This window comes from Crinia signifera, chromosome 7 (genome assembly GCF_055691185.1).
Source record: "Crinia signifera chromosome 7, ASM5569118v1, whole genome shotgun sequence".
Taxonomy (NCBI): Eukaryota; Metazoa; Chordata; class Amphibia; order Anura; family Myobatrachidae; genus Crinia; species Crinia signifera.
In genome coordinates, this window is record NC_139223.1 from 64,022,538 (window position 1) to 64,277,246 (window position 254,709).

The 254,709-nt window shown below is 43.1% G+C and overlaps 7 protein-coding genes across 10 annotated transcripts in view; 3 read left to right on the forward strand and 4 right to left on the reverse strand.

Moving 5' to 3' along the window:
• Positions 1-35,425: 35,425 nt before the first annotated feature.
• On the reverse strand, positions 35,426-62,233 carry PDILT (protein disulfide isomerase like, testis expressed). Its single transcript, XM_083151997.1, has 11 exons — positions 61,942-62,233; positions 56,771-56,977; positions 55,098-55,231; positions 54,411-54,548; positions 52,224-52,334; positions 51,430-51,555; positions 47,791-47,988; positions 44,550-44,670; positions 40,406-40,587; positions 37,107-37,193; positions 35,426-35,549 (listed from the first exon to the last, which is right to left on the reverse strand). Exons 1-11 carry the CDS (start codon positions 62,138-62,140, stop codon positions 35,493-35,495), a joined length of 1,560 nt encoding a protein of 519 aa, XP_083008123.1. The 5' UTR covers positions 62,141-62,233; the 3' UTR covers positions 35,426-35,492.
• A 13,400-nt stretch (positions 62,234-75,633) lies between these two features.
• Positions 75,634-87,698, reverse strand: THUMPD1 (THUMP domain 1 NAT10 acetyltransferase adaptor). Its single transcript, XM_083153244.1, has 4 exons — positions 87,398-87,698; positions 83,593-83,770; positions 80,421-80,669; positions 75,634-76,416 (listed from the first exon to the last, which is right to left on the reverse strand). The coding sequence occupies exons 1-4, from the start codon at positions 87,596-87,598 to the stop codon at positions 76,166-76,168; spliced, it is 879 nt and encodes a 292-aa protein (XP_083009370.1). The 5' UTR covers positions 87,599-87,698; the 3' UTR covers positions 75,634-76,165.
• Positions 87,640-117,249, forward strand: SNX8 (sorting nexin 8). Its single transcript, XM_083153243.1, has 11 exons — positions 87,640-88,211; positions 95,899-96,068; positions 96,870-96,987; positions 103,103-103,224; positions 104,788-104,868; positions 108,842-109,002; positions 109,249-109,381; positions 109,949-110,017; positions 111,893-112,046; positions 112,826-112,971; positions 116,094-117,249. The coding sequence occupies exons 1-11, from the start codon at positions 88,148-88,150 to the stop codon at positions 116,205-116,207; spliced, it is 1,332 nt and encodes a 443-aa protein (XP_083009369.1). The 5' UTR covers positions 87,640-88,147; the 3' UTR covers positions 116,208-117,249.
• Positions 117,250-127,573: 10,324 nt separating this feature from the next.
• On the forward strand, positions 127,574-153,513 carry LOC146019473 (acyl-coenzyme A synthetase ACSM3, mitochondrial-like). Of its 2 annotated transcripts, none has more exons than XM_083152000.1 (14): positions 127,574-127,705; positions 129,376-129,597; positions 133,096-133,306; positions 134,490-134,694; positions 134,772-134,915; positions 138,949-139,105; positions 139,435-139,514; positions 140,863-140,986; positions 142,880-142,960; positions 145,061-145,162; positions 145,851-145,978; positions 147,543-147,642; positions 150,357-150,476; positions 153,013-153,513. In XM_083152000.1, the coding sequence occupies exons 2-14, from the start codon at positions 129,394-129,396 to the stop codon at positions 153,097-153,099; spliced, it is 1,743 nt and encodes a 580-aa protein (XP_083008126.1). In that variant the 5' UTR covers positions 127,574-127,705; positions 129,376-129,393; the 3' UTR covers positions 153,100-153,513. The 2 variants fall into 2 exon arrangements, with proteins under 2 accessions (XP_083008126.1, XP_083008125.1); XM_083151999.1 differs by having other exon boundaries at positions 127,593-127,720.
• A 2,994-nt stretch (positions 153,514-156,507) lies between these two features.
• Positions 156,508-175,726, reverse strand: ERI2 (ERI1 exoribonuclease family member 2). 2 transcript variants are annotated; one of them, XM_083153247.1, is made up of 11 exons: positions 175,441-175,725; positions 174,186-174,283; positions 171,309-171,361; positions 170,489-170,559; positions 170,328-170,408; positions 169,091-169,218; positions 160,463-160,619; positions 159,963-160,063; positions 159,707-159,788; positions 158,626-158,714; positions 156,509-158,437 (listed from the first exon to the last, which is right to left on the reverse strand). In XM_083153247.1, the coding sequence occupies exons 3-11, from the start codon at positions 171,329-171,331 to the stop codon at positions 157,106-157,108; spliced, it is 2,064 nt and encodes a 687-aa protein (XP_083009373.1). In that variant the 5' UTR covers positions 171,332-171,361; positions 174,186-174,283; positions 175,441-175,725; the 3' UTR covers positions 156,509-157,105. The 2 variants fall into 2 exon arrangements, with proteins under 2 accessions (XP_083009375.1, XP_083009373.1); XM_083153249.1 differs by lacking the exon at positions 174,186-174,283 and having other exon boundaries at positions 156,508-158,437; positions 175,441-175,726.
• Positions 175,591-223,055, forward strand: REXO5 (RNA exonuclease 5). 2 transcript variants are annotated; one of them, XM_083153246.1, is made up of 21 exons: positions 175,592-175,782; positions 180,402-180,494; positions 181,627-181,779; positions 182,080-182,198; positions 186,614-186,740; positions 188,832-188,931; positions 189,770-189,886; positions 192,471-192,559; positions 195,222-195,337; positions 196,633-196,771; positions 196,855-196,949; positions 197,544-197,646; positions 199,289-199,404; positions 199,488-199,608; positions 202,202-202,306; positions 203,045-203,182; positions 205,372-205,464; positions 209,361-209,580; positions 216,509-216,666; positions 219,588-219,694; positions 222,921-223,055. In XM_083153246.1, the coding sequence occupies exons 3-21, from the start codon at positions 181,774-181,776 to the stop codon at positions 222,973-222,975; spliced, it is 2,124 nt and encodes a 707-aa protein (XP_083009372.1). In that variant the 5' UTR covers positions 175,592-175,782; positions 180,402-180,494; positions 181,627-181,773; the 3' UTR covers positions 222,976-223,055. The 2 variants fall into 2 exon arrangements, with proteins under 2 accessions (XP_083009371.1, XP_083009372.1); XM_083153245.1 differs by lacking the exon at positions 181,627-181,779 and having other exon boundaries at positions 175,591-175,782.
• A 9,937-nt stretch (positions 223,056-232,992) lies between these two features.
• Positions 232,993-254,709, reverse strand: part of DCUN1D3 (defective in cullin neddylation 1 domain containing 3) — a 42,782-nt gene continuing 21,065 nt past the window's right edge. Inside the window, exons 2-3 of the mRNA XM_083153250.1 lie at positions 252,990-253,520; positions 232,993-235,507 (exon numbers count right to left, since the gene is read on the reverse strand). Coding sequence (XP_083009376.1) covers positions 235,027-235,507; positions 252,990-253,520 — 1,012 coding nt within the window. The 3' untranslated portion in view covers positions 232,993-235,026. The remainder of the gene's footprint in view (positions 235,508-252,989; positions 253,521-254,709) is intronic.

Sequence of the window (254,709 nt, forward strand, 5' to 3'; positions counted from 1 at the left end):
GCCCGCCTGGCGGATTCCGCCTACCTGGCTGGGGGGGCCGCGGGGCCTAGCGCCGACATCCCTGGTGGTTCCAGTGGGGACCGGCAACGGGTGCGGCGCGGTCCTGTGGCTCCCGAGCCAGCCGCGACTCCAGGCGTGACGGTCACGGCGCCGGCTGATGACGCGGCCCAGCGCCGGACCTCGCGTACCGCGAGTGCAGGCCGCGGCGGCCGGTCAGTGCCGCACAGACATCCGGGGGGGGGGGTCGGGCAGGGGTACAGCCCGTGGTGCAATCACTCGCGGGAGCGGGCTGGGCCCCCGCCATCCCGCGGCTGGCTTTGATGAAGCCGGAAACGACGCCGGTAGTGCAGGCCTGCGGCCTTCCAGCCGGGCTCGCGCTGGGAGGCCTAGGGGGCGTGGTCATCGGCCTAATGCAGCAGCGCTGGGCACCACACAAGTGGTCAGGGGAAGGGGGAGGTCCATTCCCGCGCAGGATCACAGGCCCTCTGGCATTCCTGTGTTAGCTAGGCAGCTCCCCCTCTGGGGTCCCTCTCCCCACCACTCCCAGGCCGGCCAGGGGACGGGGGCGGGCTAGGGGCACAGAGCTCAGACATAACCAGGCCGATAGGGGGCTTTTGGCCCTGGAAGGGCCCCCAGACACCCCCTATATCCCGAGAGACGCAGGGGTTATGTCACCTCTACGCTTGGCCAGGCGCCAACTTCTCAGGAGGTCCAGGCTGGTCCCACAGCGCAACGCTCAGGTCCCTGTCCCTCCGGCTGCGGATGGGGGGGTGCAGCAATTTCTGTCCCTGCTGTCTAGCTTCATGAGACAGGCCCCAGCCCAAAGTGGGGTGGCTCCGGACGGTGGTATGGCCCTTTCTGCTCTCCCTGTGACTCCTAACCCATCCCATTCAGGGGCGTTTGCCCCAGCTACAGCGGCTTCGGAGATCCCGCCGGTGGAAACCATGGACACCCCCATTCAGATGAGCCTTGTGCCAGTGGAGGGCACCTCAGGTGGGTCAGCTAAAAAACGCAAGCCGCGCATAACACCTCCTCCTCCGGCGGGTCAGACTCGGGGACGTCGGAGGACGAGGGAGGCCACAAATCCCGCAGGCGGCACAGACACAGGCGGCACAGACACAGACGCCGCCGGCACTCCAGTTCCAGTGGTAGCTCCGGGTCCCCGTTGTTCCCTAGGGGAAAAGTGGTCCAGTGTGAAAACACGGCTGTGCTCAGGGGGCTACGGCGCAGCGTCCAGGAACGCATTAGGGATGGGAAGTATGTCAATTTCTTTGCTATGACGGCGCAGGCTGAAAAAGAGTATCGCGCAGCAAAGCGGCGAGGAGGTATTGAGGAGGAGGCCTACTGCACCTATCACCGGTGGCAGGCAGGCATGTTTATGTTTGCGGCTTGTTACTTAGAAACAAGACCGCAGGAACACATGAACATGGTGCGTTACATGTACATGCACATGCTAACAGGGGGGTCTTTTTAGAGTAGCAGCCATCTCTGTGGCGCGACTAGAGTCATTCCTTGTTGTGCATATATATATTTATATTTATTATGATTAAGTATTTATATATGTTGTTTAGTAATATTATTGTGAATTGCTTCTTCCATAATTTTACTTTTTCACAAATTTAGTGTTGGCTATTGAATGTTTTCCCGAAAGTTTGTAGTAAGATTTGAATGAGAATGTATATTGTAAACGGTTAAAATTTGTCTCTGTTTTCAGAATACAATGTCTGATTTTCCAATCATCGAAGAGGATATTTCTGATGAATCCTCCAATTATTCAACCATCCTGTTCTGATGACGAATCCCCTTCTGGAAATTTATTGAAAAATCCAAAAAGGGCACCACGGTTCAACTATTATGAAAATGAGGCGCTTGTTGACGCCATGTTAAAGTATTATAATATTTTATTTGGAAAGCAGTCGGGCATTAATTATCGCTTTGAGATGAAAGAAAAAACATGGAAGAAAATAGCACAGATCGTTTCATCCATTGGAAAAATTCCCCGCAGTCCGAATGTCTGTAAGAAGCGGTTTTCAGACTGCAAAATTGCAGTAAAGAAGAAAATGTCTGAAATACATGCCTACTCTAAAAAAACCGGGGGAGGGCCACCACTTAAAATAGATATGTCTCCTTGGGAGACTCGTTTATCGGAGAAATTGTCCATTTATGCAGTACGTGGGATCTCGGAAGCTGTCGAAACAGAAGACTCGGGGGCTCTATACCAAGGTAAGTGTACTTAATTTGGTTTACAGGATTTATTTTTTTATATTGACTAAGACAGTCAGGATACTTTTCCTTTTTTTCAGACTGGAGGCCAAAGAAACCAAAGGCAGCCAAAAAATTCAAGAATTCTGAAATAATATACCAAAAAAGCCACAAAACACTATGGAGGATGACCGAAATGCGATGAGGTTGGAGGATATCACCTACACAACAGGTACAATTGCCAGGAACAGAAGAATGTTTTTGAATGCTATTAATGCCACCATCATGCACCACCTTCCTTTGACAGCAGTTTTGTCGAATGGTCTTGCTAATTTTGCAGAGAATGGTAATCATATTAACACAGGCAAACAGGGCAGACCTTGATAGTTCACCACTATCTAAGTCACTGTAGTCACTGATGAGGAAGTGCATACCTCTTCTTTGAAATTATGTGTTGGTTTTAAGATTTATCTAATCAAAGGCTAACTACTTTTTAATGCTTTATCTATTATGTATTTGTTTCCTTCATCAATAGGCTGTAAGATGTTTTATAATTTTCTTTTACATAGCAATTGTAAGAGGTACTTTTTAAAAATTAAAGGTCTAAATTGACAAAGTAAAGGTTTGTTTTCTGTAACCGGGTTAATTATGTTTATCGTTTTGTTTTCAAAAAGGAAATAACGGACTTCCGGTTCCGGTGGGAATGTGAATGGACGTGTGACCGGGAGCTCCGTGGCCGCCCCAGCATATTAGAGCCTAATCACCGCCTCACACCCTCCGCAAACCCGATCCCTCTCACCGAGCACATCGCGGAAGTCCCCGCAAGCCTCCTGGAAAGACCGCTCGCCCCCCGGCAGGCAGGAGAAGTGCTTTCAGCACAGAGAGCGCTCCGGCAGCAGCGGCGTGTGACGTCACCAGAAGAGTCGCGGGACACACGATCCCAGCAGAGGCGCCAAGCCGACCCCCAAGCAGACCCCTGTGCCTGGAACCTGCCACCACTCCCCAAAAAAGCCCTGATGAATCGGCTCCTGAACCCCAGCAATACCGGAGAAGAGCAGCACCAACGCTCACAAAAGATTAAGAGCGCTCCCAAAATGGCCGCCGCACATATACCAGACCTGCAGCAATTCTCCTTCCAAGACCGAGGGGACACAGTAAGTGCTGGGGGAACAGGGCCTATAATAGACTCACAAATTGATATATTTGACCAAACACAAGGGCAGCCACCCCACTCACAGACAGCCCCTCTTACTTATGCAGACATTGTCCGCGCAGTACAAGAGACTGTAAACCCAATAATGGACACTCATGCTGCTAAGATGGTCCAAGCTGTACAGGATGTTAAATCCCAAATTAAACAAATCGCTAAGAAAGTAAATAACAATGAACAAAGGCTGGGGGAGGTATTTGAAGATGTGGCTAAGCTGAAGTCTCATACTGACTCCATGCAGAAAACACAATACCAACTGCTTAACAAAGTGGACAGTCTTGAGAATCAATCAAGACGTAACAACCTAAGAATTCTGGGCCTTCCTGAAATGGTAAAGGGCCCGGCTTTATATTCTTTTATTTCCCAAACCCTCCCTGAATTATTAAACATACAAGACCAATGTACCGGAATGATTGTAGAGAGGGCGCACAGATTGGGACCACCGCGGGCTGACCCTGACCCTAGACCGCGTCCAGTCATATTTAAAAGCCTAAACTTTCTACACAAGGAGGCAATTTGGATTGCATACCGCAAACAGAAGCGCCTCCAATGGAACTCCAAAACCATACTGATATTTCAAGATTATTTGGCTGAAGTCCTGCGTGCACGCAAGGAATTCTCCCCATTGTGCACAAAACTAGTGCAAGATGGCAAAAAAATTGCCCTAATGTTTCCAGCTCGTCTACGCTTATTCTATGGAAATTCCTATAAAGACTTTTCCACTGTCCAAGACGCAGACAAATTTCTTATGGAGGAGGCGCAGGAAGCTTTCAACCCCTCCCCAACAGATGAAGAGAAGTAGTGTTAGAAGAAGTAACGCAAGATAAAAAGCAACAGAAGCTTGGGAACTGCTTAGTTGTCTCTACTCTATAAACAAAATGGATTGTGGGCCTTAATTCCACACACCAATAGCCCTTTTCATAATATTCAAAGACTAAAAGGGACAACTTCAGACCAAGTTCCTCCAGGACCCATGACGGCATAATCATTTGCCAACTCTCAGGTTTCAAAATCTATATCGTGTCGACTGAGGATGTGTAATTAACATTTTCTCCACAGGATTTAATGACTGATTTTATCTTTATGTTTTAGATAAAAGTTCAACCAGGTGATGGCTAAAGCCGAAATGGCAGCTATATACTAGATAAGCAAGGCTGGGGCGAGACACAATAGTTCTAGGTTAAGTTAAAAATAAAGTAGAGGCTGGACACTATGTCTAGCCCCGGAGAACCAGACAGCCACTTGGCGATCTGGCTATCTGGAAGTCAGATAAGTTTAGTCAAGGTGGGCACTGAGGTGGGAATGATTGACATAATCACATGGTTGCTTCATACTCTCATCAGAAAACCGGCAGTGCCTGCAAGTTTCGTTTTGCTTTCATATTTTCTTAATGTTTTTTATTGTGTCCTTATGCGTTTCCTTTCTGTGTCATGTCCCCCCCCCCCCCCCCCCCGGTTGCATAAGAAATATGGATGCCCTATGTCGACCTCCAATGCACCCTCTAAATTGCTGATATTTCGTTGGACTAGTTGGAATCCTCTCCCTCTTTCATAAAAGATGGCTCAGATAAGGCTTGGTACATTTAATGTGCGAGGTTTTCACCTGCCCTCAAAGAGAAAAAAAATATTACAGTATTTAAGTAAATTGAGGGTCAACATAGCATTCCTCCAAGAAACTCATTTATCCCCTATAGAAATGTTGAAACTAAATACATTGGGATGGTCTTTATTAGCCTCAGCGCCATACAATACAAAATCCCGAGGAGTGGCCATACTGGTAAAGAAAAGCATTCCGGTGACCATACATTCTACTACTGGTGACCCGGAGGGACGATATGTAATAGTAGATGTGACAATACATGCAGTTCGATATGCTCTATGTAATGTGTATGCGCCCAATGTGTTCTCTGCTGATTTCTTTCGAAAAATTGTTAAACTTATGATCCCATACTCAGATAAACACATAATTTTAGCAGGAGACTTCAATACTGTCTCTTCTGCTTATCTAGACAGAACCCCCCCTGCCCCGGGTCATAGATCTGCTCCAAAGCTGGGTATCCCCCTCCTATTAACACAGTTACACTTAACTGACATCTGGCGAGCCCAACACCCTCTAGAAAAAGAGTATTCATGCCACTCACTGGTATATGATACACTATCCCGAATTGATAGCATATTAATTTCAACTACATTGTTCCCAAGAACCAGAGATTCTGGAATAGAACCTATTTGTTTGTCAGACCACGCAGCATGCTGGGTTGACATGGACTCGCGGGTAGATAGGGGCCCCTATATACAATGGAGATATCCAACTAGACTGGCCAATTCAAAAAAGTTTAAAGAAATGGTAAACACCTGGACAGTATATGCTTATGAAAATGCAAAAATGGCAACAAATGCTAGCCAAACATTTTGGCAGGCCTCCAAGGCTGTCCTGAGTGGCAGGCCTCCAAGGCTGTCCTGAGGGGGGAAATAATTTCCTACTGTGCGAAAAACAATAAGGAACTATCCAAATTATATTTGGACACACAGACAGAACTAACCAAAGCTTATCAGCAGTTTAAGCAAAACCCCACTACGACAAATAGAAACATATACTTTCACCATAAACAATTATTCGATAATCTATTGTCCCAAAAGGAAACAAGACGCTCCTTTTTAGCACATAGCCGCTACCACAACCTAGGCAATAAATCTAACAATCTACTAACAGGTTTACTTAAGGGTCAATTCCCCCCAACGATAATCACTGCTTTGACCGATTCCCAGGGTAATCTGCAAAGCTCAGGCCGATCCATAGCAAACACCCTACATGACTTCTATTCTGCACTATATGCCGATCCTATAATAGATGAAAATGCCAGTAGGGCCTTCTGGGATTCAGTGTCTATCCCGGCACTCTCAGCAGAGGATACGCACCCACTCACAAAGCCAATCACAGAGGAGGAAATACTAAATGTCATTAAAAATTTGAAAACAAACAAAGCGCCTGGCCCTGATGGCTTAACAAACGAATTTTACAAATTACTAGCCCCAAAAATAGTAAGCTCATTGACGACAATGTTCAACTTATTCTTAAAAGGTGCCCCCCTGCCTCAATACTTTAACTCAGCCATCATAAAAATCCTATTAAAACCAGGGAGAGACCCAACACAACCAGCCTCTTATAGGCCAATCTCCCTGTTAAACACAGACTACAAAATATATACAAAAATCCTAGCAGACCGCCTAAAACTACTATTGCCAACAATAATTCATGTAGACCAAACAGGGTTCATTTGGGGTAGGCACTCGACAGTCAATGTGAGAAAGGTGCTGGCGGCAATACAATGGCTACAGACAAATAAGGCAACTGGCCCACAAGCTCTACTCTCTCTAGACGCTGAAAAAGCTTTCGATCTAGTGACCTGGGACCATCTTTTTAAAACATTGAACCGCTTTGGAATTCCGACTGATTATATTACAGCAATTAAGGCTTTGTATTGCAATGCCTCATCCCAAATATTAGCTAATAGTTACCTTTCCCCAACTTTCCAAATACTGAGGGGAACCCGACAAGGATGCCCCCTCTCACCATTACTTTTTGCAATGTCTATTGAACCATTAGCCATCAAACTAAGGGCTGCTGCAAATTATAAGGGGATATCGATACGGCAAAAAGAACTAAAGTTAAGCCTTTTCGCAGACGACCTATTGTTATTTCTGTCTGACCCAAGTGAGTCTATCCCAGTGATAATGCAAATAATTGACGCATACAGCAGGTTCACGGGATTTAAAGTAAATTACGATAAGTCACAATTACTTCCACTAAATGGCCAAATATCAACATTCCTAACTGACCCTTTATTTGAAAAATTCAAGATTTGTCAAACCTCTCTAAAATATCTAGGAGTCCAGATCCCGTTTTGTTTTAACACACTATATAATATAAACATACGCCCCATCCTTAACACAATCTCTGACTTATTAAATAATTGGCAGTCATTACCGCTATCTTTACTAGGCAGGATAACAGTAATTAAAAGTATCGTATTCCCTAAGTTATCGTATATTCTGCAGATGCTACCTTTGAAGCTGACAAGGAAAGACATCCTAAGATGCCACTCAATTTTTAGAAAGTTTATCTGGTCAGGAAAGAGGCCTAGAATCTCACTAGCAAGATTGTGTTTACCCAAGGCCGAAGGAGGATTTGGACTTCCCAATATACAATATTTCACCCAAGCTGCTGATTTCCGGTATATAACAGATTGGCTTACTAATAGATCAACGTATACTAACCTTGCATTAGAGGAAAGTATATTCTTCCCCTTTCTCTCCAGCAGCTTTGCTCCACGCTCCGAAATCATCCATTCCACCACATATATTTGAATCTATTCACTTCAAAAACACTTACATATCATGGCTAGCTTTAAATAAGAGACTGGGACGTAGATATGATAGCTCGCCTTTTGTTACACTCTGGGGGAAGCCCTGTTTTAGGCCAGGATTAGAGAACACCAATTATGTAGGATGGAAATTAAAAGGTATATCGGCAGTGAAAGATGTATTTGACCCGGGTGGAACTGTAATGCCATTTTCAGCAATGAAAGAAAAGTATGCTATCACAGATAAGAATTTTTATATGTATTTACAAACAAGACATTTTGCCCAATCAATCACAAAGGCTTGGGACAATGAAGATCACCCAGATCCAGTCCTCGCTCTGCTATCCACACACAATGTTATGGGTTATAGAATTCGATATATGTATAATAATCTTGTATTGAGTGATGTAGAGATGCTGAGGGCTCCTCTAGAGGCGTCTTGGAAAAGGGAAGTCCCCTCAGCCCCTGAGCTTAAAGAAGTGTTCAAGAAAAGTACTAGCACTCTAAAATATCTAAGGGCTTCCTCCCTACAGGAAACACACCTGAAGTTTATGAATCGTGCCTACATCTCTCAAAAACAAAGGAGCCATTTTGTGATAGATGATCTTGGATTGTGTCCAAAATGCAGCATGCTGGGTGCCACTCTTATACATAATTTCTGGGAATGCAGAAAGATTAGAACTTTCTGACATAAATTGATTCTCCACATAAACAAAATGTTTAATATAAAGCTTACGTCACAACTAACCCCATGCTTGTTCCTATATTTTAAGGATTGGGATTTGGGCAGAAACAAGAGAAGCATAATCCCTGCACTGACGGTGATACTCACTTTGGCTAAAAAGCTGATACTTAAATATTGGATAGTGAGGCAGACCCCGTCTATTACAGAATATAAACGAATGCTACTGGATATTATACTATATGAGAGACAGGCAGCCTTACAAAACATAGAACAAGGTGTAATTCAGTTTTATAAGAAATGGGAAATAGTAATACTAAGTTATGAAGAAGAAACCCAGACATATATTCAAAAACTGTTTGAAAACACCACATGGTTCCTCCAACGTCAGCTAACAGGATGAAATAAATCAATGTTGTTGTGTGCTCTGCTGAGGTGACGAGCTTTATAATAATTATTGTGGGCATTCAGGAGATCTGGATAAAACAACCAGACATACACCCTCCTCCCTCCCCATTGTTTGTCTTCCTTGTGACCCCCTCAACCATCCCTATACCTTCCCCCCCCTTCTAATTATACTTTGTTTCTACTCTTAATTAATATATGTTTTGTATAATATATAGAAACATAAAGACATGATATCTGGTGCAACACCATACGAAATAATACTATCTAACTCTTCAAGGATGACCTTAATTAGAATTCGGAAGTTCTCCATCCCTGTACCAACATGGCTATGGGGTAATAGAAAAAAACAGACAAAAGAGATGTTTTACAGAAGATTTAAGTTTTATTATGTTTAGGAGCAGAATGGAAAATCTATGTTTCATATAGGCTTGAAGCGACCTCCTTCTACTGCGTCCCATGACGAGGTCTCCTTGCAAAGCCTAAAATTGCAAAATAAGAGTTATTGCTATGTTTGACACTGTTTAATGCTGTGTTACACTAACAACCTGTAAAAGATAAAATGTCTTCATGTATAATCAGTTATATGGAAAATTTGAAAAAACACAAAAAGTATTTAAAAAAAAAAAAAGGAAATAACGCCACTCCTTCAAATATTAATGAAGAATCAAGTCGAGATATGCACATTTTGCATAACACTGTCGAAATAGAGGACCCGACTGAAGAAGAAGAAATCAATCCACGGCCAGGTACTTCCAGTAGCAAAGGGACATATGTTTCAAGGAATGATTTCACTCCTGGCAAAGGCAAAAAACCCCTATCAAGAAAGCGGAAAAATATTCCACAAATTATCCCGGATGACAAAGTAGAGCAACTAATTGGGTCAGCCTTGGATATAAAAAAAATGTTGTCCAAACTGAATTTAGTATCCTACATCAAGATTTTTTGTCAGTTAATGAAATTCTACAGGAAATGAGTAAAAAAATATCTGAGAACCAGAAACGAATGATCTCACTGCTTGAGAATTTGGCACAAAACGCAACGCAAACAGTTGTAAGTGAATCCCAGAAGGTGGAGACCCGGATTATTGGCAATGTGGAGCCATTTGCTTATGCTAACAATAGCAGTCCTGTTCAATCTTTTTCGCAAAGTCCCATGGTTGATACTACAGATGGCAATCTTAAAAACGGACGGCCCAAGCGAATGTTTAAAGTCCCACGGAAATATCTGAATGAGCCATGAAAGAAAGTGGAAGGTAAATTGACAAATGAATTAAAACTAATTGACAGAACCTTACATTGAGAAACTTTCAGTACAGTTAATTTTTTTTAATTTAGTGTGCAGCAACTTGATTGACAATCATTGGGTCTTTCTACATAGGTAGACATGCTTTGCCGCAGATGTAACCATTATTTCAATAGAGCAAATAATGCATTCTAAGATATATATATATAATGCTGGCTATGGATCCACAGCTGTGGAATCACGAGACGGCAATCCCCTTCCTCAGGACGACCAACAGGGTAATGGTGTGCAGGACAACAAAATGCACACCATTACCCTGTTGGTCGTCCTGAGGAAGGGTATTGCTCCCCGAAACTCTTGACACCTATGACCTGATTTCTACACTTTTTTTGCTTGTTATGATTTAAATACAATTTATTTTGCACCAAATCCAGAGAGTGCCGTCTCGTGATTCCACAGTTGTGGATCCATAGCTAGCGTTATACCTTTCTCAGGAAGGCACCCCGGTGGTATATGTATATATATATATATATATATATATTCTAAATGTATCTAAACCTATATCTTTCTTTCTCTAGATAGTATACCAGGTAGATGTCACTCAGAATAAAAGACTGACAAAAATTAACTTCTCCTGCCCTTGGAGACGTTCCTTTTAGTCTGAATTTTATTCTGAGTGACATCTACCTGTTTTACTATTTTAAGCTACTTGCCTTTGCACAAGACCCTGCTGTTTCAACACTAAGAGTGTCGGCACATTTGCTATTTTAAATATATATATATATATATATATATATATAGTGTGGTGCATCAAATCCTCTGTACTGGAATTTTCAAAGTGTTGGTGCCATCCACAAACCCCACCCCCCCAATGGGTTTCTCAGGCAGCTTACAGACGGCGGCATTAAACTCAAATAAAGGCATGAAAATGACATTTACACTCAACGTGTGTAACCAACTTCATTGGGTTCTTCTTCAGCATATCCTGATGTAGAACCCAATAAAGTTGAATGGAAATGTTGAATATTACTGACGTTATACTGCCTTTATTTAAGTTGACTGCCGACGTCTGTATGCGCTACATATATATAGATATAGATATATATAGATATACAGATATTTAGATAGATAGATATATATAGACTGAAATACTAAAAGAAACGTGTTCAAATAATTATAATCTGTATGAAATTGTATGTATTGGGTGTATTTTCATCTATTTGTTAATTTTAAATTTATTTTTGATGTTCTCCTTTAGGGCTGTTTTTGAAGGTTCAATCTATGTTTCTAAAAGTTACAGTTCAAGTTGATTGAAATAAGGACTTCTGAAACTTCGAAAGTCTCCAGCATTTTCAACTGCTACTGGAATCTAAGGATTTTTTCAGGAACTTTAAACAGTTTATCACAGTTATTTAGTTCATGTTAAAACATTTTAAAACTTTCACGTATTGAGGGTAGTGAATACGTGAAATTTAGGAAAGGATTAAATATATGTATTTGTTGGCTAGCACGGTGCAAACGATTGCTATCTTCCGGACCTGATCTGATCGCGTGCGATTGACTGCCTTAAATATTGAAGTAATTCATTACAAACATTTATGATCCTGGGAAAAAGTGTTTTTGGGTAATTGCACGTATAATATTGCATTTCAACGCGGACAATATATGTGCTTCAATGAAATATTTTGGATATAATGTCATTTTTTTTTTTATTTGGAAGAGGTAAGTTAAAGAACATAAAATTATATAAGTATCCTTATGAGTACTTAACAGGTGAAGTGAGAGCCCAATTCCTCAACCAATATCAATGGCAACCCAAATAACGGCGTGCGGCAGGATTACATATCCTCCAAAGTTTCCTAAATATCCCCACTATCCACGTCGGCAAGGAGTGGATTTTATATAGTGTGGCAAGCGCACAACCCAAATAACGGCGTGCGGCAGGATTACATATCCTCCAAAGTTTCCTAAATATCCCCACTATCCACGTCGGCAAGGAGTGGATTTTATATAGTGTGGCAAGCGCAGCAATCCACCCAGTCTGAAGCATGACCAGCGAGTGCGGTTATTTTAAAATATCGACCACGTCCCCTTGCAGGGCTTATTATGTTTGCCACGCTTCGGGCTCGGTGGGTCGCTGAACTCGCCACATTATATAAAATCAACACCATGCCAATATGGACAATGGTATTATGTAAAGGTCGGAGGACTCGTGCCGTCGTACATTGCTGGCTAGCTGCACTTTATAATGACATTGAAATCAAGGGGATATTGGAGGTTCATTGCACATTAGGCACCCATATGAGTTGTTTTAGTAGTTAAATTTTCTTTACATTCCCATCCAATTTAAAAAAAAAACAATCAAAATGTACAGAATTACATAGGATTGTAAGCCATATTTAAGGAAATCAATCATATGAGATGTACACCATGCTAGTAAACAAGTACTAAAATATATTGTTGAACAATTACCCAATGTAAGTGGTACTTGTTTCCAAGCAGCGCACCCTATAAACTATTTGCAACATTGCCAATTCTGGCGAGTGAAATTGTATGTCTCTTTGCATCGCAGGGCTTTTTATGCCTTGCGACGTGTATAATGCTATTTCATTCAATACTTTAGTTATTTTATTCATGGCACCCTAAGTGAAATTGCAACGCATAACGTGTAAAACGAGAGATTAGATGTGAGCAGATGTGATCTCAGGAGTTCATAATGGTAAATCAACATCACTCTACACGGCACCCCAATGTGTAGCAAGCCAATTAAGGGTCGGCGATATGCGTCCTCCGACCTTAACATACCCCCACTATACAGGTCGGCGTGGAGATGATTTTATATAGTGTGGTGCTCGCAGTGATCCACCCTGGCCAAAACATAGTAAGCATATGCTGTTACAAGCTGCAGCCGCAGCTTGTTCCTGTTTTTGTATGTTTGTACCCGCTTGCCAGGGTTTTGGATAACCTGGTATCGGGGTCCCTTGACCCCTCTTTAAAGGGGGGGGACTGTTACGATCCGCCTCCAGCGGATCGGTGTAAATGTGTAGTTTCATGTTTTCCCTGGATTCTGCTCCCTGGGTTTATCCCAGCCTGTGTGTGTGTGTTTACTCGCTGGTGGCCTCCAGTGGTCAGCCTGGGCCATTGCAGCTTACTTTCTGTGCTGTGTTATCAGGACTCAGGTGTCTTAATTAGGCTCCTAGCCTGCAGTGCTCACCTATAGGCAATGTGTAATCAGCACCACATTGTGCCCACTATAAAAACCCTCTGCACACTCACTCCTGTGCCAGTTATATTGTTCAGTTTCACTGTGTAGTCCACTCTGTCCAGCTTCAGTCAGTTTATGTCCAGCCTGTATCCCAGTCTTGCTGTTTCCCTGCCGGTCTGTTGTGCTCCCTGGATCCTGAAGTGCTGTTCAGTGGTGTTCCTGGTCCCTGCTGGTTAACCCTCATCTGTCCAGTCTGTTGATGTACCGTGTACCCAGAGTGTCATCCCCGTGATCCAGTGTACCTGTTCTGGGTTGTCCTGCAAGGCTGTGCTGCGGTGTCCCGACTTCTCAGCTGCATAACATCTCTCAGCTAAGTTGGGGATTACCCACCTGTCTATTCCTTTATTTGGTTACAGTTGCTTATTACCTCTAAGTGTATTGTTACACCTACACCCTGTATTGGCACTATTGGTACCGGTGCATTCATTTTCATTTTGTGTCATCTGCTGAGCATTGTTGCTCCCCTGGGGTTTCTGGGAGTTCCCCGTTTCTGGTGTTTTAGTTAGTTGTCCCCTTGGTCTCTCCTGGCCTCGGCGGACGTGTTGTCCATACATAAGACCTGCCTGTAGCGGAGTGGGGCGGACCTAATTCGCCCTTTAGCCGAGACGGGCCCAGGTGAAGCCTAGCCTTGCACACGTCCGTCGATTCCAGCCAGAGGCAACGGAGTTAGATTGGCGGGGACACTCCCAGAACCCTTACATATGCGGAATAATTTACATGTATTGCACAGCCACTCTCAACGCTTCTGGAGCACTGCAATATATGAAATCATCTCCATGCCGGCAAGGATAGTGGGGTTATAGAAAGGTTGGAGGGCGTGTTCCACTGCGTTCATAAGGCTGCAGGGTGACGTGGATAGTGGTGCTGGTTTCAGTGTTTTACCCTATGAATTCCAGAGAAGTCTCCTCTCACAACACATCCCACCACTCTCATCTCACATCTTACGCCATCCAAATTGGCCATGCGATGCAAATCCACTCCAGGTGCAGTGAATAAACTATTTACCGTAATTAGGAAATTTGGTGCCCTGCTAGCAAACAAGAACCATGTTAACTTTAATGACAGAACATGTAAAGGATTATATTGGATGGAGGCTGACTGTCCGTTAACTTTGGCCAATTACGGAGCCAATCTTACTTCATAAATTAGGCTAAAAATCTATAATCCTCCTGTCGAAGTTTGTCAAGTACAGCATCCATAATCTGCAGTATTGCAAATGTTGGTTAGTGTTTTGAGTTGTAAACCTGATTCTTTATTTCAGTGTAATTGTAATTTTACAACATTCAACATAATGCATAAAGTTAGCATTAACAAATCACTATCTTAAATAAAAAGTGAAGTCATTTGCAAAACTAGTATCAAGATTGTTTATTTGGAAATTAACAATATATCTGTTTAAATCTTTATTTTATTATAGAATAAGATACTAATGTATTCGTGAGACACAACCTGAAATAATTTCTTGCAACTTTTGAGAGCACGCATAGATATTACACTTTACAAGTTGGTAAACATATGTAGTGCAACTTAACTAAACCAAAATTTGGCTTTACACATTCATATTAAAAACTTGCTGATATGAATCTAGTGGCGAAAGGTAGCAAAATTACAAATAAAACTAATGCAGACTACAGTCCACCTTTTTAAAGCATGTATGTTAACGAGTGAAAAAATTTGAAACTAGCTGATCTCAAACTGCACTCCCGCGAGTGGTGGATCCATGAATTTCATCCGAGGGATTAGATGCATCCACCTCAGAGAAATCTTGGTGTACATTCCAATGTATATTTTTAGAAATACAAATATTGTGTAATATACAGCAGACTGTGAATATTTTACAAACTTTGGCAGCAGAGTACTGTAATGCACCCGTGTAGATATATGTGCACGATTATATTTTTCTGATTCCTATGTTTTGGTCTTAATATTGGAATTAACAACCAGGGCCTGCAGCCATATCCAGAATCACCTAGAATAGATTTTTTAATACTTAATTGGCTTAAAACAATTTAAGGGCATTAAAGAATATACTGATTTAATAGTACACTTTAATCATATGGTTTTCTATATCTTACTTTAATTCATTTAATGCTATGCTAAATGAGTGATTTTGACCATATAAGGACCCATTTGAAAACCAAACAAAGTAAAGATAGTGAACTTATATGAAAACAATAGTGCAATAGTATTTGGCCCGTAAACAATATGGGGGCTGTTGTGCAATAGAAAACAACAACATAAAAGATTCTACACCGTCCACCAGCAGCAGGCAATTATTCAAAATGTAGACTTTCTTAATAGCAAACTTGTCTGACTAAAACTATTTTGTTAACATGGAAACCACATGCCTTCATGGTCTTATAAAAATATCACATATCTTAAAGGGTCCTAAAGTCAAAAATGCAAATGGAACCTACAAAAGATACAGAAACCTCCAAGGTAAGTCATTGATGATGCATTTCTAAAATAACGTAGTCGATATACATTTCTTCACCTTACAGGGACCAAAATGCTGAATTGTCACTCAACAATGTAAAATTCGAAATTAATTTGTAAATTTTTATATTGAGGAACCCAAAAATAAAAATTAAACATTAGGAATGGCACACCACGAGATCACGAAAGGGCTAATGACTTTGCACCCACAGGTGAAATAAAAAACCTATTGTCCTCCATATAAAGAACAAGTTCTGAACTCCCCATAGGCAAGAATAATAAAGAACATGAGCCCGTGACTATTATCAAAGAGGATACCATTTAATAACAGTTGAAATGTTGTGAAATGGCTGTATACAGGAAAAAGCAATAAACAACGTTGGCCCATGAACATTAAAAACGGAAGTTAGAAGTAACTTCTATTGAAAATCAATGCAAGATGGTTTAGCCATCTGAAGTCCTGGGGGCAGACTTTATGCCTGCTAAAGCCACACAATTTTCCCACAGCAAAGTTTACAATATACATCAAAATATGGTGTTTTAGAATAAGATCATGGAAATAGGAAAAACTATTACCAAAAAAACAAAATCCAATCATGTTAGACTTGTCAATTTTGGTGTCAACAATGTCAGAACTTTACAATGCTTATTACTTGGGAACCATGCTGGTAGTAACTTAACTATTACAGCGTGATCTATTAAAGGGAAAATGCCTTAAAAATTGAGTTTTTACCACAATTTCCAATGTAGCATAACCGTTCAGGCCATATCCACTGGACACGGTATCGCCACCTTCTGGGTTGCATTAGCCCAAACAGGCATATGGGCTTCCAGCGGTGCCCGCCATTCACGCAACCCTGTCCTCCCTCGATCTCCCCCCTCCCCCCAGCAGGTGTCACAGCCGGGAGGAGGAGACGCAGGAGAACACTAACAGCCACCAAAATTAGAACTAGACCCCTACAAACCACATTACAGCTAGTGCGGTGGCCAACGACAACGCATCCCGATGCTGGCCGCATATGTTAGAACATATGCAGTAGAATTGCGGCTGTTGGCCTGCTGATGGGGCCCGATGTATATCAATATGTCCCTCCCTCACAGGAAATCTGGAGTATTAAATTTTTCTGCTTTCATTGTCTGTGCACTTAAAATAAAACATTATACAAAGTTAACTAAAACAATATACTCTTGGTTCCTCACCAAGAAGGGTGATGGTCAAGGACATCAGTCTGAAAATTGTGGTACTCCTGATGTTGTGGGACAACATGCCTCCGGAATGCCCAAATAGTAACGGGGCAATGCATGTTGAAACATGTAGTTCCAGCACATTTTGAGGGCTACAGTTGGAGGACCCTTGTTCATGGACATGGGAGACAGACGGCACATACTTCAGCTATATCTTGACCAACAAGTTAGCCATCCATAAGTGCATCTTTTACCAAGATGTTTCAAGTGCCCAACCCTAACCACAATGCACTTTGAATGAAATTCACATTAGTAATAAAATATTTCTTTATTCTATAAATGTTATTAATATTATTAATATTATTGAAAACCATCAGTATATTTGTATTAAACTCACCTAATAACCACCCCTGTTGATATTCTCCATTTTCAAGTTTTTGGAAAATTTTAGACTGACGCAAGATATAAGCATCATGTGTGCTGCCGGGAAATGCAGCAAAAACATTTAAGGATCTATAACTACTGTCACAAATGGCTTGAATATTAATGGAGTGAAAGTTTTTGCGATTCCTAGAAATCTATTCCAGTTCCTGTGTTGGCGAATATTGAATATGGGTACAATCAATTGCACCAATGACATTTGGAAATCCAGCTATCTCGTAGAAACCATTTTTTAAATTAAGCCAATCTGCAGCTGTACGTGGAAAATGAATGTAGTCAGAGGCATGTTTCAAAATAGCAACCAATACTTTCTCAAAAAACCTACTAAATGAGGATTGACTTATTCCTCCAACAGAAGACACTGTGCTTTGAATCGAGCCAGTAGCTAGAAAGTGTAAAGTAGCCAAAAGCTTGACTAATACATCAATGGCTTTACTCCTTCTGGTTCGTGGAATGATGTCATTTCTGATTTTGGAGTACAACTCTAATATTGCTTCTGATGACAATCTATACTTTTTCCGAATTTTAAACTCTCTCATCCGAAACAAATTTTCCCTTCGGTTAAATACTCTCTCTCTTCTCCTATGATTCCTGACCCTATTCCTTGAGCTATCTGGACTTGTAGTTCTGGAATTTAAAGCTAGGAGAACAATTCTCAAAAAATTCAGTGAAAAATCCATCTGAAATTTGAAACATAACAAGTTGTACATTACTATTTTAACTTGATTATAATCTACATGAAGACACATTAGGATTAATACTTCACTATTGATAAATGCCATCTGGAGCAGAGTGGAAAATGAGAAACATATAAATTCTTAAATTAAAGGTTTTGTAATAGAACCTTTCTTAAAACATTTAGCAGTTGTTGCGTGGTCCATATCTTCTAGCTAACACCACTGCATTGTATACTTGATAAAGGCTCCGAGCAACAGCAACATGGTTACCGATGTGTGCACAACTAAAGTACTGTGAAACCACTCCACTACCCAGTACACTATTAATATGGACAATGAAGACCAAATTTAAACACAAAACAAAAAAGATAGAATAGGGCCATGAAAATGAAACTACCAATCCACCTCAAACAGATTTTTGAAATAAACTAGCGATATGTCAATTAACCCCTTCCCGCCGCAGCCTGTTTTTGCCTTCCTGACAGCCCTTTTTTTCAAATCTGACAGGTATCACTTAAGTGGGGATAACTTTTTTTTGCTTTTACTTATCCCAGTGATTTTGAGATTGTTTTCTCGTGACACATTGTACTTCAAGTTAGTGGTAAATTTTGGTCGATACAGTCTGTGTTTTTTTGTGAAAAATACCAAAATGTCGTAAAAAAATTGAAAATTTTGCAATTTGCAAAATGTTAAATTTTTTGCTTGTGAGACAAATAATCATACCACTCAAAATAGTTAATAACTAACATAGACCATATGTCTACTTTATGTTTCCATCATTATTTCAACCTCCTTTTAATTTTTTTGGACACTAGGAGGCTTAAAATATGAATAGCAAATTCTCAAATTTTCAAGAAAATTTCAAACACTGATTTTTTTAGGGACCAGTTCAGTTTCTGATGTGACTTTGAGGGACTTGTATGTGTATTTTGCCATTTCAAAAACTGCACCCCTCACAGTATTCAAAACAGCATTTTGGAAGTTTGTTAACCCTTTAGGTGTTTCACAGGAATTAAAACAAAGTGTAGGTGAAATTTCAAAATTTCATTTTTTTTGCAGATTTTCAATTTTAATACATTTTTCTAAGGAATACAGTAGATTTTACTAGAGAAATGTGACTAAAAATTGATTCCCCCAATTCTTTTGTTTTCATAAATATCCTATATGTGGCCCTAGTGTGCACGTTGACCAAACCACAGGCTTCATAATAGAAGGAGCACCTACTTGATTTTGGAGCCTCCTTTTTATGAGATTATTTTTTAGGCACCATGTAGGTTTCTAGGCACCATAAGATGCTAAAAGTTAGGAACCCCTCCACAAGTGACCCCATTTTGCAAACTACACCCCTCTGGGAATTCATCTAGGGGTATAGTGTACATTTCAAACCCCCAGGGGTTTCACCAATTGTGGTACAACTGGGCTGTGAAAATGAAAAATTAAATTTTTTACACAAAAATGCAGTTCTGGCTCAAAATTTTTCATTTTCACAAGGAATGAAGGAGACAAAGCACCCCAAAATCTGTGCCCCAATTTCTCCCGAGTACGGAAATGCCTCACATGTGACCAAAAAATACCATTTGGGTGCATGGCAGGACTCAGAAGGGAAGGAGTGATATTTGGATTTTGCAGCACAGATTCTGGTGGAATGTTGGTGGGTGCTATGTCGCATTAGCAAGACCCCCAAAGCACCAATACAGTGGAACCCCCCCACAAGTGACCCCATTTTGCAAACTACACCCCTCAGGGAATTCAACTAGGGGTATAGTGTACATTTCAAACCCCCAGGGGTTTCACCAATTGTGGTACAACTGGGCAGTGAAAATGAAAAATTTAATTTTTTTACACAAAAATGCAGTTCTGGCTCAAAATTTCTCATTTTCACAAAGAATGAAGGAGACAAAGCACCCCAAAATCTGTGCCCCAATTTCTCCCGAGTACGGCAATGCCTCACATGTGACTAAAAAATACCATTTGGGTGCATGGTAGGACTCAGAAGGGAAGGAGTGATATTTGGATTTTGCAGCACAGATTCTGGTAGAATGTTGGTGGGTGCTATGTCGCATTAGCAAGACCCCCGAAGCACCAATACAGTGGAACCCCCCCACAAGTGACCCCATTTTGCAAACTACACCCCTCAGGGAATTCAACTAGGGGTATAGTGTACATTTCAAACACCCAGGGGTTTCACCAATTTTGATACAACTGGGCTGTGCAAATGAAAAATTACATTTTTTTACACAAAAATGCAGTTCTGGCTCAAAATTTTTCATTTTCATAAGGTATGAAGGAGAAGAAGCACCCCAAAATCTGTGCCCCAATTTCTCCCGAGTATGGCAATGCCTCATATGTGACCAAAAAATACCAGTTGGGTGCATGGCAGGACTCAGAAGGGAAGGAGTGATTTTTGGATTTTGCAGCTCAGATTCTGGTGGAATGAATGGTGGGTGCTATGTGGCATTAGCAAGACCCCCGAAGCACGGTGAAATGATGAACCTAATAATCCATAGATGTGTGGTATATTTTAAAACACTCCTTTATACATAGGCCGGGTTTGTCGGGGCAAGTTTCACAGTGGAAAATAGTATCCTTTCTTATTCCCTTTTTATAGCAAACTTTGCACCTTTTTTGTGTCCTGCCCTTTTTTGCAGTGGAGGGGATTTTGTTAGGAAAATGCTGCCCTGGTACAATACGGGGGCCAGTACTAGAAGTACTGGGGCCCTCTGCCTGCTGGTTCCCAAATATTAGGCCCTTTATGACTTCCTCTTGAAAGTGCATAAATGTCCCCCTCTGGCTGGTAGAACGGAATAGCACGTAAGCGTTATACAGTGCCATCTGGATGATATACACGGCCAGCTTCTTGTACCAGATTTTTGTTTTCCGCAGGGCACTGTACGGCTTCAGTACCTGATCTGAAAGATCCACTCCGCCCATGTACTTATTGTAATCTAGGATACAATTAGGTTTTGAGGTGTGGGTACTGGTACCTCGTACAGGGACGGAGGTGGTACTGTTTCCATGAATTGTTGTCAGTATAAGGACATCCCTCTTGTCCTTATATTTGACCAACAACATATTTTCGGTGGATTGTGCCCTGCTTTCACCCCTTCTCAGTACTTGGGAAATGTGCGTTTTTGGGAGGCCTCTTTGGTTCTTGCGCACAGTACCGCAAGCTGCTGTACCTCTTGAACCAAGGGCCTTAAACAGGGGGATGCTAGTGTAAAAGTTATCCACATAGAGGTGATAACCTTTATCCAGGAAGGGGTGCACTAAATCCCAGACAATTTTTCCACTAACACCTACGAGGGAGGGGGGGCATTCTGGCGGTTCAATTCTTGAATCCTTCCCTTCATATACCCTAAACCTGTGGGTGTACCCTGAGGTGCTTTCACACAGTTTATTATAAATTTTTATGCCATACCTTGCCCTCTTACTGGGAAGGTACTGGCGGAATTTAACCCTTCTTTTAAAATGTATAAGGGACTCGTCGATACAAATAAATTTTTCAGGGATGTACATCTCTGCAAATTTGGCACTGAAATGATCAATGACCGGCCTGACTTTGAATAGCCGGTCAAAGGTGGGATCATCTCTGGGTGGGCACTGTGCATTATCGGTGTAATGTAAAAATTTAAGGATTGTCTCAAAACGAGTCCGAGTCATGGCCATACGATGAAGTGGGGTGCTGTACAGAACATCTGTACTCCAATATTGCCTAATTTCTGGCTTTTTTACTATGCCCATATGTAACACCAGACCCCAAAACGTCATCATCTCTACTGCATCTACAGGGGTCCACCTAGCAAATGATGACGTGGGGTTTTGAGCAATAAACTGCTGGGCATATAAATTACTTTGGTCCACCATTAAATTTATAAAATCATCAGAGAAAAATAATTTGAAAAAGTCAATTTCTCTGAGACCTGTTGAATCAAATTGGATTTCTGGGATGGCCAAAAACTCAGGAACCTGGGGCTCAAAATTGTCTGGTGGTGGGGTCCATATGGGATCAATCATTTGGGGGGGGGGGGTCTCAGCTGCTCTACGGGGGCGTCTTTGAGGGGGTCCCTCATCACTAGAGGAGGAAGATGAGGTTAAGACGAATCCTTCAAATTCCCCGCTTGCATCACTGGCTGTGTCAGAGTCAGAGGCAAGCATGGCATATGCCTCCTCCGCTGAATACATTCTTTTGGATGACTGGGATGACATTTGGGATGACATTTGGGATGCCATTTTTATTTTTGTGTTTCTGTAAGTGTAATGTTTCAACACGTGTATAGTGTAGGGGGGGTACAAACTTTATTTCAACACGGGGGGTATGTAGTGTGTAGTGTGTACGTGGTGCAGAAAAAAAAATACTTTATACAGGAATTTGATCCCAATAAAAAAAAAAAAAATTAGATCAACCCTGTGGCAAAAATGCTGATCTGTGATGTACGTCACTCAGCAACTTCAAGGCAGCTTTTGGTACAACCTTGAAGGGGTTAAAAAAAAAAAAAGGTCCTGCGCCAAAAATTGAGCACAGATGTTGGTCAGTAACGTCCGTCACTGAACAGCGCTCAAAGGCAACAGGAATTTGATCCAAAAAAAATAAATAAATAGATCAACCCTGTGCCGAAAATGCTGATCAGTGATGTACGTCACTGATCAGCGCACAGTGGCCACAGGACACCCACAAAATCACAGTGTGTGTAAAAAAAAATTAAAAAAAGACCCCACAGCACCCTCAAAAAAAAAAAAAAAAAAGGTGATCAGTGATGCGACACTGATTACCAGTGAGGGGCAGCAGGTGCACAACCTTTGGTGCAACTGACAGTGCAATTTATACTGATCAGCACAAAAGGGGGGGCAGCAGTCAGTTGCACAGGCAGCACAACCTTTGGTGCAACTGACAGGTATATATATTAAAAAAAAAAACCTGCACCCCCAAAAAGTTGCTGATCAGCACAGATATACTGATCAGCACAAAAGGGGGGGCAGCAGACACAAAATATAGCACTCTCTATCACTCTCTGTCACTATCTCTCACTATCTCTCACTATCTCTCACTATCTCTCACTATCTCTCACTATCTCTCACTATCTGTCACTATCTGTCACTCTATGACACTGCAGCAGCAGCACACAGGAAGTCACAAGATCCAGGAAGCATCCAGCTGCTGGCAGCACGCTACCAGCGGTGATCAGGTAAGTATCAGGCAAGGATCAGGTCAGTATATCACGACAGATTGGCACGGTGACCGCTCTGCACGCAATTCCAGACCGGAATGGCGTCTGCAGTGCAGTCACCGTTAGTTTAAATCACGCGCCATGGCTGTGATTGGTCCGTCGGTCCGACGGACCAATCACAGCCTTGGGGGCAGGTGGGGTGAGGTGTGGTCATCACCGGTGACCCCCTCACACCCGGCGGTGATTGATCCGTGTTACCGAGCGTCTGATTCGCCGGTAACACAGGAAAACGCTGCGATTGGCTGTTCACATTGAACAGCCAATCGCAGCGATCGCCGACGGGGGGGGAGGCATCGCCGCCCCTCCTGGGCATGCTGGGACATGTCTGCTGTCAGGGACAGCAGACATGTTTAAACTGTCACCGCGTCTATAGACGCGGTGACAGTTTAAAGTCATGACGTATATATACGTCATGTGTCGGGAAGTACATCCCGGCCATGACGTATATAAACGTGTCGGGAAGGGGTTAACATACAATTTACTGGTTAACACATCCGTCGATAGCGTGCAGAAAATAAACCACATGCAATTGGGAAATTAAAAATCAATTTTATTTGGTTTAGTAAGATCGAGAACAAATTAATATCATTTTAAAACATGAAATTTAAAAAAAAAGGAAGATGCAATAACATACAGCTTAGTAAAGAACATTAGACAATTTTTAGCTATCTCTGTTATCGACAATCAATTAATATAATACTTCAAAATGTGAACCATTTGAGGACCAAAAAGTGCATGTTTATGGTAGCATGTCATAATTTCGGGCCCAATCAACTACCCCATTTCAAAGATTACAAATCATGCTCGATAACTTCAAGACACACCCTTCTATAATAACTATAGTAAGTGAACAGAGTCCAACAGTGTCCAAATGCAGAGGTGCAAACATCTCTAGAGCACGTGCAAATTTAAGCAATACTAAACTCCAGGGCCACAGGCAAGAAACTATATGCTAATTGCTAAATGCAAACAATCTTGCCATACAGACAGAAAAAAAAAAAAAAAAAGAAAGAGTTGCCATTGGGACAGATGTGCAGCCCTAACCTTGGACCTGCTGACCACCCAAACAGCTGTCCATGGAACACATCCGGCCCACATAGTCTAGAACAAGCATGTCCAACGTTGGCCCTCCAGATGTTTTGAAACTGCACATCCCAGCAAGATTATCAGTAGTTTCAGCATTCTCTTATAGTAAAAATGTGGCAAATCATACTGGGACTTGTAGTTTCACAACATCTGGAGGGCCAATGTTGAACATGCCTGTAGAAGAAAGTTGGAATTTGGCAAATCATGTCATAACGAATTTAAAGTGTCACGAACAAGGAAATGGGCCATGCCAACTCAAAGGGTAATGGGTTTACATTTGTTCTTTCCAGTCCACAGCAGTGTTTACGTCACAAACAGTAGGCCAACTTTTCCAAGTTACATCTCGCCCATAATTGATATCGACAACTAATCGTTGAAGGGGTTTGTAAAAAAAAAACACTTGGGTGTCAAGTTGTACATGGGATAACTCATAACGCTAATTGCCACAATAGAGAATTAGAGAAGGTAATAGCAGAGAGCATAGTGTGAAAGAGGAACTCTGCACAGAATCAAGGTCATCCTGTACATACAGCCTCCACATGGACAACTCTGCCTTCTATGTCCATATGCTGGGTCCCCTTAAAAACTCCAGGTAACATAGAATTAAAAAAAAAAAAAACGATGCTGACGTGAACGTCCATTGCAACCGGTGAGATGTCTGCACATACCATATTACACAATATCATCAGCAAATCTATCCAAAAAAGTCTAAATTGTACACAAACAATGCATATGGTGCCCTTTACAAACAAGAGAACCAACTAGTCCACCAATTATGCAGAGGGACGGACAAGCCTCAAAAGTCATTAGCCATGCCAAATCTGCCTATCACCTCCGCCCCACCGTGCCTCACACCTCGTCCTATTCCACCTTCACCCTTGCACCTACTTTGCCCGCCATCACAGCCTTACATGCCTCACACCCCTCATCCTCATTTGCCTCACACCTCGTCCTATTCCACCTTCACCCTTGCACCTACTTTGCCCGCTAACACGGCCTTACATGCCTCACACCCCTCATCCTCATCCTCATTTGCCTTACACCACGGCCAGCTATGGCGCACACCTCACCCTAATGATCCTTTGACCGGCCCCTATTTAGGGTCTCACCCTGCGCCCTACTATATGCCTCTAGACTCACCCCATAGGACATCTCTCCCTAAGCTGCCTATCACCTCCGCCCCACCGTGCCTCACACCTTGCCCTAACAGTAACCCTCACCTACTTTACATTTCACCTCTGCCTAACATGCCTCACAACTCAGCCTAATATAAGCCTTTTTCCTCACCCTACTTGCCTTTCAAATAACAATAACATGCCTCTCACAACCCTACGCACACCTCGCCCATGGTCAGCCCGCCCTGCCCTACTTTGCATATGCCCTAATATGCCACACTCACCCACCTTTACCCTAATCCTATCTGGCACACAGCTCACTCTAGTGCCCCACACCTCAATGGCTCCTGCATGCTCTGTGCCTCATAAAAAAAAAACCTGGACTCCCATTACAACACATTCCACAAACACCCTCCTGAGGCAAAGAATTACCTTACACTTTTTATGAGTGACCTGACACAACTGCAGATCGCCAGCAATACAAGGCGAATTATGTGAAAGAAAAGCTGAGCGCTGCGAGTGTTAATACATCACACAGCGCTTCAGCTACAATACACTGCTATGGGAAGAACTTTCACGCCGGAAACTCCGCGATACTTCAACCCGGCTGAGTTTTTTCAAGAACAACAAACGAAAACTTTATTGATACATCACGCGAAAAGTCGGCGGAAGCGAAAACGGGATGTCAGCGCCACGGTAAGCGTTGATACATCCCGCCCTCTGTGTTTCCATGAGATGTTGATCTTGATTGAGGGAAAATGATCTTGATTTTACCAGGAAAAATGAATTTTCATGGTAAAAGAGGAGGGAAAGATTATATGACTGCATTTTTTGATATGATGTTCATAATAGGCACATGCACCTTCTTATACATAGCTATGCAAGACCGTCATGAATAATTAAGCTTCATATATCACATTCAGCATACTTTTACCTAGTCATCGTATCAATCCTTAGATTGTCACGGTCACTAGTGATAGCATAATTTTATGGTTTGGTTTTATTATTTCAGTGCTGTAGTTATTACTTGCTAGTGACATTCTAGCATCTAAATCATGTCTAGAACTGAGTCATTAAGTTTCTTTGTTATGATTGCTGGTATATAACCACAGCCCTGTGTGGAGTTTGTATATTCTCCCCGTACTTGCGTGGGTTTACTCCAGGTGCTCTGGATTCCTCCCACAATCCACAAATATATATTGGTAGGCTAATTTGCTCCCAACAAAATTAACCCAAGAATGTCTGTGTGTGCGTGTACATGTGGTAGGGAATATAGATTGTAAGCTCCACTGGGGAAAGGACTGAATGCTCAAATATTCTCTGTAAAGCGGTACAGAATGTGTGCGCTATATAAGAAACTGGTAATAAACAAACATTGTATTATTGCTTGACTCCTGTGTAAAGGACTAACAATTCATTATACAGTGCATTTGTCATTTTTATATACATGGGTGTCTAATAATTTTTTGCATGTATATAATATTTTTAAATATTTCACAGCACATTTCATGTTAAACTAGAACAGTAATCCATTCATATTCTGATCTTTTAAAGCTATTCTTTTAGAGAATAGACTTCTACCATGTTACTTTATCAAGTCATTATTCACTATGGCTCATGTTGCACCGAAGTCCAGCTTAACACTACAGCATGTAACACAACCTGCATCTTTAATATAAATTCTTTTTAAGTTGCTACCTGAATATATTAAAATATCCAGCTAATTACTGAATCATTTTCACGTTTATATATAGCACATAGACTATTTCCCTATAGTACTCCATCACATATACTTCTATTTCTAAATATACTTTTTTGCAGAGACTGATTATATTCCCTAAAAGCAAGGTTTATAAAGAGAATGAATGTACACGCTTATGTTAAAAGGAGAGAACAAACAACTAACAACACATACCGCCCACGTGAGCTAGCCTAGTCCTCAACAAACAACACACAACACACACACATGGACATACAGCAAGAAACTGAAAGTAAAAAGCCTGCAGCAGAGCTATTTATAAGCTCGGACCGTACCACAGAACCAGATGCTCCTCTCTCAGCTTAAACATTCTTACATGTATTTTAGATTAAATAAAATAACCTAAGATACTTTATTGAGCTTAATAATTACTCATAAATGTATTACAATTATACCTTAATTATAGTATTACTGTAAACGAAGGAGAAACATAATGACCACCCCTTATGATCTATGCAATATGGTTCCTCCGAGATCTTTCCGGAAGGAGTCTGTGAGTTACATTAACTCCTTATGTGCTGGAAAATAGACGTGTTTTTTTAAATGCAGTTTAAACCTTTTTTTTTATTATAACAACAAAAGTCATACAATATATACTGTTAAAAAGGAATGCATACAATCAAAAATAATTTAAGTGTGTGTGTGTGTGTGTGTGTGTGTGTGTGTGTGTGTGTGTGTGTGTGTGTGTGTGTGTGTGTGTGTGTGTGTCAGCATTAAATCACTGAAGCAAGCAACAACAACAAAAAAAAATCTGTGACTCATTCTGCTATTACTGCAGAATTTGAGAAACAGGATTTCCTTTGGATGGGAAAGTGACATTATCGCCAACGGAATATATTACAATTGATAACAAACAAATGGTGGCCCATTTAGTCAGACTTTGTTTAGTTCATGTATGAGGTATTGGGCCTTATTCATAACTTATCACAGGACAGATTTGTTCTGAAAATAGACAAAAACATGCTGCACTGCAGATGGGCCAGATGTAATTATGTGCAGAGTTAGTATTAGATTTGGGTGGGATGTGTTCAAACTGAAATCTAAATTGCAGTGTAAAAATAAAGCAGCCATATTTACCCTGCACAGAAACAAAATAACTCACAGCACAACTCTAACTCTCCCCAGACCCCATTTTTGATTGTATACCCACCCTGTTCATACCCCCACTATCTAAGTAGCCATGGAGTTAATTTTATATAGTGTGGCAAGCGCAGCGAGCCACCGAGCCCAAAGCATAGCGAGCGCAGCGAGCCCCGCAAGGGGACGCTTATTACTTAACATGTATTATTATTTATTATTGTATTCCGCGTCACCTCACGGGGCTCGCCACGCTTCGGGCTCGGTGGCTCGCTGCGCTCGCCACACTATATAAAATCAACTCCATGGCCACTTGGCTAGTGGAGGTATGAACAGGGTGGGTATACAATAAAAAATGGGGTCTGGGGGGCATTTAACATTGGACCCAATGTAAAATCGGGTCTCAGGGACCATTTAACATTGAATCCAATGTAAAAATTGCGTCGATCGCATCGCATCGCATGCGATTTGGTTGACCCGATTTTTCCGACCCGTTTTAAAAATCGGGCACCCAGATAATACATAAGTACCCAAATTTGTCCTGTGATCAGGTCTGAATTAGGCCCATTGTCACTAGGCTTTGTTAACTGTACAATGAGAGCGTGAGTCTGTGCCAGGCAAGTGATATGCTGGCCACACATCAGACCAACTTGCCTCCAACTATCCAACTAGTTGGTTGGATGGAATAAAAACCTGGAACTGGATAGGAGAAAAATGTAATTTGTAATTAAGTCATTTGTTTTCCAAATCGGAAAAGGGACAACAACTGTCAGTCAGACAATGTACTGTAGTTGGACGTATTTGATTTAAATAATTTCACTGAATGTTTTTGTCCATTCTCCTGAGTTTGTGAGCAAATTGCTTATTGGAATATGCCCCCATACAGTACCAGATTTTCAGTCCAACCAACCAACTAGTTGGATGGTTGGAGGAAAGTTGGTCTGATGTGTGGCCAGCATAATAATGCTGGCTGCACACTGAAGCGATGGATATTCATACCATATGCCCATCAGCTGGGATTGTGTGTACACACTTGCACAATGATAATAAAGGATGGAATGATTATGTTCCGTCCCACATTAGCATACTACAGGTCACTAGCGATATTGCTTGGTTTGATGTGCAGCGAGCATCTGTCTGTAGTGTTAGTAAATCTACTGCTATAGCAACCTGCAGGTGTAACTAGGGATGGCCATCATTGCCATCGATGGTTGCTATTGATGGCAATTCTGCAACTGGCCATCGATAGTGCTAAACTATGCAATGGATGACCATCGATATTTTTACATATGGATGGTCATCCATTGTGTTTGATCAAAACATGGGGGTGGGGCTTTGTGGGTGTCAGGGGCCGGAGCTATGCTCTGTGTCCCGGCACTTTGAAAAAAAAAAAACAGCAAACATCGTTTTGCTGTTACATCGATGGAGGGAACCATCTGGTTCTCCCCCATTGATGGCAAAAGTATTCGACATAGGCCATGAACCACCAATGAATTCAAATCATCGATGGTTGATGGCCATCCCTAGGTGTAACTCATTGATGTGACAGACTGCTTTTCCATAAAGCTATTAATGAGAATTGATTCACTGCCAATTGAGTCACAAAAGAAAGTGTGTTATAATGGCGTTCCACATATTCAGATGCTTGCAGGGGCGTCCCTAGAGCAGGTGTGTGCTAGGTCAGTGCTACTGGTGACACAACACAATGGTTTCTAGAGTTAGATACATTGGGGGACATTTACCAAAATGGATTCGTAGAAAAAAGGTGTATTCGTAGGGAGAAATACACCTTTTTTTTACGAATTTGTATTTTCGGGATTTACAATCCCAAAAATACAACAATTCGTAGTCCTAAAGATGGAACATTCGTATTTGTATTTACAAATACGAATGTCCTACACCATCGATAGGATACGACAGAAATCACCATTCAAAAGAATGGTGGTTTCTGATTTACTAAGCAGCCGTACTGACAATACAGCTGCTAATTGGTGTGAAACACCCACGCAAATACGACAGGAAAATAGAACACCATTTTCCTGTTCTATTTGCTTTAAGCCTGCACGGATCAGTCAGATCCGTGCAGGCTTCAGTGTAAAAAAAATAGAAAAATTAAATAAATAAATAAAAAAAACGGCGTGGGGTCCCCCCCACAGCCGAAACCAGCACCAGGCTGAAGGAGCCGGGGCCGGTAATTAAAAATCAGGGAACCCGACAAATAGGGGATCCCCGATTTTTAACAACCAGCCCCAGGCTCCAGGTCCGGGGCTAGTTCCCAAAATACGGGGGACAAAATGACTAGGGGTCCCCCGTATTTTAAGAACCAGCCCCAGGCACAACCAGCCAGCAGGGTAATGTCACAGCCGGGGGACACTTATAATATAAGGTCCCGCGGCCAAAACATTAACCCTACCGACCAGTCAGCCTGGCCAGGGGCCCTGGGGGAGTGGGGACCCGGCCCAATGAAGGGGTCCCCCCCCTCCAGGACTTACCTGACCAGGCTGAAGCCTGGTGCTGTCCTCGATGCCCCTGGGCGGTGGGCATCGAGCTGATAGCGGTGTAAAAAATAGATTAAACTATTGTTTTTTACTGTGGCACTACAAGTGCCAGCAAGCCTCCCCAGCAAGCTGGGACTTGGAGAACCACAAGTCCCAGCCTGCTGGGCATTAAAGGGCCCGCTGGCACTTGTAGTTCCACAGTTAAAAAAATAGTGCACAAAACACACTGACACACTTTTAAAATAAAACTTTAATACATCCATTACACACATACTAATACTTACCTATCTTCTTCCCGTAGGTAGCCCTGGTCCTGATGTCCTCCGGTCCTGTGTCGGCGTTCCTCTTCATGTCGACGTCCTTCTTGAAGTTGACGTCCCTGTCGGCGATGGCGTCCGGTGTCTGGGTCCGACGAAATCCATGGAGGAAGCTGTGGAAGGAAACCATACTCACCTGTCCCAGCGCGACGTAGTCCAGGTAAGTGTCTTGGCAAAAAAACAAACCGAACACCCCGAATCCAGCCGGACAGCAGAGAGCCGCACGGTGTTTACATCGTGCGGCTCCGCCTCCTGAATGCCGCTATTGGCCGCCTTGCGGCCTAGCGGCCAATCAGGAGCCGCTAGGCCGCAAGGCGGCCAATAGCGGCATTCGGGAGGCGGAGCCGCACGATGTAAACAAACACCGTGCGTCTCCGTGTCCGGCTGGTTTCGGGGTGTTCGGTTTGTTTTTTTGCCAAGACCCTTACCTGGACTACGTCGCGCTGGGACAGGTGAGTATGGTTTCCTTCCACAGCTTCCACATGGATTTCGTCGGACCCGGACACCGGACGCCATCGCCGACAGGGACGTCGACTTCAAGAAGGACGTCGACATGAAGAGGAACGCCGACACAGGACCGGAGGACATCAGGACCAGGGCTACCTACGGGAAGAAGATAGGTAAGTATTAGTATGTGTGTAATGTGTGTATTAAAGTTTTATTTTAAAAGTGTGTCAGTGTGTTTTGTGCACTATTTTTTTAACTGTGGAACTACAAGTGCCAGCGGGCCCTTTAATGCCCAGCAGGCTGGGACTTGTGGTTCTCCAAGTCCCAGCTTGCTGGGGAGGCTTGCTGGCACTTGTAGTGCCACAGTAAAAAACAATAGTTTAATCTATTTTTTACACCACTATCAGCTTGATGCCCACCGCCCAGGGGCATCGAGGACAGCACCAGGCTTCAGCCTGGTCAGGTAAGTCCTGGAGGGGGGGGACCCCTTCATTGGGGGGGGTCCCCACTCCCCCAGGGCCCCTGGCCAGGCTGACTGGTCGGTAGGGTTAATGTTTTGGCCGCGGGACCTTATATTATAAGTGTCCCCCGGCTGTGACATTACCCTGCTGGCTGGTTGTGCCTGGGGCTGGTTCTTAAAATACGGGGGACCCCTAGTCATTTTGTCCCCCGTATTTTGGGAACCAGCCCCGGACCTGGAGCCTGGGGCTGGTTGTTAAAAATCGGGGATCCCCTATTTGTCGGGTTCCCTGATTTTTAATTACCGGCCCCGGCTCCTTCAGCCTGGTGCTGGTTACAGCTGTGGGGGGGGCCCCACGCCGGTTTTTTTTGTAATTTATTTATTTTTCTATTTTTTTTTACACACTGCAGCCTGCACGGATCTGACTGATCCGTGCAGACTGCTAGAAATAATTCGTATTAGCAGCCGTATATACGGCCGCTAATACGGATGGCTACACCATCGGAGGGTTACAAAGCAGTCGTATCTGACTGCTTTGTAACTGACCCTCCGGAACACGAGTTTGCATACGACTTAAACAGTCGTATGCAACCGTAGGGGAAATACCAATACGAAAAACTAGGTTTTTCATATTGGTAAATTTCCCCCATTATGCATGCATGTTACTAGAATTCAAACTGCTCAAAAAATATAACACCCATGGGTATTAGCCACCATGATGGCATTCCGAGCCGTATTTATTGCTAGGCAGCCTAGGTGCTCGCTTAGGGCCCAGCGGGTCCCAAGGGGCCGATGAATGGGCCCCCTGAAATCAGACTCTGATCAGCATAGATTGCAGCCCTGTGGGGTGGTCTGGGGGGGGCACCGGATCACCATATTCCCCTGTTGGAGCTGGGAGCTGCTGGCATGGGGTGGTATCAGCACCTCAGCATACCTCCCAACATGACCCTCTCCAGCTCTGCTCCTGCACTTCCCTCTTAATTTTGATTGCCATCACCTGTGGAGAAGCAACTTTCTTATTAGTTAACCTGATCAAAAACAGGTAATGGCAATCATACATTAAGAGGAAAGTCCAGCAGCAAAATAGTTTGTCCCTCCTGGCATGGGTCATGTTGGGAGGTATGCCTCAGGCATTGTGCAGAGTCTCTGCCAGCATACAGAGAGAACCTGCGCCCCTCCAAAGATGGACGCTTACTTTTCTGGAGACATGCTAGAGGTGCTCCTTCACCTGTAGCATCTACCAGGGAGCACAGGGCACCCAGAGCTACCAAGAATTGCAGATTCTGGGAGCACTGTCCTGTGTCTCTGCAAGGTGACAATGAGCATGTACACCCCCTGTGGCAACAAGTATGTAACTCCCCTAACAATGAGCATGTAAACCCCCATTGCAATGAGCATGTAATTTTCCCTGAGCAATGAGCATGTAACTCCCCCAAGGCAATGAGCATGTAATCCCCCCCCCCATGAAAAGGAGCATGTAACCCTATGGCAAGGAGCATGGGTACTTATGTATTATCTGGACTCCCATGTTAAATGCACCCCATTTTTTCATACCCCTACTATCCAACTACGCATGGAGTTGATTTTATATAGTGTGGCGAGCGCAGCGAGCCACCGTGCCCGAAGCGTGGCGAGGGGACGCGGTCTCATAAGAAAAACGGGAGCCCAGATATTACATAAGTACCGGAGCATGTAACCCCCTGGCAACAAGCTTGTAACCCTGGTCATGAGCATGTAACTAATGGCAGCAAGCATGTAGGTAAGAGGCACTTATGTGTTATAATGTGTCAAAGGCATTACGGTGTGTGTATAAGGTGCAGCATAGTGTGTCATGGGCATTACAGTGTGCAGCATATTGTGCATTATGGTGTGCGGCATAGTATCAGGGGCATTATAGGGTGTGGCATAATGTGTCATGGGAATTGCTATGTAGATCATAATAATTCACAGTGTACAGCATATTATCAGGGGCATTGTGGGGTGTGGCATAATATGTCTGGGGCATTGCAGTGTGTGGCATTATGTGTAAGGCACATTTTTGGTTATTAGTCAGTTTTCTTATTATTATGTTAGTAGCTCTTCAGGGGTTTTCTTTTGTCTCGAGTAGCTCATGTCCGATTAAGGTTGAAGACCACCGATCTATTCCAATGACTGCACTTACCTAACAATCCAAAATATACTGGTAGGTTAAATGGCTTCCAACAAAATTAACCCTAGAATGCCTGTGTGTGCGTGTACATGTTGTAGGGAATATAATATAGATTGTAAGCTCCACTGGGACAGGGACTGATGTGAATGTTCAAATATTCTTTGTAAAGCACTGCGGAATATGTGTGCGCTATATAAGAAACCGTAAAAAAAAAAATGTTAATAATAAGTTCCTGGGTTGGGAAAGGGATGTGCCTGAATTGTCAGACTAAACAAAAGAACCTAAACTACAATCACTGGAATTGTAGAAAAAAATCTGGTAGAAAATGCTAGATTGTACTGTAGTAACCAGCGGCGGCTCTTACATCTGCGGAGGAGGGGAGCTGCCACGATGCACCCCCTTCCCTCGGCTGCCGCCGCTGCAGTGCTCCTCACCGCATATGAATCCCGGCTGCATGGGGCCAGTGCATGCGTAGTAGCTTCTTACAAACTGCGCATGCGCTGGCCTCAGCCTCTATGGGCTGCTTTGTAGCAGCCCCTGGAGGCATAGTCAGGGTCCCTGGTCCGGCGCATGTGCAGTATCATCTGTGGTATTGCGCATGTGCAGAAGCCGTTTTTTGGGGCTGCCCCGCAGCTGCACATAGAGAGGCATCCCAGAGGGAGGGAACACCTCCCAATGTGAAGTCACTGCCAGTCACAGTGAATCCAGAGAAGTCTCACAGACTGCATCTGGCTTCACTTAGGCAGAGAACAGTGGTGAATTTTACCTGAGGGGGGGGGGCTGCAGCTTTGCAGCCCATAGGTAAAAAGGTAAAAACTGCCACTGGTAGTAACAGTTTTAAATTGCACAATAATACCCCTTTCACACAGAAATTGTGTCCTTTTTCTGTGTGATAGAGTCGATCCGGATCTTAAACTCCGGGTGTATAAATTACTGGGTCAAAATTTTAGACCCGGAGATTTGCTCTTCTGTGTGAAGGGGGCCTGACAACATGCGGCCCAAAAAAAACCCGGTGCTTCAAATGCCAGGTAATTGCTGGTTTATTCGTCTGCTGCTTTCTGAAAGAAGTATTAGAAATGCTCTCAACTTTTGTAATGACTTTCAAAAGCCACCAATTGGTCCCTGATACTTGTTTTCTTTATAAAATACACAACAGCATCCGACAATGAACTCAACACTGGCTTTTATTTTGCTTTAAATGCAGTTTTTTTTACATAAAAATGGTGTAATATAGTAACGTTTAAGTTTCTAAAGTTCTTCTTTCTTCAGCTTCTCATTGTCTTCATTGGATGGTTGGCTTGATTCCTTTAAATAAGAGAATGGGCTTAGTATAGTATATTTATGTCTATTTTGCACAAACGAATATATGTATATGTTGTAAATTGTTGTTGTAACAGTCAAACATTGTTGCAATACAACCTAAAGCTGGAGCCCTGGGGAAAATGTATATAGCATCCTCCCGGGGGAGGAGTCTTCCACTAGTTCCTCACCTAAACCTCCTTCTAATGCCTAACCCCAACATTCCCTCTATTGCCTAACCTCCCCCTAGTGCCTAACGCTATCCTCCCCATTATGTAGTTCCTAACCCTAATCTTCACTTATATCCTAACCCTAACCTCCTGCTAGTGCAGTGGTTCCCAACCCTGGTCCTCAAGTACCCTCAACAGTGCACATTTTCCAGGTCACCCGGCAGGTGCACTCATTATTCAGGCACATTTTAAAAGATCACAGGTGGAGCTAATTATCTCACCTGTGATTCTGTATGGAGACCTGCAAAACATGCACTGTTGGGGGTACTTGAGGACCAGGGTTGGGAACCACTGCTCTAGTGCTTAACCCTAACACTCTCTTTCTAAAACTTAACCCTAACATCCTACTAATGCCTAACTCTAACCTCCCCCTATTTCCGAACCCTAACATTCCCTTTAGTGCCTAATCTTAGCCTTCCACTAATTGAATGTTATTGTTGATCTAATGACTACATCCTACGAAGTTGATCGCAGAAACATTGCTGGTAACCATCTGCCAACGATCCGACAATATATTGGCCATTTAATTAAACAACAAATATATCGGTCAGTGAGTACCGGCTTTAGAACCAGGCCCTAGTTCTCTAGCAGTTTTCCACAGTCACTTTCTGTTTAAAGCACAGGGGGTGGAATATACTAATGTGAAAATGCAGTATAAAAAGTTTTACAGCATTTAACTCATGTACTTAGCCCTGAACGGCAGGTTCCCAATGCGAGGGTAACACCAGCAAAAGCTGGCATTACTACATACAAGTCTATGGGTTTCTTTCCACATCTGTGCTGTAGGGGGTTCCAATCAGATCTTTCCTAGAATCCCGAAATTGAAACTCGGAAGTCCATGTACTGGTGGCCACCAAAAAGGGCCAAGATTTCACTAGATCGCTTAGAAAATACCCCTACACCGTTCCATGTGTTCCCTACATTGCAATAGCAATGCATGGCAGCACACATCGCTATCGCCGGGCAATTAATATTCTGCACACTGGATAAATCTAGTTAATCGCCCCGGTCACCGTGGTCGGGGCCAGTGTTCTCAGTGGAGAACACTGGCTCTGACAGATCGCTCAGCACACAGTGCTGGCACTTCGTTGTGTGCTGAGTGATCTTGCTGTGCATTCCAAACAATCTAGCATCGGTCGGAATGCTCAGTAACTCGCTATGTGTGTAGGCCCCATTAGTTTACAGTAATCTGTAAAGAACAGACTTGCCACATTCATGAGTTATATAAATCTACAAAAGCTGACAGACAACCCACATTCTCTAAAAAACAAAATCAGTTCTATGAATTTTGTGTCAGTTATGTTGATGTTTTGACAAGCTATTAAAGTTTTACCTCTTCTTCCAAATATGATGTTGTTAGTTCATTTTCTAAGAATTCTGTGAATGCTTCAATAGTATTTTCTCCCGTATAGCGGACAGACTTTATATAAAAGAAAATCCGTTGTTATATATCGTCATTTATATGCAAGTATAATCACATTTCCATACACCACAAATATACCTCCTAATATTTTTATATGCCAGATTAAGAAAAATAAACCAACCTCCATTTTTACAAAATCCCACTAAATCTGACCAGAAATACAATTTTGTACTGTATGATGAAAGGTTCAAGATAACACATAGAGCCAATATTGTGGCTTTTGGGAAGTGGTCAACTATTCATTCACATGGAATCCTGTTAAGGGACCTTGCAGTCCATTACGAAGGTGCTCCGACAATGTAACGTGGTTAATGATGGAACTTTCCCTTTCAACCTCAAGTTCTGGCTGATAATACTATTCGTACGACTTAGACGCTGTAATAAGGTCAAAAGATCTTAAAGGATTTGAAGATTCTTCCGGAACCCTCGACCTAATCTCCTTTACCGAGTTCGCCCAAACCTCAATGACCTTGCAGGCCAAGTGGACAATGATACAAGGCGGCCTTGAGGATGATTCTGCTCCACCCTGAGGACGAGTCCAGAGATTTAAATATTTACTGTTAGTCCAGTTTTCTTCCATTTTAGTTGGAATAGATGGAGTTACGTAGCATTTCTCCCACTCTCGTCATTGGTGGTTTGGAGAAAAGTATCACTTTTCTTGTTACACTACATGATTCAGTAGTCATACTGTGCAAAGTTCGCTTTAGTTACTTTCATGTCCCTAATTTCTATATTCTGACAACTAAAGATTTTACCTATGTTTGATTTTGTCTTTACGTTTTAGGACATTTGCTGTAGCATGCCATGTCACTTTACTCTTCAAATACACTCAGGTTGTTTATATATGTTTGTTTCCCTATAGATTATTGAAGATTTTTTGTTTTTGTTTTTTTGCTGTTAATTTTTTTAGATTTCATAAGACATTTGCCTTTCACTTTGGATCGACTGCACTATTTTACATGTTTGCCCTCCTTCCCTTTGCTGTTGGTTGGGCAGGCATGTAGATTCCTGTTGTTTATGATAAGGGCCTCTGGTCTTTTTACAACTCTAGACATATATCACCCCCACCCCTGATGCGTGCATCATTTCCCTATTTCTATTTTAGGGTCTAATCTTTTCAGGGTTTTGGCCTAGTAAGGCCTACTTTTACTTTTCTCTTCCAGACTGTTATTTTCATATTGTCCTCCTCTCTTTCATTCTTTCTTTTTTTTCCTTCTCTTTTCTGTCTGGCTGGACTGGTCTCCTCGTCTCAAGCCTGGAGGTTTATCTTGAGACTCTAGAGATTTAAGAACCATGGGACTAAAGTTTTTTTCAATAAATGTCAATGGTCTCAACTCCCCCAGATGTGGTACTTTAGTTGCAGGAGCTTGTAGATGGGAAAAAGCAGACATAGTACTGCTTCAAGAGACACACTTGACTGGACAACACTCTCAAATAAAAGGTAGGCGGTCCCAACTTTGCATCAGCGCCTTGTAAAAAAAGAGGGGTCGCAATTTTGTTTTAAACACTACTCTTTTTGTGCTGTCATGTTCAGAAGCAGGGGTGTGGTACAGCGGTTCAACAGTCGGGATCCCGACAGTCATTAGCCTGACGTCGGGATCCCTACTGGCTGGACTCAGACAGCATGGTAAGCGCAACAAAGCCCCTTGCGGGCTCGCTGCGCTCGCCACACTCGCCACCTATTCTATTCTCCCTCTATGGGGGTCGTGAACCCCCACGAGGGAAAATAGCAGGTGGCCGTTGGGAAGACGGCTGTCGGTGTTTTGACAGTCAGGATCCCGACGTCGGGTAAATGCAATCTACATCTGAATTGGGTCCATTGTTCCTACAGGAAAGGCTCAGTTAAAAACTGAAATATTTGGCAAGGCCATATCCAGGGGTTGAGAATTTTTCAATCCCGATTCCCTGGATTGTTTCAGCACTCCGGTCCCTGGTGTATGTGATGTAACACAGCTGGGAGGGCTGTGTTGGAGCAGGAAGATGGTCTAAGGATGCACCCCTCACATTTCCATGCAGCAGGGCTTCTGGGGAGGCAGCAACCATACCACCTCTTCAGCCTTGCACCATGGGCAGTGACAATGGTTGCAAACCCTTTACTCTAAATATGGCCTCAGGATCATTTCTGCTCATTGACTCATTGGGGTTCATGTAACAAGATATGAGTTTGAATTTATGCAGGCGTTGTGTATTGAACATGCATTTTTATACTTCTTTTTTTCTTTTTGTGCTATCTGTCAATAAAAATCTTTTGAAAAAAAAAAAAAAAAAGGGACTTCTAATGAAGATGGGATGTTGCTATGGGCAATCAAGCAGATTCTGTCTATTATCATATAGAAGGTGCTAAATAAATAAGAAGCAGATTTTGATTGGTTGCTATGTGCAACATTCTATCTTTAATAGAACTCCTATCTTTGTAAATACACCCAGTGTTGTCTAACTCAGCTGTAATGCAGATGGGAGATTATTCTTCTATTCTATTCTTCTATTATATCTAAGGGCCCCCATTCATTAGTCCAATTTGTCCTAAGGACAAGTCGGACCTGATTGTCCTGACAGCTCCCCGGGAGGGGTCATACGTGATTAGGCACTTCAGGTGCCAAGTTTTTCATGTGATAAATTGCATGCAATTTATCACATGCAACTCCAGTGGAGCTGCAGGCAGGGGGGCGGCAGACGCCAGCGAGCTGGCAAGGGTTCCAGAATACCATGCAGGGGAAGCTGGGCAATAGGCACACCAAAAAAAAGCCCATATAAATAAATGGGAAGCCACTGATTGGCTGAGACCTCTCTCAGCCAAGCAGCAATTGGCTGAGAGAGGTCTCAGCCAATCAGTGGCTGCCTATTCATTTGTATGGGCTTTTTTTTTTTGTTAAGTGCGCCAGCTGCCAGGCTTCCCCTGCCCGGCTCTCTGGTCCCCTTGACCGCATCCCCTGCCCGCTGCCTCTGTGTCCCCTGCCCTGCTCCGGGCTGCACATAAGATTTAGCAAATCTTATGTGCAGCCCGTCCGACCTCCCAACTCCGATCCAATGGACACGGGACCGAGCATCGGGTAGAAGGGGATATCTACACATAACATTTGTGTCGATTTCATGGCCCGATTCATCTAAATCTGGTGAAATCGTGCCCAAATCGCATAGTGTATGGGGGCCTTAAGAATCTTAGTAAACATCTCTGAATCTGATATATTAATAATGCAATAGTAGCTTACCTTGGTGTCTGATCCAGCTGGGAAGAACCGGAAATAGGGGTAGCGATCCAGCACTATGAGCTGGATGTCATTAGCTGTACAGTCTATTTTGGCAATGGTCACATTTTTGTTATTCAGGTATTGTTTTCCTAATTCTTCCCACACTGGAAAAAGTTTTTTGCATTTTGTGGACCAGGGAGCATCTGTAATAACAGGAGAAAATATTAGTTGTTTTTTTTTATTTCTGACAACCTATGAAAAAATATTCCTTACAGTACTAAACTTAGTTATGGATTCAAATATATATATATACATATATATATATATATATATATATATATATATATATATTTTTTTTTTTTTTTGCCGAACATCTACTATGCATAAACTGGTGCACAGGACTGAAGAAAGATAAACCCCATTGTTTGTACATGGAAAATGATAAGTACTCCGAATATCAAGTGGTGTTTTCAGTAAAAACCTCAGTGAGAAAAGAACAGCTTTAAATTCTTAAAACATTTTAGACAAGTGTATAGAAGGTTATAGCTTTTGGTAATCACAATAAAGCATTTGGAACTCATGTACGTTGACAAGTTTGTGAAGTGTATGGCAACAACATGCTTCTAATTACAGGATACCATCCACAATGGTGTCACTGAAAGAAATACTGTTTGAAAAACTACGATCAGTAACATACACTGATACCCCTTTCAGACATAAGACAAAACCCTATTTGGCTTACATCTGAAAGGGTCTTACCCAGGATGACAATCCTGGGGCCGTGCCCCTTTAACTGGCCAGGATTATTGTTGGGACTCTGCAACACGGGTCAGTGTCTGGCTTATGCATGATAGCTAGGACCAGTGTCTTGATGACCTGGTCATGCTTACTAGAAATCAAGCTAGGTTAAAGCCAAAGTTTAAGTCTGAAAGTGAATCGACTTTTGTTGTTGTTGGGATCAGGGAATCGAGAGTACCCGACACATGCTAATGGGATATTGGGAAATTGCACCAAACTGTTGCAGATACTATATATGAGGGCCTTAAATATGACAAAGACAACTACTTATCAATGGAAAATTGTCTACATAACAAAAGAATGGATCAAAAAAAAAATGTTGATCCTTGCACATGGATCAGGGAAAACTAGAGCCCATAGGTAAAAAACTTAACTGAAAAATAACATCAGATCAAGCAACATTCTTGAACATTGTGAAACCAACATATTGAAAGATGGCTGAAGTGCATTTAAACTTAATGATACAATACCATTGCAAGGCTAAAGGTCAAGTGTGGATGGAGGTTGCTGGTCCCCAGATAGTAGAGGATCCCCAATATTTGATGAGTTGCAAAGAACATTTATTTATTTGACCAGAGTAACCCTTTCCATGCATTGATTTTTACTCATTTGAGGTTCTAGGCCTCGGGTTGGGGGTCCACAACCAAAAACAATTATTTATGCTCAAAGTGATAGGCAAAACCAATGCTGGTGGTTGCCAAGCATGAAAGGTATGGACAATTAGAACCACAGCTATGTTTCCCACCACATAACTAAACCTGAGGGTGATAATTAAGCACAATTGATTTTATTTATTTATTGATCTATCTATCTATCCATAAGAAACTTTTTGACTAAGGGTGCCTTGAACAAATGCTTATATTCTAGTGTGCCCTGGTCAAGAAAGTTTGGGAACCACTGGCATAGAGTAATGTTAGCTTTACACATGGGAAATGGGTACTCTTTACCTAGGACGGCGCCCATCGCGTCCATCGCATGCACTAAAGTAACGGGTGCGACGCGACCGACGCGATGCCCGCGATTTCCCATAGGGATCAATGTTAAATTTTTCAATGGACGTGATTTTTCAGTTCAATGCCTCAATGCCCGCGATTTTGCCATAGGAAACAATGTTAAATGGGCCACAGAGCCCAAATAGGCACCCTTAGCAGTGAAATGTCCCCCACAATTGTTAACAACACCCCACGATCCACGCGAACCCGAAGCGTGGGGAGCGCAGCGGTACGCGTCCTCCGACCTTTTCATAGCCCCACTATCCACATCGGCGTGGAGTTGAGAATAGAATAGTGTGGCGAGCGCAGCGAGCCACCGAGCCCGAAGCGTGGCGAGCGCAGCGAGCCCCGCGAGGGGACGCGGATACCTGTGAAGCCCGCGTAGGGCCGCGTTTACCTGTGAAGGTATCCGCGGCTCGCTGCGCTCGCCTCGCTGCGCTCGCCACACTATTCTTTTCTCAACTCCACGCCGACGTGGATAGTGGGGGTATGAAAAGGTCGGAGGACGCGTACCGCCGCCCCTCACTGCGCTCGCCACGCTTCGGGTTCGCGTGGATCGTGGGGTGTCGTTAACAATTGTGGGGGACATTTCACTGCTAAGGGTGGCTATTTGGGCTCTGTGGCCCATTTAACATTGTTTCCTATGGCAAAATCGCGGGCATTGAGGCATTGAACTGAAAAATCGCGTCCATTGAAAAATTTGACATTGATCCCTATGGGAAATCGCGGGCATCGCGTCGGTCGCGTCGCACCCGTTACTGTAGTGCATGCGATGCCCGCGATTTTTTACACCCGATGACCGCGATGGACATCGTGGGCGCCGTGCTAGGTAAAGAGTACCGGGAAATGTTATAACTGGAAAATACAACTTAAGTTTAAACATAAGTTCTCATGAATAGATAAACATGTAATCCACCCTCTTCCTTTCCATGGACCCTAATAATAAATACTGTAACACTTCTTTAAAAGCATGTAGGTTTATCAAACAGCGCTATGAGGCATATGGGCTATCCCTGTGCGCTAAAGCAGGGGATAGCGCTTCCCCTAATCTATCAAACCCGCTGTGCGGGTGCTGTAACGGCGGCGCTATGGGGAAGGAGGGATAACGTTATATACGTTATCTAACTGGGCGCCTGCCTAATATACCTTATTTATTAAGTTGCTGGATGGCCGCGCACTCCTCTGTTTTTCGCATGTACATATTGCCAGAATTATCTGGCGCTGCGGGTCTCTCCTGCTTTGTTCTTCGCCACTTGCTGATCTCCGGCGTCTGCAAATTCAAACTGCGCATGCGCCGGGTACACAGCATCCCCGGCGAACATTACCTGGCGCATGCGCAGTTTGAATTTGCAGACGCCGGAGACCAGCAAGCAGAAAACTGCGCATGCGCCGGGCACACAACCCGTGCAGAAGACGCCGCCGGAGCATTCGTTATGGGAGGAAGCGTATCCCCGGCAGGAGGAGATAATGCACTCCCATAACCTGCACACAAAGATTAATAGATTTGGGCAAAATTCAGGCTCACTTTACCACGATAAAGTGGTGAAGCGAACCTGCGCCCATAAGAAACGTTAGGGCACAATTGATAAATCTACCCCTGAGTTCCTTGATTTCTCATTATCTCTAGGATCTCGCCTCTATCTGCCTTAGGGTCAGCAATATCTTTTGTGGTGATACTTGCATGCTAGGGTGGCCAATCCCGGGATCGGCGGGATCCCGGGATTTGGCCACCAAAACGCCTGGGATTTCAATCCCGGGATTGGAGTTTCCAATCCCGGGATTTCAGGATTAGACTGCGCATGTGCAGTTTAATGCCGGGGAGCATGTGAGTGGGTGCTCAGCAGCTGCCCGTCTTCTCCCGTCCCGTGTAGTGCAACTCTGCGCAGCGTGATGTCATCAGAGTTCACGCTGCACAGGCCGCACAGGCTGCCTCTATCCTGTGACCGGCCAGATCACCCGCCCAGCAGTGGACCACGCCGACAGCAGACCAGTCCGTTCACCCATCAGCCTGGCTCGCCCACCCGCCCGGCTCCACCTCCTGGCTTCCATCCGCACCATGCATATGTAAGTATATATGCGGGTGGACGAAGCAGGTTTTTTTTTATTAGGGAAGCCGATCCCGGGAATCCCGGCATTGGGCATTTTTCAATCCCGAATCCAAAAATGTCCCAGGATTGGCATCCCTATTGCATGCCCTTTTGGATCTGCACACCGTGCCACCGTCTTGGTCCTCCAGTTTTGTATTATGTCTGCTATAATGGTATAATATTTTTGGTGTAGTATATATAGGTTGATGACTTTTTTAAATATCACATGTGCAAAAAATGCATAGTAGAAAATAAATAAAACTATATAAGTCCATGATTGCTACTTACAAAACATGACAAATGCATTACTGGATTTATTAAAAACAACTTTGTTGAAGTTCTTGCCCACCAGCACTTTTACAGCATGTTTATCCCAGTCACTGGGGATCTCTTCACTGTCTCGTTGTGGCTAGAAAAGAAAATCAATTTAATTCTAATTCATTTATTGAGTCATAGTTTACACTAAATAAAGTCTAAGCAATTCTCAATTTCTATGTAACATTTAACTTATTCTAATGGAAAATGTTTGGATATTTGAGAAAATTTGTTGTGGAAGTGAGACTGTCCCATTTCCTAGGTCTTGCTGGTAAGGGAGTTGCATATATAGGGCGGTATTCAATGTGAATACCGGCGAGGTGCAGTGAATCCTGTTTAGGATTCGCTGCACATTCACCACGTTCCGGAGCCTCGCCGGCTTGCTGCCCCTGACCGGCGAATATGAGCTCCTGCGGCGAACGCCGCAGGGAGCCTGAGGACGGTGGCAGGCAGGGAGATGGAAGTCTCTCTGCCTGCCCCACAACGTTTGTGGTGCCAGGCAGCACAGGCTGCCCCCCGGGGGTGCCAGCAGGGGACCGCGTATATTCACTACACCCGATCGTGAATATGTAACGATCGGGTGCAGTGAATATATGAATATCTAATGAGCGGCTCCGCTCCGGCGCCCCCTGCTGGCTGCTGTGCACATGAATAAAAATAGCATGCCCCTCCTCAGAATAAAATTCCTGATTTTTTGACACCAAATGTAAAAAACAAAACACTTTATTTTAAAAGTTCACATTCCACTTCACCATAAAAAGATAGCGATTGCTACTCGGTGAATCATGGCGAAAAATACCTTCAAATGTATTCGCCATCTGGTCATTGAATAGGGTGATTCACCGTTTTAGTCAAAAATTTGCCAAACAGCACAAATTCGCCATAAAAACATGGCGAATCAGGCTCATTGAATACCGCCCACTGTGGGAAATAGAAAGCCACATTTTTCAGAGCTTGGACCTGATAGGTAACACTAAATACACTCTGAATTGTTTCCTGAGAGGGATATAGGACCTTATTCTGGTCCGTTCACAGCAGGGCTGCGTTGGCACGTAGTCCGATGTTTATGTTCTACACATGCGCATTTCTGCACATGTGCATACGAAGGGTGCATGCACCCACGGCGTCCAAGGACAGCTGGTGGGGGTGGAGAGGGGTGGCGGGCGGGGCTCCATTAGCATATGGGAACACCCAGCATTTCATGTCAATAAGGCCATGACACAGTTGCGCGGGGGGGGGGGGGGGCGGGATAGCTGGCATCATCACCGGATGTCAGCTGCCCGACCATTTCCTTCCCAGCGTGCACGCATATATAAGTGACTTGAAAGTGCACGCACACACATCTTTCGATGGTCGGCGACCATCAAAAGATGTGGAAGTTTCAACCTGGCCTGAGAATGGATGTTATTGTGTAAGGCAGGCAGGGTTTGGTGGACTTGCAAGGCTGCCTTGCAAATCAACCAGAATAACCCCCATAATCTGATTCCTCCCAGCATTGGCAGCTCCAGAGGGGGAGCTGCAGCACAGCTCAAATTTCAAATAGAAGAGCCACCCAACTGCAATCAACTGCCATTCCAATCTGACTCACTGATAGTCAATGCAGCTCCCCCATTTAAAAATCGTTAACTGTGGCTGTAGTGTAGCCTGTAAGTGCTTTTGAAAACTTTGATAAAGCCCACGTACAGGAGTGAAACGCGTCAGAGGTTCTTGACATGGAACGCCGCTGTTATACTGACCCGGGGAAAGGAGTAATAGGTAACAAAGATCAGAACAGCACATTTTGTAAGAAAATCTAATAAAATATATATTTTTACATGTATGCATATGTAAAAGATATTCCTGATATATACAGTAACAGTGATCATCTCTGTATGCCCTCTTGTTTGTGCTGTAAAAAGGAAGATGAAAGAGGTGGTTACATTTTAATCTTACGAGCCACAGAGGTTAGCAGACAAAAATGGCCAGGACACCAGTGAAATGGAGCCCAGAGCTTGCAAAGTCCACCATGGACAATAGGTGGAATTTGGTTTTATAGAAAAGAATAGGTTTGATATATTTTTTCAATATTCAACAATGTTGCCAGCCACCGCCACTCCTGATTGGATGCCGGGCCACAAGCTCCTACTGGCTGGCAGCCTGGTGCGAGATTTCAAACAGCCAGGGACCCGCTCACAAAACAGCCTGCCGCTTCTGCCCGGCTGTCACACTGTTTCAGTGTTGCCGCTGCGGACAATGACATAAAATTTCACGGGGTAATGGACAGTCTACTAGAATTCTCAGCTTGGTAGCACCTCTTCATTTTGGGAGATGTACTGTAAACCTCAAATAGTGGTAAGTGGAGAAAGAAAAAGTACCAACCAACCAGCTCCTAACTTAGGAGCTGATTAGCTATTACTTTATCACTAAGTCCAGGATTCTTAAGTTCTAACAAAGTCTAATTCTTTCCCGTTACACGCAAAATGTTAATTTATTGATATGTTTTATATGTTTTATGTACCAGGGAATAACATACCTAATTTCTGCAGGGCCTTAATTAACCTAATCTAGGTGCTAGTACCTACTTTAACTGTTTGAGTGACAACATCTCTGTGAGAGATGTTCACAGTATTGGCTGAAGATGCCAACGTCGCCCATATTTGTTATATAAATTATAATAAAAAATATTGTGTAAAAAAGGTTATATGTCCTATATAAGGTAATCATTACAGGTCATTATGCTGAATAAAAACATTTGCTTGGCAATTTTCACACCAATTTTGACAAATTCACTTGGCACTTAAAGGGGTAAATGACCTATTTTGACTGATAGAACCTAAAAAGACCTAATGCTATTACTTAAGTTGAAACTATTTCAATTTAAACTTTATATGTGAATTTCTATGAGACTGCCGGCTCCCCCACGGAGGATCTAGCACTTGGAAGGATGGAAATGGGGGCCAAGACACTTAGACACTCCCCTCCCATGTAGCCATGCCCCCATACAGCAAAGCCACAGAAGAGTGGTCAGATCTCCCGCATTCCATCCACTCCCTAAATATATTCAGAAGCATTTTATGAGTTAACAAATTGAGGGAGAGTAGCAGTGTGAAGCAGCGAAGTGAGCCAGTGAAAAAGTTGCCCATGGTAACCTAAAATAGCAGAACATATATATATATATATATATATATATATATATATATATATATATATATATATATATATATATATATATTACCTTGGCCTTTCCATCCAAGTAACTCTGGCAAAAATGTCTGACATTTTCAAAATTGACATCATCAGCCGGCATTCTGTACTTCTCATCAGTTGTCAGGTTTAGAATCCGAACTCCTGGAGTATCAACCTCCGTGATCCGGAAATATTCAAAGAGTCGTCCATTCCGAGTTTCATCCGTGTCGGCCAAAACAAAGACAATCTGGAATATGGATAATTGGTAAGTGTCAAAAACAGGGAATCAATCTGAACTACTGGTGACTGTAAATAGTAATTCTGATATAATGATATACCTCGCTATCCATTTAGCCCTGAGAGCCATCACTTATTGGGTATAATGCTTCATTTCCGATAACCAGCCCTAAGAGACTCATTTTACCGTGATAACATGTGCGTTCGAAACCTTACCACGGATCCCATGTCTTATCGCCTAAAATGGTTCCTGTTTTGTTCGAAAAAAACTGGCTATAATTGAATCGTGTTACTTGCCCTTTTATGGGGAGCTAAAAAGTAGTGCAACTAATTGGATACCCCCAGCCGTTCGGCTACCTGCTTGCTGGGTTCCGAGCACTCACAGTCCAGCGAACAGGTCTGAATCAGGCCCAATATCCTCCTCATCTCTTTTCCCTGGCAGTAATGTAATGGTCTTTGAATGCTAACATTACATGAGAGAATAGTGTGCGAATGGCATTCTGGAGAACATGGGTTGCACACAAATAATATAATTGGTTTTCCTCAAAGCACTGGGTCTGATTCAGAAATGTACAGTGCTGCAAGCCGCAGGAGAACAGCTATGACTTACCTGGCTGTCAGATCTCCTCAACATACAAACATGCAGAATTTGCCCTCGGCACTCCTGCTATATGCCCCTGTTTTATACAGTAGTCTACGTTGTCACTTTCACTCCACCCCCCAAAAGCTGGGAAAGGTTCAGTCAGGGGACTGATTATCAGTCCCACTTGTGCACTGCTCTGCTCTCCGGAGAGGGAACTCATGGAAGGTATCGATTGTACTAATACTATTGAGTATAAAGTATCACAAAGATTTATGGGGGAGGTTAATGTTTATTGAGGTTACTTACCACAGGTGGGGGAGTTATTTAGCATGTGACTTTATTGCAACTTGGGGAGGAAGGAGACGGCTGCAATGGAGATATATGGAATTGGATACAATTGGGAGATCTATTACCACATAGGGGAGGAGAATTGTTTTTCTGTAAAATAATTAGCCAGCGAAGTAGATACAGTCTTATACAGGTTGAGTATCCCTTATCCAAAATGCTCGGGACCAGGAGAATTTTGGATAACGGATTATTCCGTATTTCGGAATATTTTAATATTTCAATGATGTATCTTGAGGTATCTTGCATTTATGTTGTACATATACATCAAACATATGAAATAAACACAAAAAGATTTTATTTGTGCATAAAACAAGGTTTTAAAACATGAAACAAAGTGTGTGTACTATCTCAGGCACTGAATGTTAATGCCAAGCAATCATTGTCTTGCACATATATTTATATAGTAGCAGTTACATATCATTCCCTCAGTAGTGCTGTCACAAATGTCCCCAGTAAGTTTTTAGCAAAAAAAAAATTAGTTCACTTTTTGGAATGTATGGTTTTCGGAATAATTCGGATAACAGATATTCGGATACGGGATACTCAACCTGTACTTCTTTTTTTTTTTAAATATAATTTTTATTGAAGCACTAAAATTTTGACATTGCATAACAGGTTCAATAAACATCTCATCACGGGTACATTTCACATAGAAAACATGGGCACTAGGGTTTACACGTACCGCAATATAAGATTACAGACAGTGATCTGAAGACAATATAGAATGTAATCATATGTATTTCTCAATGATGTTAGAACTTAAAAGGGAGGTACCCCGGTCTCCAAGATAGTCATATTGTACCAGGTGGACAAGTATACAGTCTTTCTGATAATGTCTCGTTCTGTGGCAGATAACGTAAGTACATAAGGCAACCAGATATAAAAAAACTTGGATGCCCGGGATTCCACATCTAGTACACATTCTACCCAATCCATCTGATACATATAAATCAATCTAGGCATAAAAAGTGTTATTGATAAATGATCTGATTGTATCCATTTTGAGAATATGGTTTTCTTGGCCGCAGTGGCTATCCTGGCTAAAAGGAGGCGTGTCCCAGACGTTGGTTTGGGGTTGAGGGATGGGGGATAGTAATTCCACAAGTTGACACGGATCTGCCCTCGCTTGTGATTATTAGATTATTTAACGTATTGGTAAATTCAGCCTTTGTAAGAGTGGTTATTAATTTGGAGACATAGCTGCGAGCCTGGAAATATGCAAATGTTGGGAAAGTTAGGTCTGGGAATTGTTCTTTTAATTTAGACAATGTGAGTACTGTAGTGTAGTCTGCCTCTAAAAATTGATATACCAATCGTAGGCCCCCTACTTCTTTTACTTGTTCTGCATTACTGAAATTATGCTTGAAGTTTATATTATGCAACAAATGTAACATTTTAATATAGGAAATAGTAATAAGACTTCCTTAAATCACGTGGCTTTCACTTTCCCCTGGAAGAGTGGGTCGCCACACCCTGCTTCCACACATTCACACACACACACATACATACACACACATTCGGAATGTGTTGATGCAATTTGCGCTAAAATGTGTAACCGTCATACCCCTGACTCTAATATTCTCGGCATTGTGTAGTGGGGGCAGGTCCACAATTACGTGATTGTGCACACATGCCCCTGCTCCGCCCCATCACATTATATCAGAACACTGTCCGGGATTCCCCATATACGCATTCTTCCGGGGGTGGTGGACGAAAAATGAGCAAGTATTTCAAAGTGCAAAGTGCAAAGTGACAGTGATTATGATTTTGACGCAATTTATTTGTTTTTCACAATGCACGTTTCTAATGGAACTAGTGCAGGGTTATAGGAAATTAGTTGCCCCAAACCTCCACATATAGGCTAGTGTCAGACTGTATTATTTCCATGTGCTGCTCCTCCTCAGCCGCGCTGTTATTAGGAGTGTGGCAGCCACAGAGCAATTGATCTTGCGAAACGCCATAATCATCACTAGGTTTTCTCTTTCCAACAGCCTGCGAGGAACAGTAATTGGCAGGCAGGTCCTGTGTGCGCTGGGACTTGGAGGCATCGGGATCAGATGAAACAGGGAAAGAGACTGTAAACACATTTACAATGTACCTAGTGATAATTCTTATACTTGTTTCACTGTTTTACTGCATCATGTTTCCAATGATTGCAACGGCAGATCTCCAGAAACATGGCACTTGTGATACCTGTGGTGCCAATGGAAAGGTTAGTATTTTAAATGGGTGCAGGTTGTGCAGTGGGGACCTTCATGTGTGCCGTACTCCCTGTACTTATTCTAACTATGCCAAATGAAGAAACGTGAGAGGATGGCAATATAGCACTTTTATATATCATTAAAAGTATTGCATTTTGACTAATAGTATTTGAACAAAACTTGAGCATTATATCTGGAAGTAAGGAAATAAAGATAATATTATTATTATTATTATTATTATTATTATTATTATTGTTATCATTATTATTTATTTATTTTACAAATCCAACACTACTGAAAATAGCATTATAATACAAACCTTTCCCCTAAACTCCAGTGCAGCCGATTCATAGCTTTCATACATTGTGTTATAGGTGTCTGATGTTTTTGATGCGAAGAGTAAAATGTGACTGTCGATGGGGGCATCAAATATGGTCACAGATGTCTGGAAAAGAAACAAAAATAATCCATCCAAAGAAAAAGTTAATTCACTTTCACTTGTTTATATTTGTATACATACATATATAGATGAAGTATTGGTGTTTATATTGTAGCAGGTAAACAGCATACCAGGTAATCAGCATAAACAAGGAAGGTTACAGCATTGCAGCATACAGGTGTCACAGCATAGTACATACTTTTCAGAAAGCTCCAGTGATCCCTACCGGAGCCCACACCCCAGTCTATCACTTGGGCAGCTATTCCACCATCAGGAGCCTTGACTCTCTGCCCTGGCAACCCTTATACCAGGAGAGCACAAGTGCTGCTAATCAGCCCAACCCTGATCACACCAGCTTCCCTGCTGCTGGTCTAAAACAAGGACCGGATCCTCCACATTATCTTCATGTGGAGGTATGCTGTCCCTGCCACAATAAATAAATATATATATATATATATATATATATTTGCCAAAATGCTGACACCTCTACACCAAGGTGGAGCATAGCAACTAATTGTAGCAACTAACTAGCATGTAGCTATAATGTTATAGACTGTGCTAGATAACTATGTAGAAGGAGACTATTCGCCATGTGCAACTTATAAACTGTATCTCTTTCAAAGTTTTGATACATCTCCCCTAAATAGTATATTGTAATTGTGGAATTAACTTACCTCCAAATTATACTCCGTCACCACATCCATGATGTAGGTACGAATTAATCTGATTAGGTCCAATTTGTTTTTAATTTCCTCTTCCGATATCAAATAGTTATTAGGTTTATCCTTAAAAATAAAAAATAAAATTTATCATGAGTCCGGTTGGAGAAAGTGCGCTATACAAATTAAACTTACTTACTTAACTTTAGATAATAAAATATAAACTGTAAAAGTGGTTTGATCTGTACCTGGCCATCATGAATGCAAAAAGCAAACAAACTTTTTTTTGTAAACCCTTTTCCACCAATAAATCACACAAATTAATCACATTTAGGTAGAGAGGTGTTTTCCACAGAAATACTGCAGAGATCTCTTTTGTCAACACCACAAACAGCATCCCAACAATTTATCGAGCTTACGCAGGTACTGTATGCCTCAGATATGTAATGCCATTTTTGTGTGGTCCACTGTAGTAGTAATAGCTATTGGTTTGTGAACAGTGATCTCTTTAGATCCCTCTGCTCCACTGACATATCTATAATGGGTTCAAGATGTGCAGTGCAAACAGATCCATGGGTCCAGTGGGGCCCACAGACCGCACACTCTGCACACATTAATTATACTTATGCATATGTCATTGGTAAAATGGCTACCATGACCATTCTCAAGTGATTTGTGCATGAACAATAGGGATGTCCCCGGCAATGCGGCACAGGCACCATGTTCACGGAGAACTGTGCATGTGCAATAGCCTATGGCACAATGCCAGTCATTACCACACCTCCAGAGAGGAGGGGCTCTGTTCCTTCTGATATTCGTTTGTGCACTTGCTCAACCTAAAATCATACATGTGCGGGAATTACATCCCTCATTGCTATGTATAGTAGCTACAAGGGCTAATAGTTATTGGGGAAAATCAGTGGTCAATAAGAAATATGTCCCTATAACAGGGAATGGTGGAAAGTCTCCCAATTTCTTATACATACAGATAGGAGGAGAACAGCACTATATATGGAAATTCATTATTGAGCAGCATGGACAGTGTAATTCTTAGCATTACTGTCTCACAGCACTGAGGTCATGGGAGTTTGTGTATTCTCCCCGTGCTTACATGGGTTTCCTTTGGGTACTCCAGTTTCCTCCCACAATCCAAAAAATATACTGGTAGGTTAATTGGCACCTAACAAAATTATCCCTAATGTTAATGTATGTGTACATATGACGGGAAAAAATTGATTGCAAGCTCCACTGGAGAAGGAACTCATGTGAATGGCCACATATACCCTGCAACATGCTGCGGGATATGTGTGTGCTATATACATAACTGATAGTAAATACATTAATCAAAATGTGCAATGGGGCTTGGTGAATACAATACATAAATAATCAATACATCAAAAAACAATTCATACAAACAAGGTAGTAGATTATACCACTATCAATCAATTGGTAACAACTGGTCCAATCCTTTTCTTTTCTATTTCTTAAAAATATACTAAACCTATTACTGAAAGAATTTTTTGGCATCATTTCAATTATACTCTACATATTGTTCATACTGTATATTACATTTACATATTGTTATATAACAGATCCTATACAAAAAGCTGTATTTGAAAGTATTTATAAAGTGCTAGAAGTGGCAGTGGCAGATCTTCATATTTACAGTATGTACCAAAGAAAGGCACTAGAGCAGTCTGAAACCATAACACTGACATGACTAGACAAACTACTGTAAATGGCTGTAGAATAAGTCTTTTAATGGAGCTATTATTAGAAGTGTTAATTAATAAACATTCATGTTGGAAGCGGGTAGAGTTGGATACTGCATAACCGGGCCCAGGCCTATTGCAGGGCCAAGTGGGCCCTGTAAACCCCTCCCCCCTTATTACCTGTCAGCATCAGCAGCCTCTCTCCCAGGGATCCCCTGCCCGCTAGCGCTACACGGACCCCGCTTCCCGGATCCCTTCTCTGCGCTGCCCAGGTGGGGGGGTATGTGTGTGTGATGCCTCCAACGGGGAGGGGGGATGCCTTTGTCAGGGAGAGGGGTGGATGCCTCAATGGTTGGGATGCCTCAGTCCGGGGGGGGGGGGGGGGCGGATACAGACCTTTTTGTCCAGGGCCACCACATACCCTAATCGGGCCCTGCCATTCTCTCCGATTCTATAATAATAATCATTTATGTACCAGATTTTCCTTTACCTTGTTGTATACTGCAACCATATTCCCGGTCATACCGACATGTAACAAAACATCTTCATTATTGACAAGACCAAAAGGCAGCTCTGGGATATCTCTTGCAGCGTCTGAGAAGTGCTCGGACAGCTTACTCCCTGGATCCTGCACCCACAGATTGTATAAAAATTATCGATTTAATTTGTGTGTATTTAACAGGAAAACATCAACTTAAATATGAATTTACATATTTGCATAGTCCTCCTTATTGTTTGTTTAATTGATAATAAGTAAGTACATGAAACAATGAATGTCAATCAGTCAGCAGAGAAGCATGTTTAGATTTTTCTTGTACTGCTTTAATAAGCATTAGTTCCATTAGTACCATTTACTTATAATCCCAACCACCTGAGAGGGCCATGTTACAGACAGAAGACCAGGGGCCAGATGCACTATGCTTCAAAAGTGATAAAATGTAGAGTGATAAACAGCCAGCCAATCAGCTCCTACCTGCCATGTCCCAGACTTTGTTTGAAAAATGTCAGATAGGAGCTGTTTGGTTGGTTGTTTATCACTCTCCATTTTATCACTTTTGAAGCTTAGTGCATCTGGCCCCGAGCCTTTGTCCAAACACCCTCATCCTTGCATTATTTTTTTTGTATGTAATCTGTCTACAGCTATCTCACTCTGTTGTTTCAAAAATGTTTATCATACCTTAAAAAATCCAACAACTGTGACTTTATCTGACTGAATGAAAGATTCATAATGATTAGTGGTGTTAATTAAAACAAAGCTAGGTCCCACTCTTCTGCTTATCCAAGTCACAAATGCCGAAGCCGTTCTAACACCTTCAAAGAAAACAGAAAAATAAATAATTACAATCATCATTAAGAAGATGATATCTAAGCACCATGTTTCCTGTAACATATACTTGAGCTTGTGCTTCATAATGAATAGTTTTAAAATGTGCTTATTGATCCTTTCTATAAAAAAAAAAAATGGTTTGTAATATATTATGAGTAGAAATGAGGGAATGCACCAAATGTAAACTAAAATTGCTGATTTGGTATTTATTGTTAAATCTTTTATTTTGTGAACTGTACAGATAACAAAAAGTATGTTTTCAATGTAGTAATCAGATCAGCTCATGTCACTTCCTGTACCATGTCATTTCCTGCTACACATACAGTAATACGACTTCCCAACTTTCAAACTTAGGCAACAAGCTATATTTGTACATCACTTTATATCACTAGTATGGACTCCTGGGGGTAAATGTACTAAGCTGTGGGTTTGTTGTAATTTCATTTCCAATATAGCAGGTTCTATTGCAAGAAGACAGTATATTATAAATTGTGTTTTGACCTTCTAGATAGAAGCGTCTACCAATCCCCAACAGCTATAAAACCCTATCCTGTTGGGGTCTCACCACAAATCTTTGTATTGGCTTAGATCCTCTACAATAGTGTTAATCAGCCCTAGACTTCTCAGCTGGAATCTCTAGGGAAGTGCATACCCCCCGAAAATGGAGAGTCACATAGTGACTCTGCCATTAGTATCATGGTCCTGCAAAAGACACATTTTATGTCATCATATGGAACTTCTAAAGTGTGATTTATTGGATTTGAGCGTAGTAACCCAGTGGGATGCAAGCCCATCTGTAAACTGCTACAAAACTGCTGGGATTTAAAATCCGCTGCTTAGTAAATATACCATCACATCTCTAAATATAAAATCCTTTTAGAAGGAGTATTAAGAGAATTAAATTGCCCAGGGGAGAAATCAAAACTTTGGGGGACTTTACCACAATTTTGATAGGGTCCTTAAGAGAGTGACAAAGTGGAGAGAGAGAGAGAGTTCCAACCAATCAGCTCCTAATGGCAATGTTACAGGCCCTGTTTGAAAAATGTCAAGAGTTGATTGGTTGGAACTTTATCTCTTTCTATTGTTTCACTGTCCAAGACTTAGTACATCTGCCCCTTTGTGTATTACTGTTAAAAAAATATAATAATCTTTTCTGGTGGTTTTGCGTAAGATAACCGTTGTTTTGGTATTTTTAAACTGCTGTACATCGTCTGAAGCTTGATATTTCTACTTCAAATTTGACGGTTTAGAACACTACTGACTATGAAACTGCTGGCTATACAATACTATACCACATATAAACTAATTATTTAGCACATTTACCTCTAGATTTTGAAGAATATTCCTTTTAATTGTTTTTTTACTTTTTTTTTGTTAGTTCTTGTTTCTAGCTCATGCTAAAGTACACATGGTAACACTTGCAGATACAAGGAATTTTAGTCCGTTCTTAGTTAATTCAGAAATTTCAACTAGCGCACACATCCACACCGCATGACAGACGCACGTCACAGTCAGTCACATACCTTTGCAGTCTATTGGGTTTTTCCTGTCACCGTTGACAAAAAGTGTAAATGTTGGAAATGCCTTGATTTTAAATTCTTTTCCAAGATCTTTTTCCTCAGTGATATCAACTTGGCCAAACCGTACATCTGACATATCATTCTTAAGTTGTCCTGCAGCTATAGAGAACTCCTCTTTCACTGTCTGCGAGGGCCCAGATAAAGCAATGTCTGCAAAGGAAAACAAACAAAAAGGTATTTTTCCTCAATAACAAAAAAAACACTGTATTTGAGAAAGGTTTGAACATCATGTGTACAGTCTCTAATTCACATTTACTAGTATTTTTATGGCCTCTATTTAAGAACAATGTTAATTACCAGCAACATTCACTTATTACAATCATTGTGATACTTACGAAAATGCTGCTGTTCTTCACCATTACTTGTCTGTCCATTAAGGTTCAGAAGAGACCTTCCACCACTGATTTCTCTAGTGTCTTCTCAGCAGTCTATACACTAGACTGATTTGGCCAGTCTTCACCCGATTCCGAAGGATTGGACCGAGAAATCAGGTGAAAAGTGTCCACATTGAACGTGTTTGTCATCCGATCCAATGCTTGGTCCTGTGCGCATCGGATTGGAGTCGGAAGTCGGACCTGCGGCACATCCAATCTCTGACTCCTACCCCCTCCCGGCAGCAGGGAAAGGGATCACATGCAATACGTCACATGCAGAAGGACCGCATGCAGGAAGGTCCTGACCGCCTAAAGGGGATCGGCTGTCCATTCACTGCTGCTACTTCTTGCAGTTGTGTATGGCCACCTTAAATTATTGTCTAATGCACAATGAGCCTGGTACAGGCCTGGACACACAGTGGCTGCAAACGTCTGGTGATATGAAAGCATATTGTAGCTGCTGCTTATGTATTAATAAATGTGATATATATTTCTCTATGGACTATGGGTTTTATATACTAAAATGGGAGTTCTATTGAAGATGGGATGTTGCCCATAGCAACCAATCAGATTCTATCAACAAGGTGCTAAATAATCTAATTGGTTGCTCTCACTCACATCTCTTACTATCACCCCCATGTTTCCTGCTCTCACCCCCACGTCTCTCTCGCTCTCTTCCACATCTCTCTCCCACCCATATACCCCTCTCTTACTTCTCTCGCTCTCTTCCTGTCTCCTGCTGTCTTCTACATTTCTCTCTCTAGTCATAACTTCCACATATCACACGAAATATGTCTATCTCATGCAATGATACTTGCCTACCCTCCCGGAATGGCCGGGAGGGCCCCGCAAATCGGTTCCCCCTCCCGGCCCCCCGGGAAGGTGGGCAAGTCTCCCGCTTTTTAACCATAGCCTCTGCTCCCCCTCTCCCTGCGGTCTAAAACTATGAATTTCGCGGGTCCGCGGGGAGTGGTGGGGCCAAAATGACGTGATTCGCCTAATTCCGCGTCATTTTAGCCCCTCCCCCCATCCACGGATCCGCAAATTGATGCTGCAGCCTGTCATGGGGGCGGGGCTTGGTGACATCAGCCCCCGCCCCCAAAACAAAGCCTCTTCCCACCCCCCTTACACTCCTCTCCCGGCTTCTCCTGGAGAGTTCAAAAAAGTCGGTAAGTATGCATGCAATATATCTCTCTCGCCCACATCTCTCTCACCCTGTCTACCCCACTACCATAGCAGTCATGGCCACAGCACTCTGGTTCTCTTCCATTCACAGGGTGGATTGCTCTCTGCTCAGACCATGGGGTTAATGTATTTAGAAGTGAAATAAGTGTAGAAGTGTACCAGTGGAGAAGTTGACCAAACAATCAGTTTGTGCCTATACATTAGTAGAATATACTTGATAAATATTACCTCAATGCTGATTGGTTTCTATGGACATCTACTCCAGTGGCGCACTCTTCCACTCTTGAAACATCAAAACTATGCATCACGAACCCCCCTCCACCCACTCACTTATAGGGTTATTCAATTACTAAGCCTTGGAGGGAGATACAGGGGATAGAGACAAAGCAGCAATCAGACAGTTCCTAACTGCCATGTTACAGGCTTCACTTAAAAAAATTACAGATAGGAGCTGATTGGCTGGTACTTTATCACCATTTTCTTTATCTCTCTCCAAAGCTTAGTAAATAGAACCCTTTGTCTGCTGCGCAATCAGAGCAGGAGTGTGGCCTGTTCCTGGGATATTGCTCTTAGTTAACGAAGGCATAGACTGCCAGGTAGGGGGGCATGGGATCTTGCTACACAGAGGTCAAACTATGATGAATTTAGAACCTGTGCTCAGAGAAGCGGCCGCCATAGCATTTTGGGTTCTGGAATCTTTAATGTCTCTGATTGGGCAGCAGGTGGCGGCCTGAGACTCCTATCCTGGCTGTTGTTAACCAAGTGGTAAATCTCCCTGATGGTGGTTCACTATACCAGTGTAATGAATGAGGATAGTAAATAGGCAGGTTCCTCAGCAAGACCAAATCCTTCTACTGGATTCTGCCTCACTGTGGAACGTGACTATTTAATATCTGCCTTCATTATATTTATATAGTGTAGGGCCAATAGGGAGATCAACCACTCTTTCACCAATGTAATTTTAATTTTGGAAGGTGGATTTCTCTCAGTGGCCAGATCATTTATTTATGGACACAAAGGAAACTTTTGCTTTTCTATTTCTCCTTTCCTGTTGTATCAGCAGCACCGTGTGGCAAATATACTAAAGCGGTGGAGAGAGATAAAGTGTAAGAAGATAATGTGTCCCTATTTCCCTGATTCCTATAGCTGGGGTCCTGGGGCTGAGCCACGCAAAAGTTTTTTTTAGCTTATATAGTAAAGAACCAGCAACTGCATTTTCTTCCCTAGTTTAAAATTGGCGTGTATGGGCCAATAAGAAACTACAATCTCACTATTCAACTGAAGCTGTGAAAAGAACTCAATTGCCATTGGCAGAGCAGCTGCATGATTTCAAAATGCAGGTACGTCACCTGGCTTAAGGTGCCCATACACGCTCCGATGCGGCGGAGTCCGTTTTGTACTTTGAGATGCACGCACCGGCGGCATCTCATCGTACAGTACAAAAATTATGTGCTGCACATACGTTTTCTACTGGCTTTTCATCGCATCGCATTGCAGGCACAAAGCATGCACAAGGGATGCGATGCGTGCTATTTAAGCACAAAACGGACGCCCGCATCGGAGCATCTATGGGCACCTTTAGGACCTGAATCAGTGTGTGCAGAGTTCTTTGGAGGCAGTAGTGATGTGTACATATGTTAATGAAGCGGTAGGCCCTCCTGCTGACATTGCAGATCCAAGTGTTGCATCCTAAGATGACCATCCGCTATCTAAGTAAACCAGCGGTTACTTAGATTGTCCCTCACAGCTCCGTAGATGAGCTGAAGATGCCGGCCCTGGTCTTGGCACTCCCATAAGATGGGGGCAATACACATCCATTGTTGGGAATGCTGCCCAGCTCCGGCTACAACCTGTCCCCTAACAGTCATAGAGCTAGATTCTCTAAACTTCAAAAGAGATCAAATGGAGAGTGATAAACAGCCAGCCAATTAGCTCCTACCTGCCATGTCACAGACTGTGTTTGAAAAATGTCAGACAGGAGCTGATTGGCTGGCTCTCCATTTTATCACTTTTGAAGCTTAGAGAATCTGGTCCATAGCCTGTCAATCAACACTGTGCCGGATGGTGCAGGGCTTGTTATGCACTTGCACAGGTACCCCATAATCGCAGACGTATGTGTACATCTCCGAATTACACCTTAAGTCCATTTAATAGTTAATTCATCTACTAACATTAAATATACAATGAACATGTTCAAACTCTCACACCACTAATACAATCAATTTATACAAGGTTATGCAAGGGGAATACATCAAAGCTTTATCAGTCACATAGCCCTTATCACACGCCAGATAAATAATATAATAGAGCTTTGCAAATATTTGCATAGGAGGTATTGTTAGTCATATGTGTAAGAATAGGATTGGTGCAGGATATCATGAATGAACATACAGTATGTATAACATTGCATGTGGGAATACTATAATACATTTAAATTAAAAGTAAACACAGCTGCAACACTTTTTCCCAATCTGGCAATTACTCTTCATGTATTAATTAATATTTACTATGTTGTGATGATTGAATATGTATAATTAAAATGGTATAGAGAGAATGAGAGAGAGAATGAGAGATAAAGAGATAGTATTTACATAATTGGCTCTACCATTTTAAATATATATATATAGTAAGTGAGTAGAGAGGCACTCTCAATAGCACGTAAACAGGTGTTTCCATGGAATTGTACCATGTGTACAGTGTGGCTTTTCAAATAAGACACCAACATGGCAGAAATGTTCTTATCAATATTTCAATAAACAAATGATCCACAAACCTCCTAGGCATACAGATACCTAGGAGGGGGGACAAAGGGGTGGGGAAGCTGAGGATGGGAAGGAAGGAACAGATCTGGGGTGCAGTGTTCTGGTGGCTGGTGCCATGGTGACCACGTTATACCAGGACATACATAAAGGAACAAAGGCTCGGTTCCGCTATCTGCCAACAAAATTCAATGAGTCACCTACATTGTGATCTGGCTCTTTTGTTGAGGGGATACATACGTATGACCAGTGGTGGGGATGCCTGTGGTAAGAATACCAATGCCGGCATCTCTAAGGAGCAAATCCCGACAGGGGTCAGGTAAATATACTTACTTTCCTCCTGCCCCAGGAACCCTCCCTCCACGCAGCTTAACTCTAAACCCCCCAAGAGCCTTAACCCCAACCCCCCCTATCAGTGCCTCTAACCCCTCATACCCCGCTGTCAAAACCTACCCCCTTCTAAATGCCTAATCCTAATACTCCCCTAGCCTAACTTCAATGGTGCCTGCATACCATCATTGCCACGCCAATCACCATGTGCGACTCCCGTGGCAATTGGTGCAAACCCGATTCTATGCACGTGCGTCTAGTTTGCTCCCGCAGCTCATAAAAATGCATTAAACATACAAGAACCTAAAACAATGATAAAACCTATAGATAATGCTTTTATTGTACCTAAAAAGCATCTGGCACAAAAAACTTTGTTTATGTTTGTGAGAGAACAAAACTACCCAAAAACCCACCAATTCTGAAAATAAATACATGTAAATATGGTAAACCATTAAATTGTACTTACAGAATTTCACCAATAAATATTTATTTTCATTGAGGGCCCGGGCAAAATTTGAACTTGTTAGGACAAGAACGTCATCCTCCTCCTTGATTTTGGGTGCTTTGTGTTGCTTTGCTTTAGACCCCTTCCCTGGTTTCCCATCCTTGGCTAGACTGAGAGCTGCCAGAGACAAAACACCCAATGCAAGGTACACAACATTCATGGTGGCTGGAAGCTGCGGCAGGAGAAAATGACAAGCGTCCTTCCAGCTTCTGTAAATATTCTTAGAGAACCAGAAAAATAGTTTTCCAGCAGAGCAGGTGGCACCTTCACACGTCACATTAACTGATTACAGATTTGCCAAGAATAGTTGGCACAGTCATGTACACTGGGGACTCTCTTTGACTGATTTCTACTGATGGCCTTGATAGTCTGTTTAGCTTTTTGTTTCCTCTATTTAAAGGACTTCACTTTTTTATGTCATTTGAACTGTACAAATGTTAGCACTTCCAGCAGAGATGGCTAATGACAGATTTAACATTGATGGTGCCATTTGTGCTTTACATTAATGACCATCATAGAGCAGGATGCAGCTGGGAGGAAGGAAACCCAGACACGGGACAATTGGAGAAGGGGGTGTGACCATGATACGGGCAACATTAGGCAGGGGTTTATTGGCAATAGAACCCACAAGGGAAATTACTGGCTGGCTGAAACGAGGTTAGAGGGTGACAGACTGGTGGCAGGGGGTAGAAGGCTGGCAATGTGGTATCTAAAGGGGTCACTTTTTTGATGTTTTTCCATGGCCACTTTAAATTAACAATCTTCCCATGACACCAGGGAAAGGCATTGTAGTGGAATTAGCATACATTTGCAGACATAACCGCAGGAAAAGACACAAGTACGGCTGTAACTGTGCCAAACTCAGAATCAGGACCTATGAGGAGGGATCCCACTACTTCAATAGACCTCACCCTCTTAACAGACCCCGCCTCCAGGAGGGCTGCTTCCTGATGTTTCCCGGGCTGGATTTCTATCCCAATCCACTCCTGCAGGGACTTTAGATTGGTGTCCTCCTGCAGGGGCTCAGGCGTATCATTTTCACCATTTTCATTGTTATCATTCAATTTGGAACTGTTGAACCACTTAAAGCAGCTAAACCAGCCAATACAGCTTGCCATGACTAGTCATCTGCTCTGTCAAGTGTATGAATGTCCATGTTTTTATGCAGAAGACTGATAGTTCTTACAAACAAGGCAGAACTTCATCCTCCATATAACTATCCTCTGACTCTGAGTCATCATCTGACTCCAACTTTAATCCGTCCTCTGTTTCATCTGGAAAACTATCAGTATCATAGAGTGTTTCCAGGCTATCAGCCTACTGCAAGGACTTTGAATTGGTGTCCTCCTGCTGGGTCTCAGATGTATAAATTTCAAGATTTTCATCATTTTAATTTTCATCATTCATTTTGTAACTGCTAAACCAGCCAAAACAGCTTTCCATGACTAGTTGTCTGCTCTGTCAAGTGTATGAATGTCCATGTTTATGTTTGAGGTTATATTTATAACCTCTGTTTGGGCAAGTCCGGTCCGGACTTGGCTGGCCGGATAAGATAGGACACTTTAAACTCCACGTCACCCTAAATAAGGCTTGCCTACCCTCCTGCATTCAGCGGGAGGCTCCCAATTTTTTATTTAGCCCCCCACGCCCCAACAAACCTTACTCATCCTCCTGTTTTTTTTTTTAATCATAAATTTTTATTGAAAGTGTTGAGAAACAATACAATATCAAATACAAAGGTCACAAGAGCAGCAAACAAACATGCGGTTCTTTGGGGGTATTGTTGCAGGATATCCAGAGAGTACGGCCCAAGGGAGATTTGTACATGGAGTAAAATAAAAAGGGAGGATAAAGGAGGAAGAACACATATAAAGTGTCAGATGGGTTATACGGGGAGGAAGAGGGGGGAAGAGGGGGGAAGTGTTGGGAGATGCAGGGGGTGAAGATATGATGTAGGGGTTGGGTAGTATGGGTTTAAAATGATCCTAAGGGGAGCGAGGAAGGCCAGGATTGGGGGGGAGCTAGATGTATAGCAGTAGACGGACATACAGTCAGTCTCAAGCAAGTCCAGGGAGAGGGAGGCTTCTTGAAGCATACCATGGTTCCCATACTTTGTGGTACCTCTCCACTGTGTTATTTTGGAGGCTAGTTATATATTCCATTTTGGAGACATACCAGATTAGATTTAGTAATTCTTGATAGGATGGGGGAGCAGGCTTTTTCCAAGCCTTAGCGACCTGGAGTTTAGCAGCACAGGTGATGTGGAGAATCAGTTTGTTAGAGGGAGTGGGTATTTGATCGACTGGGGCGCACAGGAGCATTGTGGGTGTGTTTAGGGGGGGGGGGGGCAATCTGGTAGAGCTGAGTTTATGACAGACTGGACCATGACCCAAAATGGCCTAATACGTGGACAGGTCCACCAAATGTGGAAGAAAGATCCTTCGCAACCGCATAGTCGCCAGCACGAGTTGGGGAACGAGGGGTACATAGTGTGTAGGCGAGTAGGGACTAGGTACCACCTAGTATAGATTTTGTATGAGGTTTCCTTAATAGCTACGCTAATAGAACACTTAGAGATAGTCAGACGAATCGTATCCCATGTATCCTTTCCCAGAGAGGTCCCCAGGTCTGTTTCCCAGGCAATTTCATGGGGTTCTAAGGAGGGGCTATCCAAAGTGAGAATAGAGTGATATAGATGCGATATGATACCTTTATCCAGAGGTCTGTGGGAGCATAGACTTTCCATAGGTGTGGGGTTTCTGAGAGGGCCAGATTCCGAGAGAGAGGAGGTGACAAAGCTCCGGATTTGGAGGAACTGGTAGAAAAGGGAGTGAGGAAGGTGGTGTTTCTCCTGGAGCTCGGCAAAGGAGGACAGTGCATTCTTGTCCTGAACATGTCTGAAGCGAGTTATGCCTGCTGCGGACCAAGTAGAGGCCATATGCAAGGATTGTCTGGGGGGGGGAATGCGGGGTGCTGCCAAAGAGGGGTCTGTGGAGAGGGATAAGTGTAAAAGGAGATCTTGGTGACAAGCATGTCCCAGATGTTGAGGGTAAGGGATATTGTGGTCACAGATAGAGCTGATGCTGGTCTGTGTTGGCGTGGGACCCAGGGAAGATGGGAGATAGAGAGCACATCAGCGAGATCAGATTCCATATCAACCCATCTTTTTACATTCCGGGGAGAGTGACATGCGACCATTTGACTGAGCCTGGACGCGTGGTAGTATTTAGAGAGCATAGGGAGGCCCAAGCCGCCCGTGGATGGGTTCTTGGATAGGATCTCTCGGCGAATACAGGGTTTTCTGGAATTCCAGACAAATTTACAGTAGGAGGCTTGTAAGGAGGTGAGGCCTCCCCTCGGGACGGCGATGGGAAGGGTCTGGAACAGATAGAGGAATTTTGGGAGTAAGGACATTTTTATGACATTTATGCGGCCTATCCAGGAGATGAAAAGTTTACGCCAGCGTGTGAGGTCCTGTTCGATGGCCCGAAAGAGAGGAGGGTATTTGGATTTGTATAGTCCAGCATAGGTTTTTGTCAGGTGGATACCCAGATATTTTATGGAGTCTCTTCGCCATGTAAAGGGGAAGTTAAGTTGGAGTCGGTCTAAAGTAGGTTTAGGGATGTGGATGGGGAGCGCCTCAGATTTATCATGGTTCATTTTATAACCTGAGAAGTGGCCGTAAAGGGAGAGTTCTTGGAAAAGGTTAGGGAGGGATATGAGGGGGTTGGTTAGGGTTAGGAGGACATCGTCAGTGAAGAGGGAGAGTTTGTATTGGGAATTACCGACAGAGATGCCTGAAATGTCTGGGTTGGATCTTATCCGACTGGCTAGAGGCTCGATGACTAGAGCAAATATAAGTGGTGATAGTGGGCAGCCCTGTCTAGTCCCGTTTGTTATACTGAATGATTCTGAGGTTATACCTCCCGCTGAGACTGTTGTGGAGGGGTTATAGTACAGGGCTTGAATGCCCTGCAAGAATTGTCCTTGGAAACCAAACTTGCGCAGGGTGTGAGTCAGAAAAGGCCAGGAAACCCGGTCAAAGGCTTTTTCTGCATCTAAAGCCAGCAATAAGGAGGGGAGCTTAAGAACATTAGCGTGGTGGATTAAATTTACTGTTCGTCTGGTGTTGTCTAGTGCTTGCCGCGTTGGGACAAAACCTACTTGGTCAGGGTGGATGAGGGAAGGGAGAATGGGGTTGAGTCTGTTGGCAAGTATCTTGGCAAAAAGTTTCAGGTCTGTGTTTAAAAGTGAAATTGGGCGATAATTTGAGACCAGCTGTGGGTCTTTGCCAGGTTTAGGTATGACGATAATTACAGCTCTAGTGGTGTCTGGGTGAAAGTATTCACCTTCTAGAATTCGGTTAAAGGTAGAGGAGAGATGGGTAATGAGGGTATGTTGGAAAGTTTTGTAGTAGGAAAAGGTAAATCTGTCAGGGCCAGGTGCTTTGGAGAGTTTCTGGGACTTAATAGCAGCTGTGATCTCGTCGGGGGAGATGGGGATACATAAAGTAGAGGAGGTGGATGGGTCAATCTCAGGGAGGGAGCTAGCAGACAGATAGTAAGGTAGTGTTGTCGAGGTGGGGGAAGTAGAGGGGGATGAGCAGGGAGAATTATATAGTTGTTTGTAAAATTCTTTAAATATCTTGTTGATGTCAGTAGGGTGGTAACATGTGGCACCAGCTGGGTTTTTAAGAGAGGAGATAGCCGAGCGGGCTTTTAGTTGGTTGGCTAGCAGGGTGTCGGCTTTGTTACTTTTTTTTAATAAAAGCGCTGATTTAACCAGCGGAGTGATTTATCAATTTTCTCTGCGAGAATTGCGTTAAGGGCTGTTTTTGCCGCAGTTAACTGCTTGTAGTTTTCAGCAGTCGGAGAACGTTTATGACGTGCGTCCAGATGGGAGACCTGTTCTAGGAGGGATTGGAATTTTTGCTTCTGTTCTTTGTTTCTATGGGAGGCATAGCTAATGATGCGACCTCGGATAACTGATTTATGTGCTTCCCAGACTAGAGGGGTACATCCGTGGTCATTAGTGTTAAGGGAGAGGTAATCTTGCAGGGCCTCCTTTATCTTGGTTTGGAAACTTGGGATCTTCAGCAAAGTTTCATTTATACGCCAGGACGGCCTAGATGCAGGTGTGTCTAGAAGGTTGAAGGAAGAAGTAAGAAAGGAGTGGTCGGACCAAGAGTTGGGGATAATGGTAGAGTTGACTAGATGGTTAGAAGCCAAAGGGCCACAGAAGATTAGATCAATTCTCGAGTGGGAGCGATGCGGGGGGGGGGGGGGAGTATAGTCTCTATAGGAGGGATTTAGAACACGCCAGGTATCAGTGAGGTTTGTCTCCCTAACGTGTTTTGTTAGGGAGCGAGAGAGAGGGTCCAGGCGGGTATGGGGTTGCGAAGTGGATTTATCTAGAGTTGGGTCTAGTACACAGTTGAAATCACCACCCAGGAATAAGTAGCCCATCTTTTAAAGAAAGATTTAAAAAAGCGCTGTTGACCTGTGTTGGGGGCGTATACATTAGCAAAAGTAACCTCCGTGGGACCCAGTCGACCAGTTGCGATGATGTATCTACCGTCCGTGTCCTTGAACATGGAGTTTAGTGAAAAAGGCAGTCTGTTATGGATTAAAATAGCGACTCCATTATGTTTGGTTGTGCATGAGTAATATAACACAGTGGAGAAGTGTCTAGAGTGCAGAGAGGGATGCGCAGGTTCCCGGAAATGAGATTCCTGAACTAAGACTAGGGGTGAGATTTAATAGGATGAGATATTCAGAAAGTGAGAGATTTGGGAAGAAATCTCGGTACTTATGTAGTATCTGGGCGTCCGATTTAGAAATCGGATCGGATCGCATCGCATCGCATGCGACCAAATCGTATGCGATGCGATGGTCAAGATTTTTCCATAGGATTCAATGTTAAAATGGTCTGAGTCCATTTTAACATAGAATTCAATGGGAAAAAGGGGTCCTTTTCCTTTCCCCACTATCCAAGTGGGCATGGAGACGGATATAAACCTGTGGCGAGCGTAGCGAGCCACCGAGCCCGAAGCGTGGCGAGCGTAGCGAGCCCCGCGAGGGGACACAGAATACTTTTTAAGAAATATGTGTCCCCTCGCGGGGCTCGCTTCGCTCGCCACGCTTCGGGCTCGGTGGCTCGCTGCGCTCGCCACGCTATGTAAAATCAACTCTATGCCCACTTGGATAGTGGGGAAATGAACAGGACCTTCTTAACATTGAATCCTATGCAAAATCGCATCGAATCGCATCGCATCTGATTGTATGCCTTAAGGTAAGGCATACAATCACAAAATCGGACGCCCAGATACTACATAAGTACAGAAATCTCCAGTTTTTTTAAAGTGGCAATCATTTACACTGCGAAACCAGTTCTATTTTGAAGTGTAAATGATTGCCGCTTTAAAAAACTGGAGATTGCTTACCAAATCTCTCACTTTCTGAATCTCTCATCCTATTAAATCTCACCCTACATCTGCCTTCAATGTTTGAATAGTACGGAATAGGAGAGACCGTTTTCGAGGAGTGTTTAGGCCCCTCACATTCATGGAGGCAATGGTTAGTGGCATCTGTGCTTAGAGAGGGGAAGAGGGGGGAAAGGGAACTATGGAAAAGTAGAGTTAAAGAAAATTAAATAAAAGAGAAAAAAAAAATGATTTGTGGAGAGAGAAGAAGATAAGGGGTAGCGTGAGTGTGTGTGGGGGGGTCTTGATGAGCCAGGAGGAATAGGTCAATTAAGTATCAGGGAGTGGGATAGCGTTGTTTAAGAGGTAAGACTAGGTACGTAGGGATGGGAGGAGGTTAGGACTGGGTACATATCCTCTGTAAAGGGAGGGGGTACTCAGCAGTTAGGACAGGGATGTCCAGAGAGGTGAGGACTTTGTGAAGTGGGGTCACCTCTGGGGAGGGATGGGAGGAGAAAGGGAAGTGCAAGTAAAAGGGGGGTGCGAAGGAGTGTGGGTGGGTGGCCACAGCCCCTGAGTGCAGAAGGGGGGTATGAAGTGCAAAAACAGTAAACAGTGAAACAACTAGTATTGAGGACAATAAAGGGTACAAGGAGTTTAAGGCGACTGGCGAGAAGCAAGGTGGAGTTTGACTCCAGCTACCTAGTGTGCCGGCGCCCGGCCCCAGCCCGCTCCAGCCGTCTCGTGGGTCACCTCATTGTCAAGATATAGCATAAACATCCTAGATAATGTGTACTATGTTGGGTGTAATAAACATAAATCTGAACATACTACATAAACATGCTATAGTAAACCAAATGTGAAGCGAATACTTATGATTAATTCTAAGCAAGATTAGAGCCCTAAAAGGCAGAGCAAAACTAAATTATGAGGGAGATCTATTCTTAACATGGTGCAGAGGCGCTCTCAGGGGAGGGAGTGGACTCCTCCAAGTGTGAGAGTAAGTCTTTGCATTCTCGCATATCTCTAATGAGAACAGTCTTACCATTGAGGTCCACAATGAGTTTAAATGGGAATCCCCAGCGGTACCGGATGCCTTTTTCGCGGAGAGCCATAGTGAGGTCTCGGAAATCTCTCCTTTTGGCTAGTGTGAGTGGAGCAAGATCTTGGTAGAATTGGAGTTTAGAAGATTCGTAGATAATGGGTGTTTTCCCTCTGGTTGCCAATAGGACAAGTTCCTTATCTTTGAAGCTCAAGAAGCGGATGACTACATCACGGGGTGGGTCGTTGTCTCGTGGTTTTGGTCGAAGCGCACAATGTGCTCTCTCCAAAGGTAGCTTTCGGGATCCAATGTCGGGGGTCAGGAAGGAGAAGAGGCTGTGGAGATAGGGTTCTAAAGCTTCTTGAGTAACAGATTCGGGAATATTTCTTATGCGGATGTTGTTTCATACGATCCCTGTTCTCGAGATCCTCATTTTTGGTGCGGAGGTCATTTAGTTCGGAGATGAAGTGGTCCATATCCCTGCCCGTGTCATTCAAAGACTTCTGGAGACCATCTTGACGGGATTCTAGCCTATTGGTTCTTGCTGCTAGAGAAGATATATCGGATTTAATGGAGGCAACTGCTTTATCCAATTTGGTTTCAAGTGAGTCTTTGAAGTCGGTGATGAGGGATTTGGACAATATATAATTTTCAAATGTTGTATTCTTATCTTTTTCTAGTAAAGTGCTGCATGCCAAATAGGGAAAAAGTAAATGATAGACAATAAGAAAAAACAAACAAACATATAAATAAAAAAATAATAATAATAAAATACATATAAATATATAATAAGCAAAAGTTTTTTATTTTTATTTATATGTTTTTTTTTTTTTTTTTTTTTTCATTTTGTCTATCATTTACTTTTTCCCTATTTGGCACGCAGCACTTTACTAGAAAAAGATAAGAATACAACATTTGAAAATATATTATGTCCAAATCTCTGCTTTATTTAAGAATACATTCAAGTCAGGAGCGATACACACATACAGCCCAATGAATGGAGAATACAATCTACATCTGGCAGAATCCCCTCTGGTGAGGATCAGGAATTAACCGAAGTTGTGCTACCTCATATCCGGCAAGTGGAACGCATAAACACGGAAGATAGTCACTTCCGCAATGCACCAAAGCCGAACTTCCAGTTATGTGACCCGTACCGGCATTCAGTGAAGACGCTAGGAACATCTAGAGGAAGCGCACACACAGCCCCTTTTAACTTATGTGATATAGACAGAGGGGATCCCCATCAACCTATGTTTTCATTGATGTTTTATTAAGCAGCTTTTTAGCATTATAGGCGTTGCATTGGGTACACACAGACGCTCACCGGAAGTACCTGTTCCGGAACCGGAAGTACCATGAGGACAGGGTATTTAAGCAGATCTGATCAGTGACAAATCCCATCTTGAAAAAGGGACTTGATGTCCCGAAACATGTCGATTTGAGGAGCCTGTCACTGTCTTTTATCAACCCCAAGGAAGGTTTTAAGGTAAGAGCTGAAGAGTGGCTGATAGATTCAAACCTTGGAGTTTGTCCGGATCAAACCTAAGTGTGCGGACCGACAGTCACCTCAGAACCCCACCATATCCTCCTTTTTATATTTGTGTTATTTTAAAACACTTGTTCTAGCGAATAAACGTGATTTTGTTACAAAGAGAAGTTGCAAAGACACCTTTATGAGAGCAGAACGCTTCAAAACATCGTGAGTACGGGTACGCTACCCACATTATAAGTAAAGAAACCGTTAAAAGTATGAACGCATCTAATATGTGTAAGTGAGGTACGCAACTATTGTTCATGCACCACTGTTTAAAAAGAAAAAAAAGGGATACACCCACAGATATACACATTGCTGTATTTTATTTTTCATATCCGCATATTGAAATATCGACTACATGAGAATCACCTATTCAATCTTTGAAGGATCCTAAACAAAGCAGATCATAAAAAGGAAGTATTAAAATACACCTTTTTTTCTTTTACTCTCCTGGTGTCGGCACAAGGGAAGCGCTAAGTTTGGTTAACCACCCTTTCTTATAACTGTCCCAGTGAGGATAGTCAACGGTGCGTTGTTTAATGGTGATGGTGGGTGGCTGTGTCTCCAACCTCCAGGGGCATTGGTCATGCTAGGAGCTATCTAGAAGGAGACTGAGGGCGGAGAATCTATGGACCTTATTCTGGTCCAGTTTTTGTACTGCGCATGCACATTTCTGCACATGTGCAGTGTGCGAGCGGCCACGACAAACATTGTGGCCGTAGGGTGTGTGTGGGGTGTGTGTGTGTGTGTGTGTGGGGGGGGGGGGGGGGGGGGGCGGCGGTTAGTCGTGCCCATGGGAACGCCCAGCGTTTCATGGGCGTTCCCATGGAAATCATCCTGTGACGTGGGTGCCGTCCAGCTGACATCACCTGAATATAAGTGCTTGAGATACAGTACAAAGATTACCTTGCTGGTGTAAATGCCCTGTACATATCCACCAGATGTATCCAGGCCTCTCGGACCTCTCCTGGAGATGTGGTCAGGCATCTGGTATTCCACCCAACCATTGGTGGCTGTCGCCAAAGCTAAGCTACTTTAAGAAACCTGTCTGAGAAATCTCAGAAATTTTACTGAGCACTTGCTCCCAGACACACCAAGGCTCTGGTTTCTCAATTTAATATTTATGCCCATCTCACAATTTAAGAAATCATTACCCTACCATCAATGCAGCAAGAGCTGTTAACTCCATTCTCTCAGTGGTTCCAGAGAACTGATCCCACATCCTGTTCAAACATGTCCTCTTCAGCCTCCACAACTTGTTTTGCTTGGCTCGATATCAAAGAAACACTGAATTATACACCACACTTTGCAGGCACTTATGCTAGTATGTTTTAATAAATATGGTGATAAACCAGGGCAGCATGGACAGTGTAATGTTTAGCATTACAACCTCACAGCATAAGGTCATGGATTCGATTCCCACCATGGCCCTTACTATGCGGAGTTTGTATAGTCTCTCTGTGCTTGCGTGGGTTTACACTGCTTTCCTCCCACAATCCAAAAATATACAAGTAGGTAGTTGACTCCAAACTAAAACTAGAATGAATGTGTGTATGTGGTAGGGAATATAGATGGTTATGGTATATTATCTACTATCGGGATGCGGTCATCTATTAGAATGAACTTAGGTCTACAGTCATTAGGTCGACCCCACTAGGTCGACTGGCAGGAAGGTCGACCTGACAAGGTCGACATGGGCCAAGGTCGACATGACTTAAGGTCGAATTTGCATAAAGGTCGACATGAGGAAGGTCGACTGGTCATAAGGTCGACATGGGTTTTTCACTGTTTTTTGAGCCGACATGTGCCGACAGGCGGTATTTCATGCCCTACCATCCACTAGGGCGTGGTGGGAGAATAAAATAGTGTGCCGAGCGCAGCGAGGAACCGTGCCCGAAGCATTGCGAGCGAAGCGAGGGTCCGATTCTCATTGCCAACTGTGCCCATGTCGACTGTGTCGACATTCGGATAATAAAAAACAGTGAAAAACCCATGTCGACCTTATGACCAGTCGACCTTTATGCAAATTCGACCTTAAGTCATGTCGACCTTGGCCCATGTCTATCTTAACTCAGGTCAACCTTCCTGCCAGTCGACCTAATGACTGTAGACCTAAGTTCATTCTGACAGATGTCCCGATTCCCTACTATCTACAGTCATATGTTCAACCACTAATAGTTGATAGTCAAAAGGTTGACCGGCTAAATGGACATGGAAATGGTAGACATGCATTTGCATGTTTTTGGTTGTCTAACAAACAAAAAATACATAAAGATACCGTGATAGAATTGCTGTGGCCCAAAAGTGTGAGAGTTGGGGTACGCATTTGCATCTATAGTCCCAAAAATATACAATTATGGGATTAACACTACTTCACAGAATGTGATTTTGGGTATGCAATTGCACATATCATCTAAAGATACCTTTTATGACCTGGTCTATTTGATTTTATGCTGCGAGTTTGGGATAAAGAAACTGCTAAATGTGTATTCGAATATGATCAAGTGTGAGTAGGAAACACCCATTCTCCACATTCTGTCCTATGAAATATTATTGGGGTTTAAAGACAGTTGAATGTAGATTATTCTGAGAGAACTTCCAGAGGAGTATCATTGGGGCAGATGTATTAAGCCTTAACAAGATATAAATTCAAGTGTGATAAGGAGAGATAAACGTCCAGCCAATCAGCTCCTTACTGACTTTTTTCAAACACAGCCTGTACCATGACAATTAGCAGGCGATTGGCTGGACGTTTATCTCTCCTTACCACCCTTGGATTTATCTCTTGTTATGGCTTAATACATCTGCCCCATTGATCCACATCAGAAGAGGTTCCACACATTAGGTTCCACACATTACTTCAATAAGATAAATATTGGTATTTATTTTAACACACTTTGCGGATATTCACGAAGGTTTGGTATATATGGAAGATTGTGTTATAATTCAGCAGCTCTTATGGGTTATGGTAGTTTATAGTTTGGAAAAGAGCGCTAGGTGATGTTGAAAAATATGTTAATATATAAATATACTTAAGAGTGGTACCTGTAAGGAAAAAAGCTGTTTGTTAGTAGAAAATGTTTACACCCTTTTGGGGAGGATAGGTGTTGAATAGAGGTTCCAGAATCCTGTCCTTAGCTTACCCTAAAATCCTGTGGCTCTCTTCAGTGGCTGGAGGTGTTTCCGTGGGCTGTGACAGGCTGAAGTTGATGTATCGCCCGGCACGGTGGTGAACACGGGAGCCGGGATGCGGAAGTGACTGTGAAGTGCAGCTGACGGAAGGACCGTCAGGGTGTTCTTAGCTGCGTGCCGCACAAGCTGGAGGATCGCGGCTTGGTCCTTGATGTTACAGACCGGTCACTTCAGTTTGTGATGTTTGTAGCGCTGCCCCGCTGCGTGCCGCGATAACGACCGGAAGTCGGCCCCGGCCACCGGAGTGACGAGAGTGGATGTAGGGAAGCTTGTTTCTGGATTCTATCTATCTATTTAATATTCGAAAGATCTTAATGAAGCGTAATAAACTTTATTCCGCTTTATTAAGATCTTTCGAATATTATCTTTCCAAAATACCCTCTTAACTTTCTTTAGCTACAAATCAATATAATCTAAGAGTTGATTTCTAAGCTGAGGAAAACATGTGGTTCCCACCACTTTTTAGCCATTTCCGTGATATCACTTCCGGTTTTATCAATAAAGTTTTGAGCTATAAAAACACAATGATGGGAACACAATTTTATTCCTTGAAAAAGTGCACAGGACGCATGAAACGCGTTGGAACCAGCAAGAGGACTCCGATAGAATCCAGAAACAAGCTTCCCTACATCCACTCTCGTCACTTCGGTGGCCGGCGCCTACTTGTGGCTATTCACGCCACAGACAGAGCCTTGTCACCTTTGTAGTTTAGGTTTGGTTTTGAGGCTGCCTATTCTATAAAATACCTAATAATGCAATGCCAGACTAACCTTTATTAGGTCAGATATGCTGATATACTCTGATTTTAATTAATGTACTTTATTTTTATTTTTTAACTGTTGTATTTGACTGATTAACTCCTTTATGGTTCTTCAATTATCCTGGAAGACTATTAGGAAGTTCTGTTGACTTTTTAATTTGGGATCACCAGAACCATAGAGTATATATGAAAAACTATATATATTTTTTAATTATGATTTTTTTTGTGTGTGCGCACACATGTTGGTGATGATCTGTAGTGAGACATTTTTTAGATTGTTTCAAAGCAAATAAAAAGATTGAATATAACTTATTGCAGTTTTTTTAAATCTTGTATTTTTTTTTTTTTATCTTATGGTGGCATTTCAATTAGCAGCAATGTGCTGTGATGTACTGTATATATCGCTGCTTAAAACACTACTCCAATGGCAATCAGTGGACAATGTATGTAGGGTAATGTGGGTGGGTAGACAGTTTTGAGAGTGCTTCAACTGCAAAGCTAAGTTACCGAACATAAAAGTTGAGATCATGGGAAAATTTTATTTGCTTTTTTCCTAACTTAAAGGGTTATTGTAAATGAAAGAGATTGATGAGTGGCATGCATCTCTGGGGCAAATGTGTTATTAAAACTCTAGTTATTATTTAAAGCCAAAGTACATTCATAAAATTCAGTCTGAAACAAATACACACCTGACAACGAAGAACTAAATAAAAGCATATATTTACAAAAATGTGTGACGAGATACTAAACGTACACTCCACCAGCCCCAAAACCATAATAACACATTTCTAACACAAACAATGCGATTCATTAACTGAATTAGCATTAGTTAGCTACCACACACACAAAAAAAACGCCCACAATAACCACATGATGGCACTATAAGCATGTAGTCATGTCAAGCCCATTTAAAGCTATTGCATGCATTTCTCACAACACACAATAACTCCATTAAATAGGCAACCAGTTCCCACTAAACATTATGGGGCTTGTGCAATAGCCTGCAAGATGCAGACCATGCTGGAATTCAGAAATGCATAGTAAACTGCTATTTTAATGTAGCCCATAAACATCTTTTGTTACAGACGAGTTACCAGAATTGCAAGTTCAACTAAAAATCCTTAAAATAAACAAATTGAAATGTGGCAGTGTTCTAATGTTCTTATATTTGACGCTTGTAGGAAACCTCTGAACCACGAGTCACCATATATGTGCTGGATGGCGTCGGCATGCCTAGGTGTCGGCTGCAGGTGCTGGGTCACTCCCGCTCTGTTCTTGTGCTTCCTTTTTGTCATCACTAGCCGTCTCCTGTGGTTTTTCCTCTTGGTCACTCTTCGCCACCTCCTGCAGGTTGTACTTCCTATACAAGGTGTAGTCCTTCACCACACTCAGGCAGCAGACAGTTTTAATGATCTCCACCACAATGGTGTACTCTGGGTTACTCAGATCCACCTTGTTCTCTGGGTTCTGGCCGACAACAATATCTAAGGCACAAATCAGATTCAAATATCAGAAAAGTCACAGGATGAATTGATAACAATTTACATACACAACTAATAGTAACAATGTAGCAGAAGATAAGCATAACAGGCCATGTGTAAAACCAATTGCTTTTAGGCAAAATTAGAGAAATACAATTTCCGTGACAGAAGGCTGTTGGGACAATTTTCTTGTGACTATTACAAAATAGGTCTAGGTCATAATCACAGCTGTAACCAAGGCATTCTACAGAATGTGACGCATTTAGCATCCCGGCATTCATAATACCAATGTCGGCATCTCTACTATGCCTAGGAGACGGTTGTCAGAATATCAACATCAATGAGAATAGAGGCGCCAGAATTCAGTCTGCTGGGATGCTAAACGCAAGTGTGCCAGGGCGGGTCAGATAATTGCAGAAGGGTTTGGGTGGGACACCTATGATTCAGCATGCTTAGTTGATTGCACAGTACAGATGTGTCCTCAAAACATCTACGAGCAAGGGGCCTACCACAAGCTTTATGAGACGGCATTGTTTAATTTGATATGGAATACTTGTATATATGTGCACCAAAAGGTCGGAATCTCATTAAGATGCACATTAAAGCTAAAAAAGGATGCTCAGCTCAAGCAGTGTCGGGCAGAACCTGGAATGCCCAGATGGAATGTTTTGTGCAACTTAAGCAATAGTGTATGAGGACACATAGGTAGGTTCCTTTAAACAGGGACCTTCTTCCCTCCTGTTCTCACAGCCCTCTTCTTGCATTTCAATTACAGCTCTCTGACTCGCCTACCATCTATAACCGCATCTCTTCTCACTGGTGTGCATCTATTCATTTCTACCACTGATGACTTGCAGACTACTCCTCTGCTTTATACTTAAGCTTTGGAACTGCAGAATCATAGGGTTTGTAATCCACTTATGGGTTAAAACCTGGCACACCAATGGCTGGTTCTCGGCTGTTGGTGCTTCCTATTTACACAGCCTTCTCTGGAACTTCAGGCTCTGGTGCAGGGGTTCCCGGTCAGTGGTGGCCATGGGTATTAAAGAATCTTTAATGACGCGTTTCCCTGCCTCCTTCTTAGTCAGCGGCTTCCTCAGATATAATTTCATTATCTCCCATCTGGAGTTTTAAAAGGATCTGCTCCTCCCACATGGGCATGTATTCATTACCCTAATCTGGCTTACCCGGCTTGAGCATTACTATTAAAGTTGGGCACATGCTCCATGGATGTTTTACCAAGCCTCAGTTTCATTATGCTTTTACTTCCTGGAACGGAAGTATAGATCTGTATAATCAGACCTCGTTTTTGGTCATGATTATGGGCAGTATTCAATGAGAAAAATTTGCTGTGTTTTATGGCGAGTTTGTGCTTTTCTCGCGTTGGACGGAGACGTTTGCTCTCAAAAAGCGAGCAACCCTATTCAACGTGCACTTCTCGCCGTCTTTCTAAGTGATTTTCGCCATGTCTCTCCGTGTAGCAATTCTCCATCTTTTCATGGAAAAGTGGAATGTGAACTTTTAAAATAAAAGTTTTTTGTTTTAATTTTGGTGTAAAAAAAAAAAAAAAAAAAAATCAGGAATTTTAATCTGTGAAAGGGCATGCTATTTTTATTCATGTCCTTATAGCACATGAATATATATTTAATTTAAAAAAAAAATATATATATATATATATATATATATATATATATATATATATATATATATATATATATATATATATATATATATATATATATATATATATATATATATATATATATATATATATATATATATATATATATATATATATATATATATATATATATATATATAATTTTTTTTTTACACAAAGCAGCCAGCAGGGGGCCAGGAGCCGAGCCGCTCATTAGATAATCATATATTCACTGCACCCGATCATTACATATGCACGATCGGGTGCAGTGAATACCCAGCCCCATGATGGCTCTCCCGGGGCGCGCGGGGGGGGCAGCCTGTGCAGGGGGCAGGCAGGGAGACTTCCATCTCCCTGCCTGCCACGTCACCTCATACGCCGGATTGGCTGATACTGAGTATCAGTCACATTGAATAGTGTATAAAGTGCCGTGACGGAGAATCTCCAAACATGGAGAATCTCCGCAAAAACACGGCGAGTGAAAAAAAATGCTCGCCATGCACGGAGAATAATCACATTGAACATTTATGTTTATTTTCAATAACTACTTTATTCTATATATAATCGTTAGATTGATGGCTTATGGTGCATACACATGGAGCAATCAGATTGCTCAGTGTCTCATTTTCATCAGCGACCAGAGATGGTCGCTGATGAAAATGACACACTGCCGGGAGAAGAGGCAGGGGAAGTCGCTGGTCGGAGGAGCAGGCTCCTCTGACCAGCGACCATTAGGGGCCGATTTCTCGCCGGTGCACACTCCAATTGCTGGCAATATGGTCGCTCAGCGATCATATTGCCAGCGATAAATGCCCGTGTGTACGTACCTTTAGTCCGTATATGCTTCCACCTTCAGTCTATGTTTTCACAGCTCCCTATCTCCATAATCTGCACGTTTGAAACAGATCATTTTGCTTTCAGTTAAGGCAGTGGTTCCCAAACTGTGCGCCTAGGCACCCTGGGGTGCCTCGGAGCACTTGCAGAGGTGCCTCGGTTTGGTTGTCCAGAACCAATTCAAATTATTTATGGTCAATGTAATAGGCAAAATCAGTGCTGGTGGCTTCCAGTTTTTAAATATGTGGATAAACAGAAGGGAAATCTGTCCCTCACCACATAACTGGACCTAAGGATAACATATAAGCACAACTTATTTAATTTAATATTGTTTTCGCAAATTCTCGGGAGCAAACTTTGGACCTAGGGGTGCCTTGACAAATATTCTGCTAATCTAGTGTGCCGTGATGCAAAAAGCTTGGGAACCACTAATAGCCCTTTCACACCAGAAATGCAGAGACAAACCCGGGAATTAAATTCCAGGGACAAGCAGGGACATTCCCAGGTTGGGACCCATTCACACATTCACTGAACCCGGGATGACCCTGCATTTCTATTACGATAGCATTGAAAATGGCCTTTTTTAGGCTCACATTAGATTATTGATTATTAATAATCAAGACACAAAACATTTGTAGGGTTTCAGTCTTTGTTTACTTGTATAAAACAAATTAAAAGGCATATGAAAGCATCTTCCCCTCTAATGATTAATAGCTCTCTCATCTCCTCATTTGTCCAAGACATGGCAAATTGCAGGTATTCAGGGGTTAAAATGAACTTCTGGGGTCTGTGGTGCCACAGAACATGCACAGTGTCTCCCTGCACGCTGTATGCTGTCTCTGGGCGTGTCTGTGAGTGTCCACCACAACAGGAAGTTGCCCTGCTAGCAAATCAGCACTAGCAGAGGCAACACGGGAAGCAGGGACATGTCCCTGCACCTTTAACACCAGCCAGTAACCCTGGAAGGACCCGGGAGCAACCCTGCTACCTAGCAGGGTTGAATTGCTGGCAAATTAACCAGGGAATTTGTCCCTGGAACCTTTCACACCAGAGCTAGTCCCGGGTTGTTCCCGGAACCAACCCGGGAATTTAGGCTGGTGTGAAAGGGGTATAAGTTAAGGAGTCATTTGGAGTGGCCTCTAGTGGTCATTGGTGGTACTTCACCTCAGAGGAGATTATCTCTACCCTTTTATATACAGTAAATAGATACACATAAAAGTTGTTTTGCAGTCTGGACTTTTTTTTTTTTTAACACAATATGGAGGTACCACTGGTCAATTATAGGCAATGGGGAAAAAGATACAATAAGATGCATTACTGGAGTATGCATGCTTCCCATGTCTTGTAGTTTCTGGAACAAAAGGGTGTACTGTGACTTCTGAATAACCCTGTATTTACCTGAGTAATAAGGCAAAGCAGGAAGTGCTGCTGCAGCAGCATAATAGGTGCTGCTATAATACATCTCCCCCTTTGTCTAGCAGCCCCTTTCCTCACACAAACGACCATACTGTACCTGCCAGATAATTGATGACCTCTTCTCTGTTCATATGATTGTTATTGCGTGCCTTGTACACAACCTGGAAGGTTCCTTTGTTCGGAGCCTTGAACCATGGCTGAAAGAAAGTCTCTGCGTACTTCTTGAGGTCCTCTGGGAAAGCTTTGCAGGTCCCAGTGACTGGCAGCATACGGTAGATTACTCGACTCTTCTTCTTCTTTGTAGTGTAAAGGTCTTTTAAAATGTGATGAACTAATTTCTCAGGCTCTAAAAACACAACACATCGATACCATCGGTTACAATGTTGCTAAATTAACCCTCCTTCACGCCTAAGTTTAAGATACATAGTGGGACGTGTACTAAACCTTAAGCGGGTATGGACAACGATGAGAGAGAGAGAGAGGAGAGGAGGAGGGAGAGAGAGAGAGAGAGAGAGAGAGAGAAGAGAGAGACACCATCATCGCATGGGTTGTAGTTACCGTGGTTTCTGTCTCTTTACAAATCGAGCCGCCTGGCAATCAAACTGCTTTTGTGGCTTGGACATTGAAAACTTATTCAATTACTTATAGTGTAAATTCCTGTATTACACAGATACTATTTTGGTCATTTATATATGCAATCCTAAAGGAATTATTAAAGGTTAATGAATTATTGTAATGGTAATCCACTGAATTTAACAGTGAGCAATAGCTCCCAAATAAAATCATTTAATAATTTAATTTCAGCCACATGTACTTTTTACAGCAGCCTCAAAATCATAGGTACTTGTTTCCTAGCACGGCCACAACGATTTCTATCGTGGTGGTCGTGTCGGAAAAAATTGTGTCGGTCGCGTCGGGTGCATACCAAAACGCACACGACGCGACCGACGCGATGTACCCGATTTCTCTATAGGCTTCAATGTTAAAATAATTTAACATTGAAGCCTATGGAGAAATCGGGTCCATCATGTCCATAGGCTTCAATGTTAAATTATTTTAACATTGAAACTGAGTCCATTTAACATATAAAAAAAATGGGTAAAGGGCCAATATGAGTCATTTCTCATTGGGTATGGCCCCGTCAAGTGTGTAAAAAAAAAAAATGTCCCCCCATTGTGGCCGCCACCCCCACGATTGACGCGAACCCGAAGCGTGGCGAGCGCAGCGAGCCTGCGAGTGGCGGCGGTGCGCGTCCTCCGACCTTTTCATTCCCCTACTATCCACGTTGGCGTGGAGTTGAGAATAGATTAGTGTGGCGAGCGCAGCGAGCCCGAAGCGTGACGAGCGCAGTGAGCCCCTGCGAGGGGACGCGGACAGCTGTGAAGCCCGCGAGGGGACGCGGATACCTGTGAAGGTATCCGCGTCCGCTCGCCACGCTTCGGGCGCGGTGGCTCGCTGCGCTCGCCACACTAATCTATTCTCAACTCCACGCCGACGTGGATAGTCGGGTTCGCGTCAATCGTGACGGGGCCATACCCAATGAGAAATGGCCCATATTGGGCCTTTTCCCATTTTTTCCTATGTTAAAATATTTTAACATTGAAGCCTATGGAGAAATCGGGGGCATCGCGTCGGGTGCGCATAGGCTTCAATGTTAAAATATTTTAACATTGAAGCCTATGGGAAAATCGTGGGCATCGCGTCGGGTCGCGTCGTGTGCCTTCTTAAGGAACACGACCGACGCGATGAACCACAGTTGTGGTTTTTTCAACGGAAATCGCGGGCATCGTGTGCCTTAAAGTTAAGGCACACGATGCCCGCGATTGTGGCCGTGCTAGGAAACAAGTACCAAATCATATAATGGGGCCAGATGCACCAAGCTTTAAAAAGTGATAAAGTGGAAAGTGATAAATAACCGGCCAATCACTTTGTCTTTTTTAAACTCAAACGGTAACTTGTTAGCAAGGAGCCCATTGACTCTCTACTTGAAGCTTGGTGCATCTGGCACAATGTCACTAAATCTCTGCTGTTTTCTTCTTCTTGTAACGTGAATTTTATGTGAATTGCATTAAAAGTTACATTTCGTTACTATTGCGATCATAAAACAATTAAGTGGCGCCTCATCACTGAACCCAAGAGTGCACCATACAAGTCTCTCTTCTTTTGGTACTTGTTTCCTAGCAGGGCGCCCACTAAGCTATTTGCTTAGTGGGCTATTCTGGGTAGTGAAATCACATCGCACATCGCATGGCTTTTTGTGCGATGTGATCTCAGTAGTTAATTTATTCACTGCACCCTGAGTGAAATCGCATCGCATGTAATTCATATTGTAAAACACCTAAAACAGCACCACTCTCCACATCACCCCAAGCGTGGCATCCCCACTATCCACGTTGGTGCGGAGTTGATTTAATATAGCGTGGTGAGCTCAGCGAGCCACCGAGCCCGAAGCGTGCCCCGTGGATTACTTTACATGTATTCTGCGTGCGCTCGCCACGCTTCGGGCTCGGTGGCTCACCACACTATATAAAATCAACTCCACACAACTCCGGCGTGGATAGTAGGGGTATGAAAAGGACGGAGGACGCGTTCCGCTGCGCTCGCCACGCTTCGGGTGACGTGGGGAGTGGTGGTGTTTTACCATATGAACTACTGAGATCGCATATCTCACATCTCACGCCACAAAAAAGGGCCATGCGATGCGATTTCACTCAGGGTGCAGTGAATAAATTAACTAAATTAACTACTGAGCGTACGTAGGAAATCTGGGCGCCCTGCTAGGAAACTAGTACCTTTCTTTTTATTCTATCCAGTTGATATCAAGAGACAGGGAGCACCACCACCAATAAAAGGGGAGATTACTATAATAACAGGCAGCACAAAACACTCAAACTACAATGATTAGTGCAGATCATCCAATCCTTCTTATATGTTGTAATCCAAGAAACCTTCTGGTTACAAGGGATGGCCGACGGTTTCACACTGCCAGAGAGGCTGTGTGGTAAGACGCAGACACTGGTCTTGGAATGCATAGAAAATGGAGGTAGCATGCCCCCTCCCCCGCAAACCCAACTGTTTTTGTAAATCTCCCATATCTGTAGTACTGCGCATGCGCTTGGCCCCCTGAACCGCAGGATGACTTGACATGCTGTGGCTTAATAGGCAATGCTTGGGTGGTCCTGCACATGTACAGCACTACAAACAATGGAGATGTATTAAAACCATTGTGTTTGCACACATCTCTAGGACCTATGTCACAATCATCTTACCAAGATTGAGAGTCCTAATGAAAAGCACATTATTGGCTCCACTATCCATTAACTGAAATCTTCGTAAATTCTTCTCTGTCGACGAGCGAATTTGATCAACTTCTTTCTTCAGAGCAACTTCAATGTCATCATCTTCCTCCGCGTCACTGCACGATTCATTATCATCCTTTTCACATAGCTTGAAACAGACAGAAAAATAGTCTCTTAAATATCTGCTTAACATCTGTGATTAAGAGCAATGGTTTACACCCATTTATACCAACATACAGCTCACAGGTGTAGATTTTTCAAACCTTAAGGAGGTCCGCACCAAATAAAAGTTAATCAAACGGATTTCTCATCCGTTTGGCCTATATCTCAAAAATTGTGGGGTCTCATTTTAAAAACTATTGATTGTTGTTGGTTGTTGTTAATATCCTCAGTGAATAAAAAATGCAAAGAAAATGTTTTTTTCCTTTGCTTTTTTTGTGGTGCGGACATCAAAGGGTTAAAAAGACGACAAGTAGAGACATTGCCCAAAGCAACCAATCAAGATTAAAGTTATTATTTATGCCGTAGAAGCTAAATACATCAAACCAGCTAGGTTCTACCTGTCTTCTTTAGAAGATTTAATAAATATTCCTCATGTTTTCTAGGAGTATTAAACTAACGGAAGAAGCCCCATGCAAAGGTGCTTGGCACAACTGAATCACATAGAACTCACATAGTATATGTAGCGTATGAAGGATAGATGTATGTGGAAACATCTGCTCTAGGAGGAAGAGAAACATCTGCTCTAGGAGGAAGAGAGCCTGGGGAGAGACTCGAAAAAGCCTTTGGTAGAGATTGTCTAGTGATTCCAAGATAATACTGTACCTACTACACTACAGAAATGTAAAGTGAAAGTGATAGATTAAGGGGGCCATTTGGCATTTATTATTTGTGGCTAAATCCATGAAATGGGGGTTAGCCACAGGTATTAAGTATCACCTGAATGTATCAGGAGAAACCACAGAAGGAATCTCTGATCCCTGCTGCGATCCCTCCTGCCGTGCCATAGGTTACAATGGGTGGCAGGAAACGGCCTAATGTATCAACTAGGGAAGCCAATCCCGGGGCATTTTTTCAATCCCGGGATTCGGGATTGAAAAATGCCCAATCCCGGGATTGGCTTCCTATACAAAATCCCGCCTTGGCCGCCCGCATATTTACTTAAAATTGCGGTGCGGCCGGGCGGCGATGGAGCTGGGCATGGAGGAGGATGCAGCCTGGGTGGGTGACTGGCTGGTTCGTCGGGCGATGCTTCGGGGTCCAGTAAGAGGCCAGTGCAGGCAGCCTGGGTGGGTGGGTGGGCGGTATCATCAAGGCGGCTGGAGGTCAGCGTGGTGCGCATGGATGAGGCGGCTGACCTCTGACGCCGTCACGCTGCGCAGAGCCACGCTGCCTGGGACGGGAGAAGCCGGGCAGCGTCTGAGCACTAGCTCAGACGCTGCCCGGCATTAGACTGCGCATGCGCAGTCTAATCCCGAAATCCCGGGATTGGAAACTCCAATCCCGGGATAGAAATCCCGGCGTTTTAGGGGCCAAATCCCGGGATCCCGATCCCGGGATTGGCCACCCTAGTATCAATATCAGGCAGCATCAATTCGGTCCCTGAGCTACAGCCATTCAGAGATGGCGGTAGCCCATTGTAAGCTATGGGCTACAGACCGCACTGGGGCCAGGACAGTGCATTCAGCTGGGTGTCAGCAATGACCGTGCATGCGCAGACACCCCGTCACCTGGTTGAGTGCAACGCAGGAACGGGCTCCTTTCAGAGCCCTGTCCCTGTGTATGCAGGGTAGTACATCCCGACCATAGGATCGCACCTGGGCGGTAATATTCTGGCAATAATCGCATTGTGTATGCGATCCTTAGTAAATGGGCCCCTAAAAGGCAAACTAGATAGTACTACGTACAGCAGTAGACGTGCTATTCTGTAGATTATTGCAAGCCATGATTTTCTTCTAATTGGATGATTTATTAAAAACAAATATTTTTCTGCTACAGTATTTTGTTTTTACCTATGGGCTGCAACCTATTGGAAGTCCGACCTGCCAGTCACCAAGGCAGTCCCATTGGGAGGTGTTGCCTCCCTCTGGGAAGCTTCTCTATGGGCAGCTCATAAAATAAGGAGTCTGAGCACATACATCAGTACTGCTTATGTGCTGGTCCAGGGGCCTGTCCTCTGTATTGTACAGGCGCCGGGACCATGATTTCACTTCTATGGGCTGTTGCTGAAGCAGCCCATAGAAGCTGGCTGCATGCACAGTACAGAGATCGGTACTGCACATGCACCACTTCCTGTGCATGTCATCATTGTGCAGGAGACAGAAACACTGCAGCGAGGGTGCTGGCATCGCAGCCAGCGGCAGGGTGTAGGAGGTGGCTGCCACTGGCCGTGCTACCAGCCGGGTCCCAGCACCTGTACAATATAGGTGCCAGGACCAGAATGTGCGCAGTAGCGGCGATAATACTGTGCATGCGCAGCTAGACAGTGGCTTGCTACCAGAAGCCAGATCTCTGCTAACCACAGCTCGGACTGGCAGTCCCAGAGGGAGGGACTGTACATCCTATTGGACGTCCTACCCACCCGTCACAGTGAAGGTGCCCACACATTAGAACGATTTTTATGCTGATCGGCTGATTTCCGACCATTCGGCCGGTCTTGATGGGATGTGTGCTCCTGCAGATCTTTTGCTAAATCTTCTAGTCTAATACGGCCTACACACATGCCAATATTAAGGCATTTTCTAAGCGATTTTGCTTAGTTTGGCAAAGTCGCTTAGAAAATGCCCTCACCTCGGTGGGTGGGTGGGTGTGTGTGTGTGTGTGGGGACTATATCGGCCTGTAGCCCCTGCTGGGATCGCATGTGATACTTTATATGCAAAATGACCACATACAATGGTACTTATGTAGTAACTGGGCTGCCGATTTTGAAATCGGGTCCATCGCATCGCATCGCACCCGACCAAATCGCATGCGATGCGATGCGATGCGATGGACCCGATTTTTCCATAGGATTCAATGTTAAAATGGACTGAGTCCATTTTAACATGGAATTCAATGGGAAAAAGGGGTCCTTTTCATACCCCTACTATCCAAGTGGGCATGGAGTTGGATATAAACCTGTGGCGAGCGTAGCGAGCCACCGAGCCCGAAGCGTGGCGAGCGTAGCGAGCCCCGCGAGGGGACACAGAATACCGTTCGCTCGCCACGCTTCGGGCTCGGTGGCTCGCTACGCTCGCCACAGGTTTATATCCAACTCCATGCCCACTTGGATAGTAGGGGTATGAAAAGGACCCCTTTTTCCCATTGAATTTCATGTTAAAATGGACTCAGTCCATTTTAACATTGAATCCTATGGAAAAATCGGGTCATCGCATCGCATCGCATCGTATGCGATGCGATATCGCATCGCATCGCATCTGATTGTATGCCTTAACTTAAGGCATACAATCAAAAAATCGGCAGCCCAGATACTACATAAGTACCCATACAATGTATCATATGCGATCCTCTACCCCTGGGAAGGTCCTGCCCACATTGCAAACAATTGATGAGAATGGATACATCTCACCAGTCAGTGTATGGACACCTTTATAAGAGAGGCCAGTCCGAGCATACAGAACTGAACACAATGCAATAGGATCACTCATGTCGCCGTGTGTGTAGTACATAAGTACCAGACAGAAACACCCCTGCTGCCCCCGCTAAGTGTGCTGTGTAGCCATCATTACATAAAGACACAGCAGCAGGCTAGCAGTTCGCCTGTCGAATATGTACCTGCTCCGCCCCGTACAGGCTCTCCCCGTACTCCTGCAGCAAGCTGTACGCTTCCGACACACAGCGCTTCTCGGTTCTATTGCAGGTGATGAGGACGCCCTGCATCCCCACCTCCAGCTTCCGGCTGCCCTTATGCCGCTTGGAGGGGACCCGGTACCCGGACTTGCCCCTCTTCTTCCCTTTCTGCCCCTCGGAGCTCATCTTGCAGCAGCCGGTACACACAGCAGCAGTGACCAACCACAGACTCAAACAGTTTAAGACACACGCGTGTCTCCTTCCGCGCCGGCGCTTTACATGACGTCAACGGTATGCGCCCCACTAACTAACACAGGGTCCTAGAGCGAGAACGAGTGGCTTCGCCACACACTTAACCTCTGCATTGCTGCAGATAGCATTACTAACGTTACTGCAGCGTTACCATTTATTACACACATATAATCAACACCTTATATGTAACTAAAAATCCATGTTTAATCGGTAGCAACTGTAGCTCCCCCAAAAGTTCAGAATACCCGCAGTTTGTACGTAGTCGTATTCTGCCTCATTACTGATATACTGGATACTAGTACCCACACATGCACCGCGCGAACACACGCTGGTGACGTCAGCAACTCCTGGCCCGCGGACGCTTCCGCCAGCCTTCCCACTTTTGCTTGGCTCGTTACCAAGGGAAAGAAGTCACGTGGCAGGGGGCGGGAGCTAGTCACATGATGCCGGGGGCCCGGAGAGAGGTGGTGGTGCTGCTGCTGCATGCAGTCACTCAGTGCTGGACTGGCTGAGAATGAGAGCGGGCAAGGAGAGAGAGTGACCACAGGTGAGGCGCTGGGAGTGACGTCACTGCATAATTAACATCTGCGCTGCCGCCTGTGTGTGAGTACACAGACAGCTGGGGTGGAGGGAGGGGTTGCGCGTAGAGTTATCTTACAATCATAAAGCTCCAAAAAGTTTATTTTCTTATTACACAAATATTCTGGAATAAATTATTGACAACAGATTTGTGCTGTAAACATGTTACTGCATCCATTGCAGAGTTGTAAGTCCCTGGTAACTTCTCTGGGTGTTGTGAAACTAAATGTCCCAGCATATTAAGCCAGGAGAGCAGTTTTGTTGTACTCTCTGCAATGTCTGAGGGTTATTTTACTTTACAGTTGCATCTATTCAGCTATATTGTGTTATCTGATGGCCGGGAGCACTTGATGGCATTTAACATTTCATTCACTATAAACAATAAAAGTACTTCCTCATGTTTGCGACCACCGCTACACCATAACAAATCTGCTCACCCTCCATGCCACCATCATTTACCTTCAGTAAAGTTGTGGCGAGCGGACGTAAGTTCCGTAGTGTAAGCGGTGTCCGCAAAAATGAGTACCAAAATAAATAAAACACTCCCGCATCCAGGAGCAATAAATGACTTTGGTCAAATGATTTAGTCCAGACGAGTAGACCCAGGGGTATATGTTATATGATCCAAGTTTTCCAGCAGGGCAGGGTGTTCACCGATAATTGGATTATTTTTATATAGTCTCCCGCCTCTATGGCAAACTCAGACACTCAATCATATACCTCCAGACTGTATGTATTTGCTATATGTAAATGCACACAGCCGGGGTTCCTGCTCTTAATGTGAAATGTCTGCGTTCCAAGCATGTAAGTCCCTTGCTGGCTCCTCTTTTTTCCACTTTTTTGGAACTTGACTTTGAGAACCATAAACACAGATTCTCATTTCTTCCCTGACGTGCCTCCATGAAAAGAAGCCTTGTTAAAGTAAGACTTTAAAGTCCGTATAAATATTTAGGAGTTTGCAAAGGGCCCTCCGCCCTTGGTGGTATCTCTGCTGTAAGTACCTGTGCTGAGAATATGACAGGTGTGCTAACACGTAGGATTAGTAACTGTGAATACTACTTTTATCGTCCTATTTCACTTTTATTTTCATGGCTGAAGATCAGATGCTGTTTTTGGCTTGAGGGAAGGGCTGTACCCAGATGTGTAGCATGCTGGGATCTCGTAATGACTACTCAATAGGAAAATAACCTGTTAAACGTTTTTTAGCAATATTAATTCCTGTGATCGGAGCAGGCACAGGAAATTAGAATTTGAAAATGATTGCTCAACATCAACAGGGATAAGAGTAATCCAGTTCCTATGAGAATGTTGCACATAAAAAAAGCCTATATTAGGATGAACTGTACTCTAGATCTGTCCTCTTCTGTTTTGTACAAGTTAAGCTGGGTACACATATGTACAATTTCATTTTTCTTGCGACCGTTCGATCGACCGAATACACGTTCGGCCGTCCAAAACATACGACCGTTCTGCGCGTACACATATGTACAATTTTACTTGCGACGTCCGATGTACTCCCGTCCAAACAATCGCAAGAAGAAGTATATGAGAGACCCTGTAACCCTTTGCCTGCTGTTTTAACTAATGTGTTTTTAATGCCTCACTGCCCAACACTTTAGAGGCATCACTTTAAGACATTAATCAATGTTGAAGTTTTAATAGTGTGTATGGTGCCCTGCAAAGAGCTTCCAGCACACTCTATTAAAACTTCAACATTGATTAATGTCTTAAAGTGATGCCTCTAAAGTGTTGGGCAGTGAGGCATTAAAAACACATTAGTTAAAACAGCAGGCAAAGGGTTACAGGGTCTCTCATAATGCAGCATACCACCGTGCTTTGTCAAACTGTCAAGCATATCGATCGAACATGCGTACACACTTCACTTTTGTTCCGATATGGAGCCGTCCTGTCGGATGAAATATTAAGCAGCAAAGAACCTTCGACCGACCGACCGTGGACGGCCAAGAGCGTTTTTGGCCGTTTATCGATCGCACAGCAGCAATTGGGACAGCGTACACACCTATACAATCGAACGACCGTTTGCCCCCAGATTGGAAGAACGGCCCGACGATTGTACATATGTGTACCCAGCTTTACTCTGCACCAGACGGAAATGTTCTGTACATAATTCAACTCCCCACTATTCACTTAGAGAGGGACATATAGATAACGGGGTAGGTATGGTAACAGCATTCTCTCTCTACATTACCCTACTTTTGTGCTGTTACTTGGTACATAATGATAGGAAAATTGTCTTATCAAAGAAAGCAATTTGCATTCAACATATATGTAAAAAAAGATGAAAATTCTTATATAGCACTGATAATTGATTGCCTATATTATTCTATGGTGTGTTTTTACGCTATACAGGAAGTGAGTAACTCTGTTTTTGGAAAAATAAGTGGGTCCAACAGGTTGCACTCTCCCTCACTGACCTGTGCACCTCAGCAAATAGGAATCATCAGTCTACATAATCGCCATGAGTAGAGTCTCCTCCTGGAATAGGCATCTTAGACCTCCTTACGTGTCCACTCTGTCCCTGCCAGTGGAGATGGAAACACGGCGTATGACTCCCTGAGGATTCATTTGCAATCCAGAAGCAGGAGTGGGTGCTGCTAATAATATTGGGGTTATTCTAGTTCATTCTTTCTGACAAAATCCTTCTTAGATGGACAAAACCATGTGCACTGCGGGTGGGGCAGATGTAACTTGTGCAGAGAGAATTAGATTTGGGTGGGGTTTTTCTTCAAAGTGAGATCTATATTGCAGTGTAAAATAAAGCAGTCAGTATTTTCCCTGCACAGAAACAAAATAACTCACCCAAATCTTATTCTATCTGCACATGTTACATCTGCCCCCCTGCAGTGCACATGGTTTTGTCCATCTAAGAAGGATTTTGTCAGAAAGAATGAACTAGAATAAACCCCATAGTGTGAAGGAAGGGTGGGGGGATGAAAGTACAGCGGGGGCTAACAAAAACAATGTAGCACAGTGTGGTGTGCTGGGGGTTGACCAAGTGGGACTACCACTACTAGTTCAAGCACTGCCCGCCCCTATCCTCCTTATTGCCCCAGCTGCAGCCTACCCTTTGCCTACCCACAGCACTGCTGGCTCCTAACCTCTTCCTTTCCCTGTGCTGCCCCAGCTGCAGCCTACCCTTTGCCTACCCAAAGAATTGCCTGCCCTTGTCCTCCAACTTGCTGCCCCAGCTGTTATCTAACATTTGCCTACCCCAAGCACTGCGTACCCCTATCTTCCACTTTGCCCACAGTGCTGCCCCAGCTGCTAACTACACTTACCCATCCCACCTGCCTGCCCTTAACCTTCTCCTTGGCCCCCCAGTACTACCCCAGCTGCTCTCTACCCTTGTCTACCCTCCATACCCCCTGTACTGATAACTGGTAAATAAATAATACTTCCTGCCCCTAAATTGTAGACTCAAAACTGTTGCACAAAATAGAGATTGAGAAACGTTTCATTATAACTTGGCTCAAGATGCTGATTCAGTAATAAATCACAGTTTCAGACTTTGTAAATAATAATTAATGTTCTGAGGTAGACAGTTACCCAACATAGTTTTCGTAAGGATCTATTTAAACTTGGATGAAATGATGATCTAGTTAAACTGGAATATGTTTCATTTATATCCTTCTGTCCTCACTACTACAGCCCTGTCATCCCTGTATGAGAACCACTGTGATTGCTTCTGTTTCTCTTTAGGTAGTTTAAGTGACAATGTACTTTTATATAACGCTACTATACTGTTTGCAGAGCTGGCTGCTTTTTCTTCTTCAGCTATTCCACATCCTGTTCCAGTCAGCTGGATCAGTAAATCGCAATATAGTGAGCTGAAAGTGACACCATGCAGATGGGGGTCATAGATCAGATGAACCGGAAGACTAAGAACTTGCAGAGGAAGTATAGACAACACTGTATCTCGTGTTGATGTTCTAAAGTGTCAGATTGGGAAAAACGTTTTTATAATAAAAGCTGAGGTTATTGCTTGGAAAGTTGGTGCTAAACAGGAAGCACAAGGGTGTATTTTCAAAACAAAACAAAATAGAAGATCGCGATTTTTGGTAAAATGCCCATATGCACATGCAGGAACTTAAACTGTGGTCTTACATTGACCCCAGTTTAAGTAGCGGTGATGGGGCGCTTGAGGGGCGGGCTGCATGACAAAATGGCTGGCTTGGCTTTGCAGGAGGGAACCTGATTTAGAGCTGGTTACAGTTTTGCTAAATTTTTCAACTGCACAGGGCAAGACTGCCTCGCATTATGGGTTCTGTCCAAATCGCGGGCACAAAGCTTAAGTGCGAGCGTTTCACTCCACAGTGACCGACTGCTCACTGGATGCATAGGCTAGCTGCAAAGCCAGAAGCAGGCCTGTCATGTTCAGGGTCACAGTGGTTGAATGTGATATCACGCCGTTGCTGCACTCCTCCGGAGAAACCCAGGCTCACCTGCATTTTCCAGTCTGCTCCCAGATTATGCTACGTTTTCCTGTACCTTTTATGCACCATCTCCTGAACATGTTGAAAAATTGCCCTTAAATTTAGGTATTAACATAGCAAATGTTGGGTTTGTTGGAAAATTACTCATAATTCTAATTTAGCTTAAATCTGACACACCCTGTTAATGTTACAAACAGCACAGGGCTGTAAAAGAAATCGTGCAAAGCCATTTTCTGCCTTTTGAGGTTTAACATGTCTAGACTAATTTGATCATCTTCCCACTCTCATGCATCTCCCCCCTCCATCTCATTACCTAGCTCACAAGTGCACTGTCTTGGGGTTCTCCTGGACTCCTACATCTCTTTCAAACTACACATTCAGTACCTTTCACGTTTTATTTTCATACCACCCCACGTGTGAAACTATCTATTTAGGAGGTTAAGTGATAACCACCATTAAAGAAACCTTTATGAGTATGCAGTTGCAAGTCATGCTGTTAGTACGGTACGCAGCTTTGCTTTTCAGGACTTCTCACGTATGGTGATATCCTATAAAGAAACCTTTATGAACACGGTGTTATGGCTTCTTGTGAGTTTGGTATGCCATACAGGTTCACTATGCACCCTTATTAATTGGACATTCCATAATCACCAAATGTACACATGCTTATTTTCTTCTTTGTTATGAAATAATGATATATGGACCCATCCCAATGGAGTTCTTAACAGCTATTCTGGATATAAAGAAACCGTTATGAGAGTATAAAGACCCACCTTTTGTGTGTACGGTACGCTGTCTATCTACACCCCCTAGTGTTTGGCATAGAAGGTGTCCCTATAAAAGAAACCTTTATGCAGGGGTTCTCACAATTTAATTTGTGAGTTTGGTATGACTTCACCTACTGTACTCTCCCCTTCATTCACATCATTTATTCACTTTTAAGAATCTGACACATTTTATTCTTTTATTTTTATTCTATATTAACAACACCTCAATTGTTCACCATCAAACACTACACAGTCAAGTGCCATCAGTGTTGTTTTCCAGTTACACCTTTCAAAGTCGTTTGGTGTCATCTCCAAGCACCGCAGTGTAAAAGGTGCAAATCCCGGATCCGACCTGGCTTGGAACAGTGTTCCAAATACCGGGTCTGGTCCGGGATTTGGGTGTAAAAGGGGTATAACTTTGCTCCACAAGTGAATGACACCTCTTCTACCAACTGATTACTTCATTCTACACCTGCCTCTAAGGTTCTTCTTGCATACTGACTCCTCCATCTCTGTCACCCCAACATGTAAGCTCCCAGTAGCAGGACCCTCTTTCCTCATGTGCTTTTCCTTCCCTCACTTAAATCATCATTCTCTCTGCTGCCTTTAATTACATTGTACCAAAACCTTGGGTTCTGCTGCCCCACTCCTTGTTTTAGTATTCTGGTGGATACCCAACGAGCAGCGGTAATTTACTGATATAGATTTAACCATGCACTTCCTATTAGCCCTGATGCCAGTGCTTATCTGGGATTTGGTTGCGCCTCCCTCAGGCCCTAAAAAAATCACACACTAAAAAAGAAAACACTTTTTTTTTTTTTTTTTGCTTTCGAAAAATCTTCGTACTAAGGGACCAACTCCCATTCATTCTCAGTGAACCAAATTCGACCCTTGCGCTGATGGTCGGGGTTTGCACATGCGCATTTCTGTACAGACGCAAACCCCAACTGCGAAATGCCTTGGTGATTTACAATGTCGGGAAAAAAAGAACAATACTGAAGCACACTCTAGGTGCTGAGAACACTAAAAATAATTTTGATAAATACTTACAATCGACATGGAGTATAATTGAAGTTCTTAGCACACATTTGCGCAAATATGTGGGCCCATCCGCCGCGTCCAGGTGAACTTCATTAGATGGGTCCTTAACATTTCTAATACTAACACATTAGCACAGGTTCCTACATTGCTGACTACATGTTAATATGGGCTCTGTTTTAAGGTAAGACCTAGATACATTTATATAATGTGTTAGTATTAGAAATGTTAGGAACCCATCTAATGAAGTTCACCTGGACGCAGTGGATGGGCCCACATATTTGCCCAATTTACAATGGAGCCAGGCTGTTCACAGCGGATAGTCGGGCCAAAGACAGGTCAACCAGAATCAGGACCTAATTGTATATTGCAGCGATGTTTATAAGCCACGTGCCGTACTGTTAGTCACTGTTCATTCTGTTTATGTACTTTGTGAGGCGCTGCAGACCCCTTTGTAGTACAATATAAATAAAGGATATTTAATATACAGATAGCCTCGGTTTTTCCACTGTTTAAGCCACATCTGAATAGGTTCTTTGCAGACTTTGGGTGAGTTATGGGATTGCACAAGCTGGTAAGCATATCATTTTACTGCCCCTTATAACTTAATGACCAACCACTTCATTAATTAGCACTAGTTCTTGTTTTGGCACAAAGTTCAATCATCTTTTTTAAATGAATGTTTCTCAATAAACTTATCAGCATTTTTTTTATCAATAGGCCTAGCTCGTGTTCTGTCTTTACTATGGAGGCAGGTGCAACAAGATACAATTCATTTACACAATTCCATATTTCCAGTAGAGAGCATTCCTGAGATCAATAATTAACATAACTAGTAATTAAGATCGCCAGAATATAGTCAGGGGCAGATAGGGAATTCTATTGTAAATGTGTTGTGTTTATCCCTCTCAGGTCGCAAAGCAGGGTCACCCACAGGTCCTTCCCGGGTGCGTCCCAGCTGGTGGCCCGGCCCTTTCAGTCTGGTGGCCCGGCCCGACCGGGTTCCGAGACAGCACTTGGAGATGAGATCATCTCCTAGCACTGGCTCTTCCTATACTGTGAACATGTGCCAGGTCGCATCAGCAGTTATGTTCAATATGGAGTTCTAATTGTATCACATCATATGATTCCGCCTTATAGTGGTCCCGGTATAATTACAGTAATGGATTAATGTAGGTCATTTTATAACTTGTACTACTCAGTATATACAAACCACTGTGTTGGAGAACAGACACAAACTTTGATCTCTGTGTATGTATATATTCTATGCTTGGTTAATATTGCTGTTAAAAATCTACCTGACTTCTGTTCCAAGCTGCCGGCCTGTGACGTGCCCCCGGCTGCGTTACGTAGTAAGCTCAGTAATAATCTGTGCCAACATGATGTCTCCTTACAGGTTTGTTGAACAGCTCTGAATGCGGAATGATGGAGGTCACCCAGGGGAGCCCTTTGATGCTGGCATTCACACTACAGGAATTACTGGGTCATGATACGGTGCAGGTAGAACTCATCCCAGAGAAGAAAGGCTTGTTCCTCAAGCATGTGGAGTACGAGGTTTCCAGTCAGGTGAGATGTCTCTCGGGCTGTGATTATAGCAGACACTAGATAACTGGATTGATTTTGTATTCTATTCAACTGCAGTCTAGCTTGTTGTATTTGTGGAAAGATTGTTATTAAAGGGCAGATTTATGTGGCCGGTGAAACGCATCTGCCAATCAGCTCCTGACTGTCATTTTTCAAACCCTGTCTGTAACTTGACAGTTAGTAGATGATTGCGTGGTGCATTATCACCGGCAATTTATCACTTCACCAGGCTTAATAAATCTGCTCCAAAGTTTCTTATATATTTACAAGATGAAAATATACTATCAGTGTTTTGTTATGGGGCCATTTAACAGCACACAGTAAGGGAACCAGTGGTGCCACAAGAGGGTGTAGGGATTGCGGCCCGCTCCCGGATGGGAAGGTCTGAAAAGGTAGGGAAGGGGAGGAGAAAAGCAAGAGAGGAGAGCAGAGCAGCCTGATTCTGGCAGGTAAGACCAATAGGAAGTCCCTGACAGTCACAGTGAAGCCAGTGCAGTCTCACAGACTACATATGGCTTCACAGGAACTGCGTGGGGTGCCAGGTCTTACTAGGAAGGGGGGGGGGGGGTGGGGGGTGCAGTCCGGCAGCCAATAGGTAAAATCCACCACTGCTGTGTATAGATGTTTTAATCAGACCGACTCCAGGATAACTAGCTGATCTCCCCGATTATTTCATAGTGTGTCCCTGGCTTCAGAATAAACTGGAATAATCTGTATATCTGTTCTAGGAAAGAAGTTATCCATTTTATTTTCATTATATTTGTTTTTTTTTTGTCACTGCAGTTCTTTAAGTCTTCGGTGTACAGAAGATACAATGACTTTGTCATGTTCCAGGAGATGTTGTTGCAGAAGTATCCATACCGTATGGTGCCAGCGCTTCCACCAAAGAGAATGATTGGAGGTAGGGAACCATTGTGTTTAATGAGGTCTGTGGTCCGGCAGCCGTGACCCTGTCCTGTTCTCAGCAGCCTCAACGGTCAATCCGCAGGTGGGATTCAATGTCTGGCCTGCCAAACACCGAGATACAGCCGTGGATCGTCAAGCTGTGGCCTGGGAGCTTGACCATCCGCTGCCGTTCACGGCAGAACGGGCCCCACTGCTTCTAAAGTCCGAAATACTTGTTTAGTGCTGTCGGGAAAGACCGCATTGACTAGGGCCCCAACGATATTTCCCCTGTTGGGAATAGCGTCGGGAGAACGAATACCCACCTTAGTGTTGAAATGATAATCCTATTGATATTTGAATGTTTTCTTATTTTTTTTTATTGATAGCAAGAAAGAGGAACTTTGATAGCAAGACAGCGAAAACGGGATTAGGCCGAGATCTCCTGATCTTCTGTCCCATTATATATCTCTACTAGTACATTGAATTGCCATCTGTCAGGTCACCTTAGCCACTCTGCCCTCTTCCTTCCCATTGTTCATACCCCCTGTTCCCGGTCCTCTTCTGTCCCTTGCCTGCAGCTCATGTGTACTTATAACACTTACTGTGCATGGCCTTCTCACTGAGAGCTGGGGACATGCTGTTACGTATGACATGCACGTGTTCCAATCCTGATAAGATCACCACGCAAACATGATGAACTCATTTTTGTGATCCTTTGTTTGTATGTCTTGTATTATGCTTCTCCCCACATTTATAGATGTCTCACTGCCCTCACATATGTTTATATGTATAATGTGTTACTCTGGGCTACTTTCATCCCCACATATGTAGTTTGTGCTGAGCCTTGCGTTCATGAATATCTGAATGTGTTGCACTGAGCCTTCCGTCACACAAAGATAAACTGATTAAAAGCCTGTAACTACTTCTTCAGGTGCTACAGTCCAGAATAGCACAGTACAGTCGGTGACTAAGCCAGTGTTGGCCTCCATAGAATGAATATATATATTATATTCTATTTTATATTATTCTGGATCCCCAACCATGCACCATGTCAGTGAAGGCATATTGCACAGCCCTAGTCTTTTCTTTCTAAGTGCCACCACCACCGATTTACACACACACACACACATATATATATATATATATATATATATTAGTGCAATCCCCGTCCTGGGATCAGGCACAGGGGAAGGAAAACGGCACTCGCGGATTTTTGTAATTATATTTTATAAATTTATGGTGACATCAGATACAGCATACCGACGTTTCAAGGCTTGTCAGCCTTTTCTTCAGGATGCGCTGTAAAGTGCATATAGTGCTAGTGCAGTGGAATTTACAGCGCATCCTGAAGAAAAGGCTGACAAGCCTTGAAACGTCGGTATGCTGTATCTGATGTCACCATAAATTTATAAAATATAATTACAAAAATCCGCGAGTGCCGTTTTCCTTCCCCTGTGCCTGATCCCAGGACGGGGATTGCACCCTGTATCAAACGATATTAAGGGCACCGCGGTAAGTGACTACATCGTCCGGAGTGCCGAACAACACAAAAGATAATATATATATATATATATATATATATATATATATATATATATATATATATATATATATATATACTGTATATTGGACTATAAAACCAGAGTGAAAGTTAGTCTGTATCTACAAGGCAGACTATAGGAATATTTTCACAAAACTAAGTGCTGTCATGTCTTTTTTTTTTGTAAGTTGAACAAAAGTATACAAAGAATCTCTGTGTCAGAAACTTTGCCATGCATAATAGCTAATAATATCCTGGTTTTCATAATGAAAACCTTCCTGGTAAAAAATCGATGAGAATTTGGCAATTTAAATAACCCCCCCCCCTTCCGTTTCAGCAGAACCAGCAGTCACATGGCGTCAGAGCTGTGTAGATCCGTGTTTCTGTCAGTGAGATGTGACCCAGAGCTGGCCCTAGCCTAAATGATGCCCTAGGCAAGATTTTGGCTGGTGCCCCCTAGCACCGCCACTGACCCTGCTCCCTCCAATTCAAATTATGCCACACAGTAGTGCCACTTTTTTCACATTATATCATGCGATGGTGTCCCTTATTCACGTTACATCACACAGTAGTACCACTTTACCTTATGTACATTACTCCTCACATTATACCCTTAGAAAAAAAATCCATAGAAAATATTGTATTTTAAGCACCCTCCATGGCCACACTGCAACCCAGCACAAAGCAGTGTGTGCTGGGCAGAGGAGAAGAGCTGCAGCTGCTGCTGTCACTTAAGGGGAGGGGGCCCGGGGCCCCCTCAAGGCCTTTCCATCAGACTTTCGCCTTGGTAATTTGTACTTCTCTCGGCACCCCTGATAATACCACACAGTAATGCCCCTTACACATGACACCCATTATTAATGTCCTTAGAGATGCATAATGACACACATAATGCCCCTTACACATATGTTGCACATTATTAATGCCCTTATACACGACACACATAATGCCTGTTACACATGTCGCACATTATTAATGCATTTATACATGACACACATAATGCCCCTTACACATATGCCGAACACTATTGCACAACCAACTCACCTGCAGACAGCACTCGCACAGCTGCTAACACTGTGACCTCTGCCTCTGCTTGGATACAGATGTTTCCTCATACATCTTGCCTCAATAGGCCATGCAGCTCCTGGCCAGTTCTGCTAACGTTGGGTGCATTTTTTGCTGATAATTCGTCTTATTTGCATTGTTATGTGACCAGGACACACAGGGAGCTTCCGATGATTAAAATGATATGTTACAGTGATTTCCATGAATACACGATTTCATATGCAGATACAGCCTCACTCACACAGAATATAGGCATGCTGCATATCATTTTAATCAGCAGAAGCTGCTGATGCCCCTTGGCATTCCAAATGCTCTAGGCAATTGCCTAGTTTGCCTATGCCTAAGGCCGGCTCTGATGTGACCTTTGGGATGTACATTGGTTATTTTTACCTAGAATAGATTTGTTAGGAAGGATATGAAGATGGTATAATGAGACTGAGCAGTGATGGGAGTGCCACAGTCAGTGATAGGAGTGCCACAGTTACTGCTTCTCCCTCTTTGATCAGGGCTGATGTGTGAGCAGATAGTTGTATACTGCAAGATTAAATTAAGACAGAAATGGCCTGAGAAGAAATAACCGTTTATTTATCAGCAGATCAAGGGAGGAAGCCACATACTGTCCTTTTTCTGAGGATCACACAACCCTAATTGTCTGAAATGCTGTTTAACATGTTCCTGCATCATTATTAAACTTCCTTCAGATTCGGGTCTTTTGTGAAAACATGGTTTTGCTAAGTCTACATTTTAAATTGGCATCTGTCTGAAAAGATTCCCATTCCATGCGATACATTTTATTTCAGTAGTACCAAGTAAACTTAGAGATTACATTCTGTTACAGTAATACTGTAAGCCAGCAGATCTCAAACTGTGGGTCCTGACCCCAAAGTGGGTCCCGACCTTCTCAGTATGGGGTCGCCGCTCCATGTTGCTGACCATCAGGCTGATGACTTTTCTAAACTCAGTCAGTGATTCAAGGAGTCTGAAAATCTGTTAAATTGTCTATTTAGACTCCTCACATCACTCTATGCCTCCACAATGCTGCCATGTATGTGCTGTCTGCTGACTACACACGTGATGTGATGACCTTCTGCAGCAACTTGCTGGGGTCCTGTAATTATATTCACTGTCTGATGGGGTCCCAGAGCAAAATAGTTTGAGGACCCCTGGGGTCATTATTTATTCTGATACTAGAGCCCAGTGTTCCCATTGCTCCTATGCACACTCACCTTGAGAGCATTACTTGCTCTATTCAGCTGTGTATGATGCAACTTCATGTATTTGGGAAGCGTGGTTGATGTCAACAATGTATGTATTAATAACCGCTACATGTCAAATGCATTATTAATGCACAATTAATATGAGACATTTTACTAAGTTGTATGGGCATATTTACACCAGCATCTGCCATTGTATTCTTTGTAAAGGATATACCCACCCACAAGGGATGTTTTCTGATCCCTTCCCCAGCAGGGACGTGCAGTCAGGGGAGGCAGGGGAGGCAGTGCATCACCTGTCATAATTGAGGAACAAAAATACAAAGATATTTATAACGCATACACTGTGTAATAAATATCTTATTTGTATTTTTTTTCTATAAAGTATTAGGTGGTACACTGTTGTGAGGGTGGGAGGCTGCGGGAGCTGTGCCTCCCGCTGACAATTGCAAACTCTCAGCAGCGGGGGGCGGGGCTAATCACGGGCCGAAGAAGAGACTGAAAAACCCATTGAAAAACAATGGGGAAGTTGCACCTAGACATCTGCATCAGTGACAGGGATGTACCCCATACACAAGGCACACCCCTGTCACCGACAGATGTGATAGGACAGCGGATTAGGCTGTTACACACTGACAGCCTATATCCGCTGTCATGGTTGCCGGCAGGGGCGGGTTAAGAAGATCACCTCTGATACATACTACAGCTCCTAAGTACCATGTGCTGCCTCGGTGTGCCGAAGTCGGAGTCCAGTAATCTGAAACAATCCCTCCCACAACAGTGAAGTCACCGCTGGGTCAGACAGACAGGAGTGAGACAGCAGCACAGTGCACTTGTTCAGAGGTAGGAGAGCTCTCCCGAGTCCCGGCTAATAAAATCCACTCTGCCCCCGCCTGCTCTTCTCTCTCCGTGCACTGGCTTTCCCCCTCTTCTGTGAGCCAGCCTTGGCTCCAGCAAGCAAAGTATTTCAGCTGTGTCCTGCTCCGTTAAGACTGGTCAGTAGCACAGTCTGTCTGTGGCGATACTCCCTGCATCTGACTGAACTAAACAGGACAAGGTCAGCCCCTACCCCGTCCCTTATCTCTACAACCTCAGCAGCATTTCTAGGATCGTTCACCCATAAAGTATATAATGATTGATGGGGCTAGCTATGCTATGATCTGAGGTCTGTGTGTTGGGGCAGAAGAAATGGGTTCCAGAGGGAGATACAGTATCTGTGAATATAATATTAGTGAATCCTTCATGCAGCCATCACTCACAGATTAGGGGGGGGGGGGGGTTTGGGGCATTTTCTTTGGTCTATCACACCATCTGAATATAAAATACAATGTGTATGTGTATATTATTTATATATATATATATATATATATAATTATAATATATATGCAGTCCATATCATCACTGCTTCTATATAATATATACCCTGTATCTTACATACTTAGGGGGTAGTCATCAAAGCTATCACAATTGGGCATTGTGGGGATACTGTCGCTGGAGTTGCTGTATCAGGCTTTGGCGGTGGGACTCAATCCCATTTCAAAAATGGGGCCACAGAGCCTCACCAGTCTCTCACCTCACCGCACGTCACTGTTCCCCAGCTATCAGAACTGTGACTCTATGGTGTGGGGGTACTGAGCAGTGCAATAGCAGATCCTCTACTGGCATGGGAGGACGTTTGTACCAATCAGTTGCTGATTGCATTCAGTTGGGTTTATTATTTATATTTGTTCTGTGGTTGACAAGGAAAGATCATGTGATTCAGCTGTGGGAGGGAGTACGTATGAATAATTGGGGTCCTTGTTCTGGGACATCTACAGTTCTGCTAGTTAAATGGAGGGGCTGGTAAATAAAAAAAAAAAAATTACTTTGTATACTCTTATAATGAACTTTATGGGTGGTATTCAATCCCGGATGCTATTTCTGTCGGGGGAATTAGCGGCTGGTGCCTATTAAATGCTGCTGTTATCGACGGCATTGAAGGCAGATTCCGATAGAACAGATTTAACTTTAAAACAAGTTGAATCTGTGTTGACGGAAATGGCTGCGCGTTGTTGAATTCACGGCTGTTTTTCGACAATCCGTAGTTGTTCCAGACGAATTACCGACTCTCAGTACATTGAATACTGATTGTCCAGTTCCTTTTGGAAGGAACAAAAAAAGTCCCAGATTCCAACTTTCGAGACGTCCAGGCAGTCGGAATCCGGGATTGAATCCCCACCTATTAAATAGTTAATTGCCACGTACTGCTGCAGAGCCTGAAATGATAAACCGTAAAAGGCATATTCTATCTCTTTCTCTGTATATTTCACTAGCTGACCGCGAGTTTATAGAATCCCGCAGACGGGCGCTGAAGAGGTTTATTAATCTGGTGTCTAGGCACCCTTCTTTCTGGGATGACGTGCTTGTGAATATGTTCCTGTCGTATAATGGGCAGGTGAGTATAGACTAGCAAATAACATTCATTATGAAGCCTGATGTAGCATTGGGAAAGATTCCCCATCCTTCCTACAGTGATGTACTCCTGCAGTGCTTGTCCTTTAATAAGAAAGACCACAAGATTGAAAGCAGAAAATGTGTTATTCAACACCTAGGTGCTAGTTCAGCACGGATCACTAATGTGCAAGAGAATTGTGAATATATTGTTTTTTGCCATCTGTGCAATTGTGAGTAGGTCTGAGGCTTCCACTAATCTGCGACTGAGACAGGGTGGAATGGTCAGCCCAGACATCACAGACCCTCCTAGAAAATGCCTGTGTGTTTTTTTCAGACCCTCCCAGAAAAATTTCAGGTTTCCACCCCCCAAATGCCGGTTTCCTGTCAGTCAAACTCCACCCACATTGCTTTTACGATCCATAATCATTTTCAGTGGCTACAGTATTTCCCCTCCCGCAATGCGTACGGTATGCATGCGCAGTCGTTCAATAATCGTTCAATTTTCAAATTCTCTGATTAGCGATCTATGCTGAATTAGCCCCATAGGAGGGGATTTAGGATAAAGGGGCAGATGTATAAACGTGGCTCGAGAGTTCTGTAAATATAATACATTTAAATAGCAGTAGTGCAGCTAATGCATATATCGCTGTTTCATAAATCTGCCCCATCGTTCTAGCTTCAACCTTAAAGTTTTGATCTACAGTAAAACCCTTCCTAAAGGGTTTTACTCCCGTAAAGTATTTGACCTTCTAGGAGTATCGCCAATATTAAGTGTGTAACTTTGTTCTACATTTTTCAGTCAGTATGATATTGAACTGTGGAGCCATTTTTTTTGTTGTCACTGTCCATTTGATAACCAGGGCAGGTTTGTAAAAAGAAATTATGGTGGTGATTCTGATTGGTTTGCAAAGCACATTTGGTTTGCTAATGGACAAAACCATGTGCACTGCAGGTGGGGCTGATAAAACATGTGCAGAGAGAGTTAGATTTGGGTGGGGTGTGTACTTCAAACTATATATTGCAGTGTTAAAATAAAGCTGCCAGTATTTATCCTGCACAGAAACAAAATAAATCACCCAAATCTAACTCTCTGCACATGTTACATCTGCCCCACCTGCAGTACACATGGTTTTGTCCATTAGCAAACCAAATGTGCTTTGCGAGCCAACATTAATCATCCCATATGTCTTAGTGAGGATACATGAGGCCTACAGAAAACCGTATAACCTGTGATTCTGAATGCAGGCATATGACAGCTTGTGTGCAATGTAAATCACACACATCACGTTCTGAAGGTTCCACTGCACTGAGGCACTGGAACACTGGAATATCTTCCTCTGCATCAGAAAAAGACAGATGCACTGTATCAGACTTTCTAAAGAGGATGTTATAGAATGTACTACAAAATATCCAGAATCTAAATATGGGCATCCGTATGTTCTCTATTGAAGGTTTGATGCATCTGAAAGTGTGATATTCTGAAACATCTGTGTGATGCTCATGTTTGCTCAAGGCAATATATGGCTATCTTACAGAGTTGTCTTTGTTTTTTCTTTTGGTTTAGGATATACAGAATAAAATGCGTGAATCTATCCGTGGGGTAGGAGATGAATACTTAACGTCTAATCTTGCTGCACAAGCCAAGGTATGTATCATTTATGTGTAGGATAATGATAAGTTTAGATAATTGTATCCCTGACATGAGACTCAGACTTTCCGCACAGTATAGAATTTTCTCTGCAGATTAATGAATATTATTTTACCTGTTGTACATGGCTGCAATCAGAAGCCATGCTAAGTAAATGGCTGTTTCACCAACAGTCTATAGCTGACCAGTCTATTGTTCCGTACACTAGAAGGGCACTGGGCTCCTCTGCTTGAGTATTATACACTGTAAAGTCTCATGAAGAGTGCTTTCTTCCCTCATGCTTTCATTTCTTTCCATCACTTAAACCAGGCATTCCCAACCTTGGTCCTCAAGGCACACTAACTCTGCAGGTTTTAGTGATATCCAGGCTTCGGCACAGATGGTTAAATCAAAATAACTGAGGTACTAATTAAGCCTATGGGGGGGATCTTAGAATGCACACTCTATTTACATGAGGCGCTATCATGCTGGGACTTGTAGTTCTGCAAAGAAAAACACATGGTGCAGATGCACACTCCATATTATTAATCAATAATAGAGGTTCTTGGTATATTCATTGGCCAAGAAATATTTGCCCACCAACCAGCTTCACGGTGACCTCATTTCTGGTACTAAGCTTGAATCTGGGATGTGGAACCCCAAAAAGGCCGGCATAAGCCAGTCACCTCAGGGCAGCACACAAGTGAAAAACTAAGCTATAAGTGTATTAATAAGAAAGAAGCAGAAGCTAGAGGTTAAAAACCGAAGTGCTAGAAAGTATAATGTTAGTGGAAAATAAATAGTGCTAAATAAATGTTAGGGTGTGCCACCCTGAAGGCAACTCAGCCACACCAACCCAAGGTCCAACCAATTCCTTGGGTTGGTGAACATGCTTGGGATAAGCATATTGATATCCTTACAAAAAAATAAGGATCAAATATGGTTTGAGGTAACATGTTTAAAAAAGGGGCAGACTAGATGGGCCAAGTGGTTCTTATCTGCCGTCAAATTCTATGTTTCTATGTTTCAAGTCCCCTTGGGTTGGTGTGGCTGAGTTGCTTTCGGGGGTGGCACACCCTAACATTTATTTAGCATTATTTATTTTCCACTTTGCAGTACTAATTAAGTCACCTGGGCTGTTAGTGCCTTGAGTACCAAGTTTGTGCATTCCTGATTTATACATAATCTCCTCACTGTCAACATCATCACTAAACCTGGCTGCCCTTCTTGTTGGGGGTTATAACTGCTGACACAGCAATGTTTATAAACCTGCAATGTTTTGTACTGTAAAACCCTTTTATTCTTGTTTGTACATACCGTTTCTGTATATGAACTGTGAGGTATTGTGGATATCTTGTGGTGACATGTAGGGTTACCACCTCATCCCTTTAATTCCGGACACATATTAATTACACAGGTTCCAGGGGAAATGGAGTTTTGAAGTCAGCCAGCCACAGAACTGAGGTGGTAGCCCTAGTGACTTGTCATCATTTTATTATAATTGTGTGTGTGTATATGTGTGTGTGTGTGTGTGTGTGTGTGTGTGTGTGTATATATATATATATATATATATATATATATATATATATATATATATATATATATATAGACACAGGGAAGAAGGAGCGCACACATGAGCTAGATATAAAATATTTACTAGAGAGAAATAAACATGTAAGCTCAAAGCATATAAAAGTAGATAAAGCCAGCATGAGAATAGTCACCGACAGTATAGCATGCTGAAAGGTACGGGATCTGGGGACTCCAGGCAATTCCGACCACGATGTAACCAGCAGCAAAAGTTCTCACATATATGGGATGTTAATGGCACGGGATCTGGGGACTCCAGCAACTTCCGACCAATGATGGACAAATGGGTGACACAGCTCAAGGCAAGGCACGCTGAAAGACCGGGACCTGGGGACTCCAGACTCTCCGACCACGATGAAGCAGCGGCAGCGGCGGCGTTCTCAGCACGGCATACAACAGACGGACACAAGACAGCAGCGGTGATAGGATACGTCAGGATACGTCAGGAAAGGCAGGCCCCAACGCGTTTCGTCCTGGGACTTCGTCAGGAGGCGTGTCTAAGGTAAGTATGGTCTAGGTTTAAATAGCCAGCTAATTAACGTCAATATCAAACAGCCTATGCTCGTTCACAAATTTGACAGGCTAAATCACACTATATAAAGAATACAGAGACTCAGAGGATTTTTAACAAATTACAACCAACGGAATAAACATCGCAGGTTGAAGTTACAGCATAAATATATAGAAATAAAAATAAAAAAAACACTCTAATCTCAGTGAGATTATATTTTAATGAAGAATACAAATATGAATGCATAAAAAAGACTATAAAAGCCATATCTAAATTTAACTACATATAGCAGTATAATTAAATCATTAATTTATTAATTCCATACAGCTAATTATTAGTATTGATAAATAACCATGTGGTATACCACTTTACTAATATCTGTGAGATGAGAAAGAAAAATCGGGAACAAGAAGAGAAAATACATATTAGAAAACATGAATGAATAACTAAAATATCACATTATGTAAAGTATAAACATGTCAATAAATATATCATAAAAATCAGATAAATGAATGAATATAAGGAGAATGGACATTGAACTACACAATGGCCCAGCAAGAGCATGACCACTATAGGGAAAGTGCACTATAGTGGTCATGCTCTTGCTGGGCCATTGTGTAGTTCAATGTCCATTCTCCTTATATTCATTCATTTATCTGATTTTTATGATATATTTATTGACATGTTTATACTTTACATAATGTGATATTTTAGTTATTCATTCATGTTTTCTAATATGTATTTTCTCTTCTTGTTCCCGATTTTTCTTTCTCATCTCACAGATATTAGTAAAGTGGTATACCACATGGTTATTTATCAATACTAATAATTAGCTGTATGGAATTAATAAATTAATGATTTAATTATACTGCTATATGTAGTTAAATTTAGATATGGCTTTTATAGTCTTTTTTATGCATTCATATTTGTATTCTTCATTAAAATATAATCTCACTGAGATTAGAGTGTTTTTTTTATTTTTATTTCTATATATTTATGCTGTAACTTCAACCTGCGATGTTTATTCCGTTGGTTGTAATTTGTTAAAAATCCTCTGAGTCTCTGTATTCTCTGTATTCTTTATATAGTGTGATTTAGCCTGTCAAATTTGTGAACGAGCATAGGCTGTTTGATATTGACGTTAATTAGCTGGCTATTTAAACCTAGACCATACTTACCTTAGACACGCCTCCTGACGAAGTCCCAGGACGAAACGCGTTGGGGCGTGCCTTTCCTGACGTATCCTGACGTATCCTATCACCGCTGCTGTCTTGTGTCCGTCTGTTGTATGCCGTGCTGAGAACGCCGCCGCTGCCGCTGCTTCATCGTGGTCGGAGAGTCTGGAGTCCCCAGGTCCCGGTCTTTCAGCGTGCCTTGCCTTGAGCTGTGTCACCCATTTGTCCATCATTGGTCGGAAGTTGCTGGAGTCCCCAGATCCCGTGCCATTAACATCCCATATATGTGAGAACTTTTGCTGCTGGTTACATCGTGGTCGGAATTGCCTGGAGTCCCCAGATCCCGTACCTTTCAGCATGCTATACTGTCGGTGGCTATTCTCATGCTGGCTTTATCTACTTTTATATGCTTTGAGCTTACATGTTTATTTCTCTCTAGTAAATATTTTATATCTAGCTCATGTGTGCGCTCCTTCTTCCCTGTGTCCACATTTCCATTATACCTGAGGTCCGACTAGCCTCTTTTGGAGTGAGCTGCACTGCATATACACTGATTTATTGGTGTTGCAGACGTGAAGCCATTTGATATTTAAAGTGTTGCGCAGAATTTCTTTGTCTATATATATATATATATTTCAGTATTTCTTTTCCATGATTTGCACATTTTGAGCTGGAATTTTCCTGACATCCTGTCTTTTTGCTGCTGTCCTGTCAGGATTTCCTCCCGGCTGATATCCAAGTTCAGTTTGCAGCCAGCAGAGAGTTGATCAGGAACATCTTCAACAGCTTTTACAAGTTGCGGGATCGAGCTGAAAGAATGGCTGCACGAGCCATTGATAACGCCACTGACCTTCTAGGCTTTGGCAAGGAACTAAGGTAAAGCCATCATGCCCATAAAATATTTAGCATCATTAACCGTTTGAGTGCCAATGTTGCAATGAGAGATGTGCAAAATATTCTGTTCTCATCCTCTGAAAAGGTAAAAACAGATGTAAGATATGAATATAAATGGCTTGGGTCTGTGGTGCCTGAGTGAGCCCCTATTTTAGCTTGGAACATATGCTTGGCGTTTATGCACAATGACGTAATTGACCATTCCATCTGCTACTTCTTCTTGTTTAGTGCCTTGGGTTCTGACACTACTCCACTGCCCTCCTGGGCCTCACGCACGCACAGCTCTTGGGGTGCATTGAAACAGGCACTTAAGGGGTTGTCTGTTGAATTTGCTCTGCTTGCTGACAAAGCTGCACAGCAGGTATGTGATACTTACCGCACATCATACTCCTCCACTGTTGCAGATCTCCTGATTTTTTTTCTTCAGGCCAGTTCTAGATTTGCTAAATATATATATATATTTTCTGTACATTTGGCAGCATAGAGACCTAGAATTTCACAGCAGATAAGAACCACTTGGCCCATGTACACATTCGCTTACAGACTAGGGCTCATTTTTGTAGGGAGCCAATTAACCTACCAGTATATTTTTGGATTGTGGGAGGAAACCGGAGTACCCTGAGGAAACACAACGCAAGCACCAGGAGAATATACAAACTCCACACAGTTAGGGCCATGGTGGGAATTGTATCCATGATCTCAGTGCTGTAAGGTAGTGCAGCTAACCATTACACCGTGCAGTGTATTCGACATGACAAACGGAGATGCAGTAGTCTCTATACATCTGTCTTTAATACAAACAATGGGTTTACTCTCTATGTTTACTCTCTATGTTTACTCTCTATGTTTAGAACCAGAAAGTAGTACTGACATGTGTTTGATGGTATATATGCTAATTTCTTTCTATTTTGGTCCTAATCGTTTATAGGGTAGACTTGAAGAAATTGATGTGGTAGAGAAGTTAAATCTTTTCTTGGATCTCCTTCAGTCATATAAAGTAAGTGGCATCACATTATAGTTTTGTTTTATACTGTCAGTGTTCATTGTCTTGGTTCTGGAGCAGTCAGTAGATAACAAAAGGAAAACTTTCCAAATGTGGTCATTATTACTCCCAACAAGTTAGAAGTACCTTTTTAAAGTCACTCTGTTTAAGTAAAGCTGAGGTTTAATATTGCTGCGCTGGGCCTATCGCATAGAATAATGTCTGTATGATGTTACATGGCATCTATGGTTTATGGCTAGTCCAGGTTACAGTATGTGTGTCTTCAGAAGACCGCGAGGGATGGCTCTACCACGTCTGTTATTCCATGAGCAGAAATTACATCAAAGCAATCATTTACTTAGATATCACCTGAAATATGGATTATTTGTAATCAGGGGAGTTAGCCAATGAACAATAGGCAGCATTTACATAAAAACTAATGAATATTTTTCTTGTGTTTCTTTTTTTTTTTCATGTTTTAAGAAAATGTTTTCAAGTATATTTTAGTATGACATTTTGGTACTCTTTACCTAGAACGGCGCCCGTCGCGGGCATCGCGGGTACATTTATGCCTGCCCGCGACGCGACCGACGCGATGCCCGCGATTTTCCCATTGAAAACCATGTTAAACCTGAAAAATCGCGTCGGTCGCGTCGCGGCCGGCCATAAACGTACCCGCGATGCCCGCGACGCGATGCTCCCGATTTCCCATAGGAAGCAATGTTAAAAGCCGCGATGGACCCGATTTTAGTGTTAAATGCCTCAATCCACCCGATTTGGCCATAGGAATCAATGTTAAATGGGCTACAGAGCCCATTAACCCTTAAATGTCCCCCCAAATTTTTAACGCCACCCCACGATCAACGCCAACCCGAAGCGTTAATTGAGACTTTCTTTATCATATACACCTAATAAAATATGCTATCTTTGTGTTCATAAGTAATATATGAGTAAAGGTGCATACACAAGGTACAGTTTGAGCTGATTTTGACTATATAGTCAAAATCGGAAAGGAAGTTAGCACAAATAGCTCATTGTGTGTTTATATAGCTTGCAATGCACAGCCCCATGGGATCAGCATTGTGAGAAAGCAAGTAACTGTGCAAGCAAGCCAATTTTTGGCTATATTGTAGACAGTCTAGTGTTCTAGTATAGTCAAAATTGTGCTCAACTAAATATAGTTATAATCTCAAGGAAATATACTGTAGTCAAGATTGCATGGCTCTGGGGAGTTCAAATATATATTGCATAGTCAAAATCGTACATAGCCAAAATCTCACCTTGTGTGTGTGCGCACCTTTTAGTAAGACCAGGTTTTTAAACTGCTCCACTTAAAGCAGATCATTGTGGAGTTTACAGTAAATAACTGATTCAATTAGGTTTAGGTTCTATTTTGAAAAACTTATGAAGTTTCTGAAGACTTCCCCATGTGTCAGCTTTGGAATCTAGTGGCAGATCTACAGTAGGTAGCGAGCAGGAGAGATATTTAGGTGGCACTTATGCCGTGTTCTCACTGCGCTGGACCCCCGTTCTCACTGCAAGGCAAATTCCCGGGTGAAGAAGTTCTACCCGGAAATTTGCCTTTTAACACGGGTTTTTCGGCAGTGTGAACGGGTCGACCCGTGTCTGCACACCCGGATCTCAGACACGGGTAAAAAGAAGGGTTTTACCTGTGTCTGAGATCCGGGTATGTGACCCGTTCACACTGCCAAAAATCCCGTGTTAAAAGGAAAATTCCCGGGTCTACATGCTAGACCCGGGAATTTGGCTGCAGTGAGAACGGGGTATAAAACACTTTTCCATTAATCCTTATGCGGCTACAAGTCCTGCATGCTTAATAGAGGATTTTTGCTTGTACCACTCACAATAAGACTTTTGTGCCCCATACAGGACCTTTGCGAGCGCCATGAGAAAGGGGTACTGCACAAGCACCAAAAAGCCTTACATAAATACAGTCTTATGAAGAAGCAAATGATCAGCGCCACCGTGCAGAATAAGGAGACGGAGTCTGTGGAGCAGCTGGAGTCTCGCATTGTTGAGGCAAGTTCACCCCCCAACAAAAATACTAGACCAATACAAGCTTCAACTATAAAGTTCACATATTTATCTGGCCTTTTACCCATTGTGTCAACGTTGCTGAAACCAATCCTAAAAATATCCACTAAAAATGCCGGCATCGCTCACAGCGACTGTACTTTTAATATAAATAAATACAAATACAGCCAAGTCAATTAATTGAAGTTTAGTTAAATATTGCACCCAAAAAAAGAACTGCGAGGGACGCTGGCATTTTTAACAGATATTTTGAGGATCTCTCACAGCAACGTTGGCAATCAAAGGAGGGGGATTTACTAAAATGGGAGTTCTATGTCACATGGGATGTTGCTATGGGCAACCAATCAGAATCTACTCCTTTATTTAGCACCTTCTAGAAGATAGTTGATAGTATCTGATTGGGTGCCTATCCCATGTGAAAACTCCCATCTTGGTAATTTTCCCCAAAGGGTTTAGTAAAACGGTTTGCTTGGCAATTTTCACATCTATTTTGACAAATTCCCTTGGCACTCAAAGAGATCAAATAAACTTCCTCCGTGGCCTGTTCTTCAGATCGAAAACATTTCTCACATCTTTTTTGAATTTTAGAATCACCCTATTAATTAACCTTATTGCAGATTGCCCTTTGTTTTCCAGATGCCTTCATTGTCATTTTGTTTCTTTTTTTAGTTTTGAATAATTTTTTTTTTTTTAGCAAAACACTTTTTTTCATTTCTGCTTCGTAAATTAAGGGGCTTTTTCAGGAACTTCTGTTTTACTTTTAGCAAGAAAATGCAATCATCGTCATGGAGCTGAGGAATTACTTCTCCTTGTTTTGTTTGCATCAAGAAACACAACTTATCCACATCTACTTACCCCTCACCTCCCACATACTTGGGGCATTTGTGAATTCACAGATTCAGGGACACAAAGAGGTTAGTACCATAGTAAAGAACTAGCCTTTTTTTTTTTTTATGAATTCTTTATTTTCAATTACCATGTTAATTTAAGTGTCAAACAAATAATCATAAAAGCCTGGTATATATATATATATATATATATATATATATATATATATATATATATATATATATATATATATATATATATATATATATATATATATATATATTAATATGGAACAATATATATGTAACAATACTCTTCTGACAGTCGGAAATATCGGCACACACCTATTAAATGCGCCGCGGATCGGCGAAAAAACGGCCATGAATTCGACAATTTAGTGGCTGTTTTCGTCAATGCAGATTTGAGGTTTTTTAAAAGCTGAATTTAAGGAAAATGGACGCTAAATTCACGGTCATTTATTTGCAAATCTGCAGGCTACATCGGAAAATTTCAGAGAGTTGGATATATTAAATAGGCTGAATGTAAATTCTACCTATTATCGCAAACAGTATCCATATATTGACTACCCTCTTTGAGACAATGGTAATGTTATGTAATCCTAAGAAAAAGAGGAACACATACAAGTAAAGCAGAAGTGGGACAAATGGAAAGAGGGTGGAAGAGTAGAAAAAAGGGGGTATAGGTGAAAATCTTTTTACAGTCCCTAAAATCTATAGATGCGGCAAGTCAAAAGGGTCAAGCTTCTTCAGGGGTATATCCAGGTCATGACAGAACAGTAGGGACCAAAGCCTTTTAAGTAGGGAACTTTTTAAATACTATCCAGCCAAACCACATACAGTACCTTGAAACAGATTGTTTTTCAGGGATGGACTAGTAAATGTCATCCATTGCCATATAGAAGTCCGAACGCTGACATCACTCTAATACCGTAGGTGGAGAATGTGATCTCCGTCTCACCCCGAGGACTGCCCTAGCCGCATTGCTAAAGTGCCTAAGCAGGGAGTGTTTATATTTATATATAGCAGGCATGTCCGAACTATGGCCCTCCAGCTGTTGTGAAACTACAAGCCCCATTATGCCTTGCCATAGTTTTGCTATTAGGCAAAGCTAAAACAATGGCAAGGCATGCTGGGATGTGTAGTTTCACAACAGCTGGAGGGCCACAGTTTGGACATGCCTGATATATAGGAATGTAAGAGTGAGACAACAACCAAAAATCAGGAGCCTCTGGGCCAGGTGAGCCTTAAATATCCATAGTTTGCTTTCTAATACTGTCCCAGCATTAGGTTATCAATGGGCAGTCCCAACATATGTGAAGCCTGAGCACGATTATATCTCTGGCAGAGAGGAAACTCCTGGATAAACTTTGTGTCGGGAAGTAGGCCATCTATATGGTATATGTACCGTACAGGGCCGGCGCCACCACTAGGCAAATCTAGGCATTTGCCTAGGGCGCCGGCCACTGGAGGGCGGCATTTTGCCGCGGGGGTACCTGACTGTCCTGCGGCGCTGTGTAGTTAAAGCTGGCGGCGGCAGCGGGGAGTCCCTGCCGCGGGGGTACCTGACTGTCCTGTGGCGCTGTGTAGTTATAGCTGGCGGCGGCGGCAGCGGGGAGTCCCTGCCGCGGGGGTACCTGACTGTCCTGCGGCGCTGTGTAGTTAAAGCTGGCGGCGGCAGCAGCGGGGAGTCCCTGCCGCGGGGGTACCTGACTGTCCTGCGGCGCTGTGTAGTTAAAGCTGGCGGCGGCAGCGGGGAGTCCCTGCCGTCAATAAGAAGAAATAACCAGCGCTATCCCTGTCCGCACGCTGATTGGCTGTGCGGGCAGTGTTTTCACAACAGAAGCGCTTCCGCATAGCGGATAGCGCTGGTTATTTCTTCTTATTGACGACAGGGATCCCCCGCTGCCGCCGCCGCCAGCTTTAACTACAGAGCGCCGCAGGACAGGACAGGTACCCCCCCACACACCTCCCCCACCTCCCCCGGCACCGGGGCGCCCCCACCCCGACTCGCCTGGGGCGCTCCGGTGCCTTGCGCCGGCCCTGGTACCGTATCACGTTGCCCTAATGCTTGTCGACCTTTTGACCCTGTTGACTTTAGGCATGTCCACCTTTTTCATGTGTCCACATATGCCCTGTTGACCATCAGTGGTCAACTTTAATTTGGTCGCCCAATGACCCTTGCCTATCTATACCATCTGGATAATAATTTGAATTACATTGCATCTCTCCTACTTCCATACTATGGGCCTTATTCTAGTTCACTCTTAGAGGCAAATTCCTTCTTAGCTGGACAAAACCATGTGCAGTGCAGGTGGGGCAGATGTAACGTGCACAGAGATTTAGCTTTGTGTAAGTTATTTTGTTTCTGTGCAGGGAAAATACGGACTGCTTTATTTTTACACTGCAATATAGATCTCACTTTGAAGTAAATCTCCACCCAAATCTAATTCTCTCTGCACAAGTAACATCTGCCCCACCTGCAGTGCACATGGTTTTGTCCATCTAAGAAGGAATTTGCCTCTAAGAGTGAACTAGAAGGCCCTGTGTGAGCATACACTAGTTGTCTGGTAGATCTTGGCCCATTTCACAGTTGACCCCTTAGCAGAACAGTCTCTCTCCCTTGTTTCTTGGTATGTAGGAGCAGGGGACAGAAGGGCTTTCTTTAATAGAATTTGGTTTAAGTTAGAGATGATGTGAGTGGGGTATGAGGGTTGAGAGCACACCTTTTCAAAGGTGGTGAATGGCCTACCCCAGTCCAAAGGCCCCCTAATGATAGGATATAGTGACGTAGCTGCATAGAACCAAAAATCAAACCTACTGTAAGTAGCCCAGATACCCCAGAAAGTTGCTCAAACAATTTCAGGAAAATGTGTGTGTCACGTGGCATGTTCTGGTAATACCCCCTAGGCCCAACTACAACCTTTATTTTCTTCCAAAGAGTAGGGTCACCAGTGTATGTGTCAATCTCCCAATATCAGAGAGCCAGGTGTTACAGTGTAGGCAAAGTCCTGAAGACACAGATTCAAGAATTACCCATTGCTTACTGGCAGGGTCCCATGTCACTTCTTGCAGACCCCTAAGCCCATGTCTTGTGGCAATCTAGCCAATATTTGATACAACTCCCCTAAAATATTTCCATTGCACATAAGGACTGAACATTGGATGATTTCGTGTGTTTTGTTTTCCAGATGAACCAAGTCTGGAATGATCTGAAGCCGAAGCTGAATTGTCTCTTTGTGGGTTCCTCCAGCCTGTCCACTCCACCTCTGTCCCCAGAGGAACGGCACTTTTTCTCCCGCTAGTATTAATTATACTATGGGATACAAATAGAGCAGATTGCATGGCCTTGGACACTCCTTCTGGATTACTTAAGTTGTGGGAAAAACTGCAAATAATGTCGACTTGGTCTATTAGTGCCAACATTGCTCACACACAGGAAGAGCTGAACTGATACTTCTGTTAATCACTCCTGTTCATTCACTGAGAACCAGTGACATCGCCGAGCCATGAAGTGGAACCAATCTTCATGATGTTATTGGTTCTAAAGTATCAGTAACATCTGTTCTACCAAACTCCACTGTGTAGGTGACAGGAGCACTGGAACGCTTGCATGTCTGCCTTTGTTATGGTGTTATGTGACCACAAGTTATTTACATATATTGGTTTATTATGCTGCTTCTGATATTTCAAACATACCTGTATTAGATAATGCTGCTTCTTATTGTTTGGGGGGGAAACAATGAAACAATGAAACAAAAGGATAAGTCATTGGCAAAATCCAATATGAAACAAAAATGGAATTCAAGATGTTTTGGCGTTGATGTACTAAGCCACGAAGATAGACAAAGTACCAGCCAATCAGCTCCTAACTGCCATGTTACTGGGTTTGAAAAAATGACAGGAGCTAATTGGCTGATACTTTATTTCTCCACCTTTTCTCTCTACAAGGCTCATTACATCTGGCCCTTTACATGAAAGACCTAATAAAATGGTCACAAATCTATCTGCAAATGTTTCAGAGTTAAGCAAGAGATATCAGAACTATTTTACGTTTTGTATGGTGTAGGAATGTTTGCATAGATCTGTGCATGTTACAGATGTTTAGATTTCATTTGTGTCAGAGAATCAGCTTCTTAAACACTAATGAATGACCCTTGTGTACCAGACATGTATTGTTATTCCTTATACTGGACACATGGATTATGCCTGTGGGCTTTACCATGCTCTTAGTGATTTCATAATGATTTGTGTCATTCTAGCACCCGCCATCTCTGAAAACCCATGCAGTTCCTCTTCCCTGCCTGGGGTGTCGTTGTCTGCTGTAGTTCTTCTAGCACAGTGTGGTCTGTATATCAGCACTGATATGCAAACAAGACCTGTGCTAGAAACACCACAGCAGACAGCGACACCCCAGGCAGGGAAGAGGAACTACATGGGGTTTCGAAGATGGCGGGTGCTAGAATAAACACTAATGACGGAAGACTCACTACTTACACTGACTTGCACTGCTATGTCTATTTCCTTACTGTATAGTATTTCTTCTTCTGTTTTATGGATTCTGAGCACCTCTCAGCATCTGTGACAGTGATGGCTACTGCTTGCTCGGGCATCACATGTTGTCCTCAAATGGGCTAGCTGCAGCCCAACTGACCAAACGTATTTTGCCTCTTTGATCTTCGTCATGAGTACTCTTAGGTCAGTCTGTGACCATTGATGTCTTTTCTCCAGCTTGATCAGCTATAGGTTACTTTTCTATTGCTATTGATCCTATTGCATAATACAGTATTTGGATCTTCACAACTGTATTGTGCTGCCCCTTGGTGGGCCCAAGAAAAACACACTTTTGTCTATCACTCATCTAGGGCACGTTCTATTACCAGTGGTAGTTGTGTATTTAAAAATGATACATTTCTTTGCACTATAGTAGGCTAAATATTAGGAACAGATTTTCCACAATAAATGTTTCACTATAGGACACGGAGTCTTTTTAAAGAAAAAAATAAACTGCATTATTATTTAGCATTGGACATTTAAACCCATCTATATGGTGTAGAACTTGAGGTTGGGTTTATACTTGCTTTTCTGCTATTATGTAATTGGTGGCAGTCAATACAGACTGAATAACACCAAAGAACTTGGTCCACTATATCTTTGCTTTGTACACAAGACATTCATCTAAAAATATAGTTTTTGCTGGAAATAAGTGACCATTAAAAAAATCCCTGATAGCAGGGGATCCTTCCTTGTAATGTGGTGGGTCTCCTTTAGGATTTGTCAAAGCCCTCCGCCATGGCAGCTGCCTCAAAGATGTCACTGGTGATCTCCTAGTCTGTAAAACAGAAAAAGTGGCACTGAAAACCCAATTAATTGTAATAAATTTTGATACAATTAAGCCATACATATTTGGTATAATAATCACAATAATAACAATGATACGGTGCTATAAATGAAGTGGACTTGTGACCAAAATTAACTGGTGGTGTCCCGCTCCTATTATGCTGCTCTTGATAGGTCGTGATGAAAACAACTGGAGAGTTGGTTGGGTAATAACTCCAATGGTAAGGGTGTTCCTAGTATCAGGCCACTAGAGAAATTGATCCTGTTCGGATAGCAATGCAGTAATAATTCTCATAGGGTGTGGTGCAAGATGGTGCTGTGTCTGGCACAATTGTAATCCACTGGTGCTCCAATGGCAAGCGGTTTCAGGAGTGCATTGACAAAAGAAGGTGAGGTTTGGGTCCACTGGTTTCACCGACGCATTTCGCTGTTTAGAGTACTGCTTTATCAAAGGTAAAGCTGTACTCTAAACAGTAATAACATAGTCACAGGTCCACTTCATTTATAGCACCTTAATGTTGTTATTGTTACTTTTCTTGTTTTTATTATACCAAATAAATATGGTTTTATTGTATTCAAATGTATTACAATTCATTGGGTTTTCAGCGCCACTTTTTCCTTTTTTATTTTGTTTTACACATTGTTGGGGGACTGACCATCCCTTTTTAGGTGGCAGCTTGGCATCACAGCACCCTTCTTTAGGGCTGTTGGTTCTTGTGTTCCCTAATGCAGCTCTGTTGCTTGGTAGAGTTTATTGTGTACAGTATTTGCAGCACTTTGCTTTTCATTATTGACAATCTGATGCCAGGAACTTTCCAATAAATGAAACGTGCCTTAAATCCCTATAAGTGAAGGATGCTTGGAGTTGAAACAGGTCGCCTTAGCCTTTAGTATTCTAAACAGCCAAAAGCACTTTGGGTGTAATGTAATAGGGTGAGAGAATCAGAAGTTGAGAGATTTGTTAAGAAATCTCCAGGATTTGTTTTATTTTATTTTTTAAATCGGCAATCATTTACATGGCAAAACTAGTTTGATTTTTCCGTGTAAATGATTGCCGCTTAAAAAAAAAAAAAAACTGGAGATTTTTTTTTCAAAATCTCTCAATTTCTGATTCTCACCCTTTTACATTTCACCCTTTATTTCTATGCTAAAAACTGTACTGTAATTTAATTCCTGATATACCCTTTTGTATTATGCAGTATTGCTTCTGAGCAATGATATACATGATTAGGATAGTTCCAGCAGTTGACTATTCTAGAAGTAATCCTGCAACCGTTGCAAAATATGAAACAGCTTTATTGCTGTAAGGAATGCTTGTTAGTAATAGGTTAAGTATAACTATATTCAGTATTACTTGTTGCATCAGTATTACTAGATTCTATGTTTAAGTATGTGCATGGAAATATTTTTTTTTTTCTGTGCTACATTTAAATGTTAACATACACAGTGGAGACAGATGTGAGGCCACATGAAAAAAAAAATATATATATATATTTTTTTTTTGTTCTTTATGGACATCCTGTGTTTCCTCATTAATCTCACTAAAATCCCGATTAATTCTTCTACTGTGCTTTATTGTATTATAAGCCTATCCTGCACAAACATGGTCAGAAATTTATAAACTGGATTGTGCCTTGTTGTAAAACTGACACGTTATGAGATGATCTGAAACCCTAAACAATTATCATTACACACATTCAGGTTGGTTTGCACTGGACATTTCCTTTGCTAATGAACAAAACCATGGGCCTTATTTTGGTTCACTCTTGGCATATTCCTTCTTAAATGGACGAAACCATGTGCACTGCAGGGGGGACTGGTGTAACATGTGCAGAGAGAGTTAGATTTGGGTTGGGTGTGTACTCCAAACTGATATCTATATTGCAGTGTAAAAATACAGAAGCCAGTATTTGCACAGAAACAAAATAACTTGCCTCTGCAGGTTACATCTGCCCCACCTGCAGTGCACATGGTTTTTGTCCATTAGCAAACTAAATGTTCTGTGCAAACCAACCTGAATCACCTCATGTATGAAGATGTTGAAGATAAACACATGGCAAAATAACTGTGTATATACTATATAATCTTAAATATAAATTTGATTATATAAGCAAAATTCCATCAATGTTCATTGCTATATGAAACAAAAATATGCTGACTTGTTGTATGTGCGTGGGGGTACTGTAAAGCTGTTATTGTATGTGGGGGCATTTTTGTCTGCCATCCTGTTAATAACACAGATGGAAGCTGTTATGTAAGATTACAGGAGGCAGACTGTGCATTCAGCCAGATAACAAGACTATATAGAAACCCAGACACATTAACGCTATAGGAAGCAGCCATTCCATTGTTTGCAACTGGTTTAACTCTTTGCGACTTTTTCCGTACATTGCTATTTTTTTTTATAATCTTTTTTTTTTTTTTTTAGATCTAAAACTGACTGGGTGTTTGTAAATATCTAAGATGTCCCATTTTAAAAGTCTTAAGTAATATCAGGGAGTATATTGTATAATAATAAAATATAATATAATGCATAATATAATGTATAAAATAAAATATATACATTATGGCCAGTATTCAATTATCCCCGAGCAATTTTTTGCAGGCTGATTTTTGACGGATGGTCATTATCGGGCTATCAAATTAAAGCTCAGAGTATTTTGGGGGTGACAGAGAAGAATGGCCCACTTTGCGATAATATTGGGATCTGAAATAGGTATCTGGATCCCATGTATGATATTGGGGATTATACTTTGTGTGGCAGAGGCACCCAAAGCTTAACCCCTGATAAGTGCCAAGCATCGGGGCTAATTGAATAGACCCTGGCGAATTCATTCACTGAGGTAAATTACAGCTGCTAATTGAATACCAGCGAGTGTTTTATACTTCAGTACATAAAATGTCCTATACCAAAGCTGTGCCTTGTTTTGCAAAGTGATGTAAAGTTATCGCTGGTGTTTCCTTTCCCCCGTCTAGTGTCCAACAAGGTCACCAGAAGATATTATTACAGACTCTGATTACAAATATGGAACTGGCAGCAGCTGAATGGCTGACTTTATGCACTTTGTTACTTACCTTTGCTACATAAGATGCTAAAAAATATCCAGTTAATATAAAAAAAAAAAATAGTTCTGTTTTGTTACATTCCAAAGATAAATACTGCCAGGCCTTTATAAGCTAATAAATATTATGTATATAAAAACATATTTGTAATAAATGCATATATAAAATATATTGAATAAAATATATTAAATCTCAAAAAAGTTTGTAGATTTGTTTTGTCCTGATGTGTTATAAAGATGAATATACTTCATTTGTTTATTTTGTTCATTAAGTATGTGCAGCACATTTTTTGAGCTGTGCGATGGGATGTGTGTGGGAGCACGCATATCATCGCACATGGCAATTATACCATGTATGGGCACCTTCAGACTAAATACTATAGGATTCATTTATCAACAAGTGATAAAAAAAACATTGCATGTGATAAATGGTTCTCTATCCAAACAGCTCTTGCAATGTGTTTTAAAAATGACATTTGGGAGCTGATTTGCTGGAAACCCATTGATCATACACAACAACTTTTTATCTTTCACAACTATTTTAGAACCAGTTGATAAATGGGCCCATGTATTTGGCAATCTTTAATTATCTATAGATTGTAAGCTTGTGAGCAGGGCCCTCCTACCCCCCTTTATCGGTCTGTAGCTACCCAGTTTGTTTTATCACTGTTGTTTCCAATTGTAAAGTGCAACGGAATATGCTGCACTATATAAGAAACTGTAAATAATATGGGGGTCTGTTAATTATTAAGGGGTCTTTATTAGGCATTGAATAGAGATAAAGTGCATAGAGCTTTTTCTCTCTCCAATTAATTACTCACCAAGGCTTAAGATTGTTACACATTGGAGTGATATTGGGCACACATGTTGTTTTGACCCATGCCAGCCTGATCACTCAGTGTGTACCAGCAATTTGCAGGTGCCCATGTTCACTAGCAACGTTGCTAGGTTAGATGTGCTACACCACAAACCTAGCGATTACACTTGGGACCGCTGTATGTGCGGCCTTCAGTACATCACTTGTGTACGAAGGTTCCAATATGTTGGCCCGTCAGGCCAACATATCGGCTGGGTACACATCACTCCAGTGTGTACTCGACCTTAGTAAATAGAGCCCTTTAGTAGGTTTCCTGCTGTAGTAATGTGATACACAGTGCTCAGGTGTGTAACTATAGAGGGTTCAAGTCACAATATTTAACTAAACTTTATTGACTTGGTTGTATTTGATTTTATTGATAATAAGTTTATTATTTATTCTTCTTGAGGTATGACATTAGTTTGTGTTCTAGTTTGCGGAAAGTGATATTGAGAATCCTTTTATTTTTCGCGGGACAGTTTTGCAAGCAGAGCGTTACATGCTTCTGTTTTCGCACCGCTGGAATGGTCTGTCAGAGCTTCAGCTTCTGATTTACTCCTTTTCTCCATGGGAGAGATATTCTCTTTAGCTGCATTGCCACAAATGTTTTCGAGGGTCGGAGTTTTGGAATATAAATCATTTTACTTATTGCTGAGAAGTGATGAGGATTTAGGTGGCAGCTATTTCATTGTAGTACCAGTGTTGCTTTATATTGGGAGGATCGCTGACTGAATATTAGAGATTGAGGGCCAGATTCTCTAAGCTTCAAAAGTGAGAAAATGGAGAGTGATAAACAGCCAGCCAATCAGCTCCTACCTGCCATGTGACAGACTGTGTTTGAAAAATGTCAGGCAGGAGCTGATTGGCTAGCTGGTTATCACTGTCTATTTTATCACTTTTGAAGCTTAGAGAATCTGGCCCTGAGTTCTCCAATGAAGAGGAAGGAAAGGTTGTATGGAAAAGAAAAGTGTAAAATGCTTAGCGAGGAATCAAGTGATTTGGTTTTCAAGGTTTTGAACACAGAGCATATGAGGATGAAGTTAGTGTAAATTAAAATGATTCACCATCCTCTGAAAGCGACCAGTGAATGGGTAGAGAGGCATATTGATGGACAAGACAATGCTCCAAAACATCAGCAACAGCTTGCAGAAATTCCAGGTTTGAAGCATGCCCCACCACATGATTCTAATGCCGTGTACACACGGTGCGATGTTTGCGATTCTATCTCTATTCAATGGGGATCGAATCGAACAGCATGTAAAACGCATTCAGTTTGGACTGTATAATACAGATCTTTTATTAGGTAGTCTTGCCTGCACAGTTTATTCCACTATTCGATTTACACTAAACCGGAGTGTGCATCGGGATTGACTTGGCATCGAATGAGGCTGAAAACAGTTTGACCATTCGATTTTGAATATATAGTCTAAATCTAACACAAAATCTCACCATGTATGCAGCATAAACTATAAAATATATATTTTTTCAGCTTTTTTTTACAAAAACATAGCTGAAGCTGATGGTCACCAAACAGATATGCAGAACAGTACCTCCAGTCAAAGAAAAAACTATCCCCAAATTTTACAGTGAGAATGTGGAAACCAACAACCTGTATATAAATGAAAGCCTTTATAGTTTGCATAATGAAGATGGAATTATTACTAAACCGAACATGTACAGCTACACATGTTCTATGGTAACAGATTTCAGCTACTGCTCGTTTCTTCACCTTCTAGATAATTCCAAACAACCCCCTACTGGGGATCCATCATATGACCCAAGTTCCAAATTTCAACTGATAGCTGATCATGTCAACCATATGTCTGTTTAAACCCGATTATACTCCACCCCAGAATCTTGAGTATTAGAGTAATAGAGTTTAGTTGGTACTAAAAGTCACAGTAGATTATTGCAGTACTGACCAAATAAACACCACCATCGTTTGGGAGTAAACTTTTGGATGATGTTTGACACAGTCTCAAACTATGCTTACTTTGGAGCAACAAGTAACAGAGAAAATGAACATGTAAAGAAAAAATGGTTTGGCTTACACCGTGGTCACAAAATTGCATACTATGGGAAATTATATCAATAAACGTTACCACGTATTTTTATTCAATTGCTCTGGCTAAATATTTTTAGTCAATTGAAACCTATATTACAGTACATGAACGTTTAATTTGTATATTTCTGCAGGTTCCCCCAAAACGTAATGTTTGAGAGGTTAGTTTTTTAGAAATGCAATTCCTTCACTGTGTTTATATTTAAGGAAAATAAGTTGACGTCCCCCCCCCCCCCCCCACCACCACCACCACCTTCCCTCCTCCTCCAAAAAAAAGCAGGTGTTACTCCTAACCACTTCTTCTGCGCATACAGAGCCTTATTCAGATCTGAGCTCAGTACACATTTGTTTGGAAAATGTTTCAGCACACCCCACCCAAATTTAACTCTCTCTATATATGATACATCTGCCCCACCTGCAGTGCACATGGTTTTGCCCATTTTCCAAACAAATGTGTACTGAGCTCAGATCTGAATAAGGCCCACAATGTAGAAATCCGAGACCAGTTTTCAAACCAGACATGATGTAGGTATACAACTGATACATGGGGAGCCATAGACACTTCTGATATGATGCTTTACATACTGTATACCTGGAAGAAAGAAGAACCCTAACATTTCCGAAGAAAGTTGTATTCAATGTACTCTCTAGAATGTTGCTCAATGCATACATTGTCTACATGGAAATGTAAAACATGAGAATAAAAAAATTTCTCTAATCAATTTCGACAACTCCATCACAGAAGACCTTGCTAGAGAGTGGCCTGAAGTGAGACTGTTTCCAATGTTAGTGATGATGATAATTCACCGGGTTCCTCTCATGTGTTTGGTGTGATGGTGATTTTTGATTGAAAAATATGATCAAGTACAGTGTGTAAAAACAGTCTATGGTCAACAATGCTATAAAATAGGTTGATCTTTATTAAAGCTTGGATAGAGACAAATCATAAACACAAAGGGCCTAATTCATGTTGGTTTGCAAAATTAAACTCCTACTTTAATGGACAAAACCATGTGTACAGCAGGTGATGCAGATGGTACGTGTATAGGGGGTTATTCTGATTTGTACACATGGGGACCAATGTTTTTGTTCTGCGTATTTCTGCACATGCACATACGCAGGATGTGTGCACCCATGGCGAACAGACTTTGCCGGGTGCACACACCCAGGACAGCAGGCAGGGGGCGGCGGCAGCCCCATTAGCATATGGGAACACCCAGTATTTCATGGGCGTTCCCATGAGAATGCTGCGCGTTTTCATGGTAATGAGGCCATGACGCAGGTGCTGGGGGCAGGCAGCTGACATCCGGTGATTTCCTTCCCAGCGTGCATGCATAAGTAAGTGACTTGAAAATCACTTTTATATGCGTGCAAGCACCGCATCTTTCAATGGTCGGTGACTATCGAAAGATGTGGGCATCCCCCCCCGGCCTGAGAATGGCTGTTACTGTGTGGATGCCCTGCCAGCAAATGGCGCTGCGAATGGGTGGCGCCAGTGATCCCACGAGGACTTACCTAGATAGTGAAGTTAAATCTATTGAAGGGAAAAAATAATAATGAAAATAACCAAGGCCCTTATTCTAGTTCACTCTTTCTGACAAAATCCTTCTTAGATGGACAAAACCATGTGCACTGCAGGTGGGGCAGATGTAACTTGTGCAGAGAGAATTAGATTTGGGTGGGGTTTTACTTCAAAGTGAGATCTATATTGCAGTGTAAAAAATAAAGCAGCCAGTATTTACCCTGCACAGAAACAAAAGGACTCACCCAAATCTAATTCTCTCTGCACATGTTACATCTACCCCCCTGCAGTGCACATGGTTTTGTCCATCTAAAAAGGATTTTGTCATAAAGACACAAGGCCCCATGAGACCAATATAATCCAATAGGTAGAGAGACCATTAGGATTATTAAAGTCAACAATTTAACAGACCTATACTGGAACAAAAGGAGTAAAATAGCTGGTGTTTAGATTATATAATAACATAATCATTAGATCACCCAATCTGGTAAACACACAGGATAACAAAATCAATAAGTAAACAGATTTGTGCTGGAACAATAGGATTTAAGGGGTGTACACACAGAGCAATCCTTCTAAGCGATTTTGACTACATAGTCAAAATTGCTTAGAAGGTTAGTAAAGATTGCTGTTAAAGTTAGACAAATCGCCCTATAATATCGCCTAGTAAAAAAGAGTTGCCAGGCATGAATATTTTGAGTAGATTGCTGGCTGTCTAGACAAAATCGCTGGTGTTCACTGCTGAGGGAGACATTAACTAGGCGATCTGCCAACCAAGTACTGTATGTTATTTCTAGTATAGTCAAAATCGCCCATAGACAAAATCTCTTAGTCAAAATCGCTGTTGTATCTAGTAAAATCGCTTAGTCGAAATTGCTTAATCAAAATCGCTCCCTAGCAAAAATTGCTCCATGTGTACACCCCTTAAGACAGGCACCTGATTAGATTTAGAACAAACAAAATAATACCACACTAGATATATCTACGGATGTAGACTAGTATACTACTATATCATTAGATGTATTATTTACCACCGTGCACTACTGTCCGCAGGATAACCATGTCTCCCCACCTCTTTCTTGCTTTTTGGAGCCTTCGTCTTGAAATTGTAAAGCACAAAGTAATATTCAGGGACGGGCTGTTTTGATCACGTACTCATATAATATGTAAATAATATGTAAAGGTGTACTATGGGGGTTATTCTGGCTAATTCCACCAAACCCTGCCCGGCGTATGCTGGGCCGCCCACCCCCCACCCCCCTCGCAGCGTGTGTTCGCACGCAGGGGCGGTGAATGGTGGTTTAAAATAGACATCCCTTCGCAGCCTGTGAGTGAACACCCACATCATTCGATGGACACTGATGTGCAATGTGCACGCATTTGTAAGTGACTCTCAGGTCACTTAGATTTGCGTGCACCCTCGAGAGGAAGTGGGCGGGCAGCTGAGATCCGGTGATATCAGCTGCCCAGCACTGACATCACGGCCCCATTACCATGGGAACGCCCATGAAATATGCTGGGTATTCCCAGGGGTGGGACTATCCGCTGCCCCCCCCCTCCCCCCCCGCAGCCTTGGGTGCGTGCAACCGGCGAACAGCCAGGTGCACCCTGTGTCTGCACATATGCAGAAGCAAAACATTGGCCCCGTGTGATTGAACTGGTCCATGCAAACGGACTAAAATATGGGCATATATACATGTATGGTCCTTAATAGATACATACAATACTATGTATAGCAGAACACACAGATACTGCAAATAACAAGGGTTCCTTTAAGTTTACACAAGAACACTTGTTAATAATAGCAGTTCTAGCTCCGCCCCCCAGCTCATGACTTCTGCAGCAGCAGCAGCCTTCTTCCTCTGACTTCTGTACTTTGACATTCCAGAACATTTTCCTGCAGTACTTACAGCGAAAGTCAGAGGCGGAAGTACCATCAGATCTATAGGCACTTTCACTCTGTGAGTATTGCTAAAGTAAGTGTGTTGGCTGATGTTACATAACTGGACAGCTCGTATGTTGCTTGCTGTGTAAACATGCTGCACTATGTCATCACTAGTACCTGTCAGTACAGTGGGAGATTAAACCTTATTTCATTCAGGAAGGAGCTGATTTTATGAGTGTACAATCAACATGTGTATAAAACTGATAAATGTTACTTAGTGCGCAGTCCCTGCAGCAAGACGCTTCATCCTAAACGCTATCCCAGAAATCTCTGTTTGATAGTATCAAATGACAAATGTTTTTTTTTGTGGCCAGTTTCATTATTTTCCCTATAGGAGCTTGTTCTACTCTAATAAATCTAAGCGAGTCTCTGTACACAAGCTGCAGTATGATCAGCATTGTACATAGCCTATGTAATAAAAGGCTAAATATTGCTCCTCACCTCTATGGGGGGAGTCAAGTGTTTTGCGTGCCACTGGTCACTAGATGGCGTCCAAAGGAGCGATTCAGGTTTTGCTCTGTTCGGACACATACAGAGCTGACATTCCGTTATATGAATAGAATGGTCTCATGCTCTGTTATATGGACGGGCTGGTATCTAGTATAATAAAAAAAAACAAAAACATTACCTACTCTCTAATATACATAGCCACCCATTTATCAGTTATGTAGTTGTCACTCAGCTAGCAGGTGTGGTACAATATGTTGACATTCAGAATGAGGACATGGGCGGGAGGTCAGTATTCACAATACAGAGTGTGTGGATGTCCGAAGCGGTGGTGATTATTGCTCATACTAACCATCATTGCAGCCTCAACCTAAAATCAACATCTCTTCTGCTGTCCACATTCACAATGTAGATATTATGTCATGATGATATTCTGTCAATGTCAACATTCTACATGTTGACATTTGAATGTATACCCTGCATGTTGCAAAATCAAATTCCCTTTTTGGGGAGTAAGTGACCATTTGCCCTTCTGCACAGAAAGGAATACCCTTTAAAAATTTTCAGTTTTCTTATTAATTTGTTCTTCCAACAGACCATATAGCAAACGTGGGTGATTGTATTCGCTGCTGCATTATCATTTGTGATTTTAATATTTTCTTTTTTTCATTCTAATATTTTCACTCTATGAGGTATGTTCACTGCTTAGCATTATTGCAATGGTATTCATCGTGCAACCCTCCAGCAGCAATAGAACTACACATCCCAGCATGACCTGCATGATGTCTGTTATTAGGGCATGCCACAACTGTGGCAGGGCATTCTGGGATGTATATTCCTGTTGAATAGCCGTGATGTATGGTGTATGATTTCTGTTCTGCCAAGCACATATGTTGTTCTCCAATCTATTCGTTGCATAGTTAAGATGCCTGTGCACATTGATACTTAAAAACAAGTAAATCCAACTTTTTGCATATGACAGTAAAACACAGGATGGTAGAATACGTTTATGGAGGCCAATCCCGGGGCATTTTTTTCAATCCTGGGATGCATGCACAGTGTAATCCCGAAATCCGAGAAAATTTGGGGCCAAATCTAAGGATCCCGCTGATCCCGCTGATCCCGCTCCCGGGATTGGCTACCCTAAATACATTACTCTTGCAGCTTTGATAAAAAAAAAAAAAACAAGGTTTGAAAATCAGCAACCATTTGCTCATTATATGCAATGTATTTGTACAGGTGCACAATCTGTCCACTATGAAAATTCTTCTTAAAGTCAAAGGTTTCACCACATTCTGTACCTCAAGAGTGGGATCCAGATTCATCAGCCAGCACCAGAAGTGTTTTACCCCACAGAATTTTTCAGATTACGAGAGCATTAAACAGAACTACAAACCCGAAGTGCCAGAATATTTCAACTTTGCCAGTGACGTCTTAGACAAGTGGTCTGCTGCTGAGAAGGTAATTTGGTTTCAAATTTGCTAAGACCTCTCCCCTTCTGTACTTTATCATGTAACCAACAGTGGGGCAGATGTATTAACCAGCGTTAAGTGCAAAAATGCACTTAACGCTGGTTAACTGGGGGGGATTACGTCTGTCCCTAATGTATTACTAGCGCACCTAACGAGTTACGCTCGGCGGGGCTGTCCCTGCAATCCCCCCCAGGGATTAACGGCCGGGGCGATGTATTAACAGCCTTCAAGGCGTTAATTCGCCCCGGCCGCTTCGCTAGCTCAGGGCTAGCGTTGTCCTATCCCCCACTATGGGGACAACGCTAGCCCTGCGTCTGGCTTGGGCTGCGCTGGAGATCTCGCGGTTTTTGCGAGATCTCGCGCATGCCCAGTGCGGCCGGCCGGGGGACAGGAGATAGCGCATCAGTATTAACTGATGCGCTATCTCCAGAAAGGGACATCGCCGAAGGGGGGAGTTAACACTCCCCCGCTTCGGCAGACAAGATGTTAATACATCTTGTCGATGTCCCTTCCTGCTTCGCCTCGCTATTGAGGCGAAGCAGGAAGTATCATAGCGGCGCGATAAGCGCTGCTATGATACATCTGCCCCAGTGTCTGCAACCAGAGATCTCCATAGATGTCCTATCACTACCTAAAGCAGTGGTCAGGGAACTCGGTCCTCATTACCCCACACAGTGCATGTTTTGCTGGTAACCCAGCAGGTGCACAGGTGTACTAATTACTCAGACACATTTTTATAAGGTCTGCAGGTGGAGTTAATTATTTCACTTGTGATTCTGTGAGGAGACCTGCAAAGCATGCACTGCGTGGGGTAATGAGGACCGAGTTCCTGACCACTGACCTAAAGCATACAAACAGAGTTTATTATCCCCCCTTCTCTGTCACCTCACCTCAGTGTCCCTCATCTTCAGGAATACCACAATTATGCAGCTTTACTATCAGTACTGACTGCTCTTTGCTGTGTTCCTCACATTCAGCAGCTCTACCAATCTTGCTGTCTCCATCTTAAAAATACCCTTCAGATCCAAAAAGGGGCTAATTCTTAGACAGATTGTTATAATTCTGCTGCAATCGTTAATCTTTTGCTTAAATTGTGTCTCTATGCTGATGCTGGTATAAGCCCTTCTCCTGGTGTACAGACATGCATCTTACTGTGCAAAGGATCGGATGCCAGCTTTTTGTGTCTTCAGATGCAACAAAACCTGTTTGGTGCATCTTCAGTCACAACCATTGGATGCATCTGACCAAAGATATGCGCTAATCCAACATCGGATTATGGCCTCTAATAAAAGCGTATAAGCATCTGAGTTCACAAACTGTTATACGAAATGCCCATCAGATGAGGAATGTCCGTACATCTGAGATACCACTTCCCGGTCACTGTCCAGAAAAGCCCATTATCCAATGCATTTCCGAGACTGTGTGTCTCAGTCGCTACTCTGCCTTTGGAGCAAAAAGCACCTTGTGACTTTTTAGCTACTTAGCTGGATGTGCAGATGAAAAACATACAGTAGACCATTTGCATGAGCATCGGCATTGTGTCCGAATTCTACAGTTGCGTCCTCTGTCAGCTTGCAAACAAGTGGCGGTAAACGTGAATTGTTTGGCGTGAACAGTGTGCCATAAATATCCACAGACATCTGCATGCACTCCTGCTTCCATAGGAAAGCATGAAGTGTATGCAGGCTGCGGTTAATTGTGACAGGCTGCTGGTAATCGCTGCCATGATGCGTGTGCTTATGCCAAGCGATTACCCACAAGCTGACAGAGGACTTTATATGGTATTCCCTTGAAACATCATTCCCAACTCCGATCCTGATCTTCCACATTTACCTGCAGTTTACTTTACAGTTATGTATAAATGGTTACAATGTCTGCTTATATACACCAGAATCAAATTCATGCTCACCCATACCTTCACAGCCCCCATCAACCCCACCAATTCATACCGCTGACACCTCATTTTATGATAATCTCTCTCACAAACTCTTATATCTACTGCTGACCAGCTCCTCAGCTCACCCCTTGTAACCACCTACAGTACTTCTTCTGTACACAAACCTGTTCAGAACAATGGAGCAGATGTATTAAGCCTGGTAAAGTGATGAAGTGGTGATCAAGTGGAAGGTGATCAAGGCACCAGCCAATCAAGTGTTAAAGTTATCGCTGTCTCCTCACAATGCTTGAGGAAATGCGGAATGGTAGGTAATATCCTACATGTTTTCTGGTCATGCCCGGTTCTTCGCCCACTGTGGAAAGAGATCTCCCTCCTTATCACCAAAGTAACGGGTCGAGACATCCCGTTAGACCCACTTCTTGCTCTCTTCCACTACTCCCCAGGCGCATTGTCTATTAGTGAGAGATACCTTATTGGCCATATTTTGATAGCTGCTAAAGCATCTATAGCCCAATTTTGGAAGTCATCTGATATCCCGAATCTACAAATGATTGAAAATAAGATCCATAAACATTTCCTATTCGAGACAGCAGATGTGAGCTACTCCTCTTCTGCAACATCTATACATATTAAATGGTTTGGCTGGAGCACCTACAGGGAAAAATCAGGTCACCCATACACATGTACCAGTACTAACTCCATAGATCTATCTGTATTACACTCCCCAGTTCCCCCTTGAGGATTGACAACTGTTAATGACCATACCCGCTACCTTTCCGTGTATGTTGTGAGCTTACATTTATAAAATCTTATACCTGACATGTACAAGTACATTACCTATATCATAATTGTTTGCATAATCCTATACCTTTCTACCTTTTTCTCTTTTGTTTTACGTAAACCAAAAATTTGAATAAAAATCGAATGTTAAAAAAAAAAAGTTATCGCTGGTGCGATTTCACCTTCCACTTTTCTAGCTTAATACATCTGCTCGCATATGATTAAATCACTCCATAAAATGGAGTAGAAATTAAATCTATTGTTCCTCATTTCCCATGGCTGGGAGCAAGGAAGGTCAATAGTGACCTCAAAAATATATTGTCCAGAGACCGTTGGCTTCAAAATCAACTTAACGCATCCATTGAACCTAATCTTCCCACAACAGTCAACAAGCAGACCAGCGCATTAATAAAGCATGGGAGGGTATATTAGAGGTAGCCTGAGATAAATATACAAAAACTGGCATCTATTGACAATCGTCAAGCCTAAGTGCAGCAAGATATATTGCAGCCTCTCACAGTGGGGCCTTTGGCTCAATTCAGGGTGATAACATGGAAGTTATATGTTCTCCACAGGTTCTGGTGGGTTTCTCCTTGCTGCTGTTGGTTCGTCCCATGGTCTACTGGGAAAAAAACAACTACCATGGTCCACTGCTAGGCTAATTAAATTCTAACTTAACTGTCTTTGCTGTTGTATAGGAATTAGACTGTATACTTTGCAAAGTATGTGCTTGTATACCGTTCTCTATAGTGTGCAATGGAATATATTGGTGCTATAGGAAGGCTAATAATAATGATGTTATTTTCCCAGGATGGCAGCAGAAGTTCTAATCCTGCTCTATGGTGGATAGATGGTCAAGGGAAAGAGATCAAATGGAGCTTCGATGAGCTTGGGTTCCACTCAAGGAAAGTGGCAAACATACTTTCTGATGCTTGCGACTTGAAACCAGGAGACAGAGTTATTGTGCTCCTGCCCCGGTTGCCAGAGTGGTGGTTGTTCAACGTTGCTTGTATAAGAGCAGGTGGGAACATTTCAATAGCAAGACTTCCCAGCCCAGATTAAATCTCTGACCGTTTATATGACTGAAGTGGTTCCAAAGGGGGATTGGATGCAGCTTACTTTGTGCAGGTGTTTATTTTAGGGAGGCAAGGGGTAATTCCATTTGAAAAAATATCAGCAACTTTTATCCCAGTTTTTGAACTATTTGGAATACTCGGTAATGTTTACTTTGCTTTGCATCCTTTCAAAAGGAATATCAGTTAGGGGAAGGCAGCAAGCAGTCACATTACACTATTGGGTGCAATAACTGTGGTAGAGAACTGCTTGTACAATCATTCATTGTTCTATCTGTCACTCATCTGTACTGTCATCATCCAGGCTAATGGGCCCCACACACAGCACAATTTTCAGGCATTTTCTGAGCGATTTTACTAAATCACTCAGAAAATGCCTGAAAATGCATGTAAATCGCTGTGTGTATAGCCCACACAGCGATTTGCATGCGCGCCCCCGCCGTTCTGAATCTGCACAAGATTCAGAACGGACCTGCCCGTCAATCAAGAGCAGGCTCTTAAAACTATGCTTGTTAACCCAAAGCAATCTTATCCCCAGAAGGCAGGGACCATTGTGACGATTCAGAACCCGACCCCGATTATCTGATGGCCCAGCATAAAACACGGTTCACTGTGTGCATGCGCAAGCCCTCTGTGTGGCCACAGGCCGTACTTTGGCTGATTGACAGCAGGCCGGTATTTGTGGGTGGCACCCCAGTGTGTTCTGGGAGTGAGGCGATAAAACACAAGTGGGCCTAGGCATTGGGAGGGAGGGCCACTAACATCATTGCAGCGACAAGTAAGTCTAGACTTAGGCAGTGCTGCACATGGGGGTGGGAGGAATACTTTTGATGGTCAGTGAAAGGATTTCCTTCTCTTCACACGACTGCGAAGCCATTAGCAATTGTGCACATGGGTGGGATTTCACTCTGGCAGGGAGGGGGTTAACTGATTGCTGGGCTGCAAAAATTTGCAGCCCCGTGATCAGGTCTGAATCAGCCTGCATGTTGGGAATTGTGATTGTTTTGGCCTAATAAGTAACAGCTTGTTTAAAGGTGATAATGGTGGACTTTAACCTATTTAAAAGCAAAACATGGAGACCCATATTACTACAGCGGTTATTATTTAAAGTATTCATTCTTTATTTTACAGGTTTGGTATTAATTCCTGGGACTACACAACTTACAGCAAAGGATATTTTGCACAGGCTACAAGCATCAGAGGCAAAGTGCGTTATTGCTAGTGATGCCCACTTACCAATTATTGATGCTGTTTCAGCACAAGCTCCGCTTCTAGAAACAAAAATGTCCATCTCCGGAAGGAGAGAAGGATGGCTGAATTTCCAAGAGCTCTTTCAGTAGGTTCCTTGTAATAGGCATGTTCTACTGCAACCAATGGAACTGTAATAATGATATTTATTTGAACTGATTTTAGGGCAGCTAATGACAAGAACACATGTGTGAGAACAAAGAGTACAGATCCAATGACCATCTTTTTCACTAGTGGGACAACTGGTTCTCCAAAAATGACAGAGCATAGTCACTGCAGCTATGGGCTTGGGCTGGCTGTGAATGGAAGGTACGTTACTTCTTCATAGAGGAAGAATAGAAATAATGAATATTTATGTGATTGAAAACACAGTTTTCAGCCAAATATATTTTAAAAAGTGCAGACTATTCTGATTGGTAGACTCATCATACTGCTTTTAGATCACCAATGCAGGGTCGCACTGGGACTTTTAAACGGTTCAGTCCCCATGCGACCCTGCATGTGCGGTCTGTTCAGATCGAAGCAGGGAACAGGCAATATTGATGGTTCGCTGACGTCATGTGAGGGCGTGGCGGAGCATCAGCGCTTCATCAGGTGAGGAGGCAGCGCTTAGAGCTGCCTCCTCTAAGCGCTCAACCCGTTTAACCCGTTCACACTGCACAGCAACACGGCAACAAACTGGTAAGAACTCTTCTTTTTACCCGGTTCGGATAGCCGTGTTGCTACCGGTTAGCTGTAACCGATAACCCCTTTCACATCGCACTGATAACAGTGTCAAACAGGCAAGATACCTGCTTGTACCCGGTAATTAGCTGCAATGTGAAAGGGGTATCATATACAAGGCAGAACCATTAATGTTACAGCACCTCAATCGACTGTAGACTCAGCTTACTAACCTGCAATCAACACTGTTCTAATGTGGAGGAGTTGCGGCTTTCTGTCTGGGAGCTAATTTAAGTTATTCAGAACAATGGTTCATTTTGAAAAATATTCATTTTGGTTTGAGAGAACCTTTAAAACACTATAGAGCAGTACTGAATTTTGTTCTGATGTGAGATCTGCTAGTTTTTAACTTATATTTATTGCATAACTAGTTAGACAGTGTCTATGTTGTTAAAGGTTGGTTTATAATTCAGCACGGTTGGTGAAACATTTATAGAATATATAATATTGGTTCATTTTCAGCGTTTGAAATCATTGTAACCCTTTATTTTATAATACATGACCCAGGGCCGAAACTAGGGTTTCCGGCGCCCGGGCCAAGGCAGTCATTTGGTGCCCCCCCTGACGGGACAGGACGGAAGGACGGGGGGGGGGGGACACACACGACCAAATGACCGCCTTGGCCCTGGCGCCGGAGACCCCACCTCCATTCACCGCCCGCTGACAACATAAATTACCTCCTGTGTGCAGCCAGCGGGGTCCGGTGACAGGCAGCGGGGTTCCGGGTGGCCGCTGTAGCGGCAGCTTGACTGAGACTCTGTCCGTCTCTACTCTCTCCTACTAGCGTGGCGGCGGGAAGCGCTGGTGATGACTTTGAAAAGACTTGCCGGACGCTGATTGGCTGAATTCGAGTCAAGCTGCTGCTACAGCGGCTACCCGGAACCCCGCTGCCTGTCATCAGACCTCCGCTGGCTGTCCCCGGACCTGGCAGCGCCCCCCCCCCCCTCCAGCGCTCGATGCACGTGCCCCCCCCCCAGCCCACCCCTAGTTACGGCCCGGCAGGGGTGGGGAACATTTTTTGTGCCAAGGGCCACTTGTATGGGTAAAAAAATCCTTCGGAGGCCATATGTAAAAATTTATCTTAAAAACTGTCCTGCTGCAGCCGTCCCATGCTCCGGCGGCTGGCACTGAATAGGACTGACAGTCTCCGGCTGCTGTTGATTAAGATGAATCTTGCGAGAATACCCCTGTACTTGATTCCCGGCAAAGTGGGTGGGCCACTCAAACCGGCTACGGGGGCCGCATACGGCCTCCAGGCCTGAGGTTCCCCACTACTGACCTAGAGCCACAGAGGGATCTGATATATAGATCAGAACATCGTCTGCAAATGCAGATAGTTTAATTTCCATATTTCCACTTGATTCCTTGAAAATAAGCAGTATTGTGTCAAATTTGGAGTAAGGGATCCGAAGGGATAGAAGATTTGTATTTAGTCTACAATATCTTTTGTGTTCTCTTCACTATAAAATCTGTCAGGGATGCTTAGGACAACTGTGGCACCATCACCACATTACTGAACTATAAATGTGAGAGAGAGAGAGAGAGAGAGAGAGAGAGAGAGAGAGAGAGAGAGAGAGAGAGAGAGAGAGAAAGATAGTTCTCACTGTTCCTCAAGTCTTGCAATAGATGGATAATATAAAAACTACTGTATAACATATGTATCAGAAGCATTTATCACTTAGCCTAGGCACTGTTAGAAATATCGTGCATTGTTGAGATTATAGTGCAAGGACAATGATATGGGCTAAGAATTGTCACTGTTCAAAGAATTGTCAAAGTTCAATTCTTTAAAGTTGCAGGAGCGTAATGGAACAAAGCCAACCCCACAATCCAAGGGGCAAGAAACAATCTTACATTTTACTGTTTTTCCATCTGGACTGTCATTATCAAACTATTGCCGTCATAATGGCACCTTCCAAAAATGGCATAATTTTACTTAGAAAGTTTTCCCCTATTTGTGCAGACTATGATCACATTTAGGGATTGCCACCTCTGTCTCTGCTCTCTGACCCTGGCCATAACTGCTGCCTGTTATGGCACACCTGCCACTTACGCATAAATATAGAGTAGGTGGTTACCTGCACACTGAGCGTGTCATTACTTGTGCAGGACGTGCTGCTAGTATCTCTGAGTCTAGGTGGTTCACCTTGTACTTAATAATGGAAGAGAGAGGTTAGAACTGTGCTCTGTGCACCTTATACAGTATGTATTGTATGGTGCCCTTAGTCTGTGTGTTTAATAGGGAGGAATCCGTATGGTGAGGAGGGTCTATGTACACATGTGGTTGTAATCAACAATACAATTTATTTATACAAATGAAAACAAGGGTGTATAATTATCTATACACCATACACTAACATATATACTTATAGATGGAGTTACTGCTTAATGTCCAGAATAAATGTCAATGATTAAGATCTATTCTGGACATTTATCCCAGACATTAAGCAGTAACTCCATCTATTACTATATACAGATGGAGCAGCTCCCGTCGGAGCCGCTGCTGGCGATCGAATTGCCAACCGCCGCCATTTGCCGGAAAGGGGCGCGCGCGCACGAGACGCTCGCGCGACAACATTCTGATGGAGCCCTCCAGCACCCGCTGCCACTCCCCCAAGCAGCTGCCCCCAACTCCCCCCGATCCCTGCCCGTCTCCCTGAAAGCGACCCCCTCTGCTGTGTTGATGGGGATGCATGTGCGTGTGAGACGCTTGAGTGTCCCTGTCGGATGGAACGCCTCTCCTCCTGCTGTCGAGCTCCTTCACTGGCAGGGGTGTCAGAATGTTTTTGGGCTGGCGAGCTGCCCCCCCTTCTGACACCCCTGCAAACTGGCACCGCTGCTCTGTTTCCCTATAAAGCCAGATTCATTTACTGCCAGTGCTGAATCTGCTGCCCAGTGCCCAATTACATCGGCTTCAGGTGACAAGGGCAGACTTTCATATTGGCTGAAAGCACATCCCCTGTGACTGAGGCACTTGTAAAAGTGACGCTTACAGTACATTCGTTTTTTTAATGGGCTTTTAAAACCCTCTGCTTGTCCCCGCCCCCTGCTTCCAGATATTTGTAATGGGCAACTGGAGGCACCGCTTTCGGTGCCTCCAAAGTCAACTTAAACACTATGAAAAATTTAAAATCATTAGATTATTTAATATAAATAAGATACTTATGACACAGATTATGTGTCAAAAGTATCTTCTTTGTATTATGTTAATCATTAATGACAGGGAGGCACTGCCTCCCCTAACAGCACATCACTGGTGTATAGTGCATATATTGATATGTGCACACCCTTGTTTTAATTTATATAAATAAATTGGCACTATTATATTCTTCCTTTAAGCTGACATGGATGGTGAAGCTGGTAAAAAAAAAAAAAAAAAATCACGAAAAACCTTTTTGGGTAGACCTAGAGAAAAACCTTTTTGGGTAGACCTAGAGACACTGTAGATTTATCAACTGGAACCCCTCGACTACTTGGTAAGCAGTGCAAGCAGACATAATAACACTTTCATATACTGTACAATAAGTAAGAACATAATATTATTCACTGCTGCCATCAAACAAATGCAAAGCAAACACAATTATAGGGTGAGATACTTTCACTTTTTTTCTCAATACAGGTATTGGCTGGATCTGACTCCTTCAGATGTGTTCTGGAACACATCAGATACGGGCTGGGCAAAATCAGCATGGAGCAGCGTATTCGCTCCCTGGATTCAGGGCTCGTGTGTGTTTGCCCACGGTATGCCTCGGTTTGACCCAGTGGCCATCTTGAAAGTAAGTTGACATATAAAACTATTTTCTTCAAAGCACTTCTACAAAAGGGAAGAACCTTTTTTGAAAATGATATTTCCGAGATTCTGTCCTCGCAGATTGTGATGGAGTATAATGCTTTTCAACAGCATGTGCCAATGTATTCATGCACTTTGTTTGGAATACAGATTTTTGCTGATAAAGAAATTCAGTGACTTCAATACCGTCGTGGTTGTCCAATCTCAAATATTTCTATTGTAAAATCTAGCTATACTTTATAAAGAGAATAACATTTAGACCCATACTAAAGTGTTAATGACTAACTAGGACAAGTATTCATTGTTTTAATGCAGACATTGTCCAACTACCCTGTAACAGCATTCTGCTGTGCTCCAACTGCCTATCGTATGATGGTGCTACACAACCTGGCCAGGTAAATACAGGTCACACTTATCATTTCACTAACTGAAACCTAATGTTTCTGTTCTAACTTTATGGCAAGAATAATATGCTATTTATTATAATACATTGCTTTAAAGCAATATTAGCTGGAATTTATTCAAAAGAAATAGTTTAAAAGAATAGAAGAGCAATATATATTATCTACACTACAGGAACCAAGTAAGAACCTGAACTTGTAAATACATATGTATATTACTCTTTCCTGATTGTATTTGTATTTGCCTTTAAATCAGTGGTTATCAACCTCGGTCCTCAGGACCCCCAACAGTTCACGTTTTCCAGGTCACCCGGCAGGTACACAGGTGCACTCATTCACTGACACATTTTAAAAGATCCACAGGTGGAGCTAATTACTTCACTTGCGATTCTGTGTGGAGACCTGGATAATGTGAACTGTTGGTGGGGCCCTGAGGACCGAGGTTGGGAACCACTGCTTTAAATCAAAGCCATTCTTCATATTTGTATAGCTACCATATACAAGTATAGCTACCATAGGTTTAGGGCAGGCATGTCCAAACTGTGTCCCTCCAGCTGTTGTGAAACTACACATCACAGCATGCCTTGCAATAGTTTTAGCATTCCCTAATAGCAAAACTTTGGCAAGGCAGGATGTGAATTGTAGTTTCACAAAAGCTGGAGGGCCAAAGTTTGGACATGCCTGGTTTAGGGAGTTCAGCTGCTATGGGGCCCACAGCAGAAAGGGGCCCACCTTCCCTGTGAAAGTTACATATGCCAGATACATTTTTCACCATGTGGCGGTACATAGCAGCACTTTTACTTTTGCTATGGGGCCCACAAACATCTAGTTACATCTCGTTACACCATGTATACAAATCAGTAGAAATTAGATAACTTAAATCAGTGGTTCCCAAACTTTTTTCTATCACGGGACCCTAGAGTATCAGAATATTTTTCATGGCACCCCTAGGCCAAAAGTTTGTTACTGAAAAGTGCTCATAAGTCATCCTTTATGCCCAGTTATGTGGTGAGGGATTGGGTTCCGTTCGTTTTATCCACAAATTTTAGGATTGGAAGCCACAAGCTCTGGTTTTGCCTGTTACATTGACCATAAATAATTTGAATTGGTCCTGCACCACCAACACAAGGCACCCCTGCAAGTGCTCTGAGGCACCGCAGGGTGCCACAGCATACAGTTTGGGAACCACTGACTTAAGTAATTGAATCAAAAGTTATAATAAAACAGTTGTTTTCTGGTTAATGCATCTTGCTTAATTCATGAATAGTTTTACATGGGGATAACCAGTGTTGCTATCAATGTTATATTACCAACTTGAATTATTTCTGTTTTGACTCTAAAGCTACAAATTCAAGAGCCTGACACATTGTGTGAGTGCCGGGGAGCCCTTAAACCCACAAGTAATGGAGCAATGGAAAACTGGCACTGGTCTAGATATATATGAAGGTTATGGTCAAACTGAAACAGTAAGTTCTAGAGAAAACAGACTTTAAAAACATATGTGTAAATGGGGTATGAATCTGGGTCCAACCCTGGAAACTCCCATGTTCAAAAACCAGGGTCCGACCAGGGATTTTGGTGTAAAAGGGGTATTAGTTACAGCCCAAAAAAACAGTAACAAGTCCAAGGGAAACTCTTTTAAAACCCTATCAACACAATTTATTTATTTAGTGCATTGCACCTCACATTAAATGTTGTGTGTATGTATGTCTCAAATCTTTTTAACCTCTTTAAAAAATGTCACAAGCCGCAAAGTGAGGTCATCCTGTGCGATCCTATATGTTCAAAGTTTGCACAGGACAGTGTCCTCTTTTCTTTTTATTCTAACAAATTAATAACAGTCTAAGTTTTAAAAACATATTTTTTTCTTTGGTGTGCATCCATTGTGCAAATTCTTCTCTTTCTCCTTCAAGTAACTTGTGTGCAATCCCCCAAGCAAAAAGCAATGCGGGTTTGGTTTAACTTGCGCTTGTCATTTCTAGTGGTGGCAGCCGCTGCAAGTGCTAAAGTGGTGTCCACGAGACTGCAGCCTGTTGGTTTACTGGGATACGGTGCCATCACCAATTTTCTAGTTATGCCACTGTGTATACATTTTATTTATCTTGCCTAAAGGGGGTAAGCTAATCACAGTCAGCCAGCTGTACAATTCCCAGAGAGGGAGAGACCCACAGGTCCAGAGTCACAGCAACAACAACTCTGCAGCAGTAGCGGATGATCCCTGTTAGAGCCAGAGTGATTCCAGGGGGGGGTTCTCTTTAATGTAAGAGGCTGTGCACATTGAGTACGTCCTATACTAAAGACAGCAAGGCGTTTTATCCATGGCTGTAGACTTTTTCAAGCTGCTATTATCCAAGCACAGATTATCATTAGATTTTCTGAAACTGTAATGTTTTTTACTAATAATATATTATGTCGGTGTGAGAACTACTTGGTATTTAAGTAAAGTTCCTTCATTTTTTTTATCCATATGGAGCAATTTGCCATGGGTAATTATTTGTCTTTTTTCCTGAATTTTATGTTGTAGTCACATAATAGTTGCACATAAAGGGCCTTAGGGGGGGTTATTCTAGTTCACTCTTTCTGACAAAATCCTTCTCAGATGGACAAAACCATGTGCACTGCAGGGGGGCAGATGTAACAGGTGCAGATAGAATTAGATTTGGGTGAGTTATTTTGTTTCTGTGCAGGGAAAAGACTGACTGCTTTATTTTTACACTGCAATATAGATCTCACTTTGAAGAAACCCCCCACCCAAATCTAATTCTATCTGCACGTTACATCTGCCCCCCTGCAGTGCACATGGTTTTGTCCATTTGAGAATGAATTTGCCTCTAAGAGTGAACTAGAATAAGGCCCAGCACTAGATTAGTACTTGTTGCAAGGAATTTGTATAAAGTCACAGATTTAGGGGGCTATTCAATCCGGGATTCCCGGCAGTCAGAATCCCAGGTCTGTTTTGTTTTTTTCCGACTGTAACGCCACAGCCGAAATTCAATGTTCTGGCTGTAGAGTGTTGGAAAGTCCACGGATTGGTGAAAATGGATGCGGATTGGCGAAAACCGTCCGTGAATACGACAATCTGCTGCTGTTTCCGACAAAACAGATCCGACTTTTTGTTGGATTTGACACCCTTCAATGTTGTCGTTAACAACAGCATTGACTAGGTAAGTGACGATCTTTTCCCTGTCTGTAAAATCCGGGAAAGATTGAATACACCCTAAGTATAAAAATACATTTCATAGATGCACTTGTGTATTATTATTCAGAACACACTGCAGTGTACTGGTGTGACGTTAGACAAGCTTAACATTACATTCTAGTGCGAATGAAGCCAGCTAACCACATTCATTCTTGTCCAGGTTCTGATCTGTGGAACATTTAAAGGGATGAAGTGTAAGCCGGGATCCATGGGAAAGCCTTCTCCAGCCTATGACGTTCAGGTATTTTAGGGGAAAATGTACACAAATATGAACACACAGGAGGTAAATTTACCAATGCTTGTAAAAATGAAAAGCTGTGATGTTGCCCATAGCAACTAATCAGATTGGGCCTTATTCTGGTCGGTGCGGACGGAGCCGAATATGCGGCCAGGACCGTGCATCCTAAACCCCGCCTTTCTTACGGATCGCCAACTCCGTCCGTACGCGGTAAGAAGCTGTCCGAACGGACCGCAAGTGTATTTCTCATGAATACACCTCCTCCATCTCAGGGAACCTCCCCCATCATTCGATGGTCGCAGACCATCGAATGCAGGACCGAGTGGTCAGGCAGCTCCCGCAACCTCAGACCACACGGGCATTTCTCCGTGCAAAAGCAGGGATCTGGGCGGGCAGCTGACATCCGGCGATGTCATATGTCCTCCCCCTACACGTGCGTCACGGCCGCATTACCATACGTACGCCCAGCGTTTGCATGGGAACGCCCATGAAACGCGGGGCGTATGCATATGGTAATGAGCCCAAACAGCCCTTCACACCCCTCTCCACCCCCTGTTCGTAGTGTACACATTTCATGCGGAATTTGGACGTGCGTCCCGTTCGCACATGCGCAGACACAAAACATCGGCGGACCGACCGCACGCGGACATTACCGCACCAACCAGAATAAGGGCCATTGTGTGGGGTAAATGCACTATGGTAGGAGTTTTATTTTAGATGGGATGTTGCTATGAGCAGCCAATCAGAATCTACTTATTTATTTAGCACCTTCTAGAAGATAATCTGAAATAGAACTCCCATTTTAGTAAATCTACCCCAATCATTTCTCTATTGCATACAAGAACATGATGGACAGAATCTGATAACTCTGATTTATGCCCTTAAGGCCCCCATACATTAGGCCGACTTGTCCGAAGGACAAGTCGGACCTAATCTACTGACAACTCCCCTGGGGGGGTCACATACGATTTGGCACTTGATGTGCCAGGTTTTGCATGTGATAAATCGCATGCGATTTATCACATGCAGTCCCCCCGGGGAGCTGCTGTCAGCGGGAGCTGAGCAGGGCATGGGGGCTGCAAGCAGGCAGCGGACGCAGCCTGTAGTACCTGCGGTGGAGGGAGCCAGATGCCGAGCGGGGGACTGCAGGCAGGGGAGGCAGTGGGCGCACTGGTCCAGGCGATGAACTCCGCGAGGGGACCAGAGAGCAGAGACCGGGTAGCGTAGGGGAAGCCGGGCAGCAGCGGGCGGACATAGAAATGAATTAACAGTCAGTGATTGGCTGAGAGCTCTCAACCAATTACTGGCTGTCCATTAATTTCTATGTGCCCGGCTTCCCCTACGCTACCCGGTCTCTGTCTCTGATCCCCTTGCGGCGTTCACCGCCTGGAAGTATCTATTTGCGGCATTCCACCACGCCCAGGATAGTGCGCCCACTGCCTCTCTAGCTCGGCTCCCTGCTTACAGTCCCCCGCTCGGCTCCCTCCACCGCACGTACTATACGCAGCGTCCCCTGCCCGCCTTGGGCTGCACATAAGATTTAACAAATCTTATGTGCAGCACATCCGACCTCTCGAATCCGACCCGATGCGCACAGGACCGCACATCGGGTCGGATGGGATGTCTACACATGCGATTTGGCCCGATTTCACGGCCCGATTCCCCCGAATCGGGCCAAATCGGGCCCAAATCGCATAGTGTATGGCGGCCTTTAGTAAGGAAGCCAATCCCAGGATTCAGGTCTGAATAAAGAGATAAACTGGAGATAAAGTGAAAGTCAATAAAGCACCAGCCAATGAACTGTGTTTGAAAATGACAATTGGGAGTTGATTGGCTGGTGCTTTATCTCCTTTAACCCTATCTCCACTTTATCTCTTCTCCAGGCTTAATACATCTGCCCCAATGTGTCTTTATGTAAGGACTCTGTGCCAGTACTGATCCATGTGCCACCAAGGTAAATAACTATCATTCAAGGACTGTCATGTACGTTTTACTGTAATCTGATTTATGTAGGAATTGCTTAGTTGAATAATGAACATATGATAAGTGTGTCTTAGATCCTTAACCGTGTTCATTGTTTCATTATCCTTATTATTATTTTAGGTAACTGATAATGATGGCAATATCTTAGGCCCAGATCAAGAAGGTGATATTTCAATCCGGATGTCACCCATAAAGCCATTTTTCCTTTTCTCGCAATACACGGTAAGTTCATTTATTTCCCCTTTTGAGTGTAAGCTCTCAAGAGCAGGACCCTCTTTCCTCATGGTCTTTTCCTTCCCTAACTCATATGATCAGCTCCTAAACACTGCCAACAATGGCACCTTACCTTTGGCGGCCCAGTGCTTATTTGAGTCTTATGCTGCTGAAGAAGCAATATCTATAAACCTTGTCATTGTTCTGCAATGTTTCATTCTAGAAGTCTTTTTTTTGTCTTGCTTTGTTTCTCTGTGTACTTTGTAGGCACTGAAGACCGCCTTAAAAAAAAATTCAAGAATAATGATATCCGTTCACTATATTTTCCTAACAAAAGTGGTACAAGTTACCAGAGAACCCTTCTGTAGTGCATCATGTTTGTTCACTTGTATTACAGCAACTCCTGTACCAATGATATTCCGGGTTGGTTTTGCCTTGTAGATGATTGCCGCTTTAAAGATAAGGGCATTATTGCCAAAGTCCTGCAGGTTATACAACTCAGACCCTATTACATTTACCCCAAAGGGTTTGTTCTCCTAAGCAGCACAAGATGTAATAAATATTTTTAAGTAAAGTTGTTTTTTACTGATCTTGGAGATATGTGAACAATTATTATTTTTTTGTTTCCAAATAAATAAGGCAAATGATTGTGTAATAATAATAATTCTGACTTTTGTACGATACCCTGTGCCAATAGGGTGACCCCGAGAAAACAGCCTCAACACGAAAAGGAGACTTCTACTTGACAGGAGACAGAGCAATCAAAGATAAAGATGGCTACTTCTGGTTTGTTGGGAGGTCTGATGACGTTATCTTATCTGCAGGGTAAGTTGCATATTTCATGCACAAAGACAGTCATAGCAGAACATTATTAATGGGCCTTGGAGTAGAATTATATTATCCATTATATATCTGGCCTAGTTTATTAAGCGAAAAAAAAAAAAGACTACCACATGCCAAATCTTGTGAGCAATCAGCAATATTTGTTGTTAAGCCCCATGCACACTAGAGCAAAGGTAGCCAACTCCAGTCCTCGAGAGCTACCAGAAGTTAACCTTTTTCCTTGTCTCCTCACAGAATCACAAGTGAAGTATTTAGCCCCACCTGTGGATCTTTTAAAATGTATAAGTCAATAATGAGCGCACCTGTGATGCGAGCTGGAAAATGAAAACTGTTGGTAGCTCTCGTGGACTGGAGTTGGCTACCCCTGTACTAGAGGATATAGTCAGGGTTAAAATGTTGATGCTGCAGTTTGGAACCATAATGAGATCTGCCCATACAAAGTGAGGCATCTGTTCCCCTGGAGGCCACTCCTGATTGGCTGGGGGACAGCCAATCCCCCAGTTCAGGGGAGGAGCTATAAATGGTAACATCCACTTACGGTGACTCCCGTAAAATGGGTACGTGTGTGCTGTTTGTTTGTTTTTTTAACCCCCAGGATGCCTACTACGGACCCAAGAGGACTGAACAACGCCAGAGGCCTTGGTAAGTATAATTTCCTTCCACAGACATTTCTACTGGAGAAGAGGACGGGCCAACGTCGGAATCCATAGTTGATTATGGTATGAATGAATGTAGTGTGTATTAAAGTTTTATTACTCTTATGTGTGTGTCTTTTATTTCACTATTTATTCTGTTGTAGAACTACAACTACTAGCCCTTTAATGCCCCGCATGCTGGGACTTGTGGTTCTCTAAGTCTCTGCATGCAGAGCAGGGTTGATGGGACTTTTAATTCTACCAAAAAACACAATAGTTTTAATACTATATTTTTACACAAATCAACAACCCGATGCCCACCGCCCAGGAGCACTAGGGACAGCCCCAGGCTGGGGTTATTGTGGAGGGGGTGGACCTGGCTTGGCTGACCAGTCTGGGGGGTTAATGCTTTGGCAGGGGAACCTTCTATAAAAAATAATCCTCCGGCTGTGGCATTACCCTGCTGGCTGTTTGGGCCCAGTGCTGGTTGCCAAAATATGGGGGACCCCCTATTGATTTTGCCCCCCGTATCTTGGGCACCACGACCAACTCTTGAGTCTGGTGCTGATTTTAGAAATACCAGGGAATCCTAACTTTTTTTCGCCCCTGAATTTCTAAAACCAGGACCGGTTCTTTGTCCCCAGGGCTGGTTATAGCCAAGTGTAGATAAATGGTCCCATAGTCTATTTATCATAGCCCATGCTATTCAATCCAAAAACTATTTAAATGAATTTCTTAAACTTATCCTGTAATTACCATCCTATAGTATAAATGATTATAGAAGTGTGGTTAAGACTGTCAGCCAAGCAGAAACATGACCTGATGGTTTGTCTGTAAATATGATAGAATCAGTTAAATGTTAACTCTGCTCCTAGAACCCAGGGGTGAATTATTTTTCCTCATATCTTTAGATACCGTATTGGTCCATTTGAAGTAGAGAGCGCTCTAATAGAACACCCGGCGGTTGCAGAATCAGCAGTGGTCAGCAGCCCAGACCCAATTAGAGGAGAGGTAACAATCAGCTATGTCTGTATTCACCCAACATTACAATATTCCAGTTTAATTATCCAGCGCTCACGACCATTACACTTACAATTATGTTATCTATTTCACAACTTTGAGGGGCAAGTTGTAAAACTCTGTATGTAATTTTCAAAGCAGAAATAAAACAAAAAGGTAAAGAAATAATAGAACCACAAGTATAGCTACAGCTGCTGTATGGGGAGGGTGTAAAACTCCCAATAGTATAATTAAATAAAGTAAACAAGTATACAGCTCTCGGGTTTGACTAAACGAACAAGACTAGTACATGAATAAAATGATACACATTTATTGAACAATAATAACATAAACATGTGAATATATGAATATAACTATTAAAATTGAGAATTAATTCTTCATGGGAAAAGACATTGTAAAAATTGCTAGCATATTGCTCCACTATGAAGGAAAAAATTAATAAAAAAAAAATGCAATAGTTCAATGCACCTGGATGTGGATAGTTACCAGACTGAGGGGGGTATTCAATCGCCGGCGATCTACTCCCCACGGGGGGAGATGGCCTCCGGGCCCTATTCAATGCTGTCTTCCCCGACAGCATTGAGCAGGGTTTCTCGGCAGAATAAGCCCGACTTCACAAGCAGTCTGGCTCGTTCTGCCGAGAACGGCCGGGAAATGATGAGCTGCCGGCTGCAGCTCGCCTCTTCCTGGCCGCAACTCACGGCCACGCCCCCTTATCGTCCCACTGCAGGTGGGACATCGAATCCCGCCTACATGTTCTTAGTCGATCTGACCGAGAACGGGACAGGGTCATGGCGGTCGAGCAAGCTTGACCACTGTGACCTACACATTGAATTCCCCCCTGAAGGTGGTGAGTGCAGGAATATGGGGGAAAATTCCTTATGATGGAGATGGATGATGTATCTTTATTGACTCAGATATCGGCATATGAAGGGCAGTCTTGATGGTATAAATATACACCTGGCTTTGTGGCTGCATGCAAGTCTGATATTGATTGGTCCTCTTGGAATGAAAAACTGGTCCGGAGTGGCAGATCGAAGCAGTCTGGTATTTTCAGGGGTGCAAACGAGGGGAGGGAGGAGACATGTGAACACATTGAAACACGTTGAACCCCTGCCATAACTTGGATAGAAAAGTATGAAAAACCATCTTTTTTTAAACCCCCCCCAGAAAAACACAGAAAACTTTTTCATGTCGACCTAATGCTTGTGTCGATTAAATGTCCATGTTGACCTTTCACATGTCAACCTTGTGACTGTCAGCCTAATGCTTGTAGGCCTAGTGGCCACATCCCTCAATATTGCTAGGTGAATAAAGATGTTAGCAGATTTGTGTTTCTCAAACCTGGTGAACCTTATGTAGGGTACACACCAGAAGGACCATGATTGACTGACGATAGTGAAATCGCATGATGGTCTTATGGTGGATGGCGCATACAAACACACACGATCTGCAAACGATTGGTACCCACTCGAAGGTAGATTGGAAATTAGATCTGCTGCAGTTAAAATTTGTCAATCATACGGCTGGGGCGTGGATTGGATCGGAATCGTACTGAAAACAGGTCAGATTCTGCTAGTTTTACATCGGGCGTACGATGCGTCAAAATGGGGGGAATTGAGCCCAAATCGTTCTGGTGTGTACCCAGCATAACAGTGCATGTTCTCCAGATCATCTAACTGGAGCACAGTTGTGTTACTTGGCTTACACAATAAGGCCAATTTACTATTTAATATTTGGGGCTAATTCCCTGAAAACACCAGTTTTTGGGGGTCAGCTGCAAATATTAAGTATTCCCTAAATGTCCCTGCAGCTGCAGGATGATGCATTCTGTCGCATACAACAATGCGATCCTGGGCGGTAGATCTCACAAAGATCGCATTGTATATGCAATCCAATAATAAATGGGAGGTACTAATTATTCTTGAAGATACCTTAAAAACACATTGTAAAATGGTGTACACATGGGGCATGCTTGTAAGTGGTTTTGACTACATCATCAAATCGGTTAGGTTTGCCCGAATTACCCCATGTGCACACAGAGGGCGATAGTGAAGCACGGAACTGCAGCGTAGCTATCGCCTGGCCAAATAGTCAGTACTGAGGCTGGCAGAATGTAGTTAGCCGACTATCCGATGTCTTTACTACATCTTCATACACACGGAGCTCAGCCGAAATCACCGGGACAGAGTCCTGTGGAGTACATGGCTTTATGGTTCCATGAGGAAAGATGTTGATAAATATTGGATTATTTTCCTGTGAACAATACACCGTTTTCCATAACGGGGTATAATGTTAATAGGGGTTGTAACTAACAGCAATCAGTTGATCGCCCTGTACTCACAATTGTCATATTGGCTGCTGCGAGTTACAGCAGTTTTATAGCGTGTACAGATGGAGCAGCTCTCATAGAAGCTGCTCCTGGCAATGCCATCGCCGCTGCTCGCCATCCGGCAGAAGGGGACTTTCATGCTGCCCGTTCTGACGGAGCCCTCTGCTGCTGCCAGTCTCCCTGAAGCTGAGACCGGCAGGTATTCCGCTCCTGCCTCCGTGTGAAGGGGACAAGCATGCGTGTCAGATGTAGTGGCTCTCTACTAGCACTCGCTGGCGATTCCCTGAGCTGGCGGAGAGGCGCTGCATCTGTGCATAGAGCTCTATGTTTTTGTATTTTTCTTTCAAATCTTAGAATTGTGTTTACTGTGTAGGTTGTGAAAGCCTTTGTTGTCCTGTCTCCTGCATACAATGCCCATGACCTAGAGAAACTTACAGCAGAACTACAAGAACATGTAAGAACCGTAACAGCCTCCTACAAGTACCCAAGAAAGGTGAGCAGCTTATCTAGTGACTAATAACTGCAGCCATGGGTATTCAGTGGGAGAACATCATCTATATATAGGTCTAGTGTGTGATGGCGAAACACTGCCATCTGTTGGCAGCGAGTGAAACTACATCTACTAGCTTTCGCAGCATTTGCTTCGAGCGGGCTTACTAGTAGTGTATAAACATTAATATATTTTTAGTTTCATCTTCCTTTGGTAACAGAGGGGCTGATGTAGCTGAAGGTACATGAGAAATGGGTGGCACAAATACAGTCTCCGGCTGCCATCTCCTCCTGGATGTTGAAGCAATTCGTGAAGCTTAATCCGATTCTTCTCCCAGCTCAGTTGATACCATCCCCCATTCTTTTGTCCTCTTCCTTGAGGATTTCTGCATCCCTGCTCTCTTTTACTTCCCACATTAATGGCAATCTCTCAGTCTTCCCACTTTCAGCTCCAGAACAGCACCAGAATTCAGCCCTGCCATATCCCTGATGCCACAAAAACTTTCCTTCACTCTCATAATTTCCAGCATGGAGATCAATCTAATTACATGTGAAGGATGCGAGATACCATGGCGTTAAGATGCCTGCAACAGCCAGCGCCACATCCTGCAGCTTTCGCTCCTGTTATACAGCACGTCTCCTCCTTTGTTACATGAATCACCAGATCCCAATTTCACTTAGAAATCAATTCAAGTTATTCTCCCTTAAAAAGCTGAACGCCACTCTCCCCTCCTCATATCTTTCTCTACAATCCCACTCCCCCTCTGACAAATGCCTCTACTCAACACTGGTCACTTCACGCTGCCCGCCAAGATTTCTCTCTTGGTACCTCCTCCGTATCCTATGGAACTCCCCCCCCCCCCCTTCACCTAGATTGACTTTGTATGGAGTCTTCCAGCTTTAAGTGCGCTATAAATATGCACTTTATTAAATTATACCAGCCTTCCAGATAGCTCAACATTGCTCTACCCTTCCCAGATCACAGAACCAACTGATCAAACACTTACTAAAGCTGGGTATACACTGAGCAATATATTGTCCAATCAGACCAAAACATCAACTACTTCCCATGGTTAAATGCAACGTTGACAGATTGTGCTGCAAACTGATCGGGGTTATTCAGACCTGATCACTGTGCTGCGATTATCAATCCACTGTGCATGAATACAGATCGTAAAAAATGATCAAGGCCAGTCTGCGAACAAGTCAAGAGACTTTTCTAATCGCACGCCATTTGTAAGTCAAATGACAGGAAACCGGTGTTTGAGGAGTGATCACTGGCTATTTTCTGGGAGTGCCAGGGAAAACGCAGGCATACCCAGGTGTTTTCAGGGAGGATGTGCGACGTCAGATCCAGCCCCGATCAGCTTGTTACTAGCACTGGCCGAGTAGGTTCTAGGGTATGCACAGACTGTGCACACTGGGAACATCATTAGATCGTGAGCGATTTGCAGCTATATGGCGATCAGCAATATTTTCGCAGCCTTGTACATGGCTAGAATTCACTGACAGGTTGGCGGCAATCTGATTGCTGGAAAATTAGCCAAGAAGCAATCAGGTCTGAATAACCCCCAAATCACTAGAATGGTGTACTATGCTAATGGAAGACATAACACTATTGTTCTATCCTTCATTAATATAGCTACAGTGTATACAGGCAATCTGGCCAAACAGGGATTCATTTCAATGTCAGTCCAATTCCCATCGCTCCAGTGTGTACCCAGCTCTAGGGAGTTTTTATGAGCATAGCACTCCACCCTCTTGTTCTTACCAGGCACTATTTCACCAATGCTCCACTCCCATGTGCTACTCCCTTCAGCAACTCAAACTGTTCACTTGGGATTCATATGGATGACAAGCGGTCCGAATACTGACACCAGCAGCCCGAAGTAAGCACCCTCTTGTCCTTGCCCCCCCCCCCACTTCTGTGCCTCAAGCCTATCCCTAACCTTCCTCCCCCAAACCCCCCTGCCTAAGCTTAACTCCCACTTCTAGGAGCCTGAACCCAAGTCTCCCCCCCCCCCCCCCCCCCACTAGAGCCTCAACCTAACCACCTTCACTAGCCCTCCTCGCATACTTCCTGAGCAGGATGCCGGCTATCAGTATTCCGGCATCAGCAGCTCAATCCTTCGATGTTCCAGCACCAGACCTTATAAATGTATTTATATAATAATAAATAATGATTACATCAATGCTTTGACCTAAGACCCAAAACTGGGTTGCTATATGTATTTTTATGTGGGTAGAGTTCAGCGAGTGCATATTCAAGTAAATTGGGATATTGCGATTTGGGTGCAAGTTTAAGAAGTCTGTAAACCTTTTTTTTTTTTTTTGCAAAGCAGTATAGATGGGCTAGAAGATGTGGTTACAGATGTGAACAAATATCCATTTTTCAGCAATACACACAATTTACTTCCACCTGTGCCTCTAGCCACTATAGTTTTAGTATAACTAAAAGACCAAAACATTGTTAAAATAGAAGCCAAATATTGTGTAAGAACCAATTGATTGTTTATTATTTTTCTTCTGAATTTCAACAGATTGAATTTGTGGAACAACTGCCAAAGACAGTCAGTGGGAAGATTCGGAGGAATGAGCTGAGAAACAAAGAATGGGGAAGAGTGTAAACGACGGCGATTATGTTCCACATAACCAGTGTTACCTGACCAATCAGATCGCTTCTTTTCCCATAAACCTGGAACATGGGAAAGACCACTCTTTCTGGAAGACCTTTCATCTGCACGGGATGCAGTTAAAATCCTGACTGCCGAAATTCCGACACTTTGTCCCTCTGTGGGTGTCCACGACACCCATAGAGGGAGAATAAATTAGTGTGCCGAGCGTAGCGAGGCAATGGGCCCACTGCGTGGCGATCCACCCCCCCCTGTTGGGATTTCGGCGGCCGGGATTTTGACCGCTGCGATTCAGACAGCCGGGATTGCAAACCAATCCCATCTGCACAAAGTGAATAAGAACCCTCTGCGATACATAAAGAAGTGGATCACCACAGCGTTATTCACAGGATTTTTCTTATTGTTTCTCTTATTCGACCATTAACATCCAGGGTATTCAGGCCACAGGGGAAAGAAGAAAGTCTCTTGGGGCCTTATTTTGGTTCATTCTTTCTGACAAAATCCTTATTAGATGGACAAAACCATGTGCACTGCAGGGGGGGCAGATGTAACATGTGCAGAGAGAATTAGATTTGGGTGAGTAATTTTGTTTCTGTGCAGGTAAAATACTGACTGCTTTATTTTTACACTGCAATATAGATCTCACTTTGAAGTAAAACCCCACCCAAATCTAATTCTCTCTTCACATGTAACACCTGCCACACCTGCAGTGCACATGGTTTTGCCCATCTAAGAAGGATTAGGTCAGAAAGAATGAACCAAAATAAGGCCCCTGGTTACCATCAACAAGAGATAAATGTGTTCTTGAATGGTTAACCACCACTGAAACTCACCTAGACTGGCTAGGAGAAGTACACATCAAGGTTCTTTTATAAGACATCAGTTTAGGCACTCATATGAAAATAAACTCACCTAGGGTATACACCCTATGTACATCCAAAGGTTTCTTTTATTGAAGTATACACCGGGACACTTGTAATTCATCCAAGATAAAACCGTCACAATTTATTGATAAAACAGGAAACTCCAAAACACCAGGAGTTTCCTGTTTTATCAATAAATTGTGACGGTTTTATCTTGGATGAATTACAAGTGTCCCGATGTATACTTCAATAAAAGAAACCTTTGGCTGTACATAGGGTGTATGCCCTAGGTGAGTTTATTTTCATATGAGTGCCTAAACTGATGCCTTATAAAAGAAACGGTACTTGTGGATTATCACGGCTCCCATCGCATGCCAAATGTAGTGGCATGCGATTTGATACGATTTTTGCAGTTTTAGGCATTTTTTTCAAAAATCGCATCGCATGCGATTTAACAGAAAAGCATCCAAAAGTATTGGGTACTTGTGTATTTTGACGGCGCCCATGAAAATCGGCCGAAAATCGCATGGAAAAATCGGATGCGATTTTGCGGCCGATTTTCGGCCGATTTTTCACTTTTTCCGGCCAATTTGCATGCTGTTCCATTATTGCACACCCCCGAATACCATCGTAGTGCATCGCATGCAATATAGTGGCATGTGATGCATGCCATGCGATGCATGTGAAGCGATTCGATTTCTAATTGTACAATCACCCTGATGGGTGCTTACAATGTTAAATGCACCGCCATTGTTAACGCCACCCCCACTATCAACGCCAACCCGAAGCGTGGCGAGCGTAGCGAGCCCGCGAGGGGCGGCGGTACGCGTCCTCCGACCTTTTCATACCCCCACTATCCACGTCGGCGTGGAGTTGATTTTAGATAGTGTGGCGAGCGCAGCGAGCCACCGAGCCCGAAGCGTGGCGAGCCCCGCGAGGGGACGCAGAATACATGTTAAGTAATCCGCGGGGCTCGCCACGCTTCGGGCTCGGTGGCTCGCTGCGCTCGCCACACTATCTAAAATCAACTCCACGCCGACGTGGATAGTGGGGGTAAGAAAAGGTCGGAGGACGCGTACCGCTGCGCTCGCCACGCTTCGGGTTGGCGTTGATAGTGGGGGTGGCGTTAACAATGGGGGTGCATTTAACATTGCGAATCACATCGCATTGCATGCCACTTGCTGGCATGCGTTGCTATGCGATATTTAATTGTACAATCAGGGGCATTTTCCCGAAAATCACATCGCATACCATCGCATAGTACCTGGGGGTGTGCAAGGATGGAATAACATGCAAATCATCAGGAAATGGCCGAAAATCGGCAAAAAATCGGCCGAAAATCGGCCGCAAAATCGCATCGCAGATCAAATCGGCCAAAAATCGGCAGAAAATCGGCCGCAAATCGGCCGATAAATCGGATGCGATATCGGATGCGATTTGGATGAAATCGGGCGCCGTTATAATACATAAGTACCAAGTATTGAAATTAGTATGAAACATGTTCAATGGCCCCCAAATGGCATTTTTGAGGCTGTACCACCCCCACTATCAACGCGAACCCGAAGCGTGGTGAGCGCAGCGAGCCCGCGAGGGGCGGCGGTACGCGTCCTACGACCTTTTCATACCCCCACTATCCACGTCGGCGTGGAGTTGAGAATAGAAAGTGTGGCGAGCGCAGCGAGCCCCGCGAGGGGACGCGTATACCTGTGAAGGTGGCTCGCCACACTTTCTATTTTCAACTCCACGCCGGCGTGGATAGTGGGGGTATGAAAAGGTCGTAGGACACGTACCGCCGCTGCTCACCACGCTTCGGGTTCGCTTTGATATTGGGGGTGGTACAGCCTCAAAAATGCCATTTGGGGGCCATTGAACATGTTTCATACAAATTTCAATACATTTGGATGCTTTTCTGTTAAAAATCGCATGCGATTTTCTCATGTACGATGGCCATCGTGGGAGCCGTGATACTCCACAAGTACCAAAGAAACCTTGATGTGTACTTCTCCTAGCCAGTCTAGGCGAGTTTCAGTGGTGGTTAACCATTTTAAAACACATTTATCTCATGTTGATGGTAACCAAGAGACTCTTTCTTCTTTCCCCTGTGGCCTGAATACCCTGGATGTTAATGGTCGAATAAGAGAAACAATAAGAAAAATCCTGTGAATAGCGCTGTGGGGATCCACTTCTTTTTGTATTGCATGCATCTTTGGGTTTGGTAGCCCTGATTTGTGTGATTCTCTAGCAGCTGTTCCATGTGAGCGCAGGTGGTTGCCAATCTTTCTTTTTGTGATTTCCAGTTCAAGGACCCTCTGCGAGCTGAACCAATTTCCAGTTAATCAATTGCGCTATGAACCAGTGACCTCACTATGACCAATAGTTACAATGCAGAGACCTCAACTGCACATATTTCACACATCCACATGAATAGCCACAAGTAAAACAGCAGCACTCAGGCCGTGTAAGCCATGGGTGCAGTTTACATCAGTAATGCCACAAAAACAAAATATAAAAAAATATATACTTTTATTTGTATACAAAGTAATATTTTTGAAAACATTCCATTTATGCATTTTTAAAAATTTAAAAACATGTTCGTCATAATGTATTATATAATAAAAATAATTTCAATAGAAGTTGCACAAAAATTAATACAACCCCCCCCTGCAGGATTCTGCTTGGGGTTGAACAGTAGCTAGAAAATACCTGGTTGCCAAATATAGATTTCTATACTGGTCTTATACCTTAAACCAGTTCACGTTTTCCAGGTCCCCCGACAGGTGCACTCATTACTGACTGACACATTTTAAAGCTTCACATGTGGAGCTAATTATTTCACCTGTGATTCTGTGAGACCTGCAAACCATGCACTGTGTGGGGTCCTGAGGACCGAGTTTGAGAACCTGTGCCTTAAACGTATTATGCTACAATGTTCAGTCTTCCCAGTTAGAATCAGTTATAAAACAAATCTGTCGTCGTCTCACAAGCTACTTTTTTGTATAAATAAACAGAAATAAATGCTACCTACTGTACTTGTAAACCCTACAATGCAGTGAAAAAGAAATAAATATATATCTGGAAGAACGTGATTCATGGTATATAGCAGAACAATATTTAGCAGCATTAATCAATAAAAATAACTAGGTTCTCATTGACGGCCTTAGATTGAGAAATGGCTTGTGTGATGTATAAGACCCCATTGTAACATTGTGACTTGTATTAAAAGAAGACCCCCCACTGGTGGATAGCAGAACTGAAGAGTTGGCAGTCTTCTCCTTCAGAACCGTATTCTCCCATTTAAAATATTTACATCCTTTCCCATTTTCATCATATCGCTTTCGTACAGAGCAGCTGTAGAACACCCTGCCATGGTTTGGGCCTACAGTAGAGACCGTACACTTCTTAGACCTTCGACCACAGTTGCACATTGGGGCTGTAATATTGCCTGTTTTGGTTGCTTTGATGGTCCTGTTCAAGTTGACTGTAGAATTTAAAACCGCACATGGAATAACACTAGAGCCCCTAGTAGTAACAGGTAAAGTGCGGTTCCTGTGGTCTTCATGTATGGTAAAGGAATGTTTCTTTGGTGGGGAGTAGAAGCTAACACTAGAAAGTTTCCGCTTTGGAAAGTAATCCAGTAAAGTAGACATTTTACTTGCCTGGCCACCAGCTAATGCATTTGTATTTGATTGATTTCCCAACACACCCGGTAATTTAAATGCCGAGCCATTGCACATCTGCTTATTAACACTATAGATAGTGGTGTCTGGGCTTTTGTAGATTACAGATTTAGAATTGGGGCCTGCAGGTCGATAGCCAACATTCTTCATCGGTGGACCCCCATTGAAATTGTCCTGATCACAATTTAACAGTAAGACACTGGACGATGGTGAATCCACTGGTAACAGCACTGGTTCTTCCAGTTTAGTGGATCTAACACTTTGATCTTGGGAATCTTCTATAACTGCTGCTTCTTCCCAGTCGGCCAAAATAGACAAGTCTGAGCTGGAGGCTAAATCCAAGGCAGACTCATCGTCCACAGACACGACAGTGGTAGAAATTAATACTTGACCAAGTCTGTGTGGGTTATGAGCCATGGGTGTAGATGTAAAGGCTCCAAATTGCATTGAATTTTGTAGGGAACCAAGTGAATTTAGGCTGGTGAACCCATACCTATTTCCAAGTGTAGTAGAAAGACCATTTATTAGAGTCTGGGGCGGTTGTATTGTTACACTCGATGTTTCTTCTTGCTGTCGGACACAAGTCTTATTCAGGTTGTCAATAGGAGGAGTGTGCGGTTTCTGTCCCAGGCTTACACTAGAGTGTGCAGAAGTAGGCTCTCTGAATAAACCTTTATGGTCATCTTTAGCCATCGTCACAGTTGAAGCTTGATTAACGTCGCCATGTCCAGATTTATGACCTTGTGCTGGCATTACCGGCTTGGCTCTTTCAGATGAAGTTTTGGGGACTACCTAGTTTCCACAAAGAAAAGCCAGAACTTTTCAAAATCAAATTATCACAACAGAAAGATTTGCCACAAGTTATGTTTTCTTTAATTCTGCGTGTTGGGCCTCCAGTAGTTTGGTTTATTATTTACCTTGCTCTACATGTCATGATTTGTTGATTGGAGAAAAAATGGAGACCTAAAAAACCAACTGACCTTATCTAAAGATTTAGTTATTTTCATTACACATCCATCACAGATCATTCTCCAAGCCAGCCTTGCTGTGTTCCGGGAATCGTCCAAACCTGAAACAAAATACATTTTATTTAATGACCGAAAAGAACGTCCAAACTATGGCCCTCAAGCTGTTGTGAAACTACAAGTCCCATCATGCCTTGCCAATTTTGCTATTCAGGAATGCTAAAGCTGTGGCAAGGCATGCTGGGATGTGTAGTTTCATAACAGCTAAAGGGCCACAGTTTGGACATGCCTGTCCGAGACAATGGTAGACAGAATTTGATTGATTTGGTAGCTATGGGTAACCCCACCTCTTACTTTTAGAAGAGTTAGTAAATTTACCCCCAAGTATTTTATTAAAAAAATTTTGTGTGCCAAAAGACACATCAAGGAATGTGTAGCACATTAAAATGGTTTAATAGGCAAGTAAATAACATTGAATATAAAATGATTATATTGCTTAGCTAAGGATTAATAATAGGATAGATGTATGAAGCAGTAATAGGGGAGAAGTGAGCCAGTGGAGAAGTTGCCTATGACAACCAATCAGCTGCTCTTTATAGGTTACGTCTAGATTATGCAAATTATGGATGTTACTTCAGTGCTGATTGGTTGCCATGGGCCACTTCTCCACTGGCTCACTTCTCCCTTATCACTGCTTCATAAATGTGCCCCATTAGGCATAACTGAGCTATAATATTTACACTTTGCTAACTATGTCCAGCATGCTAGCTTCACCACCAATTTGGGTAGTGGTCATCTTTAGGAGGTTGAAACTCTTGCCGTGCACAAACTTAGGCAGTGCAGAGAACAGAGACTAGCAGTTTCTTAGGTAGAGTTACAAAAGGACAGCAAGGTCACCGCAATCCTAAAAAAAAGACACTTAGCTTGCTGTAGGAGTTTGTACAGAAATAAGCCTGCTTTTACTGGTATGTAAAGTGTGTAATTAGAGGTTATGATGGCAGGACAAGGAAATACTTTTTTTTTATTGTTATAAAAATACAATTGAAGTCACGTTCCTATAAATAACTAAATTATTCATGTAGATAACAACCCATACCTGAGTGTTCCCTTCCTGAGAATTCAATGCCAACATCTTGTAAGGCTCCATTTAATCCTTTTGGTTTGCGATTGTAGAACAGCTGAAGAAAGACATTACAAATAAAATAAGACATGGTGTGTAATCGCACAAGTTAGCAGTGGTTTACTTTCCGATTATCTTCTCAAATTCTAGAGTTTTAGAGTGCAAAGCACAATACTGTTTACTTTAAATGTAGCTTGATAATGAAAGATGTCATAGTGTTAACTCTGTGCACCTTGTACGTTAGCCTGAGGTCAATCCAGGAGTTCAGAATGTCTGGTTTTCTCAGTTGTTTCCTTCTGCATTCATACAGCAAACAAACCCCCAGATCCCAGTCTGAAAAAGCGTAGAATGGTTACTAACATTTTCATAATTTACTTAAAAACAAACAAAAAGTATAGTCATAGGTGTTAAGGACATCAAAATAAATCTGAAACCATAATACCATTTTTTAGATAACTACTGCCAAAACTGCCATACACCCCCCCCCCCCCAAAAAAAAAAAGTTATATGGTGCACCTCTAAAGTTCTAAACACCAATTATAGTGTAAGGTCACAGAATATGTTACATTAAACTGAGTAGACATCTCTATCTAAAACTAATAAACTAAGAACTTTATGGACCTTTCCTGTGCCTAGTTTATATACCTCAGGTGCACAACAAACTGGCAGAACGTTGCCTATACAGTAGAAACAACCTATATATTATTATTACTTTTGACAATGGTTCCCTACCTGACCAGGTGACAAACCCGCACATCTTCTGCTCAGAGGAAGACTGGGTTGGTAGGACACTCGGGAAAATGATGCTCCGCTCCTTTTGGAGTTTTTGAATCCAGTTGGAAAACTGAGACAAGCAGATCTTTAAAGGAATCCCATCATCAACTTGTTGCTATTAGAAAATCAGATCAGCTTTGTTATAAAAATAAAAAAAAATGGGTCCATGGAAAAAAATAAAAAAAGTGTTTTTAAGTCTATCTGGGGGACATTGCTATACCATGTGCCATAGAGGGTGCCAAAACCAAGAGCAGGCATAGTACACAAACTAAAGTGGTCTGTAATTTTGATCCATCCCACCCATCTTCATCTAATCAACCCATGGGAGCCTTTGGGAGTCAACTGAAAAAGGAGAACTAGAAAAATGAACAGAAAAAAAGAGTCAGAAATGATTAAAAGTGCACCAGTAGGGACGAAGGCCAAGAAAAAGTACAGCTCTGCCTCAAAAAAATCTAGATATGGGGTGCCATACATGGATAAAGGGGCTGGGATATCAGCAATCATTAATGGAACTCCCGATGGGTCCTTGGACCGATGAGTTGTAGAGGGAGGAGGGGGGGGGAGCAAGCCTTACAACAATCTACGTTTATATTTTTTGCCCAATCATGGTTTCGTGCCCTCTATAACCCAGGGCATAACAGTGTCCCCAAACAGGATAAAAGAAATAATTACATGTAATTACTGTATTAACTGGGCTACACAGTTTGCAGTGTGTAATTTTAAAAGTTACTCTAAGAATAATCTATCAAGGTCTGGAAATTCATACGTTTAAATTCATCTTGGCTCTAACTTCGGATGCTTTTAAAGGTGCGTACACACGTACAGATTTTTTTGTCTGATCTATCTGGTGGGAACAAAAACCTGGAAATGTATGGGAGCAAATGGCAATCAAAAAATTGTTCCCAAATGCAGGAAAACAGACAGTAATCAGTCAGACAAATTGTTTAAATCATTCTGATATAACAAATTTATCAAAGCATATATTTTTTTCTGTTTTCCTGCATTTGGGTGGAAATTTTTGATTGTCATTTGCTCCCATACATTTCCAGGTTTTTGTTCCCACCAGATAGATTAGACAGAAAAATCTGTACGTGTGTACGCACCTTAAGACTAATTTAGCAAAATACAAAGGCTGTGTTCCTCAACTCTCCCATGGCCACTCGCACCAGCCCGACAATGGGATACAGAGACAGAGAAGGAAATCCATTATGTAGAACAAAAGCAGTGGTTCTGTGCAGTTTGCAAAAACAGGGATTTTGTACTTACCGTAAATCCTTTTCTCCGAGTCCACAGGTGTCACTGGAGTTACACTGGGGAATAGAAGGCGACCACAGGGAGCATGGGCACTTTAAAATAATTAATCAGTGTGACCAACTCCTCCCCTTCTACTTCCCCTCCCAGGCAGTCATAAAGATCGTGCCCGAAAGGGAGCAGAAAGATATAACACACATCCGAGAGGAGGTTCATCACAACATAACATCATTCAATACGTATAGTAGAAAAAGAGATATATATATATATATGAAAAAACAAACACACACACAGAGTCAAACCAGACGAGACAGGTGTGTAATAACCATGTTTAAATAACCCTGACAAGGGAAAACACCAGAGGTTACCCAATAGGAACCTAACACTGAACGTAACAGGTGGAGAACAGCGCTGAGGTGGGCGTCCAGTGACACCTGTGGACTCGGAGAAAAGGATTTACGGTAAGTACAAAATCCCTGTTTCTCCTTCATCCACTAGGTGTCACTGGAGTTACACTGGGGACGTCCCAGAGCTTTCAACCCGGGTGGGTGAGCGCTGAGATCCCCTTAAAACAGAGCGGCCAAACTGAGAAGCTGGTGCCGCAAAGGTATCAAACCTATAAAAGCGCACAAAGGTGTGCCGACCTGACCATGTCGCAGCACGACAGAGCTGTTGCAAGGAGACCCCACGGGCAGCCGCCCATGAAGGACCCACCGATCTGGTGGAGTGCGCACCTATGTTAGTAGGAGGCGTCTGAGCCTCAGCAAGGTATGCCTGACGAATTGTCAGACGGATCCATCTGGCCAGCGTTTGCTTTGAAGCTGGCCATCCACGACGCACTGGGTCGTAGGTAACAAACAAGACATCCGTCTTGCGAAGAGAGGCCGTGCGAGAGACATAAATCCGCAGGGCACTCACCACATCCAAAGACCTATCCTCAGGTGAAGCCTCTGTGAATGCTGGAACCACTATGGGTTGGTTCACGTGGAACGCTGAGACCACCTTTGGAAGGAAAGAGAGACTGGTACGGAGCTCTGCTCTGTCCGGGTGAAACTGGAGGAACGGTGAGCGACAAGAAAGCGCCCCCAGTTCCGAAACGCGCCTGGCCGAGGCCAGAGCCAAAAGAAGAACCACCTTCCAAGTGAGATATCGAAGATCCACCTCTTCTAACGGCTCAAAAATCGATGACCTCAAATACCTGAGGACCAACTCTAGGTCCCAGGGAGCCGTAGGCGGACGAATAGGGGGCTGAAGCCTCAGTCCCCCTGGAAAAACGTGTGGACTTCCGGAATGAGAGCTATACGTTTCTGGAAAAAAACTGAAAGTGCTGAAACCTGCACCTTAAGTGTATTCAGTCTAAGTCCAGAGTTTAACCCCTCCTGTAAAAACAGGAGCAACCGAGCCTTCTTGAACAGAGTAGAGGACACTCTGCGTCTTTCGCACCACGCCACATAGGATCTCCAAATACGATGATAGTGTCTGGAGGTGACTTCCTTCCTGGCCCTCATCATTGTAGGTATCACCGCCCTAGGGATACCTGCATGTCTCAAGATGGACCTCTCAGCAGCCACGCCGTCAAATGTAGACGTCCTAAATCTGGGTAGATGAAGGGACCCTGACTGAGGAGGTCCTCTTGAAGAGGTAGCGGACACGGCTCGTCGATTAGAAGATCCGTCAGGTTGGTGTACCACGAGCGCCGGGGCCAATCCGGCGCTATCAGAAGCGCTGTTACCCCCTCCCTGCGAATGCGCTGTAATTCCCGAGGTATCAGCGGAAAGGGAGGAAAGAGGTAAATGAACTGGAACGGCCAAGGGGCGACCAGAGCGTCCACCCCTGCGGCCTGAGGATCTCGAGTCCGCGCGAAGTATGTTGGGAGCTGGAAGTTGTGGCGGGACGCCATCAGATCCGCCTGCGGACACCCCCAACGATGTACTAGGGACTGAAATACCTGAGGGTTGAGGCACCACTCCCCCTGGTGGGCATGTTGCCGACTTAGAAAGTCGGCCTCCCAATTGTCCACTCCGGGGATGAACACCGCTGACAAGGCCTGAGCATGATTCTGAGCCCAGAGGATGATCCTGCTTACTTCCTTCATCGCCGCCTTGCTCCGAGTGCCGCCCTGTTTGTTTATGTAGGCGACAGCTGTGGCGTTGTCGGACTGAACTCTGATTGCTCTGCTCCGCAGCAGGTGTCCCGCCTGCAGAAGAGCATAGTAGACCGCTCTGAGTTCCAGCACATTGATGGAGAGTAAGCTCTCCTGCCTCGTCCATAAACCCTGGAACTGGTGTTCCAGCGTTACCGCCCCCCAGCCTCGAAGGCTGGCGTCTGTGGTGAGGAGAGTCCACTCCCATATGCCGAACCTCCTGCCCCTTTGCAGGTTTTCGGAGTTGAGCCACCACAGCAGAGACAGACGGGCTCGAGGAGACAGGGTCACCCGCTGCTGAAGATGCAGGTGGGACCCTGACCACTGGTGAAGGAGAGACAACTGGAATTGGCGCGAGTGGAAGCGGCCATATTGTACCGCCTCGAAGGAGGACACCATCTTCCCCAATAGTCTGGTGCAAAGGTGCACCGTTACCTGTGGCCGTCGCAAGACCGACCTGACCAGGACCTGCAGGGACTGAACTTTGTCGGGCGGTAGAAAAACCTTCATCTGCTGGGTGTCCAGAATCATCCCCAAAAAGAGAAGACGTTGGGACGGCTGTAGCTGAGACTTTGCAAAGTTCAGAATCCACCCATGACTGATGAGTCTCCTGGGTGAGTCGTATGTTGGACAACAGGGCCTCCCTCGAACGATTCTTCAGAAGAAGATCGTCCAAGTAGGGGATGATGGTAATCCCCTGTGCCCTGAGGACCTCCATCATCACCGCCATCACCTTGGTGAAGACCCTGGGGGCCGATGAGAGACCGAACGGCAGGGCCTGGAACTGCCAGTGTTGTTCCTGTATAGCGAACCGGAGGAAGGCCTGGTGAGGAGGCCAGATGGGGATGTGCAGGTATGCGTCCCTGATATCCAAGGATACCAGGAACTCTCCCTGTTCCAGTCCCTGAATCACCGACTGCAGGGACTCCATCTTGAATTTGACCGCTTGTAGAAACGGATTCAAATCCTTTAGATTTAGTATAGGCCTTACCGAGCCATCCGGCTTCGGCACAAGGAACAGACTGGAGTAGTATCCCTGAGTACGCTGATCCTCGGGTACTGGTATCACAACTCCCGTTGTCCGCAGCTTGTTGATTGCTGACAACAGAAGTTGCGCCTTGTCTCCTGAGACTGGGAGACCGGTCTTGAAAAACCTGTTTGGAGGGACTAACCTGAAATGGATTTTGTAACCCTGGGTCACGAGATCCCTTACCCACGAGTCCTGACAAGACTGCAGCCAGATGTGACAGAAGGACAGCAGTCGGGCCCCGACTCTGGGATCCCCCAGATGGGACCGTGGACAGTCATGCGGCTGGCTTTGAGGACTTGGGCTCCTGGACAGCTGCCGAGGCGCCTCTGCCTCGTCCTCTGGAGCCTCTAGATGGAGCTCCGCCTATGGAACGACCTCTGAATCTGGTCGTAGGCCGAAAGGACCGAAAGGAGGGCCTTTGAGGGGTCCTGCGTGTAGCTGGAGGAGCCGCTGAGGGAAGGAAGTGGGACTTACCCCCCGTTGCTTGGGAGATCCACTTGTCGAGCTCTGGCCCGAAAAGAACCTCCCCATTGAACGCCAGGGCCTCCACAGCACGCTTGGACTCTGCGTCAGCCTGCCATTGGCGTAACCAGAGAGCTCTGCGAGCTGATATAGATAAGGCCGAAACCTTGGCTGCAACCATGCAGACGTCAGAAGAGGCGTCTATTAGATAATTGGATGCCTCCTGGATCTGTTCAGCCAGCTGAACAATGGAAGCAGGGTCAGAGCCCTCACGGACCTCTGTTAGGATCTGAGAAGCCCATACCCCCATGGCTTTATTTACCCAGCACCCGACCTGGGCCGGACGCTGAATAATTCCAGCTGCTGAAAAAATGTTCTTAAGGGTTACCTCCAACTTACGGTCAGAAGTATCCTTAAGAGTGGTTGCACCCGGCACCGGGAGAACCGTCTTTTTGGACAGTCGTGAGACTGAAGAGTCCACTACTGGAGGAATCTCGACCCTCTTTCTACCCTCTGGTGGAAGAGGATAAGCAGCCAGAAACCTCTGAGGTACCTGGAATTTTTTATCAGGATGATTCCAAGCCTGCAATATATGTTCATCCAACTCCTCCGCTGGGGGGAAGGTGGGTGACTGCCTTTGTCTCTTTCCAAAGAAAGAAGGACGAGCAGGAATGTCTGTGTCATCTGACACCTTGCAGGCAACCTTTACCATATGTATAAGGTCCTCCAGACCTGGAGTGGCTGGGGCCGGCTCTTGCGCAACTAACGCCTGAGCCTCAGGTTCCACCTCATCATCATCATCATAATTATCTGGAAGGGCAAATTCGCCCTCCTCCAGATCAGGCATATCGTCATACTCCCCAGAATCCCCAGAGGGCTGTAATACCCTTTTCCTGAGTAAGGTAGGGGGATTTTGCCTAGAAGATGAGGCAATGGCGCCCTCTGCTGGTGTCAAGGCCTTTGTTAAGCTCTGCACAGCAGAAGTCAAGGAAGCCTGTTGAGTTCTGGAAGTTTCTCTGTCCTTTTGAGCTGCAGAGAGCTCGCAAGCTAAATGAGACATCACATCAGCTAATTGTGATGCCCAAACAGGGGTATGAACGGGGGACTCTGGAGCTGGGGGTAAAGCAGCGCATTTATCACATACAGAGTCTCCCTCCTTAGAAGGTGTAAATTTAACAGCACACTTCTTGCAAGTAACCCTCTTGGAGCTACCCCCTGCCATGGTTCAACAGAACACCCAGCAATCACCACACACTACCAGACTGATCACAGATAGTAGGTATAGGATAGGCAGCAATATATTATGCTGGAAGGGAGAGACAGTGAAAGTAAAAGAGCCGTCACAGAGCTTTGTACAACGCTATGGCATATACCTAGGAGCGCTATAGCTCTAAGTTTGAGACACAGCCCAAACTGTCTCCACCTAGCTCTAATCCCCACTGTAACTCACAGACCGGATAGAGCGTTCAGCAGGACGGTCACCAGGGGACAGGAATCGCCCAACTGCAGTCAGGATAGATCTGCAGCGCAACTGTGGAGCCTCCAGCAGCGTGTTCAAACGGCGCCAAATGTCCAAGATGGCCGCCGCGACTGCAGGAACGCTGGGGTATGCCAAGGCCTGCTGGGAAGTACCACGCAGTAACTCCGCCCCCCGCCTGGCAGCTCCGTCACCCATAATGGCGCCAGGTTTAAAAAAACCCTCTGCTGCACCGCCGTTTGTGTCCCTGACCTTCCTCTAATAGGAAGGCAGGGTAATACTCACAGTGCTGCGGCCATGCCGTCGGCGGTGGGGCTGGGGGAGGATCGGGTGCACGCTGCGTGAGAGCGGCGCCCGTTACAGCTCCAGAGACGGTGGTCTCTGTCAGCCAGGGAGCCGGGCGCAAACCCTGAAGCAGCAGCCGGCTCCCTCCGGCAGGCTCCCACGTCGCAGGCAGATAGTAGCAGCAACTATCTGCCTGTCCTCAAAGGCAAAACTTGCTGCTTTATGCCCTAATTATCAAAAAGCCCAGGAGATGAGCCAAATGTGACCTGCTCCCTTTTGGGCACGATCTAAGACTGCCTGGGAGGGGAAGTAGAAGGGGAGGAGTTGGTCACACTGATTAATTATTTTAAAGTGCCCATGCTCCCTGTGGTCGCCTTCTATTCCCCAGTGTAACTCCAGTGACACCTAGTGGATGAAGGAGAAATATACTGTATAAAAAAAAAGCACAGACCACTCATATACACAGGACAGATGCCGCTCCCCATTTCACAAGAACTTGAAGCAACACAGTACTAAAAGAGTTTCTGAATAATCAAACATGTGGAGGTAAGGAGTAATATGTACATGAAATACTGTAACAGGTTTTTTTTAAAGGAGACTACAGTGCACTGACCTATGCAAATTAATAAACAAATAAATCTGCACTTGGAGACAAATGTGTTTGTGAAACTGAATACCAAGCCTTCAGTCAGTCTAATGGCGTGTACACAGCATAACCGTGCTGGTATGAGAACTATTCTATTGATTTATGCCTAGTGGTGGAACTTGTGAGTGGTGGGCCCAAGTACCCACGACTCCACCTCAACTACTTAATATATGTCACACGGCAGAGGGTGACACAAAGAGGCAGTGGGTGACAGTCTGAAACAGTGGTTTACATGGAGAAAGTGTTAGGGAGAGGCATAGTGACAAGAAAATGATGGGTAGATAGTGATACTGGGGAGAGGCAGCGAGTAACAGGCAGAGGGTGATTGGTAGAGACACAGTAATGAAGAGACAAAGTGGGAGACCAAGAGGTAGTGGTTGATGCCAGGAAGAGGCAGTGGGTGACAGGCAGTGGGTAAGGCAATGTGCGGCATCTAAGAGGAGCAGGGTATGAGAAGCGGATAGGTCGACAAGAGAGTGTGGGTGTCAGGAAGATATTGATGCTGGGGAGAGGCTGTTGGTAACAGGGAAAAGTAAAGGGTGACAGGGAGGGACAATGGGAGACAGGAGATGGTAATGTGGAGAGCCAGTGGGTGATGCAAGGGGTAGACATGGGCTGGCCGAACGGTCTGACTACAGAGAGGGAATCAGTGATTATTTGGAGCTGCAGCAGCCACTTGTACTCTGTCTTATTAGACTTGTTTTTCTTCTTCATACCTGGCAGCATAGATATTAGGTGCTCTTGCTACCATTGACCAGTCTGCTCCTCCTCTGTTTGGTACCAGATTGTTACATCAGATCCCTGGTACCCAAGGACTGCCGCTCTGTGACAGACGAAGCCAGCGGCAGGAAAAAAAGGAGGAATGGACCGCAGACAATGTTTTATTTAAACTGTGGGGCACTGGTGAGATATGAGGCAGGCCCTGGTGCAATGTACCAACTGCACCACCACTAGTGCCATCTCTAATTTTGCCCTTTGCCAGCTCACTTCAAACGTGAGTGAATGAATAACAAAACAGAAGCTCACTTGCCTCTGTCTGCCTGCTTGTCATTACCCAGTCTGGTAATATTACCAAGTATAAAGTGCAATATAACATGCTGGCGCTATATTCATAAATGTAAATTATATTTATATACAGACAATATCATATAGAGTTGTAACTATGGATGATCGCCAGAGACAGAAGGTGAGGGTTACTATCTGGGACTGAGGAGGACGGACATTTCTTCTCAGTAATAAATTGTATTTTGCATTGTTCAACAACAAATTCAATGACAAATGAATGGACATACCTGCTTTATTCCTGTGAGTTCTGTACAGAAGTCAGAAAGAATCGGGTGCTCCTGTGGTTGTACATAAGCTTGGAATTCCGACTCAATTACTCCATTGGCAGTGTTTAATAAAACAGCCGGAAATTCAACTAGAAACAAGATGTAGTACATGTTATTGCACAAAGCTCTGGAAAAGGCATTTACAAATATAAAATTTAAAACTAAAATATTTTTTTTTTTTTTTTTTTATTGAAGGTTTATATCCAAGTAGTAATAGTCTGTATGACTATTACCACTACAATAGCCCAGCAATCAAGACAAACTCTAATCCTAAACATATACCATGGGTGTATTTAATGCCGGGGGCAAGCTGTGACAGCGAGCAGTGCTGCCTGCTCGCTGTCACAGCTCGCCTGGTCAGTATTCAACTGACCCCTCTGCACACACCGATTCCCCCTTGCTCTGTTTTTGGAGCGAGTGGGAATCGGCGTATGCGGCCTCTGAAACAGCGAGACTTGTGGCTAAATGCAGCGGGTTCCCTTCATTAGCTGTGAGCCTCGCTGTTTGGAGGGATCCTCTGGAACGTTGAATACAGTGAGTGGCCGGCACGGGGGGTTAAACAGCTAGGATCGCTTACTTTCTGTGATCCCCGCCATTTAAACCCCATGCCCGCCACATTGAATACGGGCCCATGTCTAGTATATTGCACTTTTTGGCATTATTATACCGCTTTCTGCAAATACATTTATTTTTTTCAATTAAACCATTATAGAAACACTATTTGCCATCTATCTTATTAAACTACTCATCTGATTACACTGAGGCTGATCTAGAGGGACCAGTATGCCACTTATAGCAGATCTTGCACGATTCCGCTCTGCTCATGCTCTGAGCACATATGCGGGCATCTCCACTATGCTTATGCTGCCCCACATACATGTTTGCTATGTACCAAATATTATGTCTGGGAGAGGCGGAACAGTTGTGGGAAAACGTTATCAAGCAAAAGCTAAGTAAGGGTGTGTTCATGTAAACCGGGTCTATGCAGATCAGCATGTAGGCACATAGGATCCTATTTGCATTTACTACAGGGCCAGTGTCTATTGAGGACAACTTGCAGTAAAGCAGGTGCGTAACCGCCAACGTGGAGGAGCTGGAAGTGGACTAGGAAAGAACAACTTAGTCAGACTGATGGTAACATCAGGCAATTCTGGAAATGAGTACGGATATTGTGGGTTCAGTTACATTCATAACTTACTGATTTCTTGACCATAATGTTTCCCATCTTTCCAGCAGGTGGACTCAAAGTCAATGATAATCAAGTATTCAAAATATTGTTCTGTAAAAACACAGAAAAGTTAGTCCCAAGAGAACATTTGTGCCTCCTTTCAGGGAAGATCTGCAAAAAGTGACACTTACTAGATTTGGGGCTGCCGGAGCCCTTGGCACTTAAAGAAAGTTTGGAGCTTCTCCTTATAAGTCCAAGCTGCCTGGGAAAATCAGAGCAAACATCTTCAATATGTATATTTCACGCCAACAGTATTTTTAAATGGTTGCCGTAGATGCATCCAAGCAATTTGATTGGTCTACTCACTGATACCACCATTGTATTATATGCATTAACATAAATTAACTATGACTATAACCCTTTGAGTACCAAAAGCTGCTGTGAGAGATCCTCAAAATATCCATTAAAAATTCCAGCGCCGCTCACAGCGACTGTTCCTTTTTTGGGTGAAACATTTAACTAAACTTCAATTAATTTGGCTGTATTTGTATTTATTTATACTAAAAGGACAGTCGCTGTGAGCGACGCCGGCATAATTTCAGAATCTCACAACATTGGCACTCAAAGGGTTAAAGTGGCATTTATTCAGTGCGGAGTTTTGGGGACACAGGTATCCGGAACGTTTAAAGCTGTTCCTGGGGACTGCTCATTAACAAACTCTCCAAAAACCTTTCAGTTGAACTGGTCTATTACATATAGGGGGTAATTCAATTGTATTACCCATGCAGTTGCAAATCATTTGTTTTCCCAGTCCAGTGCAAATAGCCCCACGGAAGGGCGTATGTGACAAGCTGAAATGTGCTAAATACTGCCCACAGCCAAATGTGACATTTTGTATTGTGGGCAGTATTTGTCAGGTTTAGCCGCGTACATTACAGTGTGTCTGAAGTACTGGGCATCAGCCCTACAAGAGCAAAGCTTAAAACCACAGACTAGAACGTCACATCTTACTTTGCAAGCTGCTTTGTCGTCATTTCAGTATTTCATGCAGTTACACTTAATTCCTAAACGAAAAAGGAAAGTTGTTTAGTATTTACTATGGGAACTTATGGAATTTTGTGTTATACCAGCAGGCAAAACATCAAATATAACACATCGGCTAGTAACCATATAAAACCAATCAAGTTATTTATCGACATTCTAAAATATTATCAAGAATATATTTATAAACTATTTTAATTTCTGGAAATACTACAATAAATATTCCTATTCGTAAAGTAAATTCTGATGCATTTCTTATCTATTGCAATTTTCTTCATTAAGACATGGAAGCAGTGATTAACACACTTTCTATCAATTCTTTTTAGTTAACCCCAAGATAAAAGTTAAATTAAATGAAGTAAAATTAGCCTGGCATTCAGTTACGTGGTGGTGTCCAGTTGGGCTTTTGATGATTTACATACTTTATGATTGGCTGCCACTAGTACTGGTGTAACCTATCACTTTGACCATAAATAGGTTGAATTGGTCCTGCCCCACCAAAGCGAGGTATGCCTGCAAGAGCGTCAAGGAATCCCAGGGTGTCTAGGCACACAGTTTGGAAACCACTGCACTGAAGTGCCAAAAGTCCTGGGATAGAGGGATGTAAAGGTAATGGTAGGTGGCGCCGCCGTACTGTGAAGTCATGAAAATGCCCAGACCTGCATTTGTTCTAATCGGACATCTCGGCAGATAGATGGCTCATGGCAAGGCAAAGTGAATTATTGGAGTACAGATTGGGCAAGATAGTGAGTGCCTGACAGATGGTACATCATTTCTAAAGTTACATGCGTAATGAAAGCACCGCATTGAAGACTTTACTACCCACTGACTACGAGTGCATAATGATCATGATTACTAGCATCTGGCCAGCAACATTGGCTCAAACCACAGCCACATTAAATGTAGGAAGTACCAGACACATATCCAACAGGTTAGTACAGGCATTCCCAACCACGGTCCTCAAGGCACACCAACAGTGCAGGTTTTAGTGATATCCAGGCTTCAGCACAAATGGTTAAATCAAAATAAACTCTAAGTCACCTGTGCTCAAGCCTGGACATCACTAAAACCTGCACTGTTGGTGTGCCTTGAGGACCGAGGTTGGGAAAGCCTGAGTTAGTAAGTCATTGATATGGGAGCAGAAGACCTACCACAGCACCCTTGTTAATACAACAACTTAACACAGCACCTTGCCTAGGCTTGTGACGTTGCTAATTGGGCCCTGAAGGAATAGCAACATGTTTTTTGTTCCAGTCACAGATGAGTTGTTTCGGGCTGATGGTAGGGTTCAGGTCTGGCATAGACACCAATAGGCTATGGGCCCCAGTTGTCAACAAGGCACTGTGCAGGTTGGTGATGGTTCCATAAAGTGTTCATGTGGCAAGGGTTGGGACCATCGGCCCACCTAAAATCACCAATGGCCGATAACCACTACATTGCAGTGCTTGGTGACCATTTGCAGCCCCTGAAGAATTTCATGTCCCCCCCACGAAGATGGAATATTCCAGCAGGATAATACACCATGCCAACAGCCCCAAAATGCCCAGAATTAGTTCAAGGAGCATTCTGGAGATTTCCAATAAATGGCAACTATGTTTGCCCTATATGAATCCAATAAAGCATTTATGAGAAATGCTTGAAAGGTGCAGTTGCACCCAAGATCCTGAAACTACAAATGTCAGACAGCTGTGGGAAGTTATCCAGACGGAAGGGATCAACAGCTCTCCAGAGGTGCTAGAGGGGGTCCCACACAATACTAGGCACCAATCTCATTAATTTTGAAAATTCAGTGTATTATTGATGTACATACTGTATATTCAAATTTTAAAAGGTACTTGTGTATTATCAGGGCGCCCGGCTACGCTAAGTTTTCAATGTAGGCTAAGCTACATTGTCAGCGTAGCCGGCGCCGTGATAATACAGGAGGCAGCAGGGTGGTGTGGTTTATACTTACCCTCCTCCGGCCCGGGCACCGCATCGATCCCCGCGATCCACGGTGACTCCCCGGCAGTCGCATTCAGTCCCCCTGCTCCGGCACTCGCAGCGGACGCTGTACGTAATTCAGCGTAGTGCTGCTGGCGGCTCATCATATGGTTTCCCTGCTCCCCCAGCGGCACTATACTAATTGCGTACAGCGTCCGTGGCGAGTTCCGGAGCAGGGGGACTGAATGCGACTGCCGGGGAGTCACCGTGGATCCCAGCGTGAGTAAGTGGGGATCGACGCGGTGCCCAGGCCGAAGGAGGGTAAGTATAGACCGGCCATTTTACCCCCACTGTTCATGTCATACCCCCAGTATCCACGTTGGCGTGGAGTTGACTTTTTATAGTGTGGCGAGCGCAGCTCGCCACAAAGTTTGAAGCGTTGTGAGCACAGCGAGCCCCGCGAGGGTAAGCGTATCCGTGTGCACTTGCCACACTTTATAGAATCAACTCCACACCGACGTGGATACTGGGGGTAGGACATGGATATTGAGCATTGTGTATTTTTAGGGCTCCAGAGCCACTTACGTAGTTTACGTAGCCAGCGTAGAGGTGTATTCTCAATACACCACTACGTAATGGGCGCCCTGATAATACACAAGTACCATTTTAAAAAATGTGATATAGTTGTATGCCCTTATATATCCATACCATACCTCAGTGTGTGTGTGTGTGTGTGTGTGTGTGTGTGTGTGTGTGTGTGTGTGTGTGTGTGTGTGTGTGTGTAATATATCTAATTTTCACCAATTTACAATAGGACATACCTCATCCTACAAGTAAATATTCCAATAAACAGAACTCTTATACATGTCTTTATCAGAAGGCAGAATACTGGTAAAGTGACCAGAGCCTAGGGCCTGGAGGTACCTCTGAACAGTGCCTTTCCAGTGATGCAGTGCTTGGCTGATCTCCAAAATTCTGAAGAGATTGATGTTCATGCTCAAACAATGATGTTTGTAGAGACTCTGGAGAAAAGTATAAACAGAACAGAATCAATCTACAAAAGTCACGGTGTGGAAGCCGGGATCCCCAATGATCCCATTCTACTGTGTATGCATCAGCTTTTCTACGCTTTCCCTTTGTTAAACAGCACGTCTGATTTTTTTAGGACCCCCTAACAGCACGAGCCAAAACAAATTCCATCTTAAATTCATATTTTTCTGCATTAAATGCATATATGGTGATGCCACACTTATCCAGAGGATCGCTAGGGGACAGCCAACTGACTATTCATGGACCACACAAATGAAGTGAAATGTATAAATAGGAGAGCCAACAAAGAGAGGAGGCAGGAAAGATTGCCTATAGGACTCCAGCTTATCTCATAGAATGTTCCAGACCAATGTAGCTAGAACCAGACTGGATGATATGGTCAACATATCCAGTCTTCTGCCCTTTAGAAGGTTAATAATAATAATAATAATAGTAATAGGGTATGGATCATAGGATAGACACTGTCTAGGTCAACATTCAACATATACAAAGTCGACACTTGAAAAGGTCAACATGAGTTTTTTTAAATATATTTGGATGAAGCATATGAACCCCTAATTATACCGCATTCAGACCACCCTGTAGACACGGGTTATTGCTGTGTCCATAACACAGGTCGAGGTGCGGTCTGAAAGGGCTCGAGCAACCCGGAAGTTCAACCCTGGTCACGACCAGGGTTGAACACAGCTCTGACCCGTGTCAGGTGCAGTTTGAATGGGTAAGCCTGGTTTGAGCGACCCGGGTCCCGTTCACAGTATGGAGGAGGCACCGCAGGTCGGACGCAAAGCTTTCAGACCGCAAATGTCAGGTCGCATGTCCAGCTCTACCATTGCCAAACAGTGTCAAAAAGCCCAGAAAATTAAAAAAATATATAAAAAAAAAATTGTGAAAAACTCATATAGACCTTTTCATGTGTCGACCTTTTGCATGCTGACTTATTGACTGTCAACCTAGACCAGGTGTATCTTATGATTCATACACACTACACACATGGCCAGGTCACATTAGTCTGTGTGCTGCCCGGGGAACTAAGAGCCCCAGCATTCCACAGCTTGTAGCTCAGTCAGACAGAAACATGTTATTACCCAAGCATTGCACGAACAAAGACTCTATAATGTCTCACACTCACCCGCAGTTTTCCCCAGCCGCACAGCCCTCCGGCAACAGCACCGACATCGTATTGATTTGTATTCCTTTTTCCTATAATTTGAAATGTCCCGCGATGACGTCACTTCCGACTCGCCGAGCTCGGTGATTGATAGGTAGAGTCTGCTGCGACAGGGCTGGCTGTATAATAGATTCCGGCTGACTGGAGCAGGAGTGGACTAGTACCGGTGGTGTGGTGGTCATGGGGAACACGTGTGATCAGGAGATTGCTGTGTAGCCGCTGCTTGCACTACCCTGTTTCTTGTATACCCCGGAAGTACCGGAGTGAGCAAGCGCTGGTCACTCCACAGCCTCAGCCTTGCAAGTAAGATGCCATGTATACGTGGGACACACAGCAGCCTCAGTGATGTGCCTATGGTGCTGCTGTTCCCTAATATAGGTGCGACCTCTCTGACAGACACATCCCCGTGGCTGCTCTGTGTTACAGCAGCTCTGTCCTGCATATCACCCCCTTTAGTGTACAGAGATAGTCGGCTAGGGAGTCTCCTGCTGCAGCATGTACCAAACTTTAGTACAGTTATTTCTAGGAACATGCCAAACTTTTGTCTTATGTAAAGATCATACTTGCACATACCTCCCAACATGACCCTCTCCAGGAGGGACACATTGCTCTGCTCCTGCACTTCCCTCTTAATGTATGATTGCCATCACCTGTGGAGAAACACCTTTGTAATTTGTTAACCTGCTCTAAAAAAGGTGATGGCAATCATACATTAAGAGAAAAGTCCAGAAGCAGAGTAATTAGTCCCTCCTGGCATGGGTCATGTTGGGAGGTATGCTTGCATACTATTAAAAAGTTTCACGCTGCTAAGCATGCTGAGCCGGTGTGTGCTTTGAGGTGTGCGCTCCCGCGCACCTCATCGCACAGTACAAAAAGTATGTGCTTGCACATACTTTTTGTACTTAGGTTTCATCAAATTGCATCGCATTGCATGCACATGCAATGTGATCCCTGCTATTGCAGCCCACAACGCACGCCCGCCCGCATCGGGACATGTATGGTCTGCTTTAGGGAGATTATAGATCGCACTGTAAGGCGGTGTGCTGTTGAGGGGGCATATCACATTCTACCCAGTAAGTCTGTCATTCGGGTGTGTCCGGCAGTGGCAGGTAAATACTAAAGTACCAAGCGCAGTACTTGCTACACACTGACATCACAGCTACATTATACAGCTGCGCTTCAATTTGCAGGGCAGCGGGAGCCACTTTCAAAATGCGGGAGGCTAGGCAAGCCTGCTGCTCCCCCATTACACAGCACATTGCACACAACATCATAGTACATTATGCACAGCCCCCCCCCCACACATACACATATTACACCCTGTATACAAAGCACATTGTACACAACACAATAGTACTGTACATCACACAGCTCCCCCCTTCCATATTACACCCAGCACATTGCACACAACACCACTGTACATTATACATAGCCCTCCCCCCATATTACACCCAGTACCCAGCACATTGCACACAACACCATAGTACATCACACAGCTCCGCCCCCCCATATTACACCCAGCACATTGCACACAACACCACTGTACATTATACATGCCCCCCCCCCCACATTACACCTAGTACCCAGCACATTGCACACAACACCACTGTACATTATACATGCCCCCCTCCCCATATTACACCCAGTACCCAGCACATTGCACACAACACCACTGTACATTATACACAGCGCCCCCCATATTACATCCTGTATACAAAGCACATTGTACACAACACCATAGTACATCACACAACTACTCCCTACCTCCCATATTACACTCAGTACCCAGCACATTGCACAAAACACCGTTGTACATTATACACAGCATCCCCATTTTACCCCCATTATTTATGAGCAAATAGACCCCCATACACTATGCAATTTAGGCCCTATTTATTTGTTAGCAGATTCTTATACAGTGCAGCAGGTTCCTTTGTGGATTTCACCTGATTTCAATGGATAGGGCTGAGAAATCAGGTGAAATAGTCCCAAATTGCACGTGTATGACATCCAATCTTATGTGCAGATCGGAATCGGAGTTCAGACCTGCTGCTCATCTGGCCTCTGACTTGGCCCCCCTCCCTACGTCGAGGAATGGGGTCACATGCAATACATACCATGTGAAAGAACCGCATGCCATCCTGGCCCCTGGGAAGGTCTCGTGCAGCTCAAGGAGGATCGGATGGCCATACATTGCAGTGAGACATCACAGTAGTGTATGGAAAACTAATGTCTCTTGGCAGATCTTCCAGTCTTGTTATTTTATATAGCAGTGCACTGGGCCCCACTTGAACCCATCTGGCAGGTTCACCTTGCGCAGCATGAAATGTTCCTTATGGCACATGCACGCAAACGGTGTTGTGTCTGTAACCTGTGGTGACTCTGACTGCAGAAATCAATACAATAGTCATGGTTTGCTTCCAGTAAGTTGTGACTGATGCTTCCTGGTTCTATCCTACCCCTGCATCAGAAAATCTGGTACTTGTTTCCTATCTGGGCGCCCACGATCAAAATCGCGGTCATCGGGGGTAAAAATCGCGGGCATCGCGGGTAAAATTGGATGGTCGCGATGACCGCGATCACCGCGATTTTCCCATAGGGAACAATGTTAAAAAGGCTGATTGACCGCGATTTCACTGTTAAATGGCTCAATTGACCCGATTTGGCCATATTAACCCTGAATTAGGCCCAATTAACCCTTAAATGTCCCCCCCAATTTTTGACGCCACCCCACGATCCACGCCAACCCGAAGCGTGGCGAGCGGCGGCGGTACGCGTCCTCCGACCTTTTCATGCCCTACTATCCACTACGGCGTGGTGTGAGAATATAATAGTGTGGCGAGCGCAGCGAGGGGACGCGGATACCTTCACTGTGAAGGCCGCGAGGGGACGCGCATAATTGTGAAGGTATCCGCGTCCCCTCGCGGGGCTCGCTGCGCTCGCCACGCTTCGGGCTCGGTGGCTCGCTGCGCTCGCCACACTATTATATTCTCACACCACGCCCTAGTGGATAGTAGGGCATGAAAAGGTCGAAGGACGCGTACCGCCGCCCCTCGCGGGCTCGCTGCGCTCGCCACGCTTCGGGTTGGCGTCGATCGTGGGGTGGCGTCAAAAATTGGGGGGGACATTTAAGGGTTAATGGGCTCTGTAGCCCATTTAACATTGATTCCTATGGCCAAATCGGGTGGATTGAGGCATTTAACAGTAAAATCGGGTCCATCGCGGCTTTTAACATTGATTCCTATGGGAAATCGTGAGCATCGCGTCGCGGGCATCGCGGGTACATTTATGGCCGGCCGCGACGCGACCGACACGATTTCCAAGTTTAACATTGGTTTCAATGGGAAATCGCGGGCATCGCGTCGGTCGCGTCGCGGCCATACATAAATGTACCCGCGATGCCCGCGACGGGCGCCCAGATAGGAAACAAGTACCGAAAATCTACAGAATCATATCTAGTTTAAATCTTATATTATTGTTACAAGGCTACAAATAGTGTTCATTCTAGCACTCGCCATCTTTGAAAACCCATGCAGTTCCTCTTCTCTGAATGGGTTGTCGCTGTCTGCTGTAGTGCTTCTAGCACAGTGTGGTCTGTATATCAGCACTTATATGCAAACCAGACCTGTGCTAGAAACACCACAGCAGACAGCGACGCCCCAGGCAGGGAAGAGGAACTGCATGGCTTTTCAAAGATGGTGGGTGCTAAAATGAACACTTTACAAACATATAAGTTAATCCATATTTTACTAAGTATTACAGTCAATCCTTCCCACATGGGGAAGGTAGAGCACACTGTACTACCTCCTCCTCCGATGTGCTGATTAACCGGGTGTGGATCGTTTGGTCTACAACAACTAGGTCGACACCACTAGGTCGACAGGACATTAGGTTGACACAAGCATTAGGTTGACATGGGCAAGGTCGACAGTCAAAAGGTCGCATTGGGGTTTTTCACTATTTTTTACCCGAATGTTGACATGGACACAGTTTGAAGTGCACCGTATCGCTCGCTTCGCTCACCATGCTTTGGGCACTATTTTATTCTCCCACCACGCCCTAGAGGATGGTGGGGCATGAAATATCGCCTGTCGGCTCAAAAAATATCGCCATGTCGGCTCATGAAATATCGCCATGTCGGCTCAAAAAACAGTGAAAAACCCCACATTGACCTAATGTTTGTGTCGACCTAATGACCTTTCGACCTAGACCCATGTCGACCTTGTTGCCTGTCGACCCAATGCTTGTTGACCTAGTTGCTGTAGATCTAATGACCGTATCCTGACTAGCCTTACATAGATTGTACAGGGGACTTCAGGTCGGCTTCTCCAGTTTTTTTCTTCACTTCACAACAAAGCAGAGAATAAATTAGATGTCAACTCCCAAGGCTGCCTGCTGCCTACCAACAAGCTACAAAATAAACAATAACTTAATTACCCATCTGACACTACCATAACATTTAGCTGACACTAGACGTAGAGGGGATATCCAATTACATGTGTTGAAACATCGGAAGGTTTTTCCTAAAGTTTCACTTTTTCGTGTGAATTCTCACAGGTTCAGTGAAACTAGGGTTACCACCTTTCCCCTTTAATTCCGGACACACATTAATTACACAGGTTCTGTGGAAGTTTAAAACCAGGTGATATGGAGTCTTGAAGTCAGCCAGCCACAGAACCTGTGTAATTAATATGTGTCCGGAATTAAAGGGGAAAGGTGGTAACCCTAAGTGAAACATATATATTTGCACCACCACCACCACCAGAGCCTTGAGGCAGGCAAAACAAAATCCCAGATAAGCTGTGTCTTGTGACGTCTTATCAGGGTTAATAGGACAGCCCTCAGCAAATAATTGTGGGTAATTGGATACTCGAGTGTAATGTAATGACTAAAGGTAACATGCTGCTTCTTATTTCTTTTAGAATCAGATGAATGACTACAAGGTTCTGAAAGAGCTTAAGAAGAGGAGAGATGATATGAAAATGGAAAATGGCTTAGACAAAGCAAAAGTAAAGGTGAACATTCCATTGCATGCTGTATAATGGCTACCTGTCTTATGTACATTTGTTTTTGTTTTTCCTAAGTGTACTTGAAGATTGCTGCAACTCGCTGATTTGTGTTTACAGTATATATATATATATATATATATATATATATTACACTAATTGTATGAAATGAGACAACATAACATATTCTTTTAGGACTAAGCTTCACGCAGCATTCACCCCACTAACTACTTTTATTCTGCATTGGGACACAAGATACATGGGGCCTTATTTTGGTTCATTCTTTCTGACAAAATCCTTCTTAGATGGGCAAAACCATGTGCACTGCAGGTGGGGCAGATGTAACATGTGCAGAGAGAATTAGATTTGGGTGGGGTTTTACTTCAAAGTGAGATCTATATTGCAGTGTAAAAATAAAGCAGTCAGTATTTTCCCTGCACAGAAACAAAATTACTCACCCAAATCTAATTCTCTCTGCACATGTTACATCTGCCCCACCTGCAGTGCACATGGTTTTGCCCATCTAAGAAGGATTTTGTCAGAAAGAATGAACCAAAATAAGGCCCATGATCTGCATACCTCCCCACTTTGCTAATCCCCAAATCAGGACCTGCTGCGCAGAAGGAGTGGCCGGCCTGAAAATAGGGCAGGGCTAAAGTGAGAGTGGACATGGCCTTGGGTAAAGGGTCGTGGCCTAGTGCCGCAACCTCTGTATTTATCATTTTCGGGGGCATGCCCAGCGCTCTCCTGGCGACTAGGAAGCCCCCTCCCTGCCATCCCTCTTCCCTGCACTGAAGCGATGCCAATGCGCCTGCAGCAATCACTGCTACTTTGCAGAGCAGCAGTCATCTCCTGCTCCCCCTAACTGCGCCCCCCCCCCCCCCTGATGCGGGACATTGCCACCCGCGGGAGGGACTGTCACCAAATAGCGGGACTGTATTTGGGACAATTGGGAGGTATGGTTCTGTATTTCCCTGTAGATTTTACAATTAACAATATATGTTCCCGTTCAGCCACCTCTTCCGTTGCCACAGACACCAGCTGCCTAACTACCAACTGCCACCTCACTAGTATAATCTGCTTTACATAGGTGACCCGAGTCTCTGATCGCATAGATGACCCCAAGTTTCTCCTCCCATAGGTGGTGGCCTAGTGTCTGGGCTGCCAATATTTGTCAGAATGTCTGCCTGAAATGAAGAATATTTCTCACTATTACTCAATTTTTCTGCAATTTTTACACAATCAATTTTTGGACATTTTATTCTGATTATTTGAGAGATCCATTAACATGTCAGTAAGTATATGCTTATAAATCAATTATTAAGGTAAAGAATGTTTGGAGAAGGTCTTCTGTTAGTAGTGAGTATGTTTAAAGGTGCATACACACTAGAAGATATTTTTTAATGATATGTACCATAACGATATCATTAATATTATCGCGCATTTTGTCAACAATGACTGAATGTTCGTAAGGGGCTGGTTGATGTCTCTGAACGATATTGTTAGTAGGAACTATATAGTTTGCCCAGGAGCATAGTGTAACAACTTAAGTGTTGTTCACTTAAATGTGCAGCTTAATGTGTTTATTTTACAGAAAGTACCCAGATTATCTCCTGCGTTATTTTGTGACAAGTGTGAAATTCAACACAAACAGTTACACCAGCTCCTGAAGTATGCTGTGCTTGGAAAAGAGGGCAGTGCCCAACAGGCAAGGTACTGTACGGGGGAGGGGGTTCTTGTTACCAGCAGTATCACAGTTGTCCTCAGGAACAGCATTACCCTGGCAAAGGGTGGGTCTGTTTTTTTTTTTTTTTTTAAATATTCTTTATTTCTTTATCACATTACATATATACAGTGCATACTTCTCGACGATAAAAGGAGATGAGTAAAAACAAAATGGGGTAGAATAGATAATTCCCATATTTTTTTTTTCACTGTATAACAATACATACATTTCATTCGATTATGATACCTTATACATTGTATGAAACATCCCCCCCATAACCCCTCCCCCCATTGCCCATCCCCGCCTGAGGTCTCTAGCTATTTTTTTTTTTCTCCCAATACTATGCTATAGCTGCTGTAGGTTTAGGGCCTATGTATCCTTTCCGTTTCTATTTTTTAAGAGTTGGTTTTCTAAACAGTGTTGAGTCCTATACCTATCTAATCCGGTGTAGCCTACTGGGCTATGTTATCTGTGTTAATTTAAGCTATTTAATACTAGATTGAGTATTTAGTGAACAATGTTTTATGTTAATTATACTATTAGTGATTACGTGTAGTATTGTTAAAGTGCAATGTGCATTAGTGGTATTTTCACAGTGCTTATATTTCTATGATATATCTATTAATATCCTCTTATTCTAAGTTTACTTTTATAATTAATATCGCATAAAGTGCGTTGTGTTTTTTTTTACAGTGTATTTCCAGAACATTATTATTATTATTTACAACTTGTGAGAAAAAAAGAGAAGAACCATATTACGATTTTTTTTTTTTTTAATATACATAGGCCTCTCTCATACATACACGGGTCAAATACCCAACCTAACCAGCTGGTGGTGGTGGTTATATTAAGGTATTAGGAAAGAGTTCTATCCAGCGATGCCATATTTTATAGTATTTAGACAGTGTATTTCTGCTAGTATAAAAATATTTTTCATGCTTGAGGGTGTAGTTTACTATTGCCTTCCAGCATGCAGGGCTTGGGGCAGTCTTGGCCATCCAGCTTCTGGCTATAATTACTTTTGCTAAGGAGCATACATTGTTAATATATTGTTGGTCGCCAGGTTAAAGATGGCTTACTTCCAACATATTTAGAAGACAACCTCTTATAGTCAGAGCTGTTCTTGGAATGCCGGAATCTACTAACGTTTGGATGATTTCTTCCCAAAACCCATGCACGTGTGGACATTGCCATAAAAGATGAAAAAGCGTACCTATACCGTTGTTACACTTAGGGCACAACGCTGATGCCCGTCCTTTAAATTTCACCAGGCGGGTCGCTGATAGATATGCTCTGTGTAATACAAAGAATTGGACCTGTTGTGTCCTTATCGCGCTTGTAGCCTGAGAGGTCCTGGCCACCGCAAGTCGCCATTCTTCCTCCTCAATCGGCCCTATATCCTGCACCCATTTTTCCCTCAGCTCCTCCATGCTACCCTTGCCCTTATCCTGGTTAAGGCATTTATAAATTCGGCTGACTAGTTTTTTTTTCCCTCCAGTCCCAATAATCTTTTTAATCGGGGACTCACGGAAAACCGGATTATCCCCTAAGAATTGGGCATCAAGGGCTGCCTTCAGTTGTAAGTAACGGTATAGGTAGGATTTGGGGAGTCCAAATTCAGTTTTTAATTCTACAAAAGTTTTTATACGACTAGGGAGATATACCTGGCCAATCGTTTTTATGGAGTAACTACTCCAGACTTCTCGGGCCTGTAGTAGTTTTAATTCTTTGAATGTTACAACATCATCCAATGGGTGTGCTGGATCTATACCTGGTATTTTCAGTACTTTTTCAGCCTCCTGCCAGATTTTAGTGGCTTGCCGCATCAATGGGGGATCTATCTCATATGACCCAGGTTGTAGGATTCGGCTGCCGGGTTGGCACCACGGTGTGGCAAACGCCACAACCGTTGATGCCAAGGGTGGGTCTGTTAAGTGGTAAAACCGGTTACATAAAGGAGCGAAGATGTTGCTCGTTCCTTCATTAACGTGCATGGTGTCTCTAGAGCAGTGGTCTACAACCTTAAATAGGAGTGAGCTACTGAAGACAAAATAAACCTCGTGAAGAGCTGCTAAAATTAAAGAAATAAAAAATCTGCCTAATAATGCCACTTACACATTATGCCACACAAGGCAATGCCCCTGACACAATATACTACATACTGCAATCACCATGACCCAATATGCCACACACCACAATGCCTCTGACTGCATGCTGCAGACCGCAGTGCCTCTGACACATTATGCCACACGTGGTATAGTATAGGGAAAGGGGGGGGGGGTTTGGGAAAGATGTAACCTGAGCACAAGTGATACTGAATTATGGGTTAAGATTAGTACAATTAAAGATGCAAATAATTGTAGACCACAATATTAAATCATTTTGCCAAAATATGGTCAATAGTGACGTGTCGGTGCACCCCTGAGAGTAAGTATCAATGTAGGGTTGGAGAAGAGAAAAAGTACTCTCCTTTTGTGTGGAGCACTCTTTAGTACTCAAGAAGAAATGTTAGTTCTAAAATATAGCTTTTATTTATATTCAGTTAAAAATTATTAGCATGGACACACAGACAAACAACACAAAACATGGAATGTTGGTACTTATGTATTATCTGGGCTCCCATGTTAAATGCACCCCATTTTTTCATACCCCTACTATCCAACTACGCATGGAGTTGATTTTATATAGTGTGGCGAGCCACCGTGCCCGAAGCGTGGCGAGCAGACGCGGTCTCATAAGAAAAACGGGAGCCCAGATATTACATAAGTACCGGAATGTTCAAACAATTTTATATTTGCAGTTGTTATAGAATAAATTTGCAATACAATTGGTTTATCTCTCTGTATCGACCCTGGGAGTATGTATTATTTTATTACAGCTTTATATACCGGGTCTCAGAGGGTATAAAATAACTAGATAGGGGAACAATCTAATGGAATCACCAGAGGCTGTAAGGTAGATTTGCCTGAATAAGTATGGGGGTTCCTAACCTTATCTGTTGAGGTCAAAGATGTAAGCTAGCGAAATATATTACTTTGTATTTCTAGACCAGGGAGGAGTTGTCCTACCCTGGTGCAGTACGGACACTTTAAGACTTGCTGTGTGCAATAAGTGTTATCTACAGCAGTGTAATTATTTAAATGACCCTGATTGGGATGGATTTTAGATTGAGTCCATCTTAATTGGTCTAACAATTCCCATTAATCAATTCTTGTGGGTAGGGGGTGGACGAGCCGTGGCTAGGTAATTAAATGCAACGCTAACTGCAAGGAGATGATGTGTGATATTAGTATATTGAAGAAGAGGGACACTCACAGTGGTAAAGAACACATGCTGCTGCTGACTCTCTCAACTGTCCTGGTTCTCTGAGAGTCAGTGAGCGTTCTGTGATGTCCTTGCTGTATGAAACGAGTGTCAGAAATAGCTGGAGCAGGGCTGGGCAGCACCGGCCCTCCAGATGTTGATGAACTACACATCCCAGCATGCCTTGCATTAGTTTCAGCATGGCCACATAGCAAAAATAATGCAAAGCATCCTGGGATGTGTAGTTCATCAACATCTGGAGGGCCGGTGTTGCCCAGCCCTGAGCTGGAGCATCTGCTTTCTCCTGTGGTAGATCAAGTACCTGTTGTACTCTGGTCAGTGCAGGGTTAAATGCTGTCAGTACAACAGGAGATGAGAGTACCCTTAGAAGGGTGGGGATGTGTGGTTTGGGATAGTATAGAGGCGTCTTACTCTTTGGTGGCTGGTGTGCTGCTTTCTGCTATGTGCCCGGGCATTGGTAGCAGATGAGCGACACCAGTCACCTGTCAGCGTGAAATATAGGGCGGAGAAGGAGGGAGGGAGCGGCTGCTGTTTGCTCTTGGTAGAGCTTAAAGAAGGTGGTCAGCAGTCAGTTGTATACAGAGTAGCGGTTACCGCCGCTTACCTTCAGCCTAGTACCGGTCAAGTCCGTAGTCCCAAGTGTCCAGAACTGAGGGTGGCCGCGAGTGCGGCAAGGGATAGAGGTGAGCCGCAAGTGTGGCGAGGTCAGACGGCCGTTTCGCTAAGGGAGGAGCTTCATCAGTGCCTCAAACCAAAAAGAGAGTACTTTTTCTCATCTCCAACCCTACATTATGCCACACACTACAATGCCTCTGACACATTATGCCCCACAGTAAGGCTTCTTATTCATTTTAAATTACCTACTCTTTGCCAGGGGTGTAATGCTCATTGCCAGGTTGTTACATGGTATAAGATGCAGCTTTCCTGAAAGCTGCATCTTTCCCCCGTGGCATCAGTGCCAAGCTAAGGAACTTACAGGTAACGCTGTATCACTGTGCTCCCTGTAAGACGCTATAGGTCAGATATGAACAGCATGTAATGTATAATCATAAATACGTTTTTTTTCTTTTTACTGTAGCTGGTGCCATATTCACCATCAAAGTCGTCTTGGCGGCGTTGTGATCATTGTACTGGAGGACCTCAGTCAGCATCACTTCTACCAGTTTTATGTGCACTTTCCTAGTCTTAGGAGATTGTTCAGACATGTGAGTACAGAATTAGCAGAAGTAAAGCTGGATACACACTGGGACAATGTGTCCCTAGCTTAACCTGATGTAGCCAGCTGCATCTATCCCTCACCATTATGCAGGTGTGCGAACACATGCGACTCACTGAAAATACATTAGTCAGTGACGCTCCGAGTCATGGGTAGAGGTGCAGCACTGGCGGCCCCTGTGCAGCCACAATGAGTGTGGCTATATCTCTATGTCTGTCCTAAGTTCTGTCATATCAGATCCTGGGCCTACATCGAGCGATGTAATAAAGGCTGGGGTCACATAGCACTTCTTTCTTTATTACACATGCTGCGGTCACTAGCTTTAGTACTTCAAACATGTGGACATCGCTAGGACCCGTGTATCAGACATGCACATTGAGCGATGTGTCATTCTGAATTGACCCAATTTTACATATCGGTAAGATATCAGTTCGGTGTGTACCACTCTAAACCGTTTGAGTTTAAAACCAATAACTTCCAACTGCCAATGGCAAAGAAGAATTTAAAATGACAAAATGTTGCTTATATAAAACTGCTCCATTGCTGATAATATTGTAAAACAAGGAGAAAAAACACAATGTGTGGAACTGTATTTTTTGTTTTCAAACATACAGGGGGAATAGAAGAGGGACGTACCACACTCACAAAAGGAGTGTGTTTTTCAAATTCGTAAAGGTATCTTTTTTTGGTGATAGTATAGCCTTCACCAGAACCACCCTGGTGTCCAATAGAATTAAGTTAGGCGTACGTTTTCACTCACAAAATCAAGGTGTTGCAATACATATAATGGTTTCTTTTTAAAAGCAAGCGTACCGATAACTCACAATTGGCAGGAATTTTCAAAACACATCTGGGTTTCTTTATCTTGAAAAAATTATTATTTTATTGCCAAAACATGTTAAAAAAAGAATCTGACCATGGTACCCATGGTCAGATTCTTTTTTTAACATCCAAAGGTGGGTGATAGATGTTGCATAGGACTCTATGGATCTAGATCCACTGGTTTTTAAGTGTTTTTTATGTTTTTTTTTCTTATTATTCATTGTGAAATAAGCATTCCATTATCTACCCCTATAAAATGTCTAGATATGTTTTTATTCGATAATGCTACCGTGACTCCTCCCCTTCCTGGAGTACCCACTTCCTGGTGTCTGGTATAAATATGGATGCAGTGCACTTCAGAGACAAGCCTTGAAAAAGATTTGAAATCGAAACGCGTTGGCTGGCTTTCTGGATTCGCACAATCGCTTTTTAAAACTTTGGACCATCCTGTGTTTACGCTGGACATTGAAACAGAGGTACTGGGTGTTCACTCACCGACATCTTTAAACTTATCCGGAGAGTTTTTTGGTGTTTATCTAGCGTGAGTCCTATGCAACATCTATCACCCACCTTTGGATTTATCTCCAGTGTACCCATGGTCAGATTCTTTTTTTAACATGTTTTGGCAATAAAATAATAATTTTTTCAAGATAAAGAAACCCAGATGTGTTTTGAAAATTCCTGCCAATTGTGAGTTATCGGTACGCTTGCTTTTAAAAAGAAACCATTATATGTATTGCAACACCTTGATTTTGTGAGTGAAAACGTACGCCTAACTTAATTCTATTGGACACCAGGGTGGTTCTGGTGAAGGCTATACTATCACCAAAAAAAGATACCTTTACGAATTTGAAAAACACACTCCTTTTGTGAGTGTGGTACGTCCCTCTTCTATTCCCCCTGTATGTTTGAAATCGAAAAATACAGTTCCACACATTGTGTTTTTTCTCCTTATTTTACATATCGACCCATGAGAACGGGAGAAGTGAAGAAAATACATACAGACAGCGCTTGAATATATCCTTACCCTTTTTTGTGTATATCATTGTCTTACTTGTTTTGGTTGAACAAGTTTTTTGGTTATATTGAGCTGCTCTTCTGTTTTTCCTGCGCCTTGGAAACCTCCAGTATTATATATTAAATATTGTAAAACACATATGACTGATCGATATTTTCTAATCTGCTGCTTCTTATTATACTTGGGTATAAAATATTTGTATAACTATTTTCCTCTCTCTCCATGCGTATGTATGTGCAGAGATTCAGCCTGCCACCTCCTCCCCAAGATTTTATTGCATCTCTTCTTGGGTTGAATAAAGAAGAAAAAGATTCACATTATTTGAACAACAGAATACGCGGTAATGTATTATCCATCCATGTTGTGGTGTTCTGTCCATGTCCGTTAATATTTAAAATGTATTCATTGTTTCCATTCCTTTGCTATTACATGATTAGGGTGGAATTCAGTTAGCGGGGTAATTATTGTGTGTGATAAAGGGTGGTAGCCTCAGGCTTTAATACCTGGGGCTATAAATTAGAGCCTCTTTTTATTTTTCCATTAAATTATCATGTAGAAGCGCATTAACCCATAGGGCAGTATTCAATTACATTTATCACTGTGTGCAGCGAATCCTGTTTAGGATTCTTTGCACATTCGCAGGGTTCCGGAGGGCAGGAGCATTCGCTGCCAGCCCTCCCTCTCGCCCTATTCAATGCCTCAGGGGCTTGTTGCCCCTGACGGCGATTTTTACCCGCCGCAGGGAGCCTGGGGGATGGCGGCAGGCATGGAGATGGAAGCCTCCCTGCCTTCCCCAGAATGTGTGGGGGAGAAGGAGGGCTCCCGGGGACACAGGCAGCAGAAGGGTGAATCAGATTTTCAGTGAAACAGATTCACTGCAGGGAGTGAAAACAGCCTGATTCGCCGGAAAAAAAAACAGTGAATCGGGAGCATTGAATACTGCGGGATAAGTTCTCGAACTATGGATCAACCTAGTCGAGGTACCTTTAAACAGGATATTTAACGCAGATTTATTTCCAGCATGCTGAAAAAAATCCTTGTTAACTGCAGCTTGCGGACTATCTTCAGGACTAGTTGAATGGCCCCGCTACTTCAAATAGCCCGTGGTAAATGAATTCCCCCCTTAATGTTCATTGTCGTCATTCCTGCTAACCAGCACTGTGTTTCCTCTCCTGCAGCCAGACCCAGTCTATCACATGATCCCATACTACGGAAATATGGAAGTAAAAAGCATGGTCTGACCAGGTATCTGCTTACTGAGGAGGAGATGAGGAACAATGATTATCCATTTGTAGGTCAGTTTATGATGATGACACTTTCCTAATTATTTTATGACGCATTTCAATCACTGTGTTATTTAAATGGATAGTACACTGGAACCTTTGGCCAACTAGGGGGGTGTGGACAGCAACCTGTAGTCACCCCCCTCCAACCATAGGGTGGCACAGAATGCTGCTTCTCAGTGACAGGAGCTGGGTGCTGGACTGTAACATTACCTGCAGCACACAGTTCTTGTCACAGACTCCAGGGACAGCCCAGCATCTCTGGGACCCCCAGAGTGATGAAAATGGGAGTTGGGCCACAAGGTCACACCCCTCCAGTGAGGCCACACCTCTTTTGTTAACAATGCACTTAGAGTACTTCCATTTGGGCTAATCGGATCTCCCCCCCCCCCCCCCCCCCCCTTTAGCCTATACCACTAAGTTCATAATTAGGTTAAGGTATCAAAGGTCGACACCAAATGGCTGACATAGAAAAGGTCGACATGAGTTTTTTTCAGTTTGTACATTTCAACACATGGTCTCCAAATCAGTGTACTGCGTCCCCTCGCATGACTTGCTTCACTCGCCATACTTCCCAATTGAGTTCACATGGAAGATAGTTTCCTATGTCAACCTTTTGTCCATATGGTTATTATATGTAATTATGGTTCTTTAAAGGTATTTCAAGTTGGGACTGAAATAAGAGTTCTTTTTTTATAATTAGGTCTCTTTAAACTATACAGTGTGTGTGTATATATTGGGCTATGCAGTTACAGACAATTTTTTATTTCAGGAGTGAAAAATGCCCCATTTTCGTGTGATAACATGGGTCTGGCATAAGTATCCAGATCCCATGTGTTAAAGTGGCTTGGGAGGGCTGCTTATGCTTCACGTACCTGAGGCACCCAAACCATAGCTTCAGATAAGTGCTGGGTATTGAATAGCCCTTCAGCAAATCAAATAGCTGCAGTAAATCCCTGCAGCGAATTAACTTTCCTTCATGCCTGTCACAAGTCCTTTGCTATGCACAATTCTTTCAATTTTACGTCTTTGAGACAAATTTAGTTAGCAGGATCTGCTGGGGATATTAACCCTTTGAGTGCCAACATCTGTGAGAGATTTTCAAAATATCTGCAAAAAAAATGCCAGCGTCGCTCTGATTTGTTATACTGTATAAATTCCAATAAAAAATATTTTTGTAAAAAAAAATATTTCCTATATAAGGTTACATTACAGGTCATTATGATGAATAAAAATGTTTGCTTGCCAATTTTCACACCTATTTTGACAAATTCACTTGGCACTCAAAGGGTTAAGTTATAACTCACAATTAGCCGGCATACAGCAGTTCATGCAGAATTTTGTTCAAGTTTGAGGAAGCTTGAAAATAAATTCACCTTAAATGTCCTTATCATCGGTATTCCGGATTCTATAGTTTAATGTGCAGTTGCTGGTAATTTACTGCGCTTAGAGAAGGGTCTGTAATTGAATAGCCCTGAGGCTAACCCCTGTTTCCCAGTGCAATAAATTACCACTGCTAATTGAATCCAGCCCTGAGTTACTTTATAGTGTGGTACATATAGTACCTTATAGTACTTATTAGGTTTTTTTGTCCCTAATAAATTTGCATAGAACTGCAAATAAAGTGTATCAAATCGGGTCTCTCGTATCACACCTGAGTTTTGCCTTTTGCACTTCAGATTGCTGCTTCTTTTTCCTCAGTTTAGCATCGGAGTTCACATATATTGTAGTAGCTCCTTTAGGTGCCCACACACTAGAAAGATCTACGATCTTAAGATGTGCACATAGCCTTGAAATATTTTGTCTGTCCTGGACATCTTTAGTAAAGATTTAAGATCCCATGTTCCTATGGATCTTTTGTTAAATCTTCTGATCTTTCATGCAGCAGGTAAGATCAGAAGATTTAGCAAAATATCCACGGGAGTGCGCATCGGACCTATATCGGTCGATTTTCGGCCGATTATCGGTAAACATCGGCTGATTTATCGGAAATCGGCCAATCAGCAAAAAATCGTTCTAGTGTGTGGGCACCTTAATGCTGTGTACACACGGTGAGATTCCCTTGCTATTCGACTTAAGATTCAAGTGCTATCTCTGTACTTTTTACGGTACTTGTGTATTATCACGGCGCCCATGATTGCAGATCGAATCGAATGCAAATCGCATGTAATATCCCATACGATTTGCATAAGAATCGATCTGCGATGTGATTTAGCACACCACCACAATCCACGTCAGCCCGAAGCGTGGCGAGCGGACGCGGTACGCGTCTTTCCGACCTGTTCATACCCGCACTATCCACGTCGGCGTGCTGTCACGGGAGCGCGCATCGGGATTGCAAGGTAAAAAACCTGTGCAATCTGCATACAATTTGCTTACGATCTACATGCGATTTTGACTATATAATCAAAAACTCATGTCAAATCTCAACGTGTGTACACAGCATTAGGATTAGTTTTTTGCCATGTGTGAATGCCCACGGCATGCCAAACAGGACGCGATGTGGATAGATGTGTGCAGAAACGCCTGTATATACATGATGGATGGATGTATGTATGTATGTATGAGAACATAATAAGGATTAATCCTTTTGCAGGCTCATCGGAGACAAATCACTTTGTACGCTTTAGCTGTGCTGGAGCGCCGACAGACAGCAGCCCCCTGTTTGGACTGGACTGTGAAATGGTAAGTGTCTGCGAGATTGTGCGCCGGTTTCTGTGGATGCTGCTATGTGCATTCACATGGAAATGTACATGTCATCTGTCCTATGAGAAATCTAAACTTATCATTCATATGGTATACAGTAGCTATAGTGTTCTATTTATGACAAATGATGGGATTAACCTTTTCACTGAACTGAAAATATAATCTAAAAAATAATAAGTAGCAGTCTGTTGGTTGAAAGTTCTGTACTTGTCCAGGAGGTGACTTGGTCAGGTGCACTCTCCAGCGCAGATACAGTATACTCGCAGATGTGACATTGTGTACTGTGCAGACTTCATTTTCACTGGTTTTCACAATCTATATATTTTACACCCATTTAAACAAACTATATGATATCTGGAAATTGTGTATATCAAATCTATATGTTATTTCTGGCTAATTTTAACTCCTACAGTAGCTGTTGTGAGTGCATCCTTACTTTTACACAAGTACTTCATACAGTAGTTGTTATACAGTGTGCACAGTAGGGCAGATGCAGAGTGAGCCCTGCGCACACTAAGGGCAGAAACTACAACTTATTCTTTATGCAGCTGCAAATAAAGCCATTCTCCAGCACTGGATTCATCCCAACTCTCCAAGTTTGTCTCCTTTTTAAGGAAAAATTATGAATAAGGAAGTTAGGGTGAATTTTTCTTCGAATTGTGGGAGAGCTATGTATATACCTTGGCACACTGTGTGCTGTGGCTCCCTGGGTTGCCTCGGGACACTTGCAGGGGTGCCCTTGGATGGTTGGTTGGTTGTTAAGGAACAAATCTATATATTTATGGGCAAAACCAGTGATGGTGGCTGCCAATCATAAAATGTGTAAAAAAAGAAGCAAATCCTGCGCTTTAACACATAACTGACCTTAAGTATCGCATATAAACTCAATCGACTTAATGTAATATTTATCCTGCTTTTTGTTTTTTTTCGGCGTGGGGTGCCTTGAAAGAATTCTGATACTTTAGGGTGCTGTGATTCCAAAAAGCTTGGGAACCCCTGGTCTATAGTGTTATCAGAGGATGAGCCCATTCAGGTGTAATTGTTATGATTTGTGTAGGTCAGCGATGGCTAACCTTGACACTCCAGCTGTTGTTGAACTACACATCCCAGCATGTTCTGCTACAGTTTTGCTATTTGGCCATGCTAAAAATTATGTAGGGCATGCTGGGATGTGTAGTTCAACAACAGCTGGAGTGTCAAGGTTAGCCATCACTGGTATAGGTTCAAGATTACCCCCTTGGAGACTGAGACCCCCCCCTCACCCTTTATATATTTTTTTCCTGGTTCTATATTACGGTTTGCTATTCAAATGATGTTGCTAGCTGGATTTATCTCAATACAGAACAGACTATGCTAAAAGCACCACAGTAGACAGCGACGCCGCAGGCAGGAAAAAGGAACTGCACAGGTTTTTAAAGGTGTAGGGTTCTAGAATGAACACACTCTATAACTACTGTATATCTTACAAGTGGTTAGGTTTTTACGATGTATTGTGTATTTTTTCTCACATTTTTAAATAGGTGAGTATATTATAATAGACTACAGAATATACTCTAATAAAACACACAGAGAGCACTGTATTTCAATTGTTTATGGAACTGGACTAAGAAAAACTCCTCAGACTAATATAGCATGTATATCTAGTGTTCATTCTAGCACCCGCTATATTTGAAAACCCATGCAGTTCCTCTTCCCTGACTGGGGTGTCACTGTCTGCTCTGGTGTTTCTAGCACAGGTCTGGTTTACATATCAGTGCTGATATACAGACCACACTGTGCTAGAAGCACTACAGCAGACAGCGACACCCCAGGCAGGGAAGAGGAACTGCATGGGTTTTCAAATATGGCGGGTGCTAGAATGAACACTATATATCTCCATAGCTCATGAGATGTGCAAGCTTAGCCAGTCTGCTTTCTCCATTATATATCAACTGCGTCTATCAGCACTTAGCTGAATACGCACAATTTTGCTGTAAAGGTGCCCATACACTATGCCAGTGGTTCCCAAGCTTTTTGGAATCACGCCACCCTAGAGTATCAGAATTTTTTTTGTGGCGTCTCTAAGCCAAAAGTTACTTATTAAGCAATATTGTGTTTATATGAAGGATGCTTCAGTTCAGTCATGTGGTGGGGGACATGGTTCAATTCTGTTTGCCCACATGTTTTATGGTGAGACGTCACAAGCACTAGTTTTGTTATTATACTGAGCAATTTGAATTTTAATTACCCCTGGAGCACCAACCCGAGGTTCCCCTGCAAGTGTGTGGGGTGCCATGGCACACAGTTTGGGAACCACTGCTCTAGGCAAGTCACATGAAATGTGGGAACTTTTTAATGTGATTGCGGCAATAAATTGCCGAAAAGCTTGTGATTGACAGCAGAGCTGATGAGATGCCCGGTCCCCTGGGCATTGCACCGGAACTTGCCTGTCGCACCCGCTGCAGAAAGCGATCTGTTCATCGCAGCCCAGCAGGCTTGACTGGCATCGAGTGCGATATGTGGTATTCAAAAGGTCGCCTGGGAGGCAGAAGATACTTCTTCTGAGGCTCATTATCACCTATCGGAATCCATTCTCCTTTCCTATTAGCAAACACTAGTTCTTGGGGCCTTTCTAAAACAAAATGTGTTTCGCTGTTTATAGTGCTTGACCGATAAAGGGGATGAGCTGACCAGAGTCTCATTAGTAGATTCCAGTGGTAACTGTATAATGGACGAACTGGTGAAGCCAGACAATCCCATTCTGGACTACAAGACCAGGTATTTATACAAACAGCAATACAGTATCTCTGTAAAGCAAGAAGATTCTATTTCACAGTTTTCTACAGACATTGTATAATCCCCCTCACTGCTGTCCATCAGCACCATGTTAGGTGGATGTCTGCAAAAGGGGGAAAAAAAAATTGAGTTGCTTTTACTTTTTTTTTCTATTTTATCTTATTGAAATGTATATGGTACATAAAATTATACATAAACATTTGATCTTAACATAGGCATTTGCATGGTAGTTGGTCAAGTTTACTTATTCGAATTGCTTTACTTTAAATGCTCCATTTGTAAGTGCTGTCTATGAGAAGTGACTTTATAATTGAGGAACACCAGATCCCTTCGGAGATAAGTAGCTGCAGAATTCTGACCTGTGGCGTCCATTGTGACGTTTTGGTAACTGACGGCCATTATCCAATCTAGCATGCCTTTCTGTGATCCTATATTCATATAGGCAATTATCTCCTGTTCACTTGAAGTGAGCTTCAGCCATAATTACATTTTAAACACAATATAGTCACCTACAAGTAGCAAAAAAAATAAAAAGAATCCAATATTAACTGCATGCTTGTAGCCAGTGTCTCGTAGAAAGTGATTGGAGAAGTGTGGGGGTTAGTAAATGGAGCTTTCTATTGATTCATCTGAACTCTCCACGCTAATACCTAACCCTAAAGGGGCATACACACGAGGCGATTTCAGCCCCATTTCTAAACAATCTGACTAGATTGTTTATTAATGGAGCACGGATCACTTTGTGTGTTTGCTTTGCAGCAATGGTGTTGTGCAGTCCCACAGGGAAAGCCAGTGCTTGCAATGGCTTTCCCTAGACCGCAGGGCTTTGCCTATTAAAAATGGTCAAAGCCCCGCTCAGTATGAATGCTCCGCAAACTGCATCATGGTGTGCACTGCGATGTGTGCTGAAGCATGTCACTCGGCAATACAGCCGGGTTGCCCCATGTGTACGGGGCATAACCTTCATTTCCCACCCCTTAACACGCCCCCCCTTTAAAGTGCCTAACCCTAACTTTTACATTTGGCATCCCAAAGGTCGGGATTCCAGAACCGGCATCCTCGTTGATGTCGGGATTCTGGTACCTACGTATCCCATTTATTTTTATAGGAGAAGCTGCAGGCTGCAACTCCTCAGCCTGCTTGTTTGTCCCCTCTAGCCATTGGGGATACTGACATGCATAGCATAAATTAACTGTCAAGCTGATGGGGGGAGTAGTGTCCCCCAAGGATGATGGAGAAAATCGGATTCACATTTGTTTCATTGTCTTTATACTTAGCTTCTCCGGTATTACCAGAAACATGCTTCTTCCAGTGACAACCAAATTAAAAGATGTCCAAAACAAATTAAAAAGCCTTCTGCCTCCAAATGCTGTGCTGGTGGGTCACTCCTTACATTACGACCTCCAAGCCCTGCAAGTAGGTATCTGTACAGTACACATTATGCCAACAAGAGGTTTATACTGAATCCATTCACTGAAGGTCGTTGTCTTCTGTTACAGATGATTCATCCGAATGTCATTGACACAGCAATTCTTTTTCAAAGAACCTTTGGAAGGAAGTTTAAATTAAAGTTTCTTACGCAAGCCATTCTAAAGTACATATATCTGTCATTTTCTATGCTTTTATGTTGTCCTATTCATTTTGTAGAAACTTTACATGTTTTAATGGAAATCTATATTTATAAGTCCCATTTTCATGGTTTAATTTTTATATAAAAATAAGCAAAGGTCGCACGTCTGTGTTGTTTTGATGTGCCATGAAACTGTAATCATTATGCACGCCCATGTTGCGTTTAGAATTGCGTCTAGATCACAAGCACAAAAATCACATTTCTCACAATTTGCAGAACTGACCGTGTGACCAGATATGGGCAGGTTGATCAGGGTAGAACACGTGGCTGCTTTATTCCAGGAGGGGACAGTAGCATATGCGCCTGGCGATAGTCCCCTTGAAGATCAAATGGGAATCTGCAGTGTTGCTGCAGGCCGCCGGCACCTGATCTGTTTCCCCATTGGTGCATATGCATGCTCAGCGTGGGACAGCATGTTGCCTGCTCATCCTGTTTACCTGTACTGCTGGTTTCAAGGAGATGTTAGATGAAAATGCTTCCTGGTTGCCATAGGGATGTGTGTGCATGTGTGTGTGTATACATGTATATGTATATATATTCTCTTTCTTGTGTCTGTAGGATAGAGATTCAGCATGATGACGCAGTGGGACACAATCCATCGGAGGATGCTGCTGCTTCATTGAAATTAGCTCAGTATTTTATTAAGCATGGACCGGAGAAGGTGTGTCATTTATTAATTATTACTCTCAGTTTATATAGGGGTAATCTCTATTATATTGCAAATAAATTGGTATAATAATCAAGATGTATTCACCTGTGGTATTTTATCACATATTTTCTATATACACACACAACAGTAATGATCAACTTTATTTTGTGGTTTCTACATGTACGCTGCAGTATTAATGTATTCTAATGTTTATAACACAAGTTAGATTTGCAACCAGAATAAATCATTGCTTCAATACATGACATTGAGGAGCCTTTGATGGTAATTGATGTAAGTCTATTATACGAGTATATAGCAGGTGGCTCAATGTGAAATTATTCTTGTCACTGATCTGTGGCTTCATTTGCAAATGTATTAGCAGTTGAATAAACATTCCTAAAATACATTGTATATATTGCTTATTGTATAAAGTATATTAATGATATGTAAGGTCATTAGGTGAGAACACTGACCCTGCCCGGCAATATTACTACATTTATCCAGCTTACTGGATATTAATTGTCGGGTGATAGCGCCATGCGGGGCCGCGCATCACTATCGCTATGGCCTCTACACACAGAGCGATGTAGGGATCTAGTGAGATCGCTTAGAAAATGCCCTGAAATCTCCCCGTGTGTAGGCCCCATTAGGGAAAAATAATTTGTAAACTCTACCACCTAAGTAGCTGAGTCTATATAAGGCGCTTAAGGAGATGAGTATAAATTGCCAAGCTGCTCACACCTGGGGGTGGTAAGGCCCCTATATAATAGAAACTAGACAAAAAGAAAAGTGAGTGGTGGAGCGCTGGTTATTAAATAAAAATGATAAAAAGTTGACCAATTGGGTATTACAATTTATTATACTATATCATGAAAAATATGTAAAAAACAGAAATAAAAACTCAATTTTGAATAAAATTCAGTATGACAATATTCACCCCTACATGGGACCTGTATGGAAAATGGAATTGGGGGTGAGTCTCACTTGTTCCTGGTGAGGCTCTCCTATTGGATGAATGAATAAACTGGAAAGTGGGTGTCCATGAACCTGACAATGGCAATGTCCAGTGTTGCGTGTATCTAAGCAACACTGGACATTGCCAACAAAGGGACACCACTACCTGATAATTCTCTTGCGAGGCCCTCCATTACGTGAGACGTGTGCCATCTTTCCTCACGAGGGGAGAAAATCACCATCGGCTCCAAGTCAGGTTCATGGACACCCACTTTCCAGTTCATTCATTCATCACACAGGAGAGCATCACCAGGAACAAGTGAGACTCACCCCCAATTCCATTTTCCATACAGGTCCCATGTAGGGGTGAATATTGTCATACTGAATTTTATTCAAAATTGAGTTTTTATTTCTGTTTTTTACATATTTTTCATGATATAGTATAATAAATTGTAATACCCAATTGGTCAACTTTTTATCATTTTTATTTAATAACCAGCGCTCCACCACTCACTTCTCTTTTTGTAGGCCCCATTAGATCATGTAACTTCATCTTAATTACCGCCATAAACACTTACAGGGGGTCGTGCTTTAGTCGAATTTGAAACAGGAATTTCACATGTTGCATCAAATTTCGCCACATTTTTGTGATCCGTTCCTAAAATAATAATTTTCATGATGTTTCTGGTTTTGGTTTCAGGTTGCAAATCTTAATCTAGAAGAGATGTATCTATATGGAAATGTTGTAGGAAGTCCTTTAGTAGAGCAGAGGAAAGAGAATGATGCGAGTGCACCCCAGCCATCGGAATGCCTCAGGTAACCTTGCTTTTGACTTCCCTCTGAATTGTAATATTTGAATAACTTTGTAATTAGTATTTTGCAAATCATTTTTCCTTCAGTCTTGCAGATTCATTGGAACAGTTAGGCAGGAAGATCCTTTATGTTGCCAAAATGGAAAGTGTGAAGAATCTGGTCCTTCTGAGACGGACTAAGAATATTTTGTGTACTTCAGATGAGGAGGTGAGTTTTAAGGTGCTCATTGCAAATGGTGGATTTCCCATTAGGCAAGTGCCTAGGGGTGACACTTTGTAAGGGAGGGAACCAGCACAGCATGTTCACTTGCATGAGGGCCCTGCTATGGCCAATGGCACGGCCACACCGATTTACATCGGGGTGGTCGTGTCGGAAAAATCGGGTCGATCGCATCGCATGCGATTTGGTCGCATGCGATGCGATCGACGCGACCGATTTTTTGATTGAATGAAATGTAAATCGGGTCCCTGGGACCCGATTTTACATTGGATTCAATGTGAAATATTCCCTAGACCCCCAAATTTAACTACGTAAACCCCACCCCACGATAGACGGCAACCCGAAGTGTGGCGAGCGCAGCGAGCCCGCGAGGGGCGGCGGTGCGCGTCCTCCGACCTTTTCATTCCCCTACTATCCACGTCGGCGTGGAGTTGAGAATAGAATAGTGTGGCGAGCGCAGCGAGCCACCGAGCCCGAAGCGTGGCGAGCGGACGCGTATACCTGTGAAGTTATACGCGTCCCCTCGCGGGGCGCGCTGCGCTCGCCACGCTTCGGGCTCGGTGGCTCGCTGCGCTCGCCACACTATTCTGTTCTCAACTCCACGCCGACGTGGATGGTAGGGGAATGAAAAGGTCGGAGGACGCGCACCGCCGCCCCTCGCGGGCTCGCTGCGCTCGCCACGCTTCGGGTTGCCGTCTATCGTGGGGTGACGACGGGGACATCTATAATGTGAAATGGGTCATATTGGCCCATTTCACATTTTTCACATTTTTTTAAAGGTGAGATGGACTTAATCAAGTCCATCTCATCTTGTGCCATTATAATGGCCCAAGACCGACGCGATCCTCCCAATTTCAATGTTAAAAAATATTTTAACATTGAAGCCTATGGGAAAATCGGGGGCATCGCGTCGGGACCAATGTTAATGGTCCCGACCGACGCGATGCCCCCGATTTTGAACCTTTGCCGGCAAAATGGACCTGATTTCAAAGGAAATCGGGTCCATCGTGTGGATCGTGTACCTTAACTTAAAGGTACACGATCCACAAGATTGTGGCCGTGCTAAGAAACAAGTACCGTAATTTTTTAATTTTTTTTCATTACCATTAATTTTGGAGGACAATAATCAGAACATGATGATGGTAGTAAGGGGGCCATGATCATTACACTGTGGTGGTGTACAAAGGCCAATAATCTATACATTGTGGTGGTGGACGGGGCAATAATCTATACATTGTGGTGGTGGACGGGGCAATAATCTATACATTGTGGTGGTGGACTGGGGAAATGATCAATACATTGTGGTGGTGGACGGGGCAATAATCTATACATTGTGGTGGTGGACGGGGCAATAATCTATACTTTGTGGTGGTGGACGGGGGAAATGATCAATACATTGTGGTGGTGGACAGGGGACAATGATCAATACATTGTGGTGGTGGACAGGGGACAATGATCAATACATTGTGGTGGTGGACAGGGGACAATGATCAATACATTGTGGTGGTGGACAGGGGACAATGTTCAATACATTGTGGTGGTGAACGGGAGCAATGATCTATACATTGTGGTGGTGAACGGGGGCAATGATCTATACTTTGTGGTGGTGGACAGGCAGTAAAGATCAATACATTGTCGTGATGGATGGGGGTGATGATTGGCAGGCAGCACTTACCTGCTCTCTAGGCAGCGAAAGAACACTGCTTAGCGAGCTGGTCTGAATCAGGCCCTTAGTACATAGATCCCTAAGTGCACTATGGGGGTGGGGGTAACAGAAACCATAGTTGGTGTCTGCTGCTGCAGCCTTTTCTGTTTAAGGTTCCATAAGGGACATTAAGGCACCTTAGGCTGTGATGTGTCAACCATTTAGCAAAAGGGATGTTGCGCCATTTGCAGCTGGGACAAGAAGGCAGAGTCATTTTTTCCTCAGGGGCTTCATCTGTGCTGCTTGCATCATAGGGATTGTCTGTTTTCTCATAGGCTGTGCTAAGGCTACTTAGCTAATGGGGCCCGTACATATGCATCTGCGGCAATTCCCTGTTCTCCCAATGCCTGAGTCCAGAGATCGGGAAAATGCAACATGTTGGTTTTCTTCAATTTGCGTATTCTGTCCCGAAAAAAAAAATTGGATGGGTATCCAGAAATATTTGCTGCGATTGCAGGATGTCTTGTTAAATGCTGGGTACACACCAGAAAAATTTGGGCTCAATTCTCCCAATTTTGACAGATTGTATGTAAAAAAGAACAGAAATGTACATATTTTCAATAAAAGTTCTGATCCAATGCGCACCCCCGCTGGTCATTTGGTCGCTTTGGAGATTTTACCTGCTGCACTAAAGATCCATCATCTACATTGGATTGGGTACAGATGGATTGCAGATCGTGTACTCCAATCCAATCGTGTCGGCCATCATACAATTTCAAGGAAATCGCTCACGATCGTCACACAATCATGGAATATGCTGGCGTTTATATAAGTAACTGTTAATAATAAATCCACAAGCTTCAATCTGAGATGTTATCTGTAGGTCAATATTGCGTTCATCCACCTTTATTTATAATGAACTGTTTATTCTTGCAGGTCCTGGAGAGAGCTTCCAGTGCTGTTTCCCACGCTCCAGTCAGTATAGTTCATTTCCAGTCAGGAAGTATTTTCAGGGAACGCAATGAGGACACCAATGAGTATGTAAGTTTACATTTTTGGAAAGAGAGTTCTGTACTTTAGTACAGATGTTTGCTCATACACTGTGGTTCTAGGCACACCAAATAGCCCCTCTTGGTGCAAACCTTTTATCAAGAGTTACATCTTATTAGCACTGCTAAAAGCTACAAAACGACATTAGGAGAATACAATAGCCACTGATGCGGGAGTTACTTTTCTAGCTGTGTGTCACAATTTGTATGAGAAGAAAGCCCTAACAGGTGTGGCCGTGGCCATTCCTCCATCCACCTTACGTCATGCTAAGTCTTCAACTTTGTACAAGGGTTGTATTACTTGTTATATGACACAAATCGCAACCTAATGTCTGTGGTACACTGCGCAGTTTTGTATACGGCTGCGATTCACCCCTTCTTTTTATACTTGGGACTGAGCAGATGCCTTACTTATATAAATGTTTGAAGTTCTTAAGGAGTGTCATGCTGAGACCAGATCACATTCCGCTCATTTTTTACACTACACTGGTGCTCACCCCCCCCATTAGTAAAAAAACACACACACACACACACACACACATATGTGTAATAGGAAACAGACCATGCACTACGCAGTCTTCAGCATAGCAGCAGTGTGTCATGCTTTATCATGATAATATATATGAAATGTTTGTGGACATGTGATTTGTAGAAATGAAGTATCACCAATTACCAGCATGCTTCACTGTCTGTGGCATAACTTGCTTTCATTTTTTGTCCCACATTAAAGGTAATGGGTCTGTTTGAAGAATTCAGCACAGTGTTTGTTCGACCCTTCAAGACTGGTATGTGCCTGAAATCAGTGAAGATCCATTTTCAGAGCTGCGGTCCTATCCAGTCGCTGAGTGTTGTAACCGAGGCCTGTCAGGTAAGCTTGGTCATTTGTGGACAGTTTCCTTTGAAAAATAGTGTAGTTCCTGGGAAATGGCAAATTGAGAATGTCCAACATATTGGATTTCACTAATCCCTTTATACAGGCCTTGGGAGAACTACCCCAATAACTGCACCTTCCCTATACTAATGTAATAGATACACCTATACTCTTTTTGTGCCATCTGCATGGGCTTCATATGTCTTCATATACTCTCACTGAACTTTACTTACATCTCTACCCACCTTGGTTGTAAGTATTGATATGACTAAATTGGGAAAACTTTGTTTCTGTTTGCAAATTCAGGCAACATGTGCTATGGAAATGTGTGTACATTCATAAGTGCAGGCCCCAATATTTTCCCAGTTTTCAGAACTGTTGGGCACTGCTGCCCTAGAGGTTACTGTGGCCGGTAGGTAGCTGCCTGATCTTTGAATGGCCAGTAGTTCTTTGTATTTGCTGGCGATAATGACAGCCCCACTAATCAGAAGGGGAGGCTCAGAAGACCATCCACTGGATCAGTTGCCATCCCTTCCAGCTTGGCCCAAGGAGAAGTAGCTATCTCTGTACAGCCCACAAGGGAAGCCATTAGTTCTCCTCAGATACCTGCAACCAGATTAAGCTGCAGTGAGCTTTATAGTAGCAATGTATAATTATGTATTTAAATGTATTTATTTAAATCAATTATATGTGTGGCCACCATATTTTTGCTGTCAGCAGTACTAATTATCCCAGGGTATTTTTTCATTCCCGCCCCCACATTTACTTACATGGGCAGGCGGTGCGGCCGGGAGCGGGGCAGCGGTACGGGGGTGCCCGGTGCCGCCCAGAGCGAGCGGGTAGGTGGCATCAGTGTGCGAAAGGTGTGGCCTGCGCAGCGTGACCTCTGACCATGTTACACTGCGCAGAGAAGCATGCTGGAGTAGGGAACAGCCAGGCAGCATCTGAGTGTGAGTTCAAGCATTGCCCTGCATTAGACTGTGAATGCGGTTATGGTTTCTGTTCATTGTAAGGTGCTGTGATTCTCTTGTAGCACCATATAAATAAAAGACCATATTAATAATAAAATGGAATGATCCAATGTCCGGACCCATATTGTACGCTAAGAGCTCCATTTCTGATTCTCATATTAATTACGATTTTCTCCGAGACCTCCATACTACCCACAAGTCACTTTGGCATCAGGGCATGGTTCGCTCAGTGCACACACTGCTTTCAGTCTCCTCCATTCTTTAAAGGATGTTGTATTCCACTTATCGGGGGAAGAAGAGACATTTTCCATCAGTCCTCCCATAACAGTATAGTTCTACCTGTGTTTACTCGGTGTTATGAGTGCCCGGGGTAGTCAGATATATTATTGTCTTTCTATTAATGAGGAGGATTCAGAATCTACACAAGAGGTTGTGGCTTTTGTGTGTGTTGCACATTCAGGAGAGCAACGAAACAAAGGGCCTGATTCAGACGTGTTCGCTAGGGCTGCGTATGTTCGCAGCCTTTATTATTTAAGACTTTTATGGATTGAACGGGGTGTTTTTAATGAAATATATATTTCTGATAATAATGTGATATTTTATATGTATGTTCTCTTATTTAATTAACTTTACAGAGGATGTTTGAGCACTCACATCAGTTCCTGCCCCAGTGGAGCTTACAATCTATAATCCCTACCACATATACAAGCACACACAGACATTCTAGGGTTAATTTGTTCGGAGCCAATTAGCCTACCAGTATATTTTTGGATTTTTGGGCGGAAACCAGAGTGCCCTGAGGAAACCCACACAGTCACGGGGAGAATATACAAACTCTGCCAGGCCACAAACTCTTAGGGCCATGGTGGGAATCGGTGTGTTCATCACCCTGATGAAAAATGTTGAAATAACATTTGAAACGTTGGTTCACGATACTTGACTGCTGAATTCATTTATTGCTGGAGTGCCACCCTCGTCGTACCTGTGCATTGGAGTGAGCTTCTTTTCTCTTCTCCTGGGAGGGCACCCGGACTTTGTTCATTTGATTTATGGAGTGCCGGCAATTTTTTGGATCTATTATATATATGTCAATGGATTACAATTGTACTTTGGGAACAGTTCAGGTTGCTCTTTAGAAGCATCACTATAGAGATTGAAGTAATCAGTACAGACCATAGGCGTTTATAGGCATTGTCATTATTTCCCCCTATACAGCCTTGTATCCGTATTCAGTACAGTGTCCCGGAGGCTGCCCAGCTAGCTGTGGATCTTCTGAATGGCATGGATATCAATGGATGCTGCATTACGGTAGGAAGTCAGGGACGCTAGGGATATTTATGCTGCCAATATTGTAACCAACATCAGTCACTCAGAATGGAACTTCTTTATATACAGCAGGAAACAACAGCAAAGGTTCACTTGTGTAAAATCACACTTTATTGCCATTTACTAGTTTTCATAAATGCTCTCCTTTATGTGTTCCTAGTCCCTTTAGTCATGGTTATTGTACCGTACAAAGTACATTTGCCAATAACATTCCAGAGACCCTTATTGTGCGTTATATTGTGTACAGTAATCCAAGTGTGGTCTCATTCCCTCGTACAGAAATGGAGAACCTTTGTCACTCTAGCTGTTGTTATAGTACACATGCCAGCATGCCCAGCTACAGTTTTGCTATTTGGCCATGCTAAAACTGTTGCAAGGCATGCTGGGATGTGTAGTTTAACAACAGCTGGAGTGCTAAAGGTTCCCCATCACTGCCCTACTAAGTGATGGCTTCTAGTCTAATACAGTATGCGCTACAGACTCTCTGTATGTCGAGAGCCATTATTGCCTCATTCTTGTTGCTAAACGCAGTGAATACCGTTTTTACATTTTTTATTTGAGTCGTTTTTACATTTTTTTAGCTTAAAAATGTCTTAAGAAAATTACGATATGTTACTTATTTGCATTAAATCAAAATCCACTTGTACAAAACACACGATGTCGCCATATTTATTGCTGCCTACAGATGGAGCCATTGTCAGTGGGTGCACCAGCGATACAGTCTTGGCGGCCGGCACACGTGGATGCGCGATTGTCTCAAGCTCGCGCGTCCATTGCAGGGAATGGCTCCTACTGTATTTATGGTGTTAATTTATATTGGCAGTAATTGTGACGGTGATAATCTAATGCTCATACTGCACATGGCACTCTGGTGTGTGATACTTTTGCCCATATCCCCTTTAGTTATAGCAGACTGATTTTCAAAATGTCATTTTTTATTTTTCTTATTCATCATGAGAAACATTTCTACGCACTTCCTGGGCAAGATGTATAAAGCTTCAAAAAGTGATAAAGTGAAGAGTGAAAAACAACCAGCCAATCAGCTCCTGTCTGTAATTTTTCAAACCCAGCCTGTAACATGGCAGTGAGGAGCTGATTGCAGGGGCAAACGCAGGATTTTCAGAATGGGGTTTCCGGAGGGGCGGAGCAAAGCACGGGGATGGACACTTAGGTGACCCAGTATATGCCGGGTCACTTAAAGTATTATAGATAGACCAAATGTATAATTAATATATATATATATATATATATATATATATATATATATATATATATATATACATACATACATACAGGGGCGTCAACAGCAGTGTAGACCCCTGGGCATAGCAATGTATTGGGGCCCCTACCAATCCTCCAGAGGTAGGGGTGGGGGAAGCTTTGATGTCCCGCAGGTGGTGGGGGTATTATATCAACCGCTCAGCATGTAGGGCCTGGATCAGTAATTACCCCTTTACCACACAGATGGTGGGAGATGGGGTGGGAGAAGGTGGCATTGGGCTGACTGAAGGGGCCCTGATACATAACTTCTAGGGTGGTAGAGGATGTTTAATGCGCAGAGGAGGGGTTTATAGTGGAGTGGGCTTATTGTTCATCATTTTTTGGTGGGAGGACAGCTTGCTTGACTGCAGATATCTCCAGTTCCCAAAGATAGATTTCTTCGATTTTAATGGAATTGAAAACTAGAGAATCCCACCTACCAAATGGTATTGGGGACTAGGGGATCAGATTTCAGGAGGCAGAGCAATCTGCCAATGAGTATACAAAACTACATACCAGGTGTGTGGAGCTGGAGCAGTAACCAGCTGCTGGAAGGCTGATATCTCTGGTTCTGGGAACAGTAGAGAAAAGCTACTAGTGTCCGTCAAAGGGGGAGAGTCCCAGCTTTTGGAATATACCCTCAGAAAAACTCTGCATCAAACAGAACCTGAAATATCTGACTGGGAAGTGCAATTAACAGGCTTGGATGGGATATCTCCGATTCCCAAGGGCCAATTTTTAAAATTCTTATACCCATGGAAAGAGGGGACCCTCAGCTTTCAGCCTAGGGCACTTAGACTCCGGGGGGGGGGGGGGGGTTCTGGGTACTCAGAAACCCCCCCTGCATGCGCTACTGGATTGGCTGGCTGTTTATCACTCAAAACTGAAGGTATAAAAAAACGGTACTTGTGAGTTATCTGGGCGTCCGATTTTTTGATTGTATGCCTTAAGTTAAGGCATACAATCAGATGCGATGCGATGCGATATCGCATCGCATCGCATCGCATGCGACCATCGGATGCGATGACCCGATTTTTCCATAGGAATCAATGTTAAAATGGACTGAGTCCATTTTAACATGGAATTCAATGGGAAAAAGGGGTCCTTTCATACCCCTACTATCCAAGTGGGCATGGAGTTGGATATAAACCTGTGGCGAGCGTAGCGAGCCACCGAGCCCGAAGCGCGGCGAGCGAAGCGAGCCCCGCGAGGGGACGGTATTCCATGTCCCCTCGCGGGGCTCGCTACGCTCGCCACGCTTCGGGCTCGGTGGCTCGCTACGCTCGCCACAGGTTTATATCCAACTCCATGCCCACTTGGATAGTAGGGGTATGAAAAGGACCCCTTTTTCCCATTGAATTCCATGTTAAAATGGACTCAGTCCATTTTAACATTGATTCCTATGGAAAAATCGGGTCATCGCATCGCATCGCATCCGATGGTCGCATGCGATGCGATGCGATGTCCCGATCCGACCCGATTTAAAAATCGGACGCCCGGATAACTCACAAGTACCAAAAAAACTCTGCTACTATTGTTATTTCAAATTCTGGTTTGGAAGTGTACAAGGGTGCAGCATCCAGCTTCATCCTGTCCACTCATTTACTTCTGTCCCAATTCCCTCAATGTTTGATGTACTAAGTCGTGTTTCCCATGAGGTGTCAGAGCATTTGCTGATGGAACGTGTCGACCTGTTAACATTGATAGTTGCTATAGGTACATCTTCCCAGGCTACAGAGAACATGCAGCAGTAAGGACCCTGGCACCCATATCCATCTATTTCTTTAGCTGGCCATACAAGAGAACGGTTTCAGGCCCGAATGCAGGATTTTGATGGCTTGTACCATGCATTGTTTTTGTGCACATCTTGAGGTGTTTTTGTATTTTGGATCTTATGAGCTTATGTACTGCACACATGATCTCAAGATGCTACCAATGATGACCGTTGCAGATCTTACGATAGATTTAATGTGAAATTACACAAATAAGATCTATTGTCTGGGAAGCTGCCGGGGAGTTGTGGAAAATCATGACATGATCCTGATCGGAAGCTGGTCGTTCTGATGCGTGGCCAGCCTTAGCTTTCCTGACACACAGCCACAGGTGACCAGAGTAGTGACATCAGTACAGATGTAACAAGAGGTGTGTGTCTGGGTCCAATACCAAGGACACAAGGCCATGGCGCTGCCACTGCTGCACCCTGGATTTGCAGCCCATCATCCTTTGCGGGGTGCCTGGGGAGGCATTCTGCTTAATAAAAGTGTGCGTCCTTCCTGCTTCCCTTGGACCTGTTTGATGTCATATTACACCCCAGGGTGCCAGCACTGTCCTCTGTAACTGTCATTGGTTTCTTTGTAAACAGGGCACATAAACCAACTTTATACTTCTCCATAGGCCCCAATGAGATTCATGACTTATTACTAAGCTAAGTAATGACTAACCCCCATTAGAGTGAGGGGAAAGCAGGACTTGTTATACCTCACTGAGGCACCAATAACTTGCTTAGCCCCCTACACCAGGTGCTACTAGGGGATGATGGTGTGTCCATGTTGGTTAGTTATCTTATGAAAGTATACAGCTCATGTAACTTCAGGAGTTCTCTTTTCTCTGTTGAGTAGGTTCAGAGGCTGGTAACCAGTAGGACATTATATTACAGTGACCTTTTAAAGGAGATGGAAGATGATCCTGAAAACAGTGACACAATTTATGTCTCTGGATTTCCTAGACCCTTAACAGAGGAATTTCTTCAGCGGCATTTTAGCCATTTCAAAGACATCAAAGCAATATTTGTACCGAGACATCCTCAGAACCAGCTGCTGATGAAATATTGTTATATAAGTGAGTACAACAGAGCGACCTGAGAAAGACCGACTGATGAGAGATTACATTTGCACTTGTAATATTAAATATGTGCAGAAATGCATAGGATCTAGGTTAAGGAATGTGCATACCTCCAGATAATTACAGCGGGACAGTCAGGCTATTTGGAGGCTGTCCCTCCCGTGGGTGGCAATATACTACAATCAGGGGGGGTGGGCAGTTTAGGGGAGTAGGTACAGGATCAGAGCAGTGGTGATCGCTAAAAAACTAACTGCATCTCTTCGGTGCATGCAGGGATGGTGCTAGGGGGTTTGGCGCCCTCCTGCAAACTATAAATTTGCGCCCACCCAAGCTTTACAAAGGGACAGCGCACACCAAAACAAAAACGAGTGATCTCACAAGGAAGGGGAATGGGCACACAATAGTTCTCCCTCTCCAAATTACACCACATAGTAACACTAAATTATTCACCTTACACAGCTGTAACTAGCCATTTTGGTGCCATGAGTTAAAAAACAGGGAGAGTTCGCGCCGTAGGCACGCTCAAAATGTAGGAGCGTGGCTTCATGGGGAAGGGGCGTGGTCACATAAAAATACCAATTACACCTTAATCCCCATAACACATTATGCTTCACACCTCAATGCCCATTACACTTTTTTATCACACACAGTAATGTAAATTATACATTATGCCATACATCATGATACCCCTTACACAATATGCAGCACACCATAATGCCCATTACACATTATGCCACACACCGTAATTCCCCTTACAAAATATGCCATGCACCATAACACCCATATGACATTGACACACATTATGCTACACATAATGCCCCGAGTATTCCTGGATATGCCCACATTTGAAGGGCTGCTTATTCATAACGCCCACACCAGTTGCCAAAAGTAGTTGCTCTGCTTATACATAGTGCTCACACCAGTTGCCGACATTAGTAGCACTGTGTAACCATATGACCACACCAGTTGCCGACATTAGTAGCACTGTGTAACCATATGACCACACCAGTTGCCGACATTAGTAGCACTGTGTAACCATATGCCCACACCAGTTGCCGACATTAGTAGCACTGTGTAACCATATGCCCACACCAGTTGCCGACATTAGTAGCACTGTGTAACCATATGCCCCCACCAGTTGCCGACATTAGTAGCACTGTGTAACCATATGACCCCACCAGTTGCTGACATTAGTAGCACTGTGTAACCATATGACCACACCAGTTGCCGACATTAGTAGCACTGTGTAACCATATGACCACACCAGTTGCCGACATTAGTAGCACTGTGTAACCATATGACCACACCAGTTGCCGACATTAGTAGCACTGTGTAACCATATGCTCACACCAGTTGCCGACATTAGTAGCACTGTGTAACCATATGCCCCCACCAGTTGCCGACATTAGTAGCACTGTGTAACCATATGACCACACCAGTTGCCGACATTAGTAGCACTGTGTAACCATATGACCACACCAGTTGCCGACATTAGTAGCACTGTGTAACCATATGACCACACCAGTTGCCGACATTAGTAGCACTGTGTAACCATATGACCACACCAGTTGCCGACATTAGTAGCACTGTGTAACCATATGACCACACCAGTTGCCGACATTAGTAGCACTGTGTAACCATATGACCACACCAGTTGCCGACATTAGTAGCACTGTGTAACCATATGCCCCCACCAGTTGCCAACATTAGTAGCACTGTGTAACCATATGACCACACCAGTTGCCGACATTAGTAGCACTGTGTAACCATATGACCACACCAGTTGCCGACATTAGTAGCACTGTGTAACCATATGACCACACCAGTTGCCGACATTAGTAGCACTGTGTAACCATATGACCACACCAGTTGCCAACAGCAGTAGCACTGCCTATACACGTGCCCACACCAGTTGCTGACAGCAGTAGTAGCACTGCCTACACACGTGCCCACACCAGTTGCCGACATTAGTAGCGCTGCCTATAGACATACACCAGTTGCCGACAGTAGTAGTAGCAATCTTACGATTTATCCAGTATACATTTTCTTCAGGGGTATATTCTCAGAGCAATATATCCACAAAGCAGCGCAAGGTGTCTCTATCTCCATGCTACATTAGTATCGCTGCCTATACATGTGCCCACACCAGTTGCCGACATTAGTAGCGATGCCTATACATAATGCCCACACCAGTTGCCGACATTAGTAGCGCTGACTACACACGTGCCCACACCAGTTGCTGACATTAGTAGCGCTGACTATACACATGCCCACACCAGTTGCCCACATAAGTAATCCCCACATAATCAGCATTGGTGAAACCGAGATCACCTCCACCGACCAAACGCGCTGCCCCGGTGTCATCATTGACTCCTCCCTCTCTTTCACCCCCCACATTCGTGCTCTCTCACAGTCTTGCCGCTTTCACCTACGCAACATCTCACGCATCAGACCATTCCTCTCCACTGACGCAACCAAAATTCTCATTCATTCTCTTGTCATCTCCCGCCTTGACTACTGCAACATCCTTCTCTCTGGGCTACCTCTCACCCGCCTTGCACCTCTCCAATCCATTCTTAACGCTGCTGCTAGGCTCATCTTCCTCTCCCGCCGCTCTACCTCCGCCTCCCCCCTCTGTCTATCTCTTCACTGGCTCCCCATTCCTTTCCGAGTTCTCTTTAAACTCCTCACCACCACCTACAAGGCTCTCTCCTCCTCCACCGCTCCTTACCTCTCTTCACTGATCTCTATCCACACTCCCTCCCGTCCTTTTTCGCTCCATCGCTGACCGCCGCCTGACCTCTCACCTAATCACCTCCTCCCACTCCCGTGTCCAAGACCTCTCTCGCGCTGCCCCCTGCACTGGAACAACCTCCCGCCACCCATCAGGCTTTCTGATTCCCTTACCTCCTTCAAGCGCTCCCTCAAAACCTACTTTTTTCGACTAGCCTATCCCTCCTCCTAACCTCTTTTGATCCTCCTATCCTGCCTCCGTTCCTACTTATCCTATTGTTTTTCGTTCGTCCACCCACCTCCTTTTAGTCTGTTACCTCCTTCCTCACGTACTCACCCTACCTCTTTACCTCACCTGTGCTCCTGTCTTGTTCTTCCCTTCCTCTACTTCATCTTCAGTCTCCTCGACAATTTTGACACCTACTTCTGAACTGATGCTGATTTTAGTTCTACCAGCTATACCCCTATTCATACCGTATTTTTCAACACACCCTGTACGTTACCTTGTAATTTGTTTTTTGTTTGCTATGTATGGCGCTGCGGCACCTTATAAATAAACGTACTACTACTAAGTAACGCTGACTATACATAACGCCCACACCAGTTGCCGACATTAGCAGCGCTGACTATACACATGCCCACACCAGTTGCCCACATAAGAAAACGCTGACTATACATAACGCCCACACCAGTTGCCGACATTAGTAGCGCTGACTATACATGTGCCCACACCAGTTGCCAACATTAGTAGAGCTGACTATACATAACACCCACACCAGTTGCCGAAATTAGTAGTGCTGACTATACACGTGCCCACACCAGTTGCCGACATTAGTAGCGCTGACTATACACGTGCCCACACCAGTTGCCGACATTAGTAGCGCTGACTACCCGTGCTCACACCAATTGCCGACATAAGTAGTGCTGATTATAAACGTGCCCACACCAGTTGCCAACATTAGTAGCGCTGACTATACATAACACCCACACCAGTTGCCGAAATTAGTAGTGCTGACTATACACGTGCCCACACCAGTTGCCGACATTAGTAACGCTGACTATACATGTGCCCACACCAGTTGCCAAAATTAGTAGCGCTGTCTACACACATGCTCACACCAGTTGCTGGCATTACTAGCAGTACCTATACACATGCCCACATCAGTTGCCGACATAGTACACTCCTACTTTAGTCTCCTGGCAATGGCAGCTCAGCCTCTCCTGTGTCTTCAGCCTTGCTCCCACGTAGCCCCGCCCCCTCCGTCCGTGTAGCCCCGCCCCTTTTAATCCGTGCTGCAGACCTGTTGTTTAGGAGCCTGGATGGAGCTCTGTGCCTCCGGCATTGCTGCGTGCCCTGCATTGTGACAGGCGCAGCAGCAGCCGGCAGCCACAGAGACAGCAGGGGATGCAGAGCAGGGACAGCGCCTCTCCTGCCCAGCGCCTACCTGGTTTGCATCCTCTGCTGAGCGGGTAACGCCGGCTCTGAGTGCATGGAGGAAGCCGGGGGCAGCTCATTCGCTAGGAGTGAGCTGTGCACATTTCCGAAAATGATTCTAAATGGGGGTTACAGCACTAGGCCATGTCCCTTTACCCAGGGCCCCGCCTGCTATTACCTTAGCCCCTCCCCTCTTTGGAATGGTCGCGCCTTAAGCGCTGCAGGTCCCAATTTGCAGTATAGCAAAGTTGGGAGGTATATACACATTGCAGGTACATTGCTGGTCAGTGGTTTTAGAACACTTTATTTTTTTTAAATGTTTTCTTGAAAGGTATCATTTTATTGCCTATATATACAGTACTCTAAAATAAAAGCATAGAACAAATTTGTGATTACATAAAATACTAGAATTGTTTGCTTTAACAAAATCTAATCTAATCACCTTATGCAGCTATAGCCCCAGAACACGTGAGATTCTTTCTGCAATGCAAATCATGTGTTCTTCCCAACACACGTGTAGGTTGCACTTGTAGGTTTCTGTGCTATCACCCTTCTGTCCAGTTCCTCTCAAACCTGTGCGATGAGGTATAAGCTGAGAGACTATGCTGGCTACCCTAGGATTTAAAGTGTCATATTTTTTTTTTCTCAAATGCATTTTTTACATAGCCTGGAGGTATATTTTGGGTCATTATCTTGCTGTCTGACGATCCATAGAGTATTGCTTGGCACTTCATAATACTGTGGTCCAGCCACCAGTCAATCTCGGCAATTCGCTGATCCTGCAAGAGAACTTATGCTGTGTACAAACGGTAATGCTGTGTACACACGGTGAGATTCCCTTGCTATTCGACTTAAGATTTGAGTGCTATACAATCTTTGCTATCTGTACTATTTGCATACAATTCATGCTATCTACATTCGATTTGCACTATATAGTCATTGCTGCCCTGTTTATCTGAGTTTCGATTTGTGCTGCCACAGGAGCGCGCATCGGGATCACGGTAAAAAACCTGTGCGATCTGCATGCGATTCCGATGCGATTTTGACTATATAGTCAAAATCTCATGCTGATTGTACCCATGTGTACACACCATAAGATTTGACATTAGATTTTGACTATATAGTGAAAATCAAATGCAGATCGCACAGGTTTTTTACCTTGCGATCCCCATGCGCACAAATCAAAACCCAGATGGACAGGGCAGCAGTGACTATATAGTGCAAATCTAATGCAGATTGTATGAAGTGTATGTAAAAAGTACAGAGATAGCAAAGATATATAGCACTCAAATCTTAAGCCGAATAGCAAGGGAATCTCACAGTGTGTACACAGCATATGTCCATCGCTATTACAATTCCTGGCAGTATTCATTCCCAGCCACCAGGGGTCGCCAAACCTCTTGTGCAATATGAACTTTAGATCTTGTGTTCTTGTGGGTTATGAAATAAAAGTGTTGACAACAAATGGTCAACATTCACAAGGTTGACATGAAAGGTCGACATGAGTTTGTCAATTTTTTTGTTGTTGTTGTGTATATTAATTTGTAGATTGCATCACATTGACCCCAAATACAGTTCCCAGTTCATGTGGATGGTAACGTAATAAAAAGTTCATAAATAGAAAGTAATCATTAAAAAAAAACCTTATATGGACTTTTTGCTTGAGTCAATCTTGTCCATATTGACCGTATAGTGTTGACATCTTGACTGGATACCGTTCCTGTGTTTTTGTGGCTGCCAATTACTAGCAGGAACTTCAGGCTACTCATCAAAATCAGAAGGAAACCAAACAAGTAACATAAGAACTTTTGGTACTTGTGTAGTTTCACGGCGCCAGATAAAATATCGCATGCGATGCGATCCGATCGCACCCGATTTTCATGGAAAAAGGGACCTTTTCATACCCCCACTATCCAACTACGCATGGAGTTGATTGTATATAGTGTGACGAGCGCAGCGGATTAGTTTACATGTATTGCGCGTCCCTTGCGGCGCGCAATACATGTAACGTCATCCGTGGGGCTCGGTGGCGCGCTGCGCTCGCCACACTGTATAAAATCGACTCATAGTTGGATAGTGTGGGTATTAAAAGGTCCCTTTTTCCATGAAAATCGGGTGCGATCGGATCGCATGCATTGCATGCGATATTGTATGGTGCCGTGAAACTACACAAGTACCGAACTTTTTCCCAAATTAGAACATGGTGGTGGCGGTGGTGGTGGTGGCGGCGGTATCACGATTTGGAACGGTTTCACTGGAATAGGGCAAGTTGGCATATTGTAATTGATGGAGGTATGAATCCTGGACTGTTCTAGCAAATGTACAGGGGAATGTCCGGCCATCTGTCTGAGCTAAGAAATAATGCTAGGAATCTAGATTATACTCTGTTAAATATTAGAGGTATTTTGTAGATTCTCTCTTTTTTTCCTGTGTGAAATGACAAGTCTCAGCATGGTAGCGCCTCTTATGTTTAGAATTTGGGGTGTGAAGTGGAGACCAGGAGCAAAACGACAGATGTAGCTGTGCTCCTCTATCCCCAATCGCCACGGCTCACTCCTGTTTGTCTCGCCAAATTCACACCCGCAGTCCAGAGCGAGGGGACCGCGCCAATCACCATGGGAGTTACATGTGGCGATTGGCATGGGATAGATGAGTGCGGCTACATGTGTAATCCTAACAAAGCAATCTGTCATTTAACGCCAGCGGTTGCTTCTGAATAAAATCAATATTATTTTAGCTATCTATTGTATTTTTCAGAATTCGATAGCCCAGGTAGCGCTGTCGCAGCGGCTGGTTACATACAGGCACATGGTGGATTAAGGAGTAAGAAAGCGGTCACCTCCAGCCACTTACATCACTGGCTGCGGATTTATCCCACATCTCACACTTATTCCCAGCAGGAGATCCCACCTCAGGTAAGGCAGTCACCTACACCACTCTCACAGCACCTGGTCTGAAGACTCTCCTTGCAGCAGTACGGAGATACGCATACAGTATGATAATTAGAAGAACTGTACGATCACATTGTTCTATAGAATGGATAGAATATTGTATTAGCAGTATGGACTCGGCCTATGCCAGGTTACCCGAGTATTGCACTGTCTGCATTGCAGAAGTGTGACACCAGTCAATAGGTCAACCGCTATTGGTCAACAGGTAGAGAGTAAGCATGCATTAGATGGACATGGGAAAAGGTCAACATGAGACACCAGACACCATATAAGTATCGATTATGATGTGGTTGCAAAGCAGCAGGCTGGGTTATCTACTTTATGCTAATACATTGTGTGATGCATACGCGATCTATCCCTTCTGGACTCACTCGGGGGTAGATTTATTAAGCTCGGTGAAGTGATAAAGTGTCTGGTTTTTATCACTGGCCAATCGGCTCCTACCTGTCATTTTTCAAACCAAGCCTGTAACTTCACAGTTAGGAGCTGATTGGCCGGTGATAAAAACCAGACACTTTATTACTTCACTGAACTTAATAAATCTGCCCCTCAGAATCAGGCCCTCGGTGTGTATCACCCCATTAAGATTTTAATCTCCGCAATAAAAGCCAGTTCTTTTTTTAAATAAATATTTTACTTTTTTTGTCACTTAAAGCCCGAGGTGCGCGGCTTCATCACCCAGTGTGTGAATCAAACGTGCTGGGAGCATAGGACTTGTGGACCCTCTCCAAAAGGAGAAGGGCCCAGTTACTCCCCTGAACCGTCAGAGCCCAAAAAAAGCCCACTAAAAAATGAATAGGACAAATAGGTTGTCCTCCCCAGAGTCCGGAGAAACCCCAACCCTCGGCACTAAAGGGGCCAGGGTCGGTGGGTTTCCCTCTGCCTTGCAGCTCGTGGTTGCCCCAACTTTCACATGGTTGGCCAACCCTTGGGGATCAAGGGTATAGGCTCTCCCCAAACTTAATGAACCTTTTCATGTGGGGAGCAGGGCAGCCTATAAGGGTCATACCTATAGCCCATAAAAAAAAAAAACGTGACAAACTGCGGAAAAGTGAAAAACGTGAGTTAAAGAAGTGGAATAAATACTATAGCTACCTAGCCAAAAGCCTGGGGGGGGGGGGGGGGGTTTAAAAATTGGCCCTGCCCTAGCCAATAGTCTTGGGGCAATGGACGTGCAATGAACCAGAAGTGTATGGTGCTAAAGTGCCATACTAGTGCTTGGTGAGATGCCCACACCAGTACATTCTCATGCACCCCTGGCTCAGGTAGTACCCAGGGGCACAACCACCTTGGTCTTCAGGCAGCCGGCAGTCCAGTCTTTACCTATTCCCTACCAGGATTTGGTGCACACACACCGATAAGAACAAATACTACACTTCATCTTAGCTAAAAGGCAGAGAAGCGAGAACATTTAAAGCTGATTTCCCACTTCTTATGCACTATTCAGAAAACCGAGGAGTATTTTAAGAGATTTATAATCAAATAATTTAACCATTTGAATGTCATCTAATGCGCTGTGAGCATAACTCTGGGGTAGCAGTGTCCCCCAGATTGGATGAAGGAGACCGATAATTATATACAAGGATGTAAATGTAAAAATAGTGTCTGTATGTTCTTTATATGTATAGATTGTTTGCAGACCCCTAGGCTGCTTTGAGTGTCCACAATAGTCCTTTCTGTTACATCCCTTTCACCTATTGCTTTGTATGCAAATACCTGATAAGACAATTCTGTCCGCAGTCTGGAAAGGGAGAGGTGCAGACAGGCGGATAGGACAAATTACACAAGAAAACCTAACAAAAGGACAATGGATAATGGTTTGTCTGTCAGAGGCACTATCGTACAAGTACAACTATCATACAACTTGTATGATAGTCGTATGGATCTCTATGTAGGGATGCAAATGGTGAGTGTTTGCATAAAGCACACAAGCAGACCTGTCTTTCCGTGGAATTAGGTGATTTGGAGCTGAAAACAGGGGAGACTATGGAATCTCACTGAACCTGTGGGCTTGTTGACTTAGTGCTAGCTGTGGTATGGGTAGGGGAAGCCTGTCCGACAGATTTCATTCTCTTAGCATGGGGTTGATTCAAGTCCATATACTAGCAATGACAATGGCGGTGGCTGGCATAATATTAATGAAGGCACATGTTGCCACTTGCAGATGCACGGCTACCGCATTAGCATAAGGTAGTGAATCAGGCTTCCATTGCTCCCCGTGGCAACAGCCACTTTGCATATGACACCAAATCAGCCCCTTTGTGGGTAACTGTTTATAGGGTTGAACATGGAGCGGCAGTATCCAGTAGCAGAATACCCCCTGCTGTATATGTCCCTCTGACCGTGTACAATCTGTGAAACATTCTGAGAACAGTTTGTTATCATGTTTCATTGTACAGGATAGTACAGTGAAATGAACGGTCACTCCAGCAATTCAGCGGTTCCCGTCTGACCCCATTTTAGTAGACAAGGGGTAGGTTTACTAATACCGTTTTCAGACTGCTAATGCCGTGTCGCACCCGGGATTAGGACACGGGTCCCATCCCCAGAGCAACATGGCGTATGCGGTCTGAACGCTCCGGCACGGCTTATTGCCTTGTCAGTAACGTCACACGGGGCGGGGCTGGGCAGCGGCGCGTCACTGTGGGACCAGGTGAGTATGGAAAAAATAAATATTGTGGTCCCGAGCAGTTCGGATATGGGATACTCAACCTGTACTGTATTTGTTTAATTATTTTATAGTGCAGTGTACTTTGGTTATCATACTGTACTATGTTTAATAATTTAATTTGCCATTTATTTATTAACATTTATATCGCATCAGAGTATTGCGTTGCCCTTTACAAATGTAGACATATAAATGTAATTTTCTATTACTTTTCTAGGAAGATCATACAGAGAGAATTCAGGACATGGACAGGAAAATGAATAAACTTTATGAAAGCCTTCCAGAAAACACCCTGTGTGTTGTCCTTTTCCCGGGTAACCAGAGGTACTGCAGCTGTACTTTATACACAGAAAGCGACCAGTGTGTTACATAAGACACTGCGTGTGTGCAATTCAGTGGGAACAGCAGATTTCCAGTAGATAATGTCTCCTCTGCTGCTGCTTCTCTTGCATACATTATTCCGGCATGATTGATCATTTGGTAAATCACTCCTAAGTATAGATTGAGTTGGGAATGAGTTATGGTGGCCATACACTAGGGCAATTTATCTGATGCTTGAAATTGCATGAGATTTCCCTTGAACTCCCTGGCAGCGTCCTGGGAGTCCTGCACGTCAGATTCTGTACTTGAGTGCTTATTTTGCATCAGATATATTGCATGCAATTTATCTTACTACATACAGTAGTGCCATACAATTTATCTGATGGGCTGTACTACAGGGTGCTAGGGGGGCTAGTCTAAATAGTACTGTTGAATTCGGCCGGTAATTCAGCAAAAAATACAACTGGAAAATAATCATTTTCCAGGCGTGTTTGGCTGAAGCCTGCACAGATCAGTCAGATCCATGCAGGCTTATCTGCGTAATAAAAAAAAAAAACTGCTTGGGGTCCCCCGGCCCGGCTATAACCAGCCCCGGTCCTGGTTACAGAAATACCGGGGGGAAAGCTGGGATCCCACTGTATTTCTATAACCAGCACCAGGCTTCACATCGGTGATGACCTGGCGACCCGGGGTGCAGCGATGGATTTCTCCAGCAGAAGGTGTGACCGAGGAGCGGCGATGCAATGTGCAAGGGAACACGTATTGCATCGCCCCACTTCTCATGTACATGCAATCTGGACACAGTACATGCGATTTAATGCTTAAATCGCATGTAAATTGCCCAAATTGCATGTACAGCGCCCTAGTGTATGGGGGGCCTTTACAGTGATCCCAGCTTCAGGTTAGATGGTCCAGGGCCACTGAGGCCAAAGGTTCCTATACTCTACAGAATTTTTGGGCCAATTTCGACACCTTGTGTATGACATTTGATTTGATTGAATGCGCGGTACCGTGCGCATTGGACCAGGTCGGACACATTATTTTAAAATTCTAATAGCCGCCCTGCCTGCCGCTGCCCTAATCACCGCCCCACCACCGCTGCACATGCCCCACTGCTCCTTACCGCCGCCCGCCCTACTGCTCCTCACTACCCTTCAGCTCCCCGGTTTTCATGTGATAAATCATATGCGATTTATCACATGTAAAAATTGGCCCATCAAGTGCCAAAATGTATGTGAGCCTCCCGGGGAGCTGCCGGCAAGCTCGCAGGAGAACTGGGTCTGACTTGTCCTTAGGAAAAGTCCTTGTCCTTAGGACAAGTCGGCCTAATGTATGGGGGGCTTAATGCAAAGTTGACATGGGACAAGGTCGACACAAGCATTAGGTCAACCTAATGACTGTCGACCATCTTTAATTAGACCATCCAACCGGTATCCCGAACAAACGATATAGTTGATATACATAGAGAGATTATATAAATGATATGGTCAGTGGCCACATCCAGGAAAATAGCTGTCGTTGATGATATCCTCAGATTGTGCTGCATATAGACAGAGGGTGCTGCAAATGCCCCGTGGAAGAGTTCATCGTTAATAATATTGTGCACACACACTGGACGATAAACACAAAAATGTTTTTACAATATGTCGTTACCATGCATCACAGCTCAAGTATTGTCTAGTGTGTACGCACCTTGTGTCCCCAGAACCTATAGCTGATAAGTTTGCTCGGGTTGTCAGCAATGATTTATAGTGTCAGTAAAACATTGTGTAGAATATTGGAGCATACTGTAGATTCTGTACACAATATGGCTGCTTCCACTGAATGCAGACAATGATTACATTACACATACCTGGGAAAAATCGATTACAGGCTGAGTATCCCTTATCCAAATTATTCCGAAAACCATACATTCCAGAAAGTGAATTTTTATTTTTGCCAAAAACCTTAGGACATCTGTAACTGGCACTACTGGGGACATCTGTAACTGGCACTACTGGGGACATGATATGTAACTGGTACTACTTGGGAACATGATATGTAACTGGCACTACTTGGGAACATGATATGTAACTGGCACTACTGGGGACATGATATGTAACTGGCACTACTGGGGACATCTGTAACTGGCACTACTGGGGACATGATATGTAACTGGTACTACTTGGGAACATGATATGTAACTGGCACTACTTGGGAACATGATATGTAACTGGCACTACTGGGGACATGATATGTAACTGGCACTACTGGAGACATGATATGTAACTGGCACTACTGGAGACATGATATGTAACTGGCACTACTGGGGACATGATATGTAACTGGCACTACTGGGGACATGATATGTAACTCGCACTACTGGGGACATGATATGTAACTCGCACTACTGGGGACATGATATGTAACTGGCACTACTGGGGACATGATATGTAACTGGCACTACTGTGGACATGATATGTAACTCGCACTACTGGGGACATGATATGTAACTGGCACTACTGGGGACATGATATGTAACTGGCACTACTGGGGACATGATATGTAACTGGCACTACTGGGGACATGATATGTAACTGGCACTACTGGGGACATGATATGTAACTGGCACTACTGGGGACATGATATGTAACTGGCACTACTGGGGACACGATATGTAACTGGCACTACTAAAGACACGATATGTAACTGGCACTACTAAAGACACAATATGTAATTGGCACTCCTGGGGACATATGTAACTGGCACTAAATATCTGCAAGATAATGATTGCTTGGCATTTAAATTCAGTGCCAGAGATTGTACACAAACTTTGTTTCATGTATTGAAACCTTGTTTTTTTGCACAAATAAAATGTATTTGTTTGTATTTCATTTGTTTGATGTGTTTGTACAATATAAATGCAAGATACTTCAAGATACATCATTGAAATATAAACATATTCTCAAATACGGAATAATCAGTTATCCCAAATTCTTCTGGTCCCGAGCATTTTGGATAAGGGATACTCAACCTGTACTCTATTCATAATTAAAAATGGTCTAACATAGGTAACCCCAGTGGTCTTTATCTGCCCTCAGCATTCCTGGTTTATATACATTCATATGTATTAGTTACAAATAATATATAGGACGGCTTATTGAACAGGGTCCACATTTAGCTCTCCTCATGATGTCTGACTATTCCTGCTCTAGAGAGTAATTCCTGTTTATTTTGTTTTTTTTTACAGCAACTGTGGATCTCTTCCAGGCTTCGGTTTAATGGGAATAAAAACAGACGCCTAAAATAATGAATTTCAATATTATTCAAGTCGCGGCCATTTTAAAATGATTTTTTTTAAATAATAAAAACTGATCAATTTGTCTTGTGTGGAGGTTTTATTCTATAAAAAACATGTTGGGGTTAATCCTATTCCCAGCAATAGAAATATGAGTGGTCCATAAAAGCCCGGACTCTTTGTGGAAAGGAGTGTCTCTTCTCTAATTCTATTTTTTCTCTTGATGGAAGTTAATTGTTTCTCAGGAAGTAAAAGAAGAGCAGTCTAATATTTCTATGCACACGTTCAGTTGATGAAATGATATCCCATCATGGAACTCGCCTAATAACAGTGAGATGCAATCACATAAAGGTTTCTTTCAACTCTCAGCTGCTCTGAGCCCTGCTGACTGGGCTGGACACAGTGTATACCAGAAAAGCTTCCTTCTCAGAAACAACAACTCACCTGGGGACATGTATAGAAATTCTGCAAAGGACATCTTTATATCTGGTCACCACTTCTCATCTGGAATATCCCCTCAGCAGTGAGTGAGCATAAATAGCCTGCCCAGAGTCAGTCTTTCAAAAGGGGTATTTATTCTAAATAAAAACAGGTTTTTGTGTATCCTGGATCCCAGGTGCCTGAGACACCAAAGCATAATACTCGGTAAGCGCTGTTTTCAGAGCTAATTGGATAGACCTCTGCCAATCCATAAGCTACCATAAGTTATAACAGCTAGTTTGGTTACTGGCCTATAGCAGGCATTCCCAACCACGGTCCTCAAGACACTCCAACAGTGCAGGTTTTGTAGATATCCAGGCTTGAGCACAGGTGACTTAATTGGTTATCTGAGGGATTCTGATTAAACCATCTGTGCTGAAGCCTGGATATCACTAAAACTTGCACTGTTGGTGTGCCTTGAGGACCGTGGTTGGGAATGCCTGGCCTATATAAACACACACACAAACTTTACCTGAGGATTTAGTAAACCTTCTAACAAGGGCAAAGGGAAATGTTGCCTTAAAGGCCCCCATACACTACGCGATTTGGCCCCGATTTCTCGGCCCAATCCTCCAGAATCGAATTTGAAACTGGGCAAATTGCGTAGTGTATGACATCCCATCTGATCCGATGTGCGGTCCCGTGTACATCAGATCCGGATGTCGGACGGTCTGCACATAAGATTAATCATGTGCAGCCGTCCGGGGGAGTGACAGGAGCAGGCTGGGGGCAGGGTCCGGTCCTGGGTACCTGTAGGTGCAGGCTGTAATCTGTATTGTGCACTGGGAGAGCCTCAGCCTCTTCAGATGTAGCGGCGCTGCGGCAGGCAGGGTCAGGAGCGGGGACCGCAGATGCAGAGAGACCGGGTGCGCGGCGCGAGGATAGAAAGAAATCCCATTCAAAGGACTGGGCGGCCGCAGATTGGCTGAGAACTCAGCCAATCAGCGGCCGCCCAGTCTTTTGAATAGGATGGTTTCTATTCTCCCGCTCGCCGTGTGGACCGCAGAGCAGCGGGAGAATAGAAACCATCCTATTCAAAAGACTGGGCGGCCGCTGATTGGCTGAGTTCTCAGCCAATCAGCGGCCGCCCAGTCCTTTGAATGGGATTTCTTTCTATTCTCGCGCCGCGCACCCGGTCTCTCTGCATCTGCAGTCTCCGCTCCTGACCCTACCTGCCGCAGCGCCGCTACATCTGAAGAGGCTGAGGCTCTCCCAGTGCACAATACAGATTACAGCCTGCACCTACAGGTGGACCGGACCCCGCCCCCAGCCTGCTCCTGTCACTCCCCCAGCCGGTCCCCACTCCCATCCTGCCGCTCCCCCCCCCCCTGTCTGCAGCTCCCCGGATTTTTCATGTGATACATCGCAACTGATTTATCACATGTAAAATATGGCACATCAAGTGCCAAATGTTATCAAGCTCCCCCGGGGAGCTGCCAGGGAAGCTCAGGGTAAATCGGGGCTGACTTGTCCTTAGGACAAGTCGCCCTAGTGTATGGGGGCCTTTATACCATCCAATCAGATCCTAGATAACATCTTTACTCACCTTCCTTAGAAGTTAGGATAAAGCTTTCTCATAGTCTTTGTGGAAATAATTGCCCATTTGTGGTCAAACGCAGCAGCAACAGTTGTGTAAAACTATGGAACCTCTAATGCTGGGTACACACCAGGACGACTAGAGCCCGATCCCCTCAATCTAGATCCAATTCCGACCAATTGGATGTAGATTGTGTGGTGATTGGGCCCTTTTCTGTCCTGGTGTGGACCGATACCGATCCGATGCGCGGTCCCGCGGGTCGGTCGTTATTCAGATCCTACCTGCTGCAGGTAGGATCTGAATAACGACCATACTGCCGGGTGCGGGTCGCCATTGGATCGGACCCGCTCACGGTGCACATCGTGAGCGGATCGTGCCCCCCCCGCGTCACCGTGAGCGGGTCAGACGAGACACTGACGACTCGCTCACAATGTGCATCGTGAGAGGGTTGTCGTGGTGTGTACCCTGCATTACTCGTAACTGGGGTATAGTATGGGTAGCCTGGCCTTAGAACATTATTTCTATGGGGTGTGTAAAGAACAGGACAATATTCTAGCATAAAAGCTCATGTAAAAACATCTGATATGAGTCAATGTGAAGATAAAAATCTACAAACACAAGTCTGGTAGAAACTCACCAAAAATATTTAATATGCACCGGGCACAAATTCTCCAAGAATGAAGTGCTGATATTCCGCCAACACCTTGCTGGCTGCACAATGATACAAGGGGAGGAACTGGTCATTCAGAAAAAAAAATGCATAAAGAATTCAAACCCTACCTTTTTACAATAGTGTCATTTTGTCAATGTCTCTGCTGCCCGGATGGCAGATGCAGGGAAAGTCCAGACAGGTTTGGCAGGACATAGTGATGCCTTAGTCTGTGCAGGTATACTATGTATTTCATATGTGCAACAGTTAATATCCTCCCCACACAATCTGATCAGACCTCTCCAACAATAGGTTTCATTGCATACAGTACAACACAGGTTCTCAAAGTCGGTCCTCAGGACCCCACACAGTGCATGTTTTGCAGGTCTCCTTACAGAATCAAGTGAAATAATTAGCTCCACCTGTGAATTTTTAAAAATGTGTCAGTGAGTAATGAGTGCACCTGTTGGGTAACCTGGAAAATGTGAACTGTGTGGGGTCCTGAGGGCTGAGTTTGAGAAGCGCTGGAGTACAATGATTTGTGGACATGTCTGCATTATAAGTATTCTCTCACTCCCTGTAGAAGTGCAGGATCCCCAGCCAAACATTTATACTGAGCGGACCATTTTATGTAAAGGTACACAGCGCGGTGCCAAGATGGGGAGGAGTGAGTACTATTTACCCAGACTCAAACTTATTGGAGGTACCCTGATATGCCACTACTCCTCCTGGCTTGCACCCTACCCCCATTTACCACGCATACACTTTTATTCTTCGGGACATGTTAGAGGCCACAGTGCTAACACTGGGTAGTGGAGCGGTGAGAGAGCATTCCAGCACCAGAAAGGTTAAACTTCTTTCTGCCTCCCAGACAGCCAGGCTCCTCCCTGCCTCTAAGCCAGGAAGCTCCGTTTTTTCGGCCTTAGAGAGGGGTTGCATTATACAGCCTTACTTCTTTTTAAATCTTTATTATTTCATTCTATTTTTTTTACACTGACTGTGTGTCAGTGACAGGGCAGCAGTGCAGGGGGTCTATTAGACCCCAGCGCTGCTGCTCCATCACCCGGCCCGGTAGCTGAACACCATACATCGATGTGAACCACAACACAAAAACTTTAGGTCAAGAGCAAAAACCAGCTACATCTTGACGCACCAGTACAATGTGTGTTCAATTTGTATCCCCAAGAAAGCTTATCATGACCTTACTGCAGTGGTTCCCAAGCTTTTATGAATCAGAACACCCTAGATATATCAAATATTTTTTTTGTTCTAAATTTAACCATAAGAAACTTTTGGCCTAGGGGTGGTGTGAAAAAAAAACCCCTTTGTTTTAGGTTTTTAAACCTTGTTTTATGCACAAATAAAATATATTTGTGTGTATTTCTTGTGTTTGTACAACATAAATGCAAGATACCTCATTGCAATATAAAAATATTCTGAAATACGTAATAATCCATTATCCAAAATTCTTCTGATCCCGAGCATTTTGGATAAGGGATACTCAACCTGTATTTGGCGTTTCACAGGTCACCTATGCTTGTATGGCCCAGAGCCGTCCTGCATTGTATGCAATGTGGGTCAGGTAAAATTAATAGGCCATGTGACTGAATATCTCAGGACCACGGCAACTGTGCTGCTCTGATCCAACTCCACATAAGAGCAGGTCTGTTCATATAATGCAGTATCCCAGGGTAGATGGAGATAAACAAAAAAGAAAATGAACATCACAGCAGCTGACCGCCATAGGATGCCCACATCTGTGCAACCAACTTCTTATTGTCCCTGCTTCCCACGATAACTGAATAGCGCTACCATCACCAGCTGTGTTCTCTGCCCATGGCTAGTGCTGTCAGTCCATCATACAAGCGGTCTACTAGCTAGGGATGACTGCTTCTCACACTTTCCGGTGTGTCAGGTGGGGCGGCGTTGTGGGACATCAGGGCGGCATCCAGCGTCGCTCAGAAGGCCCTGCTCACGTCCGAGGCCACATATGAGCAGGAGCTTCTGAGCGACTGCTCTTGATTGACGGGCAGGTCCGTTCTGAATCTTGTGCAGATTCAGAACGGCGGGTGCGCGCATGTAAATCGCTGTGTGGGCTATACACACAGCGATTTACATGCATTTTCAGGCATTTTCTGAGTGATTTAGTAAAATCGCTCAGAAAATGCCTGAAAATTGTGCTGTGTGTGGGGCCCATTACTGTTCTAGTATAAAGACTGGAAGCAGCAAGACATTTCTCGCTGAAACAATGCAATAATGATACAATTATGTCCAATTAGCACGCACTGCTGCTACAATGGGACCATTGTTTGAATGTTGACATACTGTATAGTATACATTGATCAGATTCTTATTGGGCTCGCAGTTGTTTTGGGACAGGATACAGGCAGAAGTACATTGTTGATTCATTGTCAATGACGAAGGTAGTACCCAAGAAACATTAGATAGGCTAGTTTGCACCATATTCTTAATATTTAGGGCACGGACCTCTTAGGCTTTAAGGCACATTAATGGCCACAGCCTATAGGATCAGGACAGAACAAAACTTAGGAGCTATACAAATCTTACCATTTCTTTAGAAAGATACGTACACACTAGACCAGTGGTTCCCAACCTCAATCCTCAAGTTCCTAACAGTTCAGGTTTTCCAAGTCACCCAGCAGGTGCCCTGTGTATCACCAACATTCACATTTTAATAATCCACCGGTGACCTGGAAAATGTGAACTGTTGAGGGTACTTGAGGACCAGAGTTGGGAACCACTGCACTAGACTATTCACTCCATGAGCTATATAGTACTCTTGTACTCCTAGCCAAACAATATAGTGCATACACATTGAATACACATTGAACAATGTCCTTCAGTGACATCATTGGTTCCCCGCTCCATACATGCAGTCGTTGACAATAGTCAAATTGAGCTGCATGTACAGAGGTGGGATTGGAGGGTGTTAATGAGGTTGCTAACTACCTGTGGGAGTGCGCATTGCTCATAGCGTATAAGCTGGGCAATTGATTTTTGAAATTATATCACTCAGAAGGGCCAAAATGAGAGATATCTTTAAAATATCACATAGTGTGTGTGCGCACCTTAACAGCCTGCTTCCTGCATTGTAGAATATTCCTCTGCTACAGAGTCCTGCATAATGCAGTCAGTGCCACAATCAGATTAAAAGGTGAACTTCAAGCTCAAACTGCAGGTATCTCCCTGATACCAACCTCAGCAGGTGAGTAGCACTGGGACCAAAAGCACAAACTGGCATCAGGCTGTAACGCCATCAGGCTGACTGGCAATTCAGACTTAACAATCATCAGACGGGATACTGAGAACTAATTCTGCATTGTAGCTAATGCAATATAGTGGCCTACAAGGCCTGGTAAATGAAATGTGAGTATCCAATAGAAGCAGATTGTAAACACACAGCGATCATGGACAGATTGCAACACTTTCTTCCTGAGGGCTGTAGTGAAGGGAGCATGATGTGCCATCAGTGGGGCAGGAGGGTAGATGATGTGCCGTCAGCAGTGGGGCAGGAGGGTAGATGCACATTTACTTTGGTACTTGTGTATTATCAGGCGCCCACGAAATCGGCCGCAAATCGCATGCAAAAATCGGATGCGATTTTGCGGCCGATTTTCACTTTTTCCGGCCGATTTGCATGCTGCTCCATCATTGCACACGTTGTACACCCCCAATTTCCATCGTATAGCATTGCATGCGATGCATGTAAAGCGATTCGATTTGTAATTGTACAATCACCCTGATGGGTGCTTACAATGTTAAATGCACCCCCATTGTCAACACCACCCCCACTATCAACGCCAACCCGAAGCGTGGCGAGCGCAGCGAGGGTCGGTGGTACGCTTCCTTTCGACCTTTTCATACCCCCACTATCCACGTCGGCGTGGAGTTGATTTTAGATAGTTTGGCGAGCGCAGCAAGCCACCGAGCCCGAAGCGTGGGCTCATGTAAAGTAATCCGCGGGGCTCGCTGCGCTTGCCACACTATCTACAATCAACTCCCCGCCGATGTGGATAGTGGGGGTATGAAAAGGTCGGAGGATGCGTACCACCGCCGCTCGCCATGCTTCGGGTTGGCGTTGATAGTGGGGGTGGCGTTAACAATGGGGGTGCATTTAACATTGCGAATCACATCGCATCGCATGCCATTTGCTGGCATCCAATGCTATGCGATATTTAATTGTACAATCAGGGGCATTTTCACGAAAATCACATCGCATACCATCGCATAGTACCTGGGGGTGTGCAAGGATGGAATAACATGCAAATCGGCAGTAAATGGCCGAAAATCAGCCGAAAAATCGTTTCGCAGATCGAATCGGCCAAAAAAAATCGGCCGCAAAATCGAATGCAATATCGTATGCGATTTAGATGAAATCGGGCGCCGTGATAATACACAAGTACCTTTACTTTCACACACATATTTTCAAACACCTAAACATACATATGCACACATTCATACAGTCAAGTATGCAGACACACACAGTGCCTCTGCCATGAGTCAAAACTCACCATTTAATGTGGCTCAGGCTGGTGCTGGAGGTCTCCTACCCTGCTCATGCTGGTTGCTGGCCTGGCACTGACTGTACAATATACAGTACAGTGCTGTGTAGCTCCGCCCCCTTTTCAGACCTTTGGCTGCACTGTTGGGATTTTAAAACACTTGAGAGCCTAACAGGGGGTGGGCTGAGGTAACCTACCCCCTGAGCTCCTGATTCCCATCATTTTACTCCACTGGGCCTGGGCTGCCCCACACAGTAGTGAGGCAACAAAGTAAACTTCAGCTCACTGCAGCAAGGGCTGCTGGGAATTGTAGGCTATTTTCTGTTTCTTTACTACAGTGCACCCGGCTCCTGCCGTACACTATAAGTTTGCTGCTGCAGGGGGTCATCCCTCCTCTGCTCCTTCAGGAAGCGACTCTGTAATGTTTGGGGGAAGAGAGTGCACTGCACTGCCCAGATCTATCACTATAGAGTAACTCCGCCCAGCGTTGTTCACAGACTAACAGATTGACAGTTCTGGGCTATTATAGAAGAGATTTTTAGAACAATAAATAAATGGATTCTGATATAGGATGCATTTAAGGAACTTGACAATCATGTTGCCAAACAGGAGATCAATGGAACTATGTTGACAGCACAGTGCCTACAAGGGTAAAATGCAATTTATAGAATTTAATGGTATCCGCAATGCAGGTTTTAGCGATATCAAAGCTTCAGCACCGATGGTTAAACATACCTGCCAACTGTCCCGATTTTTGCAGGATCGTGCTGTTTACTTTTTTTTGGGCTGGTCTAATGTACTTCCCAAGACTGGCCTGTGGGAGAGAGGAGGGGGGGGGGGGGGCATGGCCAGCAGCTCTCAGTGCTGGCCATGCCCCCAATAGTGGTGAAAATGGGGGCATGACCTCACGGGGGTGCCTAGGACGTAAGACAAGTCCCCTAACTTCAGGTGCGTGCTGCTCATGTCCCTCCTCCACTGCCACCAATGTTGGGAGGTATGGGTTAAATCAAAACTCAGGTACTAATTAAGTCTCCTGTGCTCAAGCCTGGATATCATTAAAACCGGCACTGTGGATCGAGGCGGGGAATGCCTGGCTTAGAATATAAAACACATATACTGCAAAGGACTGCACTTAAAGGGAAACAGGCATCAGAAATAAATCTGTTTTGCTCTGTAAATTTAAGGTGGGGTCATGCATTCAAAGAGAAATATATATATTTTGCAGGCATTCACACACGTACGTACATATATACACATATTTGACAAGCAAGGTTTATTCACTTCCCTGTGCAAACATAGAAACATTTCTCTATAGGAGGTAAATCAGAGCAATACATCCTTATTTACATTGCTGATGAATCGGTACTAATGCAGGCTTTTACTGGCAGGTGGCTGCTGTGGGAAAGTGGATAGTACTGCACATATATATATATATATATACCAGGAGAGGTGTTGCTGTGCAGAGGAGGTTATTAATACATCTTCTGCAGCACATAATGCTGCTAACGGAGCTATTTAGTTATTGATCCCAATCATAGACAGACTCACTGGCTGCAGACTCTGCTACAGACAGCGCAATCAGCTAATTAGTTATAATTAATCAGAAATCAAAGCTGATGGAAAATGACACATGGCTATTTGAAGCTCTACCATTTAACAACAGGTATTCTAAATAAAAAAAAATTCGATTTGATTTGGCAATATTTTACCTATAAAAAGAAACATAAGTACAGCTGTTGCACAATTACAGGAGAACACCCAATTACAGCCAACTCCCCCTCTCTGAGCTCTGCCCCCAGGAGAGAGCCCCACTCCAGCCAACTCCCCCTTCCTGAGCTCTGCCGCCAAGAGAGAGAGAGCCCCATTCCAGCCAACTCCCCCTCTATGAGCTCTGGCTACAGAACAGTGCCCAATTAAAGCCAACTACCCGCTCTGGGCTCTGCCCCCTGGAGAGTGCCTCATTACAGGCAACACCCCCTCTATGAGCTCTACACCCCAGGAGTGTGCCTCATTACAGCCAATACCCCCTCTATGAGCTCTGCCCCCAGGAGAGAAGAATAAGACAACTCACCCTCTCTGAGCTATGCCAAGTGCAGACCACTTCTATAAAGAAAAACTGCCATTCCTGAAATAATGCAAGTGTCCCGCTACAGCTGATGCAGCTAGGAAAGTACCTCATTAAAGCCAACCTTCTCTTTGTGAACAGTGCAGCAATAATATAATATATTTATAGGTGCAACAAGAATATAATATATTTTCAGACTGCTTTCTGTGGATTGACATAAATAGAGGATCTAAAGCCAAAATGTAGGCCAGGGATGGGAAACCTGTTGCCCTCCAGCTGTTGTTGAACACATCCCAGCATGCCTTGCTACAGTTTTGCTATTTGGCCATGCTAAAACTGTTAGAGGGCATGCTGGGATCCTTAGTTCAACAACAGCTAGAGATAAAAAGGTTCCCCCACCCCTGCTGTAGGCCAACATATGTAGAGACATTTAAAGAAGAGGGCTTTTCGTGTGCATTTACAAACCTGTGTGTGCATGCATGAGTTGTAAAATGCAGTTATGTCCTATGCGCATAGTTTTAATACACGTATATGCAACTTTTGGCCAAAAACCCACAACATTAAGCCATAGCTAACTAGAGTAACAATCTTTACACCATGATCCAATGGCAAAGATAGGTGGTAGCAGTAGTACTTTAATGCCCATTAACTCTCCACTCTTCTCAGTTTTCATGAGCTGTATTCATTGCCTACAACTAGCTTTCCCTGTGATCAGTTAGCACCGTGTAGCATTAGTCATTATACTGTACAAAGTGATCAGAAACAACAGCTCTCGAGACCAACATTTTTATTTTTTGTTTTTATGTTGCTGTGTGAACTAAGCATATAAAATGTGACGTTACAGATTTTACTGCATCTCTGGGATCTGGCTTTTTTTTAAAAACTTTTTCTCTGGTCCTTGTTTCAGGGATCGTTATCAACCATCAGACTCCGTAGCTTCCACAGCACGTTGCGTTCAGCATCCAAGCAGTAGGAATACCAGCGTTGGCATCACAACTACCTCCGGGAGACTGGAATTCTGACTACCAGTATGCTGAACGTAAGTATCTGGGGGTGGGATGATTAATTTAGACAGCGGGGAGTAGGAGTTAGGCACTAGCGAGTTAGTGTAGTTGTGCATACCTGACCAATGTCGGGATTTCCTCCATTGGAATGACGGCGTCTATATTCTGACCACTGGTCTTCCAAGTTGGAGGAGTTTTTGTGGAGCGATACATTTGGATGAATGCTACAAAATACCCTGTGTAAGGCTGGGTACAGATTAAGTTAAGGAAAAATCAACAGTGACCCAGTGGCAACCCTGCTGAGGACTTTGTTTAGCTCTTTTTTTTTTAATGGAGTGTGCATGCCTGCTGTAAACCTAAATTGGGCACAAGGTGCCAACTGAATTAACTTTTAAGTTGGCTAAAGGAAATGCCATCTTGGCAAGCAGCACATACAATTGTGACGGAGTGACAACTCAATTTATCCAACTGGGAAGATGTGAGGGGTACACACTATAATTGATGGTCATTGTGGAGTAATATCATCCGAAATATCATATAGTGTGTTCCCAGCTTAAGTAATACAGTTCAATAAAAAGTTACTACTGCAATGAAAAGATACTACTGCAAAAGAAACGTAACTGGCTCCTGCGCCCTATCTGAATGCACAACGTGGGAGAGCAAAAGGGGCAAAGTGCAGTAAGCAGATTACAGTATTAAGCACACGGCAACATAAAACATTTTTTAAATACATTTTTAAATAGTCTGCTTTGGGAAGAAGAAACAAATCTCAGAAGGAATCATTGTAGGTTAAAATGCACCCACTGGTCCTAGAATATAGGTCTGTTAACTCCATCCTACTGTTCTGCCAGATCCAAGACACAGGGCATCAAAGTTACTTAGTGCTGAATAAAAAATAAATTAAATTAAAAACAGGTGGATGAAAATTGTTCTAAACTTCCAACGCACTGCAGCAATTCAGTTAACAAGAATACATGGATTTTAATAGAAAAACCATAACATTTTTCTTTTACTTTTTTTGTTGTTGTTGCAGTTGTGTTATGAACAGGAGTTAATGCACATATGATTAATGCTCCGATATAGCTTTTTGAGAGAAAATATGCTCCTTTACTAAACCCCACTGAACAGCTTCACAAATCTTAAAATTCCACAATGTAAACACCACTACACACAGTACGCAACTGCCCTGACCAACACAGGATCTAGGAAACGAGCACGACCCTGGAACGCTCAGTAAGAATTGGAATTTTGTGTTTTTTTTCCTCATTTGCCAGATTGGCATACAATGTGTTGCAGGCCTCTTTGGCACTGAACTGGACTAATATTATAAAAGAACATTTAAAAAAAAAGGATGCAGGACCTGGCAACAAGCAGAGTTGTTACCAACCAGCTGCCAGGTGTCCCACAATGCATTGTTCTGCAACCCACGATCCCCCTCCCCCACATCCCATACCCAACACATCAATAGGGTTTAAATTAAATAAAATGATCACATCTGCCCTCCCATTCTCCCCTCGTTCTTCCAAGCATTCATTAATTTAATTAGAGCCAGTTAAACCTGAAATATAAAGGTAAAACACTTCCTGGCACTGTAAAAAAACAAAAAAAAAATAAAAAAAAAAATACGGTAAGAAAGTGCCTGAAATATGTTACCAGCATTTAGAGCCCTTACAAATACAAGGCAGAAAAAGGTGTAAAATAAACTAAAAAAAAAAAAAAAAGTATTCTCCATTAAATTTCCAGGGGAAGTCCAGAGTCTATATTTAATGAAGGTTAACCGGATCGAAAGCTCAAACTGTGCTAAGTCTGTTCATCTGCGCTCAGTTGGTCTGTGCATGAAGATCTAATACATTTGGTTTCTTCCTTTTTCCTTCTCTCCATTTCCCATTCCACAAAGGTATCAAAGAGACTCGGCCATGCCTCGTCTTCGCTGTAGTTGCTGAGGTCGGGTCCAATCACCTGAGTAAAGTTTAGGAACATGTTCCATGTGTCCCGGGAGATTCCCTTGATTCCTGAGGGGTTCTCAATTAGGAAGTCTAACCACTCGTCCAAAATGAGGGGTTTGTTTTGTGTGAACACCAACTTCCAGAGGGCAATGGCTATATCCCGGTGAAGTGATCGCTGCCCTTCTTCGGAGTCCAGGCCAAATTGAAATGTGAAGCGATAAAGATCCTTAAATTTGTCTTCCTGCTTGGCTTCAATTAAGAGGCTGGGAAATTGGGTGCAAATTCCTTCGAGGCTGTCTGCATTTATTGCCTCACATCCTTCAAAGAACTCCCTCCTGCATGTGGAGGAAAGAAAAAAAGGAAAATAAATCTTATAAGACAATAGGATCTACAATAAAAAAAAATTTAAAGTGGAAACTTGCAAAAATTTACAGCACTTCTGAATAGCATTAATACATCACCACAATTAAAAGGTGAACATTTCAGGGTTGCTAAAGGCCCCTATCCTCAGGACCAAAAATGGTATTTAACGCAGTATAAGCAAACAATGGTAGATGAGAAACTCGATTTGCCAAATATAGGGGTAAATAGAGTGCAAGAAGCTGGGTGTGCGGGAGTTTATGTGAGAATGGCTGTATTTTCTAAGGGGCAATCATTTACAGGGCATACACACCTCGTTTTGCCTTATGTTTGCAGCTTTAAAAAATAGAACGAACGCCTTCCCCCTCCGGCTTCTCGCACCCAATTACATTTATCCCATAGTACTCTATTTTTCTGCTGTAAGATCATGCAGTTTTAATTTGCCCATGCTGTGTCACCAGATATATTGCAGGTAGACTGAGGAGATCACAAATAGGCCCCGTATTGGCAGACAAAGCTTCCGTGGGCACTAGGCCTTACTGTAGTTACACAGTATAAGTCACCCATTTCAAAACATACAGAAGTGATGATTGCTATGCAGCCATAGCCTAGGCGGCATGCAGCTCATACAACAGAGTCAGCAGGAGTGTCAGTCAGTGTGGTGCGCAGAAACAGTGAAGGTACAGGGGGCAGTAACATAAATGGCCAATGGGGGGGGGGGGGGGGAAGGTTTGAGTAGTAATAATTGTGTAAGTGGCTTTACTGTGTGGCATTATTTGTATAAGGACATTAGTAATGTGCCACACAATGTGTATAAGGGTCACTATTACTGTGTGGTAGTATGGGTATAAGGGGTATAAGGTGCACTACTGTGTGGCATAACATGTATAAATGAGAATACTGTGTGGTGTAATGTAAATAAGGAGTAATGGGCCAAGGGAGGAACTAACGACAGTGCTATAATCTTGCCTAGGGCATCAAATTAGCTAGAGCCAGCTCTGTTAGTTGTGCCTATACTAAATCAAGGCACTTCTTCAGAAGTCATCGCAGTACTAATTTTTTCTTAAAATGGCAAAACCATGTGCACTGCAGGTGGGGCAGATGTAACATGTGCAGAGAGTTAAATTTGTGTGAGTTATTTTGTTTTGGTAAAGGGTAAATAATTGCTGTATTATTTTTAAACTGCAATTTAGATTTCAGTTTCAACACACCCCACCCATATTTAAATCTCTCTGCACGTTACATCGGCCCCACCTGCAGTGCACATGGTTTTTCCCATTTTGAGAACAAATTTGTACTGCGATCATATCTGAATAAGGGCCCAAATGTCAAGAAAGTGTCAGTGTGTACTGATCAATGAAAGTCATTTTCACTGTTCAGCAGGAAAATAATTAGTCTCCTGTGTGTACCCATAACAGTTATTATAATTGAAATGGACACTGCTTGCAAAATTACCTTAAACTGGTTACTTCTACACCATACACTATATAGCTTGTGACAATAGCAAATTGGCCAAAACAGATACAGCAATGAATGAGAATGCCAGTAAACTGGATTGGAAGGGGACCACTATAGGCTGTAGTGCAGGGTACCTTCCAACCAGAATAACAAATACGGTTTAATGCTGGGTTCACACCAGAACGATATGGCCTCAATCCCCCCAATTTCGATACAAGCTTGACCGATTGTATGTAAATAAGAGCATGTTTTAGATCAGATTCCGATCAGATGCTCGTCCCCGCTGGTCGTTTGGTCATTTTGCAGATCCTACCTGCTGCAGTCAGGATTTGAAAACGATCCCTTTAACTGGGTACAGATCGTGATCAGATCGTGTTCTCCAACAGATTGTGCGACCATCATATGATCGTCTCAAGATCTGCTCACGATCATGATCGTTCTGGTGTGTACCCTACATAACCCGGCAACTCAGCCCAAGTGCCTGACCGCTCTTCTAGATAACCTAATTGGCCATGTACATGTGAAACTGGCCAGAGGGAACGTTTTGTTGGAGCAGAGCAACAGGAAAAGTCTTAAAGGAGGCAAGTTGCATATCTAATCAGATTGGACAGTCTACAAGCGAAAGTACGTTACATGTTACAGACACCGAGGAAATCGCATTTAAGAAAAGTTTAATATAGCCAGTACATACTTTGCCTTCCTTTAATTGTAAGAAGAAAAAAAAAAATCCCTATTCACCCTGTTACCTATTGTCGGTTTCACTAGGTGGTAATGGGGTGATTTCCTAAACAGATTTTTACTTAGGTATTGAATGTTTTTAAAAACAAACTTGAAATGTATTAGTACTGCTGTTGGGCCATAATAAAAAGGAAAAAATAAACACAAAGGGCATTCAATTAGTACAGATTTTTTTTCGGCAGTCCAATTGAATAGGGCATTTGGACTGCAGATTTTTCACTTAGGCAAAAAATTTGGCAGTGCCGAAAATAAAGGGGATTGGTAAATATAGGTGAACATTTAGCGAAATTGCAGCCGTCTTCACTGCATGTTTCACAGGTGCCTTTTTGGCCATTATAAAAAAATAAAAGCGAAAAGGCATTGGTGAAAAACAACTACGGCGAAAATGACCACAACTGAATAATGGTGGGTTGATATCAATACCCCCATAAAGAGGCAGGCTACTTTTGGATTACCCTTGCCATCAATACAGGTTACCCCACAGATTACCAGCATCGACTACCAGTTTAGCCATCCCAACAAGCATAAGCAATAGAGCCAAGTCACAATGTCTACGCAAACGATTACAACTAAAATGTAGCTCTCCTGTCTACAAAGTGGAATTCCCTTTATAAAAAGTTCTTTAAAGTTTACTTCCCACCACCATCATAACGGTAGGATATTAACGCCTCACCTTTTTACAAGCATATCAAAGGTTGTGCACATGTTATTGCAGTGACAGCTCCCTGCATATATCAAACAGAAATAATTTCAAACTACTGAACTAGACAGAAGTACACATTTACTTTGAAGTTTTATAGAAGTCTTTTAAAACACCAGCCAATGAAAACCGCATTAAATGAACGGTACTTATGTAATATCTGGGCTCCCGTTTTTCTTATGAGACCGAGTCCCCTCGCGGGGCTCGCTGCGCTCACCACGCTTCGGGCACGGTGGCTCGCTGCGCTCGCCACACTATATAAAATCAACTCCATGCGTAGTTGGATAGTAGGGGTATGAAAAAATGGGGTGCATTTAACATGGGAGCCCAGATAATACATAAGTACCAAATGAACTTATCAGCAACACCGCAAACTGCAGTATTGTTGTGTGTAAAATATACAAATTTGCTTTAGGTGTCCACATTTGCTGCCAGTTATATCATTTTAGACATAACCGGCCAGAAACTGAAGGGTGTACAAGCACTCAAGTAATGGTAATCTTATTCTACATGGTTGGATGATGACTCAACCTCCTCTTTCAACTGAGAGGTCATTGCTTGAAATCAAGAATTGAATTGCCACATACAGGACCAGATGCAGTTACGCAAAAAGGGGTTAAACAAGAATATTGTGTAAAAAAAACAAAACAAAAAAACATACACATATATACATACATACACACTTTGTTGAGAATCCTTTGCAGGGACAATGACAGCTTGATGCCTAGAACCCATGCATATCACCAAATGTTGAGCTTCCTTCTTTGTTAGGACTTGCCAGGCCTTCTCTGCAGTGGACTTCAGTTATTTGTGGTTCTATCTCCATTTAGCTTGGGTCTTAAGCAAGATAAATTCATGTTCAGTCAAGATGGGATTGACACTAAATCCAGGCGGTCGGAAACCTGACGCTTAAAATCCCGACAAAGGGGCGGGTGGGGTGGCGGTGGATTCCCCCCCCCCCCCCTGCGGGCTCGCCACACACTAATTTATTCTCCCTCTATGGGTGTCGGACACCTATAGAGGGAGAAAGTGTCGGGATTCTGGCGACGGGATTTTGAACACCGGGATTTTGAACACCGGGATTTTGACTGCATCCCGTCAAGATGAGATCAGGGGGGAATGACTCACCTATTGCAGAATATTTCACTTTATGCTTTAAAAACTCATTGGTTACTTTACTCCTGGGTGTTGCTGGTCACTGTTCATCCTTACTGTGAAGTGCCATCAACTTTACAGAATTTGGCTGAATCTAAGAAGACTGTATATTCGTACATACGTTCAGATCTATCTGGCTGCTTCAATCACATCATCAATAAATACTAGTAACTCAGCGGTAGATGTATGAAGCAATAAGGGAAGAGAAGGGCACATGGCAACCAATCAGCACTGAAGTAACATCTATAATTTGCATAATATAAAATAATACAGAACAGCTGTTTGGTTGCCATGGGCCACTTCTCCTTTGGCTTATCAATGCTTACTACACCTACACTGCAGTACTATTAGTGGCCATCCACTACTGTTGTCGTCCACAGACGTCTGGACCTTTTCAAGCTGCCACCCTCACCATTATGGATTTCTCTCAGAAGGTACCAACTATTGGTTAGGGCTACTCCTAAGACTCCAGCTATCTTTTCCATTTTGCACTGACAGGCTATTTGACTGTATGTTGTAGGATGACAGCATCCAACTCCCACACTTAGAATCAGCTCCAGACCTTTTTCATACTTCAGTTAGGAAATAAAGGAAGAGCCCAGATCGGTCCATGAAACCGCTTTTGAGTCAACTCTCCAATTACTTTTAGTCCCTTGCAAAATAGGGGGCTACATATTACAAAGCAATCATAGAAGAGGGGTGTGGAGATCCACTAATGGGCGCTCCCTATGATTCAGAAGATGGAAGTGGGGGGTGGTGCAGAGAATAAAGGAGAAGTGAAATACTTCCCCTCGTCTTCTTCTTCTTTGATAGGCTGATTTCTCCTGTTGATATCCTTTAGTTTGAGTGTTGCTGATTTCAAGGGTGTCTCGACGGTTATATGGAGAGGGTGAGAAAATCAAAAATATCCACAGTGAGAGATGTCCCTGGGGTAAAGAGCATGTTATCAATGATGTCACTTGGATCTATGGTGGCGTACCGAACTCACTTGTGACAACAAGGATATATGTATGTAAAGGTATCTTTTGGGTCAGTGAATAAGATGGCGTACCGGTACTCACGTGGCAAAATGAAGGTTAAAGCACATCTAGGTTTCTTTAAAAGTCCATTTTTATTTGACAAGGAGATAGCAAAGTTAAAACAACTATATGATAAATAAGGAAGGTGTAGAGTGGACTGTGAGGTGCCTTCCCAAGTGGTAGTTGGATGTAGTCAAACCGGATAACAAAACACCCAAGTTAACACTGGTTAGCTGCACTCACCTTCACAAACTTTCTGCCTCCTATGGGTACACTAGATCTGGGCCAACATGTTTCGAGATAGTCGTATCTCTTCTTCAGGATCCAGACTAGTGTATTCAATGTGGCTCTATATAAACCTTAAGGTACTTCCTGTTCCGGTTGGTGTGATCCCGGAAGTGATTGAACATTATTTTTTAAAAAATGGGAAGCCAGATATATATAATCATGGTATATAGTCTCCTATAGCTGGCGCTCCGTTTTCTATTAAAAACGAGGGGTACTTTCCTATGTGCGGTATATTTAGGATCTCTGTACGGCAGCACTGAAGGTGCTAAGTTCCGGCCGGAAGTTCCCGTGACGGAGCTTCTCCTAGGTACACCCGGAAGTCCAGTGCTTCTCTGTGACTTCATTCGGGGGCGGAAGTGATGTAGTCTGTGTATGACGGCCGGGAGTTCATCTGTTGGTTCTGCGTACACCCGGAAGTCTATAACCCGGACGGCTTCATTGGGTGGAGGTGCCGTGGAGACGGTTCATAATGCCGGATGTCCATCTGTTTGTACACCCGGAAGTTTTATTCCATATTGGCTTCACTGGGTGGAGGAGATGATGGTGTATATATGATAATTTCTGATGTTGCGTTGTACTGTGATACACGTTTATTTATTTATGGTGAATGATCTAAAATATAGGAAGAATTAATGAGAAACGTATAATGATAAGATTGAATGGTAATAAAACTGATGAAATTAGTGAAGATATAAGAATGTATATATATATTATTTGACAAGTGAAATATAATTAATATACTGTAAGATAACATAGATGAAATGATAATAAAAGTGAATAGATTATTTTGCAAATATGTGTACTGATATTCTAAATGGGTTCCTTGGAAAAGTGTGTAATAATATGGTAATACCGGGAAATACGGACTCTTAAGGTTGTGCTGTAATGATATAAGGGGTATAGAATGAAACCATAATAAAAAGAAGAAGAGAGAGAAGAGGGACGGAAAAAGAATGAGAGGTGTGAATAAAAGAAGGGAGTTATTGGGTGAAAGATAAGAGAATGAGCTGGAAGAACTGAAAAAATAAAAATGAAAAAATAAAAAAAAATTTTTTTAAAATAAAAATAAAAATAAATATAAATAAAAATAAAAATAAAAATAAAAAATAAAAATTTATTTTTATTTATTTTTATTTTTATTTAAAAAAATTTTTTTTTTTTTTTTTTTTTTTTTATTTTTTTTTTTTCATTTTTTTTTTTTCAGTTCTTCCAGCTCATTCTCTTATCTTTCACCCAATAACTCCCTTCTTTTATTCACACCTCTCATTCTTTTTCCGTCCCTCTTCTCTCTCTTCTTTTTATTATGGTTTCATTCTATACCCCTTATATCATTACAGCACAACCTTAAGAGTCCGTATTTCCCGGTATTACCATATTATTACACACTTTTCCAAGGAACCCATTTAGAATATAAGTACACATATTTGCAAAATAATCTATTCACTTTTATTATCATTTCATCTATGTTATCTTACAGTATATTAATTATATTTCACTTGTCAAATAATATATATATACATTCTTATATCTTCACTAATTTCATCAGTTTTATTACCATTCAATCTTATCATTATACGTTTCTCATTAATTCTTCCTATATTTTAGATCATTCACCATAAATAAATAAACGTGTATCACAGTACAACGCAACATTAGAAATTATCATATATACACCATCATCTCCTCCACCCAGTGAAGCCAATATGGAATAAAACTTCCGGGTGTACAAACAGATGGACATCCGGCATTATGAACCGTCTCCACGGCACCTCCACCCAATGAAGCCGTCCGGGTTATAGACTTCCGGGTGTACGCAGAACCAACAGATGAACTCCCGGCCGTCATACACAGACTACATCACTTCCGCCCCCGAATGAAGTCACAGAGAAGCACTGGACTTCCGGGTGTACCTAGGAGAAGCTCCGTCACGGGAACTTCCGGCCGGAACTTAGCACCTTCAGTGCTGCCGTACAGAGATCCTAAATATACCGCACATAGGAAAGTACCCCTCGTTTTTAATAGAAAACGGAGCGCCAGCTATAGGAGACTATATACCATGATTATATATATCTGGCTTCCCATTTTTTAAAAAATAATGTTCAATCACTTCCGGGATCACACCAACCGGAACAGGAAGTACCTTAAGGTTTATATAGAGCCACATTGAATACACTAGTCTGGATCCTGAAGAAGAGATACGACTATCTCGAAACATGTTGGCCCAGATCTAGTGTACCCATAGGAGGCAGAAAGTTTGTGAAGGTGAGTGCAGCTAACCAGTGTTAACTTGGGTGTTTTGTTATCCGGTTTGACTACATCCAACTACCACTTGGGAAGGCACCTCACAGTCCACTCTACACCTTCCTTATTTATCATATAGTTGTTTTAACTTTGCTATCTCCTTGTCAAATAAAAATGGACTTTTAAAGAAACCTAGATGTGCTTTAACCTTCATTTTGCCACGTGAGTACCGGTACGCCATCTTATTCACTGACCCAAAAGATACCTTTACATACATATATCCTTGTTGTCACAAGTGAGTTCGGTACGCCACCATAGATCCAAGTGACATCATTGATAACATGCTCTTTACCCCAGGGACATCTCTCACTGTGGATATTTTTGATTTTCTCACCCTCTCCATATAACCGTCGAGACACCCTTGAAATCAGCAACACTCAAACTAAAGGATATCAACAGGAGAAATCAGCCTATCAAAGAAGAAGAAGACGAGGGGAAGTATTTCACTTCTCCTTTATTCTCTGCACCACCCCCCACTTCCATCTTCTGAATCATAGGGAGCGCCCATTAGTGGATCTCCACACCCCTCTTCTATGATTATTTTTATCTTGAGGTGAAATTGGGATACACCTCGTGAGATCCATTAGGCAGATCCCTTTAGATAGCGCCACGTTATCCTGCTCACCTCCTATATTACTTAAGTTTCTGTCTCCCAGACAGCAGGGTTCGAGCGATATCATGTTCGGACATAGGGAAAAAAGAAAAGAGGACACAGAAGAAGTATTTAGGATCACACACAATGAAGAAGATACAGAAATGACCAATGAAAAATTAAAACTAGCTATGTTCAAACTAGGAGACTGGCTGGTAAAAGAAAACAAACTGTGGTGGGAGGTCGCCACACTCGAGAAGTATATGGCTGAACACATCATCCCCAAAGGCCTACGTATGAAGAAAAGCCCATCATTTCAAGAACAATCGGAAGATTTCACTAAGGAATGGAACATCATTTTGAACACATGTTCATTTTCACTTATGGAGTTAGTCCTAAAAGAACAAAGGAAAAAACTCAAAGACACTTCAGAAAGAGTGGATCTCCTACAAACACTTATGGAACCATTTTCAAACATGGAGACCTTCCCGATTTGGGAAAAGAACATCATAGAGAGGATTGATAAAAACACTAAACAACTCACAGTGAAGAAACAGAAAAAACTTCAAAGAGATTATGTATATTACAAATTTGGTCCTTCACAAAAACCACATACAAAAACCACTATAGGAGAAAAGGAGAAACATAAAAAGAAGAAAACGAAAACCTACACCCTCAAATATGGAAACCAGGAAAAAGAAGACAAAGAAAAACATAAACAAATTAGACACATCAGGAAATCGAGGGAATATGAATATTCTACACAAGGAAGAACTACATGGAGAGAAGCCCCACGGAGGACACCTCATAAATCTTCACCATTCATTCACAGAAGATACACCCCAGAGAAATTGGACAAAAAATATGAAAATTACCAAGACTGGAGAAGACATCAAAACCATATACCACAAATAAATAAGTATGCATCATCATCACAAACGGCGAATAGAAATAGGAGACCATATCAAAGAGAACATCCAACATCCAACAGGATATTCCACTCTAGAAATCACACCCGAAATGACATCATAAAAGAAAGATCTTCTCCAAAGAAGAATCTAAGGAATAAACCCCATCATTCTACATACCAAGAAAGAAATATCGAATTTAGACATACTGGAAGAGAAATAAGGAAGAACTCGCCAAGCTCCAGAAGAACAAATCCCAGAAAGGAAAGATCTCCATCAGAAAATAGGACATCTACAACAAGACATAGATCTACAAATGAAGCAATTCCCGGCCCTAGTCACCCCAACATAGAAACCTTTCTTCAAAATTCCACCCACTCCAATAGATATCCTTTTTTAGAACAGAGGACAAGATTGGAGGAGAAGACAAAAAGAACAGAGGAAGAAAAAAGAAAAAGAAGAAAGCTCATCTTCAAGTGAGTCTCCGCAAAACACGGGGAAAAAGAGGGGGCAAACTCTCCAAAAAGAATTATAAAAACAGGAAAAGAATTCAAAAGAGGAAGGCCCTCACCGAAATACCAAAAACTACAGAAAACACTACCACCGAATCTTCCATGATATTCAACCTGAGCAATAGATGTCTTTCCAAAACAGAAGAAGATCTATTATGCAAAGGACTCAAGTACGCTCCCACGTCAACGTCAGATCCCTTCGAGAAATTCATTGACGTACATAAATTCATTCGACAAATAACTCTGAAGAAATTTTTTACGAAAAAGGATTTGGAAACAACCAACCAAACCCTGCCCACCACTGAATCCCCAAATATTACCACCAACCAACAAATCGAGGAAGAAGCTCTACATAACACCCTAAAGAAAAAATCTAAGTTTTACCCCACGTTCATCAAAGGAAATTTCATTGATACATTTAGCAAAATAGTCAAAGAAATAGAAGAGATCAATGTTAAAAAGAAGAAAGTGAAACATAACTTAACAAGAAAAGAAAGGGATGCGGTGAAAACTCTGGAAAAAGAAAAAGATCTGATTATCAAACCTTGCGATAAGGGCGGTGGTATCGCCATAATGAATAAAGACCGTTATACAACAGAAGTATATAAACATCTTAACGATCAGAGCACATATAAAAAACTCAATCTGGACCCAACCACAAGAATAAAAGGAGAATTCAAAAAATTAATTGATAAACATCTACAGAATGGAGGCATAAACAAAAGAGAACACGACTTCATTAACATCGAGGAAGATACCACTCCAACCATATATATTCTTCCGAAAGTCCATAAAGACAGGAAAAATCCGCCAGGAAGACCTATTATAGCGGGTACTAACTCATTAACCTCCAACCTTTCAGCTCTAATTGACTCATTTCTGCAACCACTAGTAAAACAGAATCAAGCATACCTCAAAGACACTGGAGACTTATTAAGACAACTCCAAAACGAGACCTGGAATGATCAAAAAATACTTGGTACCGGAGACGTAACTGCTTTATACACATGTATAGCACACGAAGATGGCCTTCAAGCAATAAAACACTATCTGGAAAAAACTGACCATTCATCACCCACTAAAGCCTTTATTTTGGACTCCATCTCATTCATCCTGTACAACAATTTTTTCTACTTTGAGGGTAACTATTATCTACAAATTAGAGGAACCGCAATGGGGACAAAATTCGCTCCCAGTTACGCCAATTTGTTTATGGCGTACTGGGAGGAAACCACCATCTACAATAACAACATCTGGAACACTAAATTACAAAAATGGCAAAGATATATTGATGACGTGCTGATAATATGGGAAGGAGAGGAACAAGAACTTAAGGACTTCACAGAATCCCTTAATCAAAATAATAAAAACATAATCTTCTCATTTCAACTCAGCAAAGACACAATAAACTTTTTGGACCTCACCATCTACATCGACAATAACACTTTACAAACCAAAACTTACCACAAACCCACAGATGCAAATACGTATATACCGACCAAGAGTCAACATCACGTACCATGGCTTAAAAGTGTCCCCAAAAGCCAATTTTTACGTCTTAAACGTAATTGTAGTAACAGCGAAACTTTTCTCACACAAGCAAAAACCATGAAAGAAGATTTTAAGGCCAAAGGATACAAAGACAATACCCTGGAAGAACTAATTGAAGAAGTCAACCAAAAGGACAGAAATATGATCATACAAAACAAACAAAAAAACAAAGAAAACAATGAACACTTCAAGTTTGCATTTTTTTCCAGATACGATCATAACTACAAAGCAATAGAACAAATTTTCAAGAAGAATTGGCACATCTTACAACAAGACCCCATCCTCAAGAACATCCTCCCTCCCAGACCGAAATTTGTCTATAGAAAATCAAAAAATCTCAAGGATCACCTAGTAAAAAGTTGTCTACCAGAGGAAAAAAGAACAAGAATACTAACGAAAGGATTTCACCGGTGTGCAATGTGTATTGGATGCAGAAATATTAAAACAGAAACATCTAAATATACCGACATAACCATCAACAACAACAAAAAGAAAATAGAGGAATTTATCACTTGTGAGACATCTAATGTGATATACGCAATAGAGTGCACATGTGGACTATTCTACATCGGCAGGACAACCAGACCTTTAAAAGTTAGGATCGCGGAACATCTAAGAAACATCAAAAAAGGACTATCCACCCACAGTCTTGCCAATCATTTCAAAACCACACATAACTGCTCCACTAATCATATAAAAAGATTTGTTGGGGTTCAAAAAATTAACAACAGTTGGAAAAACAGAAATCAAGAAGTAAATCTAGCCAGAGCTGAAATGAAGCTCATATACAAATTCAAAACCCTCATACCATCAGGCCTCAATCAAGATTTCGAATTAAAATGGTTTCTCTGATCATTTTCTATCCCGTCACCATCGCTCCGGTTTATATTTCATTTTCTCATTTTTACATAATTTTTTTTTTTTTTTTTCATTTTTTTTTTTTCAGTTCTTCCAGCTCATTCTCTTATCTTTCACCCAATAACTCCCTTCTTTTATTCACACCTCTCATTCTTTTTCCGTCCCTCTTCTCTCTCTTCTTCTTTTTATTATGGTTTCATTCTATACCCCTTATATCATTACAGCACAACCTTAAGAGTCCGTATTTCCCGGTATTACCATATTATTACACACTTTTCCAAGGAACCCATTTAGAATATCAGTACACATATTTGCAAAATAATCTATTCACTTTTATTATCATTTCATCTATGTTATCTTACAGTATATTAATTATATTTCACTTGTCAAATAATATATATATACATTCTTATATCTTCACTAATTTCATCAGTTTTATTACCATTCAATCTTATCATTATACGTTTCTCATTAATTCTTCCTATATTTTAGATCATTCACCATAAATAAATAAACGTGTATCACAGTACAACGCAACATCAGAAATTATCATATATACACCATCATCTCCTCCACCCAGTGAAGCCAATATGGAATAAAACTTCCGGGTGTACAAACAGATGGACATCCGGCATTATGAACCGTCTCCACGGCACCTCCACCCAATGAAGCCGTCCGGGTTATAGACTTCCGGGTGTACGCAGAACCAACAGATGAACTCCCGGCCGTCATACACAGACTACATCACTTCCGCCCCCGAATGAAGTCACAGAGAAGCACTGGACTTCCGGGTGTACCTAGGAGAAGCTCCGTCACGGGAACTTCCGGCCGGAACTTAGCACCTTCAGTGCTGCCGTACAGAGATCCTAAATATACCGCACATAGGAAAGTACCCCTCGTTTTTAATAGAAAACGGAGCGCCAGCTATAGGAGACTATATACCATGATTATATATATCTGGCTTCCCATTTTTTAAAAAATAATGTTCAATCACTTCCGGGATCACACCAACCGGAACAGGAAGTACCTTAAGGTTTATATAGAGCCACATTGAATACACTAGTCTGGATCCTGAAGAAGAGATACGACTATCTCGAAACATGTTGGCCCAGATCTAGTGTACCCATAGGAGGCAGAAAGTTTGTGAAGGTGAGTGCAGCTAACCAGTGTTAACTTGGGTGTTTTGTTATCCGGTTTGACTACATCCAACTACCACTTGGGAAGGCACCTCACAGTCCACTCTACACCTTCCTTATTTATCATATAGTTGTTTTAACTTTGCTATCTCCTTGTCAAATAAAAATGGACTTTTAAAGAAACCTAGATGTGCTTTAACCTTCATTTTGCCACGTGAGTACCGGTACGCCATCTTATTCACTGACCCAAAAGATACCTTTACATACATATATCCTTGTTGTCACAAGTGAGTTCGGTACGCCACCATAGATCCAAGTGACATCATTGATAACATGCTCTTTACCCCAGGGACATCTCTCACTGTGGATATTTTTGATTTTCTCACCCTCTCCATATAACCGTCGAGACACCCTTGAAATCAGCAACACTCAAACTAAAGGATATCAACAGGAGAAATCAGCCTATCAAAGAAGAAGAAGACGAGGGGAAGTATTTCACTTCTCCTTTATTCTCTGCACCACCCCCCACTTCCATCTTCTGAATCATAGGGAGCGCCCATTAGTGGATCTCCACACCCCTCTTCTATGATTATTTTTATCTTGAGGTGAAATTGGGATACACCTCGTGAGATCCATTAGGCAGATCCCTTTAGATAGCGCCACGTTATCCTGCTCACCTCCTATATTACTTATATTACAAAGCAGTCATTCCTAAACCCTTCCTTCAATTTGGATGTGGTAAACGCAAATTAAAATGGGATATTCTGAACTTTGAAACCATGTTTAGAATATGTATTGGGTGAAACGCATCAGTTGGGGCAATTACATGATGTTTGAGGCTTCATACTCCACAATACCTTTAGCCAATGAAAGGACAACCTCACCTGCCAACTATGATCAAGTTACAAAACAAAAAACACAGAAACATGTTGTTATAAATCTAATCATTTTGGCAACACTAATCCTATATTTAATCCCTGATAAAGGCAAACTATTTTTTTTATGGTGACTATTATCATGTTGACCTAGACCAGTGATGGCTCACCTTGACACTCCAGCTGTTGAACTACAACATCCCTGCATCAGTTTTAGCATAGCCAAATAGCAAAACTGTAGCAGAGCATGCTGGGATGTGTAGTTCAAAACAGCTGGAGTGCCAAGGTTAGCCATCAAGGACCTAGACATTTTAGATCCATTATACCCCACCCAAATGAAAATGGGCGTTATTCAAAGCTGACCGCTGCTGTGCAAATTTGCAGAGCCCTGTGGTCAGATAGTCGCCGCCCACACAGAGTGAAAACCCTCCCTGTGCAAGTCTGCAAATGGCTTGCGGAAATATCAGTGATCATTCAGCTGCAAATGAATCACCATTGAATGATTTTTCCAGTGTGTGCAGTCTGTACTTAACCCTGACCCTTCCACAAGTGTGCTATAGACACCGGCTGATCGAGGCTGGAGCGGAAGTGACACAACCTCCTTAACAACGCTTGGGCATCCCTGCGTTTTTCCTGACCACACCCAAATGCTGGTTTCCGGTGAGTCAAGTTGGGAGGGGATTCCAAATGAAAAAATAAATAGCTACAGTAGTTTTTGTCGCCATTTGTCCTCGCACATGTGTACTGCAATCTGTACATATGCGCAGTCATTAAATATTTTATTGCCGTGCGTTTTCGCACAACAACATCAGCTATGAATATCCCCCTATATCTTAAACCCCATACAGACTAGAGCAGCTGTTCTCAAACTGTGGGTCCTGACCTTCTCAGCATGGGGTCGTAACTCCATGTTGCTGACCATCAGGCTGAAGACTTTTCTAAGCTCAGTCAGTGATTCAAGGAGTCTAAAATAACAGTCAATTCAACAGATTTTTCAGACTGCTCCCATAATTCTGTGCCCCCCCCCCCCCCCCCACAATGCTGCCATGTATGTTCTGTCTGCTTGCTGACTACACATGTGATGTCATGACCATATGCAGTAACTTGCTGGGGTCCTGTAATTATTTGTATTGTCTGATGGGGTCCCAGAGCAAAATAGTTTGAGGACCCCTGGACTAGAGGATATAGTGAAAATTTTCACTAATAACCCTTTCACACTGGCCACCCGACAATTACCCAGCAGAGCCAGGTTATTTTGCCGGGTTCAGCCTGACTAATTCACACCACCCACAAATTACCTTAAAGCTTTTCAACCCAGGAACTTGCCGAAAAACACGGGTTTTTCTGTGGTGTGAAAGAGCACCCGGTTTTTCAGCAAATTCCAGGGTTGAAAAGCTTTGATCCGGTAATTTGCTTCTGGTGTAAAAGGGGTTTCTGAGCCATATCATTCACTATATCATCTAGTGTGTACACTACGTATCGATAACGATTTGCCCTTCCATGCATAATTAACAAATATTGATCTCCGCTGAACATGCAGGTCAATTCAGCTATGTAGCCAAACGACCTGCATGTTTCAGTGATGTCACTGAACAATATCGGCAGCCCATATCGTGCAGTGTGCTCACACAATATTGGCCACCAGAAAGTAAACTAGATCAGCATAGGTAGGGCCGTCTAGTGTGTACAGGGCTTTACACTAACAGATGTATGGCTTTATATTGTGCTCTAACATTAGCAATATACAGAAGTTATAAATTACAGTATATCGGGTTTTAAAGACAACTATTGTTCAAGATGCAATTTCAAGACATTGACATTTATCTTACTATGAAATCATATTGTTTTTTACGTTTAGTGTAACATGTTGTGGATATTTAGGAAATGCTATCCAAAGTTATAGCATATATCTATTTAAAAAAACAGAAATAAATAAAACTGGTCATATGAAAACAATGTCACATTCAATGAAGTATTTGGCCAACTTCTGTTACATCTTGAGAGGTTGCATATATTTAAAACGTAGAAATAAAAGGTTTCAAAATCACCTGCACACATTTACACCAGCTACTTACCATTCCAAACCGGGATAACAGAATGATCCCCCCCCCCCCCCTTCCCATGGAGCACAGTGTGGTTGTGTGACTCTCAGGACCAGTCTGCCCAAAACGAGAAACCAGCATTGTACTTTACACTCCTTTATAAATAGGTTGCATCAGAATTTACTTATGGTAAAAAAATTATGTAACACTATGGGCGAGATTTATCAAGCTTTCTAAAGCTACCAGGTGGTGAAGTAATTATATTTGCTAATCATTTCACACTTGGTATGGAATCTTAAATGTTTGAAGAAGAAAAACAATAAAAGAGCATATTCACACACATTCAGGATAAGGTGCAAGCACTTTGTCAGAACCCGAATAGTTAAGAATTGCACTAAAAATTTCAATGCAGCAGTGTGTAAAGCTCGTCGCACACAGGAGTGTGAGCAACAACCAATTTGGCTGCACACCACACACCTATGTGGAGAAACTGGAGAAGATTTGTCAATTTGGCACCCCACCCAAAACATAGTTCTTCCAGGAGGACTCCGGCCTCTTACTCAAGTGAAAAGACCACTAGGACTACAAATGACGATTGCAGGACTTGTGGCTGGCACCCACTATGTGGAATGCCCTCCCATGCACAATAGGACTCTACTCTAGTCTCCAAACCTTCAAGTGTTCCTTGAAAACTCCCCTCTTTGTGTAAGCTTATCAAATTCGAGCACCACCCACATATCCTTCATAAACCTTTCTTACCCAATCACAACCCCACTGTACAGCGCAAATATATCATGGCTTATTTTCTCTCACACATTTCCACCATCCTGGGTAAAAATATCATGGAGCCCACTACGAACCTTTGTAAACTGGTGGACCACTATGCATTAGAAAACACCTATGAGTGTGCATCGATGCCTATTTCCCTATAGATTATGAGCTTGCTATTTTTAATGACTAACTACCCAGTTTAGGTTATAACTGCTTCCAATTGTAAAGCGCAACGCAATTTGCTGCGCTATATAAAACACTTAAGAATAAATCCCATAACATTATCATTGCATTTTTCTACCGTCAGTCAGGTAAACAGACTGCAGTGTGTGACAGTGATTATCTGAGCAAAAGGAATACTTTTCCCCAACTGATTAAAATTTGACTTCAAAATATCTTCAGGTCTAACAAATTTGAGAAACTTTTATACCTATATTTGTGAACAGTAAACACAGCTCTTTTATACACGGCAACTTGTGTTTTAGACTCAGAGGTCCTGTAGGCCACAATTTCTCATGACATCAATCTTGCGTATATGAAGTGGTGAACTGACCTAGTAAATTTGCACATGGTTGCGGCTTGAAATTTCCAAGCTAAAACTAGCACCCTAAATTCTGTTGGGTCCACACATAGATCATTGCAAAACCGTTCCATGCCCTCCTCCAAGATGGCATCCTCTCGCTCATCCTTGTATCTTCTAAACATTTCTTCAATACGCTGTAAGGAGGAAACTGCCACTCCCATTCCTTGCTCTTTCTTCTTTGCATCGCCACAAGGCTCCAGAGGATTAGTTGACTCTACTGCGGCATCCTGCGCTTTCTTCGTTCCATTGACTAGGATGTCCCCTGAGGCCTTCCCACCTGCTGGCGTGTGATCGTCTTTGTGCCCTGAGCTTCTCTTATGTGACTTGTTTGACTCCCGCTCACCATTTTTGCTGCCTAGTGTGGATGAAGGATTCTTACACTTTGTGACACACTGGCCCATGTTGAGGGTGTCCAGTTTCAGTGCAGTCCACCTTGTACCAGACACCGCCTCACACGATGTTCGATACACATCAACATTCCATCCCGAGAAGCTGTCTAACCTGGGGAGAAAACAAAAACACATATAAGGCTAAATAGGATACAAGCACAAAAGAAGCATTTGTTAACCAATAAAGTACTAAAAATAATTATAGAAGTAGAACTAAAAAAAAAGTCTAGTTCGTTAAAAGTTATTTTCTTCCATGCTGCTCCTATACTGATTCAGTATTTGCAAAACAGGAAACCTGTAACAAATGGGTTTTTCTTCAGGTGTACAAATGTACATTACAGTGTATTAATAAAACTGCTTCTATTACCATAAAAGAAAAAGTTTTTTTTTTTTTTAAACCTAAACAGATCTTAAACTGGGTATACACTATACAAGATCATTAACAATTTGCCCTTGAACTGCCTAACTGAATTGCACAGGACAGAACACTAGCAATAGTTTTCAGCGGCCATATCCAGGAGTATGCTGCACTGGTAATATCAGAATTCTACTGCATGTTTAGACGAGGGGAGGTTTTTTTTAACGCATCACTAACTATAGACTGCATGCACACTAGACTAGATGATATGCAGGATAAATATAGTTAGCATTATCGTACATAATCAAAAATCTTGTATGGTGTGTACGCACCTTAAGATGGTAAACCACTTAAATCTGACCTAACATAGTAAAGATTGTAGATCACCCAAATTATGAAGGCTTAAGAATATAGTTTCGAAAATTGTGAACAGGAATTTGTATTGTAGTTATTTTATAAACATGATGGTAGTCATTACTGAAAAATAGTAAAGCCCCGTTCACATGGGGCGACATGTGCCCTGCGTGCTGCCTACGCACAGATCGCTCAGCACACATCGCTGCACCTGTGATGTGTGCGGAGCACTGTTTTGCATGTGCTGATAAGCGATTAAAGCAGGATAGACCGTGCATGCACTATCTATATCTGCAGGAGATATGGCAATACGTGGGTCCGAGCATCACCAGCGCTATAGGTTGTACACATGGCCCGATTTAAGCTTTATTTCTAAGTGATCTGACTAGATCCCTTAGAAATGAAGCATGGGTCGCTCTGTGTGTATGCCCTTTAAATAGGAATATGCCAGGTATATTAGGTCAACAATATAATAAGACGACACATCAGTCAAGGTTGAGTAATATATGCATCTCCTGTTGGACTGGCCTGTGTGGTGATTTATAATACCTGCATTATACATAATTGCCTCCAGTAAAGACCACAACTA

What these genes read in the sequence shown, in the direction of transcription:
- REXO5 (XM_083153245.1), top strand. Translation starts at nt 180,408, where the DNA reads ATGAATGACTACAAGGTTCTGAAAGAGCTTAAGAAGAGGAGAGATGAT. An exon ending in GGCAGTGCCCAACAGGCAAG is followed by an intron (nt 182,199 to 186,613) that starts GTACTGTACGGG and finishes TTTTTACTGTAG; the next exon opens with CTGGTGCCATATTCACCATC. An exon ending in TTAAGCATGGACCGGAGAAG is followed by an intron (nt 197,647 to 199,288) that starts GTGTGTCATTTA and finishes TTTTGGTTTCAG; the next exon opens with GTTGCAAATCTTAATCTAGA.
- SNX8 (XM_083153243.1), top strand. Translation starts at nt 88,148, where the DNA reads ATGCAGTCACTCAGTGCTGGACTGGCTGAGAATGAGAGCGGGCAAGGA. An exon ending in ACCAAAGAGAATGATTGGAG is followed by an intron (nt 96,988 to 103,102) that starts GTAGGGAACCAT and finishes ATATTTCACTAG; the next exon opens with CTGACCGCGAGTTTATAGAA. An exon ending in GGCTTTGGCAAGGAACTAAG is followed by an intron (nt 109,003 to 109,248) that starts GTAAAGCCATCA and finishes CTTCTTGTTTAG; the next exon opens with TGCCTTGGGTTCTGACACTA.
- PDILT (XM_083151997.1), bottom strand. Translation starts at nt 62,140, where the DNA reads ATGAATGTTGTGTACCTTGCATTGGGTGTTTTGTCTCTGGCAGCTCTC. An exon ending in ACTTGGATGGAAAGGCCAAG is followed by an intron (nt 44,671 to 47,790) that starts GTAATATATATA and finishes TTTCTTTTCTAG; the next exon opens with CCACAACGAGACAGTGAAGA. An exon ending in TAATGCATTTGTCATGTTTT is followed by an intron (nt 40,588 to 44,549) that starts GTAAGTAGCAAT and finishes CTGTTATTACAG; the next exon opens with ATGCTCCCTGGTCCACAAAA.
- ERI2 (XM_083153249.1), bottom strand. Translation starts at nt 171,331, where the DNA reads ATGACGACAAAGCAGCTTGCAAA. An exon ending in ACATTATGGTCAAGAAATCA is followed by an intron (nt 169,219 to 170,327) that starts GTAAGTTATGAA and finishes TCTTGTTTCTAG; the next exon opens with TTGAATTTCCGGCTGTTTTA. An exon ending in ACCTCAGGCTAACGTACAAG is followed by an intron (nt 159,789 to 159,962) that starts GTGCACAGAGTT and finishes GTCTTTCTTCAG; the next exon opens with CTGTTCTACAATCGCAAACC.
- LOC146019473 (XM_083152000.1), top strand. Translation starts at nt 129,394, where the DNA reads ATGAAAATTCTTCTTAAAGTCAAAGGTTTCACCACATTCTGTACCTCA. An exon ending in TCCTTTTCTCGCAATACACG is followed by an intron (nt 145,163 to 145,850) that starts GTAAGTTCATTT and finishes CTGTGCCAATAG; the next exon opens with GGTGACCCCGAGAAAACAGC. An exon ending in CCTACAAGTACCCAAGAAAG is followed by an intron (nt 150,477 to 153,012) that starts GTGAGCAGCTTA and finishes GAATTTCAACAG; the next exon opens with ATTGAATTTGTGGAACAACT.
- THUMPD1 (XM_083153244.1), bottom strand. Translation starts at nt 87,598, where the DNA reads ATGAGCTCCGAGGGGCAGAAAGGGAAGAAGAGGGGCAAGTCCGGGTAC. An exon ending in CATTAGGACTCTCAATCTTG is followed by an intron (nt 80,670 to 83,592) that starts GTAAGATGATTG and finishes TTGTGTTTTTAG; the next exon opens with AGCCTGAGAAATTAGTTCAT. An exon ending in GGTCATCAATTATCTGGCAG is followed by an intron (nt 76,417 to 80,420) that starts GTACAGTATGGT and finishes TTTGTGCCTTAG; the next exon opens with ATATTGTTGTCGGCCAGAAC.